The sequence below is a fragment of the Toxotes jaculatrix genome, chromosome 2 (genome assembly GCF_017976425.1).
Source record: "Toxotes jaculatrix isolate fToxJac2 chromosome 2, fToxJac2.pri, whole genome shotgun sequence".
Taxonomy (NCBI): Eukaryota; Metazoa; Chordata; class Actinopteri; family Toxotidae; genus Toxotes; species Toxotes jaculatrix.
Window position 1 is genome coordinate 5,574,163 of NC_054395.1, and position 280,289 is coordinate 5,854,451.

At 42.2% G+C, this 280,289-nt stretch overlaps 17 protein-coding genes across 30 annotated transcripts; 5 read left to right on the top strand and 12 right to left on the bottom strand.

Moving 5' to 3' along the window:
* Nucleotides 1–1,906: 1,906 nt before the first annotated feature.
* ccnq (cyclin Q) lies at nucleotides 1,907–9,750 on the bottom strand. The gene is made up of 6 exons (XM_041065619.1): nucleotides 9,740–9,750; nucleotides 8,038–8,355; nucleotides 7,281–7,464; nucleotides 5,889–6,021; nucleotides 5,273–5,491; nucleotides 1,907–3,563 (listed from the first exon to the last, which is right to left on the bottom strand). The coding sequence occupies exons 2-6, from the start codon at nucleotides 8,183–8,185 to the stop codon at nucleotides 3,474–3,476; spliced, it is 774 nt and encodes a 257-aa protein (XP_040921553.1). The 5' UTR covers nucleotides 8,186–8,355; nucleotides 9,740–9,750; the 3' UTR covers nucleotides 1,907–3,473.
* Nucleotides 9,751–12,757: 3,007 nt separating this feature from the next.
* On the bottom strand, nucleotides 12,758–17,527 carry LOC121195097 (butyrophilin-like protein 10). The gene is made up of 4 exons (XM_041058334.1): nucleotides 17,378–17,527; nucleotides 15,073–15,399; nucleotides 14,302–14,580; nucleotides 12,758–14,149 (listed from the first exon to the last, which is right to left on the bottom strand). The coding sequence occupies exons 1-4, from the start codon at nucleotides 17,445–17,447 to the stop codon at nucleotides 14,145–14,147; spliced, it is 681 nt and encodes a 226-aa protein (XP_040914268.1). The 5' UTR covers nucleotides 17,448–17,527; the 3' UTR covers nucleotides 12,758–14,144.
* A 1,649-nt stretch (nucleotides 17,528–19,176) lies between these two features.
* cfap126 (cilia and flagella associated protein 126) lies at nucleotides 19,177–22,285 on the top strand. 2 transcript variants are annotated; one of them, XM_041054089.1, is made up of 5 exons: nucleotides 19,177–19,475; nucleotides 19,590–19,652; nucleotides 19,814–19,888; nucleotides 20,042–20,242; nucleotides 21,905–22,285. In XM_041054089.1, exons 1-5 carry the CDS (start codon nucleotides 19,449–19,451, stop codon nucleotides 22,283–22,285), a joined length of 747 nt encoding a protein of 248 aa, XP_040910023.1. In that variant the 5' UTR covers nucleotides 19,177–19,448. The 2 variants fall into 2 exon arrangements, with proteins under 2 accessions (XP_040910023.1, XP_040910017.1); XM_041054083.1 differs by having other exon boundaries at nucleotides 19,429–19,652.
* Nucleotides 20,232–27,798, bottom strand: LOC121192382 (alpha-1,3-mannosyl-glycoprotein 4-beta-N-acetylglucosaminyltransferase C-like). Of its 2 annotated transcripts, XM_041054062.1 has the most exons (5): nucleotides 27,567–27,798; nucleotides 25,439–25,537; nucleotides 25,132–25,282; nucleotides 24,119–24,373; nucleotides 20,232–24,005 (listed from the first exon to the last, which is right to left on the bottom strand). In XM_041054062.1, the coding sequence occupies exons 2-5, from the start codon at nucleotides 25,532–25,534 to the stop codon at nucleotides 23,107–23,109; spliced, it is 1,401 nt and encodes a 466-aa protein (XP_040909996.1). In that variant the 5' UTR covers nucleotides 25,535–25,537; nucleotides 27,567–27,798; the 3' UTR covers nucleotides 20,232–23,106. The 2 variants fall into 2 exon arrangements, with proteins under 2 accessions (XP_040909996.1, XP_040910004.1); XM_041054070.1 differs by lacking the exon at nucleotides 27,567–27,798 and having other exon boundaries at nucleotides 25,439–27,558.
* A 134-nt stretch (nucleotides 27,799–27,932) lies between these two features.
* Nucleotides 27,933–42,597, bottom strand: ap4b1 (adaptor related protein complex 4 subunit beta 1). The gene is made up of 14 exons (XM_041065051.1): nucleotides 42,521–42,597; nucleotides 42,136–42,273; nucleotides 40,941–41,165; nucleotides 40,721–40,851; nucleotides 40,274–40,421; nucleotides 38,728–39,013; nucleotides 38,134–38,232; nucleotides 37,336–37,447; nucleotides 36,632–36,715; nucleotides 36,326–36,429; nucleotides 33,663–33,870; nucleotides 33,266–33,580; nucleotides 29,868–30,020; nucleotides 27,933–29,091 (listed from the first exon to the last, which is right to left on the bottom strand). Exons 2-14 carry the CDS (start codon nucleotides 42,246–42,248, stop codon nucleotides 28,589–28,591), a joined length of 2,481 nt encoding a protein of 826 aa, XP_040920985.1. The 5' UTR covers nucleotides 42,249–42,273; nucleotides 42,521–42,597; the 3' UTR covers nucleotides 27,933–28,588.
* A 1,897-nt stretch (nucleotides 42,598–44,494) lies between these two features.
* On the bottom strand, nucleotides 44,495–49,040 carry sephs3 (selenophosphate synthetase 3). The gene is made up of 8 exons (XM_041064719.1): nucleotides 48,649–49,040; nucleotides 47,869–47,972; nucleotides 47,154–47,261; nucleotides 46,876–47,030; nucleotides 46,457–46,547; nucleotides 46,263–46,362; nucleotides 45,803–46,015; nucleotides 44,495–45,634 (listed from the first exon to the last, which is right to left on the bottom strand). The coding sequence occupies exons 1-8, from the start codon at nucleotides 48,923–48,925 to the stop codon at nucleotides 45,384–45,386; spliced, it is 1,299 nt and encodes a 432-aa protein (XP_040920653.1). The 5' UTR covers nucleotides 48,926–49,040; the 3' UTR covers nucleotides 44,495–45,383.
* A 514-nt stretch (nucleotides 49,041–49,554) lies between these two features.
* On the bottom strand, nucleotides 49,555–60,212 carry ikbkg (inhibitor of nuclear factor kappa B kinase regulatory subunit gamma). 2 transcript variants are annotated; one of them, XM_041060329.1, is made up of 15 exons: nucleotides 59,871–60,212; nucleotides 59,139–59,279; nucleotides 58,544–58,809; nucleotides 57,784–57,858; nucleotides 57,606–57,707; nucleotides 56,887–57,072; nucleotides 55,572–55,633; nucleotides 54,438–54,540; nucleotides 54,205–54,320; nucleotides 53,928–54,080; nucleotides 53,435–53,507; nucleotides 53,185–53,319; nucleotides 51,989–52,125; nucleotides 51,544–51,620; nucleotides 49,555–50,813 (listed from the first exon to the last, which is right to left on the bottom strand). In XM_041060329.1, exons 2-15 carry the CDS (start codon nucleotides 59,275–59,277, stop codon nucleotides 50,623–50,625), a joined length of 1,815 nt encoding a protein of 604 aa, XP_040916263.1. In that variant the 5' UTR covers nucleotides 59,278–59,279; nucleotides 59,871–60,212; the 3' UTR covers nucleotides 49,555–50,622. The 2 variants fall into 2 exon arrangements, with proteins under 2 accessions (XP_040916263.1, XP_040916273.1); XM_041060339.1 differs by lacking the exon at nucleotides 57,606–57,707.
* A 919-nt stretch (nucleotides 60,213–61,131) lies between these two features.
* On the top strand, nucleotides 61,132–66,281 carry tmed4 (transmembrane p24 trafficking protein 4). Its single transcript, XM_041058792.1, has 5 exons — nucleotides 61,132–61,330; nucleotides 62,722–62,822; nucleotides 62,908–63,033; nucleotides 64,349–64,495; nucleotides 64,617–66,281. The coding sequence occupies exons 1-5, from the start codon at nucleotides 61,192–61,194 to the stop codon at nucleotides 64,764–64,766; spliced, it is 663 nt and encodes a 220-aa protein (XP_040914726.1). The 5' UTR covers nucleotides 61,132–61,191; the 3' UTR covers nucleotides 64,767–66,281.
* Nucleotides 66,282–66,430: 149 nt separating this feature from the next.
* LOC121195356 (pyridoxal phosphate binding protein) lies at nucleotides 66,431–70,476 on the bottom strand. 2 transcript variants are annotated; one of them, XM_041058786.1, is made up of 8 exons: nucleotides 70,356–70,476; nucleotides 69,534–69,641; nucleotides 69,401–69,436; nucleotides 69,235–69,310; nucleotides 69,004–69,144; nucleotides 68,758–68,900; nucleotides 68,079–68,177; nucleotides 66,431–67,537 (listed from the first exon to the last, which is right to left on the bottom strand). In XM_041058786.1, the coding sequence occupies exons 1-8, from the start codon at nucleotides 70,443–70,445 to the stop codon at nucleotides 67,346–67,348; spliced, it is 885 nt and encodes a 294-aa protein (XP_040914720.1). In that variant the 5' UTR covers nucleotides 70,446–70,476; the 3' UTR covers nucleotides 66,431–67,345. The 2 variants fall into 2 exon arrangements, with proteins under 2 accessions (XP_040914720.1, XP_040914724.1); XM_041058790.1 differs by having other exon boundaries at nucleotides 70,258–70,392.
* Nucleotides 70,477–75,690: 5,214 nt separating this feature from the next.
* snrpg (small nuclear ribonucleoprotein polypeptide G) lies at nucleotides 75,691–78,222 on the bottom strand. The gene is made up of 4 exons (XM_041061950.1): nucleotides 78,081–78,222; nucleotides 77,871–77,893; nucleotides 76,534–76,658; nucleotides 75,691–75,949 (listed from the first exon to the last, which is right to left on the bottom strand). The coding sequence occupies exons 1-4, from the start codon at nucleotides 78,110–78,112 to the stop codon at nucleotides 75,899–75,901; spliced, it is 231 nt and encodes a 76-aa protein (XP_040917884.1). The 5' UTR covers nucleotides 78,113–78,222; the 3' UTR covers nucleotides 75,691–75,898.
* Nucleotides 78,223–79,828: 1,606 nt separating this feature from the next.
* On the bottom strand, nucleotides 79,829–82,669 carry si:ch211-148l7.4 (uncharacterized protein LOC563603 homolog). 3 transcript variants are annotated; one of them, XM_041066708.1, is made up of 2 exons: nucleotides 82,540–82,669; nucleotides 79,829–82,083 (listed from the first exon to the last, which is right to left on the bottom strand). In XM_041066708.1, exon 2 carries the CDS (start codon nucleotides 82,053–82,055, stop codon nucleotides 80,451–80,453), a length of 1,605 nt encoding a protein of 534 aa, XP_040922642.1. In that variant the 5' UTR covers nucleotides 82,056–82,083; nucleotides 82,540–82,669; the 3' UTR covers nucleotides 79,829–80,450. The 3 variants fall into 3 exon arrangements, with proteins under 3 accessions (XP_040922642.1, XP_040922661.1, XP_040922652.1); XM_041066727.1 differs by having other exon boundaries at nucleotides 79,829–82,080; nucleotides 82,540–82,658; XM_041066718.1 differs by lacking the exon at nucleotides 82,540–82,669 and adding an exon at nucleotides 82,213–82,276.
* A 231-nt stretch (nucleotides 82,670–82,900) lies between these two features.
* On the bottom strand, nucleotides 82,901–95,966 carry tbc1d22b (TBC1 domain family, member 22B). Of its 3 annotated transcripts, none has more exons than XM_041061751.1 (13): nucleotides 95,694–95,966; nucleotides 92,216–92,405; nucleotides 91,945–92,110; nucleotides 90,788–90,955; nucleotides 90,379–90,449; nucleotides 88,593–88,721; nucleotides 88,391–88,456; nucleotides 87,995–88,109; nucleotides 87,639–87,745; nucleotides 87,486–87,561; nucleotides 87,186–87,313; nucleotides 86,861–86,956; nucleotides 82,901–85,687 (listed from the first exon to the last, which is right to left on the bottom strand). In XM_041061751.1, the coding sequence occupies exons 1-13, from the start codon at nucleotides 95,747–95,749 to the stop codon at nucleotides 85,559–85,561; spliced, it is 1,497 nt and encodes a 498-aa protein (XP_040917685.1). In that variant the 5' UTR covers nucleotides 95,750–95,966; the 3' UTR covers nucleotides 82,901–85,558. The 3 variants fall into 3 exon arrangements, with proteins under 3 accessions (XP_040917685.1, XP_040917676.1, XP_040917667.1); XM_041061742.1 differs by having other exon boundaries at nucleotides 91,945–92,113; XM_041061733.1 differs by having other exon boundaries at nucleotides 91,945–92,116.
* Nucleotides 95,967–98,205: 2,239 nt separating this feature from the next.
* On the top strand, nucleotides 98,206–198,367 carry myt1b (myelin transcription factor 1b). Of its 3 annotated transcripts, XM_041053608.1 has the most exons (23): nucleotides 98,206–98,307; nucleotides 98,566–98,681; nucleotides 165,766–165,872; nucleotides 171,380–171,434; nucleotides 173,548–173,578; nucleotides 174,729–174,791; nucleotides 176,114–176,520; nucleotides 177,364–178,542; nucleotides 180,701–180,835; nucleotides 182,203–182,293; nucleotides 182,541–182,657; nucleotides 184,962–185,176; nucleotides 185,737–185,924; nucleotides 188,458–188,715; nucleotides 189,390–189,544; nucleotides 189,821–189,883; nucleotides 190,891–190,953; nucleotides 191,288–191,368; nucleotides 191,990–192,211; nucleotides 192,775–192,866; nucleotides 192,990–193,093; nucleotides 193,976–194,119; nucleotides 194,296–198,367. In XM_041053608.1, exons 2-23 carry the CDS (start codon nucleotides 98,570–98,572, stop codon nucleotides 194,437–194,439), a joined length of 4,026 nt encoding a protein of 1,341 aa, XP_040909542.1. In that variant the 5' UTR covers nucleotides 98,206–98,307; nucleotides 98,566–98,569; the 3' UTR covers nucleotides 194,440–198,367. The 3 variants fall into 3 exon arrangements, with proteins under 3 accessions (XP_040909542.1, XP_040909546.1, XP_040909547.1); XM_041053612.1 differs by lacking the exon at nucleotides 191,288–191,368; XM_041053613.1 differs by lacking the exons at nucleotides 98,206–98,307; nucleotides 98,566–98,681 and adding an exon at nucleotides 156,196–156,298.
* A 4,006-nt stretch (nucleotides 198,368–202,373) lies between these two features.
* LOC121199274 (protein-L-isoaspartate O-methyltransferase domain-containing protein 2) lies at nucleotides 202,374–209,395 on the top strand. Its single transcript, XM_041063801.1, has 7 exons — nucleotides 202,374–202,508; nucleotides 204,060–204,220; nucleotides 204,323–204,473; nucleotides 205,339–205,441; nucleotides 205,528–205,699; nucleotides 206,322–206,445; nucleotides 206,555–209,395. Exons 2-7 carry the CDS (start codon nucleotides 204,065–204,067, stop codon nucleotides 207,109–207,111), a joined length of 1,263 nt encoding a protein of 420 aa, XP_040919735.1. The 5' UTR covers nucleotides 202,374–202,508; nucleotides 204,060–204,064; the 3' UTR covers nucleotides 207,112–209,395.
* Nucleotides 209,396–209,909: 514 nt separating this feature from the next.
* Nucleotides 209,910–219,276, bottom strand: kif3b (kinesin family member 3B). Of its 3 annotated transcripts, XM_041063819.1 has the most exons (10): nucleotides 219,184–219,233; nucleotides 218,673–218,692; nucleotides 217,046–218,556; nucleotides 216,161–216,262; nucleotides 215,180–215,302; nucleotides 214,679–214,797; nucleotides 214,020–214,136; nucleotides 213,470–213,575; nucleotides 213,124–213,335; nucleotides 209,910–212,909 (listed from the first exon to the last, which is right to left on the bottom strand). In XM_041063819.1, the coding sequence occupies exons 3-10, from the start codon at nucleotides 218,447–218,449 to the stop codon at nucleotides 212,804–212,806; spliced, it is 2,289 nt and encodes a 762-aa protein (XP_040919753.1). In that variant the 5' UTR covers nucleotides 218,450–218,556; nucleotides 218,673–218,692; nucleotides 219,184–219,233; the 3' UTR covers nucleotides 209,910–212,803. The 3 variants fall into 3 exon arrangements, with proteins under 3 accessions (XP_040919753.1, XP_040919746.1, XP_040919762.1); XM_041063812.1 differs by lacking the exon at nucleotides 218,673–218,692 and having other exon boundaries at nucleotides 217,046–218,553; nucleotides 219,184–219,276; XM_041063828.1 differs by lacking the exon at nucleotides 218,673–218,692 and having other exon boundaries at nucleotides 219,184–219,223.
* A 296-nt stretch (nucleotides 219,277–219,572) lies between these two features.
* On the bottom strand, nucleotides 219,573–224,778 carry pofut1 (protein O-fucosyltransferase 1). Its single transcript, XM_041055799.1, has 7 exons — nucleotides 224,638–224,778; nucleotides 224,074–224,195; nucleotides 222,559–222,741; nucleotides 222,099–222,211; nucleotides 221,675–221,867; nucleotides 221,135–221,377; nucleotides 219,573–220,771 (listed from the first exon to the last, which is right to left on the bottom strand). The coding sequence occupies exons 1-7, from the start codon at nucleotides 224,774–224,776 to the stop codon at nucleotides 220,577–220,579; spliced, it is 1,188 nt and encodes a 395-aa protein (XP_040911733.1). The 5' UTR covers nucleotides 224,777–224,778; the 3' UTR covers nucleotides 219,573–220,576.
* Nucleotides 224,779–234,997: 10,219 nt separating this feature from the next.
* Nucleotides 234,998–276,703, top strand: plagl2 (pleiomorphic adenoma gene-like 2). Of its 2 annotated transcripts, none has more exons than XM_041045817.1 (4): nucleotides 234,998–235,185; nucleotides 269,073–269,239; nucleotides 269,330–269,831; nucleotides 270,563–276,703. In XM_041045817.1, the coding sequence occupies exons 3-4, from the start codon at nucleotides 269,491–269,493 to the stop codon at nucleotides 272,046–272,048; spliced, it is 1,827 nt and encodes a 608-aa protein (XP_040901751.1). In that variant the 5' UTR covers nucleotides 234,998–235,185; nucleotides 269,073–269,239; nucleotides 269,330–269,490; the 3' UTR covers nucleotides 272,049–276,703. The 2 variants fall into 2 exon arrangements, with proteins under 2 accessions (XP_040901751.1, XP_040901760.1); XM_041045826.1 differs by lacking the exon at nucleotides 234,998–235,185 and adding an exon at nucleotides 263,326–263,566.
* The last annotated feature ends 3,586 nt before the right edge of the window (nucleotides 276,704–280,289 follow it).

Consider the following 280,289-nt stretch of genomic DNA (forward strand, 5'->3'; position numbering starts at 1 on the left):
CCTTCCCTCAGAACTCCTTCTCATCTGATGGTTAATTCATGGAGTCTGGCTGAACACGCACCCTCTCCATTATTAATATAACATTAGGGAGACAGAGGGAGGAGGAGAGAAAGGGAGGAGGAAGGAGAAGGGAGGAGACAGAGGAGGAGAGAGAAAAGATGACAGGAAGAGGACAGAAGGTGAGGAGGTAAGAAGAGGGAAGATGAGGAATTGGGGAAGGGGAGAGAAAGAGAGAGAGGGAGACGGAGATGGATGGAGAAGATGATGACAGGAATGGAGAGATGATGACAGGAATGGAGCAAATGAAGAGCAGCTCAGAGAAAGACAGCCAGATTTTTCCCCAGCAGCTACATGAGGGAGGAAAAAAAAACATCGGAGGAGGAGAGTGACAGATGAGAAGGGAGAGAATGTGTCAAGAAGAGGAATATTGTACAACACGTGACACTATTGGGATGCACGCAGTGTCTCTTAAGTTGTCCCATGAAGAGAGGCAGAATGCATGAGGAGAGCAGGACGGCAGAAAGGAAAAGACAGAAAGAGAGACTCAATGTGTCAGTGTTGATCATGTGACTATGACTCCTTTATCCTGGACACACAAATACACACACACACACGCTTGAAACAGGCAGACCTGATTTTACGAGATAAATACAAAAAAAAGCTATTCTAAAAATATCAAGCCTGAGAAGCTGTATACAGTAAAGAGAAGGGAATTAAAGCATCCTTTCACAGTATCCACCAGATCTCAGCAGACAGATGTTACAAAGTCAAACATTTTTTTGATGATAAGCAGCAGTGATGGCTGAGTTTTCACAACTCATACAGCTGGCAGTGTTACAACTTTGTTTCTTTACACTCCCCCAAAACATTCTCACTATTTAAAAAAAAAAATCAGGACAGGGTGTCCTCAAGTCACCCGAACACTTGCTCTGTTTTTACACTCCACTTAGGCCAATCACATTACAGAGCCAGGGCTACCTCTGGGCTACCTGGGCTTTCAGCCCTGGGCTGCCACACTGATTCACGCTGGTGTATTCACAGATGGGGCTAATGATGAGTTTGTCTACAGTTGAACCTCAGTCTGAAGGGATAAGGCTGAAGAGATGCTATAGTTTTCTTGGTGGAAATAAGTCTCAGTTAAAGACCACAACCAGAAACGTGTGTTTGGACCACTGTATTTAGTTTTATATTAGACTTATACAAATTGATTGAAACAGAAGAGAAAAAACATGTATATACATGTGTATGTACATATACAACATATTGCATTAACAAATATACTAAATGAATCCATTTTTAAAAATCTGATAATGGTATGCAACGTGTCCATATGTACTTTAGAACAGAGAGTTCTTGAACTGAAGGATCCTCTGTGGGATTATTTTTCAGCAAGTCAGAGGAAAGATCCTCACATCTTTCTAAGTCCTTGGGTTTTCCCTTAATTGCAAATGTTCCATACACACACACACACGTACACACACACACGTACACACACACGCACACTTAATCTGAAAGACCCCTGGTGAATGGTTTTACTGGAGCGTTCTAACTCAGCAGTCAGTAGTTCGGCATGAAGGTAACAGAAACAAACCATCCTTTTCATCAATAGAAAATGTATCATGTAAAAATAACTTACAACAGAAGATCATAGTCATCAATACAAGAAACAGGACATTCTCATCAACGATCACATAGCGCCCCTCTACGCTCTTTGCAGTTAATGTCTGGTCTGGGAAGTTTGGATTGATCTTATGTAACTCGATACAGGATCTCATTTACCACTCAGCCTTTATAATGTCTTCTCTTAGCTCAGCCCCCAGTCCATTGGTTCCTACTGACAATGTAAATCTAAGTAGAAAAAAATCACAAATATACTGTTTCACTTTTCAAAAAAGGTTAAATAGTGTCCTAAAACAGCTGACCGCTGCAGTTTTTTTTTTTTTTTTTTTTTACAAACATCACTGAAACAGGATGAAACAGTTGGGGACTATTTTCAGCAGCGGACTAATCCACATTTTGTGAGTGCACATGTCACCCAGTGTCTCTCATTGATTTGTATTTTTTTTTTTTTTTATAGTTTCTGGATGATGAAGCTCTATGTCAGACCATAGATACACAGTCAATATTTGTTAGTGTTATTCACAATTCATTGTTGGTTTTAACCATGTCACTTTAACAGCAGAAACATTAGTCTAAATCAGACGTCTTCAGCAGGGGGTCCATGGAGGTACTGCAGGGGGGGTTGTGAAATTTTTGGTTGATTAGACCAGATTAGAATTTTTTATCTTTTTCCCTCATTTTTTCCCACAAATTTAAATGTCTTTAAAAACACGTTAACATGAATTAACATGAACATATTAGCGGGGCGGTGGGGTGCTCCATCTCTCCATCAGTTTCAGGGTCCTTGGCCTGAAAAACGTTGAAGACCCCTGGTCTAAATCATACAGTAAACCACGTCCCCCACATAGTTCTCACCTGCTTGGTCTTCTGCCAAAAAAGTACAAACTGTCTTTTAACAAATTCATGAAAAGATCTCTGGAAATGTCAGCACTGCAACAACACTCAAAAAATGAAATAAAAACATAATAATAAACCAAGAGGCACTTTATCTGCCAAATATTCCACTACGATCATGATGTATGACACTTATGATGAAGAGGTCATTAAGCCAATTAATGCATTCACATTTCAATGCGCTTTCATATGCAATGTCAAGATGAGTTCCAATACGCATCTGAAAAATGAAGGACATGTACTGGTATCCAGTACAGAAAGTCCAATTTTCCTTGTTTATTGTGTAGCTGAATGCACCACAGTGAGCTGGATGCTAGTCAGGCATTCAAAACTTAACCTCAGCTACATATTTATTATTTATCCAAATGAGCAAATGTGTTAGGATAATGCCATTTAATAATAGATATCTCACTGATGTCACTGTTCCCATGCATTTTTATTGATTTGTTGGAATTATTGGTGAATTATTTATAGCAACTGGGCGATGAACTTCAGATTATCCAGTCAAATCCATACGGTGGGATCTGTAGTTTAAACATGTTATGAGTGGCATGTGAGGCGACTACAGCCGCTGAGGGCCGAGGTGTTTCAGAGAAAGCTGGTGCTGGTGATATATTCCAGAGTCACATCAGTATTCTGCAAGGCTGAGAGATCAGAGACCAGAAAGCAAGAAATGTCTCCCCAAGGTGGCAGGAAATGGTAGTGCAGGTGTGTTTTCTGTCACAGCTCACAGACTAACTGGGGCAACACAAAGTGTTCTTCTCATTCACTCACTCACTCTCTCACACACATACACACACACAGGGGTATGATGTGCACAAACCCACCTGAACCCCAACACTTACGTGCAGAGAATAACACGTGCAAAGGCACGCATACTCGTGCTGTGTGTGCACACACAAACAGAGATAAAACAACCCTTGTGTGTGTCTTATGTACAGGTCTTGCAGGTGTGTCCCTCAGATACACTTGGCCTCCATGTCGTAGAGCTGAAGAAGGTCCGAGATCACAGCGTCGATGTCTGCTTTGGTCACGTCCTCGCACAGCACCTACACACACACAGACACACACACACAGACTTCAGCTCCACACCTGGCCTCAATAAACAGTGGACATCAAAGGTCCACACACCATTTCAAACGACCTACATTTTATTGCCTTGAGGACTGAAGCAGAAAGCCGTAACAAATCCGGACTTTTTTCCTTGTGCTTTTGGATATAGTGACTTATGAAATCAAAGCTGTAACAAAAGAGACCTCATTTGTAAAATTGTTTGACAATGGAAAACTGTAACTGGCACCGCCGTTCAAATAATACCTGACACTTACTAGAGGCACTTCTGCTTTGAAGACTGGCTGGAGCTGGATGGTCAGGTTAACTTTGGTTAAAGTGCAGGAGGATACAGGGCTGTAGATCTGCTGGTGGCACGCACTTAAAACCCAGGGAACATCTGTACAAAGCTACAACTACTGTCTGTGTCTGTAATACCATAAAAAATTCCCTTATGAACCAATTTGAATTATACACATGCTTTAAATTCCACTAAATGTGACTCCAACAATGGCACAATCTTCCTATAGACAGTGAAAGACACACTATTAATGTGTTATTGTAAATGATACAGAGACAGATGTCTATGCATGAAACTCTGGGTAAATAAAATCTAAACTATCTGCATTGGTACCAGTAGGGTAAATGAGAAAAATCTAAAAATCTAAAAATAATGAAGTGTTCCTTGCTCTCTGTATTCCATATAAGACAAATCAACATCTACTACAGCAGCTGCTATGAGAAACTGAAACATTTGTCATTTTGTGTGAAAGCAAACGATTAGTTTGTGAGAACAGGAAAAAAACTACAACTCCCATTATAATTTACAAGCGTTGCAGCATGGGTACTTAAATTATAATAACTTGGTTGCATCTGTATCCATAAAAACTCAGCAAAACTCTCCTATGCAGTCATTTTTCCAGTTTTGTAACTAATCCCTGTTCTCTGTCGAAAAGCTGCTACAGAGTCATTAAAAAACAAATATCACACATACAATGATTTACGCTTTCAAAAAAACTGACATCCTCATCTAAACATGTGACGCGAGCCACACGACATGCTGCTGAGAAAGGCTGGAATATTATTCATCAGTGTAGTGTAATCAAATGCCAGGGGAATTCTGACTGAGAATATGGGAGTTCTGGTTTCAGCTTATTAGCATTCAGTTCAGCAGGTTGTGTGCAGTGGCTTTATCAGAGCTTTTTGCTGAGAACAGCTGCCTGCTGCTGCTGCTGCTGCCGGACACCACACTGAGGACAGCAGTGAGACTGAGCTGTACAACCAAAACAATGAGCTGCGAAAGACACTATCAATCTACTACCAACTACCACTGAGGAAATAAGGATAATTTCATGAGGCACATATGTTTTACTGAAAAAAGCTACTTGGCAATAATAATATTGGCAACCTTGAGACAAAACAAGTCTAGAGTCACTCGCAGCATCAGAAGAAACCAAGATGTCTTCGCTTGTTTGGTTTCAGACAGTGAGCAGTTGCTGCTGCCTTCTCCACTGTTTACAGTGACAAAAGGAAGAACACAGAGGGCAGAGGCCGCTCTCTTCAGCCACTCCACACCGGCATCAGCTTCAAAGTTTGATTATACAGTTTATACAGATAATACACAACATTTATGAGACTATTAAACAAAATGTCCTATGTTAATGGAGTCACACTGCTATATATATAACACTTTACAGCAAACACACACCTGCCACCACTTTTTCTCCCCGACAGGTAGCTCCACTCCGTAGCTGTTTAAGGCCAGGTACAGTGTTGCTATGGCGATGTGTTGGGGTGTGTGGCGGATGCACATGGCTCCATGGTAACAGTCTCTAAGCAACGCCCAGGAAGTCTCAGCGACAGGGGTTCGAGACCAAGCGTGGCGGTTCACCAACGACTTCACAGACAGCAGGTAGTGGAGTAAATACTGGAGAGAGAGAAAATCCTTTAATCCTGTGCATTATGCATCCTACATGTTTGTTTTAGCTTAGGCAGTAAGTTAAGATCAGCCAGTCACAGGTAAGGAAAAGTTCATTTTGATGGATTTTTCTCTCACTTGAACTACATACAATTTCTGATAGGGTCGAGTAAACAAAAGAAATGAGAGAAGCTAAAGGAGATCAGATCAGGGAGGGTGATACAGGACTTCCAGCTGATATTTGAAAATACCTCTTCCATCAAGATTCTACAGGGACTGTACACAAACACACTGGGACAACCGTGACAACATCAAACAGTAACAGAGACAGACAAGGAGGCTCAACGCTAAACAGGGGGGACAGGAATACGCACATGTGCACAGACACATACATGCACACACCTACCTTGTGAGGGTGTTCAAAGGAGACGTGGAAGTCGAGCTGTCGGAGGATGAGGAGTTCACACTGCACCACGCTGTCCCTCAGGTCCCAGAACTCCTTGTCACATTCTAGAGGAGCGCTGCCACTGTTGAAATACCTGCAAGGGAGGAATGGAAGGAGAGACAGGAAGTGGGAGGGGAGGCGGAGGCGGAGAGCATTCAGGGTGACCACTCTGAAGATACGCAGCACGGCAAACAAAGAGCGATGAGCAAAAACTCTTTTCAAAATGTCCTGCAGTAAAACACGTTCTTCATCATTCTGAGTCATCTGAGCCACTTCAGTTACAGTGAACTGCATTTAAATTCACTTTCAGGTCATAAAAACATTCTAAACACACAGGATGACAAAGTGAAAACATGTTTTTAGATTTTTTTTTTGTAAATTCACTGAAAATCAGAAACATAAATAAATATATCATCTGCATAAGTATCCAGGACCTTTGCTGTGTCACTCCACATGAATGGAGTCCACCTGTGGTAAACTCAGTTGAATCCACACTGTCTCTCATGACAAAAACCAAGCCATGAAATCTAAGGAACCCTGACCTCTGTGAGGAAACTGTGCAGGGGCATAAAACCATTTCAACAGCTGTGAGTGTTCCAGGAGCACAGTGTCCTCAATAATTGACAAAGCACAAAGATTCTTATTAAGGTCGTCACCCTAACAGAGCTTAAGAAGTCCTCTGCAGAGATGAGAGAACCTGCAGGAAGGACAGTCATCGAAGGTGGGGGGCTTCTCAGCAGCAGGGACAGAGAGACTGGTCAGAAGTGAGAGAAGGATGAATGCAGCCAAATACAGAGAGATCCTTACAGAAAAAGCAGCTCCAGAGCCCACGCGACTTGAGACTGGTTCACCTCTTAGCACAACAATGACCCCAAGCATACAGCCAAGACAACACTGGAGTGGCTTCAGGACAAGTCTTTGTCCTTGAGTGGCCCAGACCCCATAGAAACCTCCATCTGTGGAGACCTGAAGTGTCTGAATACTTGCCTGCCTCTGTATAACCAACATATTCATAATGATATTTATGTTTCTAACCTAATTATATGCATTGCAGTGATTTATTCGATGACACTTGTACATTAAGAATGAATCAAGCTACAACTTTTTCACAACTGTGTTCAGAAAATTACTGTGCGATGAAATTAAATGATTTTATTGTTTTAATTAATTTTCAGAAAGTCAGAACAGAAACTGTTCGTTCTCAAGCAACGCTCAGTATCTAAAAGTGGGTTTGAATGTGAGAGACCTGCCTCTGTCATCTGTCTCACTGGACTTGAAAGACATAAAGTTCAGTGTGCTGAAGTATTTCACTCTCAGCAGTGTATGCTGCAGGTAGTACACCGAACATATTACCTGTGGCTTACGTTGATGATGTCACGGGTCCTGATGTGCTGCTCCTCCACTTTGCCGGCCAGGTACACGCAGCTCATGGCCACCAGGTAGGGTTCATACGCACGCAGGCTGACACGTTCAAAGAAGCGGTGGTACAACACGCACGCTGTAGCCACGGGCACCGAGCGCATACCCAGCTTCACTCCTGGGCGACGAAGGAGGGAGCAGAAGCCAACTCTTTAACTGAGGCTGCACTCAAAACCCAACTGAATGCTTCATTATCTATCTTTGATAGATTCATTCACACATATGCACATACTGTGGATCTATTTACAGACCAACACACAGAGAGGTAAACAATCAACAGTGTAGAGACAGAAGCTGAAAGCTGAGAAAGAGCTTCTTGGTGGATCAGATGTGAGGTGAATTTATTAGAACTAAACGATTAAGAAAAGCAAGAACACATTAAACTGACACATGTCTCTATACAACTCAAAGGGAACATGACAGGAAGTTTCTAGCTGTGCAACATAAATCTGCTTCCAGCTGGACATGAAAAAAAAGAGGCTGTAAAAATTGGACATGATGACACTAAGTCCATTTGACCTGTTAGGTCAAAATGAATTAGTCCAGCGTTGAATTTACTAAGACAAAATGATGAGATAATAAGTCAAAGTGTAAATAACTGAAATGCTTTTCATCGTGCATAACTCTGAATTTCTTCCTAACTGAAATGGGTCCACTGTGTGTCCTGAGGAGAGGAGCTGTACACACACACCTGTCTCCATAATGAAGCGACACACGCTGAAGTGTGTTCTCGTGTCTCGGGCAGGGTCAGACTCTGCATCCCCGTCGGAGTCTCTCCTGCCCGCCAGCCACGGCGGTCCATCACGGCCGGCAGACAAACGAGACGACGGACCCTCCATGGCTCACGGACCATGAGCGGGAGTATCAAACGTCGTCTCGTACAAAGAAAGACCCGCTACGGGGATCGATGAGAAGACAACTAGTTAGTGAGGCTACACAGCCTGAGAGTTTAAGTGCTACCCAGTGTAAACTCATTCACCCAGGGCTGCAAACTTAATCCTTAGCAGTACTAACACACGATAACTGGTCCACACTGCGTTACTGACTCAAGCGACAACACTTCCGGTTTCTCAGCTTCCGGGACAGACACTTCACAATAAGAGCGTCTTTTCTACTAATACAGTGATAAACATTAATGATAAACACTCAGCTAAATATGCAAAAGAAAAATGGGGCAAAGATTATGATTTGTAGAGAATGTAATGTAAATAAACTGCAGCACTATAACAAATTTCAGGTTTCAAAGGTTTTACACAGCAAATAGAAATGTTAGTTTTAGGATCACAGAGGGCGCCACATGACTGAGAACGGGTTAAAACAAAACTCTCACCACAGGAAACAGTTTTAATCACCACTGATACCAGCAGCAAGGGGCTAAAGAAAATGAGATATGACAGTAAATACATAAATAATATGATCCCAAAATGTCTACAGCGTGGCATCATTGAGGTGTAGGGAAAAACTACATATTGCATTAAAAAAACAAAACAATGCTGGGACAAATACTGTACAAACACAGAAAGCACTTGAGAAATAATCAGGTGGTTTGGAAAGACCTTCAGATGCCACTAAGCCAATAACCATTTAGATTTGGAGTTTATTTTAAACTGTAACTGTGACTCAGATGCATGATTACTTGTGTCATTTGAAGGTGGTATTCTTTGAATTTACTAAATGTAGATTTTTATGTGGTTTTAACATCTTTCAGCTGATTGTGGTGCAGAACGTTTTTATTGTTAGAAAAACAAGTCTTGGTGAAAACTGGAGCGGTTTGTGTTGCCTTCAATCCTTCGTTGCTGACCAGACAGCAGGCCAGTTGAACTAAAGGCCAATGTGACCATTTACACGAGCAGCCAATACATGTTCTGCTCATGTGCAGTGGTACAGTCTGAATATGTTACATAACATCCTCTGCTCCTGTCTGTCAGTCGGGGACACAGTCTCCCACAGTTTGTGTCCATATCTGGAGTGAGAGCAGCAGCAAAGCCAAAGAAAACAAACCAGTGCTTGAGAGATGTGTGTCTCTAGACGTACTGAGACAGAAGAGCTGCCAAACCCTCTGTCTCTTCACGTCACAGTGAGATGAATTCACTAAATCTTCAGGATGTTGACTCATTGATCAGTTTTATCAATCACACAGTGACAAGACAGACACTGTGTCCTTTATCCTGAGTGTGAACTATGACTTATTCTGCACTGAGGGGTAGCTTCTGAAACAATTTCATTGTCTAAATGAACATAAAAACAATTAGACTAACTTTTCTTCGAGAGTTATTTTTTAAGTTTGCAGGATTTGGGTAATTCCTGACTTTGGTGCCACCTGCTGGTAGAAATCCAGAGTTACACCGTGGTGTAGATCAAAGTGCATGCGGCTACACTTCATGGCAACAGACCTGCAGCAGAGACACACAATTAAGGAAACACAAACTGCTCCAGTTTTCACCAGGACTCACTCAATTTTCTAACAATAAAAACGCTGACTAACACTCAGTTGGAAGATGTTAAAAACCAAATAAAAATCTACATTTAGCAAATTCAAAGGATACCAGCTTAAATTTTAAACAGATGATAACGCAAAGCAGTAGTAAATTGCATATTTAAACAACTACTGGCTTAGTGGCATTTTCCATGAAAATAAGATTCGGATTCATTCGTGTGTACAAGTGTGATATCTGAGTGAGAGCTGATGCAAACACCTTGGAACCTGTCTTTTTCAGTGACACAACACTTGGACATCACTCTAGTGGCCATAGTAATTATGACGGGAGCAGAGGAGGAAGCCAGGTGATGTAGGAAACAACGTAGCCTAAAAAGAGACACGAGGAGTCCACGTTAGGAGGAGATTGTGGTGGATGGACGGGTCAACAAAACATGTGGACTTTGATACAGGAGACCACTTGTTTGTTTATCCATGACTGTTTCACAGCCTTAACTACATGTTGATTCTTGTTACCATGACGACGAAGGTATGGTCATATCTGAGGGTGGGGACAAATGACCTATGGATATGGTCGTCTAGGTTGGAACACAGACGTTGGGACAGGAGGAGCTGGGGATCTAACAGCCAACCCTGAGGTTATTTCCCTCCAGTCTCTCTGGAGGTTTATGAAACGCATTCAACATTTTTAATCTCTCACCTGATGGTGATGAGGTGATGAAGGTGATGCAGTGCAGATAAAATCCTCTCTCTCGCAGTCAGTAAGAAAAAAAAAAGGGAACTTCTGTCACTGTGCTTTCATCAGTGTAAATGCCACTTCTCTGCAGCCCTCCAGTGTTTGGCTTTAACGTCCTTTATGATCCCCGACCCAGCACCGATTGAGGCGTCGCTCCTGGCACCTTTACTGGCAACATTTGGATCCCAGATTATTATGGATCCCAGACATTATGGTATGATTCAGATTTGGACTGAAAAATATGTTTGCATGTTTTGCACGTATTTTAAAATCCAAATCCATTATTATTAGTTCGCGTCAGTATTGATGTACTGTCTCCACGTCAGATAAAGGCTGCAGATTTTGTACAGCCTGTCAGCTTTGGTATTTTGCGGCATTTTGTTTCTCTTAGGAACAGGAGTGTGTGTTGGTCCTTTTTCCCACATTAATTTATCTGGCCCTCTAGTTCGGTCAGCTAGAGCAGCATCAGGGTGGTCATGTGAGCAAAGCCTCCTGCAGAGAGCCAATGAGTGTGTGAGTGTGTATCAAAGGAAAGTGCATGTGTGGGTGTATGTGTGTGTCATGGGAAAGGACAGAGTTGTATTCAGGATCAGAGCTCATCCACAGCATCACACATCCTACATCATCAGTCTCAGACACATTCAATCATACTTGGTTTCTTTCTGTAACGCGTGAGTTTCCCTTGTGTCTTTCACATCACACTCAGTGAAACCTTCACAGGATAAAACACAGGTTTGATTAATTGTTAGCAGTTATTCAGGCGAGGTTTCCTGAAATGTGCAGCTGATTTTGTGCTACACTGTGGTGTTCGGCTGAAAAGTCCAAACAATAAGGGCTGTAGGAGCCACCATGTAAGTTTCCTCCATATTCATGGGTATACACTTCATTGTGGTGGTGGGTGTGTCACTATGGGCGTGTACTCTGTGGTTACAAATGACTGCATCCACCTGTGCATAGACGGAATCATGGGGTGGGGTGAGCGTGAACCACCACGGCTTGTTGATTTCTTTGTTTGCCAGTTAGGCGCAATAAGGGCAACACAAGTGTAACGATCTTCTGCTCTGTCAAATCAAACTTCTCTGCACAGCTCGTTCACACTTAAACTGTCTGATGCAGTTTCAAGAGGAAACACCTCACATTATAGAATCAAAGACCTTTGACGGTGTGGGCTGCTGTTCACTGGGCTCAAAGTTCATAGATAAGACAACTCGACTAACCTGATCGTGTGCCAAAAAAAGCACTTTCCAAATGTGAGTTAGTGACCTGACGTTTATGTTACAGAGTTTTTTCTCTCATTGAAGAGCATCACTGTCAGTCCACGTGTCTAAAACCTTTCATTTCCCACCGTCCTCGCAGATTTGACAACACACAGGCTCAAGACCACAAGAGCATTCATCCATTCACTTCTACTGAATGGTGAAGTGTAACTGCAGACCACAATAGACCTTTTTTCGTTTGGTTTCTTTATGTTTAGTTTAGAAACTGATGGTTTCAATCACTATTTAAACATCAACAGTGTTAACAGGAGTACTGGTTCAGCAGTGAGGGAACAGTATTGCTCTGAAGTAGCAGCTGAAGGTAAACACTGATTTCTGAGGATCAAACCCGGATATAACAGTTACTGTGGAGATTTATGATACAGGTAAAAGTCCGTCATAAAATCCCATCACACCGGTTCACAGCTCTTTTGGCAGATTGGTAATGATCTGTTGAGTGAACACAGGGGAGACTGAGGGAGAGACAAACCCTCCCTCAGTTTGTCTCTGAACGTTGTAAGAACTTGAATCATTAAATTATTGGTGCTAATCTGATTTATATGCACCCATGACCAGTTTTAACCTGTTTAAATCCACAGTCACGTCATCTTACAGAAAGTATAACTGAGCTCAGTCAAGTCATTAAGTTTTAGTTTGGTTAATGACACAGTTTCAGTTTTACTCAGGAGGCCTTTATATTTGTCGGCACAATCTCATTAAATCGCATAAAATCAGCAGTAGTGGTGAATCAGCGATGAGATGTGGTTGGTTTTGTTGTCATGTTTATTTTTGCGTATTTCTAAGTGTTTGATGCTGTCCACTAAATCAGCCCAGCCTCAGCTAGGTTCAGTATTTGAAGTCATAAACAAATACAGGCTGGTTACTACAGGCAGCATAATGTTCTCCACGGCTTCTCCAGACCCTTTCACGTCCGTCACATGTACTCAGGGTGAACCTGCTCTCATCTGTGAAAAACACAGGGCGCCAGTGGGGGACCTGCTGATTCTGGTGTTCTATAGCAAAAGCCAATCAAGCTCCACGGTGCTGGGCAGTGAGCACAGGGGCCACTAGAGGATGTCGGGCCCTCAAGCTACCCTCATGAGGTCTGTTTCTGATTGTTTGGTCAGAGACATTCACACCAGTGGCCTGCTGGAGGTCATTTTGTACGGCTCTGGCAGTTCTCATCCTGTTCCTACTTGCACAGAGGAGCAGGTCCTGCTGAGGGGTTAAGGATCTTCTACGGCCCTGTCCAGCTCTTCTAGAGTAACTGCCTGTCTCCTGGAATTTCCTCTATGCCTTTGAGACTGTGCTGGGAGACACAGCAAACCTTCTGGCAATGGCAGGTATTGATGTGCCATCCTGGAGGGGTTGGACTGTCTGTACAACCTCTGTAGGGTCCAGGTATCACCTCATGCTAGCAGCAGTGACACTGACAATGGCCAAATGCAAAGCTAGTGAAAAACAGTCAGAAAAGATGAGGAGGGACAAAATGTCAGTGGCCTCCACCTGTAAACCCATTCCTGTTTTGGGGGTTGTCTCATTGTTGCCCCTTTAGTGCACCTGTTGTTAATTTCATTAACACCAAAGCAGCTGAAACTGAATAACAACCCCCTCTGCTAGTTAACGGACCAGATTAGTATCCCAGACGTTTAATTGACTTGATGCTATAGTTTATAAAATAGTAAACTTTTGACACTTCAGCTACATTTTGCTGGTAATTCTTTTCTTTGACTGAATTTTGAAAGCAGGACTTTTATATGTAACTGAGTATTTTTACACTGTTGTATTAGTACTTTTAGTACTTTAGTAAAGGATGTGAGTTCTTCTTCCGCCACTGACGACTGCCCAGCAATATTCAGATCATTACGTGCTTCTTGGTGGTCAGTCAGCTCACAGTCTGAATGATGCAGCACGAGTCTCAGGAAGCTCCAGCTCTTCAAGCTAAATACACTTTGAACTCATTAATAAAAGTCAATTAAGGTTCAATGTTTCAGGATTTATTTTCCCATTCTGTGGTGAACATTTGTTAACTCCTGCTTTCCGCTTCAGAGGAGGAGGATTTGTGAGCAGATTCAGATATCAGAACATGGACAGTTTCACTGTTGTTTTCATTTCCATTTTTACTTCAAGTCAAATGCTCATGTTGGATTTTAAGGACGTTCTGCTTGGAATCAACCAAACCAACACTCTCCTGCAGTGTGTGCAGTGTGTGTGTGTGTGTGTGTGTGAGACAGTGAGTGATCAGACTGATCTCAGAGTTCACTCTAAACTCCATTTCTTTCTGTTGTTTCCCTCCACATCCTCTCATTCTTCCTCTTCCCTCTGTAGATGGATGAAGTGGAGTCTCTGAGCCTCAGAACAAACCCAAATCAGCCTGAAACATTAAAAACACACACACACACACGTCTTCATCTCAGTTTGTTTTGTGTTCAGTCTGAACAAATGTTCTTATTTTTGAAAACTAACAAAAAAAAAAAGAACAATTAAATTATTTACTTGTAAAAACAGAAATATGAAGAAACTCACCACAAACATGTACAAATGTCTCCAAATAAATCTGATGGCTGATCTCCTCCTGTGTGACTGCACAGCGATAGAAGTCGGTCTTGCTCACAGTACTTTGGAGGATAATGTTGTATTTTCCTCCTCTTTCAGAGACCAGTGCTTCTTCAGCAGGAAGGATGTTTCCAGCTCCGTCCTTCCACTGTACAGAAGGTCTGGGAAAAGCACCAAGAACCGCACACTGCAGCAGTGCCCCATTCTTTGTTTCACCAAGTATCCTGATGATTGGCATTGGAGCTGAAACTGTGAACATCAACAATATCTTATGAAGAACATTTACAGGGTCAGATGTGTAACACCAGGATCTTTTTGTCCACCCCCCTCTGCTAGTATCTGTGGATTACAGCGTGTTTAAGAGGAAAACTCAGTGCAATACAATACAAACACTGGTTGCACATCCCTGCACACACAGATGGAACACAATATGTGAAAGACTTTTTTGACAACTACACACAATAAAGGAAATATTCACAACTGCAAACACTATTTCTGCCTCACACTATGACATAAGCACATTTACAACAAAAAAATCTGGACAACTCTTGAATTTCTGCTCAGTTTCTTCTGCGACAAAAAGGAGTAGGGGGGGTTTAAGACGCTCTTTGATGACCTGAAAGGTTCTCTGTCTGAAGCACACTGAAGCTTTTACAGTGAAAGAGTCAGAAGACAAAGTCCATGTGGGACTCTAAAACCAGTCTGATCAGTAAATAATCAGAGTTTTATGAAAGCACTCACCAACAAGAAGTTCAATGTGAAAGGTTTGACTTTGAAGACTTATAAAGTGACAGGTGTAGTTTCCACTGTCCGCCACCGTAATATCTCTGATGGTTATGGAGGCGTCTCCGTGACTCAGTTCTTCTTCAAAATGTGAGACACGACCTTTGAACTGCTGATCTTGACCTACTATACCATTATTGAAATGAAGGCCACCCTCATACAGGAACACGTCCTTCTGACCATCTTTCCTCCACTCAAAGCGTTGTCCCACAATGCTCTTGTTGGTGCTGAGGAAGCAAGGTAACGTTACATCACTTCCTTCCATCACGCTGATGATCTTTGGCCCTGAAAAATAAAAACATGTGTAAATCAGTTTGTTTACATGCAGAGTGATTAAGTTAAGACAGACGTGTGGATGTCTGTTGTTATAACAACATTTCAACTTATCATATATTAAAACCTTTTTTGTTTCTTGACCTTGTCGACCGCATTTTCCTCAGCAAACCCTTTGTACTGTCAGACTGCAAATCTGCACCTGTTTATATATATATTTATAATATTATTCTGAAACTTATTCTCCAAGAACATTCACATTCTTCACTTTCAGTTAAATGATGCTGTTGTGAGACAAAAATGAAGGAGGATTTACCTCCTTCATTTACAGAAGAAGCAAAAACAGAAGCTCCACCATATGATCTGCTTCAAAAAGAGCTTTACTGAAATTAAAGAACCATCCAGAACAATGTCTCTCTGTCTGTAACTGACCATAACCATAACCATAACAAATGGCTCCATACAGACAACACAAAAATCTTCATGGTCTCAGGTCTCAGAGTCCTTTGGCTTTCAACATTTCCTCTCTCTCTCCTCTTTCTGCTGCGGCCTGTTCTTCTTCCATCAGTGTTTGCTTCACTGCTGAATTGCTCAGTGTCTCAGTCTGCTTCTTCTTCCTCCTCCTCACAGTTCTTCACCTTCGCCCTGCTTTTCGAAACCACTGTACAGCCCAAGGACTGAACACCTGAGCTGGAGACAACCCAGAGGAGTCTGGCTCATCTGGAGCACAGGGCGGGGTCACATCATGAACCACAGAGGATCCACAAGTGACCAGGGGCCTCATGTACGAAGGACTGCGCAGCTTTCTTACTGAAAGATGGCGTATGCCCAAAACTGGGGAAAGTACGTACGCCCAGAAATTTTAAGATGTATAAATCCGTGCGTACATTTGTTCCTGCGCAGCTTTTCGTGATACATCCCGACTGACTTGGAATTGTGCGTAGCTGCCCGTGCCACTTGGGCCGCCTTGTCTCCTTCCATTAATAACTATGCAAATGAGTATAAATACGTTTCACCTTTTGTCCAAATAACAATGGCAAACACACCAGAAACTTCAAAAATGAAGAAGAATTAAACAGAATGTGAAATTGATGTACTTGTATCGGAGGTGGAGACAAGGCAAAATATTTTATTTGGTGGTAGTAAAACACTACTACTCCGCAGGATCAATGAATCATGAGTTGAAACAGACCAACGTGAGACACTACATTTGTGAGACACATTTGCGCATCACAGATAACTTGCACGTTCTTAGAATGAAAATGCTTCATTCATTCATTATGCATTCATTCCTTCTTCATTATTAATGCATTCATTATCTGATGGTGCCCTTTTAGCACTGGCAAGACGCGACTCCTCCCAGTCTCCCTCTGTAACGGTGGGGCCAGTTCAGCGCAGGGATCCAGAAGGATCGCTCTCGGTAACATAATAAGTCAGTCGTCATCCTCGGTCCTGAAGACACGCTCCCCCCGAACTCTTCTATTGGCGATATCTTCTAATTGTGCCAAAGCTGCCATTGTTGCGCAATTACGCGCGACTTCACGCAGCCATTTATATGGCACGCATGTAACTGTCTACACCTTGTCGATTTTAGAACTTCTCACGTGATTTATTGTTAATTAGTATGATCATCCGACAGTGTTTTCTTCTCAGTGAGAATGAGAGTGCATTTCATTTCACGTGTGCGATGATTTTTGTACATCCCGACGTGTGCGTGGAACATTGGGTACCGTTAGTTCATGAGGCGGGTGAGGAGGGTGCAGGAGATGAGGCATCGAAAAGACGCTGTAATCAAAACCGTTACCTGCTGCCGTGGAGGCTCATGGCTCAGTATTGTTCTGTGCTAATCATTAGGATTCATATTACATCAAACAGTTTTCATTAATGAGGATGTGACGGTTGCGCGCGGTGTCGTAGTTTTGTGTCTCCACAGCCCCTAAGTTTAAAGTTTGTATCCTGTCAGAAAACTCAGAGTCTTTGGTTTTCTCACCGTCTTCAGCAGCAAACATTGTTCCAGACTGAGTCAGGACCCACAGACACACGAATTGCAGAAGCACCATAGCTGTCACTGTCGCCCAGTCACAAACCAATGCAGGAAGGTGGGCTGCCACTTGGTAGGTAAACAAAGCTGGAGTTTAAGTTGGCTGGACCTCCTCCTTTTTTTGGTGTTTATTAGCTAGTTGAAAAACCAGCTTAGAGGTGCATTGCCGCCACCGACTGGACCGGAGTGAAACAAGAGATTGTGCAAAAAAGAAAGAAAGAAAAAGATTCTTTTAGCTAAATCATAGCATAAATAATATCACCATATATCTTGTCTGCTGTTTCCCCAATAGAGTAGTAACAGTAACAGTAAAAATCCATGGTATTTCGACTGAAGAAGTTAATTTCCCTCAGTCTTGTATGCAAGCACCCAACTTGTACATGCTCCACTGTTTCTGGTTGTGTGTGTGCATTTACAAGTTGGGTGCTTGCCTATTTTATATAATATATGGGTGTGTCCTTTATGACCTGTTCTCAGACGGATGATGGTAATTTCTTCCCTTTCATTTCCTGCCCTCCATCATCCCAGCACCAACATGTCTTAATGGTCTTTGAATATTACATAAATGTCTTCCGGTTTTATTGTCATCCTAGTACTCATCCCAGATTTGTAGCTCTGCTCGCTTACTTTTGAGTGTTTGTTTAGCCTGAATATCCACCTGCTTATTGAGCAGGAAGTCAAAAGAATCGTGTAGATATACCATCAGCTTGCAGCCTATACAGACTATTTCACTGACATCTGTCCTGTCTGATCTTTTAAGCACTGTACTTTTAAGTAGCTGTCAAATGCAGTGACAGTGTTAAGTATTTCCTTCTCCTCTGTCCACTGCAGGGCCTGTAATATCATCATGTGTTATATACAGAGGTGATACTAGTGTCTCTCGAGTCCCTAGGGGGCCCTCCAACCAGCTTTCATCACCCTTACATAATAAATAATATGAATAAATAATGTGAAATGTAAACATTTTTTATTTCAAAAGAGCACATTGGCATCTCTCTCATACTCTCTCATAAGAGTATGAACATATAAAAACGTGCAATTTAAAAATAGAAAAAGCAGAACAAACAAAACAATAACAACATAAATAATTAAACAACTTACAATAACAAAAGAACTTCAAAAAACCTTTTTGTGTAATGACACACTAAGCTGCTCTGAGCTAAATTAACAGCTGTATTATACTCTACACTGTCTTGCTTTCCTTTCTCTTCTTCCTCTTTTTTCTTCTTTCTTTCTTTTTTTTTTTTTTTTTTTTTTTTTTGCTTCGGGAGGGATAACTTCTCTTCTTTTTCTCAATGTCGCTCTCACCTGTGACAGGTGGGGGCCCCTTTAGGGGGTCTGCGACTGCCTACCACTGTCACTGCCTTAATGATTCAAAGTTGGTCAGTCTTCGGGGGGCCCCTTCTGGCCTGGGGCCCCCAAGCATTTGCCCGCCTTGCCTGTTTCCAAGCTGCGCCCCTTGTTATATACTGACAAATGCTCGTTACCGTTTTCCCTGGACGTCAGAACTGCCTTCCCTCCATTCTGTTGCTAGCATACATGCACGGTTGCTAGGGACGTTCGGTACCGGAAGAAAAATTGTGGGGTTTCCGGTCATCGATTCCAAAATAAATGTCGCTTGTGAATATATTTCAAAGAGCGAGGAGCAAAGGCACATTTAAACGGAAGCAGTATGTAAGAAATCAAATGGCATGAACGAAAAGAAAGACGCAATATCTAAACATATCATTGGAGGCCACCAGAAGGACTCGGAACACAGCAAATAGGCAGTGATAAAAGTTGTCGATCTATTATATATCACATAATTTATCCACAAAAACAGTCAATAAACCCACTCACCAGCTGTGTTTGTTTTTCCGATGTATTAATTTTTTATTAGCGGTGTGTTCTTTTCTCCAGGAGTGGGTACCTCAGTGTTGCCATGTCCGTCAAGGAAAAGAAAAAAAAAACCTCACTTTGATTGTGTTGCTATGCAACAGGTCAACAAAAACAGACGGGGAGGCTGCGGGAAGAGGCAGACATGTCGTCCAGTTACTCAGCAAATCAGGTGAGACGAATATCTGCCTTCTGACTGATAAAAATGGGGATCAGCAAACATTTATGCTGTCATGTTTCGCTCATACGCCCTGACCCTGACCCAGCTTACACTCTCCACCCTCAGTACGACAGCGCCTTCAAGTCGCAGAGGCTGCAGAACTGGTGTGAGGCTAAGCGCTTAGAAGAGGTAGAGCAGCTTAACGTTACATCAGCAGTCCTGTCCCGTTGTATCACACCAGCTGGATTTTCACTTTGCTGGGTAGTTTCAATAGTAGTACTGTCATCTGAAAATTTAATGAGAGACACGAGTTAAGGTCAGTGTGTGTGTGTGTGTGTGTGTGTGAGCAGAGACCCACTGCACAGGAGGGTCGCACCACCTTTATTGCCAATGACAGAGGACATCTGCTGCCAGGAGTGGTTAAGGTGAGTGCATAGCAAACATATAACTAGCTTTGTAAATGACTACACAAATATATAATATAAACATAAATATATATATATATATATATATATATATATATATATATATATATATATATATATATATATAGACATATTTTATTTATTTTGCTACAGAGAGGCAGTGCATGGCCAAACTTTAGGGGGACCTGGGATCTACCTGCTCGTATCCCAGCCCACCGCATCAACCCTACAGGCCGCTCTGTGGAGGGTCTAAACAGGCTGAAGTCCTGGGGCTTTGACCCACAACATGCTGGAAAGTCTCAACCACACAGCTGCAGCAGAAACGCTGACAGGCAGCAGGATGCTGTCAAACAGGTTAGGCCTGAAGTCTGAAACACGCTTTCTACAGGATATTCAGGAAGCTTCTCTATGAACTCCTGCCTTTTTTGGTCTCATCTTATCTCTTCATGAGATCTGTTTAAAGAGGAGGTACTGTTTTCACACAGTGGATGATTCGTGGGCGTGATGGTCGTCACAGTTAACCACACTGTATAAAGTTCAAGCAGTTTCCTGGTAAAAGGCCTCACACAGGTTTGAGTAAAGACTCAAACCATCTTCACGCAACACGGAGTAAAATTACATGCTCCAGGACAAATACAGTGTTTCCCAACAATGCTACTGATCTGGTACTGTGAGCAGATCAGTACTGTTGCTGTGATTACATCCATCAGCAACTAATATTAAGAGTAATACATTTTATTTGTACTGAACATTTCATTCAATTTATTTATTTTTATAATCATAACAAGAGAAATGAAGCAAATATTATAAAAAAAAAAAAAAAATCAGAGTAAACACACAGTGGCTGTGGGCAGGGGAGGGATCGAGTTCATGACACAATGAACAAGACAATGCATTCCTGAACAAAAAGGTTTACAGGCCAGATTCTGGGAATAAAAAAAAAAAAAAAAGGAGTATGTGGTGCCTGCAGGTGGTGGGCCTCTCAGAGGTGGGGTCAGCTGAGCTGAAACCAGTCCACCATAATGTGGAGCTTGGCTCTGCAGATGAGAGGGACCACTCAAACATTTAATCTGAGGTTGGAGGGTTTAGAGCAACTATTTTCCACAAGTTTAAGATTTGTATGTGAAAGTTTAAAAACAAAATAGGTTTTTGGATGTTTCACATTTTAGACCTAATTCTGATACTGACTGTACTGCCAACTGAACACTCTACAGTTCTTGGTACTTTCATTTAATTAGCCTTATTGTCTTATTTGCTTGTTTGTTTTTTGAGGAGTGAAGGAGAAGCAAAACACAAATAAGATCACAGATTTTTTGGTATTTCTATGTAACTCAGAGTTACTGTGCACTGGACTTGTGTTGCCTCAGATTACTCACAAGAAAAGCTCTCTCTCATCACTCTGCATGGAATAGTATGCAAACTGTCTGTGGCACATATCTGCTCCTGCTTCCTGTTCAGCTTACTGTATTATGCTGGTTATAGATTCTACTAATGCTACAAAAGTGATGATGTCTGTCAGGATATTTTTACAATTTAAGAGTACATTGACCAGGACCGGGGAAACTAAAGCCCCTGAACTGTTTCTGAAACAGTATAAACACTATAATAACCACACTTTTCCTGGAACTTCTTTGATTTGTCTTATCGTAATCATTCCCAGGCACCAGAGGAAAAACACAGACGGGCTTTGAGTATTTCCTCTGAGAGAGCTCTGATGCATCCCATACACAAACTGAAGAGTTGCAAAGCCAGTCTGAGTAGTCAGACTGTCCGCAGCATAAACCACACATGCTCGAGCAGACATTAGGTTTTTATCTAAAGCAGTCAGTGTCTGACACAACTGACCACTGACAAGCCCTTTTCTGTTTTATCTCTTTACAGTGAAACTAACTTTGAGGAAATATCTTCCTTTTACTTCTTTGAAAAGTTGCATTTCTAAGCATTTCTAACCCTGTGGTATGACCAGTAGCTTACAGTGGCTAATGTTAACCACAATTCTTTTCTCACTACTTTCAGACTGAGGGGGACATACAGCAGGACTGTCCTGCTCCATGTTCCACATCCGAGGCCCAACCAGCATCTCAGAACCTCCCTGTTACAGGAGGTGAGAGAACTGCGAGCCAAAACCAGGACTCGCGGGCCGCTGTGGCTGTATCTGTCGCCCAGTCCACTGAAGACAAACAAGCTACTCAGGCTGCTGGGAAAGACAGGCCGCTGAGCCAGTGCTCTGCAGCTGAAGAGGAGCCAGCTGTGAGGCCTGCTGCTGGACAGGAAACCAACAGCAGGCCTGAAACTGGCAAGAGGACGCCAGTGAGCAATGTCTCAGAGAGAGCAGCCAGCCAAGGAGCACCATCGTCCTCCAAGCAGAGACACAGAGACGCACAGCAAGACCAGTGAACTTCTTTCTCTAGTGGATGAAAACAATACCTACAAAAATAAATGCATTTTAACTGTAGCAGTTCTGACTTGATGGCTGATTGAACTCAAATTGTTTCCAACTCCTGAAAGCTTCTTTTAAAATATATTTTTAATGGCTGTATGACTTATCATGATTACTTAGGGAAGCACCTGTATCCTCCCTCCTCTTTCTCTGGGGTTTCTACTTCTGTTTTGGTGACTACTTTATCAGTTTCCATCTATAATGTCTTATTGTTCCGTTGAGGGTATACCCATTGAGCTGACCAGACTAAGAGTGAGAGTTTCAGCGTCATTAAACACTGCAAAAGAATAAGCTATTGTTCTCTCCTCAGTGGAACCAAGAATTGAGCATTAGTACGTGTGTATTTGTCAGTGGTTTGATTAGGAACGCTCCAACATTCTGCTCTCATATACACCACACACTGCCTCTGCCACACAGAACCCTCCTGTCCTCACGATTCATTAGAAAACCATGTGAATTTCAGTGTGAGTGCGAGTTGTTTCCTCCTCCACACCTCAACATTTAGAAAACAATGGACAATACAGAGAGCCACCTCCAGTGCACGGCTCAGCGTCAGAGTCACGATGGATTTACTGGATATACAAATCTCTTCATTATACGGAAGAAACATCACAGAGCTTGGTCAAATATTTTCTTCATACTGACAGTAGCTTTACACACTTTCATTAAGCACTGAATTGTTTCATCAATGAAACAGTTTAACAAGGCACTAAACTTCATTCTGCATACAAGGTCCTGCAGATGAAATTATTCATCTGGAAGGACGAAGAATTGACACCTAAGCTTGGTGCGGAGGTTGCTTTGTTGTGATCCTGATTTTCCTAATAATCACCCAGTCCTTCTGCCCAGCTGTGACTTGTATCCTCAGACAGGAAGAGGCAGATCCATACTTTCTGTCCATCTCCTGCAACTCAAACTTCCCATTTTCTAACACCCCCACTGACTGGAACTCTTGGCAGCTCTTCTCCCCTTTCTCGGTGGTGACCACGTTGTGGCCTATGTCCACCTGAGCTGACTCCAGCAGGTCCTTACCCCCTGACCCTGATTCTACAAATATGCTTGTCACCACTGTGGACTCTGTGAACACCACGGTCAGGTAATTTCCTTTTTCTGGGGAGCGTCCCCAGAAGAATCCTTCCCCAGCGTCCCAAGCCAGTTTGGGGAAGTGTTTCTGGTAGGTGGACATATCAGAATAAACCTCAGCTGTAGGGTTGGTGTAGAAATCCTCCTCAAAGTCCTTGTCCTTTAGCTTGTTGTATGTCCCCTGGAACGAGGAGAAAGTGCCCATATGCTGGAACAGCGAGGGTTTAAAGATGATCGGCTCTTTCTGAGTCAGCAGCTCTCGAAAGTGAGACATCAACCAGTCGCAAGGCATTTCCTGGTAGAAGAGGAAGAGGAAGCGGGCCAGGAGAGGAAGGTGGGCTGATTTGTACAGCTTCCCGATGTAGCCGAGGCTGGAAAATTCCAGCATTGCCCAGGTGGTCTTTTTTGCCTCTTGCTTCTCAACGTGCCTCTTGATGGTGGTGAGGAAGTTTTTGGCAGAGAAGACATCATCCTCAAGCTGGAGGTAGTACTGGCCGAGACTGGCACTGTAATGGATCAGGAAGGAGTAATCCACGTTCTGCTTGGAGCGGAATGATACCCTTGCTGGAGCATCATTGTAGTTTCTCTTTAGACCTACAGGAGAATCAGAGAGACTTCATCTGTATCACAGCCTCATCAAAACAGTCGTCACATTGATGTGAATGAATTTGTATTTGCACACTGGTAGGATCACACAGACACTGCACCTGTAATAGGAGGGTACCAGTCCTGAGGAACATGGAGGACCACCAGCTGGCCTTGTTCCAGCTCTGAGGTGAATACAGTTTTGATCTCCCTGACTGTAGAGACTCTCCAGCTGACATCGAAATCTGCGAGCAGCACGACTACCACCATGGAGGAGCGCTCTTCAGGAGACGACTGGGAGAAGAGGGCCTGCAAGGTGGGAATCAGATAGCTGCCTTTCTTCCTCTTTACCGATGATAATCCAATAGATAAATACCCTGAAACATGTCAGAACAGAAACATGAAGTTTGAGGTTGTAGGTTTTGCTACTCATCTCTAACACTGATTGTACTCTGAGCTGTTTGTCTGGGAAGGATGCACTTAAAGCTGCGATATCCAGCTCCTGCTCCTAAAAAGGATGAATGACTTTTTACACTACTTGAAATTGAAGCATCTTTTATCAATATATACTATCTATATTATCCATACACACTGTGCCAAAAGTTAGATGAGAATTCTTATGGAAGCCAAGTAAATGATGTGATAATCACACACCATGAGTGATCGCTGCGAGATTACGATCTTCTGGCACTGAAGAGTCTAAACTCTATTTTTATTTTTTATTTCTTTAATCTGTTTGAACTCCTCTCCTTTTATGTCAGACTCCACAGTGAGGTCAGAGGTCACTGCCAGCAACAGAGCGGCACAGTCCACAGACAGTCAAATTAGTGTGGACGATTTTATCTGTCACATGCTCAAAGTATGTGGGGTAAATGGAGTAAAGTGCTGGATGGCACACTCTTGGGGCTGTGCTAAAGCCTAGTGTACAATATAGATTAAGATCAAGGATAAAAAGTTAGAGATAAAGAAATACAAATGCATGTGATGTTACACAGGTTTTAAAATGCTCATGTGTTTATTGACCTAGTGTCCTGTGCAATGTTCAGTAAGGAAAAAAAAAACATATCACAGTCATAGTAACAATCGATTCAGCTTCCACCTTAGCATCGCAAAAAAGACTAAGTGTGTCACTCACTTTGTTGAGTAAATGGTGCTCCGGCAAGCAGCTGATAGGACACATTGAGTGGCAGGTAATCTGACTGTTCGACCCAGGACTCCTTACTAACCAACCTCGCTGCTTGCCAAGATAACTCATTTGGAATCTGTTCATGTGGCTTTGTCACGCCCTGCAAAACAAATACCCACATTTTGTAAAGCAAGAGCAGTGCAAGTATAGTTTAAGTGATGCTTTCATGTAAAGCCTCATTTTAAAGCTTGAATTGGACATGACCCTTACTGGCTCTGCCCTCTAAGTGTGTGTGTGTGTGTGTCTGTGTACTTACAGTAATGAAGAAACCTGAATTGCCAATGAAGTACAATCCCCCGACCAGAAGGAGCACCGCCAAAACAAGATTCTTCTTCCTTGAATGACGTCGCATTTCCTATCATATACCCATGCACACAAGGACACACACATGCACACACAGTGGATACCTCATCCATTATACTGGTGTGTAACTTAGTCACAACAACAGTAAATAATTCAGCCAATAGTTAATGAATGTTTCAGAGGGCTCAGACACAGGGACAGGTTGGACGGACTGTGTATTGAGAGGCCTGATTTGGCATAAACGAGCTGCTCACTCCACTGTATACATTTATAAATTCATACTTACTGTGTGTGTGTGTGTGTGTGTCAAATACTGATCAAAGTAAAGTTTAGTCAAGGACATTTCACTGTTAATCTGTTGAACATATCCCTGTGACACTCTGAGCCACCAAATCCCACAACATTGCATGCTATTATGGATCTGCTGGGTGTTCGCTTCACTTGATCAAATCAATAGTCAGAACGTTAATCAGACTCTGCAGAAAAACTTATCTGGCTGCGATTTGTAGGGAAGTAATCACATCTTTATCATTTCATGAACTTGTTGCTTCAAAAGCCTTTTCTCCTAATCCAGTGTTAACACCTGGTCCTGACATCAGCTTGTTCACAAAGCTGCTCCTGTTTTTTTAATCACACACAAAAAAAAGACTGTTTCAACTTGCCTGCACCTGTGTTTAGTTTCAGAACCTCATTTATACAAACTTAGTTTCTATATTGTTTATTCTTAATCATAATTTATAATGCTTCATTCTTTATTAGCATATAATTACTAACAAGTACATTTTTTAGGTTTACGGGCTTATGGCTGAACTTAATTGCACATAATTATATTATCTACGTAATCACAGATTTGGGTAACAGAAAAAAAAAACTGTGATCAAGTAAAGTTCAATATAAAAGCATACTGACAGCTGCTATGACACAGTGCACACAGTGGTCAGCTAATATGTCTAACAATTTACATTGCTAATGTACACTTTGCTTTCCTTTCTTTGTGTTTTCAGGCTCTGTTGCCAGAATACAGACAACAGGTAGGAAACAGGGAAGTACCGTGTGAGCACTGTATAAGGGAAATGAACAGAGTCACCTCTAGATTTATATTTAGCTTAGACAGGAGACACACCTCTCCACTCCGCTTACACTGTCAGGGAAGGCTTTCATTATAGCCCAGGAGTCGTACTAAGATGAGGCCCGGATAGTTTAATGTCCCGTCCCCCCCCCTGGTGTAAGGGCGGGACAGGCTTCACGGCATTTTCAGAGCACACTGCCGTTGTTTTGTCAACAAGTACACTGAGCCTCCGTTACTGACTCTAATTTCAGATCAGGCCTCCTCGGCTATAATTTGTTTATTCTCCTCCAATTCAAATTCTTTTACCAAAAGTATGTGTCGCGCCCAACGCCGAGAAACCAGTTTACTCACATTCCCAAAACATAACTGACAGGACAGGTGTGTGTGTGTGTGTGTGTGTGTGTGTGTGTGTGTGTGTGTGTGTGTGTGTGTGTGTGTGTTGAAGGGCTTGGCAAAGGCGAGACATTTTGACTTAAGAAGAAGAAGAAATGTCTCCATAACTAAGCTGCCGCATGAAAACTGAGGCTACCCCCACAGTGGCGTCTACAGAGGGCCAGTCTAGAGTTAAGGTCAACCACCGACTCTCTGAGTAAAAAGAAAAGTTACTACAGCTGTTGCTGTGGAAGATAACTGTTATAAACTGTTATAAACTCAGGGTTAGATAGCTACTGCTGCCAACCACGGTCCCTGTTTGAATACATATCAGGAAAGACGTGCGGAGTATCACACTAACATCAGCGCGGTTAACCACCGCTAACTGTAACCATTAATTAACTACATTTAAAGCTACGGAGAAGCAGCCTGGCTGAGATGAGATGTAGAAATTACAAAATAAAGCGCCACCGATAGCACGCCTGCCTCAAATGGGTGAGAAATGTTATATAAAAGTTGTCTAAAGGCATCGTACATATGCTAATACAGTCAGTGCACATAGAAAAGTAGCCGGTGTGACTCAGATATATGGTGGAGGAGCTATTAAATAATAAAACTCACGTCCCGCATGTTCACTCACCTCCCTCCGCCACTTCGCTTCAACAGCGCGGCGGCTGACAGTCAAAGTCCGTGGGTTACAGTCCGTATAGCGCTGAGGAGGCACGGAAAATTAAAGAAGACAACGACGGAACGGAGAAAACGACTCGCCCGTTGACAGCTCCTCATTTAACGGCCCCGCTGCAGTGGCCCTGCTCCGTCGTAGCACGGTGCTCAGGGCGTGAGTCCGGGCTCGGCGGTGGTCGCTGTGCCTATATATGAACCAGGTGTGTCGTCAGAGCAGCGTGCTAGCCAACCCAGGCACTGCATTCACACAGTGAGGGAGCTCAGCAGCTTATAATAACACACCTACTGCCTCATAAAAACAAATACACTCATTACAGTGCAACCCACGTGCTTTATTATTTCAAAATTGCTTCATGTGTTTGTGTGTGGGTTTACTTTCAGCTAACTCTTGTTTTTAGAGCTCCCAATATACAAACAAACCAGTGCCCACCAAAATGAAAACGGTATCCTTGATACTTATCCGTTTCTGGGCCCCCATCCAGCTCTGCACGCTGTGATTCATTTGTCTATCTATCATCTTTACATGTGTTTGTTGATACAAAAGTCACACACACACACACACAGATAAACATGGACTCTCAGCAGTGCCCCTATTAGGCCGAACATGGCCTAACCTGAACTATTTTTTAATCTACTTATTATGGCTTGACCATGAAAAAAAAACAAACAAACTTCATACTGAGGAGATTAATGGCCTTCAGCTGAATTTTTCTCTCCCCTGTATGCTCTCTTGTTAACTGACATTTCACTCCTTTAAGGCTCTGCTCTCTTATGTGCAAGTTGTTTGTGTAAGCAAGTTGTGTGGAGATGCGGTTTTCTGTAGTTCCACTTAAGCCTGTCGGCTCAAAATGAGAAGACTTAGGCCTACGCCTGCCTGGGACTATTTTACAGATATGGTTAGGGGATGAAAGCATCTTTGGATGGATGTACAGCAAGAGCAATTTGTTGTGTGTGTGTGTGTGTGTTTATAATGCATATCTAAGCCCTCTCTGAGGACAGTGTTTGCAGTACAGTGGTAAGGATGGAGAGAAACCCCCTCAGAGCTTTTTCATCTCTTGGTTGCTGCTTCAGAGTCACTTTTATTGCTTCTTCTTCTTCTCTGTCTTTTCTTGCTGTCTTTCTCCCACTCAGCTCATCAGCTGCGTCTTCCTCCCCCTCCTTCATTTGTTTGTCTTCCCTGCCCTCCACCACCCCTTCTCTGTCACCTGTGCCTTTTTTGACTCCGGCTTTCTGATTTGCCTCTCCAGTATACAGCAGCTCCCCCAGTATGAGCGTGCTGTGGGCTGTGTCTGCAGAGTGGGTGTGTGTGTACAGATAGACCCTCCAGGGGAGCGTGTGTGGCGGTGTGAAGGCCATCGTCTGGATATTGACCAGCTGCATCGCAGCCTGAAGGCTTTGTGGGGAACAGTGAGGTATAGCGGGGCACTGGACACCTTCTTCGATGCTCACATAATCCTCGTCCTCTTTCACTTTCTCAGGACCTGACCACAACAAAACAACATAAAGCAAAGTCATTACCAGACGCTTTTAAAAATGAAACTATTTGGCTGACATTTAACACAGTTTCTAAGATTATTATTATTATTATTATTTGAGCATTTCTGCTTTGTTTGATAGAGACAGTAAAGAATGATGGGAAAGGCAGGGGACAGGCACCAAAGGGCCCGGGCTGGATTTGAACTCCTATTTGCTCAGTGAGCTAATGAGGCACCTCCAGAGTTATAATACTACAGTTAAAGGTACTAGACTGAAAATCTGATTTGAGTACATAAACATATTCAGCAAAATGTAATTAAAACATTACAACTAAAAGAATTTGACGCAGAAAAACGGCATGTGTGACTTTTATATATCATATCATTACATTATTATTACTCCTACATTAAAGTGTAAGCAATATTTTAATGTAATAGCTAGTTAAGGTTGCTCTACTTCTATAGAAAAAAATCTAAATTTGTAAAGAAACTAGCTGCTTAAGCTGTTAGATCAATGTAGTGGGGTATAAAGTACAATATTTCCCTCTGAAATATAGAAACTTGTTTAAGTACAAATTTGTACTTAAGTACAGATGTTGAGTAAATGTACATAAATACATTCCACCCTGGAGATTTCACACTGCTGTACAGTTTTTTTCAGCAGGTCTGTTTGCTCCCACAAACCAAAACTCCTGGCCCAATGAAGAGGAAGCTTTCAGTTAGAAAGAATCTCTGAGATGCGTGGTGAATGTTTACAATATAACCTCCTTCCATTTAATTACCTTGCTCAGCATGCAAAGCCTGTCGCCACAGCCACAGGCGCTCAAACTCCTCTGGGCTGAGAGCCGGGGAGAGGGACAAGCTGAGGGGGACTGTGACGCTGGAAGCCAGGACATCAGCGGAGGAGTCTGTACACTGGTTGGCACTGACTGAGCCTGGAGAGGACAGGGGAGAGGACAAAGAGAGGAAGAAGGGGAGGACACCGGGAGGGAAGCAGGGGAAAGAAGAGACAGGGGGATAAGAATGCAACAACAGGGAGCCAAGCAGTGGACAGAGGGACACAGAGAGAAGGTTGAAGTAAGAGGGAGAATTAAGAGAGTTAGGAGATATTTGTGAATAAAAACGTCACTGTATTCCCAGAAATGCACCCCAATCTTGGAAAAGCAAAACTTTCTGAGTCTTTGACCAAAGTAACACAAATTAGTGTGTAAGTCTGAGCCACATGGCCTGAAGATATCTGTGACCCTCAGTGACCTTTCTCAGTAGGGACGAGTGAACTACAGTGTCTTCTGAAAGTATTCACACCCACTTACTGACTGCATACAGTTTTGTGTTAGAGGTTCTTTTTAAACAAATGCATTCACTGAATTTTCAAAAATAGTTCAACACATACTGTATATGTACTAAACAGTAAAAAGAGAGCAAGATTTAAAAAAAAAAAGATAAAAATAAGCAAACAAATAAGAAAGCAGATCATGACACATAATATAGAATATTCAAAAACCTTGTACCAGTGACGCCAACACTGAAAAGTGGCTGATGATGTGTCAGTCTTGTTCTAGGGTTATGTTATTGTTGGTTGGTGGCATGGCTACAGGGATGGAAATGTCTGGCAGCGTTGGTTGGTTATTCGGTTCACCCCTTTGGCCTACACTAAAATATCTCAACAATCATTTGACAGATTGATATGACATCTGGTACAGATATCCATGGAGACCAGGAAACTATAAAGCCATAAAGTCTAATGACTTGAAAGATCCCATGACACCAGTAGATCCAAGTCTTATCAATCATTTATCCAGTGAAACATCGCAACATTTATTAGATGGAGTACCAATAAAAGTTGGCATGAGCATTGACCCCATCTGCCCCTTAATGTTTCACCTAGGACGGTTACCAGGTTCTCCTGTTTCCAGGCTTTATGCCAAGCTAAGTTAGTCAGCTGCTGGCTCCATCTTTACACTGAATGCACAGACAAGACAGTGGTGTCCATCTTTTCAACTAACTCTCAGCAAGAGAGTTACAGTCGCCACTGAGTTCTTGGTCCCCTCCCTGACCTCAGACCCTTCTTGTCAGGGGTCTTGTCAGGTTACTGAGTTTGCCCAGACAGCCAGTTCTACAAAGAGTCCAGCAATGGAGCTCACTGTGCTCCTAGGAACATTCAGAGTACAGTTCGATCACATGGCTTGGTTTTTGGTCTGACATGCACTGGGAATTGTGGGAACATACACAGATGTTGGCCTTTCTAAATAATGAAAAGAATACGAAAATACCGATCAAGTTCTAGAGATATCTAAAAGCCCTGAATACTCACTCTGAACGCATGTTTGTGCCTTGCCGTTATGGGTTACTGTGTGTAGAATCTATGCCGAAAAAAGTTTTAAATGACACTTGTAACACAATAAAGTGTGTGAAAACCTTCTGAAGACATTTTACTTTAAGCCTGTAAAGAGACAGTCCCTACTGCATATTCTCACTGGATATCATTTTTCAAAACGGTTTCAATTATGGTAACACCACTATCATTTTTGGCTTGAGTACAAAGCTTCATTGGCTCTATAGCTGCAGTTCCTTTTTCAAGCCAGTTGCATACTCATCAGCACTGAGATTAGATAAGGACTTCTGTTACTGCAGAGAAAGTGCAGGCCAAAAAACAAGTTATGATAAGCAGAGATACCAGCAGCTTGCCAAGAAGCTGGTGAATGAGTGGAACTCACTGTTAATCAACCTTAATAGCCATGTTTTGTTCCTGTGAGGCAGTAAAACCAGACTGCATATAGGTTATATTATCCACAGCCAAGCATAATGTTCAGAGAACCAACCATCCCCCAAAACACACAGCAGAGGCTAAAACCAAAAGCAGAGTTAAACACTGTTACAGCCAATTAAGCTGCTCAATGACTCTCAATCAATCTTATATCAACACGCCTAAACTATAACAAGCTAATTTAATCAAACAACCACCAGCTGTTTTCAACAAATTATATATGAGAAACTCACTAGTGTTGCTTACTTACAAATAAAACCTTCTGTCTTTTTTCTGCTTGGTGATGTTTCCCAATGAACGATGCTAATTTAACTAGCAGAGCCTGTTATGAATGGCTGCTGCCACGGCTGTGGCCGTGATTAGACTGAGGCTGTGGCCATAGCTATGTTCACTGTGGTTGTATCCACTGCTGTAGCTCTTATGATTGTCAAAGCTGTGACACATAGGATTTTAATGTGTAATATAATGTGAATTGACACAATGTTGGTTGTGCATTGTGGCGAAGCTATTCCTAAACTCCTTAGGTGTACTGATAACACCCATGTCTCATCTAATACAAGTACAAAGTTCAAACCATTAAACACTGAGTGTCTGGCTTTACAACCCTGTCTTGGCCAATGATACTATCTTGGGTGCTTTAATGAGGAGACATGCAGTCACAATCAAAGCCACAGGTAAAGTCACAGCTACACCAATAACCATAACTGCAGCCCGGCCACAAAGATAGCCACAACACTGTGTTAACACACAGATGAAGCCACAGTAATGGTCTCTGAATGAAGAAGAAACAGATGCTGATTGTGGTCTTTGAATTTGTCCCCTTATCAGGGATGCGGTCTTTGATAGGCTGGACCAAACTGGACCCTCTTCCTCTCAATATTTTGACTTAGGTCACCCACTCCAGCTAAATTGTAGTGCATATGCAATGCTTTCTTTGAAGAACTCACTGATGTTATCACATCTTAATCTGCCTTTCATCACAGCTAGAACCTGCGAGCTTAATGCTCACACTATACAGCTGTCAGTGTTAGCAGGGATCCCCCAGTGAGGTTTGTCCAATTAAGCTTATTAAGGAAGAGACCAATTCAGGCTTAAAACCAGACTTAATCCTTACAGTAAAAAAAAATAATCAGGCCGGGCATTATTAGCTGCATCTTTCATTTCTCCTTCATGACTCTTGAATCCTGACCTTCTCTTCAAATAAATCCAACGCAACATCCACTGACTGTCTGACTGTCTAACTACAACTGCTGTCTGAATCTGATTGGCTGTGTCTTCATCAGTCTCTTAGCTCACAGTGGCAACAATACTAGGAAAACATTTCCATCATTCTGAGAAATACTGTAAACACTTTTACTAATGGCCTTCAGGCTCTGACACTGTATAATATACACAATCAATATCGTCACTCACCTGAATTAAGTTTCTCGTCATGGCTGCAGCTCAGTGTCTCTGAGAGATCGGTGTTAGGCTTTGGGTCAAAGGTCACATGTTCAGGGCTTCCTCTGCTGGCTGACTCTGTCTCTATGGAGCCCTGCCTGAGAGGCGCCAGAGTGTTAAAGCTGAACGCCCACTGGCTGATGGACTCTGCAGGACGGCCAATCAGAACGCCCAGGGAAGGGTCTGACCTCCGACCCTGGAGGGCCCTTCGTGTCTCTTCTATCCCACAGTGCAACAGGTTGTAGTAGAGAAGTGCCTGGTCACGTACACACATGTCCGTCTCCTCCTCTGGAAAACACGAGTGTTAACAAGGACATTTCTGTTTCTCTTACACACACACACACACGCACGCACAGACACACACCCCTACCAATGCAGTAGTGCAGCAGTCTTCCAAGCATGTCCTGCGTCTCAGCAGGCCGGCACAGAAACAGCCTCATGGTGGCCGTCAGCAGCTCCATCTTGACTCCCAGAGAGGCCTCGCTCCTCACCCCATCGATGAACACCTCCATTGTGTAGGGGGCACTGGAGATTCGCTCCCCGTACACACCCAGCAACCACAGCAGGGCCTGCCTGCCCTGATGGAGGAGGATGAGGGGAATAAGCAGAGGATCAGACTAAATTTAAAGGAACACCGAACACCCACTGAGACGCTGAGAGTTAAAGGCTCTGAACAGAGTTTTGCAGGGAGTGTGGCAATGTGAGTGACTCACGAGATACATGAGGCCACCGAACGCCAAATGCTAATGAGGGCAGAGACACACTGTCTGCAGTGAGCTGGGTGGGGGCACCAGCTTCCATTTCATTTCTTTCAGAAGCAACAAATTGAGAGGAGTAACCAATCACTCCTGAGATCGGCTGTATAAACTGCAACCTGACAAAACAACAACAGTGGAAGTGAACTGCATTTGGACTGACAGCAGAATCGGCCTACAGGAGGCTGTGTTGCCAGGTTGGGTGAGGATAAATGAGCAAAGGCTGGGATATACTTGATTGGAACAGGTTTGTACAAACAACTTTGTGTGAAGGCAAAGCTGTTGTTTAGCTGTTCCAAACAGGTTTACACTCAAAGACGGGACAAAAGGCAAGGCTTTGTACATATTGTGCAAATAGGTATAATGGTGCATGTTTACAGAGCCTTTCTGCTTCTAACATAAGATCCTGTTATCGAGGTCTGCACATCAGCAAACAAACCACAGAGAAAAAGAAGCAAGGAAATGGTAGAAACTGATAATATTATTATTACAGTCTAACCAGACTAAGGCAATGTTCACATGTAAACATCTAAACTTGAGCTGTCAGTGTGCAGTTAATGTCAAAATCAGAGAAAGAGCAACAGGACTGAAAGACACACATACTGTACAGTGGTGGAAAAAAGTTTTCGGACACCCCATGCATTTGTGATATATCGCATTAACAATCACTCTTAGGTTTCCAAGTGCAATTTGTTTTTGTACAGTCACAGCCACAATAGTAAACCAATCCTAAAATCAGCCATTAAAAAATTGATCAGCTCCATGAAAATTACTTCAATAAAAAGGATGAAGATCATCCTTTTTATTGAAGGCGATTTTTGTTAGGGTGCTTTGTGTCTATATAAAGCCAGCACATTTGAAAGTTCTTCAGATCCAACATGGCTAACACAAGGAACTTAACACAAGAAACACACCTAAAGATAAAGATTCTCAGCCAGGAAGGACACAGCTGCTGCCAGATAGCCAGACAGTGCAGATGCAGTCCTTCAGCAGTTGGTTTATTTATTTTTTGTTCAGTTTCGAACACATTCTTTGCTATTTGTTAACTTGGATACCGACAATGTTGAGAACTTGACATGTTGACACCATCAAGAATTTAGTTTTGCTGTTTTTTTCTTGATAACAAAAGAAATCATTTGTTTTGTTTGTGTCTGCCTGATGCAGCCACACCTTGTGAAATACAAAACAAGATTTTTCTGCAAATATTTCATGATAATATTTTGAGATGGTGTAAAATTTTAAGGGTGTCCGAAAACTTTTTTCCACCACTGTATGTAGCCTTACACACCTCAGTCTGGTTTCTCTCTGAGTATCGTTTATGAAAGTGCGTCACAAAGGCTGTGAAGTTCAACCAAATGCAAAGTGCTGTTTTCACATAGAAACAGAAGGCTAGTGGTGGTGGAGGAAAGAACATCTGATTTTTAGGTCACAGGGAACATATTGTGTGTTATGTTCATTTTTTTTTTTACTTTGGTTACTAGTTAGTTTCCATATTTGGATTAATAATTAACAAAGTATAATTAACAAAGAAATGATGATTTACTATTATAGATAAAGATGAGATAAGACTTTAGATTCTTGGGGGGAAATTTACAAGCCACCCTGCAGTAAAAAAACTATTTAAAATGAGCTCCACCTTTACCTGTAATATAAATAAAATAAATATATATTGATATAATATATTAATATATAATATAATTATATATTTTATTTTAAAAAAATCACTCCAGCATGAAAACAACATACTGCAGCTCTGCAAAACAAACAACCAACAGGACGGCTTAGTTGTGGTGAACCTGCAAAATGCCACTGAAAGAGAAGACAAATTACTGCAGGTGATGGAGAGCCTTTTATCCCTCACAATCTCTCCATGTGTACAATGCAGTACTAAAACTGTAACTCAGCAATGGCCATGATTTGTTTATGCAAAGTATTCATGCTGTGCATGAAAACATACTTAAGAAACATACTAAATGCTGAAATTAAAACAGAAAGGTGAATGGGAATAATTTAACCTGCTCTATTCTCCTATTCAATTATATTTAAGAGATAAATATTTGCTTTTTTACTTCATCTACTAGTTATAGTTCCTAGTTACTTTCCTGCTAAATCACTTAAATATGATGCTTTGTCATCGATGAAACCACCCATTTAATGTGATTGTCCAAATTCTGAAGGGACCGGATTTACTATGGACCTGTTGTTCAGACACAGATGTGACGTGTTCTGCCCCCAGACAGAGTTTCATTAGTGTGAGTGTTTGCAGGGTGTGTCTGACCTGACTGTCCTGCAGCGTCTCCTCACAGCCCTCCACCGCCAAACACACTGTGTCGCTACACTGAGGACACACCCAGACCAGATCGCGCATTGTCTGCACCACAGCTGAGGAGTGGGGGTGGAAGGGAGGGAGAGAGAGAGAGAGAGAGAGAGAGAGAGAGAGAGAGAGAGAGAGAGAGAGAGAGAGAGAGAGAGAGAGAGAGAATATGCGAGTGGCTCTTTTGACTCTGACAACCACCTAAAAACAAAAAAAAAAAAACAGCATGCATGCAGTGATACACACTGTACACGAGGAAATGGGTTTTACCAGAAGTGATGTGCTCCTGTTTGAGGCCGAGCAGTCCCGTAAGGATCTCTAGGCATCTGTCACTGTAGCTCCGTCCGATACGACCTGCACCCAGTCATGACACAATAACACAGTGTGATCACACAGGGCAGAAGTGAGGCCCATCAAACAGAGCAATACATAAAAAGAGATGCCAAATTAGAGAGTAGGGTATTAACCTCAGGAAATCTAACGCTCTCGCTGCTGAGTGACGAGACTTTAAAAACATCGTGCCTTTAAAAGAGGCTCCACTGAAAATACCAGACTTTCAGACTTGGTGTCTAAACTGAGGGTGCAGAATGCTTCCTTTATCATTCTCTAGTTACTGTTTAACAAGTTTGATGAGGACAGTGTTGATCTTTGTATTATAGGGAAGTGGTGTTTGAAAGGAAATGAAGGGACAAGCACCATTCGGAGTGAACAGAGCCAGGTCATATTTACCATAGAAACAAGCACAAACTGACTCATACTCCGAGAGCATGAAAACTTGATCTGTGATATTTGTCATGAAGGTTTGCAGATGGCTGAGTATAAGACTGTAAAAGTGTGTTACTGTAAGCTGGAAGAATAGAGGATATGAGATACTGAGTGTTTGTCTTGAAATACAGATGTAGTGAGTGTCTGCATGGTCATGCGTTATACTGCCACAAAACAACAGGAGTGTGTTATGGTGGTGGGGGGGTTACCTATGGCTGAAATTGCAGCCTGGGCAGTGTCAGTGTTGACATCCGTGCAGTATCCTCTCAGCTCATCCAGCAACATCGCTACATTCTCGTCATTCACCAGCTCCACCAGCACCTGCAACCACAACAGCACCAGCTTCGCTAAAACGAAAGCACCGTATAATTTCGTCCTGAGCCCTTTGTGACACCAGGGAACAGAAATACACACATTAAAAGCATTAAAGTGCTGCACAAACTGTTGTCAGTCACCAGAGTCTGATGATACAGGATGATAATGGGGACAAAACAGGCAATCAGTGAATTTCCTGTCAGTCTGTGTCACTTCACATTTACAGGAACATGAACTGGATCAGAACTAAAATACGACAAATGTCATTCTTTCCCTTGGTCCGGATCAAATGAACCGAACTGTGTGAAAACACCCTGAGAATCGCACACTTTCACTCTGTGGACCTGAGTAAAGCAGACTCCCAGCAGAGAACCATGAACCTGGGGCCATGAAAGCATAAGCATGTTCAAAGCCTAGAGTGGAATAGTAGTGAACAAGACTGACTGCTCAGTGAAAGTCAAAGCTGTCTATGCACATCCTGCTCCCTCTCTCTCTGACCTATAAACACCAGCGAAGAAGGAGCTTTCATGGCAAGAATCGACCTAGCCTCTCACCTACATTCTGGTGGAGAGAGGAAAGTCTGTGGCTTCATTTGTTTTGGTTGTACAACATAACACAAACAACAAAATGCAGCGTAGCTATGCTGAGATTAGAAAGGTCACAACAAAGACGTCTTTGAGTGAAGAAGTCACCTGCATCTTCCTCTGCTTGATGAAGGCCGGCTCAGCATAGCCACAGAAGAAACGCTTGTAGTGCGCCCCCATCAGGCCAGGGACAGAACGCAACAGCAACTAGAAGAGGAGAAAGTCACACTTTGATTTCTTCAAGTGTTTCCACGCATCCATCTGATGAACTGGGGAAAGCACTGATGCTGTAAATAATACGCTTTGCATTTCTACCTCCAGAACACCAACACCACACACACACACACACACACACACACACACACACACACACACACACACACACACACACACACACACACACACACACACACTATCTGTAAATGTATGAGGGGTAACTGATAAGCTTTAGAAGGAGTCAGTTTTTGATTTTGTGTACCTCTAATATTAATTATTTGTGTGATTTTAATTATTTACTAATTTAATTTTTCTTCTTTTTCTAATGACTTTGGTTTTCTTTTTCTTCTTCTCTATTAACACAGGAACAGGGAACCACTGTAGGCACGGTGAGATAGAAGTCATTGGACGCCCACAGTATCAAATGCTGTGTTGAACACACACCTTTACACCCTCTAACTCCAAACCTGAATTATTCACACTGACCTGGATGTGGCAGAGAGCGGCGAACCTAATCTCTCTGGACACGCTCCCACAGGTGGCCAGCAGGGGTCCACGTACTCGCTCCAGGGCCGCAAGACTGACAGCAGGCAGGCCAGAGCAGAGGCCGAGGAAGAGGCTGAGGGTGGCAGCCATGACTGGGGGGTGGGGGCTGACCAAGGACGCGTCCAGCAGGGACAGGATGTCGAAGAGCTCGTCCTCAGACTGAGGCCGGTAGCGCTGGAGGATTCTCAGTATCTCACACTGACCCCAAATGTCACACTCCTTCAGTCTGGGAGAACAGACACACACACACACAGACTTGTAAGCCTTCAACCTCACAACATCATGCTCACTCTGTCAATGGTAAAATTAGGAACTAAAAGAACAAACAGTAAACTGCTAAAACAGGTTGATGTTAAATCTTCATGTAATGAGAAGCTATGGTGTCTATGGTGTCCACCTTCCACCTTCAGGAGGAAGCAGTGGGCTTGGTGCTGGTGCCACAGGTGGGGTAGAGAATAAGGAAAGCATTGTTGGAGACGATCTTTTCACAGGATTTGTTTACACTAAGAAAAATACAGGATATCACCTGTCGCTGTCATCTCAAGGCTGGGATGAAAAGAGTGATACCACTCTCATATATGTCCATGAAATATGAAGCTGCACATGGGAGACAGTCAGCCTATGTTAGCTTAGGAAGTCACTGCCCCCAGCCAAGAATTAGCCCAACACATAACTCCTCATTAAAAACAACAACAACAAAAAAAACATGGAGTTTTTATATTGTTTTTACCTTCGGACAGAGCCTGCTCCAGGTCTTAATGCACTGCTATCTGTGGTAAATGTACTGGTATCAACAAACTGATTTGAACTAAATATCCCAAAGAAAACAACCTGTGGTTTTACAGCGGCCTGATGTGGAGCATCTTTAGAAAACTAAAGACCTGAAATGCTTCACTGCTGACACTGGCTGAGAGAGAGAAATCTGTCAGGAGGCACGGGGAGGAAATCTGGCTGTTCTTGATTTGATTAAACAGTCTGGAGATGAACGGCTGATGTTTGTACACACAGAGACAGACTCAGTACTGCACATTAAGGCTCTTGTTTGCATTTACTAAGAAGCATATGAAGAAGGACATGTAAAAACACTCCATATTCACCGCAACACTCTGTATGTTACACACTTATCTCTCCAGTGGCTGAGCTGTAATCTGGTTACAGGTTATATGTCTAACCCTCCTCAGATTAGATGAGAGGATGAAAGATGGCGAGCACAGAACAAACAGGTACGAGACTATAACTGCTGCACTTTGGCAGACGTTTGTGTGTTTGTGTTTGCCAACCGCCTCTGTCACTAACAAGAACATCACCATGTGGTACAGCAGTGAGTGACCATTTAATCCAGTATTTAGTAGTGATTTAACCCTCCCAGACCCCCGTGTAACATCATCTTCAGACAGTTATTCATGCTAACACTCAGCGATGTGTATAAACTTCCTTCCTTTGACAGCTATCATTTGGCATCATGATCCTCTGACTCTGGACCGACCTGTTGAGGAGGTGATGGGTGATGGGTTTGTTGATAGCCACTCCTCCCTCGTCCTTCAGGATCTCCTCCAGGGCTCGGAGGCAGTTCACCATCACCACCGGATCTGGGTCCCTCAGCATGCTGTACAGCTCGTTCACCACTGCAGCATCTGCATTTACAAACAGGCACATACACATCAACAATAACTCGGCCCTTTTCTTTTTCTTATGCACTGTTGTTTATGAGCAGTAACTGATGACTGTTTGTAGATCATGTGTTTCAATCAGTTCAGCGTTTATGGGCTCACGCTCAGTATTTTTCTACTATTTTTCTGAACTGTATCTGCTTCATAACAAAGTTTTTCTCAGCACTGAAATCCTGCTGGAGATTTGAAACTTCAAGCCTGCCTCTCTCTTCCATGCACCTTACAGTCAGGTGAAGCTGTCAAAGCCATCCATCCTTCCCTACCTATCTCTGAGGTGGTTTGGAGATTGTGCAGTTTAGCCCAGCCAAGTACAGCCACTCGTCGCACACAAGCCGCCCTGTCCCTCAGTCCTGCTGTCAGAGGCTGCTCCACGTACTCCACCAAACTGGGTAACCTGGACGCACAGACACACAGCCTAATTATTCCACCAATCACAGCCTGATGTGACAACTTGTACTGAGGCTGATGTGTGTAACAGCTCACCTGAGGTTGGTCATGTTCCTCAAGGCCAGGCTGCGGACCATGGGGTTTGGATCCTGACAGTCTTTCCTCAGGGTGTTGATGACCAGCAGAGACAGCTCTGGGTTTAACGTGGCGTAGGAACACAGGAAGACATAGACCAGCTTCTTCTGGACTACGTCCACTGTGGCACAGGCTTTTACCATTTCACTGAACAGGCCTGATACATCCACACCCTGTGACATCGCCCTGACACAGAGAAAGGGAGGCAGAAAAAAGGAGAGAGAGGGAGGAGCACAGAAAAGAGAAACAAGAAGGAAAAAGTGGGAAAGAAGATGGAGAGGAGGGGCAGAATGAGAGGAGAGAGGAAAATTGGGGAAAGAGCAGAAAGTAAGGATCCATGGGGCAAAAGGAGAAAAGGGAGGACAGTACACAGAAAAAAAAAAGAAAGCGTGACACAGTGAACAAAACACTGTGTGACACAGATAGTCTGTGCTCTCTGAGTATTCCACCTCATAACTGTGAAGAAACCCAGACGGGGCCTTAGGCTAAACAGCACAGAGTTCCAGGAAGAAGAAAACCAGACTCTGCTGTTAAACTGAAAGTAGAGCTTTCGGGGCCTAAAGGTGAAATATGATGTGGAAGCCTGGACACTTGGGGATACTTGGATTTAAGGGACTATTTTCTGAAACAGAAGAAGGCTGGTCTCAAAATACCTGGGCCAAGGTACACATTTCTACTGACTGTACAGTTAATGCTCATATTGTATTTTCAGAAAGTTTTAGATTTTGTTTACTTCGATCTTGTAAATATATCTTTTGCTATTTTATTTTAAAAGCTTTCACAGGTTAACCAATAACAATTTTAACAATATTTTAAGTGTGATTTATGAGATTCACTGTATTTTGAATCCAATATTCTTTTTTGTTAAAGCCATAAAGTCTGATTTTATGTACTGATTTCAAAGTAAGGATTTTAATATTCACTGAACCAAACACCATCATCACCTTTGTCCGTTCCCTCGGTCTCCCTGCTCCAGTTTATCCTTTTTCTTTTAACATGTTGGGGTTTTATGTCTTTCCATATTTGCAGACAAATGTATACATAATGCAGGTAATTCCAAAGGGATCACGTTATCTTGTCAGGGTAAACCGCTGTGCCTGATGGGTGAGCAGAGGGTGGAGAGCAGTGTGTGTGTGTGTGTGTGTGTGTGACCCACCTGATGACTTTGAGGATGGTGTTCCTGTAGCGCAGCTGGTCAGACTGGACGTTGGGGTTGGTCAGAGCTCTCCTCAGCTCCCTCACCGTGTCCTCGCTGCCCAGGTAAGGCATGATGTCCGCAGACAGCCAGCTGGCTCTGACATTAAAGTAACACACAGTGATGACAGAAGGTGACTAACGGGCCTGCTGAAGCTGACTGAAAGCAAGGCAACACACGTTTAACGGCGTTAGAGCAGAGTGATCACAGAGTAAGTCAGGCTTTTATCGTCTGAGCGAAACACTTTCACTCACTGACACGCGCGTCAACCTTGCAAATTTAAAATATCTATTACATTTCTCCATTTTTAACACATGGCTTTTTTTGTAACTTTGACAACCATTACCGTTTAACACTTCAAACAGGAAACCTCATTCACAACACTGCTGAGATGACTGGATTGTTTACACCGTGCGCACTTCCGCCTTTCTTCTTCTTCTTCTGCTCTTAGCGCCCGTGTTTAATTGCATGCTGCCATCAGCTGGTCGGAGCAGGTATAACACTCTGTCATTCAGCAACAGGACAGGCGCTTTTTCTACCTTAACAACAACAGAAAATACAACCTGTTCCTCTCCCAGATCTGTGGAAACACAATGTTTAGTTCAAGCTGTTAAGGATGAGTGTGAAGCTCCTGCGATGTTGTTGTTCAGCAGAGGCCAGTGATGGAAAAAGTACTCAGATCTTTAACTGAAGCAAAAGTAGAAATACAATACAATCCATCAAAAGGAAAACTCTGCATTCAAAGTGTTGCTGAAGTAATAGTAGATAATGTACTTACACTCAATCCTGTTTCAGTGAGAAATATTGTCCTGCTAAACAAACTGCTCCTACTGACCTCTGTTTGTTTCACTCTGTGCAGTGTCACATTATGTACTCAGCAGAGTACACACTGCATGTTCATTCACTTCTGCCTGAAGACCCAGAAACCAACCAGCTGTCATTTTCTGGAGTGCATGCTGTTTGCACAGTGATTAGTCTGTGGTCATTACATCGTACTCTGATTTGTTTAAGAAGGCACTATGTACATCAGCTGAACTCATATATTTAATGATAAAGCAGGAACAGGAGCCACTTTGTCTTTACTTTTTATACTTGAGTGATGTTCCACTGTGATAAAGGTTTGCTGGTGCATGGATTCCTTTTCATTTAAAGGACCAGAGGGTAAATTCTTTACGATATGGTCACCTTTCATAGGTGGTTAGATTTTAGATTACACCTGTGGTCTAATTTAAACCCAGCCCCTGTGTCTGTCTGTGTCTGCTTCTGGAAAACTATCCTCCCTTTTAAAAAACAAACCTACTGTTGAACTCCTCGGGAGCTCCCAGTCATGCATCTCATCTGCATGATTTTGCATGACGTCGCTCCAGACAGGCATCTTCAGGCAACCTGACAGTGAACAAAGGTTTGGGACTGAATGGATCAGTGTACAGTCATTTGCATCCTCGTCTCTAGTTCAGCTGGCAGATCTTAAAGGTGTACCACAGTGATTTAAAGTACATGAGTTGGAGGACTTTTAAAGAGAATGATCTAAATCTGTGCCACACAGGTGGAGCGGTCCCTCCCTTTAGTCCCTACAATAGTTCAAGCTCCAAAAACAATGGATCCTACTATTCCCAAGTTGATAGTCTTTTTTTTGCTAAATCCTCCTCCCTGCCTGGTGATGACAACTTTGTGTTAAAAAGTTGTTGTCTCACAGTCCCATCAGGGTTATGTATAGAATCTGAAGACAGTTGTGGGGCTGACTGTTTCTGTTGTTAGGCTCCTGTCAATCAGACACAGACACACCTATGACTTTTTTCCTTTAACTGCTATTATTCCATATGTAACCAGGAATGATACATTGTTTAGCACAAAAGGTCGAGGTGGTGTTTAAGAGCCAGAGAAGACATTATACACAGACTGAATACTATTCCTCAAGAGCAGCCAACGGAGCTTCATGAGTAAAATTGGTGGAGTGGCCCTTTAACATCCTGCCTTGCCCGTCGTGCTGGTCCTGGCACTGCCACAGACTGGGGAGCTGTCCAGGGTGCTCAGTGTTCTCAGCACACTGCCAGGCAGGATTACTGCTGCTGACAGTGTTGGGGGTTGACTCTTAACTGAACCGACAGGATTTTTAAACACTTTGTTTTTTAGGAAACTTGCTCTGTGAAGTTATTAGCGGGCTGTAAGAATATAGAATATAAATATTTTTGTATATATTACAGTAATATTTTTCTTTTCATGGCAAACATACTGACGTGTCATTGGAGGAAAACCACAGGTGCAATCAGTGATGCTCCATTCAGTATTATACTCACATAACACCCAAACAGTGTTTCAGTCAGAGTTGATGATGGTTTTATTGATTGAGGAAAGGAAATCTACAAACACAGCTTCAGACCTCCAGCAGTCGGAGTCCAACCCCGATCCAAAGGCAAACATCCACTCCACCTACCCCCGCTGGCCGGGGTTTCAAAGGCAGAGCTTCATAAAAAGGAAGGGTGGGAGGGACTTGGTGCTGGACGGTCAATCAGCTGACAGAGACGGACAGTCTGAACACCGCCCAGCTGGTCCAAAGGAAGCTGCTCAAGCCTTCCTCTGGACCGTGTGGGCAGAGCCAGGTGCCAGGGCCGATGAACTATTTCTTTTCCACGATACATTCACCAACATGAGACATTGACATCATCCACTTCAAAAAATAAACAGTGAAGATAAACCTCCACCCCACGCCCCCACAGCAAAGCACCCCAGTCAAATGATAAAATATACACACACACACACACATTTTCTCAATTACACAATTTTCATTTTTTGCTGAATTTGGCAAAATAGATGTGGAATGTTTTCTCTCAAGAATTATTTCCAAAGACTTTTTTTTTTTAGTATATAAAGTCAATGAAGTGTATGGATTAGGAGAGGGGAAAAAGAAAAGGTGAGGAGTGCAGTACAGCATACTACCCTGAATTTACATCTCAATTGCATTTCATTCCAAAATGGTGAAAGGTACGCTTCTTTAATCAGCTCCTTCCAAATATGGATAAATAACAGTGCATGCTGTCCATTCCTTCTCCCACTGGAAAAGATGACAGTGATTGTGGTCTGTGTGCTCTCAAAATTTTGACTGAAAAGGGCGACGAGATGGACAGCAACACGACACGCACACACTCACACTCACACTCACACTCACACACACACCACCTGATGGACCAGTGTCAGAGAAGCCGCAGTGTCTATGACAAATTGGGGCTGGGAGCAGGGCTGGTGGAGCTGTTGTCCTGATTGGCTGCCTGGCTTCCTCGTGGCGGAACCTCGATAATGCGGGGCTTGTCAATGATGCGAGCGTGGCGGTCACCTTTCTCCACAATTCCGATTATCCACGCTCCACCCGCCGCCCCCTGACCTCCAGCTCCGGAGCTCTGGCTCTTCATCTCTGAGCAAAACTTAGCCGCCTGCTCTCTGGGCAGACACACCAGCAGACCACCTGAGGGGAAGCAGAGGAAGAGGGATCTTTCAGATGGAGAATCACTTTTAATCCTAAAATGATGACATTGGCTTCAACCACATATATATCAAACATCAAATCAATTGTTTGCAACAAAACAAGTTTACGACAAGGACATGTATTGCGTGTTAATCTCAGAGCTCATACCTGAAGTCTCAGCTGATCTCCCCTGAACCAGGCTGAACATGTTTCCACAGGCTTTACTGATGGCCGTCATCTTGGCTATGATTGGAAGGTTGTGGATGACAAAGGCCACCTCGTTTCGTTGCTGTGCCGCCAGGTTGTTGGCGTGCCCCAGCAACCCAAAGCCTGTCACGTCCGTTGCAGCGTGGGCTTGGAACTTGTGCATTAGGCCTGCCGCTGGAGACCAAAACATGAATATGAACCAGAATGGACTAACAAAGAGACACAGATAGTCCTCAGGTGGACCAAATCTTAAAAAGCAGGCACAGGCCAGCTCATGTTCAGTCAAGCTGCCATTTGTTTTGGATCATTTGTGCTGTGGAACCACATAGAACCAGATCTTATTGGCTGTCAATGAAATTGTAAATACATTTCCTTGACTAGCGATGCCTGTTCAGTACATAGTGACCAAAATGTAGTGTACCTGTGCGGTTTAGTGTTGCCATGGAGAACATGGCTTCTTGATAGGCCTCCTTAACTTCCTCTTTGGTGACAACAAGCTTGATCTTGTTCCACCTTTCAGGCTGGTGAGACAGATATATAAACAGGAAGGAAAGTGTCAGTGTATAATAACAACACTCCAGATAATGTTCACGTGAGCAGAGCTGAGGGACTGACCTGATCGAGCCACTGGTGAGCGTTCACAGCCACCTGTGTCCCCAGAGGTTTAGTCAGAACCAAGACATCACCTGGTACAGCGCCATCCGGCCTGGAGAAAAAAATAAAAAAAAACAAAAACACTTATCGTTACTGCGCAGTGAAGACCATACATCTCCTTATATTCTGTGAGGGGTTACTGGAATGCATTCTGGGAAATCTGAGATATCTTTAACAGAAGTTGAACTACATGAGGCGGAGGTGGGTGCACAAAAACTGTGATTTTAAACACTTCACGAGAAAATACACCATGACAAATCAAAGATTCAGACTGTGTGTGAGTATGTGAGGAGGGGAAGTCCTTTCAATGGATATTATTTCATCCACAGTTAAAAAGTGCAGTTAACAAAGATGCAGAGCCACAGATTCAGCAGACTCACATGATGAACTCGTTAGGCTGGCAGACCACTGATGCTACTCCCCCGATGATGATCCAGGGGTTGATCACAGTCTGGCCGCCTGTCACAGATGTTCCTCCCTCCTCTGCTGCGTCTCGAAACCCTTGAATCATCAGCGGCATCACACGCTCACGGTCCTGTGTTATACATGCACATACAGACAGGATTGAATCATGACAAGACACTTTAGTTCACTTCAGAGAAATCAACATATACACACTTAGGATTAGACATACATACACAAACACACATAATGCTACCTTGTCATTCATCTTCTGGCTGACGCTCAACAGCATCAGCATGTTGTCACACTCGGTGATGCCCATGGCGTAGAGATCACTGAGGACATTAGCACATGCTATCCTGCCCTGTGAGACAGACAGAGAGAGACACAGAGAGCAAAGACTTGTCAAGACAGGAAAAAAAACTTTGAAGAGTTTTGGCACTGCTGCTGTTGGTGATTATTTTTAAACATAGGAGATTCAGGTTGGAACCAAATTTTAGGAGGTGTAGGTCCAAAGTCTGTGTATTATCTGTCCATTCAATTATTTCAGTCAGAGAAGATGAGAAGAAAATTAAGGTGTATTCTAAGATATGTTAATAACAGACAGAAACCTTCACTGTCAGGTTCATCAGTGGTGAACACATGGACTTTAGTCTGTTTTATGAACACGAGAGTGACAAAGTACAATATTATACTAACATAAATAGTGCCTGAAATATGCAGCATCGTGATCACTTACACATCCACATTAGAAGTGATTATTTGAGTTGCATGTGGGTGATAAAGTGTGACCATGTGTGGCTGACTGTTGGTATGTTTTTGTATTTTTCCACACAGTAAGCAAATGAGTGTATCACCACATATTTCTGGGCTTGGACGGCCTTGCTTCCTGGGGAGTTTCCCTACCAACAGTGGCAGAAAGCCCATGTATGCCAGAGATTCATGAGGAGGAACACCTGCCAGTAACTCACCATCATGTAGGGATCCTCCACCAGGGGGTAGAAGAAGTCTGTGGTCTGGACCAGTGAGAGTCCTCCATGTCGCAGGGGAATCACACAGCAGTCCATTCCTACACCTGGGAATATATATGTATATGTATATGTATATGTATATATGTATATGAACTTATTCAAAGTGTTCAGTTTCTGTTGAGAATGAGAATACTACTACTTTATACTTTAGTACTACTTTAGTAGTTTGTGTGTGTGTACTTTAATAAAGATGACAATTATTACATGACTGCACTCAGTTACTACATACAACACTTTCCACGTCATGGAGATTGCTACGCTTCTACAGAGATGAAACTAAATGCAGCGCTTTCACTCATGGTTGCGAAACTCCTTTAATAGAAGAAATGTTTCACCACGAATATGAACTTTGAACTCAAAGCACCAAATTGTTCCTGCTGAATCATACCGACACTTTAGTGATTTGACAACTCGCGGAACTTGCGTCCTTTTCTTGAGCTAGCTATTATCTCTTATCTGCATTTAAGACTTAGCTTAGTGCTAACTTAAGATTGCATGCAATTTATATGTTAACCAATTCTATAGCCAGACGCTATTAAAACTAACTGTTTTAACTGCCCCATAGCCGTCTAACCTGTCAAATGAGCTGCGGTATGAGTTAACACAAGCTAGCATGGTTAGCAACAGTTCCGCTAGCTAACTAACATTAACCGCCAGGGCTTCTAACAAGGTGTTCGGGGCATGAAGGGGAACTCTGCTAACTCCGAATTTGTTCCTTACCGAGTCGGGGGCCGGGCAACTGTTGGCCAAACTCCGATGCTTGGTCTCCGGCCTTCCCTGTCCCGTCGGCCCGGTCCGGCTCCAGTCCCGCCAGGAGTTTGAGCAGAGCCTCCTGCGGGACCTTGCAGCCTCATCCCTTTAGGTCCGAAAAGGCTGTGAGACGGAACCCGCGCTCCAGGCCGTGCTCCTCGGGCTTGAAGGGCTTATACCCGGGGGGAAAATACCCCTCGGTTCGCACAGCCTCCGCCGAAGGAGGCGGGGAAGTCGAGCCTGACATGCCTGTCTGAAGACCACTTCAAACACACGACGCCAGTCGCGTACACCGGTAAATAAAGACGCAAGGATGAATGGAGCGTGTGTCCGGCGAGGGCTGCGTAAGGGGCTGGTGTCAAGTTTACCAACATCAAACCGAAACAACTTCCTGTCGGAGTTTCACCGTGTGAATTCAGAGTGAACGAGTTTCACAAATCCTTGACTGAACACTTACACCAAATGACTTACAACATTAAGCCTGAGATACTACTATATTAGGAAAATGTAATTTCAAGCAGCAGCGAAGACACAGCCGTCAAAGGTATATGAGAAAACGTCTTATTTTGAAGGCGTAGTAACTTCTGGTTCCTCTCTGTCTCGCTGTTTAACTTGACGCATCACAGGACGGTTGTACAGCGTCACTGTCCGCTCCCGTTGTAAAGACTATCACCGCAATACATCATTTCCAGTCGTTTTCCATTTATCAGCAGTGGGATCATTAAGTCAGACCCTGAAGCATGATGTGATAACTGCATTAAATATGGCCGCTGTAAAGAAAAAGACAATTCAAAGAAAACCCCGGGATCGTCGTCAGTGGTCTCTTTCCACATGCACTGCCCTCAGGACACACACACACAAGACAGAACACACACAGAAGGTTAATGAATGTCTGTTTTATTTTGTAAATCTTCAACAGGTTCAAAACAATACTCCTTGCACCGAATGATCTATTATTACAGACAAAATTCACGCAAACTGTGAGGGAGCTTTAATGTGCTTACATTCAGAGAGATAAATATTTGGGTGCCACAGGTAGAGATAAGACAGAATGAAGGGGCACAGAGGGCTGTGTCGGGTTAGGTCAGGTCAGAGATCGGAGGTGTACACAGGCACAGAACACAGAGAATGGCTACTTTTTTCAATAAGAGTAAATCCATCTCTAATACATAATAATACATGTTTTGAGGTAATGTAGACAAGCAACATTTATTTCCAAAACATATTTAAATATTCCTTGTTACTTAAAGCTCACTAGGTTATTCACATTGTCATGTGTTTTCTCCTCTGTGGGGATATGTACCCCTGTGAACTGTGACTTTTTATGTCATCATCACTTTAGGACCAGTAATTACTTGATGTGTACAACATGGATGATGCACTCAGAGTATCCCCGGTGTGTCATTAACCTCCTCAGTTGCCATTATGCCACTGGAGTGAAAAAAAAAGACTAGAAATGAGGCAAAAACCGGGGATCATGTACAAAACTGATGGACATGTGCATCAGTGTGCCAGGGGTAAGGCACAGGTAGGTGGGGGTGAGTGGTTCAAAGAACAGGTGCTGGGAGACAAAAAGGATGAGGAGAAAAGGATGGATGGTGGAATGGAAAAGCTACAGCAGAAACAGAATCTGAGGAGCAGACTGAGGAAAATACCATGCTGATTATCTTGCTGTCATTCTTTTTTTTTTTTTTTTCACTTGTTCATACGGTCATCGGATTGGTGACTGATTCCAATATATTCAACATTTAAAATAAGTAAGATCTAGAGTATGTATTCATGTCTGTGTGTGTTTGCATGGCAGAGAGAGTAAGGTGCAAATACCAAACATGTTTTTCACAGCTCTGCTCAGAGCTGGCAGCAAATACACTGACTGTCAAAAATGTAAATAAACTGTATGCATAAACCTGCGTGTGTGTGTGTGTGTGATGAATTATGCTCTTGTTACTGTATACAGTCCATGACGTGTATCTGCAGTGTGTCCATATCTGGAGCCTGGTACTTGCACTTAGGACAACATAAATCTGGCACCTCCTCAGATCCAGCTGCCCCTTGATCACCGATTGGTACCAAACCCTGATTACGGAATGAGGGGGCAGGGGGCACCGTGTTAAAAGCCGCACCAGGGAACACACCTAAGGCGAAGGAGAAAGAATAAAAACTGGTAAAAAATATATTTATGAATACATTTCTCTTTTTTTAAAGAAAGAACTGAACTAATCAACAGGATATAAAACAGTATTAAAGTAGTATTAACAGATTTTTTTGGCCACTTGGGGGCAGCAGAACAAGCTGTAAACACTACATACAACTGGCAGGTGTTGCTAACAGCTGCGTGTTTTCACATCCAGCAGACACAGAGCGACATTATCAACCTACTGGAGTCGTGTTTGTGGCCACCTGGTGAATTTAAGTCTAACACTCACTCTGTCTGCTCTGTTTGTGATCTCTACAGCTCCAAAAGCCTTACTCACCATACAGTGATTTATTGTTAAAATGTAAATGGTTCTTCTACTGAAACATTTTCAGACAGTTTATCTCTGTTACTATTATTGTTAGATTGTGTGTTTACTTCAAACATTATATTTTGTACAACTTCAGTCTACTGTGTGTAGCATCTCCATCATCAAGTCAATATTTTTACAGTGTAGCATTGCTACTTGATCTCTGGATCAAATCAGCAGAACCAAATTGTATTTTTTAGCCTCCTGATGATGGAAGCATGAGGGACTTTAAAAAATAAAATTAAACTAAAAAATTAAACTAAAAAATAATATTACTTCTAATGTATGTGCACGTTATTTGGAAAGTGTGAATTTGTGCGTGTGTGTGTGGGTGTGTGTGGGTTGGTTGGTTGTGATATACCTGGCTGAGGAGGAATGAGTGCGGCACGTGGTGGAAAGTCGTCCATGTGCCTCATCTTCATTTTTTCCATACTTGCGCTACAGAGGTGAACATAGATGACATTCATGCTTAATTCCACTTTAACAAATGCCTAGAAATATCAATATTTCTAACACATACACAGTATTGATACGGCTCTGACTTTAGATATGACCTGTCAGTCTTGATAATGTAATTGGAAATTCAGCACACAAGGACCATGTAACCCCAGATCAAAAACTGGGTGAAGAGAGATTTGAACTTATCTCATAAAAAAAAAAAAAAAAAAAAAGAAAGAAAAAGGAACACACAGCAACACACACTGAGCTGTGTGACTGGTGCATAAACTTTCCATAAATCGTTCCCATACCTACAGGGCATGAATAGTTATCATAACTGAAATGGGCATGTGTTATTCATTTATTACCGTGACGCAGCTTCCTTTTTGAGCCTCTCAATCTCAGACAGGGCCTGAGTCAGCTGCTCCTGCAGCTCCTCCTTCTTCTGGTTCAGCTTCTCTCTTGCCTCTCGCTCTGCTAGGAAATCTCCCTTGTAGATCTCAGCCTGACCAAACACAAAGACAGTGAGAGAGGGAGGGGGATTTGACTTTGTCCAACGGCAGCCATTTTGTTTCATTTCAATGTATCTGTATTACAAAAACATGTGAAGATGTGCATGTGACTGCTACAGTATTTGTGTACGTCTGTAAACCAACAATCTGACATTCACATAAGCTAGTGTGGCTGTTTGGAACAGATATAAATGCCTCTGGTTTCTGACCTGGCCAGATAACATATTGTGCAACATCATTCCTTTCTACTATAACCTGAGATTTAGGCCTTTTCCACTGCAGGGCCTTAAAAACTTCTTTTGTTTCCACTGCTCTCCATCCTCTTTGGAGATGAATTCTAAATCGAATTATCCTAAGATACTTTTCATTTTACTGGACCTGAAGCAGCAGCAGCTGTTGGTTAACGGTTAGTATTTATGAGATACAATTAAATCATCATTTCATACTCATTCAGCTGAAAAGCAACAACAGAAAAGTACATAAAGGAGAACAACTATATTGTGAGTTTGGCTGAATTACAACACAGTGTAGGTGACCACAGGAGGAAAGCAGGAGGAGGCTGAACGGAAACAACTCATTTTAAATGTTGATTTGATACAGCGCAGCTTTTTTATTTATGATGATTCTGTCAGACTGTGCTGCAAATATAAAGCAGTGGGGCTGGGCTGTCTGTCCCACTCCTTACCAGGTGCTAGCTGTGATGCTAATTTGTTGTTCACCACATGAAAAGAGGAGATTTAGCCGTTCTTATGTTGTTCCAGTGTTTCACTGTAGACAGAGGTCTCTACTAAAATGACCCGGAAGTTCTAGTGTGGACACAAGTCGTTCTCATACAAAAACTTTGTCTTAAAAATGACATAGTGTAGTGTAGAGGCAGTCTCACTCAAAGACCTTGAAAGCCACAGAAACAATCATACAGTGAAAACCGAGAAAGCAGAAGTCAGATGAAGTGCCCTAACTTCAGTGGTGAGAACACGTGGTGTGTGCCCTGCAATGTGTGTGAGGAGTGATGTGATGCCTGTCTCAGAAAGAAACCAATAAACTGATCGTACCTGTGCAGTGAGGACAGGAACAGTCTCCAGTGAGCCTTTCTGTTGCTCCACCTCTTCCTTCAGTTTATCGATCAAATCCTGCTTCAGGGCCAGAGCTCGCTCTGCCTCCTCGAGTCGGCTGCACAGATCTCCTCCCTGGAAAAAAACACAAAACACACAACACACACACACACATAAATATATAACTGTGTATCTGTAAGCTGAATGGCAAAACTAATGAGGATAAATAGATGTTGAAATGCGTTTTTACCTCACTCTTCAGTTTGGAATCGTAGTCTCTAAAGAGGCAGGTGTAGGCATGCTGCAGCTGAGTCAGTTTTTTTCTGAGAAAAAAAAAAAGGGGGAAGAGAATTTTTCCATAAAGTATAAAACACCAAACCTCAGGTAACAGCGGTGAATACAAAAACTGAATTACAAGTGTTATACATTATTATGAAGCCCTGAAGTCCTGTTTTTTTTATTTATCTTTGGTAAAGAAGTTCATTTATCTTGCACAGGCAAGATAAATGAAAAAGGAAAAAAGAAATCTATTTTTTGGGACTTCAGCAGCTCTGATGATCCAACATGGTGCAGGAGTTACAGGAGATTTTACTTTTCTGTTCACTGAATGTTTAATACAATATGACAAACACTGTGGCACACACACGACACATCAGTCTGTCTAAGTTTCATAACAGTGCAGACATTCAATAACCAGCTGGGACACTCCTTTCCCAGTGTGTGTGTGTGTGTCTTGAACCCACTTCTCCTCTGTGACGACGTGTCTCTCGGTCTTCAGGGCCTGCTCCAGGCTCTGTTTCTGTAGCAGCAGCTTGTCCATGGCCACATGATGCTGCTTCTTCTGCTGCTCCAGCTCCCGCTCTGCCACCTGCAGGGCCTTCAGCTTATTGCCAAGCCTACACACAAGAAAAAAGAAAGAGATACACATGATCAAACACACACACACACCAACCAATGAACACAGAGCAAACTCTTCTCCATGTAAATATATGTATATGCTGACGTGAAGTGACAGCTTACTTTTCTTCCAGGTTTTTACGTTCATGCTCGCTTTTCTCCAGGCAGCTCTGTCTCTCATTCAGTTCTCCTAACAGAGAAGTTGCTTGAGCTTTCAGAGCCTCACAGTCCTTGGCCAGCTGCAAAAATGCAAAACATGTTAAGGTATCAGGTTGACTGTTGATATTAAAGAGCGCCACCTTCTTTATCTTCATAGCATCAGTCACTGGAGGAGTGTGAGCTGTCACAGTCCATACCTGAGCACAGTCCTTGTCCTTCTGTTTGAGCAGAGCTTCAGTTCTGTCACGCTGAGCTGAACTCTTCTGCAGGTAATCGAGCTTCTCCTCCAGCTCTCGATACCTACAGAAAAAAACCGAACCACAACTGTCAGATAACATCAGCACTCACACATTCCAGTATATACACACACTGAACATTTAATGGCCCCTGTCAGTGTGACACTGCAGTGGGAATGGATCAATATTACTGATGTAGTAACAGGGGAGCTGATTTTAACTGCTTCTTTCATCACAATGCATTAAAATAATCCTATGTTTTCAATCTAAAATCTTAATCTGATGAATTACTAAAGGCTAAAGGTTGAAATGCATGTGGCTTAGAACTATGAAGACGACAAATACAGGCCTTCAGTCTAATTCTGGAAAATAATGGCAATTTAAATCACACTATTTTTTAGAGAAAACACAATTAAGTGCTTTCCTCAAATCATTCAGCCCTATAATAAAGTGACAAATCGTTTCCTGCATGTTTGGATTTCCCCAAAAATATCTGAAGGTAAGCTAGCAAAAGGCATCTTTTAATCTCTTCAAGTAAAGACAGCAACTGCAGCTTTGAAGATTAAATTCCACACTCTTATGACTGATAGTTTAATAATACTAGAAAAAACAATTAAAAATGCCACAAGTAAAAAACAAAAAATTTAAAACAAAACAAAACCACATACAAGAAACAAACGGGGTTAAAAAAGTAAGAGGAGGAGACAGAGGTATGGACAGCAGACGTGCACACAGTGAGAAAGAGGAAGCCACACAGAGCTGTGGGCTCACCTGCCCTGTGTGGCCTGAAGCTGCTCTGTGAGTTTAGCCAGGCTAGAGCTGGAAAGGGAAACAGAAAGAGAGGGAGGAGGAGGAAGAGGATATCTCCAGAGTGAGGGTTTTATTAAGCAGAAGAAACGCTGAAATAAATGTGGTGTCCCTATACCACAGAGAAGAATCTTCTGAACATACAGCATATAGTTAAGATGAATTAAACATCGCTAGGTTAAAAAGCTGATAATTACAACTAGTTAAACACAGAAAGTTAAGTTTAGTGCTGTTAGCTTCAAACAATGCACTGAAGTATTTTGTATTAGATGGGAAAATGCATCATACCAGTCAGAGGTGTGCTGTGCCTCAGAGCGATGTTGAACAGCCTCCTCAGCGACATTGCTCGTCTGTGGAAACATTGATACAGGTCTTTAGATAAGGCAGCTGATTCTCCTGTCTACCCACAATCATAACATCTCTACTGGTCACAGAGACATCATTCACAAGCAGCTGAATACAGTGAAGTGTGTTAGCTCAGCAGACCCTGGTTGGTTAGCTCAGCAGCGTAAAATGGTTTGTTACGTTTGGGGAGACCCCAGACGGCCTGAAGAGAGGCACGTCTTGCCTCTCTCGTTCAGTTAAAGTTTGCTGAATAACTCCACGGGCATGGGAAAGTCCAGCTTTCAGGGCGGCTGTTTTTCTGTGGGGGGCCTCTGACTGATCAGGGTATGACTCAGTGAAAGTTGCACTCCTCGTGTAATGGTGACGTCTGAGACTACAGTCTTTAGCAACAGCAACTGTCTCAGTGCAAATGAGACATACGGTTTTAGATTTACTGACAGCTGGCATGAAGAATGGGTACGTATCAATCCATTCTTCATTAAAACCACAGTTTTCCACATCACCTTCACTCTTTGAGAGGGACACTTCTGCCTGATTGACAAACAACAAAAGGCTTTTCTTCCTGGTTCCTGCAATTATGTTTCCACAATCACAGATTTGAACCATCACTGCTCAGTGAACTGCCTCCTGGGCAGAGGTCTGAGGGCGTATTCTAGAATATTTCCCTCTGTTATTGTCCCCCACAGTGTCTTAGAAAAATTCTGGCCCTTGAATAAATATAGCAGGTGGCCCCTGGTCTAATGAAAAGAGGCTGTTAATTGCATTATGGGAAATGTAGAATCCAGTGTTTCTGGAGCTTGACCCATCCTAGGCACTGAGATTCAGGATGTATTGGGCCTTTGCTGCTTTGATTTGAACCACTTCTTTTTAAGTGAGTCTCTTATGAGTCCCTCAACGTCATGGCTGTGTGTACAATAATTCACCAGTTTACACTTAACTTCTGGAGTACCATTTTAAACCTAAGCAGTTTGTCTGGTTAGTTTCTCCAGAAGCAGATTCCTATGCAGTGATCAACCACAGCTAATCCAGCTGGGTACTTTCTGTGTTAGCTTCACTGAGCCTGAGAGATAAGTGTTAAAGGCAGATTTATGTAAAATTAAAGTTTTTCTGGAAAGCTTAAGGAGGCCTGTGATGTTTGCCCCGATATACATTGCCACAGTCATCAAGCACAGGTGTGTATATCCTGCTCAGCTGTAGTCCAACATCAGTGCACTGCTTCCTCAGGTAGAATTTCTACACGTGTGGATCACGGTGTTACCTGTGCCTGGGCCAGTTTGGCTCGTAGCTGGTCAATGCAGCGACGCATCTGCTCTCTCTCTTTCTCGCCTTCGTCTCTTTCCCTCTCCAGCTCTTCGTTCTTCCTCCTCAGCTCTCTCATCATTTCCTCAAATTCTTCTTTATGGGTCTTCAGGAACTGCAGGAACCCGTTTGGACTTTCCACAGGCTGCGGAGAAGCATGTGAACGTGAAAGACGCAGAGATGAATGGATGCAGGAAGTCACGATGACGGGAGGAAAGTGAAGACAGACAGACCGCGTTACTCTGGACCAGAGGACAGAGTAATCAGGCAAAAGAGTAGAAATGCACCAAGATGCACAAAACATACACCAGAAGCAGAGAGGGGTTGTAAACAGGAATATATTGGTGGGTATTAACAGTGCCAACACCTGTGCATTAAGACTGTGCTCCATTCAAAGCAAGAAGCAAAGAAATCTTTGGTGCCCAACCGCCATTCAACTCCGTGTTCCTGCTCGGAAGTGGAATGCAGCTGGTGTTATTTTTAAAACACTGCACAGTGGTCAGTGTCACTCTGAGCTCACAGGCTGTCCAGTGGCATTTTTTTCCGAGTAGGAAGTCAAGATTTCTGGCCTGCCTGAATGCGATGACAGATGAGGTGGGGTGAAAACTTAGAAATTTAAACGAATTAAATTAAGTCGGGATCTGATTGGTGGGATCGGGATGCCATCAGCAGTCTCACCTGGCCATTTTCCCTGCCCATTACCTCCCCCTGTGCCTCTGAAAATGAGGGAGGGGGAGAGGGGAAGATGCTACTCAAGGAGCTATGCACACTCGCATCTCCCTAGACACATGGACATACCTGTTAGACGAAAAATAAACAAAGACATCAAAACTAAAAACAGAGTTATACACCTTACCAGGCTGCGAGGTGGTGTTGTCTGTGTGTGTTGATCCATCTCCTCAACTCTCTTCCTCTCCCTCTGATCCAGAGTCTGAAAGACACAGCAGACATAAGTGAGTCCAATGTCCACTGGAAAGGTTTTGGAAGCAGAGACTCTACTCTTCAGAATATGTGGTTCTACTGTGGTTTCACAGCATTTTCCCTGACATTTTGCAAGTTTGCTCATTTAGATGTAGTAACAGATGACAGCCTTTTGCCATCGGCTTTCTCTGTGATCATTTTAAATGTCAGTAAGGGCAATGTCACTGCTCCTCTGCTGCCATTAACTTGTGTCAATGTTTATTTGTCAGATGCCATGATCTGACACTAATGATTTGATCATCAGTGCAGCAGCTTGGGAAGAGCCACTGGTTAATGAGCACAACTTTATTGTGAGTTTGGCTGGAAAAATGAAAAAGAGAAAGAGGGGACAGAACAAACATTTATAGGCTGAGACTCAGCAGAGTTTTGATATTTGCCAACTGAAAAGAGCGTGAAAAAGATAAGATGTAGTAGAAGGAAAACCATCTGTCTCCCTTACTTGCTTGTTTTTGTCCTTCTCTTACCCCTTTATTCTTTCTCTCTCCGCCTTTTATTGTGTTAATACAAATCTCATAGAGGATTATAAAATATAACAGTGGGAACTATGTAATGGTGCAACTATTATGTTAAAATGTCAAAACACCTGACAGTGTGTAAATATGAGGAAGCGGATGTGTGAATCTCAACTAGCTAACCTGTGGTCCTTCGAGCGGACCGTTCCTCGCTGGGCGTCCCTGCAGGTCTTCAGTTTGGCTGGAGCTGCAGCAGTGGCTAGAGGAGGAAGCTGGTCCATTCACCAGACTCTGTAAGGACTGGTTCTCCTGGGCCAGCCTCTCCACCAGGGCCCTGGCCTCATGGAAACGACAACTGAGAAATTCTCTTTCCTCTCTTGTCCTTCGTTGCCATCCCTCCATCTCCTCACAGCGCTGACGTAGCGCGAGGTTGCTCCGCCGCAAAGCCTCTGGAGACAGAAGAGTGAAGGTAAGAGGAGAGGAAGGAGACTGGCATGTCATCCAGAGAGACACAAAGACATAACTCCAAGAATAGGTACATGTAAACACTAGGGGGCACAGATTAAACCAATATTATTTAGTGTTTATTGTTTATTGAAACAATAGTTTAAAATCTCCATTTAGTGGTCCACCATTATCACCATATCCTGTTGTGCCATTGTTAATCGGGTGTGTGATTCCATCAATAATGCCCAGATCAACCAACTGCTGAGACACACTGTGCTTTAGGTTGAGTAAATATTGCATTATTTCTTCTAATCATGGGAACATGTCTTACCTCTGAGCTGCTGGTTATCACACAGCAACCGAGTCACCACTTCATTGGCAGCCAGCTCTGGTGGGACCCTGAGGGCCCCTCCACTCTCCTCTCCTGACATATCCCACTGCATTGGGCCATCGGGTTGGGGCTGCACCATCCCTGCAGAAACACACATACACACGGTATTAAATACAGAACGCCATTAAACTGTACAAATAACAACGCCTGGATTCATCATTTAGGTAAGGGCGCATGGCGTAGCACGCCTCATCCCCGTTAGACGGCCAGAGACAACAACTTTCACTTTCAGTTTGATCTCTCGCCAAAATCCTCAGAGACTCCCTGTGTGTTTGGAGGCCCTGTGACCCCCTGACCCCCTGACAGGCTTTGTCCAATGACACACACGTGAAGCGTCAGTACTCTTCCTCGCGCTGCAGACCTTCACACAGGTACCGGTGAACGGGAGGAAAACATTACGTCATCCCCAATACCATGAGGCACGGAGCTCGACTGAGACACAACGTTTAACATATTTGTTTACACCGTAAACAAAAGTAAACCACTCCTTGTCACCTATAACCTCGTTATAATATCAAAAACACGTGGTCATCTCATATTTAATACCGCTAACGTTACATCGACGTTGTTTTCTCCCCCGCACTAAGACAGGACCAATGTTGTCCTCAGGACACATCACAAATAAATATGACAGCTAAGGTTAAAGCGTTACAGATACGAAACTCCTCTTACCCTTTCTGTTTTCAGTTTAGTTGTCCGGAATAACAGGCAGCCAAGCTGTCACTTACATACAACCTGTTTGGTAAACGCAGCTAACGTTTAGCCAACGACAGAAAGCTGGTTAATAGCTAGATAGCTAGCGATTTAGCTTATGAGCTAGCTAGGATAATTTAGCAAACCAGCAGCTGGGTAATCTGAGGCTCTCGTTGGTTGACATACACTCCGATTCACATTAGAGAACTGTATATCTTCCGAAAGGCATTCTGCTAAGTATCATGACGGTATCCTGAAACTGTGTGTGATTTTAGGATGAGTTGAGATTATCTGTCAAAGCGGAGGCGACTGTTGTTAGCTCAGGAAATACACAATACTATTATACCCTGAGTCAAGCTTCTCAGGTAGCACTTCCTCTTAAGCTGCAAATATAACCCGCTTTGTTATGCCTCATAAGTCTTATGAATCACTATCTGATGTTACGAAAATGACCAGCCCTTGAAATTTCTCAGATCGTTATCTTTTAAGATGATGTAATTAAGATGGAGTAATTATTATTTTATCAGTAAATGTAGAAACTCTTTCTCTTTGGTATGACTGAACACAAAAACAACCCATTATCTTTTAAAACAGGCCCTATATTGTAAGGTTGAACAACATATTTGTTAAGGATCAGTTTAAAATGTATCTCAGTTCTCTGACAAGAGAATCTGGAACCAAGGTCCCCTTAATATCTTTTCCCAGGCCTTTCAGCTACACCTCACAGTCTTCATCAACAGTGTGATGATGATTTTTCCTCATTTATTCCTCCTTTGATTTCTGATAAAATATGAAACCCCTGAGCAAAGAGAGAGACTGTGGAGTGTAGTTGAAACATACACACAAAATATAGTATGTGGACTTTTGGTTAAGATTATTTAATCAATTAGAGTGCTGCTGATACTGATTTTGGGGAATAAAAAATTCAAATATAGATACACTGATATGCTTTATATATATGCTTATATATGTATACATATACGTTAGCATTATGTTGAAGGAAGAAAATGATGGGGTTATTGTTTATTCACTTTCCAGGAATGGATCTCACAAAGTATGAGTGCTGTCATAAACTGTACCTGTCTTGTTTATTTAAATAATAAAAGAAACGTGTCTCTTCGGTATGTGCCAAGGATGTCCATCTAAAGAGTGAGTGCTGCCTGAAAAGTTGTACTGAGGGAATAAAAAGCCCAGTCTCTCAGGAAATCCCCCGTCCTTCTTCCGCAGTGGGTGATGACGTCAGCGGGCCGCAGCATCAGAACTTCCGTGCTGATGTGCGCAAAGTGAAATAGGAGGCTACATGATGCGCTCCGCTCCTGCCGCTGGACTTCTTTTATTATTAGCTTGGATTTATCCAAGTTACGCGCTCTACTTCCACATAGGAGAGACGGAGAAAAAATGCTTCATTGAGGAAATTCCGGACGAGACCATGGTTATCGGTAAGCTGCTGTGGGGTCGTTAGCTGGACGCAGCTAACTAGCAATGCGCGCTAACAGCTGGCTCCTGCAAGGATGCTGCACTGAATGTGACAGAAGTAACGACAGGAAGACGTCGAGCTCATAGTGTTCAGGCTGCTTTCAAGCATTTTCAAGGAAAACACCGGAGTAGGTTTGTAGGTTTGTGCAGCTGCTGGTAAACCTCTTAACGATTAGCAGGGATTTTCTCAGAGAGCGATACATCACACCTGAGTTTATGTTTTACATTCAGAATGACCGGAATGACCGGAATAAATACCACAAGATGCCAAATTAAGTGAGGGATTTCTGCCATCGTATTTTAAAAGGCACATGCATCAAAAGTGCAATGAAAAACATTCTTTTTTAGTGTGAACTTACCTCTCCTTCACGGCAGCTGTTTCCTATTTGGTAACGGTGGATATGAGGCACTCGTAAAAATAGGCTCAAACCTCACAGTAAATAAACAGTATTTTCCACCTAAAACGTAAGATGATATTGTATTTACGAAAATAATATTGTCTTGCGAAACAGTTTTCATTAGAAGTTTACAGTTACCATCATTCGTTTGAATATGCACTTCCCACTTTTCACCTCCTGCTTATCTTTAGCCTTCACAGCGTAGGTAAATTCTATTTTCATATGGTTATGCTACTTTATCATTGTGTGCATGTAAACAGTGGGAATAAACAGAAAATACTAGCTCATCTTGAATTCCCAGTATGATGGTGCTACTGGTTTACTTGAATGACCCCCAGCTCCTCAGCTATACTGAGTGCTTTAGTGTTTTTCAGCTTATTGTTTTGGTTTTACAGTCTGAATCTGGTTCACTCTCACTTCTCTCATTGGCTGCAGCAGGCAGCTGTTTTCAGCTAAATAAATCTCTGGTAATCCCATTGTACACTGACAGACTATATGAGATGGACAGACAACTTTAGTAACTAGCTGGTGAGGAGCATTTAGCATTTCACTTATGAGCTGGTGGAGGCCAAAACAGAGCTAATGGAAGAGGGAATATCACACATTCATCAGGCAGCCAGAAACACAACTCCAAATGAACGCTAATGTTACTCTGGATGTGTAAATAAACAACTGCTAATTAAAAAAGTTTCCATATACATCAGCTTTGTGAAGTGATAGTATGTTAATGCAGGTTTTAAAGTGTTGTGACAAAGGTGTTTTTGAGTTTCTTCATCTCTGTGTGTTTAATTGCATTTGATTCATTTTCACAAATTTTTTACTATTTCAATTAATGAAATTGTCATTAGAATTTTAACTGTTACTATGTTACATGTGCTGTGAAGTTGGTGCTGCCCTTTCAGTGATTCCTGAATGACATGGTGGTGTGTATCTATGTTGCTTTGACTGTTTGACAGGAAAGTACAGGACTCAGCTGTGGGACAAACAGACCAGTTCCTTCCTCCCATCCACCCCTGGCCTTGGGATGCATGTGGAGATCAAGGATCCAGATACAAAGGTAAGGACAAAGGAGGTGGTAATATAAAACACACCCACACCCATATGAATAAAATCTAAAGATTTTTCTTTTACAACTCCCCCAGATTATCCTCTCTCGTCAGTACGGGTCAGACGGACGGTTCACCTTCACCTCCCACACTCCTGGAGAACATCAGATCTGTCTGCACTCCAACTCCACCAAGATGGCTCTGTTTGCAGGTGGAAAACTGGTATGAATGTAGTCACTGCTATGATTTCTAACTGGTTTACTAGTTATTTTCCTTCAAAATGTCTCACTCTTCATGTTTGACATATTCACACTGGGATCTTGACAAATATGTGCAGCCTGTTTATTTGTATAAACTAAGAGCTGTTTCATAGAACAGGCTTCCTTCAGTCAATCAGGCCAATTTCAGGAAATTCAGTTTAATAAAGCAGGTTTAGATAAGTCTGACAACTGGGGTTAGCATCAAAGCATTTCCCTCCAGGCTAACATCTAGTTTTAATGGCTGCCTTCATCTTGACCTGGAAATAAAATAAAGCCTATAAGCAGTTCTAACTGAGAGCTGCAGCCTTATAGCAAGTCGTCTTTTTATGATTTGCTTTCCAGCTACACACCCACACTGGAGTTTCTAGTTATTCTGGCTGATTAGCTCTGTGCTCAGCGTGGAGGTACGGAGAGTAATGATAGCAATAACATTAGCTCATTGAACCTAACACACTGGTAAGAATGATGAAGGTGTAATTTGACTCATCCTACCAGATCCATCCACGCTGACAGCAGAGTGAGGGAGGTGCCAGTCAGGTAGAGTCTATAGACCCTGAGAAGAACTCAGGCACAATAAGTTTAAAACTCCTCTGTGGGTGATCATGGATGCAGGGCCTTTAAATGTTATTTCCATAAGGTTTAAGAAACACACACCCAGAAATCCATCTTATTAAAAATACTGAAGAGACAGACAGCCAACCTCAGAGTTTTTAAGCAGTATTTAAAAAATATGGAGGCTGCTGTATCACTTCTACTAACTGAGAGGCAAACTCCACCTGATAGAGAAGTTTAATTTCTAAAAAAAATCAAATTATCTTATTGTTGTAGTGTAAAATACTTTACCTGTCAGGGCTCTACTTCTTCACTTTACACTCATTGTACATTAAGGGTTTTTTCCCCAACACATGTTTATTTCCAAAGAGTGTATAATGACCAGCACCAATGGGTAAACATACAAGCATGATGGTACATATTCCTCCACCCCAAAAATAAAGAACGAACGAACGAACGAACAAGGTGTATTTAAATGTAATTTCTAAAACCACACTTTATGTACCTTATTGTACATTAATATACCTCTTATGTATGCTAAAGCTGTGTTAGACTGAAATGACTCAAATTGTTCTCAGTCTGTTCTCAACTGCTTAATTCTGTGTGTTGGGCTAATTCAAGACAGGTTTTTCACAATAAACCTCTTTTTTTACAAACGATTCCTATCAGATAAGGATGATTTCTTTGACTGTAGATTTCAAACTGTGTTTTTCCCACTGTTGCAGAGAGTGCATCTGGATATTCAGGTCGGAGAACATACCAACAACTATCCTGAAATTGCTGCTAAAGACAAACTGACGGAGCTGCAGCTGCGGGTCCGACAGCTTCTGGACCAAGTGGAACAGATTCAGAAGGAGCAAAACTACCAGAGGGTCAGTAAAAAATACATATGTGTTCACCAAGTTATGTTGACATGAGGTTCACTGCTAAGTCCAGTAGGTACAGCCGCCAGCAGACAGCTTTAGTGACTTCATTCTGTGTTGTCTGTCACAGTATCGTGAGGAGCGTTTTCGCATGACGAGCGAGAGCACCAACCAGCGTGTTCTCTGGTGGTCCATCGCTCAGACGCTCATCCTCATCGTCACTGGGATTTGGCAGATGAAGCACCTCAAGAGCTTCTTTGAGGCCAAGAAACTGGTGTAATGTCTGCCCAAGTTAACAGCAACGTATCAGGAGACGACATGAACACAAACAGACAGTCTTGACCGACCAGAACAGGGAGAGACGTCCACCCACAGAGCCTTGGAAGCACCCAGGGGGACACATGTGGTCTTCATATCAGCCACAAATGGTTCAAGCAAGTTCACAGAAGAGGCAGTTATCAATCCTGGGCAATGTGTTTTTTTTTTCTTGTAAATGTTTTAAGCTATTGTTTCTTTTTTCTTTTAGCAACAGCAAAACAGCTCACTCCACGTGTTTCTCGTTGTGTTCATTATGTTTTCTTGACAACACTGGAGGTGTTATTGTTCTACCTTCCTGCAGGAGGAAAAGCAACATTAGAGAGCCAAGGTTGTTTTTGATGCTCATACAGGACTGACTGGCTGCTGCAACAGGTACCTAACAATGAGAATGTTACAGCTTTTACGAGTAATAACCAAGTAATTTATTGAAGTTGAAGTTGTTTAGACCTCAGTTTGTCGTTGTTAGCGTCGCACATAGTTTTATTTCCAGGTTTTGTGGCTTCTTTCAGCTGTGTTCACCACATGGTCACAGTTACGCAAACATTACACAGGCCTTGATTTCTAACGTTCACATTTTATAACACTTTATTCAAACCCTTGTATTCAGCATTTATGAGCAGCACATAAACACTCAATGTGTGGTTTATAACACCCTGTAATATAGATGTGAGTATCATGGAGGACATTTTGAATGTTTATCAATGTATTTGTGAACAGAACGTCCCATGAAGCTTTTGTAACTGGTGAGTAAACAGTTAATAATCTTTAATAACATATGATTTGTGATAAAGTGTGTTATAAAATGTTTATTGACAACAATACAACACAGCACATTATAGTGTGTTATAAACCATGTATTTAGTGTTTACACACTGCTTACTGCTGATAAATGTGAAACGCTGAATTAAAAGGAAGTGTTACCGTCCATCCTTCTACCCACTGTAAAACTCTTTCTAGCCAGAGTCCAGTTTCTTGTATATTTTATCAGTTAGGTCTGTAGATACAGCCTGTGATACTCATCTATGAATAATTTTGTTGTTTGTTGTAAATAACAGGTATATCTTCCTGACTGCCCTGTTCATTTTCTAATAACTTTTACATGGATTGAATGAACTTCGAGTCTTATTCGAGTTGTGTCACCAGGTTTTTGTTTGTTTCATCAGAACTTCTTTATTGAGCAGTAGCCTGTGTTTTATTACTGAGCTTTAGCAACTTTTACTTTCATTTTTCCGAGCTATTTCCATTTATCAGTGCTGGACAGTGTTTTAATGCGTCTGCATTAAATTCAGTTCATTCAGACTCCTCATTAGGAAGAACGGATGATCAGAAAGGAACAGAGTGAGTCAGTGGGTTTTTTTTTTTTTTTTACGAGCCAAATTTGGATTGAAGTTTGAAAACTAAATTCTTTTTAAAGTTGTTAAAGTAACTCTTTTTACAGTGGTCCAGATGTCACCTCCCTGTGCTTAATAAAGAAACTTTGGCCAAACTGTCTCTGATCTTATTTATGCCACTTTACCTTAACTAGAAGAAATACACAGTAAATGGCAGATAGTTTCAACAGGAAAATTTATTGCTTGGCTTCCTTCAGAGCCAGATTCCAAACCGAACAATGCTCAGACGCCTTTGTTAAGACAGCAACCACGTCTAACGGCAACTGATCCAGCGTTTTTTTTTTTGTTTTTTTTTAAATCACTGACAATGATCTCACTTTTCATGGAGACGGAAAAACACACTAACCTTGTGACATCTTCGAAGAAACCACTGCGGCGCCACCAAAGCTGCAGTGTAAAAAAAATCTATTTGAAAACACACGTTGAAACAAGATCACCACTTTGCATAGGTTAACCCTCTCATCTCCAACAAGGTACCACACCATAGCACAGACAACGACACTGTTACACAGAAACAAAACACTTTCCTCAGGTTTTTACTCTTGAATTTGTTCATATCAAGAATAAAGATTTGACACGTTTGGATGCACGGTACGAAACAATATCAAACGCACAATACTACGTGTCATTATAAAGGGATAAATGGTTTTATTAAATCAAGTCTTTGTTTCATCTGTACAACAAAAACGGTACATGGTGCTGTCGTGAGTTCCTGATCTCTGGGACACGGTTACGCAGTGGAGAACACATCTCAGCACTGTCACACGCTGGGTTGGAAAGGTAGAAAATATCACGTCAGCACAACAAACCCACACAAATCTTCACTATCTCATAACTCGTGAGAAATCATTTTCTCTTGTAGGAGAGATTTCCATGAAGAGGAAGTCAGAGCATTACAGGTTAGTAACACACTACTTTTAAAAAACAGTATCACTAGCTGTGTAGCCAATGCCACTTTTTAGTGCTTAAAAGATCAACAAGGGTGCACAAAAAAAGTGAAGAGGATTAGGCAAATACACTTTAAAATTATGCAAGAATTTTTGCGATCCTAAATCCACACGGCTCTGTGGAGGTGATCTGTTCACGCTGCACGTCAAGAGTATTTTTCTTTTGAAATTTTCTTAAAGATACTTCGGAGGAGGAGAAGCTCTCAGTGTTCGGACACGGTGAGGTGCTGCATCTTCTTGGCGGCCTCTTCAGACACCGTCTTGGATGTTTTCTCCGGGCTGGGAGCTGGACTGGGAAATGGGCTGGGATTTGGAGTGTTTGCCGCACTGTTGGGATACTCCCTGTTGCCGAATATGATGCTACCCACTCGCACGTTGGTGGAGCCCACCTCGATCTTCAACAAGTGGGAGAACGCACATGTAGAAAACAGGAAAATGCAGTTAACACATTGGACAGCAAGAGCCTTCAAACGGTGGTTTCATTTAGCAGCATGATACATTTGCTTATATACACTCAGGTTCATGTCGCTGACCCTTTGTTATGGAAGCAAATATTAAGCCATGAGATAAGAAACCGAACACCTAGTGGTCAATATAAACCACTACTGAATACTGAAATTCAACGACCAATGAATTTATATATATGAATTTATTTATATCTGCTAAAAACTACAAAGGCCACATTTTAGGCCATTAACTGTTAGTTTCGGTCTATTTTTAATGGAATTTGTTGACATTACAAAAAAAAAAGCCACACACACACATAAAGCCACACTTAAGTGAGTACCCTGAATTTTTGCCCTGAGTTCATTTTTTTATATCAGTATTCACTCAGTACTCAGTGCTGGTTACAGTTCACACAGCAGGATTCAGTTATGTACTTGGATATATGTGTGTAGACAGTGTTTATAAACGCTGATGAGGAGTGATACTCACCGCGTGTTCAAAATCAGTGGACATTCCCATGCTGAGCTCCACCTCCTCCAGAGGCAGCTTCAGACTGTCACACACCTCCTGCCTCCGACTCAGCAGCATCTACAAGAGGGACACAGGGTCGAGATTACAGCCAGACTGATACTGAGGCTGATAATGATGAAAATATGATAATGACTTATCAGCTGAAAGTTTTTTTTTTAATAAGCTTGATACAATCTTGCATAGATTTGTTGACATGTGACGACGAAACATACTGAGTGGGACATTTTATAGCTGAACAATCTACGTCAGAGCTCTCTGATGAATGAAATCTGTAGAGGTGACACTGATTCTAAATGATTTCAAACCTAGTTTTGATCTTCTGTTCTGACATATACACCAGTACCTATATATCTGCAATAAGCTGATATTGGCTGTATCTGAAATATTACATATGTATTTTATAATGATTATCAATATATTGCACACATATGAGATTAAAGCTATTTAAATCAGTGAGGTGTTGTAGCGCAAACCACCAGATGTCACTGTGCATGCTGCGTTTGAAGCCCTGAAGCTTCGGGTCGTTTTTCAGCTCAAACAGGAAAAAGTGAAAGCAGCCAAAGCCTCATCAGGCGTCATCGCTGCCCTGAGTTGATAGTCAGGTCTGAATAACATATGCATAAATGTTAGTTTGTACTTGAAAGTCCGGGTTGGGACCCAGGGTAAGGTTGTAGCCATAGCGCCCGATGGTCATGAGTCCTGAGAAGTGCAGGGCGGAGCACTGGGACACAATGTGTTTCACCGTGTCCACCGTCTCCTCTGGTGGCAGGCCATGTTTACCTACGTCAGACACAGGACAAACTGTTTGTGGACACCTGACTCTGTGCGTAAAGTATACACAACAACAACAAAAAAAAAAACAAGTGATGAAATCAACACTAACTCTGTTCTCCACTGGTGTTGATCTGCACCATGACCTTTAACCTCTGCGTGCTGGCTCCCCTGATCCGCTGCCATGAGCTGTTGACCCTGTCAGCCAGTTTCGCCGAGTCAACGGTCTCCACCAGGAACAGGTTTGGCACGCCTGGGAACAAAAAGACACTGAGACTCTGTGCAAGCTTTGTTAACATGCAGCTTCAGGAGGAAACGAGCAGGAGAGCTGACAGTCACATACCCAAAAGTTTGTTGACATTATTCTTCTGTAGGTGGCCGATGAAGTGCCACTTGATCTCTGGACACGATTCTAAAATCTGGATGAAGGCAAAACAAACACTGTGAAAACAGGTGACGGATTAAGGTCAGAAGAAATCTGTTTTACTTTAATAAATATATAAACCCACCAGAGGATCTGAAGCTTTGTCCACAAGTTCATTAACCTGGTGGGAGATAAAGGAGCAGGTCAGAGTTTTACCTTTCTGCAGTGACAGCAGTGAAAGTTTGGAGTGATGCAGACCAGCAGTGTGCCACACTCACGTAATTTTCTCCAAAGTTACGCTGCCCTTGTCTGTAGGCCTCCACAACCATCTCTGGGGGTTTCGTCTTGCTGACAGCTACGAGGCGGGGCGGCACAGCTGGTAGCGTCTGAGGAAGGACAGAACAGGCTCATTTTTCATCTGTGTCAGTGAACGTATCAGCGGAGGAGCTCAGTGTGTGAAGCAGTGTGTTAGCTGAGGTCTCTCAGCTCTTGCAGAACAGTGAGTCAGCCTCATCGAGATCCTGCAAAACAGTGATGAAACTGATTGTCTCTGGCTGCTGCTGAGCTCAGACGCTGTTCGACACCATGCAGTTATCTCTGCTAATGATTAAGCAACAAGCCACTGAGGGAAGTGGTGTGTGCATCATTTCTACATGCTCTGACCGAGATGTCAACCTTGATGCTATTTATATTAGGGAACACCTCATGATCCTGACATCTTCACCAGTGGACATCTTCCACACACACACGCAGTTGTGTGAGGAGAGGCTGGCCAAAGCGTGGTGGGTGTGAATGAACAGCCTATAAACATGCCAATCTGAAAATCGTGCCAAACGTGGCTCGCGGCCACACCAGCGTGCATGCACATCCGCTGTGAGAGATCTACCATCCTGCTCGCACGCGTATTGTGTTGCCACTAAAGGACCATGCGTGGTGTTATGAAAGTGCTGCCACAAGCCCGACTGTCTCCCATCCAAAGGTTGAGGTGTTTGGCAGTCTTACATAACGAGTCGTGCTGCCGCCGCACCACTTTTTTTGGACCCCGAGTGTGGAGCGACGGCAGCGGCGCTCCCGAGCGGAGCCTCCCGGGCTGCAGTTACCTTGGGCCGCCGGGCCGTCGCCTGGTTCACCCGCTCCACTACCGACTGTAGCGCCTTCCCAACCTCCTCCGACATTGCTACTTTCCACATACCGTCAAACGGCGACGACACACGACGTAAAGAAACGTGTCCGCGATGACGACAATCGCCTTTCAAAATAAAAGTGAAAAGGAAGTGAGTCGCTGCGGTAGCGCCCCCTGCTGATCCTGCTGCAGCATTTCTGTCTTAAAAAGTGAGGATGTCCACTACTCGTTGTCAGTTTATTAGGAACACCTAATGAGAAAATGTATCTGTGATAGTATTTTATATAAACACTAGATAACATCACACAGAATATGTCTCAGAGTATGATGTAGACAGAATCAGAATCAGATTTATTGGCCAAGTTTGTACATACAAACAAGGAATTTGACTCCGGTTTTTCTTCCTCTCCTGCGGTACAACAACAACAATCGTTTGTCTGCTCAAGCTCTCAAAATTCAGCAGCTGATTCCCTCTGAGCTGCAGGACTGATGCTCTGGACATGACTCTGACCTTCAAAGTCCAGAGACATTATCGTCATTCAACGCCTTGTTACAAACAAAGCTGTTATATCCGCAACTCTTATTGATGGGAAAAATCACGAGGCGGTTCTCTGGAACATTATACTCTTTTATTAAACTCAGGTAACATCCTAACCTCTCCGTAAAACTCCAGCGTACTTCCGACATTACGTGATGACGTCATACAAAATACATAACAGCTCCTCCCTCTTTACATGAGATGTCCTTAGGACAATAACTATTACCCGCTGTAATACTACAACATTAAGACAGGTACTTAAACATTAATAAACAAAAGGCAGGTACATGAACACTCCTTTTTGTTTCCATGTCAGACTTAGAACCACTCATTGTTTACACTCGTAGACCCTTATGTGACTCAGATAAACATTGCTGAACTAATATGCTGGTTATTAGTCAACTACAAATTCAAACGTGTAGGTGGTCGTCTGTCACGAGAAGGATAGCGACGTTCCACAGGTACATCCTTCTGCCCACTTGTTGGACTGGCTTCTGGTACTGATACTGCATTTTCTTTTCCTGCTGTATCTGAAGTAGAGACAACCACAGTCGGGCTAACTGGGTCTGACATTTGCAATGGTACATGACATGGTTCTGGTACAACAGTGTCATCAGCCTTGTCCATGTCAACAGATAGTTCATTCTGATTGGAAGGTGTTTGTAAGAGTTGATCCACATGACGGCGCCAAACACCATCAGCTGTCTGAACAGTGTAGGAGACAGGCCCGGTTTGAGCAATGACGGTGGCAGGAACCCACTTGACTTTGCTTAAGTAATTCCTTGCCAACACTGAATCTCCAGACACAAAAACCCGATCCTTTGCATGAATGTCTCTGTGACTTATTTGTTTCCTTTGATTTTCCTGAACAAGGTCTTTTACTGCTGGAGGTTTGAGAAGATCAAAACTTGTGCGCAGTTCTCTGTTGAACATAAGACATGCAGGAGATACTCTGGTAGTTGAATGTGGGGTGGTCCGGTACTTGTGAAGAAACTCATGTAGTCTCTGATGCAGAGTGCCTTGTCCTTGTGATGTTTTAAGGGCATGTTTGAGTGTCTGCACAAACCTTTCTGCCAAACCATTTGTTGCAGGGTGATATGGGGCTGACTTTATGTGTTGCACTCCATTGGCTTGCAGAAAATCAGACATCTCTTTTGACACCAGTTGAGGACCATTATCAGAGACAAGTTGAACAGGGGCACCAAAACGGCTGAACATTTCTCCCAGTTCCTGAACAGTCTTTTCAGTAGTGGTGGACTTCATGATAGCCACCTCTGGCCATTTACTGTGGGCATCAACAGCGACCAGGAACATTCTATCTTCAAATGGACCCGCAAAATCAATGTGTATGCGATACCAAGGGTCCTGTGGGAAATCCCAGGGATGAAGTGGAGCTGCAGGCGGATTGTTACGAGTCTTTTGGCAGGATGAGCAGCTTTTGGCAATGTGTTCAATCTGCTTATCTAAGCCTGGCCACCAAAAGTAGCTCCTAGCCATTTCTTTCATTTTGACAATTCCACTATGACCTGCATGAAGCTGCTCTAGCATTTTAGCATGCAGAGACAGTGGAATGATAACTCTCCTTCCCCACAGCAAACACCCTGACTGGACAGAAAGCTCCAGCCTCCTGTCAAGGTAAGGTTTGAGGGCAGAAACATCCCCCATTGACTGTCCTGTGATCACAAAGTCCATTACCACTGACAGCTTAGGGTCCTTCCGTGTGGCTCTTTTTACTTGAGCTGCAGAAATTGGTGCTTTTTCCACATTATTGAAGTAGAAAATGTCCACTGTGTTTGGTTCCTGCTTTGTAACAGGGAGAGGCAAACGTGAAAGTCCATCTGCATTGCAATGAGAGTCTGATTTGCGATACTTAATGTCATACGAGTGAGCTGATAACAGCAACGCCCACCTCTGTAGACGTGAAGCCGCCAGCGATGGAATCCCTGTGTGGGGCCCCAAAATTGTTGTCAGGGGTCTGTGGTCTGTGAAAAGAGTGAACCTCCTCCCATACAGGTATTGGTGAAATTTCCTCACTCCAAAGATGATGCTCAGTGCCTCTCGTTCCAACTGGGCATAATTAGCCTCTGCTTTGTTCAGTGTTCTGGAAGCGAATGCAATCGGTCTTTCCTCCCCATTAGGAAACAGGTGAGAGATGACAGCCCCAACTCCATAGGGCGATGCATCGCAGGCCAACTGAATTGGCAGTGATGGGTTGAAATGTGTGAGAACCTCAGACGTGGTCAATGCATCCTTAGCACTCTGAAAAGCTTTTTGACAGTCACTAGTCCATTCCCATTTCTTGTCTTGACATAACAGTTCATGTAATGGCTGTAGTAGTGATGCCAAGTTAGGTATGAACCTCCCGTAATAGTTTAACAACCCCAGGAAGGATCTCAGCTGACTCACATTGTCAGGTGGAGGCGCATCAACAACAGCTGTTATCTTTGCAGGTGACGTGTGTAGACCCTTTTCATCTATTACATGTCCTAGATACTCTACAGATGGTTTCAGAAACTCACATTTCTCTTTGCGCACTCTGAGGCCGTACTCACGTAGCCTTTGTAGTGTTGCATCCAAGTTGCGAAGATGTTCCTCGTCATTTGCGCCTGTGCACAGAATGTCATCCAAGTAGCACTGCACACCTTGTAATCCACTGAGAATCTGATCCATGGCCCGCTGAAACAGTGCCGGAGCCGATGTAATGCCAAAGGGTAATCTGCAGTACCTGAAAAGTCCCTTGTGAGTGTTTATCGTTAGTAACTCTCGTGATTGTTCATCCACATGCATTTGCAGGTATGCCTGGTTTAGGTCGATTTTACTGAACTTTTGTCCTCCGCTCAGTCCTGCAAACAAATCATCAATCAATGGGAGTGGGTATTGTTCTGCGCTTAGCACTGGATTCACAGTCACTTTAAAATCTCCACATGTGCGTATACCTCCATTCTTTTTGGGTACTGGCACGATTGGCGTGGCCCACTCACTTGTTGTGACAGGTTCCAAAACTCCATCTTTAACTAGAGCATCTAGATCTGCTTCAACTTTGTCACGAATCGCATAAGGCACAGTCCTGGCCTTCATGAACACTGGCTTGCTGTCAGGTTTGATATGCAGTTTCACTGTGATATCTTTCATGCTGCCTAACTCTGCACGAAAAACCTCCCCGTTTTTATCCAGGATAGCTTGCAGTTGTGAAGAACCATTAGAAAGCTGTCGCACTTCTTGCCAGTCAAGGCGTAGTGCTTTCAACCACACCCGCCCCATAATGGGGGCAAAGTTTCCCCTGGTAACATACACTGGCAGCTTAGCAGTTTGGTTATTACATCGAACAGTAATGTCAGTCATTCCCTTGATATGCACCTTGTGCCCTGTGTACGCCTTGAAAACTGTGTCAGCTGGGCGCAAGGGAAGGTGTCTCATGTATTTCCTATATAGTTGATAGGATACAAGTGATGCTTTGGACCCGGTGTCTATCTGCATTTTGACTGGATGGTCCTCCAACATCAGTCTGGCCCAGTAGCAGTCTGAGCTCTCATCCATGCTCATTATTCTTACTGTGTTCACTGCTGTAGGCACGTCTTCCTCTGAGGAAAAACTCTCGTCATGTTGTACTACGTGCACATACCTTTTCTTTTTGAACTTGTCATAGTCTCTCTTCTCCATTTTCTTACTTTTGTCTGTACCTTTCTTGTTCCGACAGGCTCGTTCCACATGTCCTTTTTTTCCACATTGACGACAGTCCATTTCTTTACACCAGCAGGTGGCGGCAAGATGCCCTGTTTTGCCGCATCTAAAACATGGGCCTTGTATATTGCTTGGACTACTTGCAACTTTATGCACTCTCCCAGAACTGTGCAGTTGCTGCGCTTCTTTAGCTGCCATTTCCATCGTTACACTGATATTTATGGCTTTTTCAAGGGACAAGTCACTTTCAGTTAACAGCTTTTTCTGTGCCGCTTCATTTCTCAGTCCACATACCAGTCGGTCTCTTAAAGTGTCATTTAATGCATCTTTAAATTCACAATGTTCAGCTAATTTCCTTAAAGCTGCTACAAACATGGTAACAGACTCCCCTTCCTCTTGATTTCGCTTATGAAATCGGAATCTCTCTGCTATGACAAGGGGCTTGGGTGAAAAGTGGTTCGTTAGAGTATCCACAATCTCTTGGTACGATTTACTGCCTGGTTTAGCTGGTTGCAGCAAGTTACGAAGCAAGTTGAATGTCTTCGGGCCTATTACACTCAAAAATGTGGGCACTTTCTTTTCATCTTCTATGGCGTTAGCTTCCACAAAATAGCCAAAACGCTCCGTGTAGGAGCTCCACTGCTCCACATTTTCATCAAAAGGACCGACAGAGCCGATAACTCCCGCCATACTGCGCCTGGTCATACAGCTCCGTTGTTCCTCTCCGTACGCGGGTGCCGACTATCACCTGGAGCTCCACGATCCGCAGAAAACTCCAAAGTCCAAACTCCGTCGCAGGTTCAAACGTCCTCGTCGCCACTTTTGTTATATCCGCAACTCTTATTGATGGGAAAAATCACGAGGCGGTTCTCTGGAACATTATACTCTTTTATTAAACTCAGGTAACATCCTAACCTCTCCGTAAAACTCCAGCGTACTTCCGACATTACGTGATGACGTCATACAAAATACATAACAAAAGCCATGGCCACAGTAACATGTCACAACAGAACTTTTATCAGCAGCTTCAGTCAGTAACCTGTGGTATGGTGGTAACACATGGTGCATGTTAACTGAACACACAAACACAGAGTACAAAGAAAAACTCATTTATTCACAAGATTACACAATTCAACATAAAAACAAATGTCCCTGTCAATGGAAATCAGACAAATGTCTTACAGTTCAAAGACACCCAACTGTCTTTGCCTCTTTCAAACAAACAAAAAACTATAAGGAATAACAGAATAAGAAAAGGTGTGGATCCCTCTCTTCTCCACCTGTGGCCTCCCCCTCCTCTCTCATACTCTCTCCAAGGCCTCCAACATGATGATGCTGTTTCCCCTGATGACCTGTGAGAAGAGACAATACAGAGTTAAAGCAGAACATTTACACAAACCTCCCAAAGGTTTCTGGGGAAAACTGAGATGATACTTCAGATTAGTCAGAACAGATCTGACCAATCTGTCCAAGTATTTCAAATCCTGGATTGTGCCTTGTATAACTATTCACAGCAGGCTCATCAAACAGCAGCTCTGATGGTTTCAGGTTTATCTTGATGCTCATTGCTCATGCTAAGGCTTTTTGTACAGAAGATATTTTGACTTGACTGAGAGGAAACAAAGGTGTAACAGGTGTAACAAATAACTTTAATATCTGTATACTTTTTAAGTCTGACAGTGCCGGTCTGGAAATGAAATGAGCAGAGCCTTTGTTAATGTTATCAGCTTCATGTGTCCTTTTCCTGCTATGACAAGTTAAAATGTTTACTGTGAAAAAGGCCGACAAAAAAGGTTCAATCCCAGAAATCAAACTATTAAAGCTGCCATTAAAGGTCCCATGTACAGACCACAGCTCAAACCAGTGTATCCAAAGTCTCATATATCTTATTCCTTTGTGTCCCTGGCACCAAGATAGGCAAGGCAAAGGTACTGACCACCATGCCGATGCTGTTCTGTTGTCCTCCTGGGCCCATCTCCAGACAGTCATCCACCACCAGGTTCATAAACGGGTCGAACCCTCGCAGGATGCCCTGCACGTGTCTGCCTCCATTTAACTTCACTACAAGACAGAAAAAGAAATCACTGTGAGGACTCTTCCACAGTCACAGTGCCAGTTCAAAGGTTCACAGTGATTTCAAAACACAGTTAACTCAGTTATGTTAGTATGAAGGATTTGGGATTGATCAGATTGTGACTGTAGATGCATTCATTTTCTATGAATTGGAAACTAAAAACAATTTCTTTTCCCAGCTTTATAATCACATTGCTCTAAAAGCCAACAGTTAACAGTTTCAGGTTTTATCACATGCCACCATGTACATATAACATACAGTACAACATGTTAATAACTAGAATGAATGTAATTCTACCCCTCTCATAAATGGGAACCTGTAAACAATGAACAGAATGTTGCACATAAAGCAGCGAATTCAAGTACTCTCACATACAAGTGCGTAAACATACATGAAGGACCTGACACTGTAACTCTAATTTTGGAACGGTAGGGGACAAAGAGAAAACTGGCTGGTTGGCTCCTTCCCTCACTTCCTGCCTTTCTCACAACCAAAAAATGTTTATTCAGAATCACTGTTTCAAGATTCTGCCAGTGTAAAGTGTAACTGACCCATTCCACTACCATGTTATCACATGTTCGGTTTGCCTAACTCATCAGGTGTGTAAGGATCAAACATAATCTCCAAAGTGGAGCCAAGCAGCTGCAATTAACAGCAGATTTCACACAGATGTGTGGAATAAAAACAACCAGTTTCAATTTGTACTACCTGCTCTACATGTCAGGTCTGTACATGTCTATGGGACTCTGTGGTGAACCTATGGACTCTGATCCAACTTACTAAGCTGAGTTCATACAAGATGGCTTTGAACAAGTATAATTTCTATTAGAGCTGCAACACTTAGTCACTTGATCATCAAATGTTTTGATAAATAATTATATATTTTAGTTATTTTCAAGAAAAAAGGCCAAACACACTGGTTCTATCTGCTGAAATGTGAGTTTTGTGCTTTTATTATAAATGTAAAATGGATCTCTTTGGTCTTTGTACTGCTGGTCTCAAATAACAACACATCTGTACACTTCTCCTTTGGCTGTGGTGAATTAAAACAGACATTCTTCACTACTTCAGCAGATAATGCTGATGTTTCAAAGTTGACCAGAAATCAGAAGAGAAACGCCTTAAAACGTCTGGGAGCAGGTACAGGTTTTTATTTCGAGGTGAAGTGGGTTTGAGTATCAGCTGTGTTCTATACTCACATGAAAGCTTCTTGTCCATGAACCTGAAAAAGAAAAATAACATTAGATCACATTACGATACACAGCTCATTCAGACAGGCTAGCTAATGCTAGCTTGTTCCCATTGCAAACAATGGAGTTCTGATACTGCGCGGCTCCGGTTTCATTTAGATTTCAAAGCATGATCATATCGAAGAGAACATGTTTATTTAAATAACCTCGATAACTTACTTCTTCAGCTCGGGCGGATGTGCTTTGCTCATTGTTTCTTTATTTTCTACAAGCCGACAGCTAGTCGTATGCTTTTCGTTTCACAAACCCGCGGAAGGCAAGCGTGCAGCGAGGGACCGGAACCTGACCTGCGGGCTTCCGCCATGGAGGGTCTGTCGTTCATTCTGCACAGCGCCGCCATGAGGCCAGGAGGAGGCAGGGCCGCTTTTTTCTTGGTAAAAAAAATATATATATATATAACTTTTGTTTCTTGTTGACATATTTCTGGTATTTTTTAAGCATAAAAACAAGTGGAATTAAAATAATAAATGCTGGATCATCTTCACACCTGATTTCAATAATTAACAGACCAGACATTTTGTAGAAAACTGGAAATGCTTGACTTGCTTTCTTATTTCAGTGGATATTTTAGACACACTGGGACATAACACTTCCTCCTTTTTCAAACAAATTAGATTTAATGAGAGCTGCTCACAGCCTCTGAAACGGACATTTGCATGACACCAAACTGCCTTTGTCGTTGAGAAAAACATTTTGTTTCATACTTGATATGTACTCCTCTCCACCCACAATCAGCAGAAAGAACACAAACAAAACATCCTTGAGAACTGTTACATTTTAATAATGTTATCTATAAAGAGCCATAAAGTAATTTACAAAAGGCCTTGAAAAAGTGGAAGATTCAAAATCTATTCAGTCATTTTCACAGTAGCACTTTGAAAACAGTAGCTGAAAATCCTTCAGGGGAAAAAAAAGAAAAAAAACTCACGTTGATCATTGTTCATTCACCAAAGTGCACTTATCACTCGTCACAGACATACCAACGGGCTGCCATCAGTCTATCTATTTGCATAGCTAGGTAATATCACCCGAGTTAAAGCCAGCTAAAAAGACAGGCTATAATGAAAGGCATTGTAAAGGGTATAATTATCCATGACGGCCATTTTGTTTATTCTATAGATTATGGCAATAACAACTACCACATGTTTGAATCTCAAACCAGCACATAAAAATGCTCAGTACATGTTCACATCACCTCCTGTGATATTCTTGGAACCTTGGTGAAACACTGCAGGTACTCCATCCAGTCCTCTAAGCAGTGCTACAAATACAATGCAAATGCAAATACCCAGGTCCAACACACAGCAGTGACCCACCAGAGTTTCCACCCATCTGTGACTAATTATTGCCAAAACTGTAAGAAAATGAGTGAAGAACAGCAGGCGACATATATGAGTATACGTAGCAAAGCACTCCTGTTCAACGTAAAAATAAACAAGATATCTGGCAGTGCTTTGGCTGGATGTACCATGGTTGTGCAGATGGTCTTGTTTCCCATAAAGCACCCCACCACCCAAATGGTCTTAGTCCCTCTGTCAGTCTATGGGCCGAGACCATCTTAGCTTTAAGAGGTTTTTGAGAAACAAGGTCCTGATCTGTGTGAAATATTGTCTTCTCTGTGATGGTAAAATGTGAATGGATAAGCCAGACTCTATTAAAGAAGCATACTGGTGTTTTGGCATGTTTTTTTTTTTTTTTTAAACTTTAACACTGCCACAGGTTCCAGTGTGTTCCACCGCAGAATGAAAAAATAACTTGTAGACAGCCTAAACTGAGGTAATCCATCATAGTGAACATGTTCGCTTTAGGATTAGTCAAAGTTATGTTTATGTTGCAATGAAGCTGAAATTGATTATTAATTTGAAAAGTGTGCATTACCGGTGCACACAAATCGTGATCTATTCTACAACATGACCTGTGAATGCATCCCTGCTCTGTAAAGCTGCTTTCACACATGCACTCAAACCTTTCCTAAACCAGAGTATTTCCAGTAGGTGTGTTCTCCAATTGTGTGCTGTATGTGTGAAACTCGGGACAGTGTCCAGACCTGATTCTCCAGACATGGTCCAGGGTTCATATGGAAAAATATCTAATGTGTTTCAAATCTTAGATGGTGGACTGTCCCATAAGCAGCACATTAACACACCACAATGTTCAGCTTTCTAGTTTACTAACTAAATGGTCACTGTGATGGATCTCAGGCAAAATGATTTCCATGCTGTACAGTTAAAGAATGAAGAAAAAAAATGGTGGTATGGTTTAGAAAATAACTGGCAGTCAAGTATCTGTGATTTATACTCAAATAAAACATGCAAAAACTCTGGTATGGTCCTTTAACAATCCCTTGCCGTTAACCCTTGTCATGTTGGTCAGGATAAATTCCATCAAACTAATTAAACCAACAGCGTAGATATAAAAGTTCTCAATGCTCAGTGAATGAACCGCTTAATCAACGAGAATTTCACAGACTTCGTCGCTCTCCGCTCTCTAACACTTCAAGGCAATCGCTGATGACATTCAAACCGAACCTCAGGCTTTGCTGGCCTGCTGTGTGTAGCTCTCTGTGATGCTGTCCTCCTCCACCCTGACTCGCAGGTGCTCCTGACAGTGTTCCAGGAAAGAGTCCAGTGCTGAGAAGCCCTGCTGACAGGGCACACAGTGGTACAGCCTCTGCCTCTTTGAGCCAGGCCATTTACACGTGTCCATCTCATTGGTGCACACACTGCACTGTCTCCTCTTCATGGAGGACTGGTGGAGCTCCACATGCTCCCTCAGCTGTGACTGCACAGAGAAAACCTCTGGACAGGAGGGGCAGGGGAACTCTCTCTCCTCCTCCTCCTCCTCCACCCCTTCCTCCTCCACTTTAGGCACTTCCTTGCTTCTGAGATCGCTCACCTTGGTCTCTAATCTGGCCACTTTCCTGGGCCTCCCTGGACCAGCCCTAATAGTCTTGTTATCTGCTACGCTGGTTTTTGTTTTATTTGGTCTATTTTCTGATAACTTGGAGTCTTTGGTGGTGCATCCTACAGACTGGCTCTTGTTTCTGACTGTGTTGAAGCTTGAGGCCGTGTGCCGTCTGTAATGTGCCCTAAGTGAGAGGTGATGGAAGAAAACTTTGCCACAGACCTGACATGGAAACGTGTCTCCACTCTTGCGCTTGCTGATGACTGGCCTTGGTTCTCTCCTAATATTTTTCTCTCTGCTGTGCTTCTCTTTTCTGTGCACATAGAGCTTAGAGGTGCTTCTGAAAACCATGTCACAAGATCGACAGTTCAGAAGCTTCTTTTTGGATTTAGGCCTTACATTTGGATCTCCATTCACATTGGTATTCACTCCTTTCCTTGTTTCTCCACCAGTACATTCTCCTTTGGTCTTTTGTCCCTGTGGAGCCATTAGCCGCTCCTTAGCATGGTTGGTCTGTTTATGGCGTTGCAGTCCAGCCTCTGTGCGGAAGGTTCTCGAACAATACTGGCACACACTGACAGCTCTGCTGCTGGGACCCGGGGTGTCTGAAGAATCAGAGCGGGTTGAGTCTCCCTCAGAAACTGGAGGAGAGTCATCTGGAAGGCTCTTGGCATCGATTATATCTGACGGGGATGGTGGTTCACTACAACCGGCCTGCTGATGGTGCAGCAGAGCCTGCTTCTGGCTGAAACCTCTGCCACACGGGGCACAAGCGTAAGGGCTACTGTCCAGGAGGTGCGGCTGACGGTGAAGTGATTTCTCCTGTGGCCTGCTGGGATCGGAGGTCCGAGTCGTACATGCAGGGCACGGAGAGCCAAGCTGTGACTCTCCATGGCAAAGTTCACACGGGGAGGAATCACGATCGCACTTGTGTAGCTGTAAGGACGACCTCAGGGAGAACTCCTGCCCACAGGAAGAACACCGGTGAGGTTTGGGTAACGTGTGTTTTAACTCCTGGTGGTGCAACAGATCTGTTGCATACATGAAGCCCTTTCCACACTCTGGACAAACGTTTGTGAGCAGGTGGGAAGGCCGCTGTCTCTGGTTTCGTGTGTGCTGTTTGGTCTCAGCGTGTGCTATGAAGGTGGCGAGCCTGGACAGGGTGTCTGCTGCCGTCCTGGACCGGCTGAACGACTCCGGGGCCCTTGTGCTCCAGCTGACTCCATCCATCCTCCTCTTTCACCAAGCTTCTCTCCTGCTTTAGTGGAAACAGCAGAAGTTTAAGTCATAACCTTGTGAATTATACAAATCTAAAAATCTAATTAAAAGGTTAAGACATTCAGCTGTGTCAGTTCTTTGTTAAATACGTATTTAAACTGAACAATACCAAGCTTGTTTCCTGACAGTGAAGTGAACAGATAGTGAAGTTTGGCAGGGAAACAAGAAGCGAGCCTTCTTGTTAGCTTGTTGCTCTGTCTTGCAAACGTTATCGATGACTGGTAGCTGGGTTCCGTTTTACAGAATTTCAGTGAAATAATAACTTAACAGCCGGAGGTCCACTGAGTGAGGAGGCAGTGCTTACACGGCAGTAAGCTCACAGACGTTACTGCGCGACAGGACCACAGACTGACTGCGTGTTTGGCTAACGTTAGCTCGGAGCTAGCTGCGCTAACAGGTTAGAAACGCTCATTTCCCTTCGCTAAAAACAACTTACCTCGGCGCTCCGACGAACGCGCGGCGACTACTTTACTGCCAGCTGCTTAAATCCGGACGGTGTAACCGCGTTAACGCTGGGTTTCGTTTCCACAAACCACACTCACATGGCTGCAAAAGTGAAACCTAAGTTTGTGTGGGGTGATGGTTGTGGTTGTGGTGGGGGGCACTTCACTGAGCTGTCAGGATCACTTCCGACACGTCACTTGCCCACCTCAACACCGCGTGAGAGCATCAGGAGTCTGTGCTGAGGTACCAATGAACCCCAACCCAGCCACCCCCCCCCTCCCACCCTACACTACACCCATCCCACCCTACACTACACCCATCCCAAACACAACACACACATTCTTCCTTTTGGCACTTATATAACAATCGTTTAATATAAACAAAACGTTAATATACAGCAGGTACTGTAATAATTTACTATTTCTTCATTTAAGGCTGAAGCCAGTGATGACTACTGAAGCACTCTAAAACAGACTGTACTGGCCCAGTACAGATTTGGCAGATTACCGATGAAACAGAATGAACACTTCTGACACACACCAACACGTTTTCATGATCTCAGCCTTTAGTCATCACCTTTACTTGAACACAGCATGGAGTGAACAATACCATCATGGTAGGGACACAATCGGTTGGTGCACCTGAAAGAAGAAAACCTACTTGAAAGGCTAAAGGCATAATGTAACACCCACAAAACATTCAATGTCTCGGGTGAGCAAAACAAGGTTGATGAACATAAGATTACAGCTGGTTTAATGATGCAAAAACTGACAATGAACAAACTATAAACAGGTTTATGAAAGTGTTACTTTTCCAAAAATAGAAAAGGCTGATTTCACCAACTCAAGTTTCAGTAGCACAGTGTCTTCAGTAGGACTTCACTGAATATAATGCCATAAAGTAAGTCAGACTTCAATCGATGGTTGAAGCACCACGTTTCAGAGGGACCAACTAATTCCTGGACATGAATTTAGACTTCACACAGCTGATCATGAAATGCACAAATTCATAGTTCAATTTGTTGTAGACTACAATGACCAGGATAATTGCCAGGATGCTAATGCACAGAAAATCCTGATTTTAAATGTTGCTACAGCCTAACACAGCATTTGCTTCAGAGTGGTTCAATGTTCATGTGAAGCAAATGATCGAAGCAGAAACCCCTAAATACACAGCTAATGGTGGGGATGCACCAAAGGCTAATGTCTGTGATTTTTCTAACATACACTGTGTTATAATTATCACTGGTAATGAAGGTAGATGAAGTAATATTAACTCTACAATCCCCAGCACCGCACACACACTCACTCACAGATCCTCAAAAAAAAAAAAATAAAATGCAGTTACAGATAAACACAGGGAAAAGTCTCAGATACGAGAGCAACCTAACCTGAATCTGAAACAAACATAAAACACAAGCATTAATGACAAAGCATTTATACATGTTACACTTTAAAAGCATGGAGTACATTACAAATGCTCATAACAAAGGCATCGTCATATATTCTGAGCTGCACTGAGTCCACAGGTAGGATGGTGTGATTAAACTTCTTTCAGTACAAACAAGCATCGACAGGGGGCACTTCCTCAATTTTATTTCAAAATATCTCTATAAACAATTATTCCAAACTGAGGAAACTGAACATTTTCACTGCTTGTTATTATATGAAGTTTTTACAGTGGCCACAGTTTTCAATTAGATACTTCACAGACTATCATAAGATCATTTATAAGACAACTACTCTCATTGTTAGGCATAAAAACTAAGTTTGGTAAAATCAAGGCTAGTTGTTACTGATCTCATTTTGTGCCATTTATAAGAGTATTAATGTGTGCCACTATCTCTAACTAAAATCATATTTCATTTGTCTAAAATATAATAAAATTTAAATTCATCTAAGTCAGTTCCACCCTAAAAATTAGACCTATTTCAGCTGACGTGTGAGAGGGGAGATCCAAAGCTACATTAACCTGAAGTTCTCTCGTTTTCCTGATCTATTCAGAGGCAGTAAAATTCACACTTTACCACTCTTGACATTTATGAGCTACACCCAAGAGCCACATAGTTATTTCCCAAAAAAATAAAAATAAAATAAAAAATAATCCTCTTGACCAGCTAATTCGCCTTTAACAAGAAGGTAAGCTGATACCGGATCAGTTTCTCCACCTTCAAACAAAACACAACCTGAAATGAAACACAGTACCTACTATTTGCAACTCTTAGGTCTTAGGTACCTAAATACAAGCTAAAATATTAGTAATTGTATCAGTGTCAGCAATTGAATTGACTGATTGAGGCCCAAACTATGGACTTTGATTAGTTGATTGTACAGTGCAGATTTGGTAACCCTGAACCAAAATATATGTCTACACACAAACTAGCTGTCTTATCTGAAGAAGTGGGGGAAACCCAAAGTCCATCTTATTTAGAATAGCTTGACAGTGTCAGACTACATAATTATGACAAAGTGTTGTAGTTGCCTGATTTACACCTAATATTTTTTCCCCCTGTAAAACTATGTCTATGAAAACAAATCTGCAAAAAAATATAATCTGTAAATACCGTCGTTCACTAAAAGGATGATCTCACAAACATTCATCATCCCTGTATATCACAGCATGTACTTCTGAGCGTACACTTCACTTGAGAGACAATCAATGTATGCATGACCAAAAACAGGACGAGTAAACCAAAATGGCATAGCTATGGTTGTTCATACTCTAACAGTCCACTGATACAGTGCAGTACCTTGACTGCAAATAGTCTCATGTTCACTGAGCTCTATGGCTGCACCGTGAACTCAGATCCAGTGTGCGATATTCAGCTCTGAGATGACATCCCGCAGGTCTCCTGGAGCTGCACTTGAATACATCAGTCTCTTCCAGGTTACTTCAGAGACAACACTGTATGTCCGGAGTGTCTCGGATAGTGTGCGTCCATCCAGTCACAGTCTAATCTGATTTGAAGTTTAACAGTACTGTGTTTGCTGCGATGTGGAGGCCCCCGGGCCTTATCTCTTGTAGTGGCTGGGTGCATCTGCAAACATGTACTTTAGTCTATAAGCTTCAGCCAGGAGGAGACCCACTTCCTCGTTCCCCCAGTGGATTGTGGGAACGTTCTGCAGTAGCATGAGCAGGCCCTGAAGAGCAGCAGAAAAATTATTTCAGGACACTGACACTATTTATGGAAGGCAGCAGTTAATAACAGAGTGTGCATAGCATTTTAGAAATATAGAAACGATATGAGCTAGTTTGTAAAATATAACTTAGAGACAGTGGAATCAGGTGTGCATGTTCACTGCTGCAGTGCAATGTATACACTGCAACCTGTATGCAAGGAAAGCAATGCCTAACTGAAACCTTTAATCCTCTGAATGTATTGACCTTATTGAACTTCCTGTCTACACCGGCAGTGAGAATGTGTTGAGTTGTGCAGGTGAGCATCTGCTGCTTTCAGCAAACATCTGACAGTGTGACACAGTGCAAACAGCTGCTATCGCCAATGAACATGGAGTTACATTTGTACCTGAGGAATAGTTCGAGCACAGAAAAGATTTTTTTTTTTTGCATGCACAACAATTATATTTTGTAAATACTATCACACAAAGAATTTGTATCTCTAGTGTTTTTTGCTCTTGCTCTACTTGACAGAATGTTACTTTGTGGCACAATACCACCACTGAGAGTTTCTTTGTGTGGTCATAATTTCTCTACAAAACACATTCTACGAAGAGTGGCTGATAGGTTCATGGCCTCAGGTAGAAGGAGATGAGTTATACAGCTCTGGTTACGTGCACATGCAGGTCAGCTCCTATGGACAAAGTAAGAAGGTCCTTGGCCTGATTCAAGCTGATATGGCCCCTCAGGCTACTACCTCTTCCCCAGGATGAAGAAGGAGCTCAGTGGTCGCCATTTTGACTGTAACTATGACCTCATCTCTGCTGTGGATCACTTTCTGGAGATCCAAAATACTGACTTCTACAAAGAAGGGACCCCTATGCTCCACAACTGATGGAGTGTGAAGTGTGTAAATGTAGGAGGGGGACTGTGATTTAAAATAAATGAGCTGGGTTTTCTAAAATTGACTCCTTCCGTCTTGAAACACAAGCTTATCATTCACATCAAATGAAACCACATTAATTCAGACAGATGCATTCCAAACATTTAAATACACACAATTCTGGTATTTCTGATCTGGTGGTATTTAAACTCATGTTTATTAGTGACAACATTCCACAACTATGTATTCAGCTGCTTATAATTTAGTGGTTACTTTCTCAGTCGTGTGGAAATGACTAGAAAGACAACGGTACCTGAAAGTCAACCATGGAGAGAATTTCTTTGCGCCACTCAATGAGGAAAGCAGCACAGACGTACAGATGGAAGTGGGAGAAACCCTCTGCTTCAGCCTGTGGAAACAGAGCAACACTGCAGCCAACTACAACGCAGCTTCAACCGTGATCCAAATGTCACCAGCAAAGATAATCAGCAGGGAGAGGACAGTCTGTCCCCACACCTGAACCCAGTAAACGTAATAAATCCTGTGCGATGGATCATATTTGCAGTGTGAGTGCTAGACTGCAGGTTGTTGTGCTGTTGTACTGTAACGGATCAGTGATGGTGTACACTCTGTGTTACCTGGTAGGTGTCCCACAGACGGATAGTGCAACGAAGTGGCAGCTCCCTCATCAGCAGATTGTTCATCCACCGGAAAGCGAACTGCAGGTACTCTACTTCATACTTCTTGAAATGATTGTGAATGTCCTCTGTGGACGGACAACACACACACACACACACACACACACACAAGCACACTACCCTCTATTACCTTCTGCATGTATGAGCTCTTAGTACAAACTCAGAAACAAACAAACAAACAAAATGAGGAGGAATGAGCAGAACATAGTAATGGATGATGACTGACAGGAGTCCACTCACCATCTATCCTGCTGACCAGCTCCTCCAAAGCTTTCACTTTGTTCTGGATTCCAGGCTGAGCGAAGGTGTAGTTGTCCTGAAAGGAAATGAATGTCAGTGAACTGGCACAGGTTACTGCTTTATGATCACTGAGCTGTTTGTGTGTGAGCAGACCTGTATTCCATCCAGCAGCTTGCTCATGCACCAGAAGCTGTCAGCTTCGATGTTTCTCTGGGTGTCCAGAGGCAGCGCCGCCACGTCAAAGTTCTCCACATCCTCCGCTGGAACAACAAACAGCACCGAATGACACAGAAACCGCCTGACTCACACAGAGGAGCAGGTTTACAGGAGGATTTCTGAATGCTGCCCTCTGCTGAGGTTGGCTGAAGAAATGTTTTTGACTCAGGATGTTGTAACAGCATTGTAAAATGTAGGCACATGGAACAACCATCAGCAATCATCAAAAATTAAAAAGGCTGACATGAGTCATTCTGGTCTGATGTGGAGGAATTTTCCCATCAGTGACTTACTGACAAACTCAAACAGGAAGACGACAAAGAAGGGTGTCACCAGATCATTGATTCCCTGGACGTAACCACTGGCTGGGTGACGGATGGCCCAGATAAAGAGGATACGCTCAAACACCTAAGGAAGGAAAAACAACAACAAAATGTTAGGTTACTGAATGAGTTTACCACATTTACTGAGAGATTACAAGGGATGCCAAGTCTTAACCCCCAAAAAGGAGTCTCTACCTCTGGGGACCTCTTGGGGGTCCCCACAGGGTCCTCATGGGTTTGGTTAAGCCCCCCGGTAATATTAAAAACAAGCCCACACAAACAAATCACCCCTATGCACTTTTGATGAACTGCTGACATATTTGAACTGCTTGTAATTCCTCTGCTCTGTAGTGTTTCACATCCTACCTCTTGCACAACAGGCTGCTGGAACAAGGGAATCAGAGGGTTGGTTCTTGGGATGTCAATGTGGATCTACCAGGGAGAAAGATTATTGACATGTCACATGTTTGTGCATGTTTCCTTTTCAATTATAATATGGTCTTTACTAATTTTTTGACAGATGAGTAGCAGCAGCCCAAAGGCTTATTAACTTTAACTGTACTATTACCTGTCTGTACGTGTCTTTATAGTGCTCATCTGTTCTGGAGTGGTAATACTGCTCGATGAAACCAAAGTATTCTTCTCGCTTCCTTTTTAGCACCAGTTCTCTGCGCTCCTTGTTGGCTGGCAGGTAGCCCTGTCAGAGACCAGGAACAGGAGAGAAAGAGTCAGTGAGAAGCAACTTTTTTTTGCTTATGTGAACAGTTTCAGAGGAACAGAACAGGCTGACTATTTGAGATAAGAGGAAAGCGAACAGATAAGGCTGCGGGGTAGGATAAGGTTTTGACATTTTGTGAGCATAATGTGAGCATGCAACTAGAGAAATTTTTATTGGACTCTAACAGTTGTAACCCAGAGGAGAAAATCCATGTGTGTACACAAATATTTCACTATGCACAAACATGTCGTTTTTTTCTTTGTGTTGTGTATAACTGTATCCTCAAAAATACAGAGCAATTCACAAATATGCCTAACTTACTATGTAAACAATTACACATTTGTGGATCCATCTGTAAACATAAAATGAGCTTTCCTGTCAGTTAGTGAGCAACATGACGTTTGAGATTTCCCTCCTATTTGTTTGAGAAGGTTCGTCCCATCACTGCTGCAGAAGCTCCCACAGACGAGCTGCACTTGCAGGTTGCTTTGCTTTCACCTTCTGTCCAGTTCATCCCAAAACCAGCTCCATGAGCTTTTAGGTCTGGAGACTGTGCAGGTCTCTATCATGTGGAGCCTCCGTCTGGTTCTGTTCTTCTAATGTTCTGGGTCATTATGTTGCTGTAGGATGAAGCACTGACCAACCAGTCTGTCTCCACTCTGACAGAAATATACACAACTACTTCCTGCAGCTGTACTTCAGTGTGTCCATAAAACATGTATTACTGCATGCACAATACCTTTAAACACACTAATCATTTTCCATAACATTTAAACATATTGCAAACATACAATATTAAACATAAATAAATGTATACTTTACAATTTAAGCAGTAATAACTGGTACCTTTAAATGACTGTCACTTGAATACTACTACTACTGAATACTACTTCTGATTCCATCTCTATGGAACAAGAACGTTTATTGATCAACTGACAGCAGTTAACATAGGCTATTGAATTGATTGGTAATTCCAGTTGTAGTGTAATTATTGTGAAATCCACACAAACATTTCCACTTAAATTAATTGTCTTACACAGCATAGCAATGTTGCCAAAACAGGTAGCTAACGCCTCACTCTGAGTCGTCCGATCTCACGTGAGCTAGCTTGTACACAGTTAATACAAAGTTAGCAAACAGAAGGTAACTCCAGTAAGAAAGCAAGCACAACACACTCACCTGAAAGTGTCAACACTGAACCCGATCCTGAATCACAGCCACTGAGTTCACGTGAGGGAATGTTGCCTCCTGTAGGCCTACCTAGTAACTGCAGCTCACACATTTTTTTTTCTACTGATCAGCTGCGATAAGAATTGGACAAAAATCCACAAACAAATGGCAGGGACCATGTGACGTCGCCTGTTTCACCCGTACAAAAGGATCTACAACGGCATAAATGTTTACAGAGTAAGTTATGCCTATTGGCAAATCACTCTGTATTTTTTGTAGATATGATTTTACACAACACAAATAAATAAATAAATACATGTTTTGACATAGTGAAATGTTTGTGAATCACGGTACACGTCTGTGGATTGTCTCCTGTGGGTTACAACTGTTAAAGTCCAATAAAAAGCCAGCCAAGACACACAGAAGACTACATGATAGCAAAAAAACTGAAGGTCATGAGACTTACAGAGAGCAGTCTCCATGTGATTGGCCGGACTTCTCTCGGTATGCCAGACCAGCTGTGCTTCCGGAGTTCCTCTGTAACAGCACAGAGCAAGATATGAACACACGTTATCGACACTCTGTTTCAGTGTGCAGAAAACCACAGCAGACACCGACACCCTGAAGCAGACAGTGTGTTCAGATGGATGTAACCTAGAGGAAAGTGTTAACACGCAGTACAACTTTCAGGCAGTGACGTTTACTCAACCCTCTCTTTTCTCTCCAAAGACATTTAAACATTGCTAACTGTACATTGCTGTTAGAGGGTCAGTCTAGCTCTCATCGCTGAGTCCGTCCGAATGGGGCTTTACAAATACCTACAAATATCTACAGTGTGATGGTGTGTGGCTGTGGTGTTTGCTCTCCTACTGTACCTAGATCAGTGTTGGGACTCGCAAGTAGCTGCCTGAATTTGTCCAGCCGGCTCTTCTCCCGCACCGTCATGGGTGGTGCCCCTGATGCGTTCTGGTCTGAGATGCGAGCCACCAGTGGGATGATGGGACGGACTGGGAGAGACTGCTGCTTCTGCAGTGTGGAGCGGACTGTAGAGGGCCACGTATGAAAAAAAAAAAGAAAGATAGAAATCTAATAATAAAGTAATCAAAAAGTAATGACACATAATGTTCAACTAAACACCCTCTCTATAGAGTTAAGTTTCATTAATCCTCTCAATCTAGATATTTAAATTCCTTTTTGTTTGCCCCAGTTACTTCCATAGTTAATCCTCGTTATCTTAGAGATGGTTGGGCTTCTCATTTCAACGACGGCACATGAGTTCAGGAATGAGGGACTGTTTAGATAAGAGAGGTGCATACTTATCTATATATACAAATGAATGCAGCTTATCTATAGGCCCCACTATTCAAAAACCAAACTGACTTAAAATTGATTCTTCAGCAGCATCATCATATCATATCACATCTTCTACAGTGTGATTACTGGCTAAATGTATTTTGTTTGCAGTTAACAAAGAGATCCAACCAGAGGTATTCTTCGATTGTTCTGAAGTGAAAAGGAGTTTGTCCTATATCAAATTCTATGTAAAATTCTGTCCTTTCTTTGAAAGTGTGTATACATCTGTTTGACCAACTGGCCTCTGGGAGCTGACTCAGTGGGAGACTTGTGAACAGGCTGAAGTATGAGGGACTGATGAATAGCCTGAGCCTCAGAACATACTGTTACTATTCATTTGTGATTCATGAGAGGCTAAGCTGTAATTACTCCTTATTCACAAAGACAATTTTAATTTTAAATACCTTAATTAATTTGCACTGTTAGTACACAGTACTACAGTGTTGATGATAATAAACTCATTGGTAGTTTGACCAGAGTCATTTGTCTGAAGACACATTAGTGCACACGGACTGTAAAATGTCCTGCCAGGCACATGCTACAGGCCTAGTATAATCCCAGCAGTCCTGACAGCAGTGTGAGGTCCCTCCTCTGTAATTAGCTTCACTATGAATCACCTGATAAGCTGCTCACTGGTTCTTAATGCAGCATGTACTTCTGCAGCACATCAGCCACATACCTGACGATGAGTTGAGGTGGGCCTCACTATTAGACTTGACAACCTTGCCGTTGACATGCTCGCAGTCTGTGTCTTCCTCCTGAACATCCTGGAAGTTTTGATCTTCCGAGCTAGGACATGCCAGCCTGTGTGACACCCTGCTCTCTGTCTCACCTGCCTGGTTCTGCTGCTGCCGTGAGGACAAAGGAAACACATCAGAATATCTCATTTCAACTCAGACCAACTCAATGCCCAAAGCTGCTCACAGATAAAAACTATGTCTTGTAGCCACCTGATTCTGTGTGGACGTGGAGTGCAGGCCTGTCTGCAGGGATGAAGCTGGGGCAGGAGTCCCGAGGAAATCCTCATCTTCCTCATCGTCGATGTCCCAGGCATCATTGGTGCTGCGGGCAAACTCATGGAAGCTGGAGGCCTTTTTGGACTTGAGATTGTTGAACTTAGGCTTTGTGTCTTTGGGATACCTGCAGGGGGACAGATCCAGAGGTCAAACAGGCAAGACAATGAAAGGCAGAAAATGAAAGAGTTCAGTGGTCTCACTCGTCCTTAATATACACCAACACGTCACCAAAAGGAACGAAAATAAAATAAAATAAAATAAAATAAAATAAAATAAAATAAAATAAAATAAAAGCAAATCCAACAAAACACTACAAATCTCTCAAATAGGCGATGTAAATGTCAGCATTGGCACAGAAGCAGTGCATGCAGTCCACACAGGTTCAAGCACTCGAAGACAATCAGCTGCAAAACAAGGCTGAAGATGGGAGTGGGTGACATGACGCCATGCAGTCCAGCTGAGCTCAGCACTCACGTGCGTCGTAATCGTGGGTCGAGAGGTGGATGCTGTGCTCCGTAAACTGGCTGTACACTGTAGAAGATGACGTGAAATGCTGTCACCTCTGTGCAGAAAAAAACACATGCAGCTTCCACGTCTTTGACCCAGCTGGTGCTAACAGTCAAAGATGAACTTCAGAGGATCTGCTCATTCATTACTGTTCAGAGGAAAGTTGGCAGACACACATCCTGTCCTTGTCCAGTGTTGCTCTTTCTACACATATTTCTCCTTGTTTATTAGTTGCAGTAAATTGCTCAGTGCCTTTAAAAATCACAGACAAGAAAGCAGCACAGATGGAAACGACCCTTTGGTCCATGCACTAGATTGAATATACGGCTGCCAGACACATTGTGTCCAGTATTATTAAAAGGGAAGGTGATGGATAGTATCATCCAACCCCTGCTGCGTACACATTACAACAAACCAAACCATACAAAGATAAGAAGAGTTTGTCTGTAAGCTCAAATTTATGATTTGGGATTAGTTTGAGATTTGTGTCAATGATGTGCCAGTGTTTGAAACACAGTGGGGACGCATTTTGTGAAGCACAGAGGCAGCAAATACAGCCTCGTATTCTGTCCTCCATTAACAAGATGACAACTCTTTTCTACCCCCATTGAAATAACCATAACCCTCTCTTACTTAGATTGGACTGTTTTTACTGAGTACTGAACGGAACAAGAGGACAGCTTGCACAGCCCCCATGTTCTTTACCACCCTGTGGTGGGCATTATGTTCAGCGGATGTGAGAATCTTAATGCTCAGCTTCTTTCCAACTCTGGCGACCCAAAGCAGACACAGTGAAGAGTCGCAGGATGGGATCTGGGCCAGGCCCACAACTGCCAACAACACTTCTTTCCTTATCTCTTTTCCTTGCAGCCTCCTCCACCACATCAAAACGTTTAGGTTTTTCTAACAAGAAAAAAAGACTGGATCCAGTAATGCAATATCCTAAATGTTGGCTGTCAGTGTATCAAACATTTCACTCATGATAAGAACCTCGTTCAGAGTAGCTGAGAGGCTTTTGTGTAAACATCACAAAGTAATACATATCACTACTAGTATGTGAATTTGGTCAAACTGTGGCTTCTGACACTTCAAGCTAATTCATGTCATTTGCATGAATAAACTGACAGTCAGCCTGGTGGCTGAGAACTGGGCCTGCTGATTATCTGGCAGTGCCAGAGTCTCTTGTTTACCAGCCTCAGACTTGCTTTATCAGGAGCGGCTCAAGGACAGGCAGCAAGACTAGCTGCTCGCTTCTTGTTCAAACATATGTTTGTATTCGGGCTTCCAGCTTTCCACCCACCACAGTTTCAGAGAGATCAGTGTGCCTGACAAAGGCAACAACGCCCTCTCCTTAGAGATCCTCGCCTCTCAGATTTCCCAAACACACTGCCCTCCCCCCCTTGCCCACCCCACCCTCTCTGTCGGGCAGTTGCATGGAGCCAGGGCAGGACAGCCGCTCAGGATCTTCACAGTCAGACAGACACAGAGGCCAGTAAAGATATAAACACAAACACATACGCTTGAACGGGTCGTGTCTTAATGATGAGTTTGCATTTTCCACAAGTGTTCAGGGTGAGTAAAATAAAAGCGAGTATGAGAATACCTGCAGATACTAAGAGTCTATTATGACCCATTACCATGATGCCTATTGAGCAAGCTCTACAGGCTGGGACTAGCCTCGCCCCTGTTATTGCCTCTCACATATCACGAATAAATTCAAGTTACAACAGTAAGAACACCTTTCTCTGATAAATAATAAGCCAGAGAATAGTTTAACACCACTTATGTAATTTTCAAAGACCCTTCTAACCAGCTTGATGAAAAAATAGTCATTACCTGCATAAAATAAAGAAAATACTGCATTCATAAAACCTAAACCCAACTGCCTGAGAAACGGGTTAAAAATCTTTTTTGTTGTGCAGAGCATGGGATATTGTTTTATCCAGAGGTTTAGAGGAGGATTCTGGGAATACATTCAGAACAGTGGTAAGTCTCATTAAATGACCTTATGGGTTTTGCCACATATTTATTTTATAGAGAAACAAAGCTCCACTGCCACTGTGACTCGAACCAGTGGTTATACATGAGAGCCACCAACTAGGGCCTGGGCTAACACAGGTCTAAAGTGTTATTAATGATCTACCTGCTTTCTCCCACATTAGTGACATAATACCATTTTTCCATGACCCTTAATATAACCTCTACTTTGGAACAAGTGCTTCCTAATCTGTCCAACTGCTTCTTATGGTTGTGCTGCTGGTCATCTTAGTCATCAATAAAACTGCCACAAAAAGAGGATGTATTTTATCTAACTTCTGCCCTAATGACTCATCTAACAAAGCCCACTTAGAGATTACAAAATAAGAGATCTGAGATTGCTGCAGTCACCCTCATCAAGACACTTGAGTCTTCTTCACTGTCCCCTCTCTCTCTCTCTCTGTAGCTATCTTATATTGTGTGTCACTCACTCAGCTCAGACTGAGAAAGCATATGGCGGGGGATGCACTGACTGTGACAGCTGACACCTCCACCCTGAGCGTTAGAATCCGCAGAGAAGACAGAGATGCAGCTCCGTCTCTCTCAGCTGACACACACACTCAAACAAATCCTCAAGCGAATGTCATAAAACACACAACTACAACATGGTCAGCTAATGACCATTCATGAGATATTTACAGTGACATTTTGTACGTTAAGGTCAGCTAAAGAGCTCAGCTTTAAGCTACTTTTCCTGTATACACTTGATTACGAGTCGATCCGGCTAAAAGGAGCTATGACTAATATGTTTCTGTTCTGACCGTTGGTGATATTTTCCACATTAGCAACAGTATTTCTATGAAACTTTCTGAAGGAATGTAACTTGGTCCTGCTTCGGTATAATAAAGAGAGACTAACGAAAACCCACCTTCCGGGAACCTTTGCGTTTCTCCTCCAAAAATTGATCCTGTTCTCGGTGGCCATACTCGGATAACACAACCCCCTACAGACCGACACCGAGACCGGGTCCTGGCATGAACAAACCGCGGGGAAACCGTTTCCGTGTTTCAGTGGTGACACCCCAGGTCCACTCGGCTCCTTCTGGTCTGCTCCCTCATGGGTTTAGACGGCAGAGAGATGGTGATATTTAGCTTCCAAAATCGATGATGTGTGGTACGGAGCACTGGAAGCCGCCATCTTGGAGCTCAGCGACTAAAGCGTGTGATTGGCGGGTGGGTCGAACAGGTGCAGTGAATGTGGCCAATAGGATGAGCCGGTGAAGTGACGGTCAGGGATGCTCGCATATAAACACACGCACGAACCAACATGAGGGCGACCGTTGAAAGTTCGTGCAGGTGGGAGGTTTGTTGTTCTTAAGCATTGTTCTGAGGCAGAGTTGTTTGGACTCCAGCCATGTTGATGCCTGCATATTGTTTGACTTGATCAGCCAGGTGCTGAAATGGCTGAAGAGGTCTGCTTTCAGTTCAAACTCCAGTTAGTAATCGTCGACTCTTTTTAATCACATTTCTGTATTTCACTAACAAGTCGATCCACAAAATTAGGTTGAGAAGTTTTTTTTTCCAAGTAGATATGGCAACCATTTGCTGGTTAGCTTCTCAGTTGTGGGGGGGGGGGGGGGGGGGGGGGGCATGTGAGAAAAAGTATGAGAAGCACTGACTTAACCTCGTGGAGGGCCCTGGGGCAAAGATATGTTGTGGGGAACTTAAGGCTTAAGCAACCCCACTGTACAGTTCTACAGTTTATTCATTAAAGTTCCTTCACTGCACCTTCCTGTCAGCCCTGACACACATAGATAAATCATGTAAAGCTGTTTAATCAAACACAACTTTGAAGTTGTGTAAAACAACCTCAAAAAAAAAAAAAAAAAAAAAAAAATCATGGAGAAAACTCAGCTTTTTGAGGGGCCCCTAGACAGTTGCCCACTTTAACTGACTTATGTAATAGTAAACTAAAGTTGAAGGTTTCATCTAGGGATCGGGAAAGTTTGGGCATGTGGCCATAACTACAGTTATTTCATTTTATTATAAGCCATAAAAACCACAAACCGACATACAAATCAAAAAACTTCCTCTGCATTCTGACACTTGCATCTTATGTGATGCTGCGTAATACTTCTCTCTTTTTTTTTTTTTTATCCCAGATCTTGCATGTTTCATATTTATCCACACGAGGGCAGGCATTTTCTGTTCCAGTGAGAGAGTCTTGGTCAAAGTGAAACCAGTCGAACCACCTCTTATTTACTGTAAATTTTTGAAAAAGTGAGTTTTCCATTTACGCTGCTTGTTTCATCCTTTATCAACAACAGATAGCTGACACCACAGATGTGTAGGCAGTGAAATGAAACTGACTGACTGTTGATGAACTAAGTCATTTTATTTCCATCATCATTTAACTCAAGGCCCCAGTGACTCTCGCAGAGTGTTTTAAAGCCCTTGTGTCCTATTCAAATGCAGGCAAATGCAGGTTTTGGAGACATGCCTTGGTTTCATTTTCAGTGCTGGTCTGTATTTGAATTGCAGGTGCTCTCCCTCGTCTGTTTGTTTAGGGAAATCACTGCACTTCCCCACCGGTTTACACCTCCTTCGGTATCCAACGAACTTCAACTGACAAAATCCAGGTGAGAGTTTGTATTTTGGTTCCTTGCTGTACTACTGTAGTATTTCTACAGCCTGAGAACAAATGTGTGTTGCGGATCTCAAGCCATTACGAGCAGAGAATAGCTCCATTCACACTTTTTCTGGGATTATCCATTTGTTATGACTTTGCTTTTTTTTTTTATAAAGCGATTTTCAACTTTGCCTCAAGCAAGTCTTGTGACTTTTTGCTACCGCGTTGCTTTTGGTGTGGACAACTCTCTGAGGAAAACAGTGGTGTGAAAGGGGTAGACTGAGAGGAGTTACACTGATAGAGTCACAAGGCGGGACAATGGGGAACTGTGTGTGGGACTGCTGGAGTTGCCTGGGGCATAACAGTTTGCTGAACGACACTCTGCATTTACTTTGAACTTTTTCCTGCCAGACCACCATGGCTATTTCTTTCATTTCTTTTAGATGTGAGACATTTCTTCTCTAAATATAAACCAAGTCTCTGATGTAAATACAAATGTGATTTTTAACTAAAAAAAAGTACAAAGATCATTTTAATGCCTGAAGAGTACACTGAAGATGACTGTTTTTTTCAAAATTAGTGTATAGTGTGCTTTTCACAGCACAGGCTCATTGGAGTTTAAGCCCCCAGCTATATTTTGGTTTGTGTGACCCCCTTGTTTTGCTCTCTCTCTCTCACCCCTGAAAGAAGAGCATTGTGACTTTTTCTCTTCCTGAATGCTTTAGTGGCAACAAAACCCCTCCGACAACATTCTTCAAGAAAAGAGGAACTTTTTTCTTTTGTTGTCCTGTCATCGTGGCGAGTGTTCAGCTCTGCAGTTAGTTTCAAAGTTTAGAGAACTTCGGGAGGATTATAGCTAAAAGTATCTGAAAAAAAAGGTTGCCCAAATCTTTTAGAAAAGAAGAGGAAGGGAGGTAAGTTTTTTTTCTTCATGTGATGTATTTAAACTTGACTGTAAGTCATGAATATCTTTCACTTTTTGCATTAATAATGATCAAACACATAACTGACATGACAACTTTGTTTTAGTTTTGTGACTAAAGGAAAGCAGTCACTTTTACCACACTGAGTACATTAAATAATGCCACAGCTCATAAAGAAATGTAATCTAATTTGTCAAGGAAGTGGCTACATTGTGGTGGACAGTAAAAGACAATGAATTTCCTCTTCAGGCACATGGTGATGTATAGACAACTTCTTCATCTCAAGGTCAACGGGTCATCTATAGCTGTTCTCACATGCTCTGACTGTGACCAGGCCATGAAGGATTGTGCATTCTCTGAGAAAGGTAAGACAGACGCCTATTGAGAAAGTTTGTGTGTGTGTGTGTGTGTGTGTGTGTGTGTGTGTGTGTGTGTGTGTGTGTGTGTGTGTGTGTGTGTGTGTGTGTGTGTGTGTTTGAGGGGTTTTGTGTTTGTGTGCTTTACAAATGTGAGTTACATGTGATCATGCAAAGTTCTTCCATCTTGTTACCTTTTTGACCTTTAGATAGCATAGTACTACTGTTCGACTACAATGTACAGATTAGTCTACATACATGTGGCATGTGTTGTTCATGTGTTGTAGATTTCCTCATTGAATAGTTAAGTGTAATGAGCTTTACAGTAACAGACAACTGACAGAAAATCAGCATGTTTGCCAGAAAAGACCAGTCCTGAAACTGAAAGAGAGAGTGCAGCAGAATCTCACTGCTGTATGCAGATTTACAGTATACATCAGTGAAGCCTGTGTCTGTGTGAGCTCACATACAATGGTCTCAATATACAGTGGACAAGAATAATACGTAGAAACAATGGTGAAAGCATCATGGTGGTTCAGGATCATCCTGTAAAGGCCCTGTCACACCATATGGTGGCCCACTGAAATTCACCTGCACATCTCTGTGCGATGGTCATAGAATCCAGCTTGACTGCCTGCAGGGCTGTACAGCTGTAGCGTGCAAGTTAGCTGCTCGCTATACATTCTGGCACTAGTCGGTCATATAAGCTTCCTGAGTGTCTTTTCTCTGCACTGTTTTGTCAATCTGAGCCTCAAAACTCCACACGCCAGTATAACCCAATTTACATGTGTCAGGTGCTGACATTTATTGAAGTTGGGTTATTTATTTGTAAGATTGTTTCATATCTATTTGGGTTGGGTTATTTTTGTTTGTGATCGGGACACCACATGTGTGAATACTGAAATCTAGTCATACACATTTACATTTAAATGTTATTTGTGGATCATGAACCACACATTAGTCACATTTTTGACACAGATTTCTCTCCACACCATACTGCTGCGTGACCCAGGTGTGGCTGCAAGCTCACACAGTGCTGATGACCTTCTGAGTTTCTAGCAGCTGACCCCAGATCAGATTGAGGTTAGCGACATTTTACACCCCAGTGCCTGCTTATGGCACATTAATTCTCAGATAGTACTTTCTAACATGGTGTATAAATCTCTGACGGGGAAGGCTGACCCACGCTCTCCTTCAACACTAGGTGGAACCGTTAGTGTTAGTGATGAAAAAGAAAAAACTGAAGAACATCTTTTATTGTTTGGTCTTTGGGAAGGTTCTTTAATGTTGACTGAATAGAGCTATCATGTACAGTGGCTTCAGAAAGCATTTAGATCCCCTCACTTTCTTCACACTTTAATGTGTTGCAGATTTAATTTTAAAAGGATAAAATTGCCATTTTTGTGCATCAGTCTACACTTAATAATCCATAATGACAAAGTGAAAACAAGAAATGTTTGCTAATTTATTTAAAAATCAAAACTGAAACCTTCAGCCCAATCTCTCTGTCCCAGCTGCCAAGAAGTTCCTCCCACAGCATGATGCTGCCACTACTGTGCTTCACCATAGGGATGGTATTAACCAGCTGATGAGCAGTACCTGGTTTTCACCAGACATAGTGTTTGGAGTTCTGCACAAAGGGTTAAATGTTTGCCTCGTCAGTCACTGTGAGTGAACCACTTTCTTCATCCCTGAAAACGACCTGTTTTCTATCACAGATTTTTTTTTCTTTTTTTAACCTTGGCCAGTTTACCACTGACCTTTGTACCATTTTACAAGATTTACAAGATTATTCACTGGACTTGAACTTCAAACAGTAGTGTACTTTGATGAAGCTGAATTTAAATACTTTTATAATAAGCAGATTAATATGCAGTGCCTTTATGGTTGTACTTGTAATGAATTCATTAAAAAGTGTATTACTTTTTGACCGGTAGTGTATGTATTTTATCCATGTGGTAGATTTGCATGAATCTGCATACATTATATATGTTTTGTGTATTTGTGCTAAACTGAGAGAAGGAAGAAGAACAGAGGATACAGTATGTATGTTGTAAAACAATCCTCAGACAAAGTGTGAGAGTGTTTACTGCTGCTGTGCTTTTAGCAACTCTCCATCTTTACCTTTGTGTTGTTACCACACTACTATTTATGAGTTCAGAAATGACACACACACACACACACACAGGAAACCGCCCCTCATGCTCATTCCAATTGACACACTCGGTTTAGCTTTGTGAGAGATTGTGTGTTTCTATGTGCATCTGTGAGTGTGCACATGCTTCTGTGTGTTTCAGTGTGTGTGTGTGTGTGCCCAGTAGACTGAGTTATGAGCGTGAATGGAGTGAATGGTATTTGACCATGTGCATTGTGTTTTATGAGATGAGCAGGCTTTAATGACTCTGTCACCAGTAAATGGGCTCTGATTTGTAGCACAGCTGTCGCTCCACACTCTGATCAACTCGGGCCTTCTGGAGACTCTCTCTCACACACACACACACACACACACACACACACACACACACACACACACACACACACACACACACACACACACACACACAAAGAGAATTAGCAAATATTCAGCACATACCCCACACCTAAACATCCGTATTAAACCATACATGCTCACAGATACATGCTCACACAAACACTCTCATTAACGTGTGTTGTCGATACAGAAAGTAATTGCAATCTGAAGTCTAATCAGAGAGAAATGACTGCTGTTCTGATGCAGGCAGTAGTCAGACATTAGATCTCATATCCAATCAATGCACCTATTCCTCAGAGATACCACTGATCTGTTCCGTGGTATTGGTATTGTGGCTTTGATCCCATTTTTGTAGATACAGTGCAGATGGAGTTGTGTTATTCATTAACACATTGTGCAGATGTAGTAGCGAGGCTCTGGCTGGGGCAGCAGGGTGTTGCAGTGAGTTGCTCTTCAACCAACCAATATCCACTATTTCCAAGCATCTACCCTGCTGAGATATCCTCCAAGGGGTCTGCTCTATAGCTGAACCTGCACTCTTCCAGTTGGGGGTAGAGGGGGGGCTAATGTAAAAACAATTTGACTATAGGGATCAATAACATATCACAACAGTGAAGCTTTGTAAGCTTGGTAGTTTCATTGTTGTGTAGGTGAAGCAGCTGGTGCAGATTTAGTTTCCTATATAAAACAACAACTGTTTGGCATATGAATAACTTTTAAAAAAGAGTATGTCCTAAGTGCTGGAAGGTAAATTAGAACTGATAGTACTGATATGTACAATAACATCTGGATCTAGATAATTTTAAGCTTAACTCTTCAGCCTGGCTTTCACTGTATTCTCAAACAGGGAGGGCAGCCCAGCCTGGTAAAATATTCAACAATATTTGACTCTTAGTATTAGTTAACATGCGATCATCATGCAGCATCTTTTGTTTTCTGTGCCTGGTTGTCCGACTTACCAAGGTAACAAAGAGTTATTCTTTTCTGATAAGACTGAGCCAGCAAACTTACTTTGCGGTGGATTTTGATTACTTAAAAAAATGCACACACAATTGCACTGTGTTACCTTTCCAATTTGGACTTTCTCCTTAGAAACTGGATTGTTATGGAGACTGAGGTACCATAAGCAGTTTTACATTTACTTATAGATGAAGCTATTTTACTATATGACCTGAGTGAAATTACTCCTCTGTGTTTGGTCCTCTTGTGTGGCCCCTGCTAAAGGCTGTGAGAGATTATTGTCATTGTAACTCATTACCAGCAGATGTCACTGTTGCTAAGTATTTACTGAGACTCCCAGGTTTGGAGTCCAGTTTTTTTTTTTTTTTGGAGTATTTTGCTTTACAGCATTTGGCCCTTTCCTCTTCACTTCACTGCATCAACTCAGAGACATCCAAACGTTTCCATTGATCTATCCATCTGTCTTGTTTACTCGGCAGACTCTGAGCTTACTGACAGTGTAACAGGTGTGCCCTTTAGATTTCAGGGAAATGTCAGTGCAATCTTATGCTGGTGTGTATGAAGAGTGTGTGTGTTTGTGTGAACTCATGGCAGGCCTGTACATTATCAAGTTTAAAATGATTTCCCATGTTCTGCCCTCACTCAGTATCATGTCCTTTGTGTCTCTTACTCTCTTGTCTTCTTCTCTCTGTTCATTTAGCAGTGAGCCCCGGCAGCAATTCCACTCATGTATGCTGCACCTTGTTGACTTTAGCCTCATTAGAAGGCCAAATGAATATGACGAGTTGTGACATTAGGCTACAGCTGGAACAAATGTGCCAGCCGCTCACTCTCCAGCCTGGCCAATATTTCTCTCTCCATTTCTCACACACATACACAAACATGTGCTCACTTATTTTCGGGGAAGGGCTTGGTGGGGTTGATGGGTTTGCAACAATATTGGAAATGTAGATGGGCCTGTGTTTTGAATTGGATTGCACGCTTTGATGCAGAGACAGATTGTAAACTGTGATTTTATTAAATCCTTCATTAGGATTCATCAGTGAGATTGGATCAGAAAAAGGTCACTGTGCAGATGCGCCCCCCCCCCCCCCCCCCCCCCTCCTCTTTGCTCCATCCCCCCTTACATATACCCCCCTCCCCTTTCTCTCTTGTTTACCCCCTTCTCTCCCCCTCTCTCTCCCTCCTTCCACTTTGCAAAGCATGGGGGACTTGCTCTCACCCACTATCTCTCCCTCACGCTCTCTTAACTCTCTCTCTCTCCCCTCGCTAGCCCTTGCCCGAAACAAATTTGCGATGAAAATGGGGAAAAATGATCATCATGGGCCTGCTAGAGAAACACAAGGTGAAAGTGACATTATCCCCCACCCTGGACCCCCTCCTCCTCCTCCTCACAGCCATCTAGGCTGGCGCCAGTGGATGCCTGTGCCACAAATCATTTGTATACTCTCATTTCTGCAAGCGGCCCGCGATGTTGCTTACTGCTTAGCGAGCAGATGACTTTCAGAAAGAAGAGTGAATTGGGAGGGAGGGATGAAGAGATGGGGAGATGAGGAAAGAGGTGCAGGGAGGAGGGAGGAAGGGGGGGAGGTGTTGCAATTTGCCGGCGTGCGAGGACGTCTGTGGGAGTTGGATCTGAAATTGAGAGGGAAATTGTGTGCGCCATATGTCAAGTTCTGAGAAGGAGGTTTTCATTGTGCACCTATATTGTGTGTATGTGTGTGTGTGTGTGTGTGTACATGAATATGTGTGTGTGTTTTCTTTTTCAAAATGAAGCATCTGGGTTGTTTATTGAATCACCTTCGCCATTGTCTGTATTCCCTGCTGTTATCACCAAAAGAACTGCTGTCCCACTTAACAACAAGGAAATGGGAAATGTGGCGCACATATTGTCTGTGGCTAGTGTTTGGTCATCTTTGTCTCTCTCACATGTATGCACACACACACACACACACACACACCCTTCCCCCACCCCTGCCCAGTGTGAGACATCATGATTCTTCTGGTACACTGAATACATTCTCCATGCTGTCTGAGCATTGGTCCATGCAGCAAACATGTGACATTACCAGGAAAAGAGTATTATTTCATCTCCACCACAGACACACACACACACACACACACACACACACACACACACACACACACACACACACACACACACACACACACACACACACACACACACACACACACATACGTGAGTCCCTAGGTTCATAAAACAACCATAAACACACCTATCAGTGGATGCATGCATAGACACACATTCACCTTCATGTGCACACAAACACAAACATTCTGTATGCATGTATGCCTCCACCCCCCAATGCACACACATGAACACACACACACACATACACTTAGATTCTCACATTAACACATAAATATGCGCATACACACACTCATACACACAAATCATCACCTTTGTGCATACAAACATTAATGCTCTTTCACCATCTCTCTCTTATTCCAGCCCACCCATCCACCCACACACACCTGCACACATATACATACTGTACACTCTCACAGTCAGGTTCATGTAGTGTAAATATAGAGCAGAGACACTGTGGCACAGTGACCTGCAGAGGAACCCGCACACTTTGCTTGCTAGTTCCACAGGACCCTGTGCTTTCAGGAAAGCCATGCAGTATTCATGCCTCAGTCACGGGGATCCGTGAGGCAGGATGGTAGAAACAGCAAACACGGTGGAAGTGCGCTGAAAGCAGCTCAGCAGGGCACTGTTAGTGTTACACAATATGCACTGTAGATCTGCTGTGTGTGTGTGTGTGGTTTTTTTTTTTGTGTTTGCTGTGCGATGTGTGAAGTGGAACGGCTTCCTTTCTCAAAGTGTAAACCATTTTGATATTTGAGAATTCATTTTTTCTCTTTTTGTTTGGATATATCTTCATATACTAAGCACTCATGTGTATGTGTGTCCTTTTGTGTGACTGCCTATTTCATGCACGTGTGTGGTCGGGTGTTCATGTTTCATGTGTTTGTATGTGTCCTCTTTCTGCTCCACTGCCTGCTTTGAGAAATAAGTTCATTCCTCATTATTACCCCAAAGGCTGTCTGGGTGTGGACTGTCTCAAACACAAACACACACAGACACACACACACACATATATATACAGAGGGAGCTCCCTGTGACCCACATTCATCAGATCCAACCCTGTGGGGCCTCCAGGGAGCTTCAGGGGAGTTGTGCCCCCAGCAGGGTGCACCGTGGCAGGGCCTTGACTCAGAGATATGCAGCCCCTGAACCCAGGACCTTCCATCCTGTCCACAGGGACTGCGGTTATCAGTGCTGCCTGTTTCCACTGTCACAACTCCACCTTTGAGAGAGGTTGTCATTGAGACGATGAGATTAGAGAATGGCACGGTTGGTTGACTCCAACATACCAGCATCAGGGCCACAGTGATCTAAATGCACGCTTCGTACATGGCAGGTATTGTGCATTTTATGACTAAAGCATGAAACTTTCTCCAGTATTTCTATTAACCGTGAAGTTTTATTTTCTGACATGAAGGCATTTCAGATTTGACCTCTGGGACTAGGCAGAGGGCAAACAAATTTCAGGCTGTCAAATTGAATTTTTTTCCCTTTTTCATAGGCATAAAGGCCGTATACATGAATTATATTTTATTTTTACGCTCTTACTACACATAGACTGCACAGAGCTGCTGTAAGGTTTGTTTTATTGAAGTAAAACATCCAGCTTGTTGTCTACTTCATGAACCCCAATCTGTCTGAGGCTGGTGCCTGTACCAAGAGCAATCTACATTTCTTCTGGCTTGATTTTCCTAAACATGGCCACGGCCAGGACAACAATGTTAGCTTCTACAGTATGAATATTCACCTTCTTGCAGCCCCTCAGAGCAGCATCAGACACATGCACAAACTACCTGGGACAGAATTTGTCCAGGATTTTGTGATGTTTCATCATGCCACAAAGAGTAGTGATTGTGGTCTAGAGCAAATGTCCAGGGTAGAAGCTGTTTGAAGGTTTCCTGCAGTGATCTGATGTACATGAGCATGAGGGTCTCGAGTGACAGGGTTTTTAAGCAAGTAGATGAAATGCATAGTTCGCTGACTTGCTGTAGGCACCATTCTTCAGATGTTGAAGGGACTGTTTCAGATTCGCAATGCTCCTTGTTGGCCCTGTCAAGTATCTTGTACAGGCTAGCAGCTGTAACTTGGTGGGCATGGTGCTCAGGGTTCACTGAATGTCATATCAGTGTTGTGCAGTGTCTAGAAATAAAGGGAGCAGCACATTAATTGTTGTAAGGGAGATCGCTGTCGGCTGGATACCAGCATGGTAGGCAGACCACGATACCCAGCTTGCCTTGCTTGCCCAGCTTGCTCGCCTACTCCTCCTCCAGGGCTGCCATCACTGCTCTCAACCACTCATACTCTTAATCTCTTGTTTTTTTCTGACATCTGGAAATCAGGGAGTCTCAGAGGGCCATTTATTGGAGGGGCTGTAAATTGCTTTGTCATTAGATCAACTGGTGGCACAACGGTGTATGCTCGTGCTGTAGGCAGAATGGGCTGTTTCATGACAAGCATGCCATGGTCACAACCTGCACATTCATGTTATCATTTATTCTATAGTCCATGTGAAGAGACTGTTGCACAGTTTTGGTGGGCACAGGACATATTCCAGCTTGAAGCATTGGCAGACTCCATTGGCACACTTCCCCTGACTGAGGAGAGTGTCAGTTAGCCCTCTCTTAAGTGTGACAGCATGGACTTTCAATGCCACGTACAGTGAAAGTGGAGTTTCACTGTCACAGCTGTGACTGTTAGAACGGTGGTTGTAATCGCTGAGTCTGGTGCTTGAAGTTCTCCTCTTCCAGGATCATGTTCACCAAGGCCATAAGAGCTGTTGGTACAAACTCTTTCTGACAATTAGTACTGAGTGAGCGGTCAAAGTGAACCTTGGGTGCATCTGATTGCTTCACCTTTTCTGATAACTTCTGCCATCACTGCTGCATGGTCTGATTATATTTTAATCAACAAGTCTTGTGTTGCTGTGTCCTGTAGTTAATCAGTGTGGCCTCAATGCCATTCCCATTATCCAGCCTGTCCAGGTCCAGATCAGCTGGTATTGTCTAATTTCCTGAAATCCAAGGGCGTCCCTGGCCAATGATGCATAACTGCTACCTAAGCGGTGGCTTGCCTGACCAGGGAGGGCATTGCAAATCTACACATATTCTACCGTACAGTAATCCAGAGATAACTCATAACTCAAATAACTCAGATAATTAAAATTAAAAAAGCTCTTCCTACTTCACTTGGAATGTGAGTAATGTGGGACAAACTCCACAGTTCTCGTTCTGTGTAAAAAATGCATATGAAAGTTTACACAGAACAGAAATACTGTCAGGGGAAACACAGAGAGTACATTTACAATAAATGACAATAACTTTGGAAGATACGCATTTAGCCTCATATTAGCTTAAAAATAACTTTGGAATGTAATTTTACACAAAATGAGGACTGTAGATTTTGTCTCCCATCTCTGAAATCACTTTAGAAAGGAACCACTTAATGGCCTGGTTGGAGACAGATAGATTCAGGGACTTAAAAATTGTGAACCTGTCTTTTAATCAGCACTGATTAAGATAAATCAAGTGAATATTGTCTAAAGGAAATTACTTTTTAGTATGAGATACCCTAATGAGATGTCATGCAAGGTGCTGGTCTTGTAAAGTTAATCTTTATGAGACTGTCAGACTCATGTGCTCCCAGACTCATGTGCTGGGAGCATTTAGCTCCCAGCACAGCTGCTAACATGCTCACTACGAAAGGGCTACCATGCTAATGTTTAGCAGGTATAACGTTTACCATGTTTAGTGCATCACTGATCGGTGCAGGTAAAAGTGAAATCACACCACCTCCGAATGTGACCTTATCCTTACCTGATGTTCACTGTGTCTTCTGTAGATGCTATTGCGCTTCCTTACAGTCACTAGGAGTCATATAAGCCGGCTGGGAGTGAATGAATGAATGAATGAATGGGTGAATGAATGAATGAATAAACCTGTGAGTGAATTACTTTCTGCTTTTAATATTTTAAGATCACTTTGGTGTATAGTTAGTTGGTTTATACCTTCATTCGATAGTTTCCAGTGAAATGTGTTAGGGGATATGATGCAAGTTTTTCTTAACATTAACTTGCTGTGAAATAAAAAGAACAAAACAAACTTAATTTCCTAATGTTCCAGCAATAAAGAGCCTGCTCTGCACACTCCACCGAGGCCTGTAGCTTTTTAAGGCCCGGTCAGCAAAACACAGAAACCTTTCTTCACCAACCAAATAAACCACTGAAGCACAATGAGAACAATAACAAGTCATTTAAACGCAGTTTTACCATGAGGGAGTCACAGCTGTCTTTTAAAGATGAGAGATAATGTGTGTGTTTTTTTGTAGAAGCACAGTCTTGTCTTTATGAAATGCTGTTTCTGGAGGAAAAGTATTGTTTCCAAACTTTCCCAAAGTCTCGCTGAGTCGAAAGTGGCTTGAGACAAAGTTTGTTTATCTCCTCATTACGGATGTGAAACGTATCTCCCACCAGCACACAGTGTTTTAACAGACGCTTTGTTTGAGCTCAGGTGTCACACAAAGTTGTCTCGTTTTGCAACAGAGCACCACTTGTGACAAACTGCAAACTTTTCAGGCAAGTTAGAGAATAGGCACTTTGATACTGGAATCTTTAGCTTGGCGCCTTCCTTTCTCAGACCAGGTGGGCACCATTGAGAGGGAAATCTCTTCTTGGAGGGTGCAAGTTTGGGGCTGTAACTCATGAACGGGACCGCTTTGAAAACACACAAGCTGCTGAGTGAGTGAGTTTTGTAGACACTGAGCTCTTTGCTGTTGCGTTCTTCAGCCCTCATGAATAATTCGGCAGCACCGCTTGTCACTGTCGTTGTTGTTGTTGTTGTTGTCGGCTGTGGTGTCACTCCTGTCTGAGAGAGACGGAGGAGACAGAGGACTCTTTACACTTCAGTCTCCTCTGCACTTCCTCTTTCATTCACAGGCAAGAGGAAGCGGTGGGGCTGTGTGCTGTGTGTTTGTATGGGAGAGAGAAAGACAGATAGAGAGAAATCATGTCTGCCTGTCTGGTATAATGGCCTGTTTGTGCCCCAGTACTGGTTTGAAGGAAAGAGCAGGAGGAGGAGATACAGGCAGGGAGAGTGCAACAGAGATCCTAAATGAAAAAAACTCTTGCCTACTTGTTTTTGTATCTGCCTGTGTTCGTTTTTACAGTGATTTTAAAGGAGTGAGTTGAGTTTGGAAAATAGACATATTTGCTTGCTCATTGAGAGTTAGATGAGAGGAGTGATACCACTCAGGTCTGTGTGAAGCTGAAGCCAGTGGCTGCAAAAATCCACCAAATAACTTCTCTAAAGCTCACTGTTAACACATTACATCTCATTTGTGTAATATGTGCAAAGACCAAAGTGTTAGAGTGATTGTTTGTGGTTTTATGAGGGGTTATGTGTTGTCATTGTAAATTTTATATCTTTTGGCTTTAGCCTGATGATTGGACCAAAAAATAAATAAATAAATAAATAAATAAATAAATAAATAAATAAATAGAATCACATAACAGATTAATCAATAATTAAAAATGTATTGTTGCAGCCCTGCTCATTAGAATTTTGTTCAGCAACTAAAAATATCTGGGACACTATAGACAGGCTTATCTGTGCCCGAAAAACATGATTTACATCTGAATAATTTTTAGCGACTCAGACAAATTCTTGGCTACGTTTTTGCATCTTGTTTCCACATTATGACCTATTGAAGTTTTGTAGTTGCATTGCAAATCTTCAGTTCAATTCAATACAAATCAAAATGCATTATTTGGCCCTCAAGGGGCAATTTGAAGCAAGCGAGTTTGCAAACACAAATACACACAAACAACTGATTTGCATTAGCATTAGATTAAAGTAGCCGCAGAGGACATGTGAGGGGTCACTGTCTCATTGTCTCGTATGCCTTTTTGTACTTGTGAAGTACAGCTGTATGAAAAAGTTTCAACAAATTTCATTTTTGTTAAGTTTTGAAGTGAAAGAAGTAAAGTAAATACAACCACTGTAGCAAACAGATATAAAAAAAAAGTCTTTCTTCAAATGTTAATGCACTGTGATTATGGAGGCATGGCGAGAAGTACCACACCCCCATGCCACTGTAACATTACATGTTAAGTTATCCATCACTGTCAGTGTACACAAGTTGAGAAATGTAATAAGTAACTTCAGTGCAGAGGATGTTGAGGGAAGGATGCCAGAAAAGCCTTTACACACATTTACACCTGCACACACACACTGAACCGCTGCTGCTGCTGCTCAGAGTGTATCTTTTATGAGGCTGAACACTGGACTGTTGGAGGAGAAACGAACACCCGTGTGTGAATCATTTATGATTTCCACGAATGCAGCTTTCTACCTTCCTCCTTTCTCTGGCTTCCTTGTACTTAAATATCAACTGGTGCTGGACATGAGGGATGTGCCAAATCCATTTTTTCTCCACCTTCTGTGTAAAGCTTAACTTTAACCACCTACATGAAACATTTAGAAGCAGTATCTAAACACTTTGTACACGCTGTAAAGTAGTTGGAAGCAGATGTGTTTTACATAGTTAAAAATGTGTTATATATTAATTATCATTAATTAACAGTTTGTACACCAGTTACAGATGCTGGTGCACAAGGAATTATTGTTGTCAACAAATAAACTAGTGAGCGCTTAAAAATGTCTTCATTATTGCATGCAGCTACATGATGTGTATGGAGTATTATAAACTGCTGTGAAGTGTTTTAGCGACTGATAAGCCTTCAGACTCATTGATCTGTTTCTCAAAGTAGACTTCCTGTATCGTGTTTCATGTCTCTCTGGTACCAGCTCCATGCATGAAAATATCCTAGGAAATCAGTTGGCTCCGTTTATGTTAATTTGTGTTATTAAACAGCACTACTAAATACTTTTTGGGGGATTTAATTCACAGATATCAAATTGGTGAGAAAATGATTAATTTCTGTCTATTTATCGCTCAGTTGGCCACAGAATGTTTTATGGTTGGTGCTGGAGGGTGAAAATAGGACTTTCAAATACTTCTATAAATTAGTCTTTGAAGCATATGAACAAAGTACTTCTGGAATTAGGTTTTTATGACTTCACATTCATCCATACAATGTTATTGTTAAGTTGCAGCTCTTTTTGACCACAGCTGCTTGTTTATTGATAGTGCATCATGCTGCTGCAGGTGCTGGTGTTCTATCTGTACTGGGGCCTTTTTCAGTCAACCAGATTTTGGATAGGGTCTCATTAAATATGGGCCTTTTTGGATCAGGTCTGACTGTGCTCAGGTCCCTCCATGCTTAAGTCTCTCTTTTTAAAAAAAAATGAATTTATGTAGACCGATAGCTCTGTGCTCTGAAAACTGCTCTGTAGAATTCTGCATTTTCATATAGAGGACCTTTTGCACATATTAATTAAAGGACATCAAACGTATTTCACAAAAGACAATTCAACTAGTAATTCTAGACAGCTCTTTAATGTTATTCAGGGCTTTGAACAAAAATGTGGTCAACTGCTTTGTTTTATTTTATGCATTAGGAAAATGTGGTCTCAGTAATAATTTTGTAAATGGTTTTAAGCTAATGTAATGACCCTCAAGCTGCAGTTCAAGTAGATGGTTTAAAATCAAAGTTCTTTTTCTATGCATAGATTTATAAGACAGGGCTGTCGGTGTCACCTCACCTTGCATTAGCTGCTGGCTGAGGCTAGCATGATGCCCTCTGTGTATGGTTTACAGGTTGGAAAGGGTCGTCATGAAATAACTTATGTTAACTTATGTATGCTGATGATGTGCTAGTGTTTTTATCACACCTAAAGACATCAGCCCCAGGTCTCATTGGGACGGTCAACCTATTTAGTAACATTTCTGGATATAAGATTAACTTAAACAAATCAGAGGCTATGTCCCTGGGTAGTCTCACTGCTTTACCTAATACAATGTCATCCTTTCCTTTTAAATGGGGGTTTTGTCTATTTAGGTATTTTGGTTTTGTTCGATTTTGGTTTTGTTGGAGAGTTGGAAATCATTTCCTGTTTTTTGGTTTAGATAAATAGATATGATAAAAATCAATAAAATAAAGGAGAATAACTGAAAATGGCAGTACTGCAGTTGGATGCCTTTATGACTTCAGGTTTATATCTGAATGCGTAAAGCAAGTTCCTCTGTTTGGCTGGACATTGAATCATCCTTATCAAAACGTAGATTACAAGATTTTTTTTTCTTTCTTTTTTTTTTTTTTTTAATTTTAAGAACATAAGGGATAATTGAGCCAATCCGATAACAATCAGTGCTCTGGTTTAAATGAATGTTCATATTTACCCCAATTAACCATCCTGAATTTTTGCCATGCATATTGGCTCTGGGCCTCTGGCAATGGAATAACAAAAATATAACCAAACTGGGAGACTTATTTTCCAATAATAATCTCGTGTCTTTTGAACAGCTGATAAAGAAATGCCAATTCCCAAAACAAGATTCTTTTTGTTTCTCACAAATAAGGCATTATATAACTAAGAGTATGACTCTTATAGATCACCCTGAGATTTCTGCTATTGACAAAATGCTGTTTCAACAACCAGGGACAGTGTCTCAGTAGTTTGTTCTATGATGTAATGCTTGGCATGTCTGCTAGTAATACACAGAGGATTAAAGGTGCATGGGAGGAGAAGTTGTCAGTGACTATTGATGAAGAGATATGGGAGGATATTTGGAGTTAGGCCAAAAAGATACCCATCTGTACTCAAACAAAAGCAGTCCAGTTTAGAATTATACATAAAATACACATCCTCTAATCACAGGCATCTTTAATCCCTCTGTTCTTCCTCTGTGTCTCAGATGCAAAACATTTGGGACACAGAGGGTAGGTACTTTAACCCATTTCCTAGGGTCATGTCCAAAATTATATAAGCACTGGTCTGAAATGCCATGTGAAATGGAGCAAATATTTGATTGTGATTTAGAATGATGGAGTGATGGATCCATTGTCTGTGTTTTTTGGCCTCCAGAGTAGAAATGTAGTGATTTTCCTGCATCATTGACTATTTATGTAACCTCCTGTATATGTTTGCTGATCTGAGCAGTTTTTGTTTATGTTACTATTATTTATTGTTGTTCTTGTGGAAAATAAGAAAATCCAATAAATATATTGTCTAAAAGAGTATATATATATAACAATAATAATTATGCATGTCAGGTTTTCCATGGGTGCTGTTTTGGCTTCAGTCCAACATTTTGGACCCCTGAAGACATTTACAAAGTACAAAATAAAAGGTCTTAATATTCAAAATTTTCATTTCGACCAATTTGCATTTCTAAAAGCATGTTTTTGCTTTGCCATTATGAGTTATAGTCTGTTGAACTTATTGCCTAAAAAGTAAATTTAATCCATTTAAAATTAAATATACAGCTCAATATAGTGCACAAAGAGTGAAAAGTTCCTGAAACCACTGTAAGTGTAATAATACACATGTTACAGTGTGGTGAGTGTGGGCTGTCTCATCATTCATTGCACCATAATATGTGGCTGCAGTCAGGGGGAACCCTGTAATACACACACACACACACACACACACACACACACACACACACACACACACACACACACACACACACACACACACACACACACACACACTCCAGTAAGTACACCTCTGAAATAAAGTGAACACTATGCAGGACAAAATGAATGAGAGAAGAGAGGGGGCTGATGTAAGGTGTGTGTGTGTGTGTCTGTGTGTGTGTGTTCGCGGGATAGAGGGGGGTGAGCCTCTATTTGCATGTAAATAGCTAAACGCACCACTCCTCCGCTGCGGGGATGACAAAGAGCATTCTGGGATTGCCTGGGCTTGTTTGTCATCCATCAGTAGAGAGGAGGAAGGACGGCGGTCAGCGTGGTCAACAGACACACATGAGAGAGAGAGAATGGACAGAGAGAGGACAGGAAGAGAAAAAGAGAGAGAGCTGCAAATGGATTCTCCATCTTTAACAACAAAACACAAATCAAGGACAGAGGATAGACAGTGAACTCACTTTCACTTGCTGAACTGTTTATACAACCCCCCCTCACTCTCTCTCTCACCTCTTAATTCAAATTTTAATTCTTTCCTTGACCCTTTGTCCTTCTTGACTCCCTCTGTTATTGCCTTATGTCCCTCACTCACTAACTCACTCTCTTGCCCTCACTCGTTCAATCATTCACTCTGGCTCCCCCACCCCATGTCTTCCCACCATCTCCATCTCTATCCTCCCCAATCTTTGTACATACTTTGCCTTCCATCCTCTGCTATTTCCCATAACTTGCTTCTACAACGCCCCCCCCCCCCCCCCCCCCCCCCCCTCCACTTTTCTCTTTCTGTCTCTTCTTCGATTTCCCTGGTGGACTCTTACAGTAAACTGCCTGCGTAATTTAAATGCAGTGCTTTCCTTTTCAAATGGATGGCGTGCAGGACAGGAGGAGGGATAGGAGAAAAAAAGGAAAAGGGAGGGGGAAGCAATGAATCCCATTATCGCATCTATCGAAAAGGCTTAGGGCACAGGCTCTACGCATAGAGACCTCAGTAAGCCAAATAAACCAACTTGGATCTCGCTGTCAAACCTACAGAAGAATTTTAAACCTCTTATTTGGTTCTAAAAAGTTTCTGTTTGTTCAGTCTTTTGCATTGCAACCATTTGTTTACATGTTAATCTTGAAAGTGTGTGTGTGTGTGTGTGTGTGTGTGTGTCCATCCAGGCCTTGGCTCGCTCTCCAAACTTATCCTATGTCTCAGGATCCTTCTCACACACAAACACATTCACATGCACGCACTCATGTGAGTTGAAGTGTTCAGTACACGTAGGAAGGAATCTTTAACACTGAACTGAATCAGCACCTTTTATCACTGAAGCTCTGCTTACTGGTAACCGAGAGCACTGTTGTCAGCTCAGCAGTGATACACGGCAAGTCACTTAAAAGCACAATAAAAGAACCTTGAGAGCCACTGTTACAGCGTAAACAGGGCTGGTCTGGGTTAGTTTCTTAAAGAACTGAATGTAAACCAGCAACAGACTGAACATATAAGTGAACTGAAGACAGTCAGAATCAGCACTGACCGTCGCGGCAGTATGAAAGGTAGTTTCTGTGCTTCAAAATTTCAATTTGCGTACGCTTGCGTGACAGATTTCACTGATGTGCCAGCTTGTGTTTGAAGAGTCTTGCTGTCACCAGTAATCCACAGCATGATTTAGTATTTGTTTTCCCAGCCTTAAAGACATTATTAATGTGTGTGTGTGTGTATGTGTGTGTGTGTGTGTGTGCTGGATTCGGTGACCCTTCTCCCATTATTGATCTGGATTCGCTATCTTGTCTCTCTGCATCTGTTTCTCATTGTATCTGTTTTCCTTGACGTAAACGCTGCCCGTCAATAACACACATCTACCGAATTAAGAGGGCTTTGCCATTTACTGTAAATAACGGAGTCTTTTGTTTTTTTTTTCTCTCTGAAGTGCATCAGTCTGTTGCATCAGTCTTTTGTTGTTTTGATCATTTCACTCTAGCTTTTTTTCCCTTCTGTCCCCTTTGCATTGTGTCATGGTTTTGAGTTTCAGTCTGCCCATTCATCCTTTCATTCATTCAGTCCAGTTGTTGGTGTATATGTGTTCTAGTTTTGCCTCTCCCACCTGACTGCCTTTCCTGCCAGTAGAACCACCTGAGCTGTGTGTGTATGTGTATTTGGATTTCAGACACACACACACACACACACACACACACACACACACACACACACACACACACACACACACACACACACACACACACACATATATGACACAAAGAGCAAGTGGAAACAGAAAGGGATATACATTCATTCTCTCCAGCGCTCTGTTCTTTGCCTGCCTGTTTTTGACCCTGCCTTTGTTTTTTAGGATTTTGCCTCATCCCAGCTCTTTGTACTTTGTTTGCCTGCTTGAATTTTTTTTTTTTTTTCTAAGTGAAGACTTTTTACTTTTACATCTGCCTCCTGAGTTGTGCTCTTGGGTCCCTTTTCTGAGAACCATGACAGCACTGTATTAGTGCAGGATCATTCATTTTCTTCTCAAAATGTGTTTTTCCTCCCTTAAGGACTAATTAGCCTTGTTGCAACTGCAGGGCTGAACAGGCATAGCCAGGGTTTACTCATTATTTATGCCACTAAAATTTTCCTGCAAAACAATGTTTCTGCCTTGCCATATCTTTTTGCCAAAGGAGATGATTTATCAGTTGGACTGTGGTTTCAAATGAGCAAACTCTTGTTCTGTACCACTGCAGGTGTAAACACAATCGACAGCAGCCTGAATGCTCACAGAGTGATTCGACCCTCTGTCTTTTCAAACACAGAGTATGCTACATTGCTGAGTATGTTCATTTGTGGCTTTTTGTCATTCAGACATTGGTATCTGTTGCATACGTGTGTGTTATGGCTTCGTTCAGACAAGCTATCATTATGACATTTGGCTCCTGGGGTTAAATGTAATGATGTGAAGAATTTTCTCATGACTTTAATCATGTATTTAGGTTCAAGGTTCTGCTGCCACTTTTACAAGCACATAATGGCATGATGTTAAAGGTACTCCGTGGAGAGCTAGTGGGTCACACCATGTGTTTTGGTGAGAAACACTGAATGTAGATAGAAATTCTGTTTACAAGAAAAATCCACGAGACTGAGGAAACTCTGAGGAGGGACACTGCTTGTCTTCTTCGCACAGTTTTAGTTATTTTATTCGTGTGATTTTATTTCATTTGAACAAAGGAGATGATTGATACATTTTTAGAGCATAAGCCTGCCTTAAATTATTTTTTTGGCCACTTAGGTGCTGTGAAACTAAGTTTATACACAACACTGGCACAGTGTCACCTGATCAAGTTCATATGAAAAACATGTTAGCAAAGAGATTCCTGTTTACCCATTGAACAGATGCACTGTAACATTAGCATTCATTTGTAATCAGGTTTCTGACCCTGCAGATCGGTGTGTATTCACTCACCTTTCAGTTGTGTTTTAGGTCTTCACCGACACTGTACAGTGTTCTGCTAACCAAACCAGTGAGTTAAAAGACACTAAAAGGCATCGGTGAGCTCAGGTCCTCTCATGGGGAATGAGTAAGCCAAAGTTCCTGTAAGAGTGTGTGTGTGTTTGTGTGTGTGTGCCTGCGTTAGAGTTCCTGTAAGTGTGTGTGTGTGTATGCGTGTGTGTGTGTGTGTGTGTGTGTGTGTGTGTGTGTGTGTGTGTGTTTAACTTTACCCCATAGTGCTATGTGTAAGCCACAGTTGCCCCAACAAGCCATATGGTCAGGTCCTAATCTGAGCCTCGTCCTGCTGATAGCACTGAGACTGACTTCTGTAATTAGATCTGATCTTGGGCCACTGGTCACATTGAAAGAGAGCAAATTGGGACTGGAGGTGCATTAAAAACACATTTATGTATATGTTGAAGCAAAAGCTAGTGTGTCCTAAAACATGTTGTCAGTTTAGCGTGTGCGATTGAGGGTGAAACTTGAAGACACTGTCAAATTGGTCCTTTTGTTTCAGCAGCATCTTTTAAAGCTTCACTTGGAAGAGAATATTGATGGATGAGGCCTATTGTTGAGCCTCAACAGCTCTCACTCAGATCCAATATTCTAATGTCTAACTGCTCCGCAGCAGTAAACCTTTCCTCTCACATGTCATGACCGCGGAGTGATCTCTCCCTGCCCTCCAGCCATCTTTTCATTGTATCTCCACCTTGATTGTTCCTCCATCTTTACAACCTCTGCGGTGAATAGATAGGGTTATGGCTGTACTCCAGGGGCCTCTTCTCTCTCTCTCTCTCTCTCTCTCTCTCTCTCTCTCTCTCTCTCTCTCTCTCTCTCTCTTTCTCTTTCTTTTTCTCTTTCTCTGCTTCAGATTCATTCTCACCAACTATCTTACAGTTCAACTCTGCTGCCACTCTCTTTGTCACTCTTTTTACATCTACCTCCCCCCTCTCTCCCTCTCCATCCTGTACTCTCTGCTCACCCCTCTCCCTCCCTCCTCCTTTTCTTGCCAGTAGTTCTTCCAGAAGGGAAGTGCCTTTCTAATTACTCTAACCCTATTGTTGTAAACTTTAGCCGCAGCCTCTCTGAGGGGGGTCTGTTGTCCCTGGATGGAGTGGCTTTCAGGGGCCGTAATGGCTTTTACCTCTGTGTGTGTGTGTGTGTGTGTGCCCCACAGATTGATCAGACAGCACACACAGCACTCTACATGTCAGGGGCTCTCTACACAGGGCAGGCGTACAGGGAACAAGGGGAAGTGTAGGGGTGGGTGGATGGTAGCAGAATTGAATGAAGAGGAGAAAGGTGGTGGAGGTGGGGGGGTGGGGTAAAGTCAGGGGAGTCAGTGCTTATCTCCTCTGCCTTCCTCTCTCTCTCTGTCCCCCAGGGGTGGGTGAGGAGGGTGAGGGTGACGCTTGATCTTTGTGTGTGTTTGGGGGTATGATATGTTGCTGTCCATGTCAAAAGTCACTTCACCCCCTGGGGGGCTTCCTCACAGCAGTCCCCCGTGTCCTTCTGGAAGTTTTTGCGTGTGCGGCCGTGCGTGCGTATGTGCATTGTTTGAAGTCGAGTCTTGGTTTGAGAGATAACAACCCCTGGGCCATAAAACCACAGCAAAAGAAAAAAACACACACATACACACACACACACACACACACACACACACACACACACACACACACACACACACACACACACACACACACACACACAAAACTACCCACAACAACAAAAAAAACTTTGATTCTCGTTTTTCTGGGCTGGCCCTAACAAGAGCGGAGCCTCAGAGGGTTGTGGGCTTTGCCACTTGTCTTTATTGTGTTTTAGGGCTGTGTGAGTGTCCCTCTCTCAATCTCTGGGGTTTTGTCCAGAAAGACATCACTGATTCTCTAATACAATCAGCAGAACCACAGCTGCACCACCATGATGGCTAATTGCATCATGGAGTCAGTGATAAAGTCTGGAGTGGCCTGCTGTTCCTTTCTGGGAAGATGAGGCACTTTTTGTGGCCTTTTAGCTTTAGCTTTTTTTTTTTTTTCTTCTTAAAGTTTGGCAGGAAACCCAGTGATGGGTGCACTGTCAGTATTCACGTCTAAGTCAGGTATTGTGAATATAGATTGTCAGATGTGGAGCTGCAGTGATTAGTCCATTAACTGATTATTTGATTGAAAGAAAAAGAATTGACAATTATTTTTATAAACGATTAAAAGTTTTAGTCATTTTTTTAAAGCAAAAATGCAAAACAGTGTCTGTTGCAGCTTCTCAAATGTAAAGATTTGAGGTTTTTTTTTTCTGTAGCAAAGTGAAGATCTTTGGGTTTGGATTGTTGTTCAAACAAAACAAGACTTTTGAAGATGTCATTTTGAACTCTAGATTAATCCAATAATCGGAAATAATTGACAGATTAGTGAAAATGATCATTATCTGTAGCCCTTGTCAAATGATCAGTTTATTCCAGACCTCCAGGTTGGGAAGCACTGCTTTACAGTTTTCCTCCACTGCTGGAGCAGTAAGGGCAACCACCACATTGTTTTGTACTGGGCACGACAACAACACTTCATTTGTCCTGCAAAACAACATCAGTCTCTCAAAACATTCAGCTGATATATCAACAGTAAATAAATTCATTCAAGTCTGTCACCAAAGTGACCTTTACTTTTATTACTGCTCGACAAGATAGTCAAATGTCTAAAGCACTGTGCCAGTACGACAGCACAGACTGAGATTCTGTTTCTCTATTTCATTTGTCACCAAATAGTAAAGTCATACAAACGTATGTCTGATCATGTCAAGCTTCAGAGTAACAGTTATATAAAATGCCAAACATAAAGCTAAAGTCGTATTGTACCCTGACGACAAATGTCCCCATACGACAGTTTAACGTCAGTCACAGTAGTATCGTGTCATCTGTATCACATCTGATATCTTTCTTCACAATACACACATCTTTTTGGCTCATGCAGTGATGCCCTATATATGTCGTCCTCACAGGCAGTGTGTAGCCTCCGCTGCATTATTACTGATGCATCAGTGTGTAGGCAGCATTTTACTGTCCTGGATGATAGATACTTTATATACTGTTGGTTAGTGTAATCTATAACAATGCAATGTATGCTATAAGCTCATCATATACTTTTATGTAATATCTTTATTTGTAAAGTAACTGGTTGCTATAGGTCAGATAGTATAAGGTGGTTTAAAAATACTGAAGTAAAGTACAAATACTTACAGTACACAGCTCAGGGCATTTCATAGCTGGATTTCTGACTTAGATTAGGGCAAATTATTAACTTCATTATTTTGAACAACCTGTGCATTCAGCTTGAGCACAGGTATTTTCTTTTCCAAGTTATTAGAGTTACAGGATTGTCACACAGTAACAGTAATACACAGTATTACAAAAATGAAAATGAATACTTTATGTAGAATATCCTCTCTCTTCTGAAAAATGAAATAGTAATAATAGAGTAACTGTGGTGCTGTTCACCAACGCTTACAAATGAATAGTGAGGATGGGAGGTGTTGGAGGTGGGGGTATTCCATCCTGAGCTGACTTTCCTCTGAGCAACTGGAGCCTAACAGGCAGGATCAAATCAGGAGATGTATTGATTTGGTCAGGAGGGACACGATCTGGTCTCCTTCTAATCATTGAGAAAGGAGAGCTCTTTGGGCTATAGCATTTCTAATGGAGAGAAGGGCCAATCGAATGGGGCACAGCCTCATATGAAATTCATCTTTAATCTTTATGAATTATGAATTGAATTCTGTGGTCAAAAAAAAATGCATTTACATAACCCCTCTGACCAGTATTTCACGTTTTATGTGTGCTGTTTTTCTTTTTCTTTTTATCTGTCTCTTCACCACATTTTACAGCAGAAATCATTTTTCAAGCATTCATTTAAATTTCTGTCCTAATGCATACAGAATGCATACAATACATACAAGTGTGGACATTGTTTTATATATAAACTTATATGTATTCATATATACAGTACCATATATGCATGTATGATTGTTTTATACATTTATATATGTACCGTGAATGAAATTTCTCTGTATAATTTATGTGTGCTGTTACATGCTGAGTGTGTACACACACACACTATGTATGCACATGTGTGTCTTCCATTATAGTTGCTCATCCCTGTTGAATCATGCAAGTCGGCAGGGGGAACTGAAGCCTTCTCCCTTTGGGCAGTATTTATGGCAGCGCGTGTAAAGGTATTTTCAGACACAAAAAAGGTGCTTTAAATTTCAAATGGGATTCTAGAGTGGGGTTGAAAAGGAGAAGAAGCAAATCTGTGGAGGGCTTCACTCCACTCTCCACCCCTCCTCCTCTCTCTTCTTCATCTCTTCTCCCTCACCCTCTCTCTCTTTCTCTCTCTTGGCCTCTCTCTCTCTCTCTCTCTCTCTCTCTCTCTCTTGTCAACCTTTTCAAAAAGCATCTATATTCTCAGACCAGGCTGTAGGGGCATGTTGTCATGTTGCTATGCTACCTGAATGTCAAACAGAATGTCAGAGTGATGGCAGAGTGTGAATGTACAATAAAGATGGAGCTTCTTCTGACCGAAGAGCCTTCCACAGAAAGAAAAAGCTATATGGAAGCAGAGAAAGGATGCAGTAATTAGAATTTGTTTTAAGCAATTGTGTGTCTGATTGTGAAATCTAATCATCACTGTGTACTTAATGTTAAAAGTAAAAAAAAAAAAAATAAATAAAAACAGTAATTTTAACCATCTAACCATCTAAATGTATGGTGTTTTTTTTTCCAAGATAAAATACAAAAAAAAAAAAAAAAAACTAAAACCAAAACCTAACTTGACTTTTTTGATCAGGCATTAATTCAGTGTTTGAGCCCTGAGGCCACAGTGAGTGGTGATGTTGTACTGGTCTCTGTTATATTCAAAGTTGTTTCTAATAATCTGTAAATGAAAACTAGAAGCACCTCTAAATATAATGTAGCCCAGTACAACACCACCTTTAACTACACCTTAATCAGTAAATAACATGTAAGTGAAATGAAACACTTTCAACAATGTCAACAGAAACTGAAGGTTGTAAACTTCTAGTGGCCACTGAATGAATGAATGTTATATTCATATGAATGAATGCTATAAATTCAACAGTATTTAAATTTCAACATTAATTATTCAGTAGTTCAATTTCAAAATTATCATGTTGTTCATATATATCCATGTAAAGGCAATGAGAAGTGGGGGTGCTGCCACTGCTCTGTTTGGTTACATACACACTAAAAAGACAAAAGACTCAGACGTGTTCAGTGTCTGAATAATGGTTAAATATGTTCAAATTACATTCCAACTTTCCATCAAAATACCTTATAACTGGAGCTAATGTGATAGTGATGAGGATGATACTGATTACACTGACATTAAAGCTGATGATCATTACCATTACTGTTATTTATATCTTTGATTCAATTCCCTTTAGAAGTCCAGTGAGCTCCTCGCCATACAAGCCTACGCGGCTCCTATAACATTACCCTCATTTCATTTGGATTAATTGAAAAATTATCATAACCCACAGCCATTAACGATATTACAGTTTGGTGAAATGGCCCTCCGAGAGGTTTGGGGATTTAAACCCCTCCTTACCCACCATCACGCCACCCAATTTTCTCTTTCACCCCCTCTCCTCCCAAACACCTTACCCTTCTCTCAGCCTCACCCATCGCTTTCTCCAGCTCCCTGTGACTGTCCAGGATGACCAGAGCAAAGGTATAGCACAGAGATGGAGCAGGAAGATGTAGAAATGTAGTACATGAACAGCTAGATGACAAGATGGCTTGAGAGGTTTACTGATGGAGATACAGACTGATGGAGATGAAGCGAGGTGGCTTGATGGAGAGAAGGACTGACAGTTAAAATGATAGAGTGAGAGATAGAGGAGATATTGGTGGGGGGTTGGCTGTGGAGTCAGTGATGGAGTGGTGAGATGAGATGGCGGCTGTTGATTTTTGTGGACGTCTGGAGCGCCACTGGTTGTCGACATCAGGGAGAGGAGGAAAGCTATTGAAGCGCATGTCACATTGTGAATATAGGTGTCCTTCCAAACACACACAACATTTATAGAAAGACAGATTTATAGAGACTCTTGACACCGTTGTGGCTTTAAGATGGCCTCCTTTGTCACACGTACCTGGAGGAACTGGTATGAATTGGATCATCATGATGTACTACGCTGGAGCAGTGCCCTAAATCCCCAAAGCAAAGTGTAGAAACCTGCAAAATGGATTCATGACACCATTTTTCACACCCATGCTTCCTGCAGTTACATAAGCACATACAGTACTGCTCGGCACTATAGGCCCCAGCAGCTGCGTTAAATTGGACGGGTAGAGGAATGGATTGAAAACTGATTCTGCTCTGTTTGTCTGTAACATCTCCCTCTTATCCCAGACTAATTATCAACTCCTACTTCCCTTCATGGACAAAATTAGAAATTTGTTTTTCAATCTTGTCTCGGCCATCGCAGTGTTGTTGTGTTTTTTTTTTTTTTTTGGGGTGGGGATGTGTTTTTCTGTTGCATCAAGGATCTCAATCTCATTTTCTGCTCTGAATTACTGTCTAATGAATGTAAGGTTTTGGATTTGGAGACAGGCAGACTAGCTAATGGGTTTGTTAGTTTGTTGAGTAGCATGCCACACTCATTATTGCTTTCAATGCTGTGATTAACTTGATTTGCGGGGCAAATCCATCGGAGAGAAGATGATGTGCTCACATATATAAATGCACGCATGCCCGTAATGTAATTATCCGATTTAATAAGTTATTAATATAGTTTGGGGCTCAGTTGGAAATAGAAAAGTGGACTGCTGAAAACACTAAGGCAACCGATGATCATGTTGTGATTGATTTAATTTCATTTAGTAAGGGAACATGATGTTACAACAGTGACTAACAGGATAAGAAAGTCACTCAGGGGCACCTCTGGTAAAAAATGAGTTATATTATTGCCTCGCTCTTTCCTTTTAAAAAGCCTCCATACGATTTCTCATTATTTTTTTAAAGATTATTTTTATGGCATTTCTGCTTTACTAGACTGCCTATAAAAGAGGAAGGTAAGACTGATGGAGTAAGAAAAAGTGTTTTTGTGCAGGATTTCAGCTCACATAGCCTACTGAGCCTCAAGGACATCACAAATCATTATTCTAGGACACAATTCTTTTTTTTTTTTTTTAGAGTTTTGAAAGTGAGAATGCCACATAACAAAAGCTCTTGAGAGACTTATGAAGCACGCATTCACAATAAGTCTATTCTGGGATGATGCTTGGTGGGTGAAGAGAAACATCTGAAGTGAGCAAGATATGAATAAAGGAGAGGATGAAGTCAGTCAAGAATGTTCTGCCGAGAAAGAGATAGCTCATAATGACAATCACTGTGTTAGTCAGTGTTGTGTTCAGGAAGACAGTGATGTTACTGTTACCAGCACAGTGACAGTGACCAGGAGGAAGGCAGCTTCGCAATGACAGTTAGCTGCTGAGATGAAACGATGATGTGGGTTTTCGCTCATCTCTTTCATCTTCAGATATATATCTGTGGGAGGTCCCTAAACGTCGTCTTAATGGTGTCACCGTGGCGATTATCAAGCGTCTCTGCTTCTTCGTCAGGCTCGAGGCTGTCACCAAGAAATGTCACACGCGTCCCGTGTTACTAGTCATCAAGAGAGTTACAGCGGAGAGGACAGCTGTGGAGTGCTGTCTTTAAGGTTAGCCATCTGGACAGAGACCAAGTCGGTCTTCTTGCTCCTGCATTAATGGGTGTGTCAGACTGTATGAGCATCTGCTCACTGTTACTGTATCTAAGTCCTGTTCATTGAACTCCAGGGAATCTTAAACACTTTCAGCTGGGAAGCCAGAGAAAAAATGAAGTGTCCTTCTTATCTAACATACAGATGTGAACACACATCTTGGCCTGCACCTTAGCTTGTTTACATAGGTGTAAAATGCACTGCTAACGTTAGTTTGCAGGCTCTGTAGCTTGCAGGCTAGTTTGTTTCTCCATCGCCCCGCTTGGGGGTCAGCCTGTGAGCTCGCTGTCACATGACATGTCAGTGACGCGCGCCTGTAGAGGTGGAAAATAGAAACATTTCTGAACTTTCCAGAAAAGATTGTTGTTCCTTACATTTGGCAAATTTAGAGACTGACACAGTTTTTAACCTCAAAGAGATGACACACAGTTTCAGGCTTGATTGAATCACTGAGCTAAACACATGGCACATACTACCACTCTCTGTACTAGAAACACTGCCAAAGCTGCAACAGTGTGTGTGCTGGGTTACCTGCAGCGAACAGAGTCATTCATCACGCCTAGACATGCTGATAAATAACGCAGCACCATCTCCTGTTGGCCACTCAACTCAGCCCCTACAGCCTTAACACCTGCCTGCCAGGAAGTACATGAAGGTCACGGGGAGGGTGTTTTGAGTGTGTGTGTGTGTGTGTGTGTGTGTACAGTATCTGTTATGTTTGGATTTGATAATGATTCAGAAACACATGTATGCACGCACAGAAACACACAAACACTCCCTAAAAATGTAAGTTTAATGGGTAAAGTCTGGAGTGTCTCTTCTCACCTGTCACCTCTCATTAGACTGCGGCATGGCGACTGACCTTGTTCGTCTTTCCTAGAGCCGCTGTGCTGAGCGATGTGTGTATGAGTGTGTGTTCATTCAGGGACTGGGGCCGCCTCACCCTAATGATGTGGCTGTGAAATCGGGCCGGAGCCCAGCGCCGTCTCTCATTACGCCCCTCCAAATTCATTTGCTACGTCGGTTCTGCCTGCTCATGCATGCACCGCACGCCGCTCTGCCCATGTGGCTTTACTTGTACCTGCTGTTATTCTACATCCAATGCATAAGCCAGAACAGTTAGTCTGACATGGGCAGGAACAGTGATACTCTTTAAATCACACTCGGACCTTATAACGTTGAGCATTATTCATAATTCATAAATCATAAATCATAAATCAGATACCAGATTACTTTTCTCTGACCTGTGTGTACAGGTCATGTTTGTTACCTGCACATAGATATGTTTGTTTTTTGTTTGTTTGTCGTACCATAGGTGTAACTTTGGGTATAGGAAGTAGGTGAATGCCAGTGTTAATGTCCCAGTGAACTGTCCCATAGGGTTAATACAGAGCGTCCAGTTCATTTTTCAGTAAAAAAGTGGCCCATTTTTGTGAAGACTTACGTTATGTACCAGACTGTTTCTTGGTCTTGACAAGTTGCTAGGCAACCAATGGAGACTTTCAGGAAGTTACTTGTCTCGTTACCATAAAATGGCAAATTACTGCTTCATCCATGATGATGATGATGATGATGATTATTATTTTATGGATTCAACAAATAAGGCGCAGTGTGCTTGGTAGTGAGCTTGGTAGGAACTATTTGTTAACTTTGCTCAAATTGTTTCCAGACTTTATGCTAAGCTAACTTAGCAGGCTGGTGGCGGTAGCTTCATATTTAGTGCACTGACATAAGTGGTATAAATTTCCTCATCTCACTCTTGGCAAGAAAACAAATATATATATTTCCCAGAATGTTGAACTAATATTTTAAACAAAAACTGGACATTAGATCCATTTGGAAAAAGAGCAGACAAAACAAAGAGGCATTAAACAGAGTCAAAATGTGCTTCAAGCTCATATTGGCTGCTGGAAGGCGTCTGTGAGGGTGGCCGAGAAACCCGGGATGAAACAATGAGTCGCAGCAGTCTGGAGCAATTCCAAAGCCCTGTTCACAAACTTTACGGCAAAAAATGCACATTGGGCCAACCAGAACGGGAAACTAAGCAAAAAGGGAAAAAAAAAACAAAACCAAAACAAAAAAAACTCTCTTCTCAAGAAAAACAATCCAACACAACAAAGGAATTACACTCTAAACTGCCCTTCTGGCTATGCCCCTGTAGTTTAGGCCCAAGGCAGGAGTTACAATCTGGAGCTGTGTCCTGGTGCTGTGACTCTTTCTTCTCTCTAGTCCCCAGCCACCACAGCCTCCTCACTTTTATACTGCTGGACTACACCTTCCCAAGTAATCAAAATCAATTATGTCTCCCAGCACACTTACAGTAATAACAATATCAACTAACACATTGTCACATAGAAGTTCAACTAAATTGACTTTAAAACTACATATTTCTTTTTTAAACAAGATACTTATACTGGTTATTTCAGCACAAAAGACAAAACACCCCTCCCACTCTACCACACTTGGTTTGGCTGTTCCTGGTCTAACAGGGGAAGAAGTGCAACAAAGGAGACAGGTGAACACAATTTAAATTCAATAAATCAAATACCCAGTCACAATGTGTCTTCTCCCTTTCACCCCCTCCTCCAAATGTTCATATCACACACATCTCCCCAGCAGTTTCCACCAGGTATTAACATTTTGATAAAATCTACCTGAGTAGAGTGTGTAGTGTATGTGCCTTACTTTAGGGCACGGGGTCTCCCCGTGACAGCGTCGCTATGGCTGACTCACAGGCTAGCAAGCTCCTGATTCCCAGGAATTGCTGTACCTAGACATTATTGCAACTGGAGTAAGCAGTAATAATATACAATAACATAACAGGCGCCATATACTTGTTTATTTTAAATACAGGACTTGTACAGTTACACTGTTTTACATGAGTAAAAGATCTGTATACTTCTTCCACCACTGCATATAATAAAATACAAATGCAGAAAGCATCTGTTTTGTGCATGTGACATAGAAAGAGAGAGAGAGAACAAGTGCAGAATGTCATAGCAGTGTTTAAACCAAACCTATGGCCTTGTGTCAAACTGTATTGTATTGTAAACTGAGTACAGGCCATATCCACTAATCTTAGCTGACTGGTTGTAGCTTTCATTGTCCTCTGTCATATTGGATCTAGCCCATGCTAGCCTCAACAAGAAACAATAAAGGTGTAAAAATTGTAGTAGGGGGGAGGCAGTGTCCTTGTCTAGATGGGGGATGGGACTGACAGACATCCGCATCAAGCATCTCCCTTTGTGACCTTGACAGGCGTGGTGTTATAGTATGGTAGTTACAGCATGTTGTCCAAGGAAACTGTTCTGTCCTCTGACTGCACAGACAGAGACAGCAGGAGTCTGGACTCATTCTAACCTCTTGGATCTGAGATACAAAGTGGCCTGTAGTGTGTCAACAATCACCTTTACTCTTTACAATAAGCCAACATTAAACATGCAGCAGGACTCTGACGTGTGTATGGCTGATATACACTGCACTGTACAAATGTCATAGGTTCTCTCCCTCTGTGTGTTATCTGATACATGGCTATCTTATGCGTGTGTGTGTGTGTGCGCAAATGTGTGTGTACGTTGCATCTGCCATTGCAGCAAACAGATGGTATCATAATGACATCATTGCACACTGGGGTTATGTTCTCCGAGGCTCGGAGCAGGAGGAAGAAATTAGGAGGCATCAGATGAGTGTTTGTCAATTAATCTGAAAGAGACACAAAAAAGAACAACCCAGAGAGATTTTCAAAACATTTAGCTTCAGTTTGCCCTGCTGAACGCCAACCTGCTTTTCACCTCGCCTGCTCGGCTGTTACAAATGTCAGCGCTCCCAGTTAACTGGACTTGAAATGATCTGCCCCCCCCCCCCCACACCCTCTCTCTGCCTCTCTGTGTCATGTTCTCCTTCATTTGTTAAGGGTGCCCTGAGCACCTGAGTTTCTTTTTAAGAGCATCTCTTTTCCCCTCCTTTTTTCTCCCTCCTCTGTTCTCAAGCTCTCTCATCTCACCGAGCAGGGAGAAACCTGTCACCACAGCATTAGTATGCTCTTTTCATATCTGTGCCTCTTGCCTCTTTTTTTTTCCCCTTTCCTCTTTTTCCTCTCTCCTTTCCTCCCCCCCTCCTTCTTTTCCCCTGCAAACATAAAAATAGTTTATGCCTCTGACAAGAAAATGCCTCTAATCCTGAGGTTTGTTGGAGAGCAAACAGACGCAATTGGCCACTTATTATTCTGTGTAGAATTTTCTATGTGGGGTGTTTGTGGTATCCATGGCAACAAAGTAGGGTGCACATATCCCCCCTGTCACCAAGCAGAATGGGAGGGGAGAGGATGAAAAGAGGCGATAAAATAACACACTTACTGAGATGCACGGGGCAAGCTATAACCTGTTAGTTTAGTAGCTGGTGTGTGTTGTAAATGTGCGCTGAGGTGTGCTTCACTGTGAGTGTGTGTGTCACTGTTTGTCAAGTATATTATGGTATTTGCGCACCTGCATATAGCTGTTAGCTTTCGCACAATCAGATTTGCATTTCTGTGATTGCATACTTGTTTGAGTGTGTGTGTGTGTGTGTGTGTGTGTGTGTGTGTGTGTGTGTGTGTGTGTGTGTGTGTGTGTGTTGGTAGGTGGAGCTTGTAAGAAGCTGAATTATTACAGAGAGAGCGCGAGAAAGAGAGAGACACAGGTGTACATGGCTGTCTTAATGCATGTGTATCCACATATGGATCCAGGTGCTGTTATTGCTGAGGCTTCTCTCCAGCTGGGTTGGATGGCCTGTCCTGTGTCTGTGTGTGTCATGGGGAGATAATCTTTGCCATAACGAGTCTTTCACATGTGCACCTTCTTTTGATTGGCCCTCACAGGCCCTGCCACTCCATCTAACACCATGGAAATCAATGAGAGCCAGTTGGAGTGGTGTGAAGATTGAGCTGCGGTCAAAATAGTTTACGATGCAAAAAACTAAAGTGGGGGGCGTGGGGGGTGGTGGCGGATGGTGGCGGTGGTGGTGGTGGGGGGGGGGGGTGGGGGGGTGGGGGGGGGGGGTTTGTTGTGTTGCTGGGGAGGATCTGCATCAGGATTTCATATATGTGAATATATTCTGCCACTCTCCTCTGTGTGTTTGAGCAGATGTGCACACATTCAGATACACATTTAACTGACTCCTGTGTTCCAGTTTCCTGCCTCTGTTCTGCTCCTGTATTTCTTTTTTCTTCTTCTCTTCTCTTGCATCTTTTCTTCTTCTCCGCTCCTTTCTTCGGTTTTGTTTTTCCTGGTTGATTTGTTCATTTCCTTTTGAACCCAACTGTCACTTTTGTTTTGTCATCCCAAAGAGATTTGAAACAGGATTATCATTTGAAAAACAACAACAACAAAAACAATTCCCTCTAACGTCTTTTCTATTGTCATCAGTTCTATTTCATTCTATCCCTGTAAATCTGACTTGCACATGTTTGATCAATAACCTGATGACGGTTGAAGGGTTGGATTCTGGGGTGAGAGGTCACAGGGTTCAAAGGTCACGAGCTGTGTGTGAGTGTCCAGGCTGTGACCTCACCCTGCTGGACACTGACCTGGACATGCTACCTTTATTTAAAGCCTCCACACAGACAGGCAGTAGTGTTAGAGTCATGAAGTAGTGCACGTGTGGTGTGGGGTCACCTAATCTGAGATCATACTACACAGCGGGAACAAGTCTCAGTTTCTGTTGCAGTCATTGTTTCACATTTGTTCCCAGTCTAGACAAATAGTATCCTGGCAGTTATGCTTCTTGTTGTCACGGTTCCATCAAAACTTTATTTATCCCTTGAGGAACATGTATTTTATGGGCAGAATATAAAAAGCCATGAAAAGAAAGACAGAACCCTAAGCATGACAACATCTCCAAATATGAAAAAGTAATATTGTATAGTCTTAGGATCCCTCTAGAACCAGTGTATAAATGTATTCAATATTTAAGCTGCATGTTAAACAAAGTGCTATTTTCCAAACACTTCATTCCAGGTGGGAATAGACTGAAGTCAGTGAAGAGAGGCTGGGGAGGGTGTGTGAGCAGGGAGTGGGTTTTTCTACTTTTGATGCAAGGATATGGATTTGTGTGTTTATTTTCATCAGTGTTAATAACCTAACCTAATAACCCAACCTGTTCATTTTAAAGCAGCATTCTACACTCAGCATTCATCTGTAGGTAAGGTTGGATCAAATATGAGGAAAAAAAGTAGAGATCTAGGTTTTGGCTCCTTTCTGATCTCAGTGCTGCGATTAGAGAGCACATCACATCCCCTTTGAATCTGGAGTGTGACATCGTGAAAAATCAGACGGCGGTGTCGTGTCGATGTTCCCAGGTGATTTCCCCAGCTGTGTCTCTTATCCTGTAGCTACACAGCATGTTCCTCTCTGTTTCCTGCTCTTCTTTTTTTTCCCCCCATCATCCTCTCAGCATTGTAATTGAAGATTAATAGAACCATGAGTCCTGAATTGAGTGAATAAGTAGCTTAGATTATTCAGCACTGACTTGTCCATGTGTCCGTGTCAGTGGACTGTAACCAGAGGTGTATGCAGAGGCTTTAAAGAACAGATCTGCTGATATTCTGTTGTTTTTGTTATTACTGACATATCTTACTGCTCTGTGCCATAGAGCTCCATTGTTGTCCAAACACGATTAAAAACACATCAGTCAGCCACACTGTTGCACTGGGTGCCGTGCTCCTTCGTTACCATGAACACACACACACACACACTGCTGTAGTTTATTTTGATTCAATCCCTCACACACCATCCTGCTGCTGTAATTACTCACTGGCGTGTATAAATCTGTGGTTGAAAATAGTCCCCTGCTAAAGCACTATTTCCTCCTGTTTAAGCAGAAACTACAGTGTCCAGCTGTTATAGCAAATTACTGAGCCTTTCTTAAAAACTGTAACTATATCTATCTATCTATCTATCTATATCTATATATTTCTTTCTTTCTTTCTTTCTTTTTATATATGTGAGCTACACACCCTAAAGCTGGAACGGTGCACCACAGTGATGTGGCCCTAACACACTGTTGGGTTCGGCCTTTTTCATTTGTGGACAAAAACGAAACATACAGAAAAACAGCAGCTGTATCCTTTAACTTTTCCTTGAACAAATTTTGTGATTTGTTACATCACTTGCACAGAGCCTCTGTGGGTTGAAGTATAAGAAACACGCTGCCTCCTTTTCACCTCTTCCCTTCTAGCCCTAAAATACACAACCAGCTGAAACAGGTTAGTCATTTCTGTCAAGCACTGCCACATTAGACACAGAATGTGAGTAATTATAGCAGAAGACTCAGAGAAAACAATGCAAACTCGTTCTGACCCACCTGCAAACATTGCATCTGGTGGCCCCATACCCTTATTTTCACCCCCGTCCTCAGCCCAAACCCACCCACTGATTAAAGCTGTGAAGTATCCTGCAACACAGGACAGGAATCAATAAGTGAATTAGACTCCACTTTCAGCTTCCTCTCCAGACAGCCGGCCCCAAAACCAGCTGCCCGGGATAATGGGCCTGGACATGGGGGAGCGTGGGTGTGAGTGGAGGAGGCTGGGGGACAAAGAAGCTTTAAGGTAGTGTGATATACTGCTGTGACATATTATCACTGCACACCAGTTTATATCCAGCAGTATGTGACACTACTCTAAAGCTCATACATGTTTCACATTTCCTTTAAAATGGAGGAAGATTCTACAGATACACGCTTACCATCAGACTCTCAGCAGGGTGCTGCTTACTCTCCAGTGAGAGAACCACTTTGTCTTGATGTGGTCGTTATTATTTTTTTTTATTTGTTTTGTTTTTTAAACTGTGGTGACATCTTTGCCGCAAAGCACTTAATACTGCAGATCTTCCCAGAAATCATTTGTCAAGTAGTATCATGAGCAGCGTGATGTCACTGTACTTCTAATGCTAACCAGCCCTTTTTACCCTGTTTGTTCCAAAATGTCTGAAAAAACATTTATGCAGCTCTGGCCACATGCTGGAGAAGACCTTCCAGAAAGTGTCTGACGTGTTTCATTAGTTACTTGTCCTTAAAGCCTCTGGGTACACTCGAATACAAGTCCAGTGATTTAATTGTGTTACTAGTACATCGACCACACCTGGTATTTATCAAGGCAAATTTAACACAAACACAGACTGATGCAGAGATGAGGGCCACAGAGGTCTGGTGAGCTCACTTCTTTCTAACTCCACACCCCCAGATTTTGTTTACCTTCAGGTGAGTCTGCGTCGGTTAAATCCGACACTGACTCGCGTGACATCACTTGAGGACATTTATCAGACTTCACACAGACTTCACACAGACTTCCCCTTTAATGTTTTCAGCCTGTAGATTCAGTGTGACTAGCTTCAAAGTAGCACAATATCTAAATTACTGCCTCCTTTTCAATAGCTGCAGTATGTAGTGCAAAGATAGAACAGGTTCATTCTTTTCTAAAAAGCTACTCTTTTTACTGTGTCAGACTCATTCTGACATGGAAATAAACAAAATAAGAAAATAATATGAACCAAGTCTGTGTTTTGAATGAACATATTAGAGATCTAGTGGCTGTCCTGCTTGTTAATATGTCTTTGTACTTAATCTCACACTTTTGAGCACATTTAAATATCAGGAAATTAAATATTTGTTGAGACAATGACTCGTGTCAACAGAGAGATCCAGAATCCTGCCTGATCTTGGCCCCTCTCATATCGCCAGCAACACTCAATACTCATTACTTGGTGTTTGTGTTAGTGCAGTGTCTCTCCCTCAGTTTGGCAGCGGACCGGTTGTGTTTGTGCCATACTCTTAGCGGGGGTGTGATGTCATATCACAGTGCCATGTTCGGCTGCCACGCCGATGCATCTGCTGTTGATCTTGGTTTAACTAAGGAACGCCTTGCCAAGTCAGGCCCGATTTAACGGGATCATCACCATCAGTAATCACGGGGTTAGTTCATTTGCACGTCACTGTTGTCAGGTAAAAGTCTCACATGTTTTCAGCCTCGTTTTGAGCTGGACCACAGCGCGCATTTAAAGCTTTCATCAACCGGATGACTGTAGGAGGAGGATATAATCCTTCACTACCAATAAAAGTCACCAAAGTTTGACTGGCTGAAGAGCACTGGCGTTTTTTTCCACGCTTTATTTGTAAATCGCTCACTGTGAGTGTATAAAAAACATCAACCCATCTTCATACATTTTCTCTGTAGCTCAGGGCTGAGCAGAGCTCTGATACAGTCATCGGGTTGTACACTTTGAGTTTCAGAGCACAGCAGGCAGTGGAGAAAGCAGAGCACACTTGCACCTCTGTTGTCTTTCATCCTGTCAGTCAGTTCATTCAGTCAATTTTTCATTCAATTCTGACTTCACAGTGATGGGATATAAAAGCTTCGGCGTGGCTGACATTTTGCGGCATGCAAGCCGCTGCTTGTGATCTCTCCAGCAACAAATGCAAAACACGGAGATGAGGCTGTGAATGAATGTCGATCAGCCCGCAGCTAGTGAACAGGTTAGTCTGCAGTGAGCTGGTTAGTGTCGAGCTTGTCTCAACTGCTCAAAGCCTGATGTTTTTGAATGCATGAATTATATATGGAGAGAAATTCTTGAAGGTGAAGACTCTGTGGAAAAGAATCTTACATCTCTCCCCTATCACACCTGTCAAAATTCACTCTGACTACAACTCCAGCTTCCTTTGGCTGCGTTTTCTGCAAACAATTAAACACCAAACCAAACCGCAGGAATGTCACACTTTAAACAACCACACTGTACATCAGTAAAACCAGCTTTAGAGTGAAAATATGTACAGGACAGAGCTGCTAATGGTTAGAAGCATCTTGGGGCTGCGTTACAATGCACTGGCTGAATGAACACGTCAGAGCTGAAGCTGGCTTTTTCTAACGTAACCCCACATAATATATAGTTCACTAATAGCTCTTGGCCTCAGTGCTAATGGTTAGGTCTCACCCTAATGTGTGAAGGGCCTTTAAAAACACATGAATAAGCCTCACTGTTGCTCCGGGTGACATGTTTCTTCATCACCATGAATACACACATACACACACTGTAGTTTAATTTGATTTGAATGCCACGCAACACCATCCTTCTGCCGCTCTAAACACCCCCCCAAAAAAAAGTGCCACTAGAAGTAATCCCCACAAATGTACTACTTCCCCTTGTCTGAGCTAGGTTTAGTGAAAAACTACTCTGGAAATTACTGAGCCTTTTTTTTTTTTTTTAAACTACATATTTATGAGCTGATTTTAAAGATTTATGTCTTCGAGGAACCAATAAGCTTGAAACTGAGCACCACAGGGAAGTGGCTGGTTTTGTTCTTCTCACAGGATTTGAAGAGAGGAAAAATATAGAACATATAAAACACAGAATATTTCCAAATATAGAAGTCCTACAGTGACAGTAGCAAGTCTAACAGTAAAATGGAACTTGATGGTCACATGACGGGGGACACTGTGGCACTGTGACACCACACTGAGCATCTCACAGATGGACGTGCTTTCCTGCGTCGCTTCAAGTTTGTGTGTGACTCTGAAACATGGTGGAGTGCTGGAAAGCCAAAGACACGTCTGTCCCTGTCAAGCCTGCAGGCCACTGAGAAGGATAAGCAGGTTCTGATTGTGAGAGGGTTTTCTCCGTCCTCTGGATGACTCATACAGGGAGGCCGCAGATTGAGTCACAAAGGCACCTATAGTGTGTAATGTGGAAACACACACACACACACACACACACACCACATTTTCTTTTTAAACTTAGTTTTTTCACAAAGCCAATTTTCCTTTCTTTTCATTGCTCCTCTGCTGTGCCCTGTGCAGTTGTATAAATATTGGCGTGCATCATATGTTTGCTCTTTATGTGTTTGCTTTGGATGCGTGTACACACAAGATTGGGAAAACATGTCAATTTAGTGTGCTGTTAGTATGCAGTTATTAAGTTTCTCAGTAATTCTCTTACTTATCTGTGTTTGTGCATGTTAGTAGTGCGTGTGCTGTGTCGGTCTGTGTGTGAAAGCTGTTTCCATTTACAAGTGCTCTGTAATATTGTTTGTTTGTCTCTCCCTGTGGTGCGTCTGTTTGTGTGTATATATGCTTTTTGTATATGTGGGTGTGTGTTTATGTTTGTGTGCACATTATGTGTAAGCCAATGTCTATAGTTGCAATTTGTATGTGTCCATGAAATTTCAATTTTTTGTTTGTGAGTGCGCATCAGTGATGTACAAATGTGTACGCCCTGTATATGTTTATATTTTCACTAAACTTTTCATGCATGTGTGTTATGGTGTATGGCAAGCACGCTTATAATACGTTTGTGTGCGTGCCTCGATCCATATCTGTATTTGGTGAGATTGTTTATCTTGCCAGTCTTGTTGATAGTTCAGAGGAGGATCCAGTGCTGCTGGCTGTTTCTCTGTCAGTCCTTCCACATGCAGCCGCCACCCCTATTAACACTTCCATTAATACTAGATCACAGATGGAAATCATCCTCTCACCCCGCAGATGCTTTTAGATTTTGATGAGCGTTTTTATTCAACTCCCAGGGAGAGAGGAGCAGCAGCAGCAGAACAACTAGTTTTATTGATGGCAGAGAAAATCTGCTGCTGCTTTCTTTCCATTGTTCCTCTTCTCACTTTTTCTTCAGCGCACATGTTCAGTTTGCAGCAAAGCCTCAGTTTAAAACCTGCTCAGGAGGAAAATAGGGTTGAAGGGGAGGAGAAAAGAAGAGAGAGCAGAAGAAAAGAAAAGATGATGGTTGGTTTGACAATGAAGAGAAAAACTGAGGGGGGTTTAGGAGGAGAAAACAAGTATATTTGTCTCATTTGCATGCAGGCCTTTCAGCTCCTCAAACTTTCAATCTCTCCAGTTGCGATCCCCATGCGCGTACTTGACAGACAAGAGACGAGCTGTGTGGAATACCAAGTGGCTCTGCATGTTCGTATTAGCACGCAACGTATAGTCGCATATATGCACACGCACGCACGCACACACACACACACAAGTGCACGCGTGCAAGCGCAAATCACCCACAAGCACACAGCACTTACATGCAATCACACACTTACACGCACATACATCCTGATTCCATTACCCAACTGCTTGTCACTCACAAACACACATATTAACATTCATGCTCACACATACCTCCCCTCTCAGATAATCACTGGAATGCACAAACATACATGCATTCACACATAAACAGATGCAAATTCCCCTTCAATCTCACAAAGGCATACAGATATCACAAACATAAACTATTCAAACACGAGGCAAAAGCATTCTTACAGAATACACAAAAATGCACATATTTAAAACCCATCCTTGCAAGTGTTACTGCACTGTATGTTCAAACACATCCACACAAACAGAGACACACATTGTGCTAAATGATTTGTTTCCTCCTCTTCCCTGATGCTTATGAATAATACACGATTCTCAGGGGAACTTTTTGCTTCACATAAATAAGAATTTAGATCGAAAATTGCATTATTAATCTGTGGCTTCTGGCCTGGCTTTTCCTGTAAAGAATTCATACAGTGGTGCAAGTCTGCAGCCTCGCAGAAACGGAGGCCTAAAGGGCCAAAGAGTTACGAGGCAGCAGGTTCCAGTGTTGGGGATGGGGGGGCGCACCCAGAGGTGGATTACACCGACTGGTTTTGGAGAGACTGGTGAAAATGAAAGCTTACCGTGAGAAAAGGCGTGTGTGAGATTGTGAGATCTGTGTCAGTTGCTTGAGTCTCTCGCTCAGAGCGTGAGAGCTGGCAGCCCTGGTCTGTGGTCCTGTCCCACATTACAGAAGTACTGGGATGCTGTCCTGTATGAGGTGATGAACGTGTTGCAAACTGAGCTTTAGTTAGATCCACTCTCTTCTCTCCTTGGTCTCCCTGGATTGAACATCATCAATGTGCTACATAGTAAATCACTTCATTCATATATTCATTCAGTGGATTTCCTGTACGGCTCCCACAGTCTCTGGTTGGTTCAGGATAATAAAGCATATTCTCCTGGTCTTCCAGCTAATTTGAACAAAATGTGGAAACCCATGTTAATGGTGAACATGTTAATGTGAATGTATCTGCCGTTTTAAGCAGAGCTTTTAACAAGGAATACAGTATACATGAGGCTGAGGCCCGGCTACACTGGTTGCCATGATAACTGCCTCAAAATGATGAGCTGTATTTGACAGATGTGGCTCCCAAACTCTTTTAGGCCATGGCACCCATTCACAAAAACTTTAAATATTAAATATTATATTATCTTCTAAGTATCTAGGTTCAATAACACAGACCATTCTGTAACACTCAGATTAAAAGGGCTCTGGCTATGGCTCAGGTGGTGGAGCAGGAAGGGCATCCGGGGGTAAAAAAAGAAAAAAGAAAGTATTCCAAATCAAATATGCGGATGGTGATCCTCTGTGGTGACCCCCTAACAGCAGCAGCTGAAGGACAACAACAACAACAAATAATGAACACACTAATATATTAAACCTATTTCTTTCATTTTCTTCAAAATTACAATTAGTTAAGGAGAAACAAACAGAGGAAAACAAGGAGAGGTTGCAGGCATTGTAATGGTATACCTGTTGTACACACACTCTGATGCAAAGCCCTGGTTTTTTTTTTATCGTGTCTCTGACAGTCACCGGTTTTCTGGCTGCTGAGCTCCTGTAAAATTCCCAAAGCCGGAAAGCGTCTTGTGTTACTATGACTACTGCCAGCCACGAGTTGTCATATCATTAACTGAAAAATAGAGAGTTTATAATCAGCTGATTGTGATATTTGTTGCTTTGTTCTGTTTCTGTTTTGACATGTTTAAAAATATACTGTAAACCAAAGTTAATGTAAATTTAATGTGGAGAAAACGCACAGTAAATGAGCAGTGATAGGATAAATCCTGCAGCACCCTTTGGTCCATCCTTAAAGCAGCCCAGGCTGCTGTGGTACCCACTTTGGAAACCTGTGCTGTGGAGAATCATGTTTTTAAAAATCTTTACTGTCTGAACATCTACTTTAAACTTATATATTCTCTCATTTAGGTCTCTGTTCGGTTACAGCCAACACAGATTTTACACTTTTTTTACACGTTTATCTGCAGTTTTGACCTAAATTCATTTATATGTAGTTCTCACATATTGAAAACACAGATTTCTGAAATTCCAGAGAAATTCAGGGAGAGTTACTTGTGGAATCATCATGTTGAGTTTGTGTTTTTCACTGAATTATTTGGTGACGTGGAAAACTGATACAAACCTGTTCACTGAGTCAGATACGGTTTGAATGAATTTAAGATTGAAGACCATGTGGAGTTACTGAAAGGAAAATACTATGCACACATTCTGCACAGGCTCACAACACATTCTGTACAGACCTGATCTCAACTGTGTGGTACGTATATACATTATGTTATACTGAGTTTGTAGAGCAGTGTCTCCTGTCCTCTGAACATACACAGTTTACTACAGTACAGTATTGAAGAACTTCACATTAAGGGTCCCAATAATTAGATGGATTCATGCTGTTGATTCCAAATTCTGACCCTAACATCTGCAGCCTCAGCAGAAATCCAGATCCATCAGACCAGGCTACAATTTTCCAGTCTTCATCTGTCCAGTGTTGGTGAGTCCGTGTCCACTTCAGCCTCAGATGTTTGTTCTTAGCTGACAGGACTGGAACCTGACGTGGTCTCTGCTGTTGTTGTCCATGTGTGGACACACATGGTTAAATTGTGGCTAATTTTGAAAGTTACATAACTCCTGTTCCTATAGTGGAAAGTTTTACATACATTAGTGACCTGTAACTGATCACATGACCAAATGTTAGACTGATTTTATGAATAGTTTCATCATGTTGAGAATCTTGCGCTGCACTCAACCAAACATTTAGCTAAGTAGTTTTAAAAGATTCCTTGGATATAACAGGTTGTAATTAACGTGGCATTAAGCAGCATGGAGTGATTTCATTCACTTACTTGTGCAGAGTTAGTGAAAAGTTTCAGTGCAGGCAGAGTCGGGCTCATCTAGCAGGCTCAGCAAACTTTCATCTCCAGCAGCTGTGGACGCAGCACAAGCTGTCCACGTTTAATCGACTGGCTTTTTAATGTTTCTGTGCAAATGCATCACAACTAAAGAAACTGTCAGAGGAGTGAATGAGTGAAGGATGTTTAGCTGCCTTTTCATCTTTACTAGTTAACATTACCTGGGTAGAAAAAAAACCCCCATTTAATTAACTGTGCCGCTCAAAGTCAAAGAGTTGACATTTAGAGTTGAGCGATCAATCCGTGTACCTTAAATGTGAATAACTTTGACCATTCAAAGTGTTTTTATCGGGTCTCTTGCATGACATAGGCTTTAGTGATGATTTGCTCTTCAAGTGCTTAAAAAAAAGCCCCATCATACCATGGTCACAGTCACTGATTGGCTGATGGGATCATTGTATGAATAAGCAGGTGTACAGGTGTTCCTAATAAAGTGCTGTCTGAGCGTCCATCCACCGTCCTACTCTATTCTGCTGCTTTTGAGTAAAATATCTTTCTTTCCTTTGTTTGTTTCTTTGCATCTTTGAGTGTGAGTTCAAATGAAGAAAACCTTAACTGGTCCTCTCTAGGTACATCACACGTCTGCGTAGCCTTGGCCCTCAGGGGCCACTATAAAGAATGTGTCAGAGAAGGAGACCATCTCCATTTATATGTCTCACGTGAGTGCTGCCACACTTTTACGACTGACAGTCCCATCCAACCATAAAACTATACTGCTTTCATATGTGTGGAAACGCACATATACACACACATACACATACACATACACACACACACACACACACACACACACACACACACGCACACACACACACACACACACACGACCTACACATATGAACACAGAATTTTCTATGGCTGCTTTCAACAACAATGAATGTAATAAAGTTCACAACACCATGAAGAAGAAGCAGGAGGCATGGAAAAGCATTCTTTCTCTTTCCTTTTTTCCCCACATATTTTTAGCTCTTTATGCACGGTGCATTTTTCCATTGTTTAAGAAATAAAAGCTGTTTTTTTGAGAATAAGTGACACAAACATCAAAACTGTTTCCATTTGCAAAACAGCTAATACATGCTCCACAAGATGTTATGCTCTCACATCTCTCCATATAATCATCACAGGCGCTCCCAGTGCTAGTGTCTAAAAGGAAAATGTTGGAACAAAAAACAAAAAAACCCTCCTTTCTGAAGACAGTAAAAAGACGACACAGCTCATCAGATCATGTTCAAACCTGCGAACATTTAGTGGTGGGCTCATCAGCTAATCTTTACCTTTATATGAATATATGACTTTTATTCATTTCAGGTTAGTCAGTTTAAAATGCCTATAGCTTTAGCTTAGTGTAAGCTAAACTCATCAATAAAAAAGCATATTAGCAGACTTCCCAGCATGCATTTCTTGAAGGTTAAAACTCTGTAAAGGGTGGGCTCTTAAAACAATAGTCAAGTGGCCATATGTACAGTATACAACTTAGTTGATACTTTCATACTTAGTTGAATCTGAGTTAAGGTTTCTCCTGCACTCAGATTTCTTCTTCTGTATTCCTCTTATTCCTCTTCCCTCGTACCAATCAGACCAGTGAGTATTTCATTGTTACCCTGTATGTATGAAGTGTTTTACACTGGAATACACAGGCGTGTAAAGTGTGTGTTTTGTGCATACAGTTGGCATATCTATTTAGATATGTGTGTGTTTACATATCTGTAGTTCCACACAGTGTGTTGTTGGGGGGCTTGCGCTCCCAGACGGTAGTGCGCCTTATTAAGAGACACAAAGCCCTCGGCAGGTGCTCCCTCCCTGGCTTTGTCTCTCGTGCTCTCTGCTGTTTATTTGTTCAACTCGTAGAGAAGTCCCCTCTCTCTTACCCCTCGGGGGAAACAAAGAGCAGACGCACAAAGACAGTCCTGCCTCTGCATCCTGGCAGCAACAAAGCCCAGCTACACATGTCAGGGGATGGCATGGCATGGAATGGCAGGTGTTCCATGGACGGGAAAAGTGGAAGCCAACTTTTCTCCCCCTCCCCCTGTTTTTTTTTTTCTTCCCCTGAAGTCAAATGACAGAGGCAGTCAGTACAGAGGTGTAACCATTAACTAGCACTGACAGATAAGGCAAAGAATGTGCAAGCATGTACACATACATGTCACTGTGCATATGTTCAGCAGGCCCATGTATTGCTTTTTAGCACCTGTCAAGGTGAAAGGTCAAACTTTTTTTAATGAACTGTAACCTGGACCCAAATTTATCAAACTGTGAAAGATAAAACTTCAGATTTTAAAAAAAAGTTTTATGTTCAGAAACATAAAGAAGAAAAATTTTAATTAATTAAAGAAAAGATAATTATGAAATTTCTTACAACTAAAATATAATTTAAGAGCATCAGAGGTCTTTTAACTGCAGCACAGACACACATCTTCACACACCCTCTGAGACATGCTTTGGATTGACTGTACAGTATAATGGTCTGGATGAATAATAGATTAGCTGAACCAGAATAAGGTGGTTTTTGTCCTGTTTGCAGTTAATTTGGACATTTGATATGATTTCACTCTACTTTCCCTTTTTTTCATTCTATTTCAAGACTTTAATCTGGAGTTTGTTTTTTTTTGCGGTCCATTTCTATGCATTTTCACAGTCTGCACTTACCAGTGTGGTTGTTGTTATATGGTTTATTTCCTGTCCTAGCAGACGACTTATGTTTGTTTGATGTGGAAACTTGAATCTTGAGAATGGACCTTACAGTGACGTAGGAGACCTCTCAGATTCAGTAGTTAAACTTTTGAAATCTAAAATATTAGCATGTTCATAGGTTCTGGATTTTCGTATTAAGGTAATTGAACCTGTTGTTGGTAATTGAACCCTCTCTCCACTGAATTTCACACAAACAGCATGATATTTATTAAAAATGAAAAGTACATAATGCTTTTGCAGAAACTTAAAATGTTGTCAAAACATGAACAGTGTTTAGGGTAAATCCTTGCCTCTGATTGGCTCTTTCTGCTCTGAGCAGACATGTGATGAATGATGTGGTCACCTGAGAGTTCATACAGCTACACTTTGCCGTACACACGAGTGAGCTGTGTGATTAATGTGTGATTAATGTGTTTTATTCTTCACTTTGAGCTAATAACCTTTGCTCCTAACTTTTCTACCGACAGGCTGCAAATGTATTAAACCTTTTAACCATAACTTAGCCGTAAAATATCAGTTTAACTAGGTGACCGTCACTTCCATGGATTTGTTTGAACTGTGGAATTTGCTTTGTTACTAATACGTCTTGGTTAATGAGGGAATTTGACCACTTGTGATTTAACACATGGACCAGAATGATATTCCTGGCATTAGTGCCTTGTCAATATGGACCAATACACCCAGGATCAATACTTTGTCAATATTTGTTTTTCTGGCTTTGTGTGTGTGTGTGTGTGTGTGTGTGTGTGTGTGTGTGTGTGTGTGTGTGTGTGTGTGTGAGTGTGAGTGTGAGTGTGTGTGTGCGTCTGTTTGTTGTGTGTGTGGAGAGAGGGCTGCTTGCCAGCTGTGCAATCTGTTCAGTAATCTCAGGTCTGGTCTGTACACACACTCCACAATCTGCTCCAGTAAAACTGGCCCTAACCACCAACCAGCACACACACACACACACTAACACATGTACACGCTTGTGTATCCTTATGTGGATCATATCATTGACTGACTACGTTTATTGTTGAAAGGCTTCCAGCCTTGACCCTAAAAGCAAGTTTAAGATGAACTTCTTTAAAAATAAAACCTGAGATTGGACCAATTGACCTTCCCTTTTCCAAAAGTGTGAGCCCAACCCTGCAGGTTTTCAGAGTAACAATCTGTGTGAACACACACACACACACACAAATGCACGTTTTAAATTGTGGATTCAGTGCACCTGTGCTGCTTTTCCCCAAAAAGCTGAAATCCATTGAACGTTATTTCCTCGCAGTCTCTTGTTGTGAGTGTTGTCTCTCTCAAAGTATTCCTCAAGAATATTAAAATCACTGCTCGCCATGCACTGCTACTTCACAGCAGCTAACCCACTCTCTTCCTGATTCACAATAACTCTTATCAGCCCAATTTCCCTTCTCTCTTCCCTCGCCCATTTTAACACGACGCCCTGTTTGTTGTTTAAATGGAAGGGAGAGAAAATTGGCCACTTTTGCCGTTCAGAAACTCCCGCAGCTGTCGGTAATCGCTACGTGTGTGTGTGTGTATGTGTGCGTGCCGTGGTAATGTGCAGTTGCCACAGTAGGGGTGTGTGGGGCGGGGGCGTGGAGAGAGGGGTCATGGCGTGCGGCGGAGAAAGCACTATTAGGAGAAAATGATAGGCCTGTCCCTGAAACTCCATTACACACCAAACACTTAAAAGACTGGACCAGCTTCATTACAGGGCAACATGAATCATGCAACACTCACACAAGCAACTGGCCTTTCTCTCTCTCTCTCTCTCTCTCTCTCCCTCCCTCCCTCTCCCTCCCTCCCTCTGAATCCCACTCTCTCCCCCATCACAGCCTTCTGTTTAAACTGGAGGATCGCCAGGAGAGAGGGATAGAGAGAGATGGAGTGAGGGAGGGAGTGAGGGAGGGAGTGAGGGAGGGAGGGAGGGAGCAGAGTAAAGAGGAGCAGAAGAGGCTTCAGCGTTGCCTAGGGCCAAGCCTGTTTGCCTCAGGTCTGACAAACAGGAGGAGAAGAGGGAGGGATGAGAGGAAATAAGAGGAGGAAAGGAGGGGAGAGGAGAGGAAACAAGAGGAGGACAGGGGATGGGAGGAGAGAAAAGGAAAGGAAATATGAGGGGGAGAGGAGGGACTTGCTGGGGCATGCTGTAGTCTGTGATCAAAAAAAAGGATGGAAGTGTGACTTCAAGTGATCTGTGTGTGAGTGTGTGAGTGTGTGTGTGTGTGTGAGTGTGTGTGTGTGTGTGTGTGTCCTTACACTTGCCTGTGCTTCTCTCTTTGTCCATCTGTGTGACTGTACACACTTGTGTAAAGACAGCTTGTTAGCATTTGTGTATGTTGGTAATAGGCATTTGTGAAGTGGGAGTGTGTGTGTCTGTGTAGTGTGCACGTGTCCCTGTGTGTGTGGGTGTAGTGAGCATGTGTTTTCGTGTGTGTCCGTGTGTGTGAAGCAACCATTTGTTTTTTTGTTCTGTGCGTGTGTTTGTGTGTGTGTGTGTGTGTGCGTACGCGCTCCTGAGCGTGTCGCAGCATGCTGCCAGAGGGCTGGGGCAGCGAGCCAGACCCAGGGCACAGCATGACACTGCGTCCCGATCTGTGTTGTGACTGCCTCAATTACCCATCAGCCTGACAGGGAGAGAGAGTGAGCGTATAGCTGTGGACAGGGATGGATGATTCCTTATTTTTGTGTCTTTTATCTCCTGCAAACTGATGTTTCCCAACTCTCCACTTATTTTTTTCTTTTTTATTTTTTTGGAGTGTGCACTTGTGTTCTCATCTGCCATTTCACAGGCACTTAAATCCAAAACTACATATCAGTGTGCCATCCATAAACCTTCCATCTCCACTTTTCTTCTTTTCATATTTTCTATCACACTAATGCAACACAACAGTTATTCACCTGATTCATTAAGACCTTTGTGCTCTGTCCCAGACAGCAGACCTACCTGCTCTCTGGTTCAGCCCGTGCTGGGAGATTTACAGGAGCTGTTGAATGTTACGGAAACAAAAAAACTTTATTTGAAACAAGCAAGAGAAAAAAAAAAAACTGGGTGGTAATCAGTCAGTCAGAGCCTTTTTATTCAGCAGCTTTCAGTGGAAGGCAGTTCAAAGTGCACAGGGTGTGAATAATTCATTTATTTTTTATAAATATAATAAAATTGTAGAACACTACACAAAATAAAAACATTACATTACAATAAAAGAGTAAAATATAAAAAAGTAACAGTTGAATTGACCCCAAATAAAAGCAAAACTAAACAGATGAGTTTTTAGTCTACGTTTAAAAATATTTAAAGTATCACCCAAAGTTTTCATGGTGTGTTTTGGAACAGCTAAAAGACGAGAACCAGAGTGTCTAAGGCGGCTTGCTGGTTCATCAATTAAAAGAATTTCTGATGCAGGAATATTCTGCATCTACCATATTCTGCCTTATATACTAATAAAAGATTTTAGAAGTGAATTCAGAAGCCATCAGGCGAGCAGTGGATAGACTTAAAGACAGATGTAATGTGTGTTCGTCCTCTGCCCTCAGCTTAAATTCCTGCTTTTCAATGTATACAAATGTCTTAGAGCAAAAACATCTAACAGCAGACCTGGGCTGTGTATACAGGTGAAGCTGAACTCATGAGAATCTATGTCAATACAGGATTTAATAAATATTATTTACCAGCTGCAGGGGATCATGAAAACCAGATTCTGCTCACCTGGCTGTGATTCCTTTCCCTCACAATATTACGAGCGTAACAATGCAATTACTTTTCCATCTAAAGTCATCAGTCTGCTCCTCTATCAGCTGCCACCCAGTCACACACTGAAACACATCAGCTCAGCTCATCACCAAAGCTCTGATCCTGGAGCCTGACAAAATGTTGCACTTTTCATGAAACAGACGTAAACGATACCAGTCTAGACTTTGTGTTTTACCTTCAACAGGTTTCTCTTTCTTGTCAGTTTCTCTGTAAAACTGTCCCCCCACCTTTTTTTAAAAATTCAGTGCTCTAACCAGGTCACGAGATGCTAACAGCTAATTCTGCACTCTGAGCTAATGGGGAGGGCTCCTTCATGAGGGATTGAATATTTTTCTACCACTTACATTTGGGATTCATGCAGTTGATTGCACTGAAATAACTTATGTAAGCTCCTGTGGAAGGTGGTTCCTGGTGGTGACAGTGGCAGGAAATCTATCCATACGGAGAGATGCACTGGAATTAGACCTTTTACCAACACTTTTAAAGATAAAACAACTAACAGTAACATGGTTGAGTATAAACTGTCAGTGCTGAATAATGAATTCTGTATGAAATAACTGTATGTCGATGCATTATGTTTGTTAAAGTGGCTTGAAAGTCCCTCACGTCTAATTTTCCCCCACAGAGCATGGATTCACATTACAGTTATGGTAATAGTACTGATGATAGCAGGGGACAGTAATCGTTTAATGGCAGAAACTCTAGATTCAGATACTCAACAAAGAGCTTCTTCCACTTTAAGCTGCTGAGAATGTAAATCATAACATGCTGTTGTATAGACTTTCAGATAACTGATGGGACTAATTTATGATGGGAGTTGATTACACTGGTGTTGTGACTGCACAGTATTCCTCGGGCCCATTTTAAATGATAGTTAAAGCTACATGTTCAGAACCTCAGCAGAAACAGAAACCTACAGGTTTATTGGCCTTTTAATGACTTCTGTTGAAGACCACTGACACATCTGATTTTAGTCTGTACCAGTCCCTTGTCCAGCCCCCACTTCCTTGTCCCTTTTCACAATGGATACCAGAAAAGCAGCTAATTAAAGCTGAGAGCCAACAGAAACCTGAGGAAGTGAGGAGGTAAATCACCGCACAGGAGACTGAAATAATATCACTGCTTTGTTTTGTTTCCTCACCCACAGCACCGTTCTCTGTTGTGATGCAGTTGAAACTAAGAGTAGGTGTTGAGTTTGCGTTGTCTTCACATTGGAATGAGTGACGTCTTTCTTATCGATGAGGTTTCCTGCTGTGGGTGTGAATAGGACCCACAGCAGCTGCTCTTTAAAGACCCTGGAAACATATTTTCTCACTCAGCTTCTTGCTCTAAGAGACGGGATCACACGCGGTTTAGTTTAGTTCACAATTTGGTTTTTCTTCCTTACGTTTCTTCCCAGGTTGATGTGGGAGGGGCTTAGCTGGGAAAAAAAGCAGAATTAATCTACAGCTTTGTTGATAATCAAATCTTGTTGTTTATAAGTTAAAATTTGTTAGAGAATACTTAAGAATTTAAAGTTTTAATTCAATCAAAAAGTACCTTTCCTGCTATTAAAACTCCCTTAATCATGTCTGACTGTTTTGACCTTCGCTCATAAATCTCAGCTGCGCATCGCTTTGCAGAAGCGAAGTTGTTCCTCTTGTTATCGTGGCTCCTCACAAATCCAAGACACGAAGCTGGAAAACGGCAGCATATGAAGTTATGGTTGGCTTAATTCTGTCTTACATGTTCCATGGCAAGTCTTCAAACTCTTATCCAAACAGTTCTGAGCTGCTCTCAGTCCAATGGGTGATGTTGTATCATAGTATGGTGATACAACTATTTACATGAGCGTTGAAGCTGCAAGAGAAACCAAACTGTTTTTTTTTAAAAGATTATTCAGCAATTGTTTATGAATTTGTCACTTTCCATCCACAAATTAATACATAGGAGCGTTTTGGACATGGGTGCATGTCTCAGGTTAATGTGCACTCTCAAAACGAACATAGTGTGTGGTTTGGTATGTCTGTAGTGTGTCTTTAGAGTCATGAGAGCTTAAGAGCATTTGTGCTTTTTTTCCCTCTCCATCAGTTTTCATTCCATTTTTTTCTCTTCCTCTCTCATCACCATGGACATTTGAGGCTCTCCCATTAGGACGAGATGTTTTGACACTGAAGTGCTTGCTACATGCCACACGGTGACTCTGAAAAGACTGAGGAGACGGCCACCCATGCAGAGTGAGATGAACTACATATCTGAGATACTTGCGAGGTAGTAGATGAAACACACAGTACAACGCGAGATTATTAACATTTTTTATCTTGCCATGGAACTGCACTGTCTAAATGAAGGATTTGATGTTTTATTAATCTGTCCGCAGCATAGCCATGTGTGTTTCTGTGCTGTATTATCAATGTCAAGAGATGAGCTATGTGAGCGAGTAAAAACAAGTGCACTGCACAAGGCTGGAGAGAAAGATAAAAGATGACAGCATCAGTGAGCCATCTTGAGTTGGGTTAGTTGGTTACTATGGATACCATACATATGTGCATCAGCTCTTCACACACACACTCCTTCAGAGCCCCGACCTTTTTCAGTCCCTCCTTCACTGTCATAACATCACTCACACCCGGCCCATTCTGAGCCACCTCCCCACCAACATAATGACATTTGCATACAGATGTCTCACTTGTGCTGATAATGCATGTGACATGTGTGTGTGTGTGTGTGTTTGTGTGTGTGTGTGTGTGTGTGGGTGTGAGTGTGAGTGTGAGAGCGTGTGCTGGGTGCGACTGTAATCAGCTGACATCTGAGTACAGGTTAAGGCTTGAAGGCAAAGCAGCATGTGCAACCTTGTGAAAAAAAAACCCTCATTACAATCATTATCACCATCATTATCACAAGTACGACAACTTCTTTGGCCTGGAAAAAATAACACACATGCACACACGCAGATTAATGTAAGCACTCTGAAAAGTGAGAGGTCTGGGGGAGGAAGAAAAGGTGGAGAGATGGCTGAACTGAGAAAAAAAAGAAGGAAAAAAAAACTCCTTCTAGTTTGCTGGAACAACTGTGCCTGGCAGACAGAAGTAAAAAGGGGATTGAGTTGAACTCGTCAGGCCCCGTTCCAAATCTGTGGCCCTGCCCCCACCCTCCCTCTTTCACTTCTTCTTCTTGTAGCGTTTTCTTCTCTTGCCTCATGAAACAAGCCACCTACACTTTAGGACATCTGCTAAGCTGATTTTCTGGAGCTTAGCAGCACCACAGTGGTATCAAAGAGATTAGGTGAAACAACATCCAACTCTGGCTTTGTGCTGTGTTTCAATAATGCAGCGCTGTGCGACCGCGCGCATGTGTTTGTGCCTGTTCGCCTCCAGTGCGCCCCTGCTTGTGCACAAGCTCGCTGTGTGTGTGTGCGTGCGTGGGTGTGTGTATTATGCTCGGTGTTACAGTGCCATAAGTCACAGAGCTGGTGTAATACAGTTGGATCTGGAGTGTGAGCGCTTCTTTGCGTACAAGGATTGAGAAAGCGTAACCAGAGAGCTGCTTCAGAGGATCTCTTAGTCTTTGTTTTCGAGCCAAGCCCATTATCACTGGAGAAAAAAATCATTTCCAGAAAATAAACTGTCGGTTGGCGCTGCTGGAAATCCACTAAAAGTTGGAGTTATATTTGCCATGTGATGCCTGACAGTCACATATTTACTCTTAATGTGTATTTATTCTATTTATTTTTCCCACTTGCCACAGATGCATTTTTCTCACAGAGCACATGTTAATTTGTTTTTCTCCTGCCATACATTTGGTAATGAAAGGGTGCTTTATGAAGCGAGGTGACTATATCTTACTGCATTATGCATGCATGATGGCTAACGCTTAGTAACTATCCACACACGTAATTAAGTAGTGAAATGTAATAATGTCATTTATCCCTCTGGGTTTAGGGTTTGAATAATTGCTGCAGAGTCAGCCTACTGCGCATTATATTTGTGTGTGTGTGTGTGTGTGTGTGTGTGTGTGTGTGTGTGTGTGTGAGAGAGAGAGAGAGACTACGGCTGCATGCTTGCTTTTTTCTCCGTGTGTGTGTGTGTGTGAGAATGAGAGATCAAGAGAGGGAGTTCTCATTCAGTTTCTTTCTTTCTTTCTTTCCAACAGCTTTCACTTTTTTGTGCTCGCTAACTAGAGAGAAAAGAGTGGAGAGAGAAGAGAGGAGGGAGGAGGGCTGGAAAGGGGGGGGGGGGGTTGAAAGAAGAAAAGAGAGCAAGCCAAAGAGCGTCGGGTGCTGTGTCAGTCTGATATTTTCCATAGTGACAGCTGGGCCCAGAAGCTCAGACCCTTTTCTTCTGGCACACAAAGCCCATTAAGTATGCCACTCGCTCAATGGCCCCCGCAGCCTCCAAATTGCTCCAAGCTCCTCCCTAAAGTGTGGCAGCCTTTGTCATTGTAATCAGGCCTTGTTTGTGAAGTGCTGCCTGTATTTACCGCTGCTCAGGGTGCATATTTGCCCAGCCTGCTGCTGCCGGGTGAGCACAGGAGGGATATAGAGGATAGAGGCTAAAAGACGGGAAAAAGACAGAGGTTGAGAGTTGAAAAAAGAGGAGGGGAGAGGAGATGGGAAGAGTTGTGGGCATGAGCAGAGAGACGATGAAAGGATGGGAGGGTCAAGTGTGGGCAGAGGATGCTTCGCCCTCAGGACAGAGAAAGGGAAGTGAAGAAATTGAGGGGAATTTGACTCAGTGACCCCAGCAGGGGGACAGAGTGTGGGACACAGGGGCAGAGTGGGTGAGCGCTGTGACGCTCGTCTGGACTGAGCCGTAGACAACTCACTCAGATGTTGCGTCATGGCTGCACATTAAGGGACTGGCTCTTAACGAAAAGTTGGAGAGAGAATAGAGAATTCCCACAGTAAGTTTAGATCTGACAGGCGAAGTGACAGAGAGGTACAGCAGACAGACAGAGGAGCAGACAGCACCAAGGAGTGGAGCGATGTGATGCCTTTTGGCAGAGCTGACCCCATTCCACGTGTCACCCCCCCCCATGGGGAGGCCCAAGCTGTGGATTGGGTTGGGTAAGCAGGGGAGGATGAAGTGGGGGGGGGGGGGGTGGCGGGGGTCTCCAGAGATGACGGTCATCTAAAGTGGCATCCAGACCAAACTTTGTCTGTCTCTTGGCCTTTTCTCTTCTCAGAGTGTGTGTGTATGTGTGTGTGTGTGTGTGTGTGTGCGCGCGCACACGCCTGTTAAAAATTCATAACTCCCACGAAAGAAAGAGGAAGGAGAAGTGTAAGTGAGTAATGAAGAGCCAGAGGCAGTTTGTGTCTTCATCATGTTAAAAGGCAGACATATTTTTATACACCACCAAAGTTGATGGTGTTAAAGGATGAGTTCGCAAACATTAGTGAAGTGACCTTACAGAGTGTACACATTCCTCCTGATCATACTGGATATTCAGAGACCCCTTCCTAATGTGCTTGTTATAGTGAACAAAATCCACAGTCCCCAGTTCAGTGTGCAGTCCAAAGTTTAGCTGAAGCTAATCTGAGGTCTCAGCAGCCTGAGTTTGTCAGATTAAGCAGGCGTTTTCCCACGTTGCACTCTTTTCCCTCTTTGTGTTGCTATTCTTAACCTCAGCAAGGAAAAATAATAAGAAACACTGCAGGGGAGACACAGATACAGGATTTTAATGCTAAAAAGTCTGTGACTTTTATAAGCAGCTCTGAAACAGTTACTCGATCACTCAGTTAGTCAATCAACACAAAGATAACTGACACCTATTTAGATAATCCTTTAATCGTTTCAGCTTTCAAGCAAAAACTATGAAAAGAAAAATGAATTCACAAACGAAGACATTTGCAGACATCACCTCGGAGACTGTGTAAGTTTTGGTTTTCATTTTTTTGTCACTATGTTTTGACAATTAAACAGGACTGTGATTTTGTCCAACGTCTCATCCATTAGAATCGTGTTAGTGAGGGATCTTTGAATCGCCAGTATGAACAGGAGGAATGATCACCGCAGCCAGAACCTCTTTCAGTGCTCAACGTGGGCATATGGCTTTAAGATTGACTTGAAAAAGTATGAGCCTGTCCTTTAGCAAACATGGTATGTCAGATGGATGTTAAATGAACTATGAAGATAGATTTAAAAAAAAAAAAAATCCCTTCCCTGTATACTAGTGGTTGAAGCGCTTAGCTGTGTCTAATGGGAGTTGACAGATATGAGTATGATCATACTGCATGGATGTTAGAGAGAAAGAGAGAGCAAGGTTGGGGGTGTGAAAGTGAGAGAGAGAGAGAGAGAGAGAGAGAGAGAGAGAGACAGACAGAGAGTGGGGGAGGAAGGGCAATAAAGCCATAGTGTTATGAACCTGATTGTTATCATGAGACCAGGAGCAGGGCTCCGATGTCCATCTGTGCATGAGCCCAGGCTGTGTGAGTGTGTGTGTCCAAATCTAAGATGGGAAAAAGAAAAAAAAAAAGAAAAGTTCCTCTCTTCTTCTTCTTCTTCTTCTTCTTCACACATGTTCCCAGATCAAGAGTGTCTCTGCAAATTATACACAACTTCCACTTTCTTTGTTACTTCAAACACAAATCTGCACATTTATGAAAGGGAGAAACTTCTCCCTTCCAGCAGAGCGGTGACCCTTTTGTCTCTGCACCAGCACAGTCGAAAGTTGTTACTATCTGAAATGCTGAATAATGATAATGAAAGCGTAGGAGGGAACATTTTAGAGGACTTTTGAATAATGATGATGATGAAGACGGAGTGAAATTTCCATTAATTAGCTCACGCGGGTCATTTTCTCAACAAGGTCCTGTTTCCTTCTCTTCACTCTGCGTGTGTGTGTGTGTGTGTGTGTATTTGTTTAAACTTTATTGTCACCACCATCTCCAGGACAGCTGGAGGCTATGTCAGAGTTCAGCTGCTTGTTATACAGAGCAGAGAATAAGAGGAAAGGGGGGGGGTCGTGGTGGTTGTGTGTGTTTGTGTGTGTGTGTGTGCGTGCGTGCGCATTCATTTCTGTGCATTTGCATATGCCTGTGAACGTGCAGCACGTATGTGTATGTGTGTGTGTGTATGTGTGTGTTTTTGGTCCTATCTGGGTAGTGGAACAGAAGGGTAGGGGGGTGAATACTGAAGTTAATAGGCTAATGAGAGCACAGTGCTCAAGAAGAATACAAGAGGCTGTCTGGCATCCTCAGATAAAAAAACTTGCCGTGGCATTAGTGGAGACCCAGCAGTCCTCCTCAACAGCGACACCTTCTTTGTCCACACACACCAGTTTAATAAGCAGTGAATTCATTATATATGTGTGTGTGTGTGTGTGTTTCACTTTTTTGTGCCATGGAAGCAGGGGTGAGAAAAAGAGATGGTGAGTGAAGGGATGTGGACAGGAGATTTGTTTACAGGAGATATATATTAAATAAATATATATACAAATATATTATTTTAAAAGCTTAATGTTTGGGTATGGTCAACACTGGTGTTTACTGGATGATGAGAATAAAAACAGTTTACTTAGGATCAGGGAAGTTGTGTTGGCCTTAGTTGAATTCAGTTCAGTTTAATTCAGACTGAACTAAATGAGTTCAGTGAATTCTGACTTTTGTTTCACATTAGTTCCATTCAGTGACAACAGTTTGTGCTGAGTTTTGTTTAATTCAGTCCAGTCCTGGTTGGTTCAGTTTAGTTTCATTTTCTGTAGTTTAGGGTTAAGGTTCTATTTCTTCTTTTATTATTCAAGCTAATGAAGGAGGACTGTTTAGGTGGTTTACTTGAACACAATAATCTAGGTTTTCAAGAAAATGGAGTTTGGTTTAGTCAGTAGAAATAGTTTGGGCCTATGATAAATTGATTTAATTTAATAAAGGTTCATTATATTTTAAAACAGAGTTTAGTTTAGTTTGGTTTTGTTTCTTTGTGACAATTCAGGCTTATAGAAGTGGGTTAAGTAAGTTGTGTTTTGTTTAATTTTGTTTTGTTTCTGTTTCTGTTTGTTTCTCTTGTTTAGTTTAGTTTAGTTTAGTTTAGTTTAGTTTAGTTTACTTTAGTTTAGTTTAGTTTAGAGTAGTTTAGATTAGTTGCCCACAATTATTCAGCTATTCAAGCTTAGGACAGGAAGTTGTGTTTTAGTTTAACTTAGTTTAGTTTAATAACTTACAGTTATTAAAGCTTATAAGGAGGAACAGAGTGAGTTTAGTTTAGTTTAGTTTAGTTTAGTTTAGTTTAGTTTAGTTTAGTTTAGTTTAGTTTAGTTTGGTTTAGAGTAGTTTAGATTAGTTGCCCACAATTATTCAGCTATTCAAGCTTAGGACAGGAAGTTGTGTTTTAGTTAGTTTAGTTTAGTTTAGTTTAATAACTTACAGTTATTAAAGCTTATAAGGAGGAACAGAGTGAGTTTAGTGTAGAATCAGGGAAGCTGAGTTTAGCTGCTTTTGGTTTAGTTAGGTTTAGTAGTGATATATTGAATTTATAATGGGTGAATGAGTTAACTGCGCTTAGTCTGGTATAGTTTTAGTGGCATTTCAGTCTTACAGGTTAAAGTAAGTTTTGAACATTTTTTCAAGCTTATAATGAGGATAAAGCCATTTTAGTTTGGTTTCGATTAGTTCAGTAATTTTATTTGGTGTAGTTGAACAACATGCAATTGGTGAGGAATGAAGATTTAAATTTTATAGATACTCATTGTAAGTACACCTTCCTGCTAACAGGAAGATTGTTTGGTAATGTGCAGCTCTCTTGAACAGAAAATAGAAAAAAAAAACCCAACCATATCATTAAATGTGCATGAAACAAAATGAAATGAAGAAGAAAAGCAGCAGAATGAGTTGAGGTTGCTTTACCCCCCATTACATCTTGGAGAGATGGGGATGGGGGTAATGGGAGCAAGCAATTGGAGAGCTCATTATCTGGCAGACCATCTGCTATTGGGAGGGAGGAACTGTCTGTCTGTTCCAGACACAGACACTGTGAATAGGCCTGGAGTTCCTGTGAAATTGTTCCTCTAACTTACCTAAATTATCTACATCTGGTATATTTGGTCACATGTGATTGAGGAGGATGGTTGAAACCTACAGTGTTACACATCAATCACATGAGGTAACATTTAACATGAGCAGAGATCTGGAAAGATGAACAGATTAATGCTGGGGTGAGGGTAGAACAGGTTAGACTGAAAAAAAAAAACCCTAAAAACAAGTGTTACTGCTCAGTTCAACATCATTATAATTTTCCTGTGTGATCTTAAAACGGTGTGTTTCTGGTGGATCCTGGTTTTTATTGTTGTATCATTGTGGTCGTTTTCTTTGTGACTTTGTTTTTCTTTTCTTTTTGTGCCTTACATTTTATGATATTCCACATGCTGTTTTTTTAAGTCAACTGCTCAGGTTGAGGTAAAGTTGTGCAGATTTAAAAAAAAAAAAAAAAAAAAAAGATAAAATAAAACAGTGCTTAAATGAAAGAGTTAGACGTGCAGTGTTTGTGTGGTTTAAAGCAGGTTGCTGGGGGAGCTTAGTGAGTGTGAGAAGTTGCCGGGCGCAGCAGATGCTCTTTGTTGCTGTTCAGTCTATTGTTGTTGAAAGCTGAGACTGGAAGACTGGGATTGGGTCCAGCTCCCGGCAGCAGGAGGGCACAGCCCCCTCCTATTGGCTCTCCTGTCGTGTCAGTCAGCTGCTCGTCCCGCCCAGCAAGCCCTCCCCTCCCCGGCCGGGGAAGTTGAACTAAAGTTTGAGCAACTTTGCTCGGCAGAAGTAAACTTAGCAGCAGCAGTACTTGGCGGTCGCTGCGAGACTGAAGAGAGAGAGAGGCAGAGAGAAGGACCGCAAACATGAAGCTGTGTCGCACTTTTCTAGGTTCGTATCACTGACTTGTTTTGACTTCACAGCAGCAACTTTAAAGATGAACTTTGTGTTTCGGCATGTGCGTCTCTCTTTAAACTGACACAGTAATGATACAGTACGTCTCAGCGGGTGTTTGTCTTATCCTGCGTCTGCTTTTCCACCATGTATAATTAGACAAGCTACAGATAAATATGACACAGAAATGAGTTTTAAAAACTTTCCGTCCAGGGGAGTCAGCAGCTGCGTTTCTGTTCAAAATAAAAGCCTCTTGTTTTTTTTTTTTTTAATGCAGACATTGTAGGCGTCGCCGTGCAGGATTAAAAGAGGCTTGTAGCTGCGTCTGATCACACCAGTTGTAACTTTAAAACTTCTGTACGACAACAAGATGCAGACCTAATTCATCAGATGCTAACATTTTAAAATTATCTCTTCACCGCCTACAGCTGAAACCAAACTTCGACCCCTGTGATAAAAAAGCTGGCCAGACAAAGGACAGTTGGTCCCCTAGGGGACCGTGTGGCCCCGGTACCGTGGGGACAATGCCAAGCTGCGGGCTTATTAAAAACTTTTTTGTTGTGTTAGTCTGTCGGCTTGTTCCATCTGTCGAGGGACTATAGGGGCCTCCCCCGGTCCCAACCTCAGCGCTCAGTCAGCTGCTGCCCCATGTAATATTTATACTGGCTGCCTGCACGGCCCGGCTCCGCACAATATAGCCACCATACGACTGCTATAGTCTGGAGTGACGTGAGCATTAAAGAGCTGCAGGCCTCTGCGCCATCTGCATCTGCAGACAGACTTTGTAACAGCACAGGAAAAAAGTTTTCCCAGATGATACACAGGCAGCTGGCTCACTGAGCCTGATCCTCCAAAAGAAAAGTCTTTTACTTTACTCCACTTTGGTTTTATTTAGAGGCAACACATGATTATAAAAAAAAGAAAAAGTTTTTTTAGTTGAGTTTAACAACAAACATAATAATTAAGGTTAGTTTAGATTATTTTAGTTTCATTTGAGTAGTTTGTGGTGTGTTTAGTTTAAAGGCTCCAGGTTACTCACTTAGTTAAACTTAATTAAAAAGTGAGTGGAGTTGATATGAGTTTGGACTAGTTTAGCTTAGTGCCAGACACTTTGTAACAAAAGTTTGATGTACCAGCTGTTGTGGAGCTGTAGGCTTTGAGTTCAATAAAAGCGAAGCGACTTGAAACAATGAAGTATTCAGACACTTCAGCTGAACTCACAACTTCAGTTTAGTTTAGTTTAGTTTAGTTTAGTTGTGACAATAAAAGTGAGTTTATTTTTCCATCTTAATTTAGTTCAAAAAAAAAAATCCCTACAGAATCAAATCTAAGAAAAGTGAAAGTAGCTGAAATAAAGTAAGAAAGTATTCAGGGAACTGAGGAATGTAAATACATCAAATAAAATTACTTTCAGAAATAGTTTTGTGTAATAAAAATAATCTTATTCTGATGGTACACCTAATGAGGCTGATAGTCAGAGGAGCCTGCAGACAAAAAAGCCTTTGTTACCTCAACAATGAGCGTGTGTGAGGTTTAGTACAGGCCTGAGAGGCTCAGCGGGGCCGGAGCTGTCCAGGGTTCTGAACTCACCCACAGACACACGGGCTCAGTACTTTGGAGCTGTCCACAGTCCTGAAAGCTCACCACAGGATAAATAACAACAACGTGAGTGTGTTTTACTAAAACAGCTTTCTATCTTCTCTCTAATCTTCAGAAATATGTTTCACTCAGGCCACCGTACCCCGCTGTGGGTCTCTCAGATCACACCCACACCTGACCTGTAGGCCTAACTTTCCACATGGCCCCCCTCTGCTGGATCAGGGTCCAGGATTTTTTTTTTTTAATCATTATCATTATTTTCCTTCTTTTGTTTATTCGATTGTCGGTGCTGTTGTTGTGTGAGTCCTCTCCTTCCGCGCCCACAGTCTGAAATCATACTGATGCAGCGTGCACGGCCGGTGATTGATTTCAGCTCCAATGCATAACAATGGGATTGCACAAAAAGAGCCTGCTGCAAAGAGATAAGAATTTAATAGAATTTCTGAAAGCTGAAGGTTGGGCTTTTTGAATATTCCCTGCGTACGCGGCGTGGAGACAGCAGATAAAGGATGGCATTTGTGGGGACTATTCTCAAATGGCTTGTAATGAATGGTTGTCATTTCCACTAATGGTTTCAAAACAGCAAAGCAAAACCACGGTGTGAGCAACATTTGGGAGTGACTCCAAGTTGCACTATTAAGACTGGCTGTTTGTTGTTTAGAGCTGCACTGACAGTCGACATTATTCTCTCAATGAGCCTTTAAAACTATCAACCAATCTGTAACTGACAGTGATCGCTCCTTAAAACTCCTGCAGGCGTCCAAACAAACCTCACACGATTTCAGCCTGATATTTCTTCCCCACAATTTCTCTGTGGCTGTTTTTATTTTTATTTTTTTTTCCGCTGATAATTCAAATTGATATCCATCCCCTCACCTCCCCAGAGCATAAATAATTTGTAGTTAAGCTCCCTTGGAGACTTGCCTCTCGGCCTATATGTCGTTAAACCCCTCTTTCCATACGGAGGAATTATCAGATGCTGTGTCAGTGCAGCGCGCATATACTAACTCTGCGTACAACTACTACATCAATTCCCAGTCCGAGGAGGAAAAAAACTCCCTGAATGAATTATTGGACGGTACCACTTTCCAGGATGTGGGGGTGTGAGTGTGTCTATGTGTGTGTGTGTGGGGGGGGGGGGGGTTACAAATATAACCTCCATAATGCATTTGCAGAACATCAAGAACATGTCAGCGGGTGAAATGTATAAAATATGAGCTGATTGTGTTCTGGTGGTGCTGGCTGCGGAGCCCAGAGGCGCAGAGAGGCTTTCTCTCTGACTGCGTCCAGACTGTCTGTGATGTTAGTAATGTTTGGAGAGGGAGGCAGCACACGGAGCTTCTTTTTATATATATATATATATATATATATATATATATATATATATATATATATATATATATATATATATTTGGATAAACGTGCGCGCTGCGTGTAGAGACGGTGCTAAAATCTTGTAGATTAAAGTTGTCAGGTTTCTTGGCTCAGATGATGTATGTGTTTGAGAGAGAGAGAGGGAGAAAGTCAGAGAGAGAGGGAGGGGGTGTGTGTGTGTATACATATGCCCATTGAGTTGGTGTGTAGTAAGGGGGGACCTCAAGCCCTGCCCATCTGATGCTGGAGGTTTTACTACAGCTTCCGTGATGTCATGGCAAAGGGCGGAGGGAGGAGATCGGAAGGGGGGTGTGGAGAGGGGGTGGGGGGTTGGTGGTGGTGGGGGGGTTACAATGGCTCATGAGGGAAAGGTAAGTCAATATTACGTTTTTTTCTCGCTGACAAAGGCAAATGAAGCCATGTTTTTGCTTACAAACAAGTAACATCTTAACGCCTCGATACGGAGCCGTGCGCCGATGCGCTGTGCAGGAGAGGCCGCCCGGAGACCTTTCCTTCACTCCTCTTATTTATCACATCTGGACATTTGTAACGGGATAGATGATCGCTTTTTAAAACCTTTTCTCGGGATATCTTTTTTTGTTTAAAAGAAAAAAAGAAAACTACTTGACTGCGACCCGCAACTCTTAAAACACAACAAGGACGCAGCGCCCAAAAGCTCAAAGGAAATTTTGTTGAATACAGGTAAAGAGAAATTAACGCTGATTGTGTTTTGATTGTAAACTGCGCATAGATTTATTATTATTTTATGTCGAAATCTAAGGCATATTTTGGCATAACTTTGGTGTGTCTCCGCATCCTCACAGCATTTTAAACCATCACCCACAGCTCGATTTTTACCCAGATTAGTGCCGTTTTCTCATTTTCCTGTTTTCGGATAGGAATAGGAATTCAAATTTACAGGTTTTACTTACTGCTCTGCGAACACTTTGACCGGTTTTCTTTCTTTCTTTTTTTTTTTTTGTTTCTTTTTCTCTGAAGTGTAGATTTGTGCAGTGGATTTATTTCCATTTTCGGCACGATTCATTGGTGATTATACTGCAACGTGTTCGAATTAGAGGAGATGCCCTCAAATGTTATTCATATTTATAGTGCTGCATTTTAATAAGTGGGAATAAACCAACTATGGCGCTTTCTCAGAAGCTCGGTGAAGCGTGTTTATCCACTTCTCTGTCACTCTGCCTCTGTTGGGGAGTTCATCAGTGTGTGGGGTTGAGGAAAAACACACTCGGTGTAAGGATGGACCACATTATCTTCCTGTGAATGCTCTTTGCGGACTGAGTAATAGCTGAAGTGGATTCTCCACTCTGTCCTCTAGTTTCACCTTCTGTACCTCAGGAATAAACGAGTCCGTTCACTGTACCCGTCACAGCACACGAGCTGATGAAGCTCCGCTTCACACGAGCCGTTTCTCGGTTTCTGGGTTGTTACTGTAAAGTGTGATACGAGTTCAGCACCAAATGTTGTTATTACGATGTTACACTGGGCGTTGAGCAGCACTCCTGTGTGTGTTGTGTGTGTATGCGCGTGCGTGTGTATGTGGGGTTGCACGGACAGATGGATGGATGGAAGGATGGAGTGAGTGTGTGTTTGAGAGAGGGAGAGGGAGGGGTTGGCCATTTGATCCTCTGCAGCAAAAAACAGAGATGCTCTCTTCAAATGTCAGCCGCCTTTAGTGGTGCGCAGATAAAAAAAAAAAAGTCCTCAGAAGCGCGTTAGAAACAGGCACCGGCCGTCGGGGGAGGCGGGCTCCAGCTGCACATTTCGCCGGATTTTTGAAGCGCTCATCCCGTCGGATTCAGCCCCGAGACTGTGGCGCGGTGCAGAACGTGAGCCTGTGCGTTGTGTTTTTCTTTACAATCCCACCCCCCCACCCCCCCATCCTCCTTTCTTGTTTTGCTTAGATGGCCACGTAATGTGCTGTGTGTGCGCCTCACGGTCTGTCAAAGCACCTGCGTCCTAAGATGGAGGAAAGAGATGAGGGATGATGATGTACGGTGTTATGTCACCCGCTCTTTAAGTTGCTCTCTCTCTCTCTCTCTCTCTCGGTGTAGTTGCCTGTAAGACTGCTCCATATCGCCCGATCACTGAGCAGCGCTGCTGCTGCTCTCCGGGGGAAACTTCAGCTGTTAGTTGAGATGTTTTAAAATCTTTAAAGATTTTAAAAGCAGGGAGCAGGTTCAGTATGAATCCATCTGAACTTACTTTGATTCCTCCACCTTTAGAAACAGCATCTCATAAGGCAAGTTTGGCTATTTAAGGGAAAAGACTTGAAATTGGTAAATAAAAGCTTTTCTGCTGTGATGCTGGGCTTTTGTTAATGTTTGAATGTATGATAAATCTGTGTGTGTGGCTTTAAAACTGAGTCTGCTGTTGTAGTTGGGTTTGAAGCTCACAGGCTATTTGGTTAATGAATCCTATGAAAATGCACAGAGGGAATCTTTACTAAGAGAAAAGCTGCAAGCCTGTCGTTTGGCTTAGTGTAGAATGAACACTGAGCTCGAGACTGAATGCCTCATCGGCAGAAATGATAAAACTCCTATTGTTTTTCTTCTGTTTACTTTTACTGTGAAATGTAGCCTAGTTTCAGGGGATTACAGAATTAGGTTATTGGTGCCTTATGCTGTTAGTGGAGGCTATAACAGCAGAGAGCTGTGTGTAGCACAGGCCCTGATATGAAGTTGCTTCTCTCTTTTTTTTTTTTTTTGTTTTTTAGTTACAGTGATAGGAGGAAACCTCTCTATTTATGAAGGGTTGAATAGCCCATGGTGAGGACAGCAGGTGCCGGAGGAGGGAGCGCAATAAACATGTTGGAGGAGCAGCTGGGGCCAAATTGCACCCTCGTCATTCAAAGCCTATCAGAAATCTAAGCAATACAAGCAAAGGTCAGGGTTGGCCAGGCTTTCAATGGAGAGGAGGCATTTAAAATGAAAGCCTGGAAATAATGAATTTCATGCCCTGTGTAAAAAAAAAGAAAAAAAGAAGCAAAATAAATTAAATTTTTTTTTTAATTAATTAAAAAGTAAGCCAAATGTGCTTAAATTCTCAGATGGGCAGAGAGAAGAGCATGACATGCAAAAGTGTTTGGAACACGACAAACAGCAGCCCTAGGTGGAGGACTTTCAGGTGCACAGATCCCTGCAGTCAGTGATACGTTTTGTAAGCAGCAGTGACACATTTGTTTTGTTCCTCAGATGCTGGGGTCAGGGTGGCCCCGGGGCGGATGCGGGGGCGCGGAGGGGGCTCTTCCAAAATCTGGTTACAGTTTACCCCTAAACCCTCATCCCATAACCTATCAGACCCTGCATCTGCCTCACTTTGTCCTAACACCTCTGTTAGTTACCTTTCTTGTAACTGTGCTCTGTTTCATTTGACCTTCATGCAGCTGTGTGAAAACTCAGAGGTTTTAAACCACATGTGAAGGTAGAAGTCTGAATGGTATTTTTCTGCTTATCTATACATCACAAATCCAATTTTCACATCTGCCAGATAATCTGAGTACTGTTTTTTTTTTTTTTTTTCTGTCCGATCACAGAAAGAAAGCAGAGTAACAGGAGACTGTCCCGCTCCACAACTTTTGATTTTTCTGTCTCTTCAGCCTGGCTCGCTGTAATCACACTAAGTTGTCTCTAAATCCTGCTTAACAGGACCAGGGGTGTACAGCTGGCCCCGGCCCTGTATGTACACTAATACTGTTACAGACAGTTCACCCTGGTATTTAATCTAACTATGGATTTAGGCCTCTTTGCTCCATTGTCCCAGTACAGTAAGCTGCAGGCCTATAATGGTATTACTTGAGCCTAAACTTTGTTTTTTGGTAGGATAAGGGCTTTTCTTTTTTTGTATCAGTTTGCAGGCTAAATGTGTTGATTTTAGATTTATTTATTTTGCAAAAAAAACTAAAGATTTTCTAAAGTTTTTGCTTGTCAGAAATTCAAACTTTGATAAAAACACATAATCCTGGCAGTAAAATGCAATTTTTTTTTTAATCCATTCATTTTGTATTCGTCTTTCTCTCCCCCAGCCCCCCACCCCCTCCTTGCTTCTGATTAGCCAAACCTCCCCGGTGAACAACTAATTGTCTCGTACTCCTCCAATTTTCACTGCAAAATAACGAGCTGTGAGTCTTTTAGGTGGGAATGAGCAGCATCTGATCAAAGAATAAGAGAGTACATATCCCGAGCAGGCAAGGCTCAAATTAGTTTGGTTTTTTTCTCATCAGTGGAAAGAGGCAGATGTTCAGCTTTTTTTTTTTTTTTTTACACAAAACAACAGATTAAGGTATAGAAAGGTCCATTTGGCCACCTTTTCTGTGATTAATTACCTGATTTCATAAACCCCAGCAATCAGAAATATCATGCGGGTTCAACATGTCCAGATATATTTTCTCTGTCTGCAGGAGGAACAGTAGCTCAGGACTAAACTAAAGTGAGCAGGGACGCTGACACATGGCCTGAGGCAGCGTGTCCTAACAGAGTGCTGTTATATATTTGGCATTTAGGAAGGGCTCTCAGCTCCTTGGCTCCCAAACTAACAATACAGGATGAATGCTCACTTCACTTCACTTTAAAAGAAGGAAGGAAAGTAGGAAAAACAAGAGATAAAAAAAAAAGAGAGAGAGAGAGAGAGAGAGAGAGAGAGAGAGAGAGAAGTGAGTTTGCGTGATTGTGTGTGTGTGCATGGAGACAGAGATAGCTGAGACAGAGAGACGGAGATAGAGATGCAGATGAACAGTATTGCTGCTGTAATCACTTTTTCGCTGAGGGGGGGAGTGAAAGTTGATAAACAAGCATTTTGCAAAGAGTGCTGGCTGAGCTTTGGCAAGGTTTGCATGCAATGGGCAAAGTAGGGATGGGCGTTGGAGGGGAGGGTTGACGGAGGAGGAGAAGGGGGAGGGGACGGAGGGAGGGTAGGGCTGGTCTGCTTCGGGACCCCTCGGATACGGACACGCAGCCTTTTGTTGTCTCACCGACTGTTTGCTGTCAGATTGGCACTGCCTTCAGTGTGCACTGTGCCTGTGCTCTGTGGGTTCACGTACAGGACAGTGCGCGCAGGGAAAATAACTCGGACTGAAAAGGTAGAGATAACAGACTGGAGGAAATAAGATGGACAGATGCATCTTGCACTGTACAAAGGCCAGGGATTTATAGCCATGTTCCAGTGAAAGGAGCTTTATGTTTTGTTGCCTCTCCAGACGGCTGCAGGATATCTGAAAGAGTCATTTGAAGTTTGGAACATGTGTTCGGTTTTTGTGTGTCAAAATTCAAATAATTAAAATGCTTTGCCTTGAATATCCGATGGATGAATTGTGAATTGTGAATGATTACTCTTCCACATTACTGCTGCTTCATATTACTCTTTCAATGGAGTGGATTCAGGGTGCGCTGACCCAAACCTTGGTCCGTTTGAGTGTTATTTTCTCTATGATGTTCTTGAGCATAAACGGATAGGTAGCCTGTAGAGAAGAGGAGTCACTGTAAACTCAAGGGCACTTCCTCTTTCACAGCGTTCTGCTGCCTGCTGCAAAGACGCACAATCCATATAAAGGTGAAAGCTAAAGGGTATAGATGTGTATATATATATCTGAAAAAGAATCAGATTTCACTTTACCAGCTCAGCGGTGCTCAAAAAACAGAGCGGAGAGAGAGAGAGAGGGAGGGAGCAGCTGAAGTGTCTTAAAGCTACACTAGTTGAAAAGTTCAGCCTTGGGCGTTCATAGAAATGTACTCCGCACTCTCCCTGAACTTAAAACTGACGGGAAAAAAATAAAAATAAAAAAAATAAAATAAAATACGACCACCTCGACTCTCTTATGTATTTAACAACTCCACCATCACCAGCATCTCTGAAAGTAGGAAAGAATGGAAAAGGGATTTGTAATGGATTTTGTATGTTTCTTCTGGGCGACCAGGAAGATGAAGTGAAGTACTATTACCTTGATGAAAAAAAGGGAAGAGAACAGGGGGGAGAAAAAAAAAGCAGCTTTGATTTATGTATGATTCATTATTTACTGACCATTCTTCACCCCCTCTCTCCTTGCACACCCCCACACACCACCACCCCCCCATGCTTATATATGCACCCTGAAAAGCTCGATAAAAATGTGCAAATTTGATTGATTCTAATAGCAGACTGACAGGGACCCCAGCTGGGGCACTTAACCATGCCTGTGTGTGTGTGTGTGTGTAAAGAATACACAATGTTAGTTAATAAAGGAGTGTCTGCTGTATGCTCGAGTGCCTCGACCTTCCCTCAAAGTAGCCCCACTCCCCCCCACCCTCCCCTTGCTTCATTCCTTCCTTTATCCAAACCACTGCCCCGTCCATTGGTGCTGATGCTGGTGATTTCAAATGACAACTCTCTTTTATTCCCTCTCTCTTCTCTCCCCCCAAAATCTTACCCCCCCGCCCCACCCCTCTTCTCCCGTCCCTCCTTCTCAACTCACCTCCTTGTTCATTCTCTTTCTGGTCTAGAAAATGAGTTTCGGGGCGAGCTGGTGAACCAGCGGTGGACACGAGGTGAGAGGACCAGCAGCCGCTGTCAGGCCTCCCAGAGACCGCAGAGCCGTCGACCAATCATGGTGAGTGACACGGCCCTGCAGCCCATCCCCCCTCCCCGTCCCTCTTCACCGCTCACCACACCCCTACACCCCTTCCAACCTGATTCTGCTTCCTGGGCATTTCCCCAATCCCTAACTCAGCGGGGAAAGTAAAAAAAAAAAGGGTGGAGGCAGAGGGAGGGGAGGATGGAGAAAAGAGGCAAGCTGTGTGTGTGTATCAGGGGGAAAAAAAGGGGGAGGGTGGGGTGGGGTTGGGGTGGGGTTGGGGGGGGGGGGGGGGGGGGGGGGGGGGGGGGGGGTGATGGCCAAGCTGGACAGAAAAACATGAATCAAACAGCACATCAAATCTCCCTCTTGGCCCTGCCCATCCTTTGCTTTAGCTCAGTTCAGTTTAGTTAAGCTCAGCATGGCACAGCTCAGCGTTTTCCCACTGCTGAGTTCACTTCACTTCACAGGACTTTTTTTTTTTTCTATTCAAACACAATAAAAAAAAGAAACTCAAAAGGATGTCCTTGAGCTGCTCATACTTTTTTGGTCCATGATACTCCTCCTTATCAGCAGAGCAGAAAAATGCTCTCTCTTGCACCACCTCTCTTCTAACCCTCTCTGCCATTGGAAACCCATCTCCCCTCTTTTCTGTACTTGATTCTAAAACTTGTACATTCTGAAAACATCTGGTGCTTTTTTTTTTTTCTTGTGCATCACAACTGCGAGTGTGACACTCAACAAAGAGATGGAGGGATTGAGGGGAGATTGAAAGAGAGAGGAGTGGTGGGGGTGGTGCGGCAGGGGGGTTGTTTTCCCCTGGGCCCCGTAAAAGTAGTTTTGCTTCCCCCTGATGGCTCGGGTTCATCTGAAGAGATGACTTTTATTGATTTGGTTTGATTTCTGCTGCTGAAGGAGCCGAGGAGAGAAAGCAGTTGGTTTCAAACACTACATCATGTGAAGCGGCTCCCGTCTGTTTGGCCTGACACTTACGATACCTGCCACACAACCTTCTTATTATCTTTTTAGACTTGCGGCGAGCTGAGATGAATGAAGCGGACGGAGGATAAAAGCCGAAAAGATGTTTCGTTATGGGCATTGAAATCACATCATGATTATGCGATCACACACGCTCAGTCTTTTTGCATATGAAGTGAGAAACACGTTGTCTCCCCTCCTCCCTCCTCACTACTCCGCTCTGCCTTGTGTGAATTATTAAAGTGAAACTGAGGAAGGGCTCGCTGTGCGGTGATCCAACATGGAGGCCGCGCAGCGTGGTCCGCCTGTCGAGGGAACTGTGCAGCGCGCCTCTAATTGGCAGCTGCTGTCCGCAGGTAATATTCGGAGATGTCAGTCTTCGTCGGCAGTTGTGAGCACTCCTCTCCAACTCCTCTCCCTGTGTCTCCACCCCACCTTAACACCCCCCCCCCCCCACCCCCCGCCTTTCTTCATCTACTCTTGTAAACCTGAAAATGAATAAAAGAGTCATTTATGTGCACCGGGGGACGAAGGGTGACCTTCTCTCTGAAGTCATTGCCCCCAGCCAGCCATTTACATAGAGCTGTCAGAATGCAGAGTAGAGCCGAGGCCCTCCTGCACCGACCGTTGCACACAAAGAAGGACATAATTGATAATGTACAGCACAGCCTGTAGGGATGAGCCACGTCTTCCTCCTCCTCTTCCTCCTCCTTCTTTTTCTTTTTCTCCTGCTGCTGCTCCACACCACATTTCACACTAGTCAAACCCCAAGACACACACACACACACACACACATGTATATGCACATGCACATAACTGCTCTTGCATAGACACACACACACACACACACACACAAAAACACTACCTTCTTTTCTCATTTTCTTCTCTCTCTTTTTTTTCTCTCCCTCTGTTCTGCATAAGACTTTGCTGATAATGTGTTGGCCCTCCTACATACATCGTTCACAGAGTTTAATTAAAAGACAACAAGGTAAAGGACAAGTTTTGAACATACATTAAAAAGGGCCGTTTCAAAGAGATAATGAAAATCAGGTGAATGCCTACCTGGATCCATCTGGATTCACTGGCTGTGACTTTGTGTTCATAAAAATTTAATGAGCTGGAATTGAGAAAAAGGACAGGAAAAAGAGAACTCAGATGTGCTTACCTATTTAAATGTGCGTAACTATGGTTACACAAACATGAAAGCAATAGGGGCCCTTTTCAGTCCAGGTTTTGATTCATCTGATGACTATCAATGTAAGGAGGAGGCAAAGGAAGGAGGATGAAAAACTACGAGAGTAACAGAATAATATATGATATTTTCATGAAGGAGGAGCGTGTGCTTTAGTCTTATTCACATCACACACACACACACACACACACACACACACACACTTCTCTCTCACACATATTTATAAACACACTCCTGCTTTTCTTCCCTTCCCAGCCATGTTCACTCATGTTAAAGGGGCCCAGCAACATATTTTGTATATTTACGCTCCCGCCTACTTTAGCATTTCTCCAACTTTAACCTTCATTACCTCTCACCACATTTTCAGGACAGTGTTCACTTCATAAGCTTTCAGCACCATAGCTACAGTTTGCCACCACAGCCGTTTGTGCTATTACAGAAAGGGGGTGGGGGTGGGCGGGGGGTGAACATGAAAAAGACCCTTTTCTAGTCGTGCTGTGGCCACTTAAATCCCCTCTTAAACCTTTTCAAACCGCACCGCCGCACACAGCTGTGTGCCACACTCCTTACCAGTGCTGGTGCAAGTAAAAAAAAATCAGCAATCACAGCTGAAGTAAATCAATTGATTCATCAATTAGCTATATTGACAGAACATGTATCTGCTGCTGTCTTGAGAATCAATTCATCATTTCAGTCGGTTTTCAAGCAAAAATGTGAAGCATCCCCCTGATAGCAGCTTCTCAGATGAGGTGTTAGATTCTTTCCTTTGCCAGATGTTTTAATAAACCTGGGTGTTGAACCGTTGGTCAGATAAAACAAGCGATCTGAATACGTCAGCTGGGGCTGAGAGAAAATGTGATGGACACTTTCCACCATTTTATCAGTGGTCCCCAGCCTTTGTCAGATTAACCTCCACAGCCCTGTAAACATCTTTTTTCCCTCCATAACTTTTAGTTTTCTATTTCCCCTGTTTATCCATGACCTTTAGCTATCACTTTAAACCATTTAACCATCACTTTGAGCTAACTAATTCACCACTGTATGCATTAGTTTGTGCTGTTTTAACTGTGTTTCCCTTACCTTTGGCTAACAATTGTACCTGTTTATCCACCAGTTTTAGCCAACTGTTGTTTATCCGTTACTTTGAGCTAAATCTTTCCCCTGTTTATACATTTGTTTTAGAATAACTACCTGGTACGTGGTGTTGAAAATGTGTGAAAGATGTTACAGCTGACTCAATGTGGGGTTTATTTTATTCAAAATTCTGTTTGTTCAAATTACATGAGCTATTTCCACATACCCTCAAGCAACTGCAAAAGTACCCCCTGTGGTCCTCAAGTAGGCTTATGTGTTTTGCAGAAGAACTGCCCTTTTATATTATCTGATTATTAGTAAGGTTACAATAATTTCTGATCAACATTTTAATGGATGTGCAGCTAATTTTAACTACTTCATATGTGGAGCAGGCTTTGAAATGCACAACGTCTTATAAACTGATGACGGGCTTTATTCTCTGGTAAATGTAGTGGAGTAAAAAGTACAATATTTCCCTCTGAAATGTAGTTGAAGTATGAAGTAGCAGAAGACACTCAAGTAAAGTACAAGCACCTCAAAATTGTCCTTAATTACAGTACTTTCACACATACATAGAAATAAGTGCAGACTCTCGAGTGTAAGGAAATGGACTTTGAACTATACACAGCCGTGTACACACACACACACACACACACACACACACACACACACACACACACACACACACACTGACAGAAAACTCTTCACTGCACACTCATCCGCTCCTCTTCCCACACAGCGCTGTGAGTGGAGCACAGGAGGAGTCAACTGCTCCCTTCAGGCAGGGCACAAAGCTGCTGCTTGTTGCACGACTTCGACATTAACAGGGCTTGATCAAAAGAGTTGAGGCCAGTGTGGTGAGAGACAGAGAGGACAGGCCAAGACGGTGGAGACCCACACAGGAAGGGAGGGGGCTCGCGCCTGCACCTGTACCTCCGGCCAAACACTAGACGCTAATGAATGAAGCGTACCCTCCTCAGGGGGGAAAAAAAAAAGAAAAGCCCTTAACAACAACAACAACAGCGTGCTTCATCTTCCTCTCATCCCTCTTTCCCTCCTTCTTTTCATAAGTAGTCTATTAGCAGGAAAGGGGCATTGCCAAATAGAGAGAGGGAGACGGGGGGAAAAAGACGAAGAGAAACAGGGACTCTGTGTTTGAATCCCACTGTGGCTGTGCCAACTTCACTACAGAGAACCAACAAAGCAGCTAAGTGCCAGTGCATGGAGAGGGGGAGGTGTAGGCAACTGGGGGGATAAAGGGAGAGTTTTGAGGGGTGGGGGGGAGTGGGGTGATTGGTACAGGAGGGAGGAAGTGTGAGACAGAAAGAGAGAAAGAGGGGAGACCTGCAATATAAAAAAACCCCCAGAGTCCAGTAATCAAAGCTAATGGCTCCATTGTGTCTAAAAAGCATCTGATAGCTTTAGAGTGCACTGAGAGCAGCACTGAGCGTGGAGAGGCAGTGCTGAGGAGGTGTGGCCGAGGGTCAATATGTGTGTGCGCGTATGTGTGTGTTTGAGGCAGCAGGGTTAACACCTGCTCCTTTGTGGCTTAAAAGCCGAGCCAGGAGTAAGCAGCGGGCATGATCACACACACGCATACACACTAATGCAAGCTACACACACACACACACACACACACACACACAGACACACACAAACTCGTTTTCTTAAAAGGGTTATTACAGTGGCTTTTTAGCGGACTGCGTATTTTTGCTTTATTATTATTTTCAGCATAGTTATGATTGTCAGTCCCGCTGCTTACAGGGGCCGTGGCCTCTGTGCGGGCGCTGCCTTTTGCCTCTGCACAGCGTACAATCATGTGTACCACTCAGGTGCAGGAAATTACAGGGAGAGTGATAGGAGGTGTGTGTAGGGTGAGGGCTGGGAGGGTATTTGAAAGTAGCTTGAACAACAGGGTTTGTTTTCCCTCTCTCTTTTTTTCCTGTCTTTATTTTGATGAAGCGAGCAGGACGAAAGCTTCAGTTTGTTTTGTTTCTGTGGTGACAGGAAACAGTGGGTGAGGAGGGGGTGAGGGATGAGGGAGAAATAAAAATATGATCATCTCTTTGTGTCAGTGTTACCTTTTGTGCGTTTCAATGGGAACATTCCGAGAGAGGTTATTTTATCTGTGGGTGTGTGGAGAAATATAGTGAGAGCGCCGAGAAATGACCACTGATGGTCTCTTTTCTCTCTCCCCTCTCTTTTCTCCTCCTCACTTTCCCTTCTGTTCCCTCCTTTACTCGCTCCTCTCTCTCCTCCTCTTGTGCTTTCTCCTTTTTCTCTCCCCTCTCCATCCCAGATGAGTATAGAGGGTGATGACAAGCGGACTCGCACTCGGTCCAAGGGAATCAGAGGTGAGTGTTTGTCATTTCTCTCCATCATGTCAGGCCCTGTCAGTTAGAGGTGCGCCCTTGCAGCACATACACAGGTTCATTCACTCACATTCACATGCAATGTAATCATCATATTCAGGCTTTTCCTTCAGTATCAAAGTAATCAAGGCGATTGTTGTCTGCTGCCGTAGAACCAGGACTTCCCATGACTCAGATTCAGGCTCTGAGCTGAAAACATGAAGCTGTAGATAGTTTTCAGTTCAATATTCAGACTTTCTACAAAGTTCATCCTGAATAATGTTTCATCAGTTTGCATCAGATTTGTTGTTGCATTCCAGGATAAAACTTCACTGATGCTCCACATGTGTTATTTTTACCTCATGCTCTTGTAGTGAAGCCTGCGAGTCAGGGACCATCTTAAAAGTGCTTGCAAAATAGCCAAGAGAGCTTTATGGATTTTTGTCAATACATCTGGACCTCCTCCTGCTCCTCCTCCTCCTCCTCCTCCTCCCATTTTATCAAATTATGCAATACAGCACAATGAGTTGTTATGGCCCCTCTTTTGTCAATAACTCTTCAGACCAACTCTATTTTCATCTGGGCCTCCTTGCCTTTTATAAGTAACCTCTTGCTTAAATGAGCTACTTTATTTTTTTTATTAAAACTTCCAGTTCTGTTTAAACCTATAGCATTAATAGTCTTTTTTGTCAGCTTTTGAAGGAGGAGTTCCAATACATGCCATTCTTTAATATTTAGATACGTGCATGGTTTAAATAGTTTCTGAGGCAGCAGAGAACAATTAAACAGAGAAAAGCAGCCCAGATGATCTCTGGTCATTTCTGGGATCAGCTGGATTTTTGGTGAAATAAACTGATACAGATGTGAATATGAGCAAATCTGCATGTTTGTGTCTGTGTGCTTGTTTCTGTTTGTGTACATATGGACATGCATGTGTGTATACAGTAGAAAATAGTGTCTGTCAGTGCGCGTTCATGTGTATGTGCACATGTGAATGTGAAAATACATGAATTTTAATGTATGTCCTTATGAGTATGAGTGTATATGCCTAATGGTATGTGTGTCTTTATTTACGTGTTCTTCTGTGTACGAATGTATGTGTGTGTGTGTGTATGTGTTTGATGTTTAGAAGCGAGACAGCAGAGCTACAGTTCACAGTGCGTTCAGGAAGGCGTCCAGTCATTCCAACTGCATGATGAAAGACTGAGAAACTGAGATGCTGCACACAAACACACACACACACACACACATCAACAGTGTGTGTGTGTGTGTGTGTGTGTGTGTGTGTTAGTGTGTAATTTCTGTGCTCTTAGTGCATCTTGATAACCCGGGGTTTTTCTGACATGTGATTAATGCATGTGATATCAGAGCCCAAACTGAATTTTCCAGGATCATATTGTTTTCTCATTTGCCCCAAATGAAAATAGGATATTTCTCCCAACTCATTCTATCGCTAAACTCCCGATCGATGCCTATAGCCAGCCGAGAGCGATGTGTGTGAGTGTGTGTTGTTTGTGAGCGGAGCTTGATTTATGTTTTGAAGGCAATTACTATAAGTTGCCCCTGAAAGAAGAGCTGTTTTCTACTGATGAAGGCAGTTTTCCTTTTCATCTCATTCTCCCAATTATGATAACTAAAGTGCCACAATTAATCATGTTTTATTGCTGGAGTCTGCATATAATTGTCACTTTTTCTGAACAGCACTATGTATTTTGGCTGATTTAGGTTTTCTCCTCTGTGTGTGTATGCTTTTGTGGTAACCTTTGTGTATGTGTGTTATTCATACAGTATGTTTGCACAGGCCAGCGCTTATACTCCTGTTTGTTTTGTGCTTGCCTTTGTGAACATGTGTCTGTGTGTGTGTATGTTTGCATGCAGATGTGTGTGTGTGTGTTTGTATGTGAACTCAGGAGTGTGTAGGTGTTTTTTCTTCTCCTGATCATGCAGTCAGCAGTGTGTAAGCTGCTATGAGGAAGCCTCATGGGATTCGTATGCATTTGTGATTTATTGATCTGAGTTTCTTTTAGCAGCACAGCTTTCTGAGCAGTCGTTCACCTTTGTTCTCCTTCCTGTGTCTTTCTTCCCCCCCCCGCCTTTCTCTCGCTATTTCTCTCAGTTCCTATTGAGCTCGTAGGACAAGAGCTGAGGTAAGGAAACACCTTCATCTTTGTGCAAACCCCTTTCATACAGTTCTTTTATGTGCACCGCAGAGCACCCCCCGGCACCCGTAGACTCACTATCAGTGCTTCTTTAGATGTTGTATATTTTGATTTTTTTTTTATTTCTTATCATCAGCACTTCTCAGCTCGTGGTCAGTGCCTCCAACAGGCTGGTATTGATTTCTCACAGCGTTTTGCTATTTCCTGCTATGAACACATACAGTAGATGCAATGAAAGAGGTATATGATCTTTTTGCAGTCCGATCGAAGGATACAGCATGAGGAGAGAGGATGGTGAAGGCGATTGTTTAGTTTTATCTCTTTCCCTGCCTTCGTAGTTCTCCTCTTCCCCTGCCTCCTCCCCTTTCTTTCTCACCTAGGCAGTGGATTTCAGGGGCCTCACCGGTCACGAACCCCATTGTTCTCTCTCCTCTGCCTCCTCCTAAATTATTTTTTCATCCTCTCTCATTTTGTCACACTTCACCTTTAAGCATTGATCTGTGCTCAGCTCTCCAAAAAAAACCTTTCAGTTTCTGGAATTAAAAAAAAAAAAAAAAAAAAACGGTAGGGAGGCCTGAGAGTGTCTCATTTAAAATGCAAATGCAGCATTTTTTAATAAGCGAAATTAATAATTAGGATAATTGGAGTAATAAAGGGCAATTGCTGGGGGAAGTTAATGAGAATTGAAATGAGCCGTCCTGAGAGGTCATAACAACCTGAATCAGAGGGGAGAGAGAGCAAAAAGAGGGAGTGTGGGGGGGTGAGACCTGATGATGATGACTGGTGAGGAGAGCAGGGAAGGGGAAATTACAGCAGGTCTCGGCTGATCCTTATCACGCGTAGTAACAGGATATAGGCCAGGGTTGATGAACGACACACAATATTATGTTCTCCCCAGCTTGATGCCACCTGCATTCATGCGTTATGTGTGTTTGCTGGAGGGATGGGGGGGGGGAACATGTCTTTGTGCATGTGCATTTGTGTGACATGTGCTCACTTTGCATGTCTTTGCTTTGCTTTGTTTTGTTGTTTATCTTAATTTACTACTTCTATTGCCTGTGGTTATCATTGCTTCTGCATAGGGACTAAAATGCACCATGTCCTGAACATATCTCTAACCTCCATCCATCTCATCCAGCTGCCCCACCCCTGGATGCAATGGCTCCGGCCATATCAGTGGGAGATACTCACGACACAGAAGGTAGGGCAGATTAAAAACCCACCCTCTGTCTGTCCTTCTTCTCTGTCTGTCTGTCCTCCTTGTCCTCTCTGCCCCACAGCATCTGCTTTGTGGAAGATACCACGTTTCACTTCAGTTTTTTAAATGAGACGACCAACACCACTCTAATGTCTGCATTAATAATCATCTATGTACTAATTATGAAGCTACAGTCAGCAGCCAGTTAGCTTAGCTTTGCACATAGACTGGAATTGGTCTTTGGCTCAGCCCAAAGGTAACAAAACCCATCCAGCAGCACGTCCAAACCTCATGTTATGTCTTATTTTATTCATCCACGCAAAAACAGAAATGTAAAAATGGAGCTTTACAGGGAATTTTACTGCTGACTATGGTGTGGTTGGGTGCAGTGGCTTCCCTGGTATCACTTTCATGTCACCCACAGTATTCACATTATTCAGTGAATGAGCTTTTGAGGTGCTGGTAGGATTACTGTGTTACCTTTGGACAGAGCCAGGCCAGCTGTCCAGTTTTTGTGCTAAGCTAAGCTAAGCTAACCAGCTGCTTGTGGCATCTTCAGTTTTACTGTGCAAGGATATGAAATGACCCCAAGGCAATCAGACTGAAAAAAAAGCGTACATTAGGCATTTTTGAGATAACACAAAACTCTAATTTCAGAGCTAAGAAATAAAGTTTTCAGTGGACAGCAGTGAAATGTGATTTCTTCAGGTTTTATTCTAGCTTCATTCTCCTCCTCCCTCCATTCCTCATCTGTGTCTCCTGCCCTCAGAGACCCTGCGGGACTCGGGACAGCTCACTGGCTTGTGACTCCTCTTTATTGAGGGGCAGATATTAGCTATCTGTTTACATGTGTATTCGTTCAGCAGGCAATTTCAGATGCACTTTGTTTATAGATCGTCCCTCAATCTCCCTCGGCATCTCCCAGGTGAGAGTAAGAGGGAGTTTATTGGATTTCACCCTCCGCTGCCTTGCCCGCCCGGCTCTCCATACAAGTTGTTCATTAAACGTTCCAGTCAATTGGTTGAGATTGGTTGTGATGTCTGAGTGAGCGAGCATGGCGCCCCCCTCAGGCCACATGTGTCGACTCGTAGTCTCTGCTGAAAAAACTGCTCCATCCTTCTTCATGTCAAAACACACACACACACACATACACCCTCCATCATGCTGCTTAAACTCACTCATGGCCATGATGAGGTGCGTGAGGTTTTATTGAATGTGTTAGTGTGTTTGTGATTTCTGATCACAGCCCTGCTTGGTATTCATGATGCTGTTCTCTGTACTCTTTCTTCCTTTTCTTCGTATCTCCCTTTCTTTTCCTCCATCAGCGTTCTGGGTTGCCCCATTGCCAGGAAGCGCCGTCTAGAGGAAGCAGAGGCTGAGCAGGAGCAAGAGCAGGAAACAGAGCGGCCTGCCTCCAAGAGGAAGTCCCACCCCCTGAAACTGGCCCTGGACGAGGGCTTCAGCGCAGAAAGTGACGCCAGCAGCGAGGCTGAGGGCGAGGGAGAAAAGGATGGAGAGAAAGCAGGAGAGACCAAGGAAGAGGAGCAGCAGGAGGAGGAGGACAGGGAGGCAGTTGTAGAGGAGGAGGGAGAGGAAAAGACAGAAGATCTGGTGCAGGGTGGACAGACAAATGGACAGGACATGGAGCCACAGAGTCAACAGAGGGAGGAGGAAGATAAGATGGAAGAAGACACATATCAGAAGGAGGAGAACACGTTTGCAGCTGATGAAGGTAGACAGTCATCTGTGCTCTGCTTCATCAGAGGGAACAGTTAGGGCATTTCCACTAGTTCTCACCTCTCATATTTGAATATTTGGTGTTTACCTCTGCTTTATTTCATTGTAAAATGAATATCTGTAGGTTTTGGCTTGTTAATCACTCAAAACAAGACATTTAAAGCTTCCTGAATGCCCACTTATTCCTCCAGATCACGGTCGCTCTGTTAAAAACTTTGATGACATCACTGTGACATAATCAGGGTTATTTTTTCAAACTTCAGAAAAGACTATTATACAACGTGGGGTGGTACTTCCTGTGATGAGCAAACATTGTTTTTTTTATGTGTGAAACTTTTTGTTGAAATGAGCACTGCCTGAGAGGCTTTACCCAGGGCAAGAAAGTCCCTCAACCACATCATTTGCAAAACAGAAAAACAGAAAACATTTTGGGAGTGTACAATAACATAGCCAAGGATTTTAAATGTGAATGCATAAGAAGAGCATGGGGGGTGAGATCATGGGGGAGATTGTTATCCAGCAGACAGACAGCAAAATGAAAGAAAAACCTACCAAGTTACAAAAAGTACCTACATGGGTCGATAATACTGCAGGAGGTGAGTTGCCATTCCTCCTAATGACCACCACCGGAACTAAAACTTTGTAAGTTTCATTCTGCGTCTACAGGCTGCTGTACACCTACAGATCCTGCCACAGCAGCTGTTTTTATTTCGTTGTGAGTTCACAGTGAATGACTTGGCAGTCAAGAAGCTGGTGATGATAAAGATTTTGTTGACTGCAGCTTTGGCTCACTGTGTGACTCACTCTTGCCTCTGTGTCTTCATCTTTGTTTCCACAGAGGAGTGTGTGATCGTCGAGCCTGAGCTCGGAGCAGCGCCACCTGCACCCGAGGAGTGTCGGTCCCCTTCTCATGGCACCGAAGAGGTGGGCAACTCTCTCTTCCACCTCGGCCGAGTTTCCAGCAACAATGCTCCAACTGTGGCCGTTCAGCAGCCTGTTGCTATGGAGACTGAGGAGGATGGAGCTGTGGCAGCCAAATGGGGTGAAGAAGTAAAGGACAAACAGGAGGGGGACATGAATAAGGGGAGAGAGGAAGAGGAGGAGGTGGCACACAGAGTTCAAGTATTAGAAGAGTCATCTTTTCTGCAGAAGGAGGCAGCTGAAGCAGAGGGAGCAGAGTTGGAGGAGGAGGTGGAGGATGAGCAAGGAGAGCGCAAAGACAGGAGCAACCACGTGAGCCAGGAGAACCACCAGTATCTGACCGCAGATGTCCACCATAAACAGATCAAAGATGAAGAGGAGGAGGAGGAAGAGGAGGAAGAGATGGCAGTGCCAGCACAGCAGAGGCAGGACACTTCAGCAGTACTAGAGGAGGATGAGGAGAGAGATGAAGAGGACCACAGGGACCATGTTCTGCCCACTTCTGATGTGCCAACTGCCACCCGCACCATCACCAGCACCGCAGCAGCTCAGGGAACACACATGAAGACTGAAGACCACAGGGCCGGGCCTCTGGAGGACTACAGCTCACACAGGGCAAGTCCCCTTGACAAATGTGACTCTCATAAACCTAGCCCACTTCAAAACTACAAGGCCAGCCCTCCTTTAAGCTTCAGCTCCCACAGGGCCAGTCCCCTGGAGGACTACTTTCCCAACCCCAGAATTGAGACCTATCAAATCCACAAAGCCTCGTCCTCAGCCTCTCCGGACATTATCGAGGTGCGATCAGATAAGTCAGAGGAAAAAGACTTTGACGACGTGGATGGGGATGATGAGCGTGATGACGAAGACAGCCTGTCGCAGCGTTCCACAGTGACAGACGAGTCCGAGATGTTTGACATGACCCGAGGGAACCTGGGCCTGCTGGAGCAAGCCATTGCTTTGAAGGCAGAGCAGGTGAAGCCAGCTGGGCCCAGAGAGCTGCTCCGTGCCCCAGATATCCACCACCAGCGATACTTCACCATGGAAGACAGGCCCAAGCACCTGGACGTCCTCCGCAAGAGCTACTTCAGCAAAGGTAGGACAGAATGAAGGAACAGAGAGGGGAGGGCAGAGCTAACACATGTACTGAGATGTAGGCAATACATCATGATCACTGAGTCTACTTTATTTCTTAAAGCCACGTTAGCATCACAGGGTAGTGCTGCTAAAGGCAGAGTCGTCACCTTGGCGATGAATTCAAGGACATTCCAACATCCCAGCTTTCTGATAGTACTATTTTTTTTCACATGGTGCTGTATGTGTGAAACAAAATTAGAAGACACACCATATCACACAAGAAGACACACAAGAAGACACACAATATCAATCGATTGATATCTCATGACTGTTAGCTTAGCTTAGCATTAAGACAGGAATCAGGGAGAAACAGATAGCCTGGCTCTGTCCAAAGGTATTCAGTCATTTTGACTTTCTAAGGATATACTCTATGTTAATGTTAATGCTAATGCTTTAAAGTGCTAGTAATCACATTTCGTACCATGGAGTGAATCAGGCCAGCTGTTCCCCCTGCCTTCAGTCTTTATGCTTAGTTAAGCTCATTTTCTTCTGGCTTTAGCTTCATATTTAGCATAAAGGCATCAGGAGTTTGATCCTACGAGCTAACTTTTTGGAAGAAAGCCAGGGAATTTCCGAAAATGTCAAACTATTCATTCAGAAAATTTGAATGTAAAAGTGAATGCATCAGCTTCAAAGTCTGCTCAATACTGCACTGTAGCATTATGATGCTATGATGATGTAGCATTAGGAAAAAGAAAAAGAAGTGTTCACTCTGATAGATTACCTATCTCAAAAAAAAAAAAAAAAAAAAATTGACAATTTTGAAAGTTCATTTTTGCACCATAACAACATGAAAACAATGGCAAAGGAAGTAAATCTGGTCAATATGTACTGTAAGGTTTGGAAAACACTGAGTAGTAAACATGCAAAACCACCTGTATGGTTCTTTACACAGAAATGACAGGGCCGTGAATTTGGTCACACATAGGTGGGTTGCACAGATGATTATGTATTAAATCAGGACGAGGTGTCATGTGCTTAACTTAATGTTGAAGGCTGCGTGTACAAACAAACACGGTGTACCAAATAAACAGCGATGAGTCACAGAGCTCTGTTTAGATCCTCCCTTCTCCATTGTGTGGGGATGAAGTGGTTCCAGCTGAATAGACTTCCATGAAGAGTGGAGAGGAAGTGCTTGAAGAGAGAGCGAGAAGGGACAACAGCGAGAGAGGGAACACAAGAGAGACGACAGCATGTTAAAGAGAAAGAGAAGGAAGAGAGAAAAGGAAGAGTGCAGGTTGTTCCACAGTCAGTCGTGGAGTGTTTGTTTACATGCTGCATATGTTCGGGCCTTGTATTTCACAGTTGGCACGCTGCCCACTTGTCATGCTCCTCACTGTATAGCAGTAGTGCGATTACATGCCTGGTAGTGCTGCCCTCTTCTTGGCCTCAACTCCCTCCTGTGGTGACATTCCTGTTCTGCTCAACACTAATTAGGAGATGCATGTCTCGTTAACATTCAATTTGAAGGCCAATAGAGCATCACACCATCCTCTTGCTCCTTTTCCCTCTCTTCAGTACTGGCTGGCCTACCTCCATTATCAGTAGGGAGGAGTAGGTACCTTTAATTATGTGTAAATTATAGTGGTGTAATTTCCTCCTGATGTATTTGCAGGTGTTGTTTTGTCCAAGATCCAAATGAGATCCTTGAAAATATCAGATGAGTGTAACAAGGGGGTGGAAATGATCAAACCATACGGGATAAGTAGGTCGATTTTATCTGGGTTAACTTTGGAAAAGCTGTAATATTTCATACATTTGATAGTATTTCACCCTTGAAGGCATTTACAGGAACACACTAATCACATTTAGACTGATGCATAAAACACCTTGCGCGTCTACAGAGATACATAAGACACGAGGAGCAGATACAGATGGTGTTGCCTTTGTACACTTGTCTGAAATATGTCTAGATTTCATGCTCAGCCAAGCAGACTGTCTGATGGCATTAACCACTTGCTTTTGTCCTCCTTATCCATCCCACATTCCCCTCTCCTCATATCTCTCTTTCTGTCTCTCTGTCTCTCTCATCACTCTGTTTCTCTTCTCCTCTCCTCTTCTCTCCTCATCCCTTTCTCCTTCTTTCTGCTTCTACCCTCCTATCCTCTTCCATCCAGAGAGCAGTAGGCCAGAGAAGAGGGAGATCAAGTGTCCCACTCCGGGGTGTGATGGGACGGGTCACGTGACCGGTCTTTACCCCCACCACCGCAGCCTGTCAGGCTGTCCGCACAAGGACAGGATCCCCCCGGAGAGTGAGTTTTTTTCAGCTGCTTAGAAGATGAAAATAAGCACTGAGAGAACAAAAATGACAACAAAGGACAGTCTGACATTGATAGAAACCCTCTACCTCTCCTTATTGTAGGGTTAGACATCACATGAGAGCTGTGAAACCAGTTTAATCATGATTTTGCAAGGTTTTGAAGAGTTGGTGTTCTGATCCAGGCTTACTGAATCAAGGTCGCCTTGGCCTCTGCATCAGATGCTCAGACCATCCATGTGCTTACAGGGCACGACGAGCTGCTAAACATCTCACTTGGAGGCTGTTGGCATTACCAATTTATTCTGCTGAGAGAGGATAGATTCAAACATGTAGAAGTTGACAAGTCAAAGAGGTTGACTTTACTGGCAAAATTCAAAATGGTTGAATTTGGTTCACTGGTTTGGTTCTTTAAAAATAAGCAGATAGGAATTTGCAGTGGTATTATGTTTTTCCTTCTCAGCCCTATATCTCCATGTTTTTGTAAAGATGCTTCCTACATACATATCAGAGGCCATCTTTCTGTAGCCATGACTACAAGTCCATTAAATGTAGTCCAGTTCCCTGCTATTCTCTCATTAAGATTCACTTCATGGCCCTGCTGGTATTTATATCTAGGGACTGTACAAAAACTATTAGGAGGGGCGGAGAAGGTCAGAAATCATTGTACTTTTTCTTTTTGCTAATGGTAGGGTAGACTAATTTTATGGGGAGCAGGGTATGGTCTTTGTATTTGTTCTCATCTGACATTAATATTTTATTTTAAATTTATTGCGAGCCAAAAAAAAATAAAAAGAGACCATCATGCGATAGGATCACACCAGCTGCAATGCCAAATCAGTGTGTATGGCGCACATTACTCAATATTCTAACCATGTGATCCCATCAGAAGATGGTCTGTAGTTTTACCTGGTGTCTTAGAGTGGACAGGAATGACTGAAACTGGGATACAGTGATTCACAACAAATGTGGGACATAGGAACACCTGTGAGAGTACTCAAAACCACCTCTGTGGTAGTTCCTGTAGGTGTCTCCAGGACCACGTTTTATATGATGATACACACATACACACACCTACACTTACACAAAAAAAAAATTACCATCAAAAACAGAAAGTAGCTGATACATTCACCATTTTGTTATGTTGCCGTAGTTGGGAGGAGGGGAGTGTCCAAGGAAAATATTTATTATTATCATTATGGATGGTTTTTTTTTTATAAAAGGAAATATACCATAAGATTCAGCCCCCTACCCACCCCAATGATTTTCATACAGTCCCTTTGATGAAAAGTATTTTGAATTGTTGAAATGGATTTTCTCTGACTGTGTTGTTCTGTGTATACATATACTTTGTCTTCCCAGTTCTGGCCATGCACGAGAATGTGCTGAAGTGTCCAACTCCTGGTTGCACCGGTCAGGGCCATGTTAACAGCAACCGTAACACACACCGCAGGTATTCATACATCGCTCTATTGTATCTGTGTAGATCTGTATTTGTATTGGAGCGTCTGTGTTTCTGCTGTGAGAGTGATATACACAGTGCGTGCATTTCCCTGCGTGTATTTGCAAGCTCATATATTCATGTATGCAGGACAGCGAACGTGTCAGTCGACATCAGCGTGATGCAGATTTACGTGGTCAGCAACATACTCTCCTTTTCATATTCATCTTTTTTTTTTCTCCTCCTCCCACTCCTCCAGTCTTTCTGGATGCCCCATTGCTGCTGCAGAGAAACTGTCCAAGAGCCACGATAAGCAGCATCTCTCTCAGCCAGGCAACGAGCACCTGAAAGGAAGTCCCAATGACCGAGTGTTAAGGTGAGTGACCAAAAAAGTATCATAGTCATACACTTTAGTCGCAAACCTAACCCTGACTTTCCTGCCTTATTGCATTAGATAAGTATGGAGTTCCAATTCCAACAAAGACAAAGTCAGAAATATAACTGAATGCATTCAGTTAATAATACTGTTAATTAATTAAGTAAAATGAAAAGTGTAAAATTAAATATAAAGCTTTATACTTTAAACATTTTTAAACTTCTTTTATGTCAAGTAAACTTCCTTTTATGCTGGCCATTAGCAAACACTGTGTGTCTGTCTCAGTAAGACTGTCTTCCCATTCCTGCAGTGTTAGTTCCAGTGCTGCATTCACAAGCATGAGGGAATTCTGAACTTTTCTTTTACTTACTTTTCTTTTTTTATGCTTATTATGTGCATATTTCCTCTCTTCATTAAGAACCACAGTGGAAATAAGTCTTTGACTATATTGCATTATCTCTCTATAATTTTTTTTAGATGTCTGTGATCTAATGTCTCCTTTCTCATAAATATACTGGAAGTAAGAGCAAGATTGGAAACACTGGATGGGAAAACCAAAAAGAGAAAGAAATGTAGGATGTAAAGGACATACAACAAGCTTTTTCAACCAACTGAGTGAAGGTTATAGGAAAAGTATAAAAGTATGAAGTTAATTTGTTTTTATATTTTATTTTAATTATTTAACTAATAGTATTAATACTTGATGTATTCAGTCATGTTTTTGACTCATGTGATATCCCCCCCTAATGCTTTCTGCCAGTTTCGGGTCTCCGTAGATAAAATGGTGAATGACAAGAGCTAAATGGAACAGGTGAACCTTTCACCTACATAAAAGCTGTCTCCTCCAATCTAAGCCCCACACAGCTGAGTCCTTTTCAAGGTTAGCTACTTCACTACTGAGCCACATAGAAACCACAGAGACAATCCTGACCTTGGTTACTGTGCCCCTCACGAGAGGTGGTGCTGGCCTGTGAATGGCTCAATATAACGAGAAAGTCTTGAAGCATCCAGTCTGGCAGTCTAATCATTACTGTCACCTCAGACACTGAGATCTCTTTATCTCCATTCATCTCCCCAACAGGCCAGGCACCGTGATCACAGCCAAAAGAATGATAATTAACACAAACCAGACGCTGGTATTATGCTAAGTCCGCGCTCTTCGTCATTGGTATTTTAATTAGTAATGCAGCCGATAAGCTAATTATGCAAGTTATAGGGGCATTGCGGGGGATAGGAAAAATAATTGCTTTCCTTGAGGAAAACCTCATCAGTGGTCAGACAAAGCATTGAGGATTAAAACATAATAAGGCCTGCTTTGTTTTTCCTTCTCACATTGTTATTAAAATTAACTTGATTGTCTTTTATGTACGAGACTGAAGAATTCCTCATGCAGTCCATGTTCTAATGGAATCCAAGCTGAATTAATAAAAAGGAAAAAAATCCCCTGTGATCAATGGTAGAAAGTTTTTTTTATTTTTTTTTTACTGTCATGAAAATCTGCCTACAGACTGTATTAGTGGTGTGCCACTGTATGAAGGCCACCCCTCAGCAGTGTGACTACCGGCCAGGTCATGCAGCTTATTAATGAGTGTGTGGTTGGAGAGTAGAGACTGTGAAGTGGGCTTGGTGGTACAGGATGCAGAGGAGGAAAAAAAAAAGGGCTTGGCCAAAGGGCTCTGAGATATGTGGACGGGGGGGGGGGGGGGGGGGGGGGTATGTTGAGGAAGGTGACTCCACTCTTCCTGTGTCTATCCTCCACCCCAACCCTGCCTCCCACCTCTTTCACCACTCCCCCTTTTTTTTTCCTTTCCCACTCTTCTCTCCGCCTTCTCTCTTCTTTCTCTCTTCCCCCACCCTTCCGCCTCTCCCTGGTCTATCGGTGGATTTACGCCAACAGGTCTGACAAAAGCCCAGGCTCTCCAGGAAAACGAGAGGGCTTAAAGCTCATAAATTCCATGCTGTACAACATGCAAATGTGCCCTCTGCTGATAAGAGAGCTTTTAATCCTGCTGCACTCCTGCTAAGTACACCGTTGCCCCTATCTTTACTCTCTCTGTGTCACTCTACCTCCCTCTCTTATTCTTATTCTCTTTTTCTTCTCTCTGTTTTTTGTTTTGATTGTGTGACTCTTTGTTGCATCAATCCTCTTTTATTTCCCATCTCTCCTTGTCTGTTCTATTTTATTCTTTTCTATTCAACTTTCTGCCTTATTTTGTCCTTAATCCTCCGCCTCTCCTCTTTTTTCTAACCACACCTTGCTAGCCCCACCAACATGTCGTCTCGCTCTCACTCTTCCCCTCACAGACCCATGTGCTTTGTGAAGCAACTGGAGGTGCCCCAGTATGGCAGCTACAGGCCCAACATGGCACCTGCCACGCCTCGCGCCAATCTGGCCAAGGAACTGGAGAAGTACTCCAAGGTGTCCTTCGATTATGCAAGCTTTGACGCTCAAGTGTTCGGGAAGCGCATGCTTGCTCCAAAGATGCCCACCAGCGAAACCTCACCCAAAGCCTTCAAAAGTAAGAGATTCAATTTTATATAGTGAATATTTCTCACATTTTTTTCCAGCATATTCTTCTGTGTACTGGTGTTTTAATAAAAGATAGCTTGTGAAATATGTTTTTTCACATTCTTGCAAATAAACGCATATCGGCAGCCAATTAGCTTAGCTTAGCTCAAAGACTGGAGGCAGGGGGAGCAGCTAGTCTGTCTACGTACAAAGGTAACAAAATCCACCAAGCAGCACCTCTTAAACTCACATATTCCCATATGTTATATCTCAGTTGTTCTTTATAGAAAACAAAGTGTAAAAACAAGTTGTGGTTTTATGTGAGGTTATATGCTGGACTGTTTCTTGGCTTGTGTAGTAGTCTTACTTCCCTGTTCCCAGTCTTAATTCTAAGCTAAATTAATTAATTACCTGGTTAATTAATTTAGATTTTTTCTTTTTATTTGTTACTACCACCGATCACTTGCATAGCATCAGAAAATATATTTATACATGTATACTCTTCTCCACTCTGTTGTATCCTGCTTTTATGATCATCTGATGTAAAATCAACTTCCTGTCGTCCTGCAGCTAAACCCTCATTCCCCAAGTCATCGTCGCCCAGCCTCAGTCTCCACGGTTACGGAAAGAGCTCCACCTTGGCCTATGACTACTCCCATGATGCCGAGGCCGCTCACATGGCTGCCACTGCCATCCTCAACCTGTCCACACGCTGCTGGGAGAAACCTGAGAACCTTAGCACCAAACCCCAAAACAAGGTAAACAGACCACGTATATACAGTATGTTTTCTCATATTACTTAGTATTTATTAAGGATTGTAAATAAAAAGAAATAAATCAGTCATCACCTATCAAAACTGAACTTGCAGATGATAAGAATCAGTCATGTATGGGTGATCTCGTTATTGTAAAGTGTTACACCGTTCGCCTCTCCATAGCACTCAGAGAAATAGATTATTAGCTGATTGTAGTGCAGATTGAAACATTGCAGGCCACAGCTGGTGAGATGAGAGGGGAAGGCAATGGGTGTGCCTTTCCTCCTTTCTCCTCTCTTCTCTTCTCTTCTCTTTGCTCATTTTTTTTTCTCCCCATCAACTCTGCATGAATATATCATCAGGAGGCATTGGCTTACAGCAACAGGATGGTGTTGAGATGCAGTTGCATCATCTCTCCCGTCCTCTTTCATCCTTTCATCCCTCCATCCCACACACTTTTCATGTTGTTATTGAATTTGGCTGGCTGCCAGTTCCCTGGATTACTTTTCCACCAGGTAGCCTTTTTTCATTATCTGCCAGACGGATCTCTCACTCTCTTTCTCCACCCCCACTACTTTTTCTTTCATTTTCTTTTCACATCTCTTCATATTTTCTTTTATCTTCCTCTCTTCCTTCCTATGCAAGTGTCACTGTTTCTCTCTGTTTCTCTGTCTATACCTCTTTATCTCTCACTCACTCCCTCCTTCCCCTCTCTGTGCACAGGAGGTGTAATTGGAGCACCACTTTCCCCCATATTGTGATTTTTAAAAGCCTTTTTGCCTCACAGAGGAGAGAAAGTGACTGCTTCATCATTTTTCGATTTCCTGACATGGTTTTAGGAAGATAAAAAGTGAAGATTAATGTCTCTGGCAGCACAGCAGAGTAAGGTGTTGTTCAGCGAAGGCACCGATCCAAGAGCAGGCCTTAGCGGCTCAGTGCTACAGCGCAGAGCAACCAGGGACTGATCTGGAATCAGAATCGGAGCCAGTTGAAATCCAATATTGAAACATTGGAACACTGAGCTCATCAACCAGGGACATTTCTGGGAACTGTTCCCGTCTTCTCTCCTCCTCTTCTAACCCTTTGATTTTTCTGGCCCTTGACCAGCCCATATGAGCGCCATTTTAGATGAATGCCGAAAACATGGCTCATCTCACCCCTCTGTTTCTGTTCATCTGCCAGCACTATCATAGAGCGTGGAGAGATGAACTGTGGTGTTGGTGCTGTTGGCAAAGTTTTACCAGAGTACATTGGATATCATCACTAACATGCTTAAGCGGTGAAGGTGCTGCTGAACTCGAACATGTAGCGCTCACACTGCTGTATGACTGTGGAAATGCTTGGTTGGTACAAGCTCGAGGGCAGTTTTACAAGCAGGTGAAGGTGGATGGGTGGAAATAGGAAGAAATCAATAATTTCATCATATGAAAGTTTAGTTTAATCTGAATCTAAATCCACTCCTTAGTGTAACCGTGGGTTATATGAAGTTATGATTCAGAAAAATGTAGATGTGTTAATGCAGATGGAGTCTGCTCAAGAGGGTGATTAAATTAATCACAATCATCATCATACAGTGATGATACACAGCATATATGAAACTGCTTCTCATACACACTGAAGTGCACCAGAGGGAACTGCGTTAGTAATTTATGTGTGAGAATGCTTATTTAGAGTTAACCATGTTTCTGTAGTAATGTTCTTCCTATACTATGTATGGATACCCAAAGTTTTCAATATTAAATATATAAAGATAAAAAAAAACCGAATCATTGTGACGAAATAGAGTGAAATTATAAATGATTAAACTTGAGTCATTATTATAAAATGTCATTTTATTATTCTTATTTGTATGATTAATTTTACTTAATGAGTTGGCACCAGTCTAAGTTCCTTCACCTTTCAGCCAACTGTCACATGCCTCACGTCTTTAGCCATTTAGCTTCTGTTAGCTAAAGCAACAACAGAGGCAAAGTGAAGCTCTTGGTGTCCCAGTGGCTGGGACATTGACTATTAAATGAAGACAAAAACACACACACACGGAAAAGATGTCAACACACAAGGCTGCAAATCTGACTGACCTATCCAGCTAACTAGCTGGATTACCTTGAGATTCCAAAGATATACTATTACAAGTATGTATACAGTGATGTGAAAAGATATCTAAAGACAGTGAAACAGTCTTAAATCTGGACTCCACTAGCCAGCTGGAGCTAGCTAACTAACTAACTAGCAGAGTGGTGAGGATGTCATTATGAAACAAAAACTGACACGTTGAAATACAGATTTCCATAATGAAATCCTAAAATAAACATTTCATAATAATGTGTTGATGAGTCAAAATCTACGATACTATTTTATAGCTTATTATGTTTCACTTAATGTATTTGTATGATTACTTATTTCCTAATATTTGTATTCATTTAATATTGAACACGTTGGGACTCTAGTTGGGAATTCAGAAAGGCAGTTAGAAGTAACTTGAGGATGATGATGTTGTGATGCAGCCCCAGTAATGAATACCCTGTTTTCTTTCCAGGAAATGGACATTGAGGTGGATGAGAATGGGACCCTGGACCTGAGTATGAAGAAGCCCTTTAAACGAGAGGGCAGTCTGTCCGCCACTAGTCCCGGGGTTCGGTCCCCAGACCCCTCCTCTTCCTCCTCTTCGTCACTGCATCACAGCGGAAGCAGCGGGATGACATCGCCCAATCTACACGCCTACAAGCAGGAGGACTGGGAGGGACCTCTGGATTACACCAAACCGAACCGCCAAAGGGAGGAGGAAATGGACGAGGTCAGTGCAGGTCTACTGAGCAGAAGTGTGAGCTCCAGACATGCAGGGTTTCCTGTGATATTAGCCACAGAGGAAGTATTGCAACATAAACAACAACAGACGAAACTCCCCCCTGAGCCTTTTGAACAAAAAACTCTTAATTGTTTACATCACTTTGTCTTCGTCTAACACCCTTGCCTTATTTCCTGTCCCCTTTTCCTCTTTCTATTATTCATTTATTTCACTGAAATGTGAGAGTTACTGTACAGTTAAAACATTGCACTGTGTAACAGAGGTGGTGTGTCAGGTGCATTGCACCATCCTGGGTTTGGCATATGCTAATTTTTACTCCTTTGAACTTTTTCAAAAGAAATATAAAGGGCCTTGAATGTAAATTTTTTATGAGGACATTCTGCATTTGGAAACATCACTTGTCTACAAAAAGAATAAAAGGGGATCAGATCAGAGACTGGTGTGCACATTGTGGTTTGCAAAGTTTCTTTGCTTGTAAACAAATATGCAAACTGTTGCGAAAATGCCATCACTCAAAAATGGTCAAAAAAAAAAAACTCAATACAACCCACCCAACAACACACCAGCACAATTTAAAGAACAAAAGGACTGCAGTGGACTTTACTAGTGCGTTGTTTTGGACACGTTTGTGCTCATCTTAATTTTTTTGGGGTGTTTTTCAGATGGAGCACACTGGCCAGTCGTTTGTGTCTTCTGACCAAGAGGACTGTGACATGATGCAGGACTGTCTAGAGGAGAGGAAGTACCCAGGAGAGGTCACAACCCCAAGCTTCAAGGTCAAGTTCCAGCCCAAGGATAGCAAGAAAGAGCTGCTCTCGTAAGTAACAAGACTCAGCAAGACAAAGGTCTACATCCAGACAGCAGACAAGAGTAGACAGCTAGCGGCTCTGTTGTGGTTTGACTGAAATGCTAACACGAGCATGTTAACATCCTCGCAGTGACATGTATATCAGAGGCAAATGGGAAAGTCTTTAGCTTTGCAGGTATTTGGACAAATACTTGCATCCTATTTAGTTAACACGCTCTGTCCTTTCTAACCTTGTGTCTCCGTGTCTTTTCTCCTCTTTGTATCTCTCTTTCTCACCCTCTCCAGGTGCCCTACACCTGGTTGTGATGGCAGTGGCCACATCACTGGAAACTATGCGTCCCATCGCAGGTATGCACCATTGCAGACTTATTTGGGTGATACAGTATGTGAGCGCTCTATATATAAACTCCAATATGAAATGTTAGCTCTGCTGAGACTCCTCTGCTGCCCACTCTGCACCTGAGTCCAAAGCTGGTGCACCACGACTAATTCAAATATTTTATTTGATCCTGACATGCCAGAGGCAATAATGTAGCGTGAGCCCGGGAAGCAAAGACGGTCATTGACTTTGATATGCATCAGTAATTTACTTCTTGCTGTCTGTCCTCTTCTTCCTAAATGACCTTGGTATGCCTTGCATTCTTAATTTCCCTTCACTCATGTCTTTTTCCTCTCTTCTTTCAATCTGTTCACACTGGCTTTCCTTCCCCCCTTCTATTTCTCTGCCTGTCCTCTGCTTTTTTTTCTCCTTTCTCTTTTTCCCCTCAGTCTGTCTGGGTGTCCTCTCGCTGATAAGAGCCTTCGGTCCCTCATGGCGGCCCACACCCCTGAACTCAAGTATGTCTGCTCTACACCTTCACCGCCTTTTCACTGCCACTTCATTGCACTGCTACTGACACTGTCCAATGCCACAGTGCTTTATTCTGCTGACGTTAACTTATCTTTTGTTGCTTGCTGCTGCCTCTGTTGCTGCTGCATCTGTCATGGTGTGTTTTTCTGCAGCAGGCTCGGACTGTGCTTACTTTCACTTCAATCAGTTCATGTAAATGTGTAATGGAACTGCAGTTCTGTAGTATATATATATAACTCTTTACTAGAAACGAGGCTTTTCACGGCTCACTGTGGACAGATACAAGAAGTGTGTAAATGGCAAAGAGCCTGAGAAGACTGGATTTAAAACAAACATGCATAAGAGTGAATAAGAAATGAGCAGAATTAACAAGCGGACCGTTTCTCTCATCTGCATAATGCCATTTTCACAAGACGCTCCACTGAGAAACATCTTCCTCTTATTATTTTTTTTTTTTTGTTAACCTTGTTTTAAATGTTAAACATTGCTGTTCCTCTTTCTCCAGATGCCCCACTCCAGGATGTGATGGCTCAGGTCACATCACAGGAAACTACGCCTCCCACAGAAGGTAACAAACAAAAAAAAAAAAAACACACACACACGCACGCACAAAAACACGAACACAAACACGGACACACAAACACACAGTGAGTCAGAGAGGCTTAGTGACAGTTCATGGTAGAATCAGACAGGGACCACATACTCACACATTTACCACACCTTGCCATGATCCTATTTTCGGCCATATTAGGCGTTTTTTGAGTTGATTTGGTTTGTAATTTTGATTGAACAAAAAAAAAAAAATTATTCTTCCTGATAATGTTCTCTCCCTTTATCAAGCAATCACTTCACCAGACCTTTTTTCAGCCCTATGTTATCAACTCCATACTTTCTGTTTTCAGTCTCTCTGGGTGCCCGCGTGCCAAGAAAAGTGGAATTAAAACTCCTACCAAGGACAACCAGGAGGACTCCGAGCTTTTAAAGTTCGTACCGCTCAGAAAGCCATAATGTCTGCTTTTAGCGAGACTGACGGTAAAAGTAAAATGCAATAAAAAAAGAAAAAGAGAGAGAGAGAAGAAAGTCACTGTGAATCATATGCACAGGTAGTGACCTGCCCCCGTAACTGAATCAAACAGTCAGGCCCTTACTGATGGGAAAATACACTTACTGCAGATACTGATGCTGAATGTAGTTCATGGTAGAGTATCGTAGAGAACATAATCAATACATAAGAAATACATGGGCTTCATATTGCATTTGCACACAAAACAGTTAATTTAACAGCATGTTGATAACAGCATGTGCTAAACTTAATAGCTCTTGCATTAGTAATATTATTCATTGCATAAATAATCTGTCAAGCACAGATGTAAGAAAATGAATTTGGCCCAGTAGAGAAAGTATGTAACTTAAATCTTCATTATAATATTCTGAACTTTCTCTACAGTTTATATTTTTGGTTTCTCCTTGTCTAACCCTTGTGCCTTCTCACTCTCTTTATTTCTTTCCTTGCTGCCTGGCTTCAACACTTCCTCTCCCTCTCCTGCTGCACAACTCTCCACTCGTCTTTTTCTTGTTTCCCTTCTTTCCTCTGCTCCCTGCAGATGCCCGGTGCCGGGCTGCGACAGCCTGGGCCACATCAGTGGGAAGTACGCCACACACCGCAGCGCCTACGGGTGTCCGCTGGCGGCCCGCAGACAGAAGGAGGGTCTCCTAAACGGCACACCCTTCAACTGGAAGGCCTTCAAGGCAGACGGGCCGACCTGTCCCACCCCAGGCTGTGACGGCTCCGGACATGCTAATGGAAGCTTCCTCACTCACCGCAGGTAAGTTGTGTAGAGGCAGTTTCTATTTTTTTTTAACTAGACTTTAGACTTGGTTTGACAGGGAAACAACTTTATGCTGTGCTGGAAAGTTTAAGGAACTCCCATTTCTCTGTTCCTGTTTTTAGGCTAGCTCTCTTCTGGTTCTAACTAGACCACTACACTACAAGGCCACCAGCTGTTCATATTAGACTCCAAGTAGGGAGTATATTTGAGGTCTTACCTGTCCTATATGCCCATAAATAATCAAAAACCATATTTTTACACCCCAAACCTGTTTTCCTGCATTTTACATGTAGAACTAAAATGATTATGTGGTGTCCTACAATTTAATACTGGGCCTGAACGCCTCCTGTGTAGGTACATAAAGCACCAGAGCTACTGCTCCTCTTACACCACGCTGCTCACAGTTAGAAATTTCTATATGTCTTACGATATAATGTCAAATGTGATAACTGAGGCTGCAGAGTAATCTGTGTGACTGTATGTGAGTTAGTGTGAACAGTACAGTGACCCCCCCCCCCCCCCCCCCCCGCCTCCTCTCTGTGTTGCTCTTGTGTCCCCAGCCTCTCAGGATGCCCCAGAGCCATGTACGCCAAGAAGAAGGCCAAGTTCCCCACAGAGGACTATCTGAGCACCAAGTTCAGAGCCGGTGATGGTGAGATGAAATAAACATTGGAAATCAGTTTGTGTGTGAAATTCTTGAATGTGGCAGCTAAAACATAAACAGACCAGACCAGACTATTCTTCTCTGTTCTAATGTATCTGTCTTCTCCTTTAGTTTTGGACAATGATGAGGACATCAAGCAACTCAACAAAGAGATTAACGACCTCAATGAATCCAACAATGAAATGGAGGCTGACATGGTCAACCTGCAGACTCAGGTGAGATCACTGAACATGTGGTGGATTCTTACAGGACAGTTTTACCAAATTTAGAGTATTTGTCATATACGAGACTTAAAGTACTGAATTCTGTCACTTGAGCCCGTTAAGCAACATTTCATATATTGTTTGCATATTACAACAAAGCTTTAAAATGTTCTGCCTGGTTGTGAAGCTTAACTCAAAAATAACAAATAAAGAAAAAAAATGAAAATGAAATGAAAAATGTTTAAGCAATGAAGCAATAAACTCAGCTCAGTACACTCAGGGATTTTGCTGCTACGACCTTACCTGGTATTCTACGACCAGTAGCTTATCATGGCTAATGTTAGCAAACCTTAGGTACTGTAAATAGCTTGTTTTATCTTTTAACATTGTCCTGTAATTGCAACTTGTGGCCACAGTATTCAGCAAATATTACATAAGCTTGTTTTAAAGGAAAGGGCAGGTGACATCTGATATTTTGTTACAGTCAAGAAATCCCCTGAAAAAGAGAAGAACCAGCTCCCAGACTGTCTGTGGCTCTCAGCTCCAGGGCCTGTTGGTTCTTACTGGAGAGCTAAATCTTTAAAAGCAGCTCACAAACATACAGCTTCATTTTTAGAAGAGGCTAATTAGCTGGACACTATTGTTTTTATAGCACACAAAATAAGGACTATTTTCAGCCGTGGATGAATACACATTGGTGCTGTAGTAAGTATTTCTAGGAACAGTGTATGTGGGATTGAGGTACATGTTGCATGTGTTATGGAAGTAGTTGACAAAAAATGTGAACATCATCATCAACTTACTCTTGAAATGAATTCCTAGTTACAGATAAGTTACAACCTCATGCCTAAAGTGGTAGCACTGGTATAAAAAACCTGTTGCCATGTGTTGCAGATCTCCTCCATGGAGAAGAACCTGAAGAGCATCGAGCACGAGAACAAGATGATCGAAGAGCAGAACGAGGCCCTCTTCATGGAGCTGTCTGGTCTCAGCCGCGCCCTGATCCGCAGCTTGGCTAATATACGCTTGCCGCACATGGTGAGTTGTTATCCACATACACACACACACACACACACAGGGCAGGACCTCCGTGCACACACCGTTTTGGCTGATTTAATGTATTTGTTCTGAGGTAAATCTCGTGTGTTGAAAAGCGTATAGGCGTTTGTTCCCCTGCTCTTCTCAGCTGAGATTGGTTGTTGTTTGCACCACAGCAGGAGCCAATCACCGAGCAGAACTTCGACAGCTATGTGAGCACGCTGACCGACATGTACACTAACAAGGACTGCTTCCAGAGCCCCGAGAACAAGGCTCTGCTGGAGAGTATCAACAAAGCTGTGAAGGGCATCAAAGTCTGAGGCTCGAGACACACACACACACAAACACACACACGGAGAAAACGCAAACTGTCTTGAAGCGCAGGAGCGTGACGGAGGTGAAGATGGAGAGACGGAGGAGAGATGTTGAAATACTCTACAATATATTGAAATATGATTCAAAAACAAAAAGGGAATTCAGGTTATTTAAATAAACGGCAACTTAAAAAAAAATTCAACCCAGGGAGCACTCTGTTAGAAGAAAAGTGACGCGGACCAAAATCCACACCATGCTGCTGCTGGGATCAGGAGGAAGAAACAGATTCTTCAGTCAGAATGGATGGAAAAGAAGAATTATGTTACTAGAAACTGTGTCCGGGGGGTTTAATATGCTGTATGTTTACCTGTTGTCTCTTTCGTGTCCGTAACTGTTTTTGGAGGTTTCACTGTTGCGCGGCTGATCGGTTTTCACGCTTCACATCAACGTAAACGTGGTGGAATGCGAACACGGGATCGCTCACAGGAGCTGGGTGACAGGAAGAGGAGGACACGGATGAGCTGAACGTGAAGACTTTCAGTGCTGTCCTGTAGCATTCACTGTGGCGAGTGTGTGTGTGCGTTCGCCGGCTCCAGAAGCTCTCTGATTCATGACCACACACACACACCCCAGCAATATGAAGCATGCACTACACTGAATTTGTGTTTGCTTTGTGGTATTACTGCGTTAAAGATGTCAACAGCGCAATGTTGACTCAGTTTAGCGGGAAAAAAAAATTCTTCGAGTAATGTCGTGAGACAGATCCAGGAACAGTGTAGGTTGTTTCTTTTTTCGTGGGACAGCTGATTCCATGTTTTGAAAAGCAGCAGATAAATCTTTTTTTTTTTTTTTTTTTGTAAACTGAAATGAAAATAGTAATAGTGTGCACACATTTCAAATTCAGTTAGTCATATCAATAGTATTTATCAACATAGGAATTGCACTTCATTTCAATTAATAGTTTTGTGGTACATTAATTATTGTTATATATGAATTATTTAAACTTGTGGACATTTAAATTGTAACTTATTGCCATTTATGTTATTGAGGTTTATTTATTTGAAGCAATCTATTTATTAACTTGGTTTTGTAACACACAAAAATGCATCTTTACTGATACTCACAGTCAAAGCGATTTGCAGATGTCTTACGTCAATATTTTAAGAATCTATATAGATAACTGACAAGGCATATTTTGTTTTGAGTACTTTTTAAAAACCTTTTTAAGTGCAGATGTTTTATAACTGACAAAATTTTTGATAATTTTACAAAAAAAAAGTTATTTTTTTGGGTTGTTCTTGTTTCTCCTCCCTTTTGTTTATGTTCTTTCTGTTACTGCTACATTCAGAAACCCACTGCTGAGAAAAAAAAAAGAAAGTATGTATTTATTATTTATTTAATATGAAAGAAATTGACTGATATGGCTGTATATTTATTTTGTTATTTATGTGCGTGATGTGACGGTTGAGTCTGAGTAGTCTTAAAGATCCACTGCTAATATTTAAATAAAGAAACAAAATCAATACAAATACTGTTTGATTACTTAGGCTTATACCTAGACATACCAGCAGCTGATTGTAAAGACAAAAAAATTCCCCAACAAAAGCAATCACTGTTCTGTTGCTATCTGGTCTCTGTGTGTTTGCTTTTGTGAGGTGAAAGAAAACCAAGAAATGTTCATTTAAAAAAAAAACTAAACTAAACTAAATAAAACAAAACAAAACAAAAAAAAAACAGAGTTCAAAAATGTTACCTCTCCCAAGCGCTTTGTAGCGGCCACCACTGGCTCACCCAAAACCTCTGTAATGTACCATAGATGCTTAAGTAATGCTTTTTTTTTCTTATTTATTATTTTCAGCAGTACAATGGTACATTTATAGAGCTGTATTCCAGCAGTGTTTTAGGCTGGATGTATGGGTCTAAAACACACACACACACACGCACACACACACACACACAGCGACATATCCAACCCTAGAGGATACTGTAGGATGGCCTCCTTTGACAAACTTCTATCAGATAAGCATACACACCCTTGTAGCCTTACTCTAGATTTTAATTTTTTGATGCACAAAGTGCCACTGAAAAAAAAAACAAAACAAAAAACAAAACAAGAGAACTCACTTTCTTTCCTGATTCTTCGCATTTCTGCAATGTAACAATGTCTGGTCCCGGGAAGACCACGGCATCAAGAGAGTGGTGATTGTTTCAGATGCCTTTATTTCTCTGCCAAGATGGCCATAAGTACACTATATATACATTCTGTATAAATAGATTTTAAAGATGCTATATATATGAATATAAACATACATATATTTTTCCAGTGTAATTGTTGACTTGCTCTTCTTCTTCTCTTGTATTACCTTATCAAAGGATCGCTAGCTGTCTAGAAGAGATGTGAGGGGCGTTATCAATAGGAGGCAGTTACACCTTATTTAATATCATTAAGACCTGCTCAACTGTGGCTTTAAACATACCATTCAGTCAAGCTGAAGGCAAAGTAGGCGTTGTTGATGAAACAGTACAATACTTTGGAAGTGTTTTCATAGGTTTCCTTTCCTCCTTTTCTTTCTTTGTCTGTCCTTGATCCAGAAATGTCAGAAACATCTACTGTGTGTTGTACTACTGAATCTGAGAAATGACTGTCAATTTGAAACTAGATGGTTGGCTCTTTGTCATGTGTCATGTGAGTTCATGTATATTAAAAAAAAAAAAAGATGATGCCTCTGAATAATGTTCTGCACATAGTGTTTGGCGACATTGTGCAGTTATTGTATTGTTAATGGTAAGGCCTGCTCGCTATGAGCCCACTCTCTCTAATGTTGAAACAAGCAAGTAGGAGACTTTAGTGTAACCTGCCTTTGAGTGATCTGTCGCAGCTACTGTGGTGTACAGTATGATACCCTTGTGTAACGCTGATGTCAAAGGCATGTTGTAAATGTGCTTTTAGCCAATGTAGAATGAAACTCCTTTGTGCACTTTCTCACTGTTGAAAATGCCAGCATTTGAGTCTTGACTTGGGAAAACCCCAATAGATCACAGGCAATAGCAAGTATTCACCCCCCACCACTGGAGGGCTCATTACAAAGCATTGTCACACCTGTTTGTTGCTGTTCATATAGAGAACAACCTGTGTGTTATGTCAGATAGAGACATCTCTTCGATTCAGGGGGTTCGATGCTCAAAAATGTATGAAAAGGGAAGTGGTACTTTCTTTTCCAAACAAACAAAAAAAAAAAACAAAACAAAAAAAAAAACAAAAGAGACTGACAGGAAGCAGAGCTTGGTTCTCAGGTGACCGGGGAGAGCTGCTGAAGCAGAACAGAGCTATGCCATAGGTCAGCCAGTCAGCTGAGGCTAGAGGCGATAGCAGCGGCTGGATCAAGGCCACGTGTGAAACGAGATGAGTGTGTGGGAGTGGGAAATTGATTTGCCAGGCTACACAGTCTCCCCCTTGTTTTAGGAGGAGGTGTTTGTTGCATAAATATGTGTCTATCACTCAAAAGAATGTCAAAGCTTTTTATGACTTTTAAACCCACTGCTCCCCCCCCCCCCCCCTTCCCTTCTTCATGTCTTGTGTAACCTTTCCTCAGGAAAGATAGTTTTGATGCATTTGGTTAACAAAGTAGCATATCCTTCCTCTCTTGAAATGCACGAGAATACTACCGGATAGTGTTAAGACTGTGAATATTCTCCTAACTTATTTGATATGGCATGACCCCTTTTAAACTGCTTGATGAAAATGTCTACTGAGGTATGTAAATGAAAAACACTGAGGCCATGAAAGCATAGCATTTTCAAAAAATGTCAGCTGAGAAAGCAAACGCAGCCTACGGTTGGTTCTGCGCCCACACACTGTATGTTTTCTTATTTACATAAAAGTACTGAGTGATGGAGTGAGGAGCTTTATTATTCTAAATAGCAAAGAAAATTTTTTAAAAAAAGGAAGGAAGGAAGGAAGGAACAGGGCCCAGTTTCCCTGAAGCACCTGGAATGAAAATGAATTTAACATGATGACACTTTTCAGGGAAACCAGTCCAGACCAAAATCCAGCTGTGCATTTAAGGGGGAGGGGGGGGTGGGGGGTGGGGGGTGGAGCCAAAGCCACACTTTGGCTCATAAGAAAGAAATATCAAGTTGAGTGGCACTTTTCATCAAGCTGAGCAAAACCAAAAGCCCCCCCCCCCACCACCACGACCACCACCCACCCCTCCCCACCTTCCTCCCCCTTCTCCCTGCTGTAGTTACGAGCTGTGTGGTCTTATCATGTGTGCCTTTCTCACTCCACTCATTTCAAGATATGGTATGTTTACACTTGGCAAACCTGGTTCAAATACTTCTGAAAACATTTGGTCTGGATCTAGATCTCTTAGCCAATACTTTCGGGGAAGTTGGGTCAGGGGGTGGGGAGGGGGGTTATTATGTATAGGGAGATAAAATAAATGTGTCTTTTACATGCAGCTAGTGGCCATTTTATTTTATTTATTTTTTTGACAGAGCTACAAAACAACAAGCTTTTGTTAGTCTAAAGAAACTGTGAGCTCACTCTGTCAATTCAGGTGCCAGACTGCATGGACTGTTTCTGTGAAGGAATCTGAAGAACATCATCACCACCATCCCTAGATAATGCATCAGTGTGCAGGGCATTATTTTGAAACAAGTGGAAGTCTCTGTACATATTTGTATTAAGAGGAAATAGTGTTATTGTTGTTGTATTGAAGACAAGTTAAAAATGGTTTAAAAAAAAATAGTTTGTGACAAAGAAAAAAAAAATCCACAGCCAAGGGTTGTCCTGCTAGCACATTTTTACAGAGATGAGCTATTTTTACTGGTGATTTTCTAGGCATTGATATTGATATCCTTTTAAGAAAGTACAAAACTTCCAAAATTACAAGCACTTCCACAACGATAGATTGTATGGTAATTTTTGTTACTTTTGTAGATGTGGTTGTTCCTTTGCTACTGCACCATTTTGTAAAGTGGGACAGGCCTTGGCTGTGTGTCCTCGGGGTCTTATTTATTTTTATTTATTTTTGTTTTTTTGTTTTTTTTTGTTTGGGAAGTAAAACACTGTAGATGGGCTGAATTTGTGACTGTGTGTTTGTGTACTTGTGTACATGTTCCCCTGTTCCTGTGTCAGTGTTATAAACCAGAGAAGTGATGTCAGTTATTGTGGGGGTATGAACCATTTTAAATGTTCTCTATGAAAAACACAAATAAAGAGTCATAGACAAGAATGACTCTGTCGTATCTGTATGTATGTGTGTGTACAGTGAGCAGCTAGGGAATGCATTGTGTCATTGTAGGTCCTCACAAGAATAGACAGACGTGTGTGTGTGTGTGTGTGTGTGTGTGTGTGTAAGAGAGAAATTATTGATCGAACACTGCCATAACACCAGAGCTTTTGAATAAGTGCAGGTATATGATATGCACTGACACATTGTATGCATGGCCGAGCAGTCAGATAACACACACACTGCTGTTGTCATGACTGCCGAACAAAATGGGGGACTTCAGTGTGCTGTTAGCATGTAGTTACATGTAGTTCATATGCTGAGCTGCACTGACATCTGGTGGAGCATTTAGTGAACATACGTGTTGTGTAAACCCCCTAACAATGAGTATTAATCATAGAACTCATCTTTCTGCAGCTGTTGACAGTTTGGAGTGAAAATCACAATTCTCCAAAGACTGTAAAATTCTCCAAGCTGCAGACCCTGACGTACAAAATGACTGAGCCACATGTCACAGGCTGTCAGTCATAAATGTTTTCAGGAAATCTCTTTGCTTCATGAAAAGAATGGATAACAGCAAAATCTTTTATTCCAATCTGTAACATGTTGATCCCCAAATTTGTGCAAAAATGTTTGTAGGTGTAACTTATCAGCTTTTATTTCACAAGCATGTTTACAAGAACTATAGTAATATGGTATATGGTAAATGGACTACATATCTGTGGCACTTTTCTAGTCTTATCAATCACTCAAAAGTGCTTTTACACTACAAGTCACATTCACCCATTCACACACACATTCATACCGCATACAGCTTTGCTAACAGGCACACACCAATGACTGTGTTGATAAAGAGAAATGCCATTTTAATGGAAATGATACTCTGCTGGTGAATCTTGCAGGATAAATGACGTGTTGTTGAGAATTGTAACCATGTTTCAGAAAATGTGCATTAACCACTGAGAAACATGGGCAGAATGCTACATGACGTCCAATGAATAAGTGCAACCTGTACATATGTTTTCTTTTGTAAGGCTACATCCGAGGTGGTGATCCACAAAGATGATTTAATATAAGTGATAAGTGATGGTTAACAGAAATCATTAATGATCCCCTTCAAATGTAACTGAGACATTAATGTTGTGTGAAATGACACCGTTTTGTATGGTGTTCTGGTTTGGGAACATTGATCACTGTTTTTGTTGGTATCCTGGATCCTGGTCAGCTGTGAGTCTGCTTGTGAGTATATTTGTACAGTGCAGACTGGTTTGGCTGACAATTTGTCAGAAATAAGTACAATAAATACGATGATTCTGCCATGCTTTGTTATTCCTGTAAGGCCCCAAAAGAGACACCTTAGCAGGTTGGTCCTCCTTTATTACTTTAACTTGAGGCCCATCTTCCAAAATCTAGTTTCAAGACCTTCTCTGATTCAATTTTGAGCTCAGGTGTTGCATATTCCAAAATCAATGTGAAAAACCAGGGCCAGGTAGTTTACCCACATACAGGAGAAAAACTGGAAATATATTAAAGTGAGGGGAGGAGCGGGGATTTAAAGGGAGCTCAGGTAAATCCAGCCTTGTTAATCAGGGCTTGTGACCCCTTTAAACAAAGCCATATCTCTTGTGACCCTCTGTCAGCAGCAGCATATGTCTACTAGTTGTGACCAGTTCAACTAAAGAGGGCAACATTTTTTTTTTTTGCTTTGTTTGAACAACATTTAGAAGACCTAGAATGCTTAAAATTACCCAATAATCAACTGGAAAATACATAAATCCATAATTTTGTGTGGCAGAAATTCTGTACACACACAGTACTGAGAAAAAGTTTTAGACACTATCAGTAAAGTGAGGATGGTTTCAAAAACTAACTTCATACAAAGTGCAGTGAACAGAAATAAACCTAAATCAGATCAGGATTTGCCTTTAAAACAGCTCCAGCTCTCCTCAGAGCACACAGTGTCTCAGGTACTTGGCAGGTAGGTTGTTCTAAGCATCCTGGAGAACTTGCCCCAGTTCTTCAGTGGATTTAATCCGTCTCACTGTCTCTTCATGTAATCCCAGACTGACTCCATGATGTTGAGATCAGGACTCTGTGGGGGGGGGCAGACCATCTGTTGCAGGACACCCTGATGGTTCTGAATCTAAACATATAAAGGACCTAACTGTATATACTGTATTTATTTCTTTCTGCTTGCAACCCCTCAGATGTGACATGCGACATGCATTGTGGGTGCAGAGGCAGCGTGACAGGGTGTCAGCATGAACAATACCAGGACCCTGAAACTGAAGCACATAAATCTAATTTTATTTAACACCTGTGCTTTTCCTGCGGTGGCATGTCAAGATGTCCTCACTGAAGACAGGTCCCGGAGGTCTACTGAACCTGTGAAGGCCCATTAGAACAACACACTAAATACGGATGCTCATTCAGTTACGTTAGTAATTAAAGACCATTTCTACAGCAAACTGACAGATAAGGTGTCACGTAGTGAAAATAACAACATAAAGACACGCAAACCTGACGAAAGACTATTATTATTTTGGTTAATGAAGCTATTCAGCCGTTCATAGAGCAGTCTCTGCCCCTTTGGAGCCACATCTGGACTGTTCCAGTTCCACAGCCCCGGAGAGCCGCTGAATGTAGGCCATCCTCCTCCGGACGTTATTTTACGTATAGTACGTCTGACGTCAGCGCGTCAGCTGGCCGAATGTTTACATCCAGCAGTTGTGTTTCTGACTGGTTCCCCCCGTCCCCCCCACCTCCACCCCCCCAACAACAAAAGGCTGAAGACAAGGAAAAGCGCTAAGACAGAGAATATCAACCGGCCTTCCCACAAGGTACGACCTCGTCTGTGTGTCAGGGCTCAGAGAGGAGGCTGAGCGGAAGCGGACGGCTTGTTTTCTCACCAGCTGAAGTCAGCTGTTGTTATTCTCGTCTCGATTTTTCTTCTCTTCCAGCGAAAACGAGAATGCGCCCGTTTCTGTTTGTGTTGACCTTGCCGCTGCATGGCAGCTTGTTGCAGGTGTAACATTTCGTTTCGGGTGTTTTATACTACACGGCTGTCAGACCGACGGAACCTGCGTTTGTGTGCGTGTATGTGTTTATTCGAAACTGGATCACCTGAGTGGCGCAAAGAGCCGCCGCCGCCGCAGCAGCAGTAGCAGCAGCAGCAGCACGCAGGCTGGTGGATGTATGCGGTGAAATGAACCCTGCCTGGAGTTACAGGTCGCACTGTCACTTTGACTCGTCTTTAAACACGCCGTGAAACGAAGGACGGACGTGGGAGCTAATTGAGAGAATCAGCGAATGAATTGACGACGCTCAAACGGCAGTGTTTGCAGGAAGTGTGTACCCTACTAGCCTAGTAAACCACTTAGTTTGTTGCTGGATGTGTTACAGTGCCCTCTTGGGGTCGTTTGCTCTAATAACCTAAAGAGGCATGGTGTAAGATTTTACTCTCAGGAGCAACAGCTCGTCCTGGACTCTCCTTCTTGAAAACAGATACTCATTTGAGTCCGTGATAACCTGATAACATCATCTTCACCTCAACCAAGAGCCAACAAAGGCAGGAAGTTCTGAATATGTACATTGTTGTTCTTTTATGGCTTCATGACTATAGCCAGCATTTGGCAGCCTGCTCTCCGTGTGATCTCTGTCCTTTGGCTTTGCCCCCTGGTGTTGTTTTTAACAGGGCTCTGAACCAAAGCCACAGCAGCCTTCACACCTACAGCTGGATTCTGCTGCCAAAAGCCTCATTTAGGCCTCTAAAGTTGGTGGGGTTAGATTTTATATGTGCACACGGTCTCAGAGAGTGACAGTGGCTACAGTTTGAATTCTCAGTGCCACAGGAGATGTCTTCATTTTGCTTGTTTTGTACAACTGATAATTCAAAACACAAAGATTTACCAGAGAATGCTTGGCACATTGTTTTGTGACTAATTGGTGAATTGTTTCAGGTCTAGTTAATCATGAATGAGGTTTGTGGGAGTTGTAGGTTGTTGGTTTGTTAGGATATTCACATTCATCTCTCCTCTTTTTTGATATTGCTCATGAAAAGAACAAACACAATATGATTTAAATACTTTTATTGTAGGAACAGTAAAGAGAAAGTTTGAGTGTTTGCAAACATAAAGTCTGAACTTTCTCAACCCTGAAATCTTTCATCAGTAAAACTGGTAGAAACTGAAAAGCAACTGATTGCTTCTCTCAGCAACAGGAAATCTGTTTCTGTAGATTCCCCCTCTGTCCTCATGACAGTGGATGGTAATTTATATGTGGATGATGAGATTTGTGTGCAACAAGTCTTACTGTACACTGGTTCCTCTGTAGACCACATGATGGTTGTCACCTCATGATCTGGGACAGTAAACTGTTACTCTGTGTTTTAGTCAGGATGGGTGGAGCTGTGAGTGCCGGTGAGGACAACGATGACTTGATCGACAACCTGAAGGAGGCTTACTACATCCGCTCCGACCTGGTGGAGCGAGCTTTTCGAGCCATCGACCGGGCTGACTATTACCTGGATGAATACCGGGATAACGCTTACAAGGTGAGCCAAATAAAAAGTGTCAGGACTCACCTAAACAGGGTCCAAAGAAATGCCCAGCATTTTAGGGTTTGGGTGTAAAACTTATAGTATCGTTCTTGTTAGGACTTAGCATGGCGGCATGGAAACATCCACCTGTCTGCGCCGTGTATCTACTCTGAGGTGATGGAGGCTCTGGATCTCCACCCCGGCCTCTCCTTCCTCAACCTCGGCAGTGGGACCGGCTACCTCAGCACTATGGTCGGCCTCATACTGGGTATGTGATGAAATGTTCACGCAGTCAACTCAAGTTTGCCGCCATCGTACATCCATATAGCATTTCATAAGCCTGACTTCCAGCCACAGGCTCTGAGTCTACCTTCCCTCTAGGGGGTAAAGTTAGTATTGTCGCTCTCCACTCTCTGCTGTGCTGAGCTTGATGTTTATCTATGGGGACAGACAAAGTCACAACCTGACACCAAATGTCATCTCGGTACAAAGTCTACATTCACATAATAAACTCATTGACTTGTTTCCATGGTTATACAGTGACTTTCCAAGCTCTTACCAGGCACTCGTTAGCAGACCCGAGAGACTTTAAGTTGCTATGTGGACACAGCAGTTTTCAAATGCACTCAGGGGCTTCTCAGTCATTTTATATTGTGTTCTAAACTCCACTGGCAGAGAGGCTGACCCTGAGATAATGTGCTGCCTGTGCCTTTGTGTTCGTAAAATAGAAAAATAGCTCTTTAGATGAGGACAGATGAGAATGAATTACAGTATTCTCATTTACATTCTCAGCACTTTCAAATGATAAAATGTGTCTGAACTATTTCTTAATCTAATCTAATAAAAAAAAAACACGATTGTGCAAATGAATATAAATAGAAGGATTCAGATAGTGTGTGGCTAATCAACATTTACACAATTAACTTTTAAAGAAATGTGATTAAACTGTAATGATTATCTGATCGGCCTACATTAACGCAGGTTAAATCTCTAGTACTTCACAAGTCTGAGAGCATAATCGCACACATCAAACCGTGTGTTTAGAGTTGGTCCGAACGTCGTCATGGCATTACGAACATATCTTTGTGTCCATGTAAATGTGGTTAATTTAAAACCGTGAACTGTGCTAACAGGACCATTTGGAGTGAATCATGGCATAGAGCTACACGCAGATGTGATCGAGTACGCCTACCAAAAGCTTGACTCCTTCATCAAAACCAGCGACAGCTTCGACAAGTAGGTCTCCAGAGATGTCAGTGACATTTCATGTTTTTTTTTTTTATTTTACAGTGTTTTCCATTGTCCCCTCCGTCTCTCCTCAGATTTGAGTTCTGTGAGCCATCCTTTGTTGTGGGTAACTGCCTGGAGATTCCTCCAGAAAGCCGTCACTATGACCGGGTGTACTGTGGGGCCGGGGTGCAGAAGGAGCACGAGGATTACATGAAGAACCTGCTCAAGGTGGGGGGCATCCTGGTGATGCCTCTTGAGGAAAAGGTTGGTGTTTTCCCTGAGTAACTCATGGTGGTTAAAATCTGTCTTTAGCATTTTAAGAAGTCCACAAACATTTAATGGCACAAACATTGAGTTTATAACACACTATATGTAGCTATAAGCAGATATAAGTGTTTGTTAATGGCAAGTGAAAGCTGCTATGAACAGATAAGGAAATGGAAAAGCTGTAAAAATTCCAAGATTCATAGGAGACAATATCATGCTGAAGAATACTGTACATTTCAAACCATTGATCAAGTGTTTACGTTCTGCTTATCAGTGCTAGATCGGGGCCAGGACTAAACTTCTCCATATTTATTCAGTTTATCTATGTTTTTATAGAGTGTCTGGAAATGTCCCCAACATTTCCACTACTCCAGAAACCCTAATTATTTGGCACCATCAACAAATATACTTTTCCTGCTCATAATCTCAAAACAGCCTCTCCTCTGTTGAGTATCTTCAGAGTGGGACTGATTGACTTATAGGAGCACATGCACACAGTGTACACACACTGATAATATGGACTATAAACATAAAGCGGCTTTTAGAAGTTACTGAATGAAATCAACTGAGAAAAGAAATAAGAAAGACTTGTGATTTGATCCTGCTGTATTTTCTGCAGCTGACCAAGATCACCCGCACAGGGGCGAACAGCTGGGAGACCAAGAAGATCATCTCTGTGTCCTTTGCTCCTCTGGTGCTGCCTAAACACAGCACAAATGGCAAACCCAAGACTGTCCCACTACGTGAGTCTCATTTCAGCATACAAATATCGTGCAGCTAATTACTGACTTTAGTTGTATTTCTCCTGTTTCTTCTTACTACCCTGTTTTCTCCTGGGTCTCAATTTGGCAGCTAAGTATGAGGTACGGACGTTACAGGAGCTGGCTCGTATCTGCATCCGCCACACCCTCAGAGTGACCACGGATGGAGGAGACAGCCAGTCACGTGGCCGAGGTTCTTCTTTCAGTGTGGGTAGGGGTCTGGCAGTGGCCGGGCTCCATAAGTACGGCCCTCGCTTCAAACGCCGGCGCGTCCACCGGCGCCACTGCAACGCCCTCGTTCTCGCCACCCATCAGGTGGTGGCCAGCAGCGGCATCGGCTCTGCTTCTCTGGACAGCAACAACAACCAGGGGGGAAGAGCGGTGGACGAGGAGGAGGCAGGAGAGAGGGAAGCGAGGCGGCAGATGAGAGGGAACAGGAGGACGGGGAGAGGAGCAGGAGGGGTGGTGGAGGAGGAGGAGACGGTGGAGGAAGAGGACGAAGAGGAGGAGCAGGAGGAGGAGGAGGAGAAGGAGACCGGGGAGCTGCTCCGACCCCAGCCGGCCGTGAACATCCTGAGGGAGAGGATACTGGGCCTGCCGCTGCCCGAGCCTCTGAAGATGTACCTGCTCTTCTACAGGGAGAAATGAGCCTGCTGCAGCCACAGTTCCTGAGTCAGAGCCCAGAGCTGAAAGCAACAACCCAGCAGGGGCTGAGGCCTCTGTGTACAACCCCACCACCACCTGTACAAGGCAGGACAACACCCCACCTCCCTTACTGACCCCCAACTCCACCATTGGTCTCTTTCTCTCTCTCACCTGTCCTCATCCCCTCCATCATCCATTCTCTTTCCTGCTCTCTCTTTTTCTCTGCCTCCCACTGTTTTTACTTGTTTCCTGACGCTGTAAAGGGTCAGTTCGGTTTGGCCAGTGGAGGGAGGAGGGAGAGTTACTCCGCTCTGGGAACAGAAACAATTCACGCCAATGTTTCAAACAACCAAACAGCCACTGATGTAAACTGTGTGTCTCCTATGAGGTGCAAAGAAATAGAAATTGGGACATGATACATACACAGCTTATTAATCTGCTCTAAAGCTCTGCAGCTCTGTCCAACTAATTTACTTACTGAGCATTGCATAACAACAGCTTAACAGCCCGCAGTTGCCTGAGTATCAACAGCTTATAAAAGGCAACTTAGCAGTGCTGAGAGGGAGCTCGATCATTGTTTGGTCTACAGTAGTGGACTAGACGTTGCAACAGAGTTAAAACACTGTAGCAGCAAACAGAGCGGCTTACTCAGAGACCAGAAGGCACAGGGGCTTTACCAGCTCTGTTCTACCCACTAATTACAGCTGTGCCCCCAGTTAGAGAGCATAGGGTGGTTGTACAAGTCACTGGTTTATTCTCAGAAGGTGGTGTGTGTGTGTGTGTGTGTGTGTGTGTGTAATATCATCTAAAGTGGATGGTGTGATTTTTGAAGGGAAGACAGAGAGTTGGCTCAGGCTCCACGTTAGAGTGTAGAAAATGATTCGTTCAAAGATCCAGTGATGTGAGATTTATTTATTTATTTTACATCATATTTGATGATATTGTAGCGACAGCTAGTGACTGAGATGGCGTGGCAGTCGTGATTATTTCCACTGATTTCCAAACAAAAAGGGGGAGCTTTGCCTTAAGCCCTCGGTGTCCATTAGATAATTTCACTTGAATTATCTGCTTTTCTAAGGCCATGACTCGGTCCTCGTTTCAGGCATTTTGGGAGACTGGTTGATTTAATGGAAGGTTGAGTTTTCCCTTTTTCTATGCATATGTTTCATTGTATGAGTTAGCATCTGTCTTTGTCTCCTGACTTTGTCGCATGGAGATGAAACCGACTGAAATCCTTACGTGCATCCAAAGGGCAGTCTCACCATTTTTCTCTACATCCCATTGTATTCTCTAAACCAAAAGAGAATGACCATAAAAAGATTTCATACTTACTAATATTCCAGTTTACGTATCAGTAAATAAACCAGCATGACTAAGAACACATAACTGTTTTTGATGATTGACCGTGTGCAGGTTTTCTCTCACCATACTCTCACGTTTTTGGTTTTTTTTTGTCTTGTAATATCTTGATTTTTGAATTTTATGAGACTTGAAGTGGTGTGTACATATGAAAGTGTTGTATGTTTAGTTTTGTGAATCATAAAAACACGCAGATACTTTGATAAGTAGTAGAAGTATCTTTTAATACATTTTTCTCCTGTGGTTTCTGGTTTGATGGGGCATTATTCCTTTGTATATTCCTTTTGCTTTTGTACCAAACTTTCTGCTCCCTTCTGTGCCAAACTTCAGTTGCATGGACTATATTCTCGAGGGAACAGCAGATCAACAGCAAGTCGCTCATCTGAAGAAAAAAAGCTGACAGTTTGTTGTTGGCACTACCACTGAAACAACACTTGTTTCTGTAATCGTTTTCATCATTAAGGCCTTAGACTTCTCCCATTTGAAAGTTTGTATCTGTGTTGATTAGCAAAGTGATCTAAATCATGGATGTGATCACAATAAGAAGAGGAATTTGAATACATGCAGCTTAAACTGGTAAAAATAACCAACACTGAATGGGAGGCTTGAGTCCAAAAAGCAGGACCGTATCAGACCAGGAGCCTCACATCCCCTCTGACAGCTGCAGAGTGTGACCTCATGCTTCACTGTTTGGCCGTTCTACCATTTCCACTGCTGCTGGATCTGCCTTTGAGCACTGTATGTGGACCATTCCTTTGTTCATCATGGGCACCGTTCATGTTTGGTTGTTGTGCAGTTGTGATTCTTTGCTGAATGTACTAAATGATCACGATGGTTTGATTTTTTTTTTTTTTTTGCAAGTTTTGGTGAGAATGACTTGTTTCTGAAATTGAGCTGTATTATTGACTGCCGTTAATAAAGTCCATTATATAAAAGAAGGGTGGAAATGAAATAATGGGATTGGTGGCGACAGGAGCCGTTGTTTTCAGTATCAGTGCTGTACAGATACTGGGTTTTATCTTGGCTCATAAACACAGGAAAATACTTCTGAACCTTTAAGCCTCAGAAGATTAAAACTTTTATTGTCTTTGTTAAATCCTCTTTGTGGCGTGAAAGCCGACTATGAGGAAAAGAGCATCTTTCTGGGCCGTTAAGTCGCCTTTAATGGGAGATCACTGTATAAAGTTGGGCTTGTGACTCAAGTATGAATTAGCCATTAACCAGAGGCCTCAGGGAAGAACTCGACCTCCTGCAGCTTCTAACAGAGGGTCATAGGCATTGACAAGCCCTCTCAGATGACTAGTTCTGCAATCAAGTGCACCGTGGGAATTTTTCTGCTCCTACCATACTGTACTTCAACCAAGTGCTGGAGATGGTTTCAGCTGTTTAAGGGTCAAACATGATCATTCCCCAAAGAGACAGGACATACTGCCATCTTGTTATCATTGAATCGTCTTTAATAATCCAAAGAAACTAAACAGGTAAAAGACATAGCCAGCCACAGACAGAAGTGCACCAGCATAATCGTCATTTGGCTATAAAAACAATACCAGCACATAAAAGTTGGTCACAAAAGTCTTTTCGATTTGGAGTTTGGATCCAGTGATGTAGCTACAGATGCAAAGGTATTCAATTAAATTAAGACATTCACATTTTGCTCACCAAATTCCTACGATGGATGAATACTCGCACAACCAAACGTATTACTCGAGCGTGCTAAAGTCATGCGGCGGGTGTACAGCATTGCAGTGTTAGTTACAACAATCAGGCCTTATTCTAAAGATTATGTTTGTGTCTATGAAGTTAAATGAACAGTCAATGTGTAAATACTCAAAGGTGACATAAATCAACAGTTGACTCACGCTTTCATCTGTGACGAACTCATCGACTGAAGCATTTTTAAGTGTAAACACACACATGCACACACAAAACAAAGCCTGTACCTTGCTGAATACAAAAGAAGACACATGGTACATGTATCAAGCAAAAATAAAATTTCAACATTAAATTACAAAGCTCAAAAAAATAAAACAATCTATTTTAAAGACAAAAAAAAAGAATAAAAAATTATATCTACATCTGTATATAAAAAATGAAAGATTATAATAAGTTAGATTTTTTCAATATGGAAACTCATGTTTGTAATCTTTTTTTTTTTTTTACAGCTGTAAAAGTGACTGAGGATTGCCCTACAAACAAGTCTATATTCACTGTTACATATCTAATTACATAACGTTTGCAAGCATGAGACAAACAGCAAGAGAAAGCCTTTACTTTTAAGTTACTCTCAACTTGTAACAAATGAGATGGGCTTGATCATGACGATGCCTCTGAAACAATGAACTGCACATATCAAGTATTTGAGAGGATTTCATTTGCTGTCTGACCCAGGCCTGCTGAAAAGTCACAGTGGGTTGTAAAACCCTACACAGTAGCAGCGAGTGGACAGCACAACCCTCACAGTTAAGAGTATGGGGAACGGAGAGCAGCAGAGAGGCAGGCTGAGCCATGGAGGTTAAAACTGCATATTATTCATCCGTAGGCATACAAATGGAATGGTTTGTGTATTCATATCCATTCGAATCCATAGTGTTTCGACCGAGTTTTGTGGCACCACCGCAGTGCTATGAAGAGCTCAACACTGCCCTGGGTTTTCAGTGGTCTGTTAGGGCACTCAGTTGTTTTCCACTCAAACCAATACAAAAGCAGATGGGGTAAAAATTAAAAAAAATAAAATAAAAGAAGGCAAACATCGCCCTTCATTTGCCCTCCCTTCCTGTGGCCCTTAGCCAGAAACCTGGGGGTGGTTGAATGCTGTGTCCAAATGCTCTGCCTCTCCATCTAATGAGTGTACCCTATTCTGACAGGAATGTCAGGACCATGCATAAATAATTCCCTGATGCTGGAATGAAAGAGCAGAGTGAGTGATAAAAACACAGGAATATGTGTACACACTTTAAATGAAGGAGCAGAGATTAAGGGCACAGGTTAAGGCACCTTGGAACCCTGATGAATCTGAGGCACAGAATCAGAGGACAGTAACTTTGAAGTGACCCAGGTTGTGCTTAGCACTGATCTCCTGCTAAGATGTCTGGCGGCCAACTGCAGTGTCATCCAGCCTAGAAAGTTTCCATACTGGGTGTAAATGTGCTGAACTCTCTCCCATTGTTCCCCATCTCTGTCTCTTTTGCCCCAAGAAGAACAGCATCTACTGATTACAGCAACTTGTGACAGAGGCCAAGTCTGTAGTGTGCTTTACTTTCTGGCCTGGACAGTTACAATCATACAGAGTTAAAGGAACAGTCTGACATTTTATGAAACACCCTTGTTACTCTAATGTCTGTACACTAAGTATGAAACTAGTCAGCAAGTGATTAGCTTAGCTTAGCATAAAGACTTCTTGGACATTCGTCTCTATGAGGTTGCCAGGCAACCAGTGAAGGCTGCCAAGACAAGCTGATTAGCTCTAGCTTCACGTTTAGCATACAGACATGAGAGTGGTATCGATCTTCTCATCTAACTCTCGGCAATCAAGCCAGTGAGCGCATTTCCCAAAATGTTGAGCTATTCCATTAAGACAAAAAAAACCCAACACACAAACACAGGAGGTTAAAGCTCCACCCTAACACTGTGTGACATAAACTGAAAAGTTCGATTTCAGACAGTGACGTAAAGACAGACACACACACACACACACAGATGTGTGGCCACACATAGAACAACACACTGACACACACTTACACAAACAATCAGTTAGCAACAAGTGCAGCAGAGCTGCCTATTCCATGTGTGTTTACGTCAACCCCAACACACCCCCATAACATCCACAATTACTGTATGAGAGGACTACAACACCCAACAGACACCACACATCTGGGAAGATATGAAGAAGAAGTGCATTGAAGATACTGCAGTCCATCAAAGAGAGGTTATAAGCCCACTTTCATTTTTTTCCTGTACATGAAGAACATTGTGATCCATATATAAGACAATGCTGGCATCCTGCCAGATGTAGGGAAAGGTAATAGCAGTGCAGAGTGATGTGAGGCTTCATGCGTGGCTGCTGTCCCGGTGTTAGACACACTCAGGATGAAGGGTTTCATATCTCCAAATGAAAAGCTCATGACAACAGTTAATAGTGGTGTGGTTACAGTTAAAACCTACAAAGCAGCATTAGTATTAAAGTGTTTTTTTTTATATCGTTTGCAAAATCAAAGACTTTGTAGTTTGGACAAAAAACAAAAACAAAACACGACTTAACCAAACCCATTCTCTCAAAGTTGAGTCCCAAAGTGGAAAGGTGCACAGGAGAGGTTGGTGGTAGTGACAGAAGCTGTCACTTGGGCACCAGGCCGCGGGACTGTGGATAAAGAGGAGATCCTGGACTGGAGGGGCTGAAAGGAGAGGTCGGAGTGCTTGACTTCTTGCCTGTTCTTGGTCGACTGAGGGACAGAAATCAATGACAGAGGGTTAAAAATTGTGGGAATGACAGCAGGTTATGAACCTACACTTTTAAACACAGGTTTAATTTAGATTTTGTGTGATTTCTTTGTTTCCTGACCAAATTCAAACAATGCAAGCTCCAGTGTAACTAAGGTATGACCCACATTACTGTCAGCTTTTTTCTCCAGAGTTCCAGGTGATAGCTAGCCTTACCCAGACTTTGGTTTCTTGAGGCTGCTGCTGGCGCTGGTTGGTGGGGTTGGTCCCAAGCTGCTGTGAAAGCCTGAGGCATCTACCTGAATCTCATCCTCATCCCTAAGAGCGTCCTCCAGAGCTGCCGCCACCTTTGGGGCGATAACGGGCTCCTGATACTCTTTAGTGGTCCGTGCTGGCAGATCCATTTCCAGCATCAGGATGTTCTCAGCCTGTGAGGGAGGGAGGGACAGGACAGAAGCACACTCATCTGAGACAAACAAATCAATCCAGGTACATTGTTACCGCCTGTGCCAGAGTGACTGACATTCATCAGTGGAAAAGGTAAAGAGAAAGTGCAGCTCACTTTGTATCTCATGTCAGTCTTCATGATCATGGCCATGCGAGCGTGGTGACAGAGAGGCCTCATGTAGCCCACTGCAGACAAAGGCCTGGTCATCATCTGATGTTCACTGAAGCAGACACACAGAGAGTGAGACAGTGCATATGGCATCATGGGAAAAAAATCTACTGTTTGACACTTAATGTCTTAATGTATCATACAATAAAACACTGAACTGTTCTGTCACGATGGAAGAACTAACACTGAACATGGTACTAATTATTCTAAAAAACTTCTAAAAAACAAGACAGACACCTTCATCTGGTTTGAAAACATAACCACTGCTACAAAACTGTGAGCACAGAAACAAAATAATAAGGTTCCAAGGAAACCCATCTGACTGTGATACCAGTTATAAGCACAGAACAACAGTGCAGGTTTGATCCCCCTAGTCGCCTTCACCTATTAAACATCTACATTATAATGACAAACATTACAGCTACAGATTATACCACACTTCACTTGTGAACACTCTAACCACACGAAAGTCGGCTGTGAATATTCTGGAACTTACTCCTCTATACGGGTGATGGGCTTCATTTTCCAGTGCTCATCCTCCTCATCGATGTAAGCTCTGTTCACTATTTTGTTCTTCTCCTCTAAGGGAATGAAGTTCTCAATGATAAGATGCCTGAAGGACAAAGAGACAAGCAATTAGACAGAGGCAGTAACAGACAGGCAGGCAAGCAGAGAATGACAGAAACAGTCAGATGTGACTGAATAAATATAAACACAAAGAAAGATAAATAGCAGAGTCTTGTGACTCTTGCCCTGCTGTGTGTTATTTATTACACAAGGAAGTCTGTTCATACTGAAGAAAAATCTGACTGAACAGAAGTAAGGTCTGACCAGATGGTAAGTATGCAACAATGCACCCTAAAAAGAGAAACTTCTCCTTCTTATACAATATTTAAACATTATGTCAGCATGTAAAATCACGTCTGTGAGTGTGATGCACATGGATACTTGTCACTGCCAAAAACAGTAATAATTCCATAGTCTCATGGCAGAGGTTAGACATCAAACAGCATGAAATCAGATGCCGTTTGTGTATTTACTGTTTGTTACAGTACATGTTCCGTCCTCGATCACGAAACATGGAGTTCATTAACAGATGTAATATTGATCAGTGTCGTCCTGCCAGGCTAACAGTATAACAGACGGGCTCCATACTTGAGTTTGAGATCCCTGGTGAGCTCGTTCTGCTCCTGTTCCAGGCCCTGACGCGCTTTGATGTGTTCCTCCTGGATGTCATGGATTTCTGACTTCACTGCCTGCAGCTTGGCAAACAGCTAAAGGACAGAGAAGGAGAGAGGACACCAGGGTTACCATGATGAAAAGGACCTGTAGTCTATTCAGTTTTAGAATTTGGCTGAGACACCTGATTGTTACATATCCAAATCCACCAACGAAGCCAATGCATGACTCTTACCTGATTTAAAATAGCACCTGACCTACTTACTTGCAAGGCATTATCAGACACATAAACCCTCCCAAGCAGAGTACATCAGACTTCCAAAATTAAACAGTCACGCTGACTACGCTCTTTCAAACAATCAACTGCTAGCAGTCTATTTTTATGTTACAGTGGCCAGGACGGGAAATGCATACAGAAAACAGCGTCCTGTGCCACTGTGAAAGACAGGACGGAGGACAGCCATGGACTGATGCTACCTTTTTCAGCTTCTTGGTTTTGATGTCGACTTCTTGCTGCAGGGAGCTGTAGGTCTCCTTCAGCTCCAGAGTCTCCTCATCACGACTTTCCATCTGCTGCTGCATCTCTCGCTCTCGCCGTTTCTGAAATCACACCCACAACCGCACACATTTAAAACTTTAAACCACAGTGCTGCTGTGTGTGACCAGGCTACATGACAGTCTGACTGAAAGACAATGCCCAATATGGCTTTTAATGAATATAATGGAGCTGGATACACGAGGGATGGGAAACTGATACTAACAAACAGAGAAATGCTTGGATAGTGGACAGCTTTTTTTGATCTACACTTGGGGCCACTTTAGTAATTGAATGAGGATTGTCTGGGGGTTATTGTGAAATATTAAAGAAGTAGAACATGGTTTATGCTTTCACTAAAGCAAAGCACAAACTACAACAACTTTCTCAGAATTGCTTTTGGTCCTGTTTCAACATCATCTTCTCCTCCACCTGCTGCACTGCACCTGCTGGCCGTCCTGCTCCATATGTCTCTTTCCTCTCTCTCTCTCTCTCTCTCTCTCTCTCTCTCTCTCTCTCTCTCTCTCTCTCTCTCTCACTCACTCCACAGGTTGTGATGGATGTAATTTTGTTTTTCGTGCATCTTATTATGTCTGTCCATCTCCTTTTTATTTCCCATGAAGCTGGTTTAATGATTCTTGTTGGATTATTAATAGAACTGGTGGCCGTGTGAGGTGCTATCTTAATGTGGCCCTGGTTTCTCACTATGATAAAGTCAAAGATGGTTGTAAACTAATATCTGTCAACTCATGACAGGGTGAAGACACGTCTTTGAACTGCTTGAACTGGATGATCTGAGCATGTGTGGAGATGTGTATGTGTGTGGGACACCCTAATCATAGATAAAGTCTTGTGGTCTGCATCAGACCTTCAAACAATGATTCTATATAAAAAGGGCTCCATTTGTCAGATGTTTGGTTTACCTGTTCAGCAATTTCATGCCTCCTCTGCTCCAGCATCCTCTGTTGCTCGTTGGTGTGATCCACAATGTTCTTCCCCCCTACTAGAAGCTTACTCTCCATTGACTGGGTGAAGAAAAAAAAAAGGATGAAAACACCTCAAATCACATGGGACAGAAAAGCATTTGTATGAGACTATCAGGACAACATGGTCTATTGACTTAATGGAGACAAATCATTCAGCTCAATCTAGTGAAAATCAGATTGGTCATGTTTAGAAGGCAGTTACAGATATGAGATAGTGAATATGAAAGAGCGTGCCACACGAAGCACTGTTTCAAGGACTGTATCATTAGGCAGAAAAAAAAACACATGATCTATGATAAACCAGGTCACTGTTTTTTTCTGAGTGCCAGCTTCTGTATAAAAAGCAGCACTTCATGGGTTGTTGTAAGTGGTAGTTTGGTTTGTGCATTGTCAGTGTAGCAGAGTTTGTAATATAGTTTAGTGGAGCACTTATTATTATTATTATTATTATTATTACTATTACTATTATTGTTATCAGTAGTAGTAGCAATAGTATCACCAGGATCCCCAGTGCCATGTGAGATGGTCTTTTCAAAGGCTGGAAATTAATAACGTGTGAATAACGTAATGAAAAGCACAGTGGTCACTGAAGGGATAGCAGGGTTATATTGTTCTTTATCCTAAGAGGCTCATGAATGACTGCTATACATTAACTTCCACAGTAGATGTTATGCTAGTGAACACTGCTGAATAAAGCTTTGAGTAACGAACCCTCTGGCAAACCACTGGGCTGGAGAACCTCGCTGCTTCATGAAGCTTCATTTGGCCATTATTAGTTCTATTGTGCCTGTAACTCACCCTGTCCTAGAAAAGTCTGCCTACCTTAACTTTGGCTGCAAGCATCTCTCCGGCCTCCCTCTCCCTCCTCAAGTCTTCCATTTTCTTCTCCTTCTCCTTAAGCAGCCGAACTTTCTCCTCAGCCACCAAACTGTGATCCTCCATGATAGCCTTTCTCTCTCGCTCCAGCTTCTCCTGCTGCTCCCGCCAGTAATCTCCTTTGTCGTCTCCATCTTCATCATCGTCCTCTGTCTCTCCTTCTTCCAGATCCTCACCATCAACCCCTTCTCCGCCCCTCCTCCCCTGCCTCTTCTTTTTTTTCTTTCCTGAGCGCTTTTGCAGCTGTGCCTTCAGCCTAGCGATCTCCTCCTGAAACTCCCTCAGCAGGGCATCCTTGGGGTCCTCATTGATCCGTGGTTTATTCTTGATGTTCTTTGCCCTGTTGGAGTAGCGCAGCGTTGTTAAGGTCTCCTCCACATTGTAGGATGCTGGGCCAATGTTGGCAACCATGACAGTGCGGGCGTTGCCCCCCAGAGAGTCCTGCAGCAGACGGGTGAGCTTTGAATCTCGGTAGGGGATGTGGCTGCTCTTGCCATCCACCAGAGCTGATATGACATTACCCAGAGCAGAAAGTGACAGGTTGATCTTTGTGGCTTCTTTAAGCCTCTCCCCCTGAGCGCCCGTCTTGGTCTGCCTTTCACTGCCAGCTAAATCTACCAGGTTCAGTTTGCCAACTCTAATATGGTTCTCTCCATCCACACCCAACTCACTGCACTCAACAGTGATGACGAATATGGCGTGAGATCGGGAGCTGTGTTCATTCATGTTAGTGGCACCCACCGAACGATTCTGGTTGCCCACGTTCATGACATGCTCGATCTCCCACACACTCTTGGTGACAAACGATGAAAGGTCTTTAACATACACACCCGTGTCAGGCCTCTCCCTGAGCTCAAGACGACGTGATTGGTCCTTGGACAGCAAGTCTCTGATCTCCTCTTGGTAAATTTCAAGATATGATGCCCTCACCAGGTACTGTTGATTCTGGGACCGTGAAATGTGTGTGAATATGTGCTCAAAGGAGTTAGGGATCACCCCCCTCCTCTCTGGGTCATTCCTCACCCCCTCCATAGTGTACGTCTTCCCTGTACCCGTCTGCCCGTAGGCGAAGATGGTCCCATTGAAACCAAAAAGAACTGAATCCACCAGGGGCCTAAAGGTTTCATCATACAGATCTATTTGCTTGGAGTTCCAGTCATACACTGAATCAAAAGTGAAGACTTTCGGGTGTTCATTGGCTGAAGCTTCCCTGGGGTTCCTGACAATAATTTGGCCCAGTTTTACATCGACAGAGACCACCCTTTCAAACTTGGCTGCCTGTTCTTTTTCATTCATGGGACGACATCGAACCACCACCTTGACAGACTCAGAACTCTTGCTCTTGGACATGGTGAGGAGCAGCTGCCAACCCACAAGACTTGGCACTTAGTATCCTCTGTCTTCCAAGTGCCCTTTCAGGAACGGCTCAGTGGGAGAAATGCCCACATCAGAACCTGCTGGAGAAGAGACGTTCAATGATTAGTACCAACCTGCAATGGAAACCTTGATAACACCTTAGACACAGCTTTACATACAAACACCAAGACTCATTTAAGCTTATTAACAAACCTACCTGGCTTCAAATGACTTCTCCTGTAACACAACACAATAACATGCATTAGAACTGCTGACGTTAAATTTAGTCAGTCAAAATGAATTATCTTCACATACTTGTCCACGGTGAGCAGCAACATTTGCACAATGCTCTGACTGTTAGGTAATATACCGGTGCCACTACCCCAGTTCAGCTAACTAAATCTAGCCGTTCACCGGCAGCTATAACCTGCTAAGTTAACTACTCAATGCTGGAATATCAGGTTATGAGGTGACAGCCGTGGGGAGTGGGGGTCAAAGTAGCGGCTCAGCTGCTAACCAACGTTAGCAAATGCAAAATGCAGCCCATAAGGAGACCACAAGACCGGCCTAGCAACAGCAAACACACTGGTAACCTCAGCTACAAGTCTGGTAGCATTACCTGGCTAACGCTAGTAGCGAGGGCACAAATGAATTCAACAAATCGCCAAACAAAAACAAAAAACACGTTAGACATATAAAACCAATGCAACACAAACACAGCTCCTCACCGGACACACAGAGACGTCGTTTAACATTTATTAGTGCCGAACGTTAGCTAATCCATAACTCCCAGTCAGCCATTAACCGTTGCTCATCCCCGCAACGGTCCAGGACAGAGTTGCCAGATTAGAGACCTATATCCCCCAAAAGAGCTCAGTGTGAAAAAACTCAGAAAGCCTCTGACAGAGCATATGAATTATAATTAAACTTAAAACAAACAAACAAAAAAACAAAAAACAAAACAGCAACTAGAGAATGTATTTATTCGACTGTGACTATATACATGCATTACGAAGAATAGAAAAATCGAAGTACTCTGAAATATCTGGCAACCAAGTCCCAACAAGCTTTTCCAACATAGCTTAGTAAATCAGCTGATTCAACTGTACTCACAGATAAGCTTCTAGTAAAGGACGGAAACGGGCGGCGGCTGTTGGTTCTTTCAAAATTATTGTGTATATCTTTATTGGTGAAAAACATTATAGAAAACTTGTGACTTCAACATCACTGCATTCACTGCTTTCACACTGAGGAACACAATTAGCCTGTAACACATTCCCACATACATTTAATCAGTTCAACCAGTGCAAATTAACTCTTCTGTCTCCTTAAAACATTTGTTCACATTCACTGAATAACAACACTGTTCATGTAACACTCAGACCACGGTTCCACACATTTCATCCGTTTTTTGGTCCTGGTAAATTGAGAGGTGGAAAGACTGTCTCCTTTTCCCTCCCTATAATTAGTATGTACAGGAGGATCAGTTACTGTGCACTCCTTGGAATGGAGGGCAGAGAGGAAAGAGCAAGCTGCAAAGAGATGGAGGGACAGAACATTAGGAAGAGAAAGAGAAGAGGGCAAAAGAGAGAGGGAGAACATGATCCATGATTGCTGACACTGCAATTTGCTTTTTCCAGAGTTCGCTGAGGTCATCAGAGGTCCTGCTAACATGTCTGGACTGCAAAACATGATGGCAGCTACAGAATACAGTTGTGGCTAAAGGAAATGTCATGGAAACCATGTGTTTCCCACATGGAGAGGAAAACTGGCTTTACTATAATGAACAAAAGCAGGTAGAATCCTTATATTTGAGAGGGAACATAAAGATATAGGATTTCCAAGCAGGGGACAGACAAAAAACTTAGTGTTTCTTTGTAGCAGCAGCATTTCATAACAATTCAAAAGCATTAATGATACTGACCTGCTACATCATATTTTATAAGCTCTTCCTCAGTTCTCATAGATTAAAACCCGTTCGAAAATAGAACCAATCTGTGCCTCAATTTCATATCATGCTTCACTCATTAAGAACCGTCATGTATCCTCTGTTTTTCACATGCCTCCTCACGACAGTCATCCAGCATAAGTGTCCAGAGAGTGATAACATGACAGCTGTATTCAGAGTTCTACTTTAGGATTTAATTTCCCAGGCTTGTCCATGCCAAAAAAGGAAGATGGGAGGCCATGGACGTCTCGCTCCCTCTTCACAAAGGCGGAAAAGGAGGAGACGCAGTTTCCGATGAAGTGGTCAGCTTGGCCCAAGATGTACAGGTCCAACTGGGCCGAGTCTGGCTGGAGACTCACCACTTTCACCTGGAGAAGCCAAAGACACAAATTAACAACCAGGTGGGGAAATATAATAGTAACCAAGTGAAAGTATTTCTTAATTCTAAAAAATACTAAAAATTGGAAAACAAACAAACAAAAAAACAGCTTGCTACGTGGCAGTAATATTTCCATATCAGAAAAATGACATGTACAGTATTGTGCTAATTTCCCAATTGTGACAAAACCTGTTTTACAAATTGTACTACTGATAAGTCAATCCGAAATCTAATTAGTCAGTTCAAGTTACATTTAAATTTAAGGACACACATGTCAGAAACTAAAGCACCAAATTTAAAGCTGGAGTTCTGACATACGTGTGAGTGAATTATAGAGGCTTTGCACACCCACCTTGCCCTTGAAGAGCTTTTCAATATCCCTACTGTGGGATTCTGAGTCAGTGGCAATGTAGACAGAGCGGGCAGAGGTCTTCTTCACCCACAGCTTGACAGCCCTACGAATCTCTGCCAGGTCAGGAAGGCACATGGTCATGGTGAGAGGTAGGGCTGTCTGCCGGTTGTAGCCGACACACTGAGGAGAAGCCATGAAGTGAGGCCCTGTGTCGCCACTCTTCAGCATTTTGCATGCATTTTGCTGTAAGGACGGATGAGGAGAAAAGATTTAGATGTGACTAGTTGACAAAGGGGGTCAGAACCAACCGTGAACTGCACTGTACAGTCTTGCAGACTGTGAGACTACGGGTCTGAATTGTGACTTAAGGAAAGAATCTGGTGCCATTCTATATTTTTTTGTTGTCAACAAATCCCATGCAAAGACTAAAAATGAGGGAACAACAAAACCAAACATGGACGAAGAGAGTGAGTGTGTGTGTGTGTGTGTGCGTGTGTGTGTGTGTAAGCCTGAGTTCATACATCATGAAGCTCATCTCACCCAGTCGATGCCAATCCTCAGGTGGATGCCAACATATGGCCTGGTAAGCAAGTTAGCAATGTGCTCTTCTCCCTCCTTCACCATGTTGTCTGACCACACCACATAGCGCTGCAGGCCCACATGCTCCTCTATCACTGGGAACTGGGCAGGAGCCCCAGGCAGAGCCAGGACAGGATGCTCAGAGGGAGGGAACCTGTTCCATCAGGAGAAGCATGGAGAAAATCTTCAGCTTCAGAGGAGGCACTATCTTTGTCACTAATAATCAGTGGGGAATAGAAATCTTTGAAAGCTCACCAGTTGGTCAGTCATTATATTTAAGGCTAGCACTGTTCCTTATGAAGATGTGTTATTTTCTATGGTTTATGTCAGATTTTATAATCCAAAATGTGTCTACAGTCCAGTAGACACTCAAACTTGTACTCACTTTTTCATCCACTGAGGCTGGTGATAGGCACTAAAAGAAATACCCCCAAACAAGACAGACTTGTCAAATTCCACACCAACGTACTTCCAGAATGGACCAAATGGGTTTCCATCCTGAAAATGAATCAGACCCACCTGTACATGTCAGAGTTATGAAACAGTAACACTAGCTTTATAATTGTGAGGGTCACGACTCGGGGTCTATTGACCACCAGAGGGCAGCATTTCACCCCCATCCTTTTCACTTGCACTTCATTTGATGATGAAGAGACTGAGCAATGAAGGAGCACAGAAGTCTCTGTTGAATGTGCTTTCAAATTATGCTCATTCTGTGCTTTACTTTCACATACACTTACTATATCAAATCTCTCAGGAAAGAGAAATAGTAAAATAGCAGACTATCTAAGAGCAGCAACTAATATCATCAAATAATAGCTCGCTGACACTCAACACTCTCTCACCTTCATAGGGCAGGATTTCTTGTCTGCACTGCGCTGTGCAGCAGTCTCAAAGCAGTAGGCATTCCTCTGTCCTGATGGCCAGTATTTGGGAGCCAGCTGCTCCATGAAGTCCTCCAAACTGACCACACGGTGGTAGGCAGACAAGGCCTCTAACTGGAAGAACTCCCTGTAGGGAACATGGACCTGTATAGGACAGAAAAGAATTAAATAAAACATCACTGTCCGATCTAACTTTAAAGTATAAGGCAGGTGATATTCTACTTTTTTTTTTCAACAAATCTCATGAAACCATGGGAATCAACAAGGTCCCTTAATACTTTGTGATTTCGGGCCCTCAGCTCCAAGCCCATTTGTTCTCTCTGAAGATATAAATCATTTTTAACACAAATAACACCTTCACAGTAATGAAGGAACATGACACCCAGTGTAAATGTGTGGTTCGTCAAGGTGTTTTAACAGATTTTGGACAACAATGGAGCTCTACAGCACAGAGGAATAAAATGTATCAGGCTCTGGATACACAGGCAATACTTGCTAGAAGGATCAGTTTATTGTTGGGTTCAGTCTTTGCTATGGGATTTGTTAAAAAAAAAAATATATAGAATTCAGGATTTATCCATTAAAAATGTTTCACAAAAGTTTACTATAATTTAAGGGCATGCAGCAATGGCAGACAACCTTACAAGCCTTGACATGAGTCCTGTAACTGAACACAACAAACATTATGACAGATCACAGCAGGAAAACCTCTCAAAAACGGAGAAATCTATAATATTAGCTCCACCTGCACATTAAAATGGCTGCAATCAGTTTAATTTTAACAACTCCTGGGACTTGATACTGTGCACTGGCAGGGTACACTGATGTTATTATTTACACCTGTGCTTTTCCTTTTATGACAGGTTAAGATGTCTTCTGTGAAAAGGCCAATTGATCAGGCCAATATTGATAATTCAAATGATTCAAGTATCAGAACCAGTAATTACAGGCAACAGGAACTTGTTCCAGCCAGATGCTGTCACTCTGTATGAACAACAATGTCCAGAGTCTCCTCTGGTCACTGGTGCTTACATAATTAGTAATTATATTCATTCATGACATCTGTTGTAATATTTCCAATACTGTCTGATTTCAACCGTCTACATATAGATAATGCAAATCATTCATACATTATACACATATTCAATGTACAGGCAGAACTTCTCTGTACCTTACTGTACGGCATTCACCAACACCTGCTTGAAATGCTCTCGTGTACAGTACATGTGCCGTACTATCCTGAGTCTCTATTCTCGGTTTTTGTTTCATATTTTATTTTTTAGTTATTGTATTTTCCTTTTGTTGTTGTTGTTTCTTACTTGCCCAATTTGATTTTGTGATTTATGTGACTTGGCTGGTGTTTAAAAGAGGGATTAAAAGAGTTCAATATACATCATCTGTCTACCTACATTATATATAATCACATTTGTGTGATTGCACTCAGCCAGTATCTCAAACCTCACTGACTGTACTTACATTGGTGTAAGGGGGTGTGTGGTGGCGGTACACTATCCAGGGAGGGACTGCCAGGGTTCGGTTCAACATCTTTGCAAAGGCCAGAGATCCCAGGAAGTGGTCTGCCTGGTTTCCAAAGCGACCTGAACAACAGCAGCGGTCACTTTCACAGTCTCATTTTCAGTTGTTAACTTTGCGCTCCTCTAATTAAACGGAAACCTGAGCGACAGGAGGGAAGTGTAGGGTACCCTCGTATATATGCTAACACAATAGTAGCTGTATTGTTCCATTCGCTCAAGTTTGTTCAAAGTTCAAAACAAGTTAGCTGCTAACTAGCTACTGTCGCGTCTCCTCCTGCGGTAAAGAGTTTAAATGTTCTCGCAGCTGAATTTTTGTTGACCTACACAGTGTGTCGAACTGAAGACTGCCTCTTAGCACCGTTCAACACAGGCGTGGGTTCATATTTAGGCGGTATGTACCTTTGTGGATATAAAACTTTTATCAACTTATGAATGAATGAAGTTTTGGACTCGCTAGCTCTGCTCTGTCCACACAACAGAGTGCTAAAAGTAAGACATTCGTTACCCATGCACGGGCAGTACAACACGTAGCCATTCTCATCCCACTTCAGTTCTTCGGCAAGAGTCCGACAAGTTTGGAAGAGAAGTGATGAAACTAAACATGTCAGTGTGACAGAATGAAATGCTTGTTGTTTAACCGCCATTATGGTTCATCTCATGTCCCAGCATGCACTGGCTTCTCGCCTGCTACTTCTTCTTCTTCTTTGGGTTTATTGGGGAATTCAAACGAGAGTCAGACCTGCCTCTACATCCGCCTACTGTCCCGGAGGCATGGAGTCGTGTGTGAGTGTGTGTGTGTGTGTGAAGTAGTCTTCACTGCGTCCCTGGTAAACACATTAGATAAAGTACATGTTAACCCTGAGAGATAAAAATAGCCTCAGTGTTTACAGTATTTGTGATTCAGTACACAGACACACTGCACAGGAAGAGTTATGGGAATCATTTGCTGCAGACATGTCCAAGCTTGTGAGGTTGTTTTATATTCCTGAAAACTTATTTTCAAGTGCACTGTTTCTCTAAAGCATTAACCATCAGTATGTTTAAGAGTCAGAGACTCAGGCAACCTGCTGTGGGTGTGGTTTAGATTTGACTGACAGTGGTCTGGAGACATAAGTTTACCAGACAATCTCACTGAGTTGTCATTCTGTGTCACTTTATTTATTCGGCCTGAAATTGTGTTCATGTTGGCTGATTTCTTGTTGGGGGTCCTGCTTACATCATTTTTCACACCGATCAAATAAATAGGATTTAATGGTTGATTTAATAGTTATTTCTGTAATTCGACTTACAACAGCTTGTACGGCTGTGTCAGTCTGATCCGGGCTTGTTGCCATTTTTCATGGATGAAGCCTGGTAGCTAGTTGTAGCTGTAGCTCGCCTACAAAGCTTTGACTGGTCGATTGTTTTTCCAATGGAGTGAAACAGCCTTCAGTGGGCCTGTTTGAATCGCTGGACAAATCTGAGGAGTTTGCAGTGAATCAGTGGTTTGGGAACAGGCCAATGTGAGAGGACAAAAACCAAATAAATAAAACCCCTCATAACTTTGATCAAAGTTTGATTTAAAAACTTTGTGACATCAGTTTTTTCATAAAAAGACAAAAACACAAACACATTGAAATAACCAGAAAACAGATTTCCAGGGTCTTTAAGCTTTCAATTGCTCCACTGCAATAAACTGTATTTCCACAATTTAGGGATATAAATCACACACACAATCACACTGCAGCTAAATTCTGAACCTTCCAGAGTTATGTTGTGTCGAATGACTAGAAATACACAACTAAATGCTACAGCCAGTCTTATACAATTGAAACAGTAATTTTGTGATTTTACATCAGGGTGGATAAAGTGTGAAAAGTTTGATCCCAAACTGAGACATGAACCGTTGAAAACTTGACACAGCTCATGCAAAATGAGGATGTGAGAACACACATCAGTTTTTTTATTCCCTCTGACATAAGGTGTTAATTTATTTTCTGCAACCAGACCGAAGAAAAACAGCACTTTACCTTTCCAGTCGTTAGCATTCCTGACAACTGAGACATCCGAAAGCATTTAATTAAAGCACTGTACATACATTAATACTCATTCAGTGGACTTGACAGCTCAGAGCCGTAAAAATGTACCAGTGCCATCCAAACACTGGTTGAAATGAACAGTCGAATCTAATGTTACAGGAACAACATTGACTTGAATTGTTGAACTAACTCACACGCTTTAAAAATGAATAATGATGGCTGCAGGCACATATTGCCAACATATTTAAAGTCTGGAAGAAAATCACAGTTTTACAGCAAGTAAAACACTGATTCTGCAAAAAAATCTTTTGCTTCTTCTCTTCCGACCGTTCCTGCAGACTGACAAACAAAGTGGTCACAAAGAGTTCACATTACAAAGAGAGAGAGAAAAAAAAATGCATCAGACTTTCCCGCTTTGCTTCAGATTCCCTGGTGGAAATCAGATGGAGCCAATCAGTGCTGTGTTCGATGATAAAGACGAGGAGCAGCGTTCCCAGAGCTCTGTCATTATCGGTTCTTCATGCGATGCTCACATGTGTGCTCAACATGCCCAAAGCCAGTGTGCTGGGTAGGCATGGCAACATGTGGCCTGGGTGCGGTCTCAAACCTTTGTTACTTTCATTTAAATGTGTGGACTCTCTGCCAGCCGGCCTTGTTTGACTCAATCCACTGATAATTGCTTAAATATGTCACATTAAAGAGTTTATTATCTACTGTTGAGAGGCCCAGTGGCACAGCTGATCTGCATATATGATATGATCTGCATACAATTAGTGGTTCATTATTACTCCAGGGAAAACTGCATGTATGCAATTCAGTGTCAGTGAGGGATTATTATTATCTAACACATAGCACATGTAGAACCAAAAAAAGTATGTGTGATAAAAGGACAGTGGAAATGTCCTTTTTTTCTGAGTTTATACCAAACTCCATGTGTTTGTTTTTTGCTAGTTCTTCTCAATGAAGAGTTTGAGAAGTTTTCTCCTTGGGCCTTTGCTTTGAAAGATACTTAATCCCTCCACATCCTCCAGTTCAGCCAACCCAGTCTAACGTATTCTCTCTTTGTGTTCAATCACTCTCGTTTTTCTTTTCTCTGATGCTCGACAGCTGGCTGTTCTTTCCCTCTTTTCCTGTGTCGTTCTCTGTGTCTGCTCCTCCCCCATCCCTTGAACACACACTGTTTTTCATTGTTAGAGATGACAGCAATGATAACAATGCAAAGAACCACAACTCACAGCCGGAGTATGAGACAGAGACAGAAAGAAAGAGACAGACAGAGACTTCCTTCAGGTGAACAAATAGGATTGATCACAACAACCAAAGGAAACAAAAATGAACACCTTACTTTATCCCATTTGTAGAAGATGTTTATGGAGTCTGGTCTGGTTGTGACATATCTAAATTTTAAATGAATCAATAGATGATGTGGTTGTAAATATGCAGAAAGAGGTTGTACATTTTGTCTTTATGACTCACTGTCCTGTGTTCTAAGAATTTCATTTCCCGTTTTCAATCTATAAGTTCCTCAGGAACATAGTGCTGTACTTCAAGATGCTGCAGTATAAGAAGGTTTGTATCTTAATTACAACATCTAAAAATGCATGTATGTCACTCAGGTTTCCTCCTTTCTCCCTCTGTGTCTTCACCTATGCTTCTTTCTTACTCACTGCTGCTGCAGAACAGCAGGCCTGACACTCTGCCTGTGGCCTTTCAGAAGAGGGAAATAAGGTAGTCAGCCTCAAACAAACCGCCTCCTGTTGACCTTTCTGTGTTGTTACTGACAACGTGGCTTTCAGTTCAGCTGAAGGCTGTGACTAGCATGCGTGATGTAATTTCCCAAATTCAGAATGCAGAGGCCAAATGTATTTACAGCTTAGTTGATGTTAAATCTTTTCCGATCTTTTTCTTACTAGGTCATTAAAACCAAGGTATTTAGGTCTTTAAAGCAGGCTAAAGTGCAATAACGAAAAAAAAATCCTGAAAATAATAATAATTTAAAAAAAACAAAACACAAATGTAACATAAAACTACTAAGTAATTTCAGCTGCAAAGATTTCTGCTCCAACCTTTAAAGAGTTTTAAAGGTGCTGAAAAAACCACCCAAAACAAACAAAAATGCTAATTTTTATGTTTAGTTTTAGTTTGTCTCTCAGCGAGGATGTCCTGTTTGACAGAGGCGTGTCTTTGTGATGAAGATATAAACTGAATCTAACAGAAAGGTAACAAAAAAGTAACTGAACTTTGGTTATGAAGAGGTATTTATTTGCATTTAGAGTTTTTCAAAACACAAGCAAAATCTGTCAAAACCCTGTAAATACCTGTTGTTGGTTTTAGCTTGAGTCTTCCTCTCAACCTGGATCCATCTTTGGCAGAAATATCCCTTAGTGACTTGGATGGAGATTAAATCTAATATTGGAGAGACAAAGCTTGTTCAATCTCTGAAGATTTATTTGGATTTAGAGATGCAAAAAACAAAACAAACAAAAAAATTTGCCAAAATTAACCAAGTTAAAAATGCCTTTTTATTTTTCTCTCAGGTTTCTGTATTTGGTGTTGTGCTCTAGTGTGGGAATAAAAACCAAATCAAACACAAAAGTAACAAAATGTGACAAAACTCATTTGATTCTAAAGATTGATTTAGATTTAGATGTGCTAAGACAGAACTAAGGCAGGCAAAACTAACAAAACTGTCCATCTGTTGACGAAATCCCTATTTTGAGTTTTAGTTTTTGTGTTTTAGTAATATAGGTAAAAAACAATCTGCCATGAAAATATAAAGCAAGTAACAAAATTAATTTTGGCTGTGAAGATTTATTTAGACTTAGAGATGCTAAGAAAACAAGGCAAAAGTAATAAAACTAAATGCTTAATTTTAGTTTTACTGTTCCCCTATTTGTGCCCAACAAATGCCTTCCTGACATGGACACCGAATTTACCATAAAACTGATGAAAAAGTAACAAAACTAGTTTTGGCTGTGAGGATTTAGATTAAGAGGTGAAAAGAAAATTATCTAATAATCTTTTGATAAAATGCCTGTTTTTATTTTTAACTTTCTTTCCAGCTCTAAGTTTGACAGTGACATGGATAAAAACTGAGTTGAACACGAAAGGAAGACAATTCTTTTCAGACCTATAGATTTATTTAGAAATATTAGTTTAGATGTGTTCCAAACCAGCAGAATTCTGTTGACAAAATATCAGTTTAATTTATTTTATTTTCCCTCTCAGCGTCCCTACTGGCAGCTGTGTGCCTCAGTGATGTGGACAAAGACTAAGATGAAAGTAACATATAGGTAACGAACCTCAGCTCTGAGGATTTCTTTAGAGTTTGGGGTGTTGTGAAAACTAGTCAAAACAAAATCCCTTTTTTTATTTTGAGTTTTTCTCTCTGCTTCCTCCTTTCGTCTCCAATGATATTACTTGATTTTCTGTTAGAAAAATCAGAACACTGCCCAAATCTAACAAAGCTCTGCTGAAAAAAATGCTTATTTTTCATTTTACTTTACTCTCAGCTCTCCTGTTTAACAGGAACTCATTCTAACATAAAAGAAACAGATAGCATGTTAAGAAAACTAACAAAACCCTGTTGACAAAATATCTATTTTTATTCGTCCACTCAGGATCCTCCCTTGTTGGCAACATGCCATAGTGATGCAGATAAGAAAAAAAAAAGAAAGTTAAAAAAAGCTTTTTATTTACGTTTAGAGTTGTTAAAGTCGTGAAGGAAATGATCCAGAAATATCAAAACTCTGTTGAGAACATGCTTGCCTTTATTTTTTAGCTTCCTGTCAGCTAGGATCTCCCTTTGGCAGCGGCGTGCCTTCTTGACTTGGATGAGTAGCTGGACGGGACGCTCCATGTTCCACCCATCCACCTTATCAACCTGCTGCAGACCACTGGTGTGGGCTGTGTGCGACCTGATACCCCACCTCATCACAGAAGAGTCAGTCCCAGCTGAGATAGACTTCCCCACCTTTGCTATGCCTGTGCTACCCTGAAATTATCACACACCAGATGCTCAGTGGTTACATAATACACACAGGATGTGATCATGAGCTATCTCCCAGGGCAGCAGCGCTGTGGTGAAGTGGAGCTCGACGTCATCTTTAACAGGTTTCAGCATGTTGTGTAACATGTATGTTTTGAGCAATGATCTCATAGATTTGTTGGATGTGAGAGGTGGATTCTAAAAACACTTCACATATTTGGATGCTGGCTGTGCTGTGTCACTGTGTGTGTTTATGGTTGGATTACACCCAAATTTGACCAAAGCCCCTGATAAAAAACCCTGGATAAACCAAAGCCTCTTTCAGCCCATGAACCAAACAGAATAAATTTAGTCTCACCCTGAGACCCAGGCTCATTAAAACATACTACAGGATAACAACCTATTTTTACACAACTATAATTAAGTAAATTCTGGCCCAAACAAAACTGAGTGAGAAAATAATGTATGTCCACATCATGCCTCAGTCCTGTGTCTGTACAGCTGGAAGGGATGGTGGTGTCTCTCTCTGTATGTCCCAGTGCCCCCCCCCACCACCACCTCCCTCCCAATTCTTTCTAAGCTGTTTATCGCCCATCTCTGCTAATGTAAACCGCCCATCTGCTTTAAACAAAACACATAAAAACACACACATAGTAATTTCCCACCACGCCAGACCCTGTAAGAAAGGATTGCTGGGTATTCTGGTGGCAAGGAAATACACTCCAGATGTGAACAAATTGTCCCTCTTGCTAATTGCCATTGTGTTCAGTGATGCTGATTTCTGAATCTCGAGACCGAGAGTGCTTGCCAGACTTTGATAAGTGTGTGTGTGTGTGTGTTTGTTTGGAGACTTGGGTGTGTGTGTGATGAAGTTGATGAAGTCGGTGGTGCTAAAAGAAGAGCTGTGAAGTAAAGGGCTTTAAAGGCAAGAGGGGTAAATTGGGATGACACCAGAGGAATAGTTGGAGATCTGACTACTGTTATAGCCAGCAGGCATAAACAGACACAGATGTTTCTGCTCAATGCCTGATGAAGGCTTTATTTAAAGGAAGCCATTGCTTTCTTCTGTCCTGTCATCATAACTTCTGAAAGGCTGGCTCCCTCGTCCCTTACAGTGCATCTAATCAGGACTGATTAGGTGTGTGGTATCCAGAGACATGCAGGGGAGTGGCTGCCCCTGCTGTTGTGCTCACGAGGCGGTTTTCTGCATGTGAGAGGTTTCCTAGACCGTCTGGAGAGATGAGAGAGATAGACAGAGAGGAATGAGAGGAAGTCAGTGCCACGGCATGATGTGGCGTTTCATAAGACAGTTAAAAATCACTCCACAACTCAAAATAACAGACCACCATGCAACCGCAATCAACCTGACTGCGGTCGCACCGACCACACTGTAATCTAAATAAACAAACAATGGCATCATGAAAGGAGTCTCCGTCTGTATGCTGGGAAATCGCTTCACCTCATCCATCTTCAGCCTTCTGCGTCTCCATTATCTATTCTTGTCCAGTGTCTGTTTGTTTTGCAGCATCCTCGCATGAAAAGCTGCAGGGGACAAAAAACAAAACATCAGCATCAGACTGCAGCTGGTCTAAAGACAGAGGGTTTCTCTGTAAAATCAATTAACACAGCATTAAAACAACTCTGATGAGCATGGATCGTTTGTATGACATGCACACAACTCAGTGACACTGTACTAATGCAACACCAGGAGACACGCACAAAACTTTCTGTGTAAACTGGCCGGACTGAACAGATGCTGTTTTATACTCACAGTCATTTTACTATCAGACTGATTTAAAATCACATGTGTAACTTCCATGTGATGGTACTTCCTGTACAACATGGCCAGTTTACTGTGGGGGAAAAAAAAAAGTTTTACTAACAAAAAGTTTAACCAACATTCTGACATTCTCTAAATGTCTTAATTTATTACAGGCTAAATAAGCATCTGTCTTTGGTTTAGTAAGATTCAGACACATTAAAATTGTTCATTTGGTTGCATTTACTTGTATCTTTGTTATGTCAAACCCGCAAGAGTTTAAATGGATTTAGTTTTGATCGATTCTTGGATTAAAAAGACACAGAATGAACAAATAATTATGTGTAACACGTGTATAAAATATAACAACATGCAATGAAATGATTGCATCAGTTTGATCAGAGTCTTTCCTGTTTCACTGTGTTCATGTGATGCATAAAGTCTCATATTTGGATGTAGATGATTTGAATGTGTAATGATTTACTGTAACAGTTTTTATTTGACAACAGCATCATCCTGAAATCATTTTAACAATTTATCTTTTATTATTTAATCTGAACTTTCTCAGTTTAAATATTTCACTCTTAATAATTCTTTAATTGTTTTAATAATGAATGGCACATAATCCTAAGAATGTGTCTTTAAGGTTAAGCATACATTTGTAAATCGAATTTTGTTATTAAGCCATTACTTTTTATAAATAAAAATGTTTAAATTTGTAAGAAAGTAATTCATCTGGTGGAGGGAAAATCTGCTAATACAGTGATGTTTTTCTCTCAGTTGAATGTTCAATTATTATTATTTTTCACTCGAGCTTCTTTCAAAAATAAATGTTTGCTTGAAGAAAAAAAACGATTTGACTTTTTAAAGCGTGATCGAAAATAAACTACATTATTTTTTTTTATCTTAACATGGACCTTATAGTGATTTTATGTTGCTTAACAAAGCCTTCAGAGCTCCGGCACTCCACTGAATAAAGAGTGAAATGTGTTTTGAATCTCGTCTTTTCTTCCAGTTGTTTGACACTGAAACAAAAACTGCCTCTGCTCACAGCACACTTCCTCACATAAAAACTCATGTCCGACCGCTGAGGGATCTAAATAATACCTGCAGGTTTCAGGTCCAAAGGGATGACTGTCCTCACACTTTCATCAGTGTTTTCGCACCCAGCTCCTCTGGAAAGAAAGCCCAGCTACACCATGCTCACAAACCATTTTCACCACACTGCAGCAACAGGTAAGCCTATTGTGGTTTTGGAGGCATTTCCCCCCATGAACAACAGGCATTTTCTGCCCCTCTGTATTGAACACGCCAAAAGGCTTTTGGTGCCTTCAGGTTCGGTCGGAAATCTGGAAACTATGAGGGCGCGATTGATTACCAAATAAAACTTGAACAAATATAACTGGAGTTCTCTGTGATATTGCAGGTTTTTTTAAATGTAGTGATCAGACGGCAGCAAAAGCAGGGATTTTTAAACAACGTTTATTTTATAATTTATTAAAAAAAAGCACCAAGCACTGGGACTGAAATATAAAGAATAGATAGATGTGTTTCATGATATAATCATGTCATTCATTTTCTAAAAAAAACAACAAGCATAAAGAAAATGTATGTTCAGTTAGTGTTCTTTAAACTGTAATCTCTAGCAGTACATGACCACACTGACAAAAATATATATATATATTTTTTGCTATAAATCTAAAATATGAGCAGGCGCGCTGCACTTGAAGGCAGCATTATTGAAGACTCTTTCACCCCCACCCCCCATACTCACTCTCTCTGCACAAACACATACACCCTGCGGGCTTGGTGGGGCTGTTGGGAGCCTGTGGGGGGGCTGGGAAGAGGTGCTGGGGGGTTAGGGTGATGAGGAAACGAGTTGATGTGCCCTGGAAGTAATTCTTTCACCCTCCAGTAAAAAAAAAGAGAAAAAAAAAAAGGTGGGAGAAACGGGACCACCACCAACACCGCCTTTAACACGTGGGGGGACCCGAGGCGACCATCCAGGTTCCTGCTGATGGACTGAAAACCTCTGAGCTGTCACTTGTTGACATAAACAAATAAATAAATAATATGAAATTGCTGAATGCACGATTCACGTGCATTTTTATGTTTGTTTGATTAAGACACGTTTATATATATATATATATATATATATATATATATCATTCAACTATTGACATTTTATTTGTTCTCAATAAAACATTTTTGTTGATTAATAGAGAAAAAATATCTATATAACCCAAATAAATGTAAGAAAACCTTAACTATTTAGTGACAGTGATAGGAGATTTGTGTTTTGTGTTTTGTTGATGTGGCTGTGTTTTCCGTTCTTGAAAGGTCTGTGAAGCTGAGGTGACATCGCGGTCATTTGTTAGAATGCACTGATTCCTGTTGTGAGTTCACTTTTCTTTTTTTACAGTGTCATTCAAAACGGGCCGTTAAAAGCTGTAAATTAAATAAACATTTCTCACACCCAATAAGGAGAAAAATCAACAGCTTACACAGCTGATAATGGGCTGGCTGAAACGGACACACTACATTTTGTCTGATTCCTTTTCGCTTTCAAAAAAATAAATAAAATAAATAAATAAATAAAAACTTGAAAAGATAGTTCCGTTTTGTCAACTCTGATTTTTATTTTTATTTTTTTTTTCTCATTGGCCTCTTTGACAACTGCAATCAGCCTCAGAAGTAGTAATTAGTAACAATGAAGTATTTTCAAACAGACCACAGAGGTTAAATCTGTGTTAAGCAACTTATAGACAACGATATGAAATCCATTCACATTATGGATGTTAGTATGTCAAACCCTGGCTCCGTTTCAGGCAAATCACTTATGATTTTTTAATAATAATTTTTTAAAATTTATATTTTTAAAATAAATTTTTGTTTTTCATAAGCTGGGCTGCAGGTGTATTAAATGAATCAGTTGCTTGTGACTGGGAGGACTGGCTGCAGGCTGCTGAAAAACCAGTATGCTGTGCCTGTTAAAAAAAAAAAAAAAAAAAAAAGTTTGTGAAAGTGGCCTGACGTCACACTCCCACAATGCTTACCGCCCCATAACTCCGCTGCAGCCTGAGGAGAGCCAGACGCACTCTCAGGCCCCGAATATAGAAAAATTATTGGAAAAAAATCGGAAAAAATAATAAAACAACTGATCGAGTGGAGAAAAGAGCGCTGAGCGGTGGCGTGGGTTCTCCCACGGTGGGTTTCTGGTCCGGTCCGGGATGGAAGGTTACCGGGGCTCCATGTGAAATTGACTAATGCGGTGCTGGAAACTTTTAGGTGGGTTAACTGCTCGATTTTTTTTTTTGCTGCAAGACCTCATAATGTGGCTGCACGTTCTGGTGTGTGCATGTGTGTCTTTTAAACAACTTTACGAGCTTTATATCAACTCTCAGCTCGCGCTGACTGACACATCGATGTGCGCGACACTTGAATTGTTACGAATTTGTTGTTACTATCGCGCAATCGGACTTTGCGTAATTTAGCTCCTTTTTTCTTTGAGGCAACCTGGAAGGATCTGTGTATTTAATTTTTAATTACGCGATCGCCTCCTCTGCTCCTCGAGGCTGTGGGGTTTTTTTTTTCGGTGGCTAAATATGTTGCAAACGCGAATCCGTGAAGTTTTTAAAAGACGGCGCACTTTGTCCAGCGGCCCGTGGCTGTTGACGTTTGATGTTCTTTGCGAGTTTTTTCGGCGATCTGCTGAGTTTTAAGCAATTTCCGAATATTTATCAAGTGTGGCATGCCACTGCAGAGGAGAGGGAGATAGAGGGAACGTCCCGTGATGTGTGTGTGTGTGTGAGAGACAGAAAACTGATAAAAAGTTTGCAGTAACGTGGAGGCTGTTTTCTGTGTGTGCATCACACGGTTCTGTTCTTTAAATTAGGACTTTTGTGATTGATATTCAGTCGTCCCATAAAACTCTGAAGCCCCTGCCGCTGGCTGCACGGATGTTCGGCCTGTCCATTAGGTTGTCTACACGGCTGAAGTCATGTTTGTCGCTGATCGGATGTTGTGTGTCTCTTTGCCTCTTGCCTGCATGTGTGTGTCCGTATGAGAGAATGTGTGTGCTTTTCCTTGGAAGCGGATAAATAACAACCAAGACCCCACCGAGGGGGGGGGGGGGGGGGGGGTGTAGGGGTCAGAATGTGGGGGTTCAGTTTATGCACTTGCTATTGATAGTTGACTTGACTGAAAGCTTCTACTCTTCACACATTCGTTATCAGTCAGGAGTGTGGAAATAAACACAAACAATTGTTGAAGGAAGAAAAACTAACAAACATGCTGCAGCAGACAGTGAACTGAGAAGTGCTGGGACTTATAATGAGTTCACTGTGAGCTTACTGCACTGTGCTGTTTCTCTGCGCTTTCACTGTGACATTCATGTGATTTTTAGGTGTTATTGTTACTGCAGTGACATTCTATAATTTATTACAAGATTACGGCAGATTGTTTTCCTGTTGAACACCCAGGCTGCACTCACAATGCACCTTGTGATATAATAGATGTTTTCATTACAACAGCTATAAGCTATAAGCGGACATCCTGTGGGTTGTACAGGAGTTACACATGTATGTAGGGAGAATTCACAAAGGCAGCAACTAACAGTTACTTTCATTACCAGTGAATCTGTCAGTTATCTTCACAGTTTTTTGTTTAGTCTGTAAAAATGTCGAAAACAGTGAAAAGTACCTGTTTCAGTTTCCTTAAGCCAAAGTTGAGGTCTCCAGATAGTTTGTTTTGCCCCATCAACAATCCCCAACCTCCAGCATTATTGATTTACTGATCAGCAGGTCCTGGGACTGGTTGGTATTTTTGTTAGAAAAATGATTTACTGGTGATTCTTTTTTTTTGTTGTTGTTTGCCTAAATGATTAATCAACCAACTGCTTCAGCTCTAGACTCCACTGGTAATGTCTGCTAAAGTTTCTCATGGCACAAATACCTTTCTGTAACAGGACACCCAACATTAGCATTACTCACCATTTCACTGATAACAATTTTATGAGATAACTGGATGAGAAATGATGTTCAGAATGTAAAGAAAGGAAGTTTGAATGACCTAGGCGCACCCTACAAAGGGAGAATGATCTGTTGTAATTACCCTGATGATTTGTGTAGAAAAAAAAGAGGCAACCAGTGATTTGGTGGTAAATAAAATTAAAAAAGTAAAAGTAAATTCTGACCTCAAGGTAGTAGTTAATATATAGCTGCAAGACTAATGAAATATATGATTTTCGATTGTGCTAAAAAGCTTAAAAGTTCTCCAATACCTCAGAAAGATAAGTATCCAAGCTGCAGATCAATAAAGTCCGGTGAAGTGTGAGTTTAGGCGGGTTTTCCCCTCCACTTCAGACCTGCAGGTGACCACTACACATTTTCTGCTGCAGCATTTTAGAGACAGGCATGTTCCATCAAGGCCTCCAGCTACATAATAAGGAAATGGAAGTGAGTCTGTCACGAGACAGGGCCTTTGTTGCTGCCAGTTGAAGTGCAAGCCGAGACCCATGTGTTGATGTTTGCCACCCTCTGACCATACCAACGCTGTTAGTGATGGACCTGCTGCATAGGCTTTAGCAGATTTAATTTCCTCCAGAGATTTCTCAAACATTTAAAACAGCAAGTGTGGTTGTTGTTATTCTGGTGCACCTGTTTTTTTTTTTTTAATGCACAGACAGATGTACTCAGCTTTTGTAAATGGCTTTAATAGTTTTATCAAACTTTTTAGGATGAGAAGTGAATTTGTGAACTGTCAGAAAATAAATTCTCTATGTGCTGAAATTTATTTTAAGAAAAAGAAAGAAGGCAGCACTAAACAGTCTGGGAATTAGTTTGCAAACTTATATTTTTACTATTTTTTAGTTTGTCTGTTAGTGATTATGTACAGATTAAAAAAACACAAAGAGTCACTCCTACTTTTAAATACTTTCTTCACCGTCATAAACTCCTGATGATTCGTGTTATTCTGGTGCCCAAGCATTCTTAGCTGCTCTGCTCTCTAAAATATTTTGTGCCAGGGTCCTTGAGCCAGCTTCTTCTCATTAACTTCCATGCATTGCCTTACATTACTTCCATGCCCCTGTGGTTGGAGGCAGCACGTTTCATGTTTGCCTTTGTGATTGAGTGAATGTGTCTGCCTGTGAGAGCTCGCACACATGCCTGTTTTTGAGACGGTAGATGTGTGTATGTGTGTGTGCCTGAACTCATGGTGCAAGCTTGTGTGTTTATGTGTGTGAGAGAGAGAGAGAAAGGGAGGGAGATAGAGAGAGAGAGAGAGAGAGAGAGAGAGAGAGAGAGAGAGAGAGAGAGAGAGAGAGAGAGAGCTGTTTTTGAGTTAGAGGGAGGTCTTCTCCTCTGAAAATCCCCCACAATTCCTTGCCCTCTGCGGGCAGCGGCAGCGGTGGTAGTGGCAGCAGAGACGGTGGCGGCGGCAGCAACAGCAGGCTGATTTCCATGAGAAAAGAGCATCAGTTGGGTTAATGGGAGGGACAGCCCTCTGAGGGGACAAATGGTAGTTAATAACCAGGGAAGAATCGGAAAAGCTCTGATCCCTTTCTTTGTACTTCTTCACCTTCTAGAGGCAGGGATGGAGTGGGGTGGGTGGGGGTGCAGAGGAGATGGGTGAGGGAACAAGGGACACTGGGTTCATGCTAGAATGGATGTTGTTCGCTAAAGGGCTGCAAGAAGATTGCACTATTTGTTATTTTCTCTAGACAGCAGGAGAAAAAAAATGGGGAAGCTGAGAGCCTGAGAGCCTGAGAACCTGAACGGAATATGGGGCAATGCAAAAGTAGTGTATGTGCGTGTGCATATGCAAGGGATGTAGTTTGTGTATTTGAACTTTTTGTGTACTCACATGTACACTGGAGTGTTTACATGCATGTGTTTCCAGAGTCATGGGACAAGCAGAGAATGATTTATTTATTTGTATATCTGTGAGGTTTCACACACACATACTGGCTGCTGGTCATTCAGGGAGAAGGATGGCTGCAGGAGATGCAGGATAAACTGTATGTTGGGCAGGGAAAGAATGGAAGCATATGAAAGTAGCACTGTAAGTCGGGAACAGCAACAAACAGGAAGAAAGTTAGAATAAGAAAGAAAGAAAGGCGTTTCATGAATGACGTTTCAGCATCTCACATGCAGTTATTAGGTGTAAAAATTATCTAAGTTGCTTGTCCTTCCCACATAGAGCTGGGGTTTGAACCACAACATAGTAACAAGTACCACGAGCTGGCAGTGAATCCTCGGTCATAGTCATAGTCTTGTTTAGTCTTCATAATTATAATTTCGCCACTTTTAGAGTGCATTTAATTCATTTAAAAGTTTTTATACAAATGTTTATATTCTTCAACGAAAAGTTTGGTATCAGTACTGAAACACAGGTAATGAATATCAGGAAATCCAGCCCTTTAATTCACATCTCTTCCCTCAGTTTTCAGTTTTCTCCCCTGGTAGGGTTTCCTTAGTCTTTGTGGGTGTTTCTCATTCTTGTAGCTTTTTTTTTTAAACTACTTGCAACTGAGACTTTTTCTAATGCTGTAACTTGTACAAGGAACCCTCTAGGAAGCTGGTACATTATTAGAAATACTAATGTTAAGAACTGACCGTAAATCAGTTACATCAATGTACTGTTTATTTGATATGACCCACATAGTGGGAAATATTTGTCAGGTATGAATGCGCTGCTTTCACAACTGTCACAAGTTAGTGCAACTGGCTCTGTCGACTTAATCAAGTTGTGACACTGTGTTTCACATCTGCAAACAGATTTGGGATTGCCACTTCACTGAAATGCTGGTTTGTCTGTAAAACATAATATGTTTCTCGTGTATTAACAATACTGTACAGGTGTGTATCCTTGTGTTGGAAATTTGCGATGGACGTTATTTTTGGGCACAGGGAGAATTGGATGCTAACTTCAACGTAAATGCCCTCCCCAGTGGGGCTGGTTTCCGATCAGATGTTTCAGCAGATTCTGTTTCTGCTTACATATGGCTTTGCTTTCATCCAGCTCTTCACTGTCTACTTTAAATCTGAAATGCAAAAGTACATCTTCCTTTAGGCTTGGTGGAGCCTTCAGTGGAGCAGCTCCTGCTACATTTTCTGTCTCTCATGTGGCCAGATCTATTTGCGGGAGAAGGTTAGCCGTGTGAGGCTAACAGGTTAAAACTTCACGCATCCAAGAGAAAAGACCATAGACTGTAAAAAGAAATTATAAGATCAATCTCTGTATTTTATGAATCAGTATCAGCTCATTAAAATGAAGATTGATTTGAATCAGAAAACTGATTTAAAAAAAAACCCCAGCCCTATTTGCAACAGTAATCTTTGGGGTTGTATATCAGTGCAAAAAAATGTGAATTGTAAATGATGTAGTGGCAATTTCTCAGTCTTTTCTTTGTTAGACTTTGTTAGATTGCATCAACACCGACTGTGAAAGTGAGGCTGTGTAACTCAATTTAGTACACTCAGGGGATTTGCTTCTACACATGCACATGGTCTGGTATGTTCTGTGGCTTATGGTGGCTCTTGATTGTGAACATTAGCAAACTTTTTGTTGATATTGTCATGTAACAGACATGACTGACTCAGTTTGCTGACTGTATTACTCTTCTGTTACACCACGTTCAGCATTTAGCGCTATCCCAACACAACCAAACTAAAAGTTGAAGTTAAGAAGCAGTAAAACACATTTCTCAGTTAAATACACGCAGGAGATTTGCTGCTACAGTTTTACTTGGCCTGTGTGATCGCTAGCTTATGATGCTAATGCTATCATGTACATATTGCTGGCTAACTGACTTTACTGAGTCTGTTTGCCGACTTCATGATTCCTCTTGTAGTGTTTGACTATGTTTTAGTGTGCTGCTATGTTGTTTGGTATCACAAGTAGCTTATGGTGGCCAATGCTAACTAATGTTAGCAAACTTTAGACAGATATTATTGTTACTGAATCTGTTTACGGATTTTATGAGTGCTGAGCAAGGGGGGAGTTGTAGGTTTCAGCAGTGAGGATCACTTCCGCGTTCAACCGTTTGTGTTATTTAGGCTTAATAAATTAGGGCGTGGTTACGTTGAGTGACAGCCCATAGACAGGCACAGGCAGTTAGCTCTTTGCTAAAGCATCGGCTGGGCTAGGTGGCTACATCCAGAGGCCTACGGCTACCTCCAGCGGTTGGCAGGGGCTGCAGTGTCCGTGTTTGTTTGCCAATGTTCGGATAGGTTTTTGTGACAGTATGGCTTGTTGTAGTGTAGACTGTACTAACCGACCGTCTAAGGAGTCTGTGTTGCAGTTTCGGTAAGTAAATTTCTCCCTATTTTACCTGGATGTTTGCACTAATTAGCATGTACTGGCATATTTTGCCGCTGGCTTATGACTTAATTGCCGATTTATGGTCGCTGCTGATACAGATAGAGGATCGGAGCGGATAATGTTAGGAACGCTGTTGCGGTGTGTTCCGTGCTCTCAGAGTCCGTTTATTGCGGGAATACTAGGCTACAATTTTATTTCGTCTCATTTTTCTGTTTAAACATTGCATTGACAGAGCAGCTCCGTCAGTAAGCGGCTGCTGTTGTTTGTGTGCTGCTGTAACTGTAAGTGGATAGTGGGTGGAGGCAGCGGTGAAAGCCGGTAAATATTAAATATTAAACATTAAACATTTTAATATATTATTATCATCATTATTTTGATCTTTATCATTAATAATAATGACAATAATAATAACAACAATGTAACTTTTTAATATATTTTATCAATATGAATTAATAATGATTGTTTCACAGTTAAATAACAGGTTAGAAATAAATTTCCCCTCACAACTCCACCAAACCCTGCAGCTCCATCTAAAACCTCTCCATCTGAAACAGTCATGTTTAAAACACAGCAACAACATTATGATCTCTGTTGGATGCTCTGTGTCGCGGTCGTAGGAGTCGAGCTAGTCGGGTCGGACTCGGGGACTGTCGTGTGGTGGATGTAGCTGCGTGTAGCTGCCGCTTAGCTTGTTAGCCTAGCTGATTAGCCTTAGGCTAGCTCGGTTGCTCCTTGCTAAGTGGCCAGGTTCTCGGGCGGCTGACCCCGGCTGGCCCGTAGAGTAACCGCCTCTTTGCCAAATATGGAAAGTACACTCCCACTAAAATTTAAGATGGCGCAGCTCAAATGCCCATGGTTTGGTCAACCGACTCCCCGAAACCAATGGGTGATGTCACGGGTGCTACGTCCATGTCTTATACAGTCTATGGTGCTGAGTGTGAAAGGTCATTCATGACCATGGAAACGATAGTTTTACCAAATGATGTTAACTCAAGGACTACTTTAGCGTTTTGAACTTCATGTCATGGTCTTCACCAACAGATGGGATTTTGATGGATTTTTCTGAATAGTTACCTTCTGTTAGAGCAAGTACAGGCAAAACACTTTTCATTTCTATCTTTAACATGAGAGCTGATCACTGATCTGATTCATAAAATAAACTTCTGAAATTAAACGTTTTCATGTCCCTCTTTCACTTCAAATTAGCAGGGTTTTTATTGGAGATAAAACGTGCTGGGCGCACAAAACATCACTCTTTACCTCCTTTATAGTATATACAACACTACATACATTTACTACATTCAGTTGGCAGCCGTGACAGAGAGAAGAATGATGCTTTGCTGTGTAATAGACTGATTGAAAACAGACGAATGTGCAGCACAGGGCAGCTCGCGCACACACACACACACAGATATTTACAAGGCTAATTAAAGTAAAAAAGAACCTTCACATTTTCATTTTTATTATGCATAAGCACAACGTTAATAATAGCAGCACACATGCTCTCATTTACTCACTCTCTGGCAGAGGCTTTTTGGACCAGCGCACATTCTGACGGGTCCTGCAGTATGCCGGTCAGAAATAGTAAGAGGATGCTAGATGCTTGAACCACATACTGCCACTTTTCCTTGTGGATCTTTTTCTAGGAAGAGCGGGGCAGCTGTGGCTTTTCAGAACCTAGATTCATCCATCAACTGGCACCCATGGTTTACACCACACAAGCTATACACACACACACACACCCGCTTTCCTCTCCCTCTTTTCCCTTCCCTTCTCCCTCCTTTCTCCATTTCCATGTATCTTCATTTCTTTCCGTCGTCTCCTTTTCTTTTCCTTCATCGCCTTTTCTCTCTCTTACTCTGTCCATCCATCCCTCTCTGTTTTGCCCTTCATCCTATCCGTCTCTCCCAGACTGAGTTTACAGCCCCCAGGCCACTTCCGCCAGGCTGTCTGCAACAGATTTATTAATAGGCTTTTCTCTCTCTGCAGTAAACACAGCGTTGGTTTAGGGGGTCGTCTCTCAGACACTGATAGACTTGTACTTAACCTTAGGCACTGACTGACTTGGGAATAGAGGAAAGTCTGTTGGTTTCAAAGATGATCCACTGTGGATTAAGAGGGACTGTTGCAAATAAACACAAGTAGGAAACAGAAGTGACTCACAGTAAGGGGAGCCAAATAGGTGCAAACTTTGTGATATTTTATAGCATTTTTAAAATTTTCAGGTTGAGTTTGGTGAGGTGAGAAGACACCGTGGCAGAAGGGATGCCATGTGACAAAGGTCATTTGGTGGATTTTATTACATGTGTTGCAGACATGCAGTGTGCACCTCAGCTTGAAGAACTGTCAAAAAACTGTCTCACCACAAGGTCCATTCAGTGGCTGTTTTGTAGCTTTTGATCACTTCACATGATCCTCATCAACAGAGTTTAGCCCCGTTGTCATGGAATTGAATGTGTATTTTGCCTGAGCAAGACTTCTGGTCCATGTTGATCCAAGTTAAGTCTGAAAGTTGATTCCTGACCCTGGAAACAGCCGTTGACAAAACAATCTCAACTGACTGCTCACTAAGCCCTCACCCCTTTTAGTTACTGGTGCTACACCTGACAAACTCTCTGGTCTTGCTGTTCACTATGGTGAACAATGGCAGATTTTCAAATGTAAAATTTTTTGTAAGTTTTGATTTCAGGTCTGAATGACAGCTGCCAGCTTGTATTGTTTTTGCGACCCAGTTTAGATGAAACCTTTGAGTGCGGGGTTAGGGTCGAGGCGTCGGTTAGTCTGTCGAGGCTTTCATCGTACGGAAGCAGTTGTGGTTTCATTGAAACTGGGTTGAAAAAAAAACCAATGAATGTCAACTAGCAAATTTTATCAGAGCAGTCAGCTAGCTATGCTAACACAGCCTCATGATCTGGTTGCAAATCCTGACTCCTGCTGACTTTTTAATGTTTCAAACTGACTTGTTTTAAATGAAAACGTTGTGAAAATATCTTCAGTATTCACTCGATGGCTAAATAATTGGTATTGTGCTTAAAGGCTGAGGGTAAAGCAGCATGTCCAAGGTAAAAAGTCAGGATAAATACCAGCTGATCCACGTGGAAAATATGGAAATAAATAAAACAGCATTGTTGTTATATTGCAGTGTAAAGCTACATCACACTAGTATTACAAGTGTGAGAATTTAGGTGCATAGCTTACTGTACATATTTAGACAAGCAGACAGGAGTTAGATTTTCACTTTTGGCAGAGAAGAGGCTCTTAGGATGAGGATACCTAGCGAGGCTGATAAATGTAATGTCGTCTCAGGTAACAAGTTTAGCCAAAGTTGCTGGACTGTTAACTTCCCCAGTCTAATAAAGATCAGTGCATAACTGGAAACTTTATCCTGAACTCTGATATAGTAGTATCCTGGACTGGCTTTGACACAGTGGGGAATTATTAGCTGTTACACAGCTGGCAGATGTGCTACCTTTCAAGGATCTTTTAACGTAATCTTTAGCACCACAAAATAATTTAGTAGGAAATGCTCCTTGGCTTGAGAAGTAACTCTGGGTTAGTTTGCTACTGTCGGCAGTAAACTAGTTTGCCAGACTTACTAAAATGAACAGCTAACATAAGAGGAGATAAACACATGGTTTTATCCATTCCTTACACTTTGGCTTATGTTTTTGGCTGTGAAAAGGCTAAAAACAACCCCAACATCCAAACCTTTTATATGCAGAGCATCTCTCTTCCTACAACCATTTGAACACTGCTTCAACAAAGCTCGACAAGCCTGCTGTGCCTATTTATGGTTGCTAAATTATGATAGGACATTTCACTGTTTGGGGGCGGGGTTTAGCAATCATTCAGTTCCTTGACGTGACTTGAAGTGGGTGAACTCCATCTGTCGACAAAGATTGTGTGATTACTTCGAAAGCTCCAGAATCACTCCTCATTGTGCGGTTTACAGAGATTATTTTGCCAGTTACTGTTTCTGCAAGTGAAGAGTGAACGTTGAAGCTCTTCAGCAGGTAAAGGAGGATCGATTTGTTGCAGTGGTATGGAAAGTCAATTTGTCAAAATCCAAAGTAAAACAAAATTTCATGAATACATTTTATGAATAAATATGCATTTATGAATAAATATGTAGCTATAAACCCTCTGTCATTTACTTTTTTGGTATATGTGTGTGTTACTGCTACACTTATCTCTTCCTGTCCACACAAATCATTTAGTCAGGTCTGCGTCAGGTAAAATTAAGATGTTTTGAAATGGAAAATCTGCGTGACCTGACTATCAGAGTTGAATTTGCCTGAGTTATTAACCAAATAAAACTTGCCTTCATGCTGGATTCAGTACTTAGAAAAAACATATAACTATGATATCCTGACATCCTCATAGTTGTATTACAGATAGTATTTAAAGGGTCTTCCTACCATTTGCATGTGGTGCTTGCACGGTGGATCTGTCCAAAGAAGTGGCTCAGAAATTTTGTTGCCTCTTAGTTGCAGAGACTAATGTTGGAGTTTGCTGCATTGAAGATTTTTTTGTTATAGTATCATTTGGTCTGTCTTCCTGTAACAGTTGTGCAACAGAAAGTTGTATTTTCAGTTTCAGAATGATGAGATACTTCTATGAGAGCTGCCACTGAGTTTAGGAAGCCATAAACTCAGTCACCTCCATGTTTCAGTGTGGGAAAAAAAAAAAAAAAAAACTTTTAAAGTTTTAAACTCTTAATTTTAAAAGTAATTTTTGTGCTTTTGTGCATGGGCTTCATTTCTTTGTGTGTGTGTTCTAGGGCAGCAATTAATTATTTTCATTATTGTTTAATCTGCTGATTGTTTTTATTTCAGTTAATTTGAATAACTGAATAATTCTTTGGTCAACTCACTAATTGATTCAGTTTTTAAGTTTTTATTATTTATTTATTTATTTTATTTATCAAATACTTTTTTTTTTTATTAATTTCACACAGTTTTCCAGCTTATAGCCTTTGATTGTTTCAGCTTTGTTGTTTTGATCAGTTTTTTTCTGTTTATTTTGTGGGTAGTTATTGACCTGTGTGGTGCGCTGCCATGTACAATTTTTCTAATAGTGACAAATATAGTTTATTCAAGTTTAAAAATGTATTTACTCCCGTTTGTGACAAAAATGCTTGTAATTCAAGATGAACTGTAACAGAGTTCCTGTCGTAGAAAACCATTCTGAAGTGTACTTTTCTTTCTTTTTAAATATGTGGGCAGATATTTTGACACTGCTGTTTTTCGTTAGACAGTTTAACAGCCAGCCAATCAGAAACTGAATTTGACTGATTCAATTGATGCACAGTTGGAGCAACTATAAAGCTGATATATTCAAAATACTAGTTTTGTCCAAACAACAGTCCAAAATCCAAAGATAGTCAGTTTACGGTCATAAAAAGTAAGAAAACCCTGTAAGAAGCTGCAAACAGCTTCTGACTATTTGTCATTTTCTTTGGATAATAACAAGTTGATTATGAAAATTGTTGCAGATTAAATTTTTAATGATCATTTCAGCTCTAATGGTGGACAGCAAGGGCATACTGTGACAGTACCAAAGACTATTTTTATAATGTAATTATTATTTATATTATAATAATTATAATAATTATTATTTTTAGTGCTGACAAAGAAAACCAGTTAATTGATTGACCAAGCCATAAAAAATGAATTAGTGAAAGTAAAAAACATGGTTGTTCCGGCCTCTCAGATAGTTTTATATGTTTTATTTATTTACTTATTTTTATATTTTTGACATTGTTAATTGAATAGTTTATAAAACTCTCCACAAAAAAAAGCTATTTATGCATACATGTAGACTATTAATTTGAAAACAGTGTCATGAAATTATTTTGACATTTTGTATAGGCTACTAAATAATTACTTAAAAACACCAGTAGATGAATCTGTAATAAAATGAATCATTAATTATTTTCATTAAAAAATATTTGCCTGACAGACTGGTACATGAACTTGACTCATTTTTCTACTATAAATGAATCTTATCAGCATTTGGAGCTTAGCAGGTGATAACTCTTCCTTTAAAGAACAAAAACTTTCCCAGAAGTGTCTGCACTCTAAGGTTACTCATACCAAACTGTATGAGACATGGACAGAGATGCATTTATGAAACAGGGCAGAACCAAAACTATCAAGTTTACCTGTTGCTTTAAGCCACTTCTTCTCCCTCCTTCCCTGTCATTTAGTTCATTTTTAAGATTTTTTTTTTTGGCCGTCAAGCAGGAGTGATATGATTTCCTGTTTGGAAGAGGTTTGCCAAAAAAAAAAATGGGCTGGAAAAGAGCTAAAGCCAGACCCAGTCTGAGAAATAAAAACGGATTCATGATCACCAGCATTCCTGTTATTATCTGTTCACATTCTAAACTGCGATTTGGAGCCAAACTGGAAGTGTTGTGGTGCAATGGTATCGTGCGCTGTAGTCGAGGAATGCACCACTACTAGACAGTCTAGTATGTACATGCAGGGAAAGGACTGATGCATGTCAAAGTGTTGTTGAGATTCAACACATGACTCAGCACAGAGTTATGTGTGTGTTACCGGCACAGTAATATATCTGGACCGGGTCTGTCCAGCACAGCCCAGAGATGCTGATTTGTGAGTCAGCGAATGGGATGAAACCTGGTCCATGTGGAGGGAGAGAGAGGGAGAGCGTTAACTCCTGACTCACACACTCACTCACACACACACACACACACACACACACACACACACACACACACACACACACACACACACACACACACACACACAGCTACAGTAGTAGTGGCAGATGATTGCACTGCTCCTGATTCATTCTCAGGAGCGGGTAAGAAGGGAGCAGGAGAAAAAGCGGGAGAAAGCAGAATGTAGCCAGAGTGTCTGATGACACATCCCCTCTTCCTTCCTCTGAAGTGATTTTTAATAACGCCTCCACCACCCCGCCCTGCTCAACAATCCCCTGCTCACTAAATAATGCCAAGCAAAACCTCCGACTCCCTCGGTAGACAAAAGAAAATTCTCCACTGACTGAAATGCAGCTGGGAGATGGGGACTGAAAATGAGAATTGAAATAAATGAGTTGATTGGTGTATTGATTGAGTGACTGGCTGCCGCCTAAGATTTGTCTTTGAGAAGAAATAGTCTAAGTAATGTGAGAATAGAGAAAAAGAAGAGGGCAAGTAGCATCATCAGTTACCTGAAAGGTCTTTCTGTCTTCACCTTTAAATGTAGAGAGCATGATTGACACCGATGCACCGTACAACCATTTAGTCTCTACATCAAATACTCAGGGACTGTGAGACATTCATGTCTGCCATTACTCTATGCATGGTTGGTTTCTTGTTACAGATCAGATACACCGTGTAGTGGTAACCAATAGATTCCCTGTAATTGATACAGTGGAAGAATTCAGATGCTTTTTTTAATGAAAAACTAGAACAGTGTAATAATATTGTTCCAAGTGAAAGTCCTGCATTCAAAGTCTAACTCCATAAGTATTGTCAGTACAACTCAGGCTCATTTTAATGTTGGTTAAAATGATCTTAAACTTATAACTATGTTCAAATTATGTATTATTTATTTGTTACCAGCAGCGTGGAGCTAATTCTAATGACTGACTATAAATGATAATGTAGCATATTTTATAAGGATCCAGCAGAGATGACATTACTGTGCATTTTGGTTTTGTTAGTGGGTATGAAACTGTAAATAAACAGTTCCAGCTGGGGGACCTTTGTTGCACGTCATACCTATCTTTCTGCCTTTGTTTCCTGTTGGTGCCTCTTCAAGCTGACGACTGTCAAAATAAAGGCAAAATGCCAACGCAAAACAAAACAAAAAAAACGAGTCAAAACAAAACAAGAAACAAAAACAAAACAAACAAAAACAGAACAAAAACAAAACAAACAAAAAACAACAAAAACAAAACAAAAACAACTTCTTAAGGCAACCTGAATGTGAGATTAGTTTTCGGACCTTACTGTTTTTTTTTTGTTTTGTTTTGTTTTTTCCAAGAGCATTCAGCTGAGGTGTGATTTATTTTGTCATCATGGCAGAGAAGAAATATCTATAAATCAATGAATATTCAAAATGAACTTTTTAAAAATAACTTATATAATCATTTTAATTACTTTAGAAATATGTAATAATGATAGAAATGAATATATTAACATAATAAACAGACAATGTAACATTTCAAATTCATATTAAATTTGTAGACTGTGTTATATGATATTGTCACTTATTTATTATTTGTTTACCAGATGTTTCACAAGAGGAGTTAAAGTCGTTGACTAGTATGGTAATACACTACATTATAGTTCACTATAAATGAGATATTTAGTGTTTAGGTTCAAAAGCTAAATTTGAGGTCCAGTGGCTGATTTTCTCATCTGATCCCAGGAAGGTTTCCTGATTACCAGCAGCACTTTTCTATGTCCTTCTTCACCTGTTAGCTTCTCTGCTTTTCTCCGTCCTCTAACTTGTTTATCAACCTGCGTCCTCCTTTCCTCCCCCCTCCCGGCTCTCGCTCTTACTGCTGTGTTTTGATCAGTTGCTGAGCTGCCTCTCTTCTCCCCCCACGCAGCACATTTCCCCATCTCCCCTCTTTTCTCAAGCATACTTCTCTCTCTCATTATTTCCTTCGAGTATACTCCTCTGTGCCATTCTCTTCTCAGAGCTTTGAATTTTCCCCCTTTTCCTCACGCTCTTTTTTTTTCATGCTCTTGCTCTCTGTCCCCCCCCTCCTCCGACGACCACTTACCAAATTTAACCCTTCACCCACTCAAATGCATTCCACCAGCTTCATAAACACACACGCTACCAAACATGTAATGGTACTCAGAGGGACTTCCTCCTCTTTCCTCACATCTCTCCATCTATTCTCTCCCCCTCTTTCTCTCTGCTCTGTCTCTCTCTCTCTCTCTCTTTCCACTCAAAGTCTTGGTGAACAACAACAACAAGTTGGAAAAATGAAAGTGGGGTGACAACTGCGAGTCCCCTTTCTGCGTCCCCTCCAGGGCCAGTGTGAAGTTTTCAGTTTGATTGAAGGCCTCTTTTCTGTGGTGTGCGGTGTGAAAGCTGTCCTAATTGAATGATAAAGTGCCCCGAGATGGAGTCCAGTGAATAGCCAACAATGGCCAGCCTGTGTGTGGTAGAGGGATTTTGGTTCACATCCAGCCTCTGCCTCTCTACTCCGAGAGGGGGCCTATTATAACACTCTCTGCTGGACTCGGTCACGTGACGCTGCCTCGCTCCCTGCTACTCACCCCCATCTCACCCCCTCCCCTCTCCTGTCTCCCCCGCCCCAGTGTGGCCTGGCCAATCCGGTCACATCATCAGCCTCCTCTTCACTCTGCCGGTTTGGTCGGATGGTCTCATTTTGCCAGTGAGTGACTTTCAGTAGCAGCTATCTGTGTGCGTGTGTGTGTGTGTGTGTGTGTGTGTGTGTGTGTGTGTGTGTGTGTGTGTGTGTGTGTGTGTGTGTGTGTGTGTGTGTGTGTGTACATATCTATTAAGTCAAAGTGCTCTGTGAGTCCATCCCGGGCCAGAAGGGTAACACTGAGAGAAAGAACAAAAAAAAGGGAAGTTTTAAAATGGAAAGGAATCCCCAGATTCCAAATCAAAATTTGAAATTTCCTGTTTTAACTTTAGACCCATTAAAACGAGACAATATCTTCTTACAGCCCCTAGTTATGGCTTATGGCCTCTGTGTGGACATGAATTGTGAGCAGTTGATACAAATAGAGTCCTTTCTTTCCCAGATTGAAGAACTTAACGTTCCTCTAAGTTTCTGTGTTTTTTTTTTTTTTTTTTTGAGGTTTTGTCTCATGGAAGAAGAGCGGCTCTGCTGATCATTGCAAGTGTGGTCTCATTTAATAATTATTTTAAGGCGTTAAGAAGTGCAACATGGAGAATGGACATTTATCCAGATATACGCTGCATCTGATTTGTCACCAAACTGGCCACTGCAACAGAGAGAGACACACAAGTAAAAAGATGCAAAAAGATTTTTTTTTTAAATCTTGCTGTTTCTGTTTCCTGACTTTGAATGTCTCAGCAGGTCCAGTCCAGAGTTATATAACTGAAGCAGCCAGTGATAGTTACTAAGATTTTGAAGAAGGTTGAGTACATATCCACTGTAGTAACTGGAAAATATACCGGATGTTTTGATTTTTCTTATTCCTTCCTCAGTCATCTTGTTACCCCTTAGACTTGTCTTGGGACCCCGTCAGGGGCTCAGCCTTTATGTTGACAGCCGCTGTAATGGAGGTATGTTAGCTTCATATCAGAGGATTCAGATGGGCTCAACAGACTCAGTGTTTGTGTGTAACCATGTTTCCCTTCTCACCTGTCCTGATGCTAAATATTTAGAAATCAACGCATAAAGCTGTTGATATGAGGTAACATCACTGCACAGATTATCAATGAAAGTTCGGACAGATTCAGTTGATTATTATCCTTTTATCTTCTAGTTCTTTAGGCCTGGTTTGAAGTTGTTCAGCCGCTGTGTGGTTGTTGTTGTTGTTGTGAGGATGTGAAGATGGCCGGTTGATCTCCCTCCATTCTCAGCTAGATGGCAGCATGGCCACCAAGAACCCAATCAATACTTTTACTGATCTATCAGTGGTTGATCTGATTCAGATCTGATTTAGTTCTACTGTGGTTTGCAGGGAATACTCTCTGCGTGTGGAGCGGCTGAGTCAGTGAGTTTTACCCTGACAGGGAGTGTTGCTAGTAGGAACAGAGGGGGCCGAGGATGGGTGTGCAGTAAAGAGCTGTGGTACGGATGCTGGGCAATCTGTTAACTATTTTACCCTCCATCTGAAACCTAAACCTTTCTCAGAGAAAGACAAAGCTCCTAACAGAGCTCCTTACATTCCCCCCACCCACCTACCCACTCTCTCTCTCAAACACACACACACACACACACGAAAAGTGCTGGAGAGGTAGTGAGGTGGAAGACCACCCTCTGGCATCCCAGTCATTCAAATGAAGGAGAAGGAAAGTGCTGTGTTAAAATGTGTTAATGAATAACTCCTGAGTTCAACACTCTTTCTGCACAGACTCCCTGTCAGTTCTTCCTTACTCTGTCCCAACAAAACCCTTCTTTCTCTTTCTTTCTTTTTACTTTTCTTTCTTTCTTTTTTCTTTTCTTTCTTTCTTTCTTTCTTCTGTATGTTACACCTGTCAACGTCCTGTTAATTTGCATTCTTTTATTGTGTTTTTGTTGTGTTAGCTCTGTGATGCTAAAATTAGATTTGTAATGAATTCATACTGGGTTAAAGTTCCAGCTTTCAGTTTTAATTTGTGCGTGTTTACACCCACATCACATTTGTAAATAATCACTAAATATAAGTAGACAAGTTAACAGAAGCTTAAACAGCTTAAATCCTTTGCAGCCAGTGACTCGCTGACGTCAGCAAACTATAGACATCAGCAGACATGCTGTGCTGCCACAGGCCTGTACTGCAGCCATCTTCTTCTTTTTTTTTTTTTTTTGTTTCTTTTAAACTTTGAATTCAGTTTTATGTAGCGTGCTCATGCTTTGGATTGAAGCCGACTTGGTGTTTCTGTAGACTTTACAGTAAAGGAACATTAAAAAGAACTTTGTGCTCCCTTGCACAAAGTCAGTGTAATGTCCCATTGAGCTGACGTGTGAATAGAGCAGAGGTCACTGTCTGGAGAGTTCATGGTGAGCGTGTGGGTGTTTTGATGACGTTTCTGTCCTCTCTCCTCACGCTCTGCTCAGGTGCCACCCCTCACCTAAACCAAACAGAGCATTTCCAATAGGTGAGGACGCGTCTGACATGGACAGTCTTCAGCTGTGTGCTACATGTGTGAAAGGGCAACTCCAAACATTGTGCAGAGTTCATATGTTAAAATAAATTATGTTTGCTAATTGTGGTGAAACCTCAGAGGTTTTACTGGTCTCCCATTATCAGGTTGCTTACCAGTTGTTTCTGAATGCCAAGCAGTAGAGTTTGAAATACTTTATTCCTCAGTGCCATGTTTCCATAGGCCAAGAGACACTAAAGAAATGAAGTCAGAAAGTTGCACATTGTTACACATTGTTAGTTTTGGCTGACAACAAGAAAACAATAGAATAGTTTCAGCTTTATCCTTTAAAGCTAAGAGTTTGTACTGTGCTGACATACAAAGGCAAAACAACCCAAAAATCTGTCTCAGTCAGATATTTAGAGATAGTATAAAACAAACATGTCTGACATCCATTCTGAACAGTGAGAAATATCCAGACAAAACAAGGTGATGAGTTGAACCAGGATAGTTTCTTCTTACTGCAGAGCATAACATGATATATCAGCAAATAATGACGTTTTTAGCAATTTCAGGCTAAGTTTACTTTCTGATGGTCAAAAACCTTCTTCTTAGTCACAGTGTAATTTTGTACCAGTCGTGGTTCATATATAAAAGTCTACAACTGGTTAATAGATACTAGAGCTGAAGCTAGATTCTACTATTCTGATACAGCAGCTGTGAGCACCACACAGTGTGTGGAGCTCTTTGGGATCATTTTTTTAATCTAACATGAAGCCAAAGCTTCTGTGGGTTAAAAACAAAATGAATGTAGCAAAAAAGTGGAAACAGAGAATTTTACAATGACACTGACAGTGGATTTAATGTGGATTGGTCAGGCTGTGGCCAGTACCTAATCACTTAATGTGGTCAGTATCAGTCAGGTGCACTGGATTTCATCCCTGAGACAGTTAGTTAGTTAACCTATTAATCAGAAAATTAACCAATCAACCAATCAATCAGCAGCCATCAGCCAAACATTCAGCGGTGTCAGCTTCTTAAATGTGTGGATTTGCTGCTTTTCTTTGTCTTATCCTATATGATAGTAAACCTTGTGTTTGAACCAGTGGTCAGACAGAAGAAGCCATTTGAATTTGTATTTACAGTATAAAAAGCGTTTTCCACCATCCTCTGAAGTTTTACAGTAAAAAAAAAACAACAACTAAGCAATAAAGTAATTTTCAGATGAATTATTATATTAGCTGCAGCTAACAGCTGAAAACAGCTGTTAGCTGCAGCTCTAATAGAAACCTGTACAACTGCTTCACCAGTGTGTATTGTGCATCTAGTGCAGGCCATATTTGTGTAGCTTCCCTTTCCCCTGTGTCCCAGACTGTGTGGCCCACCTCTGATCAGTTACCCAGTAGGACCTGCTCAGCTTCAGTACAAAGACTCATCTGTGAGCTCTGACACTGCAGAGCAAGAACGGATTCAGGTGAAGCTTAACGGGTGAAGCGGCACGTCTGTCAGGCCTGTGACTCTGGGACCTCAGCGTGTGATGTAGTTATTTGCAGTATACCTTATGTTTCTCTTTCAAAAATAACAAGAAATACAGAATGAGCCAATTTCTGTCTCTCATGCACAAAATGTCACGCTGCTGTTTTGAAGTGAAATACCCCCACGTGTATATCAGCGGCTGATGTTTTGAACATCTGTGTTCTGCCCTTCTCAGTCTTTTTTTTTCTCTTTCACTCTGTTCCTGTCAGCTGGCTGCTTTCTCTGCTCTTTTCATCTCGTTCTTGTTATGTTGTTGTGTTCTCTCTCTCTCTCTCTCTCTCTCTCTCTCCTGCTTGCTTGTCGCACGGCTGTCATCTGCTGAAGGTGCCTGCGGCCTCCGATTCTCAGAACGTGATCAAGTTTCAAAAAAATTCAAGGAATGCAAGCTACCCACTGCCCGTTTTTCAAGGCCCTGTTTATGCAAGAATGTTATTTTTACAAGTCTCTACCTTTAACCCCCCTCCCCGCAACCCCCACACACTACTTTCCTCCTTTTCCCTTCCATAACCCTGAACATCCTTTTAAAATACACAAGGAGAATGGATAAAGAAGGAACGGGGTTGGGTGTGGGGGCATTCAGCAAACAAGAAACAAAACAGAGGGAAATTAGCAGTCAAATGAGAGGGGTAAGGAGAGAAAAAAAAAGTGGAAAAGGCTGTGGGGTCTATTGAAACCTGTAGATTTCTGTAAACAAAAGCCCGTTGAACAATGCCTGTTGTTTTAAGCTGAGCTGACGTTGCCAAACTTAGAGATTGTTTGTTGCTGACCCCATCTGAATCAGAGAGAGCCAGTGGCAGCCCAGGGAAACAAAAGTGTCAGAGTCCCAGCGGCTGGATGGACTGGCTCAGACCACAGGCTTCATGTGTTTCAATCAGAGCAACTGGATAATCACTGTGTGCAAGTGTGTGTGTGTGTATTGTGCATCAGTCTTCTCATAGATACATGTTTTTTTTTTTTTTTTATTTGCTTGTTGAGCAGTAAACAGTTGACTATGACAACACTTCACCTCACGATACAAAATCTTTATTTTAGTACTATGGCATTAGAAAATAAAACAAATGCAAATAATCACAGGTCTGATTTAGCAAAACAGTAAAGATCTACTGTACATCTACACCTATGTGCAGCATAAAGTAAAGCCTCAACCAAACTGAACAAGGACTGACTGAATTAAAAATGTTCCGCAATTATTTACTGTGACAGCAAGTGTAAAATACTACTGAAATGTTGACCCAACTATATTCAAGGGTGTGAGGATAATCACCAGAAATTAAGATAACACAAAATGAACAATAAAGACAACAAACCAAAAAATCCCCTGAATCTGCATGAATCTGATTTCCTAAGAAGTGTTTAAAATTAACACTACCACACTGTATAAATGCTGCATTACAAGTAAAAGTCCTACATTCAAAATATTACTTAAAGTGAGACGATGTAAGTTTAGCTGAGCAGCAGAAACAGCGGCCTCTGTGGCCTAAAGTAGTAATTACATGTCACTGTGGCTTGAAATTCATTTGGACTGTGGATTTGAGCAGTGAAGGGTACGGGAATGGAGAGGAAAGGCAACACGTTACGATCCACATCATCTTCACATGCCACAGAAAATACAGTCTTGTGTTGATAACCAGCTAAGTTACAAATACAGTACAACCTAGTTCTGTTGTTTACAAGCTAGCACACTGTCATGTGCATTAATTCTTGCAAAATCCTTAAACATTAAAGTTTCTCTTATCAATTGTTCCTAATAAAAGTGAATCAAATAATAATGCGAAATATGAGACGAGTAGCTCACATTGATGAACCCACAGAAAACGATCACCCCGCTCTCCCCTCAGCTCTACTCCGCACTTTAGCATGTTTCAGCTCTCTGTTTTGGTTTTCTGGCCTACAACTTTACTGTTTTGATTCACTCTCATTAATTTTGTTTCCAGGCAGAGCAGGAAGCTGTTTTCAGCGTTAAAACACCACTTGTCCAGCACCAAACAGCAGACAGACACTGTTAGAGACTAGCTGGTAAACTGGAGCATTTAGCAGCTAAAGAGCCAGAGATTTTCCTGAGGGGGTGGTGGAGACCAAACAAGGGTTAAAAAAATGCAAATACTTGACTTATATTCATCAGGTGGAAATGAAAAACAAAAATCAAAATAAATTATAATGTTGTTCAGTGTTTGCTTCATATGGAAAACAGCTACTGTTTGCTAACGTGTTAGCCCTATCAATAATCAGCTTTCAAAGGCTGTTTAAACACTATTATGCAGGTACTGAGGTGTTACATTTAATTCTGTTGCTGTTATCTGGTGAACAGACAGAGTAGATGTTCTGATTTCAGACTCAATATTGCATATCTAAAACAGTGAATATTGTATAGTTATGTACTGTATATATGGTATGGCAAAGGCAGTCGTAAAAGTGTGCGTTTGTAGTGTCTGTAAACGCTCTGCTCTTTAAACATGATGGAGAGAGGAAGAGAGAGAGTGAGAGGGAGGGAGGGAGGGCGATTGGCGTGACGCCCACTGGCACTGTGCCCACATCTCCGGCTGCTGTGGAGCTCCGTGTCACGGTCAGGACTCCCTGCCAGAAGGGCTTTCCCCAGAATCACCTCTGCACACACACACACACACACACACACAGAGTTCTTCACACACCAAAAAACACATGCACACACATGCCTTAGACTCAGTCATGCTGCCCATGTGTTTAGTGTCAACATTTTGATAAAGCTTTCCAGAGCAAACAGTATATCCTGTGCTAATGGTCAGTTTTTTTAGTTCTTACCAATAAGGAGGACAAAGTGCGTTTTAACTGGTGTAAACATCATAAATATATACATATTGTTGTGTTTTGTTGTGCACATAAAAATGCTAAAGGTTCATCGGTGCACTTATTTAAGTACCCTATTGAAGAACAGTTTTGAAAACTTACTCTTCAGTATTTCTATTTTACATCTGTAAATTTTGAATGCTGGACTTTTACTTGACTATTTTACATTGTGGTATAATATTACTTCAACTTAAAGAATTTCATTACTACCCATTAAGGTTCAAGCAAAAATGATAATTTTTACATTTCTGGACAGAAGCATTGCACATATGATGTGATGTCACACATGAATTAAGATGCGTATTTTAAAATGAACATGTGATAATGCCTCTTGATGGAGTTACCTTAATTTTATCTGAAGGGGGGCACTAGAGGCTTCTCTACAGATAAAATGTAGTGTCTACTGATCTGTATGTGGTGGACAGAAAATGTAACAATGCACAATGTGTGCTGGAAATGTAGGTTACAGAGCTGACCTGTCCTTCAACAAACACAACAGAATGCTGCTCTTTTAATACTAGACTGGAAAAAGTAGAATCCATCCAGTATCTGTACCTGTTAGGACTAGTTTTCCACACACACACATGCATGTGCACCCGTCTTCCTATCATTTTTCAGAGAATGTCCAAGCCAACGTGTTGATGGTGATAGTGGTTGGTGAGAGAGGTTCTTCTAAAAACAAATACCCCCAATTTTTTTTTTTTCGCACATTAGCATCAAGAGAGACACCCTGTTGGTCTTTGTTTGTGGAGCCAGCTAATTCTTGAATTAGTCTCCACCAAACCCCAACCATCGTTAAAGGAATGATGTGTGTTACCCAGATGTCTTTCTGAATCTGATGGTACCAGCCTGCACTTGGAGAGAGGTTGACAGAACGAAGGAATGATAGAGAGAAACAGAGCGAGACGACAGGATGATACTGATGATAACAGTCGTGGCTGCGATGATGATGATGATGATGATGATAATGATGATGATGATACTGTTTTGCGTTTCTGCTAACATGCCGTTCCACTTTGATGTGGTCTGTGTTTGTGGGAGATGTCCTACAGTGTGCGCCAGCTTTTGCACATGAATATACACACTGGAAGACTTGAAACTAGCCTGCTTATTTTGATAGGTGCCTCCCAAACGCGTGCCGTCTGTGGTGACCACAGCAGGAGAGGATGGAAGGGAAACAGCTACAGAAACGAGGGAGAGATGAGGCTCCTAACAAGCTCAGGCTGATTTCTGGGTGTTTTAAACTGGCACGTGGGACAAAAAGAAAAGGAGGAGTGAGGGATGGAGGGTTGAACAGAGTGGAGGAGGAGCAGAGGCACTGGCAGGGAGGAGGAGGAGGATGGTGGGAAGGAGAAGCAGTGGATGAGGAGGGGGGATTAAAGTAGGACAATGAGTTGAAGATGCAAAAGGAATCTGATGCATGTCGTTGTCCCAACTTATTACTGATTTTATTTATTTCAGCAGCAGGAATCAAAGAGGCCTGAGGCAACTTGTCCATGTGTCCTCTTTGAAAGGTTTATCCTCTGTTAAGGTTAAACTGAAATCTGAACTTTCCTCACTTTCTGTGTAAAACTACACCGATGCTGCAAAAGACTACAGCTACCATGGATACTGTTTTCTGTCTCCTCCTTATCTAACTTACAAACACGAACACACGTCTCTTCTTGCACCTTAGCTTGAACAAGCGACCAAATATTAACTTCAATGGAAAAGTGTCCATCTAATGTCAGTGTGCAGGCCAGAAGCTAATTAGCTGCAGCATATTAAACAGCATGTAGAGGAACCTGTCAGAGTAAGCTGGGTCCTGTTAGATGCTGTTGTGGCCCTTGCTCTTCAGTACCACTATCAACAGCTGTCTGCTTGTGACTCTGTAGTGCAACTTCGTTTACTCCACCTTTCATTCCCAGCTGAGACTTGTGCTGTGTTTAAACCATAATAACAAACAGCTGAGTGGGCAAAAACCTTTCATGTCGGCCTCTGGCTTATAATTCTGAATCAGAAATATACATTTTTAACAGCGACAATATCTCCCACTTTGTGAAAATCACTTCAGACACATCCACAAACTGTGGTGTGTGATCTTTGAATAAAATATTCGCTGCTGTTCTGACTCTGTCTCCCATCACACCTACTGGAAAACGAGTAATCACTAACCAAAAAATTTTTTTATTTTTTTTTATTTATAATCAGAAAAGACATATAACAATATCTGTCTTATTTATGTATCTATTTTAATTTAAGTTAGACTTCAGGTTTTCCTGTGTGTGTGTGTGCTGTTGCTTGTGTGTATGTTTTTAAATGTTTTATTAGATGTGAGTCAAGATTTGCTGGCCTGTGCATTCATATGGGAAAGTATAGGCGAGGACTTGTTTATGTATGTGTGCGTGTGTGTTTGTGTGTGTGTGTGTGTGTGTGTGTGTGTGTGTGTAGTCTGAGAGTGTGTGTGGCCTGCAGTCTCACTAACAGACACATTCCCAGTGTCAAATAGGCAGAGTGGACTCAGTGTCACCCCCAACAACCTGACTGACCCCTACATCCTCCTCACCAGCTCAACACAGCACAGACATAGCACACACACACACACACACACACACACACACACACACACACACACACACACACACACACACACACACACACACACTGGACAGATATATTAGTTGAAGTTTAAAACGTAGTTAATGTGTTTCTAATATACTTGTAGTGTTACTTGCTCTGTTACCGTCACACTGTGTGTTTTTAATCATACTCCGGGAGGGTTTTTTGTGTCTTATATGACAAACATTTGCGTGTTGACAGTTTTACAAGACTAACTAGTGACACCATGGCTCTGTTGTGCTGCAGATGGATGACTGATGCTTACTGACTGTAACCATACAATCTCAGTAGATCATCTTGTTTTGATGATAAGAAGAAGTGTTTGCAGTTCGCCCTGAAGCATATTCTGGACATTTGTCTCCTTCATTCTTTCTTTGTATGACGTCTTTGGTCACACAGCTCTCTGAGCTGTGGGATTTTTGTTGTGAGTTTCACAGAGATCGGAGTCCTTTACCCTGGCTTTTCTGTTGATGAAATTTTGTAGGTGAGGCTGTTTTTTTATTTTTTGTATGTTCTAATGCTGTTTATATTTATGTCAGCGACCCTTAGTTATTGATGCTATTTACTGTGTCATGACCAGCCCACTGTGTAGACACCACAAACACCACTGCAATGGTTTATGTAGCTGATATCATGTCACTTTCTAATTGTTGACACCTGTGGATGATAAGTGCCTGACTGTTTGCTGGTAGATGCATATTTGTCTGCATGGGATTTCAGCCAGTTGCTGATAGGTTTGAGAGACACAAACTGTATGTGCAATGCAACACCTGTGAATACTGTTAGTATAACAGCCAGTATAACTGTCAGTATAACACTGTGGGAGCACAGCAGTGTGCGGACTCTGCCTCTTCTTTTCTGCAGATTAGGATTATGACTGTAAAAATGTTTCTATCCACTGGTTTTGATGTGCATTTTCAATTTGCAAACAAAAACCTTGTGTAGAAATGCAAATGCTAAAATATTGCGAAAAGATTTTACGCTTGGTTGAGGTGGAAATGTTTTTTTATCGAATATGTCATGACATACACAAAGCATGTGACATGTGAAGCATGTGACGTCCACTGAAGCTTTGGCTCCTCTGCAGTGGTTAAATGACACCTGACTGGAGAATTGACATCACTGCTAATCTCTTGTAATAGTTAAAAAAAAAGGGGGGTGAATAGAAATTCACTGGCATTTTCTTTTGTCAAAGAAAATGCCATTACATTTGGTTGGTTGGATTTGTTTTGTGCAGCTAACAGTTTAAATGCAAACTTATTCAGTTTACTATCACGCAAAACAAAGAAATCTGATTCTGTTTATTTATTTATTTATTTATTTATTTCAAGCAAATCACTGTTTCTGCTTCTGGAAATCCACCGCATCTTGTGCAGAGAGTGTTTAGATCAGTAAACCTTACATTATCTGAATGGAAGTTAAATCATTGTCGTGTTTACTCAGAAGGAAAATGTACATTCAAATGGGCATGAAAGCATCAGATAAAGTCTTAAATATAGCCTTTAAGTGTCTGTTAAAGGAAATGTAAAGACGTGTTTTTACTGGGTGGTAGCAGCAGGGTGAAGTCAGGAGAAGTAGGCAGTTCAGTAGTGAAGGTGTTCCTTGGTGACCGTTAGATGAGCCCTGCCTTCTTCCCCCTGAACCAGACCACAGCCAGGGCTATCTTTAGCCAGGACACCAGGGCAGCAGTGCTGGTTTTATGGCCACATCCCGGCTCGATGTGGCTGGGAGTAACTGTCGGGATGGGTGAGGGTTTGGCATGGCAGAGCTGACTCTTCCTCTTGCCCTCCACCCCTCTACCCCCCCTCCATGTGTAGAGCTTTACTCAGGGCCAGAAAACACATGCAGGAGAGGAACTGAAACCTGGTGGAGGAAGGGGGGGATGGAGTGAGAGAGGGGGAGGGAACACTGATGAAACAGATCAGGGGTTTGAGCTGTGTTGTTGCTACAGGCTCAGATAATTCATGATAAATCACATATCAAAATCGCAGGCATTTAATTTTCAAATTGATGAATCATCTACTTGTTTTATCTCTTCTTTAAATGCTCTGAATGCAAATTAAATATGTTTAAGTGGAGAAATCAGATTTGTGAAATGTGAATGTGAAAGCTTTTTGGGTTTAGACTTTAGGTCAAACAAAGCGTAAATGGTGTGATTAGCATTTTTTTTTATTGTTAACTGATATTTTATAAACCAAACAACAGATATAGTTGCAGCCCTACGATGCAGACTTATTCATTGAAAAAGCACAGTGGCTTTTTTTTTTCTTCATTATTTATTCTGTGTTATTCTCATCTATATCCTCTTTGCCTTAATAACCAAACATTCCTACAAAGTCTAATGTAACGTCATCCAGTCCCAGTCTGAATTTATCAAAGAAAAGTTTCAGAAACTGATGGCGGCCATGCTGCCTTCATCTGCCCCGTCTTCCAGTTCTGGTCAATGTGTTTAGTAAAGCATGACCTGCCACCCCCACCCCCCACCACCCTCCCTCATCTCTCTCTGGAGTCACTTGACTGGTGTAAAGACCTGACTCCACCACTGCAAATGACTCCTGTTTTCCCTCCCTTTTCCCGTTTTCATCTTCTCTTTATCCCGCTCTCTTTCTTCTGTCCTCAAGTTTCAGGTTTCACGCTGACAGTGTACTTCACCTTTATTATTATTATTATTATTATTTTATTTTTATTTTTATTTTTATTTTATTTATTTATTTTTTTATATATATATTTTTTTATTTAATCTTGTTTTTAAAAAGGGTTCTGGCCAAGATAGGCTGCAATAATGAGTTACAGATGCAAGACGCATTACCCAAAATATGCCACAAATTTAGAACTAAACAGAAATGTGTTTATGAAATCATGAATAACATGAATAATAAAAGATTTTGTCCTAATAACAGCATAAATGGCACCTTAAAACACCCCAAACTGTCCAAAACCACAAAAACACTTTTCTAATCAGTCAACAAATGAATGTCATGACTCTAAATGTTTTTGGTGACTCTGCTTTGTGTAATTTGAATTTAGAGACCTTAAACATTAATGAAACAGGTCTGTTTTTCATACAGTACAGGACATTTCTTGTTTCATCAATAATCACTTTCTATGTTTTAGTTCAAATGTTTGTGCAGCACGTTCATCTCCCCAGAGTACTTCAGCCCCTCTCCCCGTGAGTGCGGCTGTTGTCACCTAAGCTCCGGACGATGAACTCACTTTCTATATTTAGTTTGTTCGTATAGCTAAGTCAAGAAGCTTCTGTAGCCACAGTGTCCTGCTTTGTGGATCATGGTTGTGCAGAGGCTGCAAGCCTGCTCTGGTCTGGCCGGATTCGGTCCTGCGTCGTGCCACCAGCACCACGAAGAATCTGACAAACCCTGAAACCCCTCTCGCGTGTTTCTGTGAATGGCTGCAGCAGGCAGTGAAGGGGTTAATACCAGTCACTCAGCATGCGGGAGCCGTGGCGGGCGGGCAGGCAGGCAGTGCAGAGGCTGACCTCTGACCCCTCAGGAAAGGAATGTGGAAGCTCTTTCATCCAGGACAGAAACCAAAGACACCCGGGCGGTTGGAAAGTGGCGGTTCAATTCTGCTTTCAGCGTTTTTGATTAGGGGAAGTAAGCAGAGGTTCCATGTGAATGTGCTGTGGAGTGTTTGTCGTAGCTGCATCTGCCATTTTGGAATGAAGTTCCATCCTGCAGCAGTGTGTTTGTAACTTTGTGATCACTACAGCGAGGGTGAAGTGTGATTAGTGGTTGGAAATGGCTGCAGTTGTGCTGTTTGTGCTGGCGGAAAACCCTGGTTACGAGGCACCGTGTGCTCTGACCTAGAACCTACCACCTGGATAATGTGTTTGTAGTTATGAAACAAACAAAATGGTCATTACCTGTTACTGACACGTAGCTACAGATTATTGTCATTATCTATCTATCTGTCCGTTTTTTTCTTGATAAATCAGATAATTTATCTTCACCCTTCATAAGTTTTCCGCCTTAAATTTGCTTGTTTTTCCAGGGAAGCTCTCCAAAACCTGACGTATGTGACGTACGTTCAGATTTCAGGTCGGCTGAAATGTGAGAACCATCAGAGTGACTCATCAAACAATCAACTCGTCCTTTCAGCTCTTACTTTTCCCTTCATCAGAACATAATTAGTCGGCTGATGAGTCAGTCATAATAATAGTGATAACAGTAAACATGCTTTCATTATTACTAACACTTACAGTCACTTGAAATAAAAACAAAATTCCATCTGTTTAATTCTTTTAGCTTCATGTTATAACACACCGTCGACCTGTAGAACCAGAGCTGAATAACGTAGTATTACTAGTACAGTGATTATTCAAAGGACTGGTTTAAATCATTCACAGAAAATGAATTGTCTCATCTTCTGAAACCTAGTCAGTCAGATTTATACCCTCTCATTGTAGTTTATCAGACGCAAGTTGAGCAAAACATCATTTTCAGAAGCAAACAGCAGGCAGTTGTTGTCCTCTATCACCTGATTAAGACAGAAATTCCAAGTGTGCGTCGCTGGCATCCAGTGTCTGTTCTCACTCTCTTCAAAGCGGTGAGGAGAGGAACATGACTACTTTTACTTGTTATGCAGGCCATCAGGAAGCACTTGATAGAGAGAGGGTATGGCTCCATTTTCACTTTCCAAGTGCTTAAACATGAGTGCTAGTGAGTGTGCCAGATACTTCTAAACGCTGGGTGGAAGCTGAGAAATATTCTGTGCTCACTGTTGAATGAGGACAACTGAGGATGTTAAATCCAAGGTTTAGATTTTCAGGGTTTTGTGAAATCTACAACCAGTTTAAAAGAACTATAAACAAAGTTGACAACAATGTAAAGGATTAAACTGATGAAATAAAATTACACATGACCTTTTAAGCAGAACAACATATTTTGATTTTTTTTTAGGTTTCTAACCCTGTTCTGCACTATGTTAATCTGTATTAGGAGTGAAAAATGTCAGAAAACCTTTTATCATAATGGAAAATAACACCCCTACTATATATGTGTGGTGGGCAAGAACAAAAAATAATGAATTAATCAGTATATAAAAACTTACGTAAATGAGGTATTATTTCTTTTTAAATATTCCTTGTTTGTCACGTATAGACAGTGTTAGTACTGTTGCTGTGAGACCAGTGTTTGTTTGAGTGCATCTGAAGAAGCTTGTACTGTGTATCACAGTTGATCAGAGCTGAAAACGGATGGTGATGGATTTACTGTGGGGAGGGTTTACAGTAGCATGTGAAGTGAACTGCAGTGACACATGCAAGACAGATCCTAATGCACAGGCTGGTTGATCCTTGGACATAATGAGCTTAGTGAAAAGTTGTGTAAATTTATTGGCTGATAGAAAATCAATAACCACAGGTAAGAAACCTGCTTGGTCACAGGTCACAGGTGTGTGTAGAGACATGTCCATATGTCTCCACTGTAAAATGAGTGTCTTACCAATCACACTGATGTGCTCTGCCCTACAAAGGCAGAGAGTAGTAACTACAGAGAAGCTGAATTTGGTTTAAATCTTTCAGGCTGGTTGTGGTTGCAATGCCTTACATTTATTTCTCTGTAGGGATATTTTTACTCCTGCTTTTGGTATATGTCAGTGTGTCAGCTGTTGAAGTTATACTGAAATGTTGGTTAACTGGACTGGTCTGGGTGGTCTCTGATTGGATTAATTACAGCCCAGCCTGATTAGTTATTTTGGATAACACAGTGAGAGCTTGGGAGAAAGAAAGTAAATCGATTTTGGTTCAGCTATGGTTTGCCACTAGCCAGCTTTCCCTTGATATGACTGGATTTTTACCAGTTATTGCACTACATCACTAATAAAAGCAAGATTTCAGGAGAGGAAATAGTTTAAGCAGGTGGGGGTGATGCACAGGGAAAATCAGTATCTCACAAATTATTTTGCGATGTATGTAGAGTTTGTAAAGAACAGAAATACAATAATAAAATGATGATGATGATGGCTGAATTCCATTTAGCTGCTTCAGTTCCTGGTCCTGGTACTGGTCATACTGACTCACTGCCACATTTGAGTAGAACAGAGCCGGTGTTAATGTTATTGGTAACAGCTCTGCTTCTCCTGCTATGATGAGTCAGAATGGCCTTAATGTGATATCAGACCTGTTTAGTAAACACACAAACTTCCTCTTTATTTTGGTGTTTACTAAGTGTTGCATCTGGTTATAATCTGTTTGTAGGAGATTAGTTTGTGTTGCCTTCTTTCAAAATAAGACAGAATTCTGTAATGAAAGCTCAGCATGTCACTACAAATAACATTTAAGTAAAATAACATGTTACTGTACAATCAACATCAACACATGACATAAAATCACATTTTAAATGATTTTCGTATCAACCAGAGTATCACTGCTTGAGGTGGTATTGGTGGCCAACTTGAATAAATAGTAACATTTAGGTCAATATCATGTGTAAAACTGAAGAAACCACACAACATTTTCATTGAAAAGAGAGTCTGTGTGTATACGTAGTGAAAACATTAAAACATTGCACAGGTCAGTATGAGTCATTTGGGCTTGTCCAGGCCTGAGGACGTCCATGTGTAAAGTTACCTCTGCGCACGGTCTGTCATGGTGTCTCCTTTGTGTTCAAGCTCTATTTGGGAAACAGAGCTTGAACTTGACGGTGTTGATTCTCTTCATTGTACTGTATCTGCCTGTCTGTGCGCATGCTTTTGTGAGTGTGTTTGAGCATGCTGGCTTTGGGGAGGGGCGGGGGTGGGGGTGGTGTATATGATGTTGCATTCGGCTTGACCAGAACTCTTTGTGTTGTATGTGCTGTTGTGTGCGGAGGAGAGAGGCAGGGCAACACGGCATGGTTCAGGCCAGGAATGTGCGATGTGGGTAGGCTGTACAAAAGAGCCGGGCTCCCTGAGGGTGGTCAATGGGACGGGTGTCACCCCCCTGCACCAGCGGCGCCGCAGTGAGTTTTGAAGGGGGGCAATCCAGCTTTGGATGACGTAATAGGCTAGTGAACTTTTTCACGTCAACTTCCTTTCAATCTCAAGCCCAGCCTATTATTTTTATACAAATAAAACATGGTAAGAAATGCATTCCCTCTTCTCATCGGGGTGCCACCACATCAAAACACTGGCAGTTTTTTTCTTTTTATTAGCTCAGTGGTCCGTCCGCCAACAAGCGATGAGCTCACAAGGACTTCTACAGTGCACAGTGCTCTTTGAGAAACATGTCATGTGTGTTCTTACATTAGAAATTAAGGACAAGTGGGTGCAACTCTAAAGGAGCGTCCTGACTCCTGGCTTCTGTTGATAAGGACCCTTATGTTTTTCACTCTGAGATCTGTTCCACTGTAACCAGTCAACCAACCAACCACACAATATGTTTTTTTAATAAAGTCTGAAACAGAATCTAAATTCATGGCTTATTAAAACTTTACATTCAGGATACCTACTAACATCCAAACAGATAGCACCGCAGCAGAGCAAGGTTTAGTCACCTAGGTTTATTTTCCAGTCCACTCAAGTACTGAGTGGCCCTGTCACTCCCAAAGCAGAAGCTATTCTGGTCTCTGCTACAGTACATTTACAAAGCTAATACTTTGTAAATGTCCAATTCATCAGTTGGGTCTTTGTGGATTTGCAGGAAAAGTTGTTAAGGCGTTTCTCTGTCACTGTAGATCAGATTCAGGTCTTGAAACGATGGAGACGTGAGAAACTCCGGACAGCTGTGGCACAGTGAGGCAGAGATGCAGTATCTTTACCACTTTATTACCATACAAGCTGAAAGTGGGGGGGGCAAGAAGTCTCTCTGCCCCCCCTGTTCCAGTGCCTGTGCCCTGCACCCCCCCCCCCCCCCCCCTTCTGGGTGATGACCACCACACGACGCTACAGCTGTCAGTTCCTCTTAACCACCACTGTAAATACACACACATTATGAGAACAAAAACAGATGTATGCACATGTACACACTAATATGTGTGCGCATAGGCACGCATGTGCATACAAAAAAAACGACATGACCAGACACACACAGCTCTCATTTGTACATGTTTTAGCCACACTTACCGACCTGTGGATACATGTACGTGCACCTACGCTGTACAGTATTTCAATGTAACATGTAAAACTAAGAAGCATCTGCAAAAACACTCAAAGCAGATTCCCGCATATTTGCTGTCTTTCTTAACTCATTGACCTCTCACACAGAAAGGATGCCATTACATTTGGAGCCGTGTATGTATGTGCAGACCTTGTGCATGTGTGGTGCATTCTGTCACATACGCCCACATGTGTTTACGACGCTCAGCTTCACGTGACTGATGCTCGGAGCACGGCTGACATTGCGATCAGTGTTGTGTCTGCTCAACCTTGGACTTAGCTGGTGTGTTAGCTAGCAGGGGGTCGCAGAGGTCAGTGAGGGTAAATAAGGGACTGCACAGATGACAGGGAGAGGGGAGTTCATCTGGTCTCTCGGAAACACAACTCAAAATAGTTCATTTTGATAAACAACTGCAGGTCAGTAACTGCTGTGGTGCAGACTTCAGAGTTTGTAACAGTTTTGGCTGTTGTTGTCAGGAATTTGTTGAATTCAGGGTGACAGGTAGTGCTGGTTTCAGGAAGCATGACACTGCCCCACACCCATCATCCCCCCTCACAACCCTCTCTCTTCCCTGGGGGTTGTGTGTGTTTCTGTGTTTTCCCAAGGATTACAGGAGCCTTATCCAGTTTCATAACAAGTACATACATGTACACACACAAAGCTGGCTTTGTGCACCACGCTGTCATCTGAAGACACACATGATGAGCGATAAGGCTATGTAATTACATTCAGTCTTCACATATCGTTATACAAATAAAGGTATTGTGCTGTGACTTTGATTGAGAGTCATCAGTCACAAACAGTTTTTTTGCTAATCCTTTGCAGTTCCTGTCATGTTCGTCAGACTAGTCGTTCGGCTCCCCCTAGTGAGCTCAGGGGAAACCTGCTTTTAAGGAGTAATTTGCAGAAGTCATATTATGACTCAAGCCTGTTGAATTATCGACCGGAGAGGTTTCATTTCATTTTATTTGGTTTTAGGCAGGAGTCACTTTTAACCCTTTGTCATGTTTGCTCTGTCCTCACAGGTCAGTGAAGATGCAGAACAGTATTTCCCACTCACCCCCAACCATAGCTGTTGGGACTGGGTGAGGAGGAGAGAACACGAGAGAGAAGGAGAGGAGCAACTGAAGCAGAGAGAGAGAGAGAGAAGGAAAGTGCAGAGACTAAAGTAGGACGAGTAGGATTTTAACAGGTAAAAATGAGGTTTTATAGGAAAAATATTTTCTGTATTGCTACAAACTTGAAAACAGTGTCAAAGCATGTACCTTCTATCTGACCTCAGATTTTGGATCACCTCGATGTTGCTGCTGGATTGTCGGCCTTTCCTGTGAGCTGTCAGTCACCCTCTTTTTTGACAAACCACCCCTGCAACTTCCCACGTTGAGCCTGCAAGGCAGGGGAGCCACAAGTGAGTTTTCATGGCAGCGGCACTCTAGGGCTGCCATGGCAGCTGCTGCCGCTGATGCCTCACACCGTATTACCGCACTGACGCCGGAGGAAGAGGGACGACGGACTGCTGCCAGGCTGTTTGGGAGCGCCGCCCCACTGCCACGGACAGAGAAAGAGAGAGAGAGAGAGAGGGGGAAAGAGAGAGAGAAGGAGAGGCAAGAAGGAGGAGAAGAGGTAGGGAGAGCAAGCGGGAACGAGTGTTTGGTGTGCGGGGCTCTGTTCGCCTCACAGGAGAAGCTGCGGGTCCACGGCTTGAGTCACACAGGAGAGAAACCCTTCCACTGCTCGCAGCCACACTGTCCCAAGGCCTTCAGCTCCAAATACAAACTCTTCAGGTATAAAGCCTTAATCACATCGCACACTGAGGTTTAGTGTCTTTCAGCTCAATGTTTCACAGCCTGCTACTTTGTTGTTTTGGTTCATACTCACCGATTTCATTAGCTTTCTTCCCAGAAGCAGCAGGCAGCTTTTTTTTAGTGCCTTTCAGAAAAGCTCTGATAAAGCCAGCGTGCACTTCATGTCCTGCTTCAAACAGCATACACACAGTTAGCAACAGGTGCATGACCACAGTGGAGCATTTAGGAGCCAAAGAGCCGGAGATTTTCCTCAGGAGTTGGCGGAGACCAAAAACAGAGCTAAAAGAACTGTGAATATTGGAATAATGGACGCCTCCAAATGAAAGCTAATGTTGGTCTGTTTGCTAACACATTTGCCATATCAGCTTTATAATGTGATAAAATGTCAATGTTGTGTTTACAGCTTGTGGCCTGAAATTCAATCAGTGCAGTTTTAAATGACTAAGTCTCATCAACATTCAAGGATGTTGGGTATCTGGTGAATCACAGGAAGTGGTTCCAAAATCCATTTTGGGTCCTGGCTGTAAACCATGGTGACTCATTTCTGTATATATGAACAGATGGGGTTAGACCGAAAGGAATTCATGCCTCACTTTACCATGAACACTACCAGCAGACTGAATAATAAACATGACAATAAGACAAAGAATGTTACTTTCCCTAAAACACCCCTACTATTCACAGTTTCTCTTTCTCGTGCTCCTTTGCAGGCATATGGCCACACACTCTCCACAGAAGACCCATCAGTGCTCATTCTGTGAGAAAATGTTCCACCGCAAAGACCACCTAAAAAACCACCTGCAGACCCATGACCCCAACAAGGAGGCCTTCAAATGTGAGGAGTGTGGGAAGCACTACAACACCAAGCTGGGATATAAGCGCCATGTGGCCATGCACTCTGCCACGGCAGGGGATCTCACCTGTAAAGTGTGCATGCAGAGCTACGAGAGTACACCTGTTCTCCTGGAGCACCTCAAGAGTCACTCTGGGAAGTCTTCGGGCGGTGCCAAGGAGAAAAAACACCCGTGCGACCACTGTGACCGTCGTTTCTACACACGGAAGGATGTGAGGCGGCACATGGTGGTCCACACGGGCCGAAAGGACTTCCTGTGCCAGTACTGTGCCCAGCGCTTTGGCAGGAAGGACCACCTGACACGCCACGTGAAAAAGAGCCACTCACAGGAGCTGCTGAAGATCAAGACGGAGCCTCCGGATATGTTAGGCCTTTTAGCTTCTGGATCGCCACCTTGCTCTGTGAAGGAGGAGCTCAGCCCCATGATGTGCGGCATGGGTTCCAATAAAGACCCCATGATGGGCAAACCGTTCCCCAGTGGGGCCCCTTTTCCAATGGGCATGTACAACCCCCACCATCTCCAGGCGATGTCTAATACTGGGGTGGGTCACCCACACCCGTCCCTAATGCCCAGTTCCTTGTCTGCAGCTATGGGCATGGGTTGTCACATGGAATCCCCTGGATCTATTCACCCACACTCCCATCATCACCACCATCATCACCACCATCACCACCACCACCATTCCCCTCCATTGCCCCCACACCACCAGCCTCCGGCTCCCCAGCAGCAGCACCAGCCCCAGCCAGCCCCCAAATACCAGCTGGGATCTACCTCATACCTGCTGGACAAGCCCTTGAAAGTGGAGATGGAGAGCTTCCTCATGGATCTGCAGAGTGGCTTGCCAGGCCCGGTTCCCTCTGCAGAGCCCCACGCTGCTGCCTCGCCCCCCAAGGACGGACTGGAGCCCACCTCGGGCCTGACGGATGAGCTTTGCGGGGATCCCCTCCTGTCCAAGAGCCCTGCGGTGATCGCTGAGTCTCTGTGTGCTGCTAACATGGACTTCTCCCACCTGCTGGGGTTCCTGCCCCTCAACCTGCCCCCGTACAGCGCCCCCATGAGCACGGGAGGGCTGGTGATGGGCTACACCTCATCTGCAACCTCCTCCACTTCTTCCTCCTCCTCTTCCTCATCTCTGCACGCTGCCGAGCCCCATGCTGCAGCAGTCGCCGCGGCAGCAGCTGCCGTCGCCACGGCACCTCTTACCTCTTTGCAACCGCAACCTCAGGAGCAGCAGAGCTCCAGTGGGGGTCTGGGCCTCGGACCCCTGCACCCCCTCCCCCCAGTGTTCAGCTCCAGCCTTAGTACCACCACACTGCCTCGCTTCCACCAGGCCTTCCAGTGAGGAGAGCGGGCCCTCGGCCCAGCCCTGCCCAGCCAAGACGGCCCCCCAATGCCAGCCTCAGCTCAGCTCAACTTGGATATTTTGAGCTTTGGTTCTTTGTAGAACCTGATCAAAAAGTTGGAGAATTAGAATAAACAAACACACAAATGAACACTTAGAAGCCTTAAATGAAAGCACACAAAAGCTTTTGATTGAGCCTTACATGGAAGTTTAACCCCTTTGAGCACAAAGGAAAAGGTGAGAAAAGAAGTTGAAGCAGCTTTTATTTGGGCTTTTTTTTCCTATCCTATAGTTATACGATGTATTAACCCTTCTTTTTTAATTTCCATTTACTTCCCCTTTTATCCCCCTTCATCCCCTATGTAGTAGTATAGAGGGCAGGATCAGTAGGCCAAAAGGCGTGGTACTGCATACTTTCTAATGTAATAATTTAAAAAAAAAAATCAAAGATAATTTTTAGTGAAGATTGTCTGTCTTGTTGTGACCCAGAAAAAATATAGTTTGAAGTGGATATTTTGTTTTACTTTATTTTTCTTTTCCAAATGTAAGAACATGGTAGAATGTGTCTCATCTTGAGTTCTGAACCACCCACTCTAATTACTTAAACTGCCATGATTAGTATGGAGAGGAGAGAGATTAGTGAAGGAACGAAGAGAGATGGACATTGAGGTAACAACCGAACCTTAACTCTAAAATCCTCCTCTGAACAGCTAGGCCAGAGCCACAAAAGCGACCCCTGCCTCTAAAAAAAGTGCTCTTCAGACAAGAAAAAAAAATTTAGATGAAAGTCACAATTATTTTTTTAACTGTAACTGATGTGCTCCTAGAGTCAGGTCAGTTTGAATGAAAATAGCTCACTAAATGAAAAACAGAGACCTGTGTCACGACTGATAAGAGTCCTCTGTTTCCTGCCAAACTCAAGGACCAGTCACACACATGGCCACACATTTATAACGAAAAGAAAAAGAAACGTTAAAGTGTGTGAGCTGGTTGACAATGGTGTATTATCATGCTGGCTTTTTTTTTCTTTTTTTCCCCCTTTTCCTCAAGAGAAGCACTTTTTTTAGCAGAAGGCACTTCATCTTTAGGAATCTCCTTGGGAAACCTTTAGTCTCCCTCCACGTGACTTCTAGAGGTTTTCACTGCCTGAGACTTTGTCCTCGCCCGTAGTCCCCTCACAAGACCCAGAATCCACCTGGTATCGCCTGTGAAGGCTCTCTTTCCTTCACCTGTCTTCCTTTCAGCATTGATCTTTAAAAGTTCCCGTGGTAATGATACACTGCAGCCGTCTCTCGGCTGCCCGACATATCTATAACATAGGCTATATTTTTGGAATATAATACAGACACATCTTTACGCAGTCTTTCAAAAAGATGCCTCATCATGGTAATGATGAACCCTGACATATGTGAATGGCAAAAACAAAAAAGAAAAAAAAACAGGAATTACAGTGACAGATGAGGAAAAATGTGTTGAAGAATGTTATTGCAGTGTACGAAATATCTCAAAAATGAATATTATAATTGCTTTTATCTCAGTAAGGTGTATTTTAGGTAGATGTATTAAAACTAAGTGATGATGTTTTTGATGTCTGGCAGGTTTACATTTGTGTGTATCTTGCATTTTTGATCAAACAAATGGATGAAGTATTAGCTTTTTCCCTTAAGCTTTCTCTGTCATATCCGATCTTTACCTTTACATGTACTTGAGTTAGTGTAGTGGAATCAGAACTGTGGATGGGAAATATCTATAGAAGGCTGTTAGTGGCTTAATAATCGAGTAGGATTTGAACTAGATAGATTGTGTCATAGGGATGCTGACATGGATGACCTATGAATTAATGACTGCAGGTCTTAATCCAGTCGAATATGTGACCCCTGGGCTGTGGTGAAATCCCAGCCGATCTCACCCTCAGCTCAGTGGTTTTGGAGATCTTGGAGTTTAGAGCCTTTCTAACCATTCACCACCAGCCTAAAAACAACCTGAGCCCAAAGTTAACCTAAGCCTCAAAGTGAAATAGGTGCTCTTTATCTAATGTTCTGTCTGTGGCATGACCAACACAACTGGCATAACCATAACTTCGCACAGGGCTGAGCTCCTGCATCATTTGTGATAGTTCATTTTGTGCGTAAACGTCGTTCCAGTCATAGAAGAAGACCCGACCACTTTGCCTTTAGCAGTCATCTTGCCGCAGGCAAACCCCTCCCACCATTAAATGTTGAGTTAAAAAAAAAAAAAAAAAAAAAAACGAACAGAAAAGAAAAAACAGGAAAAACATAGCACATAAAAAAAAGAAAAATAAAATACATATTGCTGCTTTTAGCTACGGTTGCTGATGGACGACAACTGTAGACCACTAGAACATTTCAATTTTTTTTTTTTTTTTGCAAGATGGACAGCAACCTGAAAACATGCACAAACAGAACCGACAAAGTGTTCATCAGCCCTGGCCCCAGCCCCAGCCACCCCCCACCCCCCCATACTCCTCCTCCTCTTCTCTCAGCTGCTTTGTAGAGTCAAAGGAAAAGGGTCTGAAAATACAGCAATATCTGGAAGAACGCAGTCACTGAATTCCCGGGCTTTGACATTCAAAGCACAGGGGGACACATGACTGACTGCACGACTTGGGGTATTGCTTATAGTCATATATTTGTTTTGTTTGTTGTCATATGATATATTATTTTCTGTTTGTATAAAACAGGACCTCGAAAAAAACAACACAACACATCACCTCATTTTTATTTGTTTTTATTTTTCTTACCAAAACCTGGGGAGAAGAAACTACATTTTTGCACAATAGCGTGTTACAAAATGCTACAAGTGTAATCTGAATTTTTATACTGTAGGAAACGAAACCCCGACGACGAGCAGCTGACGGTCCCCTGTGTGTTAGACAGGTGAATATTCCCCGTGGAAGGGGGGAGCAGCTGAAAATTCAGAATCAGCAAGCGCCAGTGCTGAAAAAAACTTCCCCACAGTCTGACTGTTTAATCACAGCTTCATAGCTAAAATCGAAGATTTTATATTCCAAGTTCTGAACTGATTTGAAAGTTAATTTACTCTTATTAGTCTCCCCCCCTGGAAAGTCATTATTGTGATGATGGCTCTTGTAAAATGATCAAAGTTTTTATTGATCCTAAATAAATTAGATGTTGGCACCTTTCTGATAATTTACAATATATTAAAAAGAAAAAGAAAAAGAAAAAAGGCAAGATTCAAATTTGACCTTTATTATGAGCTTAAAGAAGTAGTTTTTAAGAAAAAGTCTCTTGGCTTAAGTCAGATTTGTAGCAATCAAATTGAGCATTTATATTTTTGTAACAAATATTCATTTACTCAAAAAAAAAAGAGTTAAGAAAAAGCTTTTGGCATGTACTAAGTTTGTCCTCCCTGGGTTTCTGTGAGCTAATCTGAATTCTAGCACTTTCAACCTTTAAAAAAAAGAGTATTTTTTTCTTTTAAAATTTCAGCTTATATGTTCATATGTTTTTAATTTTGTATTGATCCTGTACATTAGTTTGATGTGTAGACTTTATCAACCTTTGTGTATTTCTCTTCTCCAAAAGAATAACAGTATTTTTGATAGACCTTTCACTAATATCCTCCTATGTAAGAGCCCTCTGCCCCTTCTCCTTTGAAATTTTTTTTTTTTGGGTAACCAGCTTTGCCTTCTTTCTCATAAATTTATCTAATCAACCTCTACAGCCAAGTGCTTTTAAAGAACAGCAACAACAGATCTCTTATTCTGAGGCGGTGAGAAACCGAGTGTTGTCAGGAGACTGTCAAAGCCACAGCCTGACCACAGCTTACCACTGAAACGCTGTTGCAGCAGAGACCCATCTGGAGGCCATTTTAGAGCAAGGAACTGAACAAAAATTAAGTCAGGAGTGACCCCAAAATATAGCACTTAAAACATGCAGCCGTGGTCACTGCTAAAAGGAGCAACTTCCTGCTCTAATGGCTCGTATGTGTGAATGACGTCACCATGTTTCAGGAGTTAGAGCTTCGGTTTGTCACTGTGGAGCGAGTCAATGTGGCTTTAAATAATTAACCTTACTAAACATAAGCTCATCCAGTGGTCGAAAAAGTAAAATATTTGGATTTTTTAAAGACGGAAGTGAAAAGTGTGGTCAGGTCGTGCTTGTAGCTGTGAAACACAGACAACGGATCTCACGCTGGTGTATCACCTAAGCTCACGTTGGTCATAAGCTCATAAGATTTATCAGAGATGTTTCCAGTGAGACTCACCCAGGACTGGGTCGGTCATTCTTCATAGTGGGATCATTCTGTTTCTAGACTCGTACCACAGTCTGCATGGAAGCCCAGTTCTGAAAAGAGAAGAAAAGAAAAACATGGAAAATAATAATTAATAATTAATTATGAGACACTAAATCAAGATTATGAACTTGACTTGTAACATTAAAAGTTACTACTTTACACAATTTATGGCGAAATATGTGATGTTAAGTCATATAGTCTAAATTCTGACTTAAAATTTTGAATTAGTATCATAACTTAGACTTAGTCAGAAATTTGACTTAGTATTTCAGAATGTTGAGTGTAAGTCATTTTGACCTACCAATAATCTGGACTTTTATTTAGTAAGTTTAGTAAAATATGTATTTACTTGCTTCAGTGAGTCAAAATTGTTTTTACTATTACTTTTTTCTTTTTCTTTTTTTTTTAAATTTTGTTCATGGTTCTGGCAGAAATGGGCTTCCATACCCTGAGCTAACACAGGAAGCTGATACCAAGTCAGCGTGAGTGTGAAACACTTGATATAAAACGGATGCTCCCCGTGACCTCTGACAGTGGTGTTGTTCTGTTCCTTGGCTTGGCTGTAGATCCATTACCTCGACCTGCACCTACTAGGGATGCACTTATCCTCACCTTTTCCTCTTTACTAGTAGGTGCAGAACACGAAATTTTAAGGGAATTTGTTCATCAGTTTAAGCCTGAAAAAACTGACTTGATTTTAACAATGCTCTCTCTCTCCCTATTTTTTTTTTTTTTGCTTTTAGTAAGAAACTGGGTACTGTCTGATGCAGGCAACATCCACATGTAGTTTTATATATTTCTAGCTTAATGTAAGTCTTGCATTCCAACCTCTTTGTGTATCTCGTTTAGTGACATAGCCCTTTATTTTTTATCACTTGCTATTACAGCCACCTCTGGAATAAAAAAGGTGAAAAAAAAGGTGAACGAAAATAGAATATTTGCATTCACTTACACTATTTTATATAGCATGGAGTTTATCAACTACAGGGAGAATTATATAAATGATGTGCTTCAGAGAAAGAAAGAAAATGAGTCTTGCTTTTTTTTTTGTTACATATCTCACATACAATCAGTTGCTGCAATGTAAAAGTGACAGATTTGTATATTGGTTGATCCAAAGAGATGATGAACACAACAACAGAACTATTGACTTATTGTACAGTACAGTGTATCTTTGAGTTGTCATGTGTTATGTTGAAATGATTAAAAGACAAACCAGCGGTTTCATACCCTTTTGCATTGTTTTTGTTTTTGTTTTTTGTTTTTTTTTTTGGAGGAGTTTCTTCATTTTCTTTTGAAAAATGTCAAATGCCTCCACAAAAGAACAGTATAAAAATAAACGTCGTTATCCAATATCATTTAAACTGTTGGGTGGCGTTAAGACCTCACACACAGATCAGCAAATATATAAATAAATAACCAGGTTAGTTTAGCTTGTTAGCACAGTTATTACAGTTCATCGTGTGGGGATGGTTGTACACACAATGTCGCAGCAATCATTGAGATATTTCACTGAAAAAAACAAACAAAAAAAACAAAAAACAAAAACACCACCACTCAACACCGCTGATGAATAGTTTACGATGCCATATCAGAATATCTCAGGACTGTTTGACTGGTGGCTTGTCGTGTCCCGCAGTGTGTCTCACCCTCATGTTGGACCAGGGGCTGGGTTACATCTCAGGGAGCTGCACCAGTAAGCCTGCTTGCATAGCTGAGTGTCAAGACCGCCCTAATTATAGTACTACGGCGCTAACCTATACTTACATCAACTGAGCTGACTCTCACACATACACTTATAGGACGCCAACTGTGCCGGAACTCAGGAATAGAAACTTTTGGTTTTGTAGAGTTTTCTTAGATTTTTCTGAGAAGGAACCTGGAGAGGACCGAGACACCCACAACACAGACTCTGTAATCAGATCACATCCTTCCAGACACTCAAACATTTTGGAAACACAAAGCGACAAACCAGGAATTAACACCTTGACACAAACAACAGTAATCTCATTTACAGGGCCACTACAGTGGTTCAGTACTGCATGTCCACAAAGTTAGGAGGCGCTCACTCGTTTAGCAAGTCAATGTGCTAACATCTGTTAATTAACACAAAGGTATCTGAAGATAAACCAAAGTTTTGGACAAATTAAAATGCTGACCCGATGGGTAGTGTAGCATGTGTAAAGTCGCTGAAGAGCCCCGTGTTAAAAAATATTAGAAAAACAAAAATTAGAAGCTCTTTTTCATATTCAACTCGTCATCATTTTATTGTTTTGTCATTGTACATTTTGTAACTGGACATTCTGTAAAAGAAAACGAAAAAAAGGGGAAGTAACAGAAACAGGTTCCTCTGAAAGTCATCATGAGCGTCATGCTTTTGGCTAAAACGATGACAGGAATCATTATAGAGAGCGCCACAAACAGCGAAATGCAACAAATACAAAGCTGTTTCCTGTTATTTACATTGTAAACCCCTCCATCATACATGTGCAACGCATGACTCGGGCCACTTTAAAGTCAGTCTGTTAAAAAACAAAAAAACAAAATCTCCCCTGGCATGCGAGCTTCAACAGCAGGGGGACGAGTGTCTGTCTTTACGCTGAGACAGCAGCCGAGCATCAGAGCTCAGTCCCTCTTTGACAGAATACACAGAGTGGTACGATGAACAGGAGGATGGGAACAAATGAAAGAGTAATGTCTGTCACAGGAACACACTCACTTGAATAGAAGCTACCTCTGATGCTTTACTGAGCAGTCAGGTCCTGTAACGAGTGGCAGGGGGCAACTTAAACATTTTGGCTCGTCTCGCGCTCTTCAAGCAGCTCGTCAACAGCTCGACAAGCGTCGCGTGGGCTTGGTTCTAATGAAGGAAGGAGAGGGCACAGGAGGATGAGTCATTCATTCATTCATTCATCTGTTTTGCCCCTGGAGAATCAGGGTTTGATCTAGGCACCTGTTCCTTCTCTGTACAGCTCCACACTGACAAATCCCCTTTTATTTCTGTGCAAAAGAGCCCCACACTAACATCATGTATTCAAAAAAAAATAAACAAAAAACAAAACACGGATCAGGTGAAGCACTTCAGTTCTTCACTCAGATCAGTTTGATGGTCACCATGAAGCAGTCAGACAAATACAACTCCCTGCATGCTGTGTGGGTTTACTTTAGTTTCATCTTTAAAGAGTTCACTTGTTTTTAGAAGAAGCTTGTAATGCTTGATAAAAAAATCTGTGCTACTTGTTGAAATTCAGTCTTATGAATATTCACTTTGCATGAGAACTGAAACCTTTGCCGGTAACAACCACCATTAACTACAGGACAACGCAATTCCATTTTCCTACGTGTCTGTGATCTGCAGGACTTGTCTAATGTGCCACAAGTCAGCAGAGACCAACAAGTGTCCTGCACTTGACATATAAAGTATAGCAGAATTAGACTGATGCTGGTCCCCCTGTGTTACCTTTAAAGAGTTAATTTGACATTTGGGAAACACACTTTTTCACGTTCTTGCCAAGAGTTGGATGAAAAGAGTGATTTCACTCTCATGTCTGCACACTAAATATGAAGCTTAGCTTAGTAAGACTGAAAACAGGGAAGGGAAACAGCTGGCCTGCTTCTGATGAGAGTTATAATGTGGCAGGAGGTTTTTGTTACCTTTGGACAGAGTCAGGCTAGCTGTTTCCCTCCATTTCCAGTCTTTATGCTAAGCTAAGCTAAGCTAACTGGCTGTTGATGAATGCTTCACATCTAACAGATGATTTTGAGAATGGCATTGGTTTCACATCCAACTCTCAGCAAGAAAGTCAACAAATGTATTTCACCAAATGTCAAACTACTTCTTTACTGACACGGTTCTGATGTAATGTGATTAATATATGTTGTGTAACTTAGCTACAGTAAAACACACTGGCTGTCTATGGGAAGCCCTTAACTCGAGAGGCTTGTCCAATCACATTTCTGTCA

What these genes read in the sequence shown, in the direction of transcription:
- ccnq (XM_041065619.1), bottom strand. Translation starts at nt 8,185, where the DNA reads ATGGAGGGTCCGTCGTCTCGTTTGTCTGCCGGCCGTGATGGACCGCCG. An exon ending in TCGCTTCATTATGGAGACAG is followed by an intron (nt 7,465 to 8,037) that starts GTGTGTGTGTAC and finishes TTCGTCGCCCAG; the next exon opens with GAGTGAAGCTGGGTATGCGC. An exon ending in CCTTTGAACACCCTCACAAG is followed by an intron (nt 5,492 to 5,888) that starts GTAGGTGTGTGC and finishes CTCTCTCTCCAG; the next exon opens with TATTTACTCCACTACCTGCT.
- LOC121195097 (XM_041058334.1), bottom strand. Translation starts at nt 17,447, where the DNA reads ATGGTGCTTCTGCAATTCGTGTGTCTGTGGGTCCTGACTCAGTCTGGA. An exon ending in AATGTTTGCTGCTGAAGACG is followed by an intron (nt 15,400 to 17,377) that starts GTGAGAAAACCA and finishes TTTATTTTTCAG; the next exon opens with GGCCAAAGATCATCAGCGTG. An exon ending in TCACATTGAACTTCTTGTTG is followed by an intron (nt 14,581 to 15,072) that starts GTGAGTGCTTTC and finishes TGATGTTCACAG; the next exon opens with TTTCAGCTCCAATGCCAATC.
- cfap126 (XM_041054083.1), top strand. Translation starts at nt 19,509, where the DNA reads ATGGGGATCAGCAAACATTTATGCTGTCATGTTTCGCTCATACGCCCT. An exon ending in AGGCTAAGCGCTTAGAAGAG is followed by an intron (nt 19,653 to 19,813) that starts GTAGAGCAGCTT and finishes GTGTGTGAGCAG; the next exon opens with AGACCCACTGCACAGGAGGG. An exon ending in TGCTGCCAGGAGTGGTTAAG is followed by an intron (nt 19,889 to 20,041) that starts GTGAGTGCATAG and finishes ATTTTGCTACAG; the next exon opens with AGAGGCAGTGCATGGCCAAA.
- LOC121192382 (XM_041054062.1), bottom strand. Translation starts at nt 25,534, where the DNA reads ATGCGACGTCATTCAAGGAAGAAGAATCTTGTTTTGGCGGTGCTCCTT. An exon ending in ATTCAGGTTTCTTCATTACT is followed by an intron (nt 25,283 to 25,438) that starts GTAAGTACACAG and finishes TTTGTTTTGCAG; the next exon opens with GGCGTGACAAAGCCACATGA. An exon ending in AGCACCATTTACTCAACAAA is followed by an intron (nt 24,374 to 25,131) that starts GTGAGTGACACA and finishes GACATGTTTCAG; the next exon opens with GGTATTTATCTATTGGATTA.
- ap4b1 (XM_041065051.1), bottom strand. Translation starts at nt 42,248, where the DNA reads ATGCCTTACCTGGGCAGCGAGGACACGGTGAGGGAGCTGAGGAGAGCT. An exon ending in AGACGCTGCAGGACAGTCAG is followed by an intron (nt 33,871 to 36,325) that starts GTCAGACACACC and finishes CTCCTCCATCAG; the next exon opens with GGCAGGCAGGCCCTGCTGTG. An exon ending in ACTGCTGCACTACTGCATTG is followed by an intron (nt 33,581 to 33,662) that starts GTAGGGGTGTGT and finishes CGTGTTTTCCAG; the next exon opens with AGGAGGAGACGGACATGTGT.
- ikbkg (XM_041060329.1), bottom strand. Translation starts at nt 59,277, where the DNA reads ATGGTGCAGCCCCAACCCGATGGCCCAATGCAGTGGGATATGTCAGGA. An exon ending in TGATAACCAGCAGCTCAGAG is followed by an intron (nt 58,810 to 59,138) that starts GTAAGACATGTT and finishes TTCTGTCTCCAG; the next exon opens with AGGCTTTGCGGCGGAGCAAC. An exon ending in GCACAGCACACCTCTGACTG is followed by an intron (nt 54,541 to 55,571) that starts GTATGATGCATT and finishes TTTTTTCTGTAG; the next exon opens with GTATCGAGAGCTGGAGGAGA.
- tmed4 (XM_041058792.1), top strand. Translation starts at nt 61,192, where the DNA reads ATGATGCGCTCCGCTCCTGCCGCTGGACTTCTTTTATTATTAGCTTGG. An exon ending in TGTTTGCAGGTGGAAAACTG is followed by an intron (nt 63,034 to 64,348) that starts GTATGAATGTAG and finishes CCACTGTTGCAG; the next exon opens with AGAGTGCATCTGGATATTCA. An exon ending in AGGAGCAAAACTACCAGAGG is followed by an intron (nt 64,496 to 64,616) that starts GTCAGTAAAAAA and finishes TGTCTGTCACAG; the next exon opens with TATCGTGAGGAGCGTTTTCG.
- LOC121195356 (XM_041058786.1), bottom strand. Translation starts at nt 70,445, where the DNA reads ATGTGGAAAGTAGCAATGTCGGAGGAGGTTGGGAAGGCGCTACAGTCG. An exon ending in CGACGGCCCGGCGGCCCAAG is followed by an intron (nt 69,642 to 70,355) that starts GTAACTGCAGCC and finishes GTCCTTCCTCAG; the next exon opens with ACGCTACCAGCTGTGCCGCC. An exon ending in CCACTGATTTTGAACACGCG is followed by an intron (nt 67,538 to 68,078) that starts GTGAGTATCACT and finishes CACTTGTTGAAG; the next exon opens with ATCGAGGTGGGCTCCACCAA.
- snrpg (XM_041061950.1), bottom strand. Translation starts at nt 78,112, where the DNA reads ATGAGCAAAGCACATCCGCCCGAGCTGAAGAA. An exon ending in CATCCGCCCGAGCTGAAGAA is followed by an intron (nt 77,894 to 78,080) that starts GTAAGTTATCGA and finishes TTTCTTTTTCAG; the next exon opens with GTTCATGGACAAGAAGCTTT. An exon ending in CATGGACAAGAAGCTTTCAT is followed by an intron (nt 76,659 to 77,870) that starts GTGAGTATAGAA and finishes TCTGTCTTGTAG; the next exon opens with TGAAGTTAAATGGAGGCAGA.
- si:ch211-148l7.4 (XM_041066708.1), bottom strand. Translation starts at nt 82,055, where the DNA reads ATGGATGGAGTCAGCTGGAGCACAAGGGCCCCGGAGTCGTTCAGCCGG.
- tbc1d22b (XM_041061733.1), bottom strand. Translation starts at nt 95,749, where the DNA reads ATGGCCACCGAGAACAGGATCAATTTTTGGAGGAGAAACGCAAAGGTT. An exon ending in CCACCTCAACTCATCGTCAG is followed by an intron (nt 90,956 to 91,944) that starts GTATGTGGCTGA and finishes GGCCCTCTACAG; the next exon opens with TCCGCTCCACACTGCAGAAG. An exon ending in GAGTCCCAACACTGATCTAG is followed by an intron (nt 90,450 to 90,787) that starts GTACAGTAGGAG and finishes GTGCTGTTACAG; the next exon opens with AGGAACTCCGGAAGCACAGC.
- myt1b (XM_041053608.1), top strand. Translation starts at nt 98,570, where the DNA reads ATGGTGATGTATAGACAACTTCTTCATCTCAAGGTCAACGGGTCATCT. An exon ending in GCACCAAACCCCAAAACAAG is followed by an intron (nt 185,925 to 188,457) that starts GTAAACAGACCA and finishes TTTTCTTTCCAG; the next exon opens with GAAATGGACATTGAGGTGGA. An exon ending in AACTATGCGTCCCATCGCAG is followed by an intron (nt 189,884 to 190,890) that starts GTATGCACCATT and finishes CTCTTTCTCCAG; the next exon opens with ATGCCCCACTCCAGGATGTG.
- LOC121199274 (XM_041063801.1), top strand. Translation starts at nt 204,065, where the DNA reads ATGGGTGGAGCTGTGAGTGCCGGTGAGGACAACGATGACTTGATCGAC. An exon ending in TATGGTCGGCCTCATACTGG is followed by an intron (nt 204,474 to 205,338) that starts GTATGTGATGAA and finishes CTGTGCTAACAG; the next exon opens with GACCATTTGGAGTGAATCAT. An exon ending in TGATGCCTCTTGAGGAAAAG is followed by an intron (nt 205,700 to 206,321) that starts GTTGGTGTTTTC and finishes TATTTTCTGCAG; the next exon opens with CTGACCAAGATCACCCGCAC.
- kif3b (XM_041063812.1), bottom strand. Translation starts at nt 218,449, where the DNA reads ATGTCCAAGAGCAAGAGTTCTGAGTCTGTCAAGGTGGTGGTTCGATGT. An exon ending in TGCTTGCAGCCAAAGTTAAG is followed by an intron (nt 216,263 to 217,045) that starts GTAGGCAGACTT and finishes TTCTTCACCCAG; the next exon opens with TCAATGGAGAGTAAGCTTCT. An exon ending in CTCAAGAAACCAAAGTCTGG is followed by an intron (nt 212,910 to 213,123) that starts GTAAGGCTAGCT and finishes TCTGTCCCTCAG; the next exon opens with TCGACCAAGAACAGGCAAGA.
- pofut1 (XM_041055799.1), bottom strand. Translation starts at nt 224,776, where the DNA reads ATGGCGGTTAAACAACAAGCATTTCATTCTGTCACACTGACATGTTTA. An exon ending in CAGCCTCAGTGGATGAAAAA is followed by an intron (nt 221,868 to 222,098) that starts GTGAGTACAAGT and finishes CTGATGGAACAG; the next exon opens with GTTCCCTCCCTCTGAGCATC. An exon ending in TGAGGATTGGCATCGACTGG is followed by an intron (nt 221,378 to 221,674) that starts GTGAGATGAGCT and finishes CCGTCCTTACAG; the next exon opens with CAAAATGCATGCAAAATGCT.
- plagl2 (XM_041045817.1), top strand. Translation starts at nt 269,491, where the DNA reads ATGGCAGCTGCTGCCGCTGATGCCTCACACCGTATTACCGCACTGACG. An exon ending in TCCAAATACAAACTCTTCAG is followed by an intron (nt 269,832 to 270,562) that starts GTATAAAGCCTT and finishes GCTCCTTTGCAG; the next exon opens with GCATATGGCCACACACTCTC.